Source organism: Anas acuta, chromosome 4, assembly GCF_963932015.1.
Source record: "Anas acuta chromosome 4, bAnaAcu1.1, whole genome shotgun sequence".
Taxonomy (NCBI): Eukaryota; Metazoa; Chordata; class Aves; order Anseriformes; family Anatidae; genus Anas; species Anas acuta.
Window position 1 is genome coordinate 46,705,658 of NC_088982.1, and position 286,963 is coordinate 46,992,620.

At 38.4% G+C, this 286,963-nt stretch overlaps 6 protein-coding genes and 1 long non-coding RNA gene across 16 annotated transcripts; 4 read left to right on the forward strand and 3 right to left on the reverse strand.

Annotated features, from left to right (window-relative positions):
• Positions 1-24,917: 24,917 nt before the first annotated feature.
• Positions 24,918-44,814, reverse strand: GASK1B (golgi associated kinase 1B). The gene is made up of 5 exons (XM_068681076.1): positions 44,597-44,814; positions 42,695-43,978; positions 35,561-35,775; positions 31,081-31,307; positions 24,918-30,365 (listed from the first exon to the last, which is right to left on the reverse strand). The coding sequence occupies exons 2-5, from the start codon at positions 43,689-43,691 to the stop codon at positions 30,158-30,160; spliced, it is 1,647 nt and encodes a 548-aa protein (XP_068537177.1). The 5' UTR covers positions 43,692-43,978; positions 44,597-44,814; the 3' UTR covers positions 24,918-30,157.
• A 3,968-nt stretch (positions 44,815-48,782) lies between these two features.
• Positions 48,783-63,258, forward strand: TMEM144 (transmembrane protein 144). 3 transcript variants are annotated; one of them, XM_068681078.1, is made up of 12 exons: positions 48,783-48,912; positions 51,384-51,554; positions 52,754-52,876; positions 53,281-53,380; positions 53,916-53,996; positions 55,472-55,553; positions 56,741-56,814; positions 57,665-57,783; positions 59,089-59,208; positions 59,679-59,776; positions 61,785-61,838; positions 62,951-63,258. In XM_068681078.1, exons 2-12 carry the CDS (start codon positions 51,422-51,424, stop codon positions 63,032-63,034), a joined length of 1,068 nt encoding a protein of 355 aa, XP_068537179.1. In that variant the 5' UTR covers positions 48,783-48,912; positions 51,384-51,421; the 3' UTR covers positions 63,035-63,258. The 3 variants fall into 3 exon arrangements, with proteins under 3 accessions (XP_068537179.1, XP_068537178.1, XP_068537180.1); XM_068681077.1 differs by lacking the exon at positions 48,783-48,912 and adding an exon at positions 49,073-49,222; XM_068681079.1 differs by lacking the exon at positions 48,783-48,912 and adding an exon at positions 50,087-50,218.
• A 35,127-nt stretch (positions 63,259-98,385) lies between these two features.
• Positions 98,386-199,764, forward strand: RXFP1 (relaxin family peptide receptor 1). 4 transcript variants are annotated; one of them, XM_068681080.1, is made up of 24 exons: positions 98,386-98,482; positions 126,674-126,877; positions 127,561-127,668; positions 135,459-135,641; positions 140,472-140,659; positions 143,019-143,159; positions 144,420-144,819; positions 161,563-161,718; positions 175,104-175,208; positions 175,971-176,076; positions 178,383-178,454; positions 183,022-183,093; positions 184,281-184,352; positions 185,133-185,204; positions 186,303-186,377; positions 186,663-186,734; positions 188,420-188,491; positions 189,306-189,377; positions 190,822-190,893; positions 192,852-192,923; positions 193,141-193,370; positions 194,980-195,390; positions 195,914-196,132; positions 197,979-199,764. In XM_068681080.1, exons 7-24 carry the CDS (start codon positions 144,771-144,773, stop codon positions 198,278-198,280), a joined length of 2,301 nt encoding a protein of 766 aa, XP_068537181.1. In that variant the 5' UTR covers positions 98,386-98,482; positions 126,674-126,877; positions 127,561-127,668; positions 135,459-135,641; positions 140,472-140,659; positions 143,019-143,159; positions 144,420-144,770; the 3' UTR covers positions 198,281-199,764. The 4 variants fall into 4 exon arrangements, with proteins under 4 accessions (XP_068537181.1, XP_068537182.1, XP_068537183.1 ...); XM_068681081.1 differs by having other exon boundaries at positions 192,855-192,923; XM_068681082.1 differs by lacking the exon at positions 184,281-184,352.
• LOC137856111 (uncharacterized) lies at positions 123,670-147,848 on the reverse strand. The gene is made up of 4 exons (XR_011096203.1): positions 147,660-147,848; positions 138,478-138,556; positions 132,427-132,492; positions 123,670-126,812 (listed from the first exon to the last, which is right to left on the reverse strand). It is a non-coding gene; the product is annotated as an uncharacterized lncRNA (long non-coding RNA).
• A 1,653-nt stretch (positions 199,765-201,417) lies between the features above and the next one.
• On the forward strand, positions 201,418-220,961 carry ETFDH (electron transfer flavoprotein dehydrogenase). Its single transcript, XM_068681085.1, has 13 exons — positions 201,418-201,554; positions 202,731-202,877; positions 203,575-203,804; positions 204,690-204,771; positions 205,063-205,181; positions 205,527-205,604; positions 207,865-208,011; positions 209,796-209,936; positions 211,339-211,482; positions 215,497-215,665; positions 217,402-217,584; positions 217,910-218,131; positions 218,437-220,961. Exons 1-13 carry the CDS (start codon positions 201,521-201,523, stop codon positions 218,598-218,600), a joined length of 1,860 nt encoding a protein of 619 aa, XP_068537186.1. The 5' UTR covers positions 201,418-201,520; the 3' UTR covers positions 218,601-220,961.
• On the reverse strand, positions 219,407-231,382 carry PPID (peptidylprolyl isomerase D). Its single transcript, XM_068681086.1, has 10 exons — positions 231,222-231,382; positions 230,119-230,259; positions 229,593-229,699; positions 227,602-227,790; positions 226,619-226,741; positions 224,934-225,040; positions 222,458-222,599; positions 220,296-220,382; positions 220,171-220,213; positions 219,407-219,651 (listed from the first exon to the last, which is right to left on the reverse strand). The coding sequence occupies exons 1-10, from the start codon at positions 231,304-231,306 to the stop codon at positions 219,563-219,565; spliced, it is 1,113 nt and encodes a 370-aa protein (XP_068537187.1). The 5' UTR covers positions 231,307-231,382; the 3' UTR covers positions 219,407-219,562.
• Positions 231,383-239,588: 8,206 nt separating this feature from the next.
• On the forward strand, positions 239,589-286,753 carry FNIP2 (folliculin interacting protein 2). 5 transcript variants are annotated; one of them, XM_068681105.1, is made up of 18 exons: positions 239,589-239,985; positions 261,051-261,177; positions 264,268-264,399; positions 265,334-265,434; positions 265,517-265,588; positions 266,250-266,350; positions 266,493-266,582; positions 267,685-267,756; positions 268,366-268,495; positions 271,992-272,193; positions 272,762-272,850; positions 273,599-273,745; positions 273,869-274,038; positions 277,050-278,370; positions 279,058-279,214; positions 280,349-280,549; positions 283,952-284,067; positions 285,092-286,753. In XM_068681105.1, the coding sequence occupies exons 1-18, from the start codon at positions 239,894-239,896 to the stop codon at positions 285,168-285,170; spliced, it is 3,399 nt and encodes a 1,132-aa protein (XP_068537206.1). In that variant the 5' UTR covers positions 239,589-239,893; the 3' UTR covers positions 285,171-286,753. The 5 variants fall into 5 exon arrangements, with proteins under 5 accessions (XP_068537206.1, XP_068537207.1, XP_068537208.1 ...); XM_068681106.1 differs by lacking the exon at positions 239,589-239,985 and adding an exon at positions 248,738-248,838; XM_068681102.1 differs by lacking the exon at positions 239,589-239,985 and adding an exon at positions 253,752-254,299.
• Positions 286,754-286,963: the final 210 nt, after the last annotated feature.

Here is a 286,963-nt window from a genome sequence, read left to right on the forward strand (position 1 = left end):
AGACTTCCAAGACATTTTCAGAAGATCATCACTGATATAAATGATAAAGATACATTTGGAGAACATAATTCAAAGTTGAACTTATTCACTAATTAGAACTTTAAAAATCTTAGAGCAGGGAACTAATAAAAGGATTCTGTGTTCTGTTTGCTCATACAAAGAGCCTTGTATTTCCTATACTTCAGTTAAGAAATGTGTCATGTTACCTGTAGGTTTGTGCATGCAGAAGTCTGATAAATAATTCATGATAGTGTAAGAAATACAATGCATTTATACATCACAAAGGAATGATGTGGAAGTGGCGTAAGGCAGCCCTCTAGCATATTTATTCAGCAGGACTGTAATGACTCTCTAAAAAAAAAAAAAAAAAGTTAAAAAAGCTTATTTGCAGTTAGGGCTGCAGGATCAGAGAAGTGCATATATTTAATAAGAAGCCATCATATCAGTATTGTTTAATATACTTGCATAGCTGATTTGTTTCTTTCTAATGTGTGTATATCCCATATCTGATTTAAGATAGCATAATTAGCACTACATATGGCTAACAGTTATTGTTAAAGGCCGTAAATTTCATTTCTGTGTTTTTCTTGGAATCGGTTGTTTGAAAGTAGACATACAAAGAGCCAAAAACAAATGCTGTATTCTAATAAATGTTGAAGCAGAAGCAAATCTTGAACTCACAAAAGCCTTAATCTTGTGGTGAGGACCATTGGCAACATACAGTATGGATTAGACCATAGTCCAGCTCTGCATAAGACCTGAACCCCAGGGCATTTTACACAGTCAGAAATCCTTTCAGCTATCATAGGCTCCCTGAAATGGAGCAAAATGAACTCTAGGAAACACAGTTTGTGCAAGACTTACTTAGACAACAGTTGGGAAGGCAAAAATATGTATGAGACCTCCAGGCCTTTCCAGCAGAATCAACTGAGGGTTAAAGGCAATGTTCTCTGTGCATGTCATTTTTCAAATTTAAGAATAGCTCTAGTTTTCTATTTTAAACAAGCTGTCTTGCCAAGCCTTTGGCTGTTTGCTACTGAGGCACTGTTTCTGTGCAGGGTAATCACATGAATTTCCAAGTCAAAAGGAGATCTTCAACAACAGTAATAACTACCCAGTGACATTCACCCAATTTTAGGTGAATGTCACTGTGCTCTCCTGCTTTTGTCCTGAGAACATTTCCAAGCCCATAAGGGATTTTATCAGATGTTTGTGCCTCCAACCTCCACAGAAAAGTATTTTTAATCATGTCTTCTAGGATTGCATTTCCTAACGTGCCAAAAGTTCTCTTTCCAGCCACAGAGCAGCAGTGGCTTTTTCAGTCAAATACTAACTGAAAAGTCTGCTAATGAGGTAGGACGGCAGAGGTGCAGTGCCATTTTATTGCATTCCAAGTCCTGTTCACAGAGCTGTATCTGTTGCTTTGGGACAACTCACTCAAGCCCAGGGGCCCAACTGCATGGTCTTACTGAAGACCCTGAAGCGTTACAAGCAGACTTGCATACTGTGCATATAAATACTATACAGCCTAGGGGGCTATTTTAGATTGTGCATGTAAGTCATAAGGAATTAACTGAAACTGAGCCAGTGTGTCATGAACATGAATAGACTGCTGTGTCTGACGTGAAGCATAAACTTTACGGAAGTTCACACACATTAGTTTACTGCATTTACTGCAGCTTGATGTATTGCCCCATGACACAAGAAGGGAATAGAATGCATACTATGACTACATCAGACATTCATTTAAACATCAGTTAACTACCATAAAGAAATTAGTTCTGGAGGAGTGGCACCATGGAGCATGAGCAAGTCACTAGTGTAGTTGAGTATCTAAGAATTCTGTCCAGAGAATAGTTTCAGAAATGGATATGCTCAAAGAAAGGAAGGCAAAAGTACAAAAAAGATTCTACTCAAAATCTTTCATGGCAGAGACTGAAGTAAACAGTTTCTAAGAGAAAGATGCATTGTGGGCTCTGACTAAGGTAGTGGGGCGGGGTGCTAATGCGTAATTAAAGAATTTCATGCTAATTCTAACATTGAAAGTGAACTGAATATTGGCTACCACATTTATTTTAAATGGCATTGTACTGTCCTATACCTCATACCATTTATTCTCTAGAAACAGGACTCCTGATATCCATATGGAGGCAACAAAAAGTAAGGAAGAAACATGTTGCTTCTCTCTGTCTCTCCATGACACAAGTTTGAAGTTTCTTGCAAGTTTGATAAAAATAGATCAAAGAATTTAGCACCTATTCAGATAAACATTAAACCTGACTTAAAAAATCAAAAACAATGAGACAATCTGATGGGCAAATTCACAGGAAAAATGAACACTGAAATGAGATCAGAGTAGACTAATGATGCTTGTCTTAGATCTGTACTTTGAAGGTGAACCTTTGATAGAACTTCAAAAACTTTCATTTTCACCCAACACAAGTATGAAAAAAGATATTAATATTAAAGTGCCCAACATATTTAAGGTGTTATTTATCTACGTTGGAATTGCCTGTTCTAGTCTTTTTTTGTGGCACTTCCTTTTGCAAATACCGGGGAGAATGGTCCATTCCTTATCTTTACCTTTTTAAAAACAGATATTTTTAACTTTGATAAGTGGACATGTATCCGCTGACAAATCCTGTGCCATTTTTTCCATCACCTAAATACAGAACCTGTGGTGATAAGTGACATATGTACAACTAATTCAACAAAGTAATTTCTGTTTTATATATGTCAGAGACAAGAGTTCAGTGTCTTGATTTCACTGTCTCTTTCATGAATTGACCTATATTAATTACAGAGACCCAAGCAAAATTAAAGTAATTGGTATGTGTCCTAGACGTCACAGAAGTTTAGATCTTCTTTGTCTAGGTGGAAGTGTTTTTACAAACTGTTATGGTATACTAAAGAAAATCAAAGTAGCACATGTAGCAAGTGAGATGCCAAAGCAAGGAAATAGGAAAAAGAAAAAAAAAAAAAAAAGGAAAAGTTTGTTTAGGGAATTATCTGCAGCTGGGTACTGTATTTTTTAAGATGGAGAGAAAGAAAAAATAGAAAGTGTGACTTCAAGCTAACTTCCAAGATCACTTGAACTCTAAAAATGACTTACTAAATTCAGAATGGATTTAAGAGATACTAGGTAAACCCCTACCTTTCCCTGGTCTTCATTTTCTGGTAGTTAGAAGCGATACTCTTAGTGTGTTTTATGCACATAATATTCCTTTCACATACAGCAAATAATACAGTGTTTATATAAATAATATTATTGTGATTTTAGCTCAGTAAAGGGCAATAAAGAGTGACATCCAAGTTCCCTCTGAAAGCATCATAATTTTTTATCTCATGCACTCAATTTTGTATGTTCAGATCAAAACCTAGAAGACAAAGTTTATCTAAACTTGAAATTGGCACTCCCTAGTCATTCCTGAAAAATGCTATCATTTTGCTTTTCTTCCTGCAGATTAAGTGAAGGTTACCTCAGAATGGTAATAGAAATGGCTAAGCATTTTTTATAAAGTAAATAAGAGGAAGAAGCATACAGAAAGAGTGGATGTAGATATGAGGCCACTAGTAAGTGTTTGTAAAGTCACTGGCTCCTCACTTGACCTGTTCCAAAAATATTTACTAACATTAAGAGATATTTCCACTTTTATAAAGGGAAAGCTCAGCATAACAAAAATAAATTGTTATTCATAGGAGCACAGCCAGGGAAGCAGCTACTTGATGGGAAAGAAAATCTTTCTTACAGAACAGGCAAGGGGTACTAAATCCCCTAATATGCTGGGTAACCCAGTTAGCTCCATTTCCCCCTATCCCTCCAGTCTTTCATGCGGTAATAAGCATTTTGCTTAAGAAAAGCTTGTTATCCTAAAGTTCGCCCTTTCTACCTTTGGATAAAATTCCCAATTCCCTACTCACCAGAAACAAGCAAACAAAAAGATTTCAAAATGTTGACTCTTTGCTATTAATTCAGACTAGTTAGCCTGTTCCAGCAGCCTGTAAACAAGACAGTTTGCAATATGTCTCTAAAGACTATTCTACCTATTAAGAACCATTACAGCACAGTAAGGAGTGAGTACCAATCCACAAGGGAAAGGCTTTATAACAGTCTCAGTCGAATCTGAGACTTCATAATTTAATGAAGCTGAATTTCCAAATGCCTTTTATAATATATACTCTAATTGTTTCAGTTAAAAAGATACTTTTACACAGTCTTTATAGAAGTACATTTTTTTTTAAAGTGGTTAGAAAATAGAATTATTGTTTGCAGTCAGCTGATAACTTCAGCAAACACCAGTATTTTCCATGAAAGAATCCTGAATTAGAAGGGAAACAGGCATACTGGTCTAACAGGATTTCATTTCTGTGTATCATAGAACACTGCAGGAATCTCTTAGCTGATCTTTCTAAAACCGCTGCTAAACACAAATGCTTCTATTGTAATACTACAGCTATTTTAATTATAGCAACTAACAAAGCTTTGTGTCTTCTGTGCAACCACCCAGTTCATATTTTCAGCAGAAGACATTTTAGTTGTGGAAAAGATAGTTTGATGTCAGTATTTTCAAAAATGTTCTGAAGTTATGAAGATTCCCTGTGATTTCTGTACATTTACATATTTTATTTAGATATTCTGTGGCTTTATAGTTGTTAAAGCTAACAGTATTTGAACATTTGCTCTCAAAATTATAAATGCCTCTTAAGACAATCTCAAAAGCTTCTTTTTAATAATTAGTGCATGTTTTCTTCTGGGTGGGTATGAAGTTGTGTCATCTTTTCTCTTTTGTTAGTTTGTAATGGCCAGTTGACTGATATCATAATCTATATTAAGTGTTCTAATTTAAGAAGACATATATTTGAAATGTCAGAAAACGTAGAAACTTTTAAATTCAAAGTGATGAATGAAAGACCAGTGGGATCTATAGAGTGCTTAGAGAAAAGGAGAGAGAAGACATGTAACTAGACATCTGAAAAGAATTTAGGAGACTAATTTAGAGCACTCCTAGGTTTGTATTTTAGACCCCTCTTTTTTAAAGAAAGTTTGCATCCACAACCATAACAAAATACAGTCATGTGTTACCTGAACATTCAGGCTTACACGAAGAATGTATTTCAAAAAAATCTATTTTAGAAACGTGTTTTCTTCCTAACCTGCATTCAGTGTTGTCAAGTAATACTTATTACTTTTTTAAACTTGTTGTTGATTGAGTGACTTCTTTCATATATTTCCACCAGTCACTGCATTTCTAAGGCCTTAGGTCTTTAATCTTCTTAAAGAACCATCACAGGGTATTGTGAAGACTTACCTACCTAGAAGACTGAACTAGACCAAGGCACTTGTGCATGTAGTATAATAAACCTCAAGCAAATAGATTCCAGCTCTGTTTTACATAATAAATTTTCTCTTAATGGGTAGGAGTTATTTTAGGTATGTGTTATTCTGAACCTAGGGACTTATAAATCCAAATATCTTAACACCGTAATGATAGAAAAAGCACTGAAATATCTTTCCTCTATAAAGAGTAAACACAAAACACATTTCTAACTCTGCAGCTTCCCAAGAGAGATTTTCATCATTAGCACTGATATTACTTTTCCAGCAGCTGTGGTAGGATAGGTAAAATGCACATTTGTCTCCAAAATCTCATTACTGCAGCTCTAGTAAAGCATTCTCTGATGGCCACAATTTTGAACTTCTACTAAATGATCAGTCATGACAAGAAGCCCTTTAATCAGAAGCAAATTACAACGATACTACTTAGCTCTTGTGTGTCCTTTCTGCCCCTTTCACCTCTTCCCCCAGCCACTAATGTTCCCATGGTTTTCTTTGGCACATTCCATAGATACTTCATTATTTCCCATTCTTCATTCCCCTATAGACTTTGGGAAAAGCTCTCATTTACATTGCATGGGTATAAAACAAACCACCATCAGACAGGCAGTTATTGTCCGCAACCACTTGCATCTATAGATTGAAATTTACACTTCTGTCTGAATTGTGCAATGTTTTAAAGTCAAAAAGGTATTCCTTTGGTCATTGCTACTGCCAAGTAAAAGTTTGTATTCTAACGTCTCAGAGTATTTTTCAGTGAATTTCAGAAAAGTTCTTCCATTAGATAAACTTGAAGTTTCTACAGTCATTTTTTTTTTTCAATTCAAAAGTTTTGTGCAACAAATAAATAAATGAGCATTTAGAAAAAAAGAAAAAAAAAAAAAGGTGAAAATTTCCTGTTTCTCTCAAGCCTACTCATTCAATCTAAAATAGGGAATTCACAACATAGAGAATGAAAAAATATCCACCAGCCATGGACCATACAGGCAAACAACATATCCATCTAACGTAATCCCGCAATTTCACTTGCCTGTACCAGATTCCTGGGGACAAGGTATAGGAACTAGTTATACCTAAAATAATCTTGGTATAGACTCCCATTTTCCAACTGCCAACAAGTTACAGACTTTTTGAGCAAGAGGCTCAAAAAGAGCCTCTTTGAGCAAGAGGCTCCTGACTACAGTGTTATCCAGGCACTGGTGAGCCCACCCTACATGAGTTCATTTTACCCTTCAGCTACTTAATCTACAAGCTGGGCACAGAAGAGAAGACAGAGGATGGCAAAAGGGAAGGTGAATGTAGTACAGAACTGCTTCCCAGAGAGACAGATAAAGCTGACAGGAGCTTTGGAGAGACATGGGAGCACTGATGTGAAAATTGGGAGCTATGAAAGGTCTTCTTAGCCTTCAATCTCTGCTCTCTGTCAGCTTGACTTCGAAACTGTTTTATCTCCTGCACGTGCAGGGTGGATGGCAGACAGAGAGGAGGTACCAAAGGCCACTGAATCAAAGATTGTGCTGATACAAACACAAAACCAGCAGGATTTAGGGCTCTCTGCTGAGGTGCACATGAGACAGATGGAAACACACAGGAAATAAAATTCTGAAGGAAGAGGATGCTGGAGCTAGTTAGTCACCAACTCCTCATGTTGTATTTTACCATCATATTCTGACCCATTACTTACCACTTTTAGGACTGTAGCATCTTGTGAGACAGTCTCACTTTCATCCCCCTAAAAGTATAAAAATTTAGACCTTTAGGCTGTCTCAAACAAGCCCAGTCAGTAGACAATGGTAGTGCTGTAATCTGAGTCAACAAGTCTAATTATTTCTTATGGCTTAGCAGGGATTTCAGACATTCACAACTGCTTACACAAGACATCACCGTTTTAGTACAAAAAAAATATAGTGCTAAAATTCCACGTGATTATTTCAGCTCAGGCTGGTATGCTGCTGTTTTAAGACTGGTCACATATTTGCAATTCACCTTACCCTTCTGTGTCCCTGTCCTCCTCATCCTAATCAGTGCTTTTATAACTCATGTTGCTATTTTCCCCAAAACTCAAAACACACCCAACTATATGGTCAGTATGTCTGTCAGCTGGAATTCAGATATAAGCACCTCAGAAAAGATTTGCAACTACCTTTTGTAACAGCCACACTGTCCTTCAAATGCAGTTCAGCCTTGCTGTTCTCTCTGATTTAGGATTTTTTTTCACATCTTATTAACATAATTCTTTTCTTACTATATATGTAGATAAAACCCTTACAAAACTCCTCTTTTCTGCAAATAACTGATGTTTAAAATTCATAATTTTTATAAATATATTGGTCTACTTCTTTTCTACTTGGTAACATTATTTTCTGTCGGTGCTTGTTAGTCTTAGATTTTTGTGCATTTTCCTTTGGCTTCATGGTTGTTTTCATTGCTTCCAATCAGCATTTACATTTTAATTAATTAAGGGTTTTTTGATATTTTAATTTAGATCAACCATTACAAAATCCATTACATTTGAGAATTAACATTAAGTTAATAGGAACATCTGGGAAGAATATAAAGCACATATAAATTATCCCCTAATTTGTCTTTCTGTTTTCCAAAGGGTAAAACTGCAGAAAGGATTCTGAAAACAAGGACTTTTAAGAACAGGATTACACTTTGCTTTCAAAGTATTAGCTCTGGATTTGTTCTTGAGATAATTAGGATTGGAGCAAAAAGTCCCAAAAGATTAAACAATACAATTATCAGTCTTTTCCTCTGCCCTAATAGCAACTAATGAGCAGTTTTCTGGGATAATAGCAACTCTTATTCTAAACCCACAGCATAAAGTGGGAGTGAAAGTTCCTGGTGGGCAGTTAAAAGGATAATTAGATTCAGAAAATAAATAAATAATATTAAAAAAATATCCTTGGGAGAATTTCTCCATTTAAGTTTTGGGAGGAAATATGGAGTAGAGTAGAAGAATGGTATAGATTCATATTTATTTATAGTTTCCCATGGCTGAAAAGGACACTCAGAGATTGGGAACTGACACTGAGATGGAAGCAAATAGATGGAGTCAACACTACAAAGCTAAAATTTGTTACCAACTCAGCATCCAACCATTTGCAATATGAAAATTAATCTCTGCTGAAATAAGCATGTTGTGAATAATTGTAAGTCACTGAAAGAACTTATAAGTGTTGACACACTTCTGTTCATTAGAAAACAACACATAACCTGATTACCCCAGCAGAATATGTCATGCCTTTATGTATGCATAGAGGTGGAAAAGAAAAAGTTAAAACCCAGCATTTGGCCTTGCCTGTGTGAGAAAGCTTTCCCAGTATATATTATGATATGACTTTATGTCAATAATTAAGGCAGGAAAACCATGTGGCTTGTGGCATGAACTGCCATATTTTGTTTTGGCTTACCCTGTGTCATTTCAAGAGGAGTTTTAGTATGCACAGCTGTGCACCTTGGCTCCAGTGGTAATTATGCTAGTGTAACTGACAAACTTTTACTTGTGGGCAAAACCTTGGTTTTTCTAGATCTAATTTACTGGGAATATCTATGATTTCATGCTGAAACAGTCGTCCCAATAGATCTTGCCTAAACAGCATTTTAAACTATCTGCTGGGACACGTTAACGTACAACTTGAATGTACCATTGTGAACATTCCAACCAAATCACAATAAAGTAATTCGGTAAATAGTGTTGGTGTGATGCCCTTCCAGTACTGCAGTCCTACTCTTCCTGTGAGCCTCAGCAGATTTGTGCCTGCTTGGATGAGCAGTGAGATTCAGCATGAGGGGGTGATACCTTGGTATTAACAAGTCCCAATTTCCCCACGAAGAGGAAAAAAAAAAACTCTCAACATTTCTCTGGCAATTAAATGCCACTGCATATTTTTCTTACGCATTCATTATCCATCCTTCAACTTTTCCAGGCTTTCCAATGTATTATACGTGTTTCACTAGATCAGCCTCTGCTCTCTTGCTTTTAACTTTTCACATAAAGAAAACGTCAGTTGCCAGCCTTAACCTTCCTGTATTTTTTTCTTCTCTGTGAGCAAGTCATTACAGTATGTCTGATTATTAGGAACAAGGAACAAACATTTCCCCTCTGTGAAGAACAGGAAACAATGTTTGGAGAACAATCAAGTCAATTCTCCATGGAAAAAAAATGTAGCGACAGGGGAGAGGCTTGACCTTTTTCCAATTAAAAAAAAAAAATAAGTTGAATCTGAAGAAGAGGAAATCAGCTTATATATTCACCCAGCCTGACCTCTTTTTTGAAGATGTATTTAATTATAAAGTATATTTAAATACCAAGTATATCAATGAAAGGAAACCAAAACACTAGGAGTTTTAGACCAAGTATCTTGCTTTCATCTTGTGAAATCCTTGTTTACATCTGTCTGCCATTGTAAATTAAGTTTTCAGCTGAACATGAAAAAATGCACAAGATGCTAAGAGAGGCCATTCCTCTTCACAGAGCACACAGGAGCATGCACTGCCACCTGCTCACAGCTGTAGCTTGCATGGGGGAGTTAGCCTGAGAAATAACATCAGCAAAAGCAAAGTGACTGCTCTGACCGCAGCCCAGCTGTGATCTTGTAAACATCAACAGTTCTCTTTGGTTAGTTTTTCTTTTTTTTTTTTTTCTGTATTTTTTTTTTAATATTAAAAATCAGAGGAAAAAAAGGGGAGAGGGGAGACAGGGAAGAGAGGAAACGTTCGCATGGCACTGGTACATGCTCTGGCCTATTCACTGATTTTCTTAATCTGACACAGTTTGTGGCACACATGTATGTATGCCTCATGTCTCATCCTGTCGCATGTCATACTCCTGATTTTTGTTGTATCACATAGTTCTTCCATTTAGACACATAACTAATTCTTCAGTGTGGGGCACTATGCAATTTTGTTGTCCCAGCAGCTCGGAAGACAGAAGATTGTTCCCATTTTGGCCCAAAGGGAGGAAGTAATAGATGCCAATTTTTAACTGATGAACAATACTTCCCTGTGTGTCAGCTCAGACATGTGGTTTGTGCATCTGGGAGCTAAGCACAAGGTTTGAATGTTCCCACTCGTACCCCACACACCAGAATTTGATGGAAATTTTTCTCTGCTCTGTGCTGTACAACAGCTGCACTGACCCGCTCAATACTGCCATTAAAAGCCCTGGGTCAGCTCAGCACGCCCTCCTTGGCCCCAAAACAAGTGCCATGAGGACACCATAGTCTCATAACATCATGTTTCAAAAGAAAATGCAAGTTTACCAGTATATGCAGCAATGATTTTGGCAGAGCTAATAGTTTTAGTATCAGTTTTGCCATTTTTTGTTTATTTCCCAACTCATTGAGCAAGACTAGTAACCAAAGGAAGGGATCATTCCCTTCTGTTTTATGTTTTTAAAGCATATTCCTAGGTCTTTTGGCTAGGAAAAGAGGAGATTGAAAAAATGAATCAACCACATTTGTTGGAGCACAGAAACAAGGGGCCATGGGAAAGAAGCTTATGTTTATCTGTCATGTTTTTGAATTCACCATTTTTCATCTGAACTCATGATTTCCATGGACAAAGCCATGAGTTTTAGAAAATGGTAAGTGCTCCTTGCAGTCCCTCTGCACACTTAAAGCTGACACATTTCCAATGCTGAGGTTCCAGACCCCAGGCTTGCTTGACAGAAGCAACATAGCTGTTCTGACCTTGCCATGTCCAAACCCAAGACACTAAGAAAGGGCAGCAGGGATGATGAAATACGAGAACTGTTCATTCTAAGGAGAAAATTGTACATGGCAAAGGCATATGCAATGTGTAGTGCCTGTCAGGTACAAATTCCTGCTCAGAACTCAAAGAAGACTGAGGAAATGATGTTCTATAAAAGGCTGCACACTTAAAAAATGCCATGAACTGATAACCCATGAAATTCATTGCTACAGAGGTTATAACACCTCAAGAAAAAAATTAGATGCATATGGGTGAATTCAAACATTGGCATGGGCAAGGACGCAAAGAAGGTGGGTACAATTTAACCTGGCAAGCAGTAGGGGATGAAGCAGTACCTGCAGTATGCAACAGTTATAGTTTTTCACACAGAAAATAATGCTTCATTGGTGCTTGCCAAAGGCACTCAGCCACCATCTGACATCTGGCTGAGAGCTCGTTGATTAATATGTGTAGAATAACCTTTCTGGCACATTTCTTTAAAATTACTGGTTGCATTGTAACTGTTTCAGATTTTACTCCCTTTAGAACCAGACAGTCTGTCAAATGAGTTCAGCAAATAATATGTTTACTGAATTTCATGATGTATTAGAAAGACATTATTCAAAGGAATGTTCTCAATGGTTCATTCAGCTCTGGTCAAGGCTCTGCCATATGGGCTGTTGTTCACTGAATTTGCAAATCCTCCTACACATGCAGCAAAATACCAAGGCATCACAAGAACAAGTTAACTTTATAAATCTCACCACCTTTTCCCTTTCCTTGAAACACTGCTGCTATTGTCTTATTTGCAAAATTCCTCTTGGCATATAGTGATATTTAGTCCCAGCATACCACTGTGGTACCACAGAGATCTTAACTTTTTTCAGTTTGTTTGCAAAATTAACATATATATAGCAATTAAGCTTACAAGTTACTTCTCAAACTGTTTTTGTCTCAGAAATCTGGTGTCTGGGGACTAACTTACACAATGCAAGGATCAAGTTCTGTCAGTAGTTGTCCCACTGTTGAACAAAAGACTGAAAAGACTGAAAACCTTATCTTACGGATTTAGCTATACATTTATCATGAACTGTGGGAATAGTCTAGCAAGCTATAATTAGCATTCATTAATCATGGAAATGGCTTAATTTCTCTTTACACATTCCATCCATCTATGCATATTACAGACTGGATTCCATGTACTTTGTGGGTCTTTTCTGCTTTAACTCATTCCATTTGTACAACTGGAGTTAAAAAATAAAAAAATAAAACAACACACAAGTAGGCAATTGTACATTCCTTCATAACTCTGTAGAAGAACTAAAGAAAGTACATATTACCCAAAAGGCTGACTTTCCACTGGCTGTGGAAAAGTATTTCTAAATTAACCTTGGGGCAAAAAGTCATCATTCTGTTTTATACTGTGAAGATTTACCGTTGGATGTGCAACCCTTTCAGACCAGTAAATACTGAATCCACTGCCCAAACCTATTTTTACAATAATGAGCCTTGTTTGTTTTGTACCTTCTGCCAAGCGTCAAATATATCTTGCCTCTTTACAGCATTAGGGCTATCTATTGACCTGTGTAAGAGGTAACCCTTAGTGAAAACAATATCAAAATAATAGTGACACAAATGCTGTCACTGTTTCTAGTCTGACAGTGTTTCCAGTCAGAGCCTGTTGATTTTGACACTAACACATGGTAGAATTTGTCACAGGAATACTCCATAAAAGGTCCTGATAGGGGAGACAGTGTTTGCATTTGGTGTGTTCGGGAATTACTAGTGAGATCCAGAGAGCACTGCTATGGCCATAACTTGTGCTAGCAGTGTTATTAGTGGTTGCAACATTACAAGTAGCTGGCACACTCCAGAGAAAAGGGTGTATCAGGACTTAGGACCTGATATGAGACTTGTAGAAAACACTTAGCTGTTGGTGGAGAAGAGAAGGCTGTATCCTAAAGATGCTGAACAGAAGAATTTCAAAGGTAAATTTGACAGTGGAGTGGCAAGCTTGAGTGACAAGCTGCCTATTGATATTTGCCACAGTGACAGACAAGTTGTCTGTGAGGATTCGAAAAAAAAAAAGATAAAGATCTTCATTGAACTTTAACTGCTGGCAAGAAATCCATGAGATGGTATCAGAGAGAGGCCAGTCAAAACAAACTACAGGCTTGGTGTTTCAGGCCAGTTTAGAAAATGCAGACAATAAAGAATTGTTTGAAACAATGGTGAACTTTCAGATTCTTTTTTATAGTTTGTCTTTATTTTTTTTCCCAGAAGAGCAGCATGAGATCTTGGTGTGAAAAGTGGCACACAGAAGTGAAAAATTCCTACATTTATGCATGTTCAAAGAACACAAAAGGGAAATGAATTCATATGTATTTGGTGCTAACTTCTAAGCAATCTCTCTGAACCATCTCTAGAAGGAGTTATATTAAACACGTTATGATTTCCTTTAGCCTTCTGTTGGATTCCTTCAGACACATAGTGTATCTAAATCATTATGCTTTTTATCATTTACTCACTATCATAACTGAAGATCCTTCTATAGCAAGAACATGACTTCACCTTAGAAGCCTTTTGATTACAGCTGCTTCCAATATTTTTCTTGTTTTCCCTGCCTTTCCCCATCTTAGGTTTGACTTCAGTCCCATATCCTCATTTTGCAGTGCCAGGATATGTGAGTAAAAACATTTTATATAGGGCAGCTGGAGCAGAAGAGGAGAGACAATAAAGCTCAGCTGAAAGGCTGGGAGGGGAAACAAGGCTTTATCTCCTAAAGTCTTTTGCCTTAAAAAATTGCACCTCGAATTTGCCTTAAAGGAACTCCATCTCCAATTCTACTGGCGAGCATGACTGCCAAACGCAAGCTACTGTATCCCCTCTTGCCTCACACCCTTGAGCCTCCTGTCCACTCCACCACAATGAACCCTAGTATCCTCCCATTTCACTGCCTTCTCCCAGCAAAAACAGACTTCCATATTCTCCCTACCTAAACACGCTTCCACTGGAGAAGAATTGACTTTGCCTGAGCTACACTGTACATATGCTATATTGTGTCCACACTGTGCTTGGCCTTGTTCTGGCCTGGTGACTATGTGGACTTGCCTGGCAGTCACTGTGCTGCTGGCTGAACCTGCTATCACTGGACCTGCTATCACTGGACCTGCTATCCCTCCTGGCTATGGATGAGGGACAGCACTCTACTCAGTGGCCACATTCAGCTCATGGCTTGAGATGAAGATGGCCACTTTCACAGATCCCTTACAAATAACTAGGATGGTCTAATCTTCCAGTGTTCCTCCTCATTGCTTTCCTTGTTCTTAGCAAATCAATTATTTTTCTATAGCAGGTATTGGGGACCTGCCCTTCAACACAATGTATTCAACTGAGTTGTGTCAATACCCTTAATCTTGCTCTTTATGTTTTCTACTTGGTTCTATTTTTATGTTAACTCTATGTAAGTACCCCAGCCTAAATAAACAACCCCATACATAATCCTTATCCTAAAAAAAGATAATTGTTTCCCAGTTCCTGTGTGGCTGGATGGTTACACAGATGGTGTAAATATCCTTCTGTATGTAGATTTTGGCTCTGGCACTGTTTGTCACAACTGAACACTCCTGTTCCACTATGTCTCCTTCATTTACATGAAATTGTTCACTGGAATTACAAGGTCACAAATTCAGTGTCTCCTTCCTTTTCCAGAAGAGCAAGAGACTCAAGAAGCATTACTGATCACTTCTGCTTAAGCGAGGGTGTTTTCAAGGAGTTGCTTTATGGTGTTCATTTTCCAGTTGCTGACTTGACTCACCATGCTCCATTAAGACAGTCTTGTGTCCTAAGCGAGCCTCAGAAATGGAAAATTGTGTCTTACAGTAATTTAGACTCCCCCCAAAAGAGAAGATTAATTCCTATAGGATATATGCTGGCACAGTTCCAAGCAGCTGGGCTTGCACAAAGCAGCCTTTTTTTCTTTGATAGATTCTGGCCAAGTTTTGTCCTTGTCCATAAAAATTGCCTGTATTATCCTGAAAATAAAAGCTCGGGAATTGAGCCTTCCCTGACCTGATCTGGAGGAAACATTAAAAAGTTCATTTTGTTAAGAAACCTAATTAATTTATGCTCTCAAAGGTCATCACAAAAACTTTGTTGAAAAGCATTTGAAAAAGGAAAGGAGGCCTCAAAAGTGCTGTTACTCACTGTCCACTGCATGGCTATTGCATATTGTGATTCTTTAGAAGTACTGAGCAAATCTGCTATGTGCAACAGTTGCACAAGAGTACTCAGATACAGGATTTCCTAATATTCTCCAGCTTCATTCTGGAGAACTACTAAAAAAACTGTTCCTGTGGTTTTCCAGGATACAAAGCTAGGTTTGTAGCATCATCACATTGCCTTTGGAAATGATGGAACAGAAGCCAGGCTGCCCTGTGTCCTAAACAGAGATGCTCATCCGGCATTAGAAATTTATTCTGCACCATGGCTTATTTTTAAAAACAATCTCCCTTTGTTGAGTAATGAAAAGACTAAGGGTTAAGAGTTTGTTTACTGTTCAGTTAAAACTTTCATCCTCTTTTTTGTTATGTTTTCACTGAGGTCAACTTGAAAATGTTTATAAAGTTAGCTTGGAAAGCTCAAACAGGGATTTCTGCATGGCTGAATTACAGAAAAACAAATGAAACTAACAGAATCTACCACAGTTGTCTATCTGTCCTCTTGTTTGCTGTTTGTTTTTAATGGTCTATCTTGAAATTATTGCTCTATTTTGAAGTGCACCTCTCTTTTGAGCAATGGATTTTTAATGATATCTATCAAACATTTGTTATATAAGATCACAAATTTTAATCTCAAAATTGTATATATTTCAATCCCTCATCAGCTGTATCTTTATTTGATAAAAATGTGAACAATTGAGTTTAAGGACTGTAGAAGAAGAGGTTAAGGAAACATTCAATCACAATGTAGAAAGAAGTATAAATATCAGACATATGGTTCCCATTATCATAGGAAGCATCTTGACTTTTGAGCAAAGCAGTTTACAGAAATAGGCAATAGCTTTTAAGAAAATGTTTGATAACATTTAGACAAATTGAAAAAATGGGCAAGAACTCTAATCAGAACTGCAATTGTGCCTCCACTGCAATTTCTAGTGTTATTATTCTTATCATAGCAAGGCAATGAGTAAGCAGGCAAAAGTCACCATTTTACCAGCTGTGAATCAAAGTACATAAGGAAATAAGTAAAGGCATGGTTATCCAAATGATATTCATAAGAATTAGACATTTAACTGATACATATCTGTGCTTTAGAGATATATTGCATAGGGCATTCAGGGCACCTAAAGTGGAAGAGAGACCCAAATACCTGTACTTGAGATGGACACCCATCGCCACAAACCCATAACACAGTCAGGTCTTTCTGCCAAGATTTTGTATAACCATGCAATTATGTTGCACCCCGCTTTTGGGCAGTAGGAAAATGCTGTGGCACAATTGTCTAAAAAACAAAGCCAGACCTCTGACAAACTCTATGTGCAAACTGAATCCTAATCTGAGCAAAGGACTGTTTCCAAAGCTCTCATAAAAAACATCTAATTAAATGTAATTTTTAGAGTGCTCTGTTTTTTCAGTCCATTACATTTTGTAAATGTTCTTTCATGTATGTGAAATGTTTTGGGTGTGTGAGAAATTCTGTATATTTGAAGTTTGAAGCTGTATCAAAACCTCAGGAAACGGGCCCATTTAAGAGGAGATACTTCTGTGTAGGTGTAGATAAACCATCTGACAGACAAAATATTGGCAAATCTGGTGTTGGGCCTAAGCATTGATGTTCCTGATTTTTGAAACACACTTTTGTCTGCTTTCAGAGCTACAATAAAATATATTTGCTACGAGAAAGTTTCTGTCCCTAGATATATACAGGAGAAGAAACTCACAAAAAAGTAGATGAAAGGGAAATTGATGTTGACAGGAGCCTGTGGAAGCACACAGGGCTTCATTAACAGCCTTTTGGTCTTCTGGGGATTTTGTTTCACAATCTGACACCCTCCCAAGACAATGAGCTGGCAAGCATCACCAGTTCCAGAATCTGGCTACAAATTAGAGTGGCATAATTACTGATTAATGCTCTTTTCTGGAAATTAATAACTATTTTGCATCTCTCAGAGAATGGATTGAAATCCTTTCATATTTTACAGGAGGAGGCAGCATCAGATTTGATGCTCACTTCTGCTCTTTGTTTCTTTTTTGCTCTGTTGCACCAGGCAGAAATAATATGCATTTTAGAATTGAAAGAAGTTTTGCTCTCAGGACTCATCACGATGGTCACATACATGTTGTCTGTGTTGATTTCATAATAAGCAGGAAGAAAGCTTTCAATTTCCAGATCCAGTTTGATCACTCTGAAATATTTTAATTGTTCAGTTTCCCAACATCTGTGTGTTGTAAGAAAACTGACCCACAGAAAACTGAGCTTTCTCCAAGAAAAATGACTAATTTCCAAATCTGTTTCATTCATTCATCTTTGTCATAATTATATTTAAATTCAGTTTCCTGCATTATTTTAAGCATCTTTTTTTGTTTCTTTCATTTTATGTTTTGCTTTGATTGTCTACCCTGTGAATTTCTTAATGATATTATTCTACATTGAAAATCAGAGGTCTAACACACCATGCTGGGAAGCACAGATTATCCTGACTCTTGCATGCCTGAGCCAACAGTTACCATATTCCCTAGGATTGCTGCCATGAGGTCTTCAGGGAGTATTCTTCCAGATTTTAAATGAGGAATAACCTTTAGTTAAAACAGAAGCGTCCAAACAGATTAGATATCCTGTTTTAGCTGGAAATGTATTCTAGGCCAAAATGGTTTTGTGATTTTTGTGTTTTTCTTTTGTTTTGTTTTCTGACAAATATTCTGCTATACTTGTTCCTTATTACTTGGCATCTCAAAACTGCAGCTTTATGTAACAGCTAGCATGTCCAGTTTAGTAGATTTGGAACTGATTATGAAACCTGAATCTCTAGAGAACTTTCCTCCGACAAAAATTCATGATAGTACATATTTGTGTGAAGTCAGAGGTGAATATTTGTCAGAAATCACTAATGTCCTTCCTCACAAACTATATTAGCAATTTCAAATCTATTATATCCTTCCACACAGGAGGCTGTTAAATTGTTTGTAATGTAAAAACAACTATTAAATTGTATTTGAAATTTTTGTGGAATAATACTTAGATTGCTTTTTAAATGAGAAGTATTGTTGATATAACATGAACCATGAGTTGAAACTTCATCTGTGGATAAAGGTATGATTTGGTCATTTGTGCTTTTACAAGACCCTTGGAGAGCATTCACAAAATGTCTTTGATGGGTAGGTTTTGTATCTGGCATTAAAGGAAAGATGTGTCACACCATGTCCAGTCTAGAAGTTCATCACTATCTACTGTGTTTCTGGAAAGTTATTACTTATTTTAGCAAATATAGAATGTATTTAGGGATCATTGAACATGCTGAGGAGCTAAAGTAACTGTGAATAATTTGCTTTTAAAAAACCACCAGTATAAATAAAAATCAAAAACCCATTAGGAATACATAAAAAGATAATGTAGATAATTCAGAGTTTCCATCTTTTGTGAAGACATCCCCAGGGGTGTATTTAAGCATTGTTAGTATTTAGGGAGGAGCTGGGTAAACTGAGAGAACCTAGATACAACCTCACATTACCTAATCTTCCATTAGCTATCTTTTTTCCAAGTTAGCCCCTTCTTTCCCCATGATTCATGGTGTGAGAGATGTTCCACAAAACACAGCATGCTGACTGGGCAATCTCCTAATTTAGCCAGAAATAAATGTTGAAAATTGGACATCTTCATGTGGACTGGAGGAAATCACCTATTTCCTTTGGGATTTAACAGCTGCAAGCTTCACCAAAGTGGTCCATTTCCAGAGAATCCTAATTACAGCACAACTGTGGGCTGAAAAAGCACCTAGCACCTGGACTGAAGTCCTCCTCTGGTAAATAGTATTTAGCACTAGGTATCCTATATATAGCTGTCTGTGACTCAAATAGGAACCACTACAACTGTGAGTTCCTGGTTTTCTGAAATAAATATTGCTGAATTTCTTTTTCTGAACCTGTTCCAACTGCCACTCAGAAAACTACCATTCACTAGAAAACTTTGTAGATCAGATCACATCTTTGAAATGCAGAGAAATCAAGTTCTGGTCTCTATTATGTTCGTCATCTGTATAAATACTTGGTTCCACTGGGCTTTAAACACAACTCAATAGCAGACTAAAGGCTTAGGTTTATGGAAATTTCTGTAAACAGAAGTTTTTTCTCCACTGAAAACTATCAAAGTTTCATAATACATGCTTCATTTCAGTCCAGAAGGCTAGAACAGATCTCGGTGGTAGCTCTGCACCAAGCAAGAAATCAGAAGCAAAGTTTGGGAATACAATGAATAACTACAGAAGTATCCCTGGAACTGGAGGTCAGGTTTGAGCTTTACAGGATTCAACCTTTGTTCCCATTAATGCCAACAAGGACTTTGTTATGGACTGAAATATACTCAAGAATGGGGCAAAACCTAGAAAAATTAACCATAAAGTGTTCTGCAACATAATCATGCTGTGGCTCCAAGACTTGAGGCTGTTAGAGTGGTCCCAAGAGATGGAGGGCCGGGGAGAGGAGTTGGCCATGTGAGAAATGGTGGCCTCACTGGATCCAGCAGTGAAAGTCATCCAAAGTGCAAGACTTTTCCAGACTTTTGTCATCATGTAGTGACAGAAAGGATGACAGCTCATAAAAACTTTTGTTTGAGGAAATTCTCTCGATTTTCTTAAACACTCATCCAGTCCTTTAACAGGACAATAGCATTGATAGCGAGCTCTACAAGTTGTTTTTGCAAATCTGAATGAATGTCAGATCACATTTTCATATTTACACTTTATGGAGCACACTTTTCTCTGATGATTTGCAGTGCCTTCTAACAAGGCACATTTACATAGCTTTTGGCAGGACTTTCCCCGCCGAAGGGGAAAAGTGATTTATTTTTCCTTGCTAATTACACTTGTAACTATACTTAAAATCAGGGAAAGTGAACGGGCTGAAAAGCTGACCCTAAACTATATGTGGGAGGCAGGATGCCAAGAAGTATTGAAACACATGTGGGTTGTGTTTTCTTAGCAGGAAAGGCAGCAATTGTGAACACTCGAGGATATCTCCACTGGGTGGTAAAGCTGACAGCAGAAAATCAAAGAAATCTTAGCACTAAGGCAACAGTATAACAAAAAATATGCGTCAGCTCTCCATGGCCATGCAGATTATTGCTGAGATAAGACTGTGATAGAGGTTAAGAATTCTTTCCCAGTATGGTGTTGATATTGCAAAAGCTTTAATCTGTTGTTCTTTGCCTTTTGGATCTCTTGCTGCAGAATACAAACACTAACAAGTCGACAAAAGCTGTGTTTGCACATGATGACCACTTGCAAACTAGCATTTTAAGTTCAAGTTTAGACATACGAGCACGCAAAGCAAAATGAAGTGGAAAGCTATGATTTTAATGGAGATTTAATCTCTTTTGTTCTTTGACCTTTTGTGGCTCTCAGAACACATCAACACTTCTGTCGCATGAATTGCCTTGTTGGCTTAGTTCGTGCTGATTCAGCCAAGCAGGCATTCAAGTGCATCTAGAAGTGTACATTTTGATGGCATTTTGCACTCTTCCTAGCAGCAAGTACTGTAAGCACTGCCTGACGGGGCATAAATCCTGTGAATCAGCACAGGCCCCAGCTGAGATCCCGAACATAGTGATACCAGCAGCTGGATGGAAAGAGCCTCATAGCCCAGTTAGAAACCAGCTTGAGAAAGCAGCCACTCAAATTGCTGGCAGTTCACTGAGTCTGGGGGAGCCACCAAGCCTGAGGAGCATCTTCTCTTCAGAAGACCAAAAAAAGGCACTTGAGTAGAGCTATAACATCCCATAATAAAGCCTTCCCAAATCTGATTGATAAGAAAATAACATACTGCAGTTGCTCTTTCATAGGCATTTTTCAGTCCTTAACAGACATGCTTTTTTTTTTCTTCTTCCCTTTTATGCTACGAAGTCTGCTCAACCAACAGCCCTACAGTGGCTGTCTGCTAGTTAAAAGTGCAACAGAAACTGAGTTACTGCAAAAGGACCCCTCCACAGAAAGCATGAGCTGGCTGAGGCCCTCTGCGATGGTGATCAGGCAAGGTGGAGCCAGCAGCAACTTGTGGATTATCTGCATGATGACAGGTCTCACATTCTCTCACACCAGACTCTTCAAAACAACCAGGTTTCTGGGATTTCTCATCACAGTCTATCTCCCTTCTGTGCCCTCCTCTCAAAAATTCAGCTATGCCTTAATGATACACTAAAAGAAATTAGGAAATTCTCTCCAGGCATTTGTGTATCCAAGCTGCAATTGCAGGTCTGGATATTAGCGGGGATATGTGGTATAACAAGAATATTATATGGAAGAAAAAGGTCTGGTAAAATAAAAATAGATTGCTTTTGTATTTGAAAGCTGAAAGATGATTGGTACAAATGTTTCACAACACTGGAGATCACACAAAAAAAAAAAAAAAACACAGACGAGTGTTTACCAGCTTTAAAAAAGACAGCTTGTAAGGTTCAGGTGCAAAACAGAAACCACAGGTGTAGTCTTGAGAGTTTATCATTTAAGTGGCTCAGCTCCAGAGGGAGAAAGGTTAAATCTATTACATGTAAAGAATCAGCATGATTTAGGAATATCCTGGGTACAGAAATTTAGAGAGCTGTCTGAGTTCAGTAGCATTCATGTCACAGGCCAGTGAGAGCTGTGGGGGTAGAATTGTCCATCTGATGATGAAAAGAGGTAACAGAATGCATGCATGGTACTGGGGGGGTTGGGTGGGAGCTGTTACCCATGTGGGCCAGAGTATCCTACGTATGATAAAATGCCTTAGATGCTTTCCTCACATGGTGAAATTCTTAAGGCTGGATCTTATATTTAGTAGGACAAATCCTTTTATTCTCCTTCAGCACGATGCTTCTCTAAGGCAGCTCCAGCTTCTGTTTGGGTATCGCCATCTCCCCATGTTTACTGCAACTATGCCACAGCTGCCTTCAGAGCATGCTTTGGTCAGTTATCATTTTAACTTTTTGACTGCTTGTTTCTTTCTGTTTTATATTTTCAGAAGTACTAAGGCAGGAAAAAATTAGGTGACCAGAAAAGAGCCTATCTTAGGTATGTGATATACACACATCTATCTGAAAATTAAGACATATGACCTGCTGTTTTTTCGGAATTCCCATGGCAGAGCAGCTCACTGGGCTGCCAGCTTTTGCCATCTGTCAGGCATAGTTCTCACACTTCATAAGGCTGACTTTCACACTGGTGCTATTTTCCTTAACAGTTAATAAATTCCATCCAAATCTCAAAGTGTTTCACATAGTTAGCTGAAGAATACCTCTGATAAGGCATGCTTGTGTAGCTTAACAGACCTCCGAGGAATGAATGTCATGCCGGCTTTTCCATTGAAGGAAATACAGATAATGATCCGGAACGGTGAATGCTGAAACCATGTGATTAAATAAGAGAATGTACTGCAGAAGGCTTAAAAGGAAATAAGTACTGGGACTGAACTAATTTTTAGAGAATGTCAGCCACCTATTTCAAGTTGTATTTCAGTTAAATAATTGGATTCGTATACATAGTGTTAAATACAGACTATACATCACAGTGGAAAAAAAAAAAAAGTTTATGTATTTTGCATGCATTTCATCACTTTCAAGAGAACAAAATTCATGGAACTGCTTTTGGAAAACCATCATTAGGCACTAGAAGATTGCCATCTGTTTTCTTTCTTTTCTTCCAATGAAGACAAAACAGACTCACCACACCCAAGCATTTCAATCCTTGCAAATAAAGATAATTTTGTATGTTGTTATACATAAGGAAAAGGTCTGAGTAACCTACAAGATTGCAGGTTCCTCTCTGTTTGAATCACCTTCAAATATAAGAATACATGGGATTCCCTTTTGGGTCACACCCGTGGGCCACTTAGCCCAGAAGTACTACTTAGACTGGGGCAAAGTGAGATGAGCACATGAGCCTGGGGAAATACCTGTGGTCCCTTTCCCAGTATCCGGAATTGTTGTATTAGGAATGTTAGAGGATGCAGGCTTGCCTACTCCGTGTATAGTCCATGTATAGACTTGCTGTCCTTGAATTTGTCCAATCCCCTTTGACTTTCCTGATACTGTTTCCACAGTCTCTTGTGGCAGCAAGCTCCAGAATCTGAGTACCTGCTGTGTAAAGAACTTTCTTTTATCTGTTTAAAAGGGATACTGGTTTCACTGGGTGCTCCACACCTTTGGTATTGCAGGATTTGGTGAATGACATTTTCAGCACTCACCCCATTGATCATTTTCATGATTTTGTAAACCTGAATTACCAGCTTCTCCAGCCTTCTCTTTCCCAAACTGAACAAATTCATCCCTCTCCTTACAAGACAGCCATCTCAGCCCTCTGGTCATTTCACTTGCTCTTCCCTCAACTGACTTTAGCTCCTGGAGTTGTCAAGACCAGGCTGCACAAACAACCCAAGAGGTGGTCTCTCCAAGATTTTAAATAGCAGCTAAATGAAGTCTTTACATTAATCTATACTGAAGCTCATCTCCCAGGTTTGACCCACTCAATTTCATGAAGTTGTTGCAGAGTTCTTCACAATTTCTCATTCTTCATATACCATGGAAAATTAATATCTTTAATAGTGTCATTTATAAATATCGTTCATGTATTTCATGACAGACCAATAGAAGATACTGCTGCACTGCTTATTTTATTTTAATTATTGACCTCAAATGTTTGTATTTGGCTAGGGCAGGGCTTCCCACAGAGATACAGGTGGAATAGGCTGATAGTCTTGAGAAAAATCTTGTTGATCCTGCTTGGAGCTCACAGATGTTTGTTTAGACAATTTCCATGACAAGTTCTATACCTGTGCTGTATCTCAGGCAACTCTTCATCTTATTTGTTTGTCACTCTCCTTAGGTATCCATTTGACCTTAGGTTTCAGTTGTCCTGCCTCTAAGACTATGGATTGACCTAACTGACCTAAACTGTTTTTTCTGGAAATGGGACAACTCAGCAAAATTGTAATGAACTTACACAAATGTATCTGAGATTATTTAGCTTGAAGTATGCAGTAATGTGCACAAATAAATAACATTTTCATAAAACAAATCAAATTACTTTGTACAGGAAAGAATGTTTAAAAATATTTCAACATCTTTGTGTTTCTCATTAGTCTCTCTTGGATCATGAAAAAAATGTAAACTTCAGAGACTAGAAGTTCTGAGGCTACTTTAACTCTGTGTGAGTCTCCATGCCACATAGATTTCAGTGCCCTTCTGCTGCTTCTGTACTTGCTCGATGTCTGTTATAAAGTTTACTAGTCATTGTTGTATACTTCTCTTCTGGCATCATAAATGGTCATGGCCTTTTCTGCTCAACATCTGTGTAAGTTGACATTGCCACCATGGCTAAAGAATACAGTAATACTGCTGATGCAGAGATCAGAAGCTCCACAGCCAAAGAGAAACAGCTTAGAGTTACAAGTCTCGAGAGTAAACACAAAATATTTCCACGGGAAGAGCTTCATAATATAATTTGGATTGTTTCTCTGAAGACGCAGTTTCAAGGCCATAGTTTTTTTTTTAAAGTATCTAATAATCCACACAGGACTTTAATATGTATTGCAATTTTGTTATTTCAGCTTAGAGAACTGATCTGAAACTTGATGAAGACACTATTTTATTTTGTATATTCCTGACTATCATATGACAAAAGCAGCAGAGAGTCAAACAATCCATTGCTTGTGATAATGCCTTTACTGTTACTATAAAAGGACAAACAAGTTGGTTTTTAAAATGCACAAGTTTCAAATGGAAATTCAGTATGTAATGTAAAAGCCATTAAAACCCCTCAGATTTGCTATCACTCTGTTGTCTGGCAGTTTAATGCAGATACAAACATTGCTCTTTTTTGGTACAATTGTAAGGAGAAAACTTTTTATATTATATAGATGCATTAGCAAGGGAAGAGCTAATGCTTTGAGAACAAACGTTGCATCCATAATAAAGTTTTGTTTAAACTTCAACTTGCATATACCCAAAATTGAATTTATGTTCACAAACAATAAAATTCTACATGTAAACAGCAAATTACATAAACAATTCACTCTGTATGACCCAAACTGAGTGCACGTTGTAGGAAAAAAAAAAAAAAAAAAGCTAAAGTGTATTATATACACATATATGTATGCTCATATTTGCATACACACACATGCAGGAAAGCGTTCCCAGAATTGCTACTGGAAGCTTGTCCTTTAATGTACCCTAAATATGTATTTCCATTTTTAAAACCATGGAATTTACTTTTCTTTAATACAGTGCATTATAGAATATAGAATATATATATATATATAATATATAAATATATATATATAGAAAAGAGGGAAGTTGCTCTCACAGTGCTCCACAAAAGTTTTCATGTCCTCAGCTTCTGAAACGTTTAGGATTATTAACTTGCTGGCAAGCTCCTGAGGAATTTCAAGGCATCTGTGCCTGTGCTACTTATTTTAAGCTCTGTCTTCCAATGTTATGAAATCAGCAAACCCTCTTGACTTTCTTAGTAATTACATTTTATGTGGTTCTGGCTTTCAGGCAGATTCAAGAATGACATAATCTTCTTTTCCCACCCACAGATTTTGGACTGTTGCTGTTGGTTACACCCTTCCGAGTAATGTGCAACATGAATCTGTCTGATCCCATATGCCCATAAATGGAAGGCAGCCCAGCAAAGATGACTAAAGCCCAGTTTCTTGGCTTTCCGTTGATCACCACCATAGATAGAGCAAGGCCTGTTCATTTTTTTTCCTGTCTGTTAATACACCTCTGAAAAATGTAGATGAAGGACAGGTAACGACAGAGTCACTGCACCAAGCCTGTTGGAGTTTAAGAAGCATTTGGACTGTGTAGTTAGTCACATGGTCTGAATTTTTGGGTAGACCTGTGTGGTGCCATGAGTTGGACTTGATGATCATTGTGGGTCCCTTTCAGCTTGGGATATTCTATGATTCTATGATTATTTAGGTTTCTGTACTGGAATGTCAGTCCAACGTCATGCTGTTTTACAAGGAAATGGACTAATTTTTCAATACACTTTACTCCCGTTACCGAGGGGTGAGCAGGTATCTTGAATATAGTAGCAGTGAATAAAGTTCTTCTACTGTACTTTTTACTGGAGCATTTATGTAAATGCACTCAAAAAGTAGAGAATTCTCCACTTGAGTAAAAAAAATAATAAAATAAAATAAAATAAAATAAAATAAAATAAAATAAAATAAAATAAAATAAAATAAAATAAAATAAAATAAAATAAAATAAAATAAAATAAAATTAGAACTTGGCTAGTATGTACTTATAAGCACTATAGCAATCATACTTTGTATTATTAGCAGTACTGGATTCAAGTACCAAGCTATGTCGCAACAGGATAAACATCATAAAGAAAGGCACTTTCTGAAGTTTGTTATCAACATTATTAAATTCAAAACATTTTACAGTCTAGTCCCAATGACAGTCTCAGCAAGCCTCTCCCGACTTCCTGAAGACAACAGGAGTGTTTGTAGGAGTAGGAAATACAACTTTTTTATACAGCAGACACAGCAAGGCTTCCAGCTATGCATACTGTAATGCTAAGGCATGATCATAAGGTGAGAGTAGGATGCAGCATGCACAGAATGCCTTGTCCTAGACCCAAAGTCAGAGTTTCAGAGAAAGAAGTACTCCCTGGTCCTTGGAAAGGGCAATGTGTGCAGTACTGACACAGTTCAGCTTGCCCTGGCCATTCATCCTGGGCTCATGGGTGCCTGCAGAAGTTCTGAAAAGACATTATATGCCTCTCTGGTCCATATAGGATAGAGGGTGAGACAACTGTCCATCCCCTTGTACTTTCCACAAAATCTAGGCATCATTCTGCCCTGCAGATTAGCTCTAATTACAAGTTGGTCTCTATGCCTCTGCCACAAAAAAAAAAAAAAAAAAAAAAAAAGTAAAAAACACCATTCCTTTCCAAAGGCAATTCATCTGCAGCATCCATCTCCTCATCTCCACAATCTCCACAAGATCTCGTCTTTACAACTATGTTTTTTCATAACTTGGTCATACTGTTAAGGACAGCACCATTGTTACTTGGGCCTCTTAAGCTCAAGACTACCAAAGAACTTTGCTCTAAGCATAGCTTCAGGGCAATTACTCACTCCGTGGCAATTACACTGTTGTTTTAAGAACTGGCATTTATTGCCAGTCAAATAAAAAAAGTCCATATCATACTCAAGGAACACTAGTCCATGTCTAGAAGAAATAGAGAAGAATATATAACCTGAAAAGATAAAAAAACACTTGACATCTTTCTATTCTTGGGTAATGTTCAACTCTGGAAAAAGAAAAAAAAAAGGTTATTATGAGTCAATGACTTTGCATCAGGATCACAGAATCATAGAATGGTCTGGGTTGGAAGAGACCTTGAGGATCATATAATTCCAACCCCCCTGACATGGGCAGAGACACCTCCCACCAGACCAGGATGCTCAAAGCCCCATCTAGCCTGGCCTTGAACATCTCCAGGAATGGAGCATCCACAGCTTCTCTGGGCAGCCTGTGCCTGTGCTTGACCACCCTCACAGTAAATATTTTCTTCTTAATATTTAATCTAAGTCTATTTAGTTTAGTCCATTTAGTTTAAAGCCCATGTCCTATCACTACCTGTCAAAACTACTTGTTAAAACCCCTTGCCCTATCACTACACTCCCTGACCAAAACTCCCTGACCCCAGCTTTCCTGTAAGCCCCCGTTATGTACTGGAAGGCCGCTATAAGGTTTCCCAGAAGCCTTCTCTTCTTGAGGTTGAACAACACCAGTTCTCTCTGCCTGTCTTCATGGAAGAAGTGCTCTGAATGTGTAGTCTTAGAGGCAGAAGAAGAGAAGCTAGAAGACAAAATACTCATGGGACATTTTTCATGATCAGGTACACTGCTATATCTTCCCTTGTTCCTCTTCTAAGTTCAGTGCAGGTGAAAATGATGATTTTCACTCCCAGGAGAGTGTGATAATCCAATTGAACATGTATATAGCAGGAAGAAAACTGTGAGATAGGCTAGAAAATAGGACAAATTGATTTTAACGGTCACCAAAGACTGAAATTCATGATAAATGCAACAGGAATTCCATGTGAAATGGATTGAGAGATTATTTTTTTTCTCTAGGCTCAGGTCAAAATGCAAGCTACAGTAACATCTTTATTTCTGTGATAGAAATTACCTGGCTAATTTGTTACAACATTTTAAGAAAGGGATAATATGAAAGCCCTATACAGTTCTACTTTGGTGCAATCAAAAAGTCCAAGGCACTCTAAAACATGGCCTCTCAAGGTAATTGGTAAGTTCTAGGATGTTTTTACAAATGTATCTGCCCTTTACTGACAGAAAATAAAAGATTATTTAGATGACCAAGCTCTTAATGAGATCTATTTCTTCTAGTAATGCAATTCTTGTTAATAGCTCTTTTGATAATAAGAATGAAAATCTGCTTTAGCTGCAGTGGAATTGTAGTTATTTAAGACATTAAATTCACCCACATTAAGATGAATATTAAACATTTTAGTTTCTCATAATGACAAACAATAATATTATACAAGCACTTTCATTTTTTTAAATGTTATACACTCTATGTTTTTTTTACTATACATGAAGACAAGAGTAGCTATGAAACCATTCAACTTCTGCCACCATCTCATGGCAAAAAGATAATAGATATTCATTTAGAAAGACAGTAAGAACCTTATTAAACAGACAGGTAGAAAGTATATGTGAGGACAGACTATATCAGTTGATATTTTACTTTTGGAACAGAGTATTTGCTGGAACAGATTGAGGCTAAGAATCTAAAGTGCTTGTCCAAGCCTAACAACCTTACCTGTATGAAAACTTGGGACAAGTCATCAGCTGGAATCATCACCCCACAATGGTCAATCTTAACAAAAATCCTGAGCCTGAATTGCTGGCAAGAGCTGAGCAAGCAGCACAAACAACATTTTCTGTTCTGATTTTAACAATGCTCACATCATTATTGCATCTGCCTTTCATTAGTATTCTAAAAAATCATGTAAAGAACATTGCAAAAACAAAATGTGTATACTTACTTTAGCAAAATATTTTCACAAAGCTAAAGCTAAATAGCTAAAAAAGAAATGGTAGTACTAAAGGATGATTCTGTGAGTAACACCCAGTTAATCAATAGAAATATCAGACAATCCATCCACACATCAAACCAATCCATACTGAAAATAGTATGTTGTAACAAATGACTCATGACAAAGTGTACTCCATACTGTACAGGGAAAAACTGCATTTGTCAAATTAATTATTATTGTTAAAGCCATGCTCTCCTCGTTGTGAATCTAAATTTTATTCACATCCAATAGAAATATTGGATTTCATTTAAAAGAGTTGAATCTGGTCCTTAGATTTCAAAAGATCAAAATAAAATACATTTGGAAATGTTGGAATTTTAGTGTTCTTAATCAAAAAGATAAATTCCTGTACTAAGTATGTTTCACTATGTAGATACGATGGCAGTTTTCAGTGATGTGTTAAGTGCCTAAAATCTCTGTTCCCATTTAAATTTGCAATAAAACTTTTACTGACTTGAATGATGAGAGTAAGAGTAATCCAGACTAATGTACTGAAAATACTGTTGCTAATTCTGAAGCATATTAACAGAAGGAGTGTTCATGGTGCATGCACATTACTATATCATTTATTGTACTATTTGACTTTTTTTCATTTAATTTCACTGGTGACATAGAACCGCACTGTGTTGAGCTGCAGCTGACATTTAAATGATGCTTTTAAACCATTCAAGACTTCTTATTTAAAAATAAACTTGAAAGTTTGGAAAAATAAAAATTAAATAAGCCTATGAAGTAAATCAATTTAACTGTCAGTTTTGCCTCACAAAATTTTTTAAAGCCTGTTCCTCAGAAGCTCATTCATTCATGGGCAATACTTTGGCTCCATGTGCATTTATATAAGTAAGAAGAATTTTGGACCTCCTTTCTATTACATCAATAAGCTTTTCAATTCCTTTCCTGCCTCCTTGGCTCTCCCAGTATACTTTGTCAAGGAACAAAGACTGAAGCAACTTCTCCCGTAAACGCTGGCTCCTCAGCACTGAAACTGCAGATTCAGGAAATCTGGAAAAGCACAAAGAAAATCATCAGTTTTGCCATCACTCTGAATTGCAATAATCATGTTGTGGTTTAGCAATTGAATTTATGAATATAGCCTGCGACTCAGGAGAGGAAGTCCATGCATGACTAATCATATGCATGTTAATTGTATCTCTTACACAAGTAGAGTTAGTCATACATTTTTAGACATCCTGTAATTCACAAAATGCTTCATGGGCTGATGATATTTATTACAGTAACTTAGTGTCCCTTGCTTTTTGATTATAGTATGGTAACTCAGAGCAGTGCAAATTGCTTACAGAAGAGGTTTCCACAGAAACAAGTTTACATTAGTGGAGTTGAGACTTTCCTGTGTTACATCAGTCATGCCTTTATAGGTAAGGCATGAATCTGTTCTGTAAAGCCCTGGCAACTTGCAGATGCTACAGGTAATAAACTGAAAGTGTGTTTAGGGTAAACATAACTAAGCTTCACTGACAAATTAGATCTCCCCATGGACCTGGCAGAAGAAACCTGGAGTTAATGTAACACTGACACAGTAATAGTATCTCTCACGCAGCTTAGGGAGCAGGACAAATCTCTCCTAGTCCAAGTACCCAGGCACCCTCTGTGAGCAGTGCTTTATTCCTACTAAATGCTGAGGAGAGATTTTCCATCCAACTGCAAACCCAGGAAGAAATTATCCATCTTTTTACAAAATTAATAACTTAAAACTTACTCATTGATTCCTTGCAGTATTTTGAAGTCAAGATTGTCCTCGCTTCTGTCAAAGAAACCATTATTGTCTATAAAGGCCAAGTGCCTTCGGTCATGCCTTCTCTGCACTATGTGTGTCAGGTCGACAGCATCCTGATCACTGCATTTCAGTGTCAGACCTTGCTGCACGCAGGAATCTTCCTTCAGAGGTTTGAATCCGCAGCAGTTTCTGTCTAGCCGGTTATAGATCTAAAACCAAGCACAGCAGAGCGCCGACTGAAAACAACTTCAAAGGATTTGGGGCACAGTGCCACTGTCAGACTTTGCTCACTAACCCAGCTGGCAGAAAAGCAAGCTCAGAACAAGCATAGTTAAAGAGAGCAGTGAAATGGCATTAAAAACCTTGTCTCCAAATTTCATATACTGTTTGAAGCAATTTGCCAGGCTACATATTGTATCCATTTGATGGCCATGATTTGTTATGTCAGTAGACATTCCTTGAAAACAATGGAACAATAGGACTTTGTAATAAGATGGGGAATACAATTCAATAGAAATAGCACAGCCTGACATACACGAAGGGCCTCTATTTTGTAGACTCTAACAGACTTAAACATGCAAAAAAAAAAAAAAATATTGAAAAGATGAGCAAGGGGCACATTAAGTTAGTCACCAGAAGCTACCAAATGCAGGAAGGAGGAGTGCATTTCTAAGCACAGAGAAGCCTCTGTGAGCTGCCCTGTGGTGCATATTTCAATGACATCATGGCCCAGACTATTGTTTCACACGCAAATGCTCACTTATTCATCATGCAGCGCTTAGCTGGGAGGAATACATCTGGTCTAACTTTAGCGGTGTAAATGCTAAGCATCTCTCCTGACCTAGTCATTTCTGTTTCTTACGTAAACAATGACAAGTACTAGGCACCCCCAGTGCAAAGGATGCCATTTTAGGATAACTGTCTTGCATGGGAAGGATAAATCACTCTTTACAGGTACTTCTACCCTCTGGTGTGTAGATGAGAATAAATGCCCAGCATTGCCAGGGCCCTGAGTGCACAGATCAGCCTTAATTGGCCTAATCAGCCTCAAATGGGACCTCCATATCCACATCCACCCTCTCTCTGCCCATTGGCCCAGGAGCCCTATACAAGTTCAGGCTCAGGCCCTCAGTTCTCCTCTGGACCTTGCTGTGGGAGCACCTGCTCCTCATCCTGTTACCTGGTGCTCCTGGATTGCTGCTTGGTGGCCCTGGAGCTGGATTGCCACCTTGTCTCTGCCTGATGCTCACAGAGGGACCCACTGTCATTCCTTCTGGGCTGCCCCTTGTGCCATGGGACCAGCCATGCTGTGTGGATGACCTGTCCTGGCTTCCCCTGGGGAGCAGCCCTGCTTTTGCTCACAGCTATTTACAGAGCAGAAGGCAGATAAGGTTTAATGCGTAGCTAATTAATGTCTTTTTTTTTTTCCTCTCCTTGTTTCCTGTGTGCTACTAACTTAAAACTGCTCTAAGCATAAAAATAATAACACTCATGTAAACATGAAACCTTCTAAAGTTAGTCTTATTTTTTGACACCCCACTGAAATGAAGTGTTGTGACTTCTCATGATTTAGAGCTGTGTTTAAAGTTAGAAAGGCCTCCTATTTTTATTTTTTTTTCATCAGATGAAAGTCCGAGAGTTGTTTGTGTTCTCTTGTGTAGCAATATTGCCACTGGTCTTGCTGGCAGTGTTTATTTTCAGCTGAGAAAATCCTGAGGAAAGGAATGGATTTCTCTCTCATCCTTGCTGAGCAGCATTCAGCATCTTCAAGCACAAGAGCCCCTGTTGTTTGCAGTGTTGTAGCTCATTTCTCATTCAATTTATTCGAAGTTTTGCCAAAAAGTGAAGTAGAGATTTACAGACTCCTTTGATGCATAGCCATAATTCGTCTTTACCACACCTCATTACATGCATTAAATAGATGAGGAGATCATGTTCTTGCAGACAGCCTCTTCATAATGCGTTCTGTTAAGGCAGAACACTGGGATACTCTGGAGCTGATGTTGCAACTTTAACAGTTTAACACTGATTTCTGTCATGTATTTATGTATGTACATGAGTGCTTCAAAACTCCATAATTAAAAAAATAATAATTTTTACTTTTAATGTCCTTACTTTACCTGAGTTCTTGAAGAGGACACTTAAAGGTCAAATACAAGCATTTTTCAGCTTGCTTCTATGTTTTATATTATTTGTTATTTGAATTCAGAAGATAGGAATCTCTTTAAGGGCACCAAAGCCATTCTGATGGAAACATTTTTAAGAAGGAATGCTTCTCACCAGCACTCTTTCTGAAAAAATCATGAAGTGGTTTTTTTAATGTTCTGTAGTTTCCCAGACTAGACTTTGCACTGTTAAAGTATTTTTATTGATATTAAGCCCAGTTTCTGCTATGATTAATTTCAGACTATTATAATCAATGTCCTCTGAATATCTTGAATGCTTTCTTGTTATCTTGATGTTTATGCTCCTCAAAGTCTAAGCTGTTAGGTTATCTTTGCACCACAGTTACGGTAAGCACATTGTAACGTGTATTTTAATGGTTCTTTAAACTTTCTTTAGCTTTTCTGCGTCATTGATTCTGATTCAATTTTAAATGCACAGAAAATTTACCTTCAGTAGTGTATTCATGTGATTTTTCTGGGGGAACTGCAAATCCAGGTAGGTTTCTTGGAGGCTCTTGTTACCTTGCTGATGCAGGCAGCTTTTTAACAGAATATTGCAATTGAGACCTCCTGGAGCAAACATCTAACTAAGCAAACTTGATTTTTTTTTTTTTTTTTTGTATGTATGTCTGCACAAAACCATACATAAGAAAGGTGTTAGAAGGTTTTGGCCTTTTCCAGTCTAGAGGTATGCAGATCAGTATGGAAATAACTAGAGACAGGAAAACCTCTTGGTGCATAAAGCCACATATCCTTTACCACAACTGAAGAGTGCAATCATTGAAAAGCTTGAAGTTTTCCACTAAAAACCATCTACCTGGTGGTATGAAGCAGCCCAGGTTAGAAGGGACCTCAAGAGATCATCAGGTCCAACATTAGTATGTATGATAACAGTATAAACATTTGTACTCACAAGCAGCATTTGCAAGATAATTAGTCTATTAAACAAAGCTACTTATTTAGTCTATTAAACAAAACCACTAGAATCCTGGCCTCTATTAGGGCTACACGCCATAGCTTGGCATTTTAAACTTGGAAACCCTTCTTAGCATTTTCCATGTTAGAATCCTCTAATGTGCTGCTAGACTAAAGTCTGACAGCACAGGTATAATCTTAACCTTAAAACTGTAAGACCTTCTTTCACTCTCTGGTATGTACCATCTTATTTGGTAGGCAAATGGAAGTATAAACTGATACCAGATACAAATGGGGGCAATTTATTTTGTGTACAATTCTATCCTGTTGTACCTTATTTCTGCTGACCTCTCCTTCTGGATAATAAGAATTCTATTATGAAGTTTAAAAACGTGTCTTAGAGGACATTAAAATAAATAAATAAATAAAATAGAACTCATGTGAATTCTCAACCTGTTCAGAAACAAAACAATGGCATGAAAATAATAAAATCTGATGCATTATGTACTATTTATATATGGGTATTACTATGTTTAGTACCAAAAAACTCCACGTATGACCTTATACCAGTTTCAGAGGGTTATTTGCTCATAGTGGAACTAAAGATGCAGTCATTAGACAAGTTGACAGTATATTTTTAGAGAAGAATTTCATGCTCTATGTTTAACAAGTCTGCAGAAATGCAATTTTCAGAAAAACATTTGAAGCATCATTCATCCTAAAACAGACCTGAGAAAGGCAGGGATAGACTATGCATAAAGCAAGGCATGATTTCTGTATTTCAAGAAATGCAACTCTAAAAAGCTGAATTGTATGCAACTGAAATGCAGTGCACAAAACTAGTGCTTACTGTAGTTTTAAATACAGATAGCATTATATAAACCAGTAAGTGGTGCAGGAGGCTTAGCCACTCTGACCTGTCTGGCAGGCAGGGGTGATTGGAAACAGTGCTGTATCTCAGGAAGGTATAAAATCAGCTGCCATCCACATGCATATACATATACATGTAGTCCAGCATTAATGTTCTATTGTATAATTATTGTAACTGTGGTCATGTGGTGTCATAATACCACAAGGCAAAGCCCTAGCATGGTATTATTTAGAGAGCTAATACTTATGTGCAAAACCTAATTGAAGAACAGCAGCTTTGTTGTTCATCAGATACTATTCTACTCCTTCCTCATTCAGTCAAGTTCCTGATCTTTCCATGATTACAAGTTGAATTTTGAATGTTTTAATCATAAACAGAAACAACTTCAAATTGTGCAAATTCATCTCTTCCCCAGTCTTAAAACAAGCGAACCAACTAAAATTATTTTTCTGAGAGTCTATGTGCTCATGTGACTTTTGAGGCAGATATTTGTGTTCTATAAATGTTTTACCTGCAGAAGAAAATCAAAGAGTGCCATCTTGGACCATTCATGATGGTGGATTTCAGTACAGCCCCACTCAGCTTTGGGAACTTTACCATTCTGCCAGCATTTCTGCTTCAATAGTTGCTGATATCTCCCCCAGGTTAATCTCACTGAAGAATGGGTATTGTTATCTGTTGGACTCAGTGAGGAATCCCAGAGAATAACAGGACAGGCTTGACCGGCTGAAAAAGGAAAAACAAAAAATTGCCAGACTGGAGTACTGACAGACTTGCTTGATCTTTCTTTAGACATTGTCTAAGCATCAATAATTATAGCATTTTACAGATGTGGCAGAAAAAATTGCCACAGACAAATAATTTGACATCCTTTGGTTAATGTGGTCTTATTCCACATCTAAAACCAGCCACCGCAGGAATGGACAAAGAACAGACATTGTAAGTGCCTTCAGTGTACAGAAGACTTTTTCTCTTTGAAGCAGGAGATTAACGTAAAAAGTCATATATTAAACCAAACTATTACAAAGTTCATAGGTAGATTTAGAGCCTACAATGCTGTTGTGAACTAATGCTGCAGGATTCCCTCACTGCAGAGAACTGATGATGATTCACAAGAGCTGAAAACTTCTCTCAAAGGGTGTTTTCCTGTGTAATGGGCATAAAAGATTACAAATCCTATACTCAAAGTGGATTTATACTGTTTTCTTTTGGTATTGTATGCCTATAATATATGATTTCACAGCCCTGAAATGATGTATGAGAATACTGTAGAATATCAACTTAGCATGAATAAACACCTTGACAAGTATTTTTTATTATACAACTATAACATGAGATAGTACAACAATGATTGTGGCCACTTTCTTTAATTCTTTTTCTGTGTAAAGATTATTCCACTTTTCCCTGAAACTGGTAAGGCACGTAAGTGTCTTAGCTTTGGTGAATTCAAGTGTTTGTAGTATTTAGTGGGAAGTAGGCTCTGCAAAGAATTTAAAATAAGCTAAAATACATTTCACTCAATATCAAATAACAGGCATATGTATCCTCTTTAGGAAAGTGGAGCTTTCTGTTTCACTGCTGATTCAATGCTTCTGTTGCTGCCTTAAGTAGTCAAGGATCCAGGACTGACTGCGGTTTGTACACACTTTAAAACAAAGAAAATATTTATATTTTTGGGTGTAGACAGAAGGCCAGGATACAATGTCTTGGTATGGAAAGGAGGAACCATTTAACTGCAAAGCTGTTAGCTAATAAATAACAGGTGTTGGAACATATGCAAAATTTCAGAATTTATTTGTATTTGTCTTGAATGTCAATAAACCTAACCACCACACTTCTACAATTCATGGGATAGTTTGTCTCTCTACAGGCTGCGTATAACTGTCTTCTGTGTGCTCTTGGACCCAAAGACACATCTGAAAAGAAGCTCTCAATCTCACATGAAAGCAATGAACTTCATGGCAACTTCTTCTCCAGAGGCAACCTGGACAGATGTCTGTACAGAGAAAATTGGCATCTGTGACAAACAGGAAGGTAAAAAAAAAAAAAGCCAATGCAAATGTTCCATCTGTAAGCAGCATGAATTGCTGATGGATCTCCACTGAGCTGAATCAAAAAGCACTTTCTTCAAAGGATGCTGACTGATCTGAAACAGGTTGGAAATTCTTTGCCCATAATTAGCAGTGAATCATGTGAAGATCTACCTGTTGCCATAAAGCATGATAAGACTCCACATGCAGTCAAGCTCAAATGTGTTCAGTTTCATTAGGAAAAGTGGAGAAAAGCAAAATCTTCTCAAACACCAGAATGTACTTGATGATCTTCTCTCTGACTCAACATGTGCATACAAGGTAGTCCTCAAACTAAACCAAGATGCAGCTCTCCACCTCTTTAACTCCCCTCCTTGTTGCCTGATGTTTCCTTAGGAACCCAGAAGGTGTCCTTTTCTTAGGAACATCAGTCTCTCACTATGGTCAGTACTTCCTTTATCATCATTGTGCACCAGCATCTTTTCTCTGATGGGGGAGGGGAGAATATGAGTGTTGAGCACTGCTGAAAAATCAGGCTTCTCTACTGAGATGCCTGAATAAGCATTGAGGAATTTAAAGCCAGAAACCCTGGCCATTTCCCAATCTCTCTCGCTTTAGCTCCATCACTGACATTGTAGATGACTAGCCAAGTCAGGTCAACTATTAGCTAAGCTACTCTTCCAAAACAGTTGGAGAAAGCATACACAAGCAGTAGGAACTGCCACCAAAAAGCAAAGAACAGCATCCTTTGGGACCGAATCTGATCTTTTATTTTTGTATCTCTGACAGCAGCTTATGTAACTACTCGCAAAATTTTTCCACAAGCCAAACACGTGAACTGTCTTCTAACAAAACAAACATCCCCTGTCTATCTAAAAGGGACATGATAAACAATAGTAATATAAATACTTGAAAAATATGAATAATATCTTGCCAGTTTCCATTAAGACACAAAAACAAATTTAAAAGACCAAGGCTAAATGCAGGAAATGTTTGCATTTCAGAGGAAATGGGAGCAGAAAAGATGAGCCAAAATAAAATCTTTCAACTCTGTAATATAAATTGAATTACAGGAATATGAAGCAGCAGCTTCAGTAAAGAGCAGTGACTCAATTTTTTGACACTGGCAGGAAAAACATGAAGAGGCTGAATTAAAGCAGATAAGGGGGTTGATTAATAGGTGTATGAATTGGTGTAGCAAGGTAGGGAGAGTTGTTTTGCTTCAGACCTCCCAGGCGTGGGGCTGAAGTTAACTGAGCAATGGAAAGCAAGGCCTGACCAGGAGCTCCCAGTCTGACACAGCCAGGATTTAAGGGGTCCAGCACACATCAGAATACATCCAATTGTTCTAGGAGGGCCTCTTTCCTCAGCAGTTTTATATGGTAACATAGAAGGTTATTGCTGTTCTGCTGCTGCAGCTCTGACACTCACGGATGCCACTGCTGCCTGTTACTGAAAGACCTGGGGTCTTAAATAACTTCTGATAAACCCACCATGAGAGAAGGAAATACTGTGAGGAAGCCACTGAAGCTTGGCCAAAGCAGATTGACTTTAATTTCTTTTCATCTACTGTTTTAGACCCATTTAACTACTCAGCTACCTAAAGATGAAAACATCTGCAAAATTGCATGAAAAGTCTTTTGAAACTTGTATTGGAACCAGCTTCCTAATAATTCAAATGGATTTTTCAGCACCAAAATAGTTCTAAAAATTTCTTTGGCCCTTAGCATCCACTGTGTCGGGGAATGAGCTGAGTAAGCTAACACAAGGGAAACTTAAGGTTGCTGAGGCTAGACTGCCCCAGGGTGCTCAAACTGCTTCATTCACAGCAAGGTAATGTACCCCAGCTTGGCTTCTGTATCAGCATCATCTTAAATATCCAGGCACCATATCACTTTAAAAATGATCTACATGCTTTTAAGCATATTTGTATAGATACTCTTGCAAATGTTATCATACCATATTGTGTACTAACTTATTCCCACAGCATTTTTTCCAACTTTGAAAAAAATACTTTCAAACATTCCCAAGAGAGCTTCAATAAAGAAAGCAGGTCTTTCATGCGGTGGTTAAAGCCCTTTCTCAAGCTCATCACTGTTTGCAGTGATGCAGTACAGTTTACCACTGCCACACTTGAAAGGAACAGTTTAGTTGCCCATGTAGTATCAGGAAGGGATAATTTAGTGTAGAAAGCAGGTTTTTATTACTCCCTATTTTGCCCTAACATTAATGAATCATATTACCCTTCCCTGCTTTTGCACAACTCATGGTGCAATGGCCAAGGCAGGCTGATAGTGCAGGGTATAACAGGAAAATCTATGGCTCCATTTATCACATGGAAGCCAATAAAGCAAAACGACAAGTGTACCCAGTGGAGCTGTCTATCACGTGTCATGTGTCTGTTTGCACTAAACTAACCATGAAGGGTTGTTACTCAAAGGAAGAGCTTCTTGCACTTTTCAGGAACAAAAAGTTCTGGGCAAATAGCTCAATCCTCAGCTAAGAAGCCCCACTGGACTGAGTATACCTGAGCTTGCTCCTCTCAGCGCAGGATCAAACATACTTAGCCACATTTACCATATCAGAAAACTGGGGGAAAAGAGGTGGTAGTTGGCATGTGGTACCTCAGGCCTTAAGCAAGAGATGCGACAAAACTGTGCAGCAGTTGCTGTGTTGTATATCAAAAGCTGAGCAAAGACCTCAGCCTCAACACTAAGGTCCAAGGAACCCAAGTCCTCTCCCTTTGGTGTTGAGTGGCAGAAGAGGAGCAAACCCCTCCAGCTTGTGTTACTTCATCAGTGACTCAAGCCCTAGTGAACCCCAGCATTGTCCTGCCCTGCTGCTGAGCCAGAGGCAAGCTGTGCAGTCATTTTACTTTACTTCTGTGCAAGTTGACTGAGGTTGGTCTGTGCCACCAAGCTGTGCCAAGCAAGGTCACTGATGTCTCCTCTATTCCTTAGGTTAGGACCGTCAAATAATAAAGATTCTCCATCCTATGTTATTAATGTAACCATACCAAAACTCATAAATGCAAGAGCCTTCCTCTGCTTTCTCCACAACAGATGGAGCTTTATGATTTTTTTTTTGTTGCTTTACAGGCTAATCCTTCTTGGCTTATAGGTGTTTTGGAGCTCACAGCATGTTCATGCCTTGTAGTTAGCAATAGCAATAATGAATATCTGCTTGTGTGCACCCGGAGTCATTCTCTCTGCCTGTAAGACTGAACTTGCAAGGGCTTTGCTCACCTGTACTCCCCAGGCTATTTACATGTACATTAGATCAATTAACTGCAAAAATATGAGGGAAAGAGTTATCATGCCTGATTTTTCCATCCATGATGGAAAAATAATATAGACCACTCAAACATTCAGTTAATACCAAAGAAGGTTTGCAATTAACTAGGAAAAATAAGGGCAGTAGCCAGAGAAATTGCATACAGTATTTTGCTAGGCTTTTAAAGAAAACACATCAGTGAGGGAATTGTGAGAATAAAGGAAACAAACTCTCTACGGGGATTTACTAAGTGGTTCTTTGAAACTGCTCTGACAAATGAATGACAGTTTTGAGAAGCTCATTTTTTAAGATTTTAATGCTACATCAAACATGTCCTGTTACATCACATCACAACTGAGGCAAGCTAAAGGGAGGTGTCGTGGGGAGAGAGATGTCAGCCCAGAAGCTGTGTACATTTGTAGACACACACAATCTCTCCTCCTGCACTGCTCTCTTTCCCATATGAATAACCATGATTATCAGAAGCTGTCCTGCAAAAACCTTTGGTGAGCCCACCTAATCTTATCCTAAGCACATGCAAGTAAGTTACAGAAATAAGCTCACCAGTTGTTCATATTGCTCTTAAGAATATGCTTTTGTTCATTTCCTCAACACAAAGATGTTTTCAAGATTATGCTAAATACAAGCATGCAGATAGTAATGGGTGCAAGTAGCTACGAGGCATCTGAGCTCCAGCATATTTTGAGGCTAAAGAAATGGAGAGAGACAAGGTACAGTAACTGTTCCAAATCCTCTGTTCACCCTTTAGCTGGAAAAAATGAAGTGGGACCAAAATAATGTTATTTCTCTTCTCATCACCTAGCAACACTCTTCTTGCTATAGGAACATAGCCAGTTATGTGGAAAAGAAAATTAAAATGAGCAGAATGACTCTCTCTGTCCCAGACAATCCAAAACATGCTGCAAGGTGACAGACACCGGGCGACACAATGCACAATTAGCCTAATGGGTTCTCACAGGGGCTTGCGGTCTGTCAGCTCTGCAGCCATGCTGGGCACAATTCCTCCAACCGAACTACCTTAACTCCTTGTGACAGCTCTAGAGCAATAAATCTCCTGCCTAAAAATAACCTAGGCATAATGTATCTTCCATGCTTTGCAAGTATGAATAATATTCAGAAGCCACCAAACTGTTATTCCTAGAGATTCATTCACACAGTTGCACAGGCTGCCAAAGGGAAGACTTACACAGTAGGAACAAAGCAGAGATCTCTAGGTCTTCTTCCTGCTGTCAGATTTTAGAAAGTCATTCCTGAATTACTTGTTCGTTGTTGTCCTTTTTTTTTTTTTTTTTGACAGATGGATTGATATAAAAATATTTCCTATAAGCTAATTTCAGCAGCAAGAAATGAACAGCAAAAACAAATAGCTGGCCACTTCAGCAATGATTCATTAAAATGCAACGTAGTCCTTTAGGGTTGTGATTTGCAACTGTACAAAAATAGCAGTTAGGCTGAAGACATTTAACAAGATGGCTATGTTAGAAATAAACTTCTAAAACACATTATGTCTGAAATCTATCTTTAATTTCACCATAGAATAGAAAGCCAAAATTTGCACTGAAAACTGTTTAAACCAATCATGTAAGAGGCATATTGCGTTATTTCCTGTATATATTTTTGTCTGCATAATATATAATGTAGGTATGTGTAATGAGCCTCAAAATGTCAAGCTGGATTCACTGAGATGTAGCAATATTTTTTGAATTATCAGGGGAGAGGGAAGATTTTTTTTTTTTTTTCTGAAAATTGACAGTTTCCAGAGTTAGTAGTAGCATTAAGCTTCTTCAGGAAGTCCCCTACCTTTCCAAGTAGGTTATCTGACAAAATATAAAACACCTTTCCTGTACCATCTGTTCAAGAGATTAATTCTTGTGCTCGCTTTCAATAATATGTTATTGAAGCCAAATCTAAGAGATGAGAAAACAAAACAAAACAAGACAAGCAAAAAAAAATGAAATATTCATCAAATCACCAGGTAATCTTCTGGAATTTTTTTCACCTCTTTAGTCAGTCTGTACAATGCCATGCGATCTACAGATGACTCCCTGTCTTTTTTTGCATTCCATAGTCTCATGGACAGAGAATCGTTAGAGCAACTCAATTATTGCATTTAGTCTAAATTTCAGGGTACAGCATCCTTTAGACCGGACAATTACATGGAAGAAATTGCAGAAAGATATCAGCTTTACTCCCCTGTAATGATTGGATTAGTTCTCAGACTAGCAGGAGTTAAAGTCTCCTGCTGTCCTGTGGTTAATGTGGGAAGAGGAAGGAAACCTCAGCACCCCATGTGGAAGCTGAAAATCATAGGAATATGTTACCTTGGAAGAACTCCGACTTCCTGCTTACAGAAGGTAAGCTCCTGTTTAGCCCCAAGATCCTATCCAAATGAAAGGCAAACACTTCACTCATGTCAAGAGGTCTTTTGATGATGCCACAGTGCCCTCGATTACAAGCAGCTTCTGTGGTGCTGGGACCCCTCTCAAATACTACCAGGACTGCTTTCTGAGAAGGCACTTCTTGGATGCTCTCTATTGGAGAATCTGCCAGCATACGCATGCTTAGGATATCTTCTTTGCTCAGCCAAGACGGAGAGCTCTCGCTGTAAATCCTGATATTGCTCTCCTCAGCCTGGTGTTGTGCCTTTAGACCTCCAGAAATCCCCCCAGGTCTCTGGTGACCTCGCTTCCCGATTGCCATTTCTTTCTGCCTGTGTTCATCCAGGTGGTGCTTTCCTGCCTCCGGAGCTATTGCTGCTCCCTTTGCACCTGCAGCACGTGTGGCCCTCCCCAGCTGCTGGACAAAGGTCTCTTCCTGGCCAGTGAAAGCAGCTTTTGGAAAGTGCTGCCCATAGGACAAAGGGATTGCATGTTTCTTCCTGCGCTTTGGCTTCACCGTGCCTCTGATGTTGGCAGGCTTGCTGCGCTTGGACCGCAGGGTGATATAAACTACGTTGGGTGGCATCGAGGTCCCATTGCCACCAAGCTGGGGTTCCTGGAAGCTGGGTGGTGACAGGGTGCCATCCAGTGGGATGCCCAGAAAAGGAGTTTGAGCTGCATCTTGGAGACTTCTGGAACTGAGTTTTTGGTGTCCTCCTTTGTGCTGGGGTAAAACGTGACCCACTTGACTGACAAGGAACCCCAGGTAGATCACACAAGCAGTGCCCACCAGCAGATTCCTCCTTGTCCTCGGTCGCCTGCAGGTCCACAGCCTCAGCACCCGTGGGGAGCAGAGGCAGCAAATAAACAAGTTTTTGATTTTACCTGGCTGATCAAAGAAGGTCATTTCTCTAGCGAATCCACATGATGAAAACAGCATAAAGTCTTCCGCACATTCCAGCCAGGATGATGATGCATGATTTCCCTTCCCCGATTTCTATTTCTCCTTTTCCAAATAGCTTCCAGCATGGATGATGGACAGAGGCTACTGATATGCCTGGGAATGTGCTCAGTGCTAAGGATCCAGACACTCCACCTCTACAAGCTGTTAAATTCTTATCAGCCACCACGGGGCAAGTGATTGGCTTCAGAGAATGAATGGAGCCAGCTACGTAAGCAAAGTTTACTGACTTGTAGCCTAAAATATCTGAAGTTCTCCTTTGAAAACTGCAAAAAGAAAAGAGTTGAGCTGACAGTAGCATTTAATTTCATTACTCATGAAATAGTATCTGTGGTTCTCTATTTTAAGAGTCAAGTTATAGGTGAGACAGTATACATAAATCCAGAAACATGCCAGAATACATCTTTCTAATTACAATACAAATTAAACACCAAAATCATGAAGTACAGGCTCATTTTGCAATCTCAGCTAGATGTATTCCAGCATTAAAAGAAAAGCTTTCAAACACAGATCATTATCATCTTTTTCTTACGAGACAAGAGTCTTTACTAAAACTCATGTTATGGACACGCTGTAAATTATACAATATTAACCACCAATAACTATAGCAGTTAGATATGCACATATTCTCTAATACAAAAATAAAGTAGCAGTGCCACATGTCCAGAGTTTAATGGGAATATAGTTCTCATAATTCATAAGCCCACATTAAAGAAGAAAGATGGTTAATTCTTTACACTCTCATGAAGCCATAAAATAGGATCCAGATATAGCTTATCAAATAAAATGACAGTGGCTTATATATCCTTTCACAGAAACAAAGATAGATTAAGTGCACACTGTATACTTACTGCTATAAAAATGTAAAACTTAAAATCTCTTACCTATTCAGCTTGACTCATCCTTTGTTCTGGTAAACTCCTTAGGTTAATAAAAATAACTTCGTAAAACTGACGTTCTCCAAGTATGCTAGCACATATTTCATTTGTAAATATGGTCCACATGTAGGTATTTCATTACAAGCTAAATACTCTTTGGAGCCTAACTGTACTGAGAGGTTGTTTGCATGTGAACTGCTATAAACTTACATGAACCTCACGTTATAAAAAAAAAAAAAAAAAAAAAAACTTCTATTTTAAATTCTGTAATGAAAAGTCCTGTGAAGTATGTGCCTTCCAAAAGTGCATTCCATCCATTTCTAACTCCTGAGGGCCCTCTAGTGCACAGCAGGCAGAGGTACTGAAGAAATTCCTGCTTTCCACAGTTTTCCCTTTTTAAAAAGAGGGCCTTCTGAATTTTACATCATTTGAGAATTGCATGTTCTTGTGAGGAGAAATGAAAAACAGACAGTGGCTTTATTGTTAAATATTGTTAACATGCTATTAAACAGGAGCATGTTTTCTATTTGTGCTTTCCAAAATGAGGCACAGCAGTCACCATGCAGATGGAAAAGTCAAGGCAGTAAGATGTTAACAGCTTGTGAAAAGTTAAGCAGTGAGACAATGGCGCAGCTATGACTTCTGACTCCTTGCCTAGTCCAAGTACAAAATAATAAAATCTCTGTTTACTGTAATTTAAACTAAAAGAGACATTCCCTGCTCCATTATTAATACTCTAAGGGGAACAGATTGTTTAAGAAAATGGTTTCTGTTTCAGATGGGTCTAATTTGGATTTATAAGTTTGTGAGTGGATTTTTTTCACTGACCTCACCTTCTTTACTTTTTGGCTAAATATGTACTACCAAGTTAAGACCAAGATATTTTGCCATTACTAGAAAAAAAAGTCTTCATATTATGCTTTTTCCAAGTCTGAGTTATTAGAGGAATGGAGATCATAAGAAATCTCTCTGACACTTAAGCTCTTTTCTCAATTTTTAGTTCAAATTCAACTGGAGGGATGTGTCCCCCACACCCCTCACCCCCTTCACCCCTCCCCCCCACAAAAAAAATAAAATAAAATAAAAGAGAGAGAGATTAATTTTAAAAGCTCTAGACAAGTGTATCAATAATCTCAATATAGAAATGGCTACTGTTGCTTAATATCTTTCACACTTTAAACAAGTTCCCCAATGTGGACATCGTTAGATCAGCCTTAGATGCTTGAGGGTCCTGCTGAAAGATGGATGGTCATTAGCTAGAGGTTAGCTAGCTTTGCAGCCCCTTTGACCAACCATGACCATAAATCACTTCCAATGAGAATAGCCTCCTATATTCCATTTAATATTAGTGCAAATATCAGCAAATTTGGCAGATAAAATCAGAGCATGGAGCATATTTACACATACACACACAATCTTTTGAAATGCTTAAGACGGGCTCTCCCCTTTAAACATAAACAATGTAAAATAAACAGATCACTTAATTACACCTTTTGGATTTTATTTCCATTTACTGGTGATTTTGAAAGCAGGCAATTCAGCATGACGCTTATAACCACTGCACATCTTTCAATTAACACAAAATGGTTTTTTTTGTTTTTTTTTTTTTTTTTTGTTTGTTTGTTTTTTTTAACTTGCATTGCTAATGCCACAGAGTTGCTTGAGTTGGTAATGTAACACACTGCAACAGCTAATTCTGAATGTCCAGTTCTTGCATGTAGACTGTACCGTGACCTGTCCATGGCAATCAAGCAGCTCAGAAATACAGTCAATTCCAGTTACTAACAGCTTTCCTTAGGTATGGCATTTCCTTTAACTTTTGTAACCTATACAATCTTCCTACAGCAATTCTATAAAGGTTATCTAGAGGAAAGTATAAAAGGATTTTGAGTGTTTTTTGTTTGTTTGTTTGTATTCATTCCTGATTCCCTTTGTAGCCTAGAAATTGAAATGCAGTGTACCCACCAATGTACTGTCTTGACTGCTAAAGGTTTTTTTAGGCTTTGAGTGATTATAGCAATATTATTTCCTTTATCTTTTCATGTTCAGGAAAGAGAAGTCTTTTTCTAATGTCTTCCTGTTAAATTCTTTGGAAAGCCTTGTTGCAGGAATTCAACTAAATAGGATTTCATATCCTGTTAATTTAATAGATATTTGCCTCTAAAGTTCTGGGTCTTTAAAAGATAACATATTAAGACATTATTTTTTTCAGCTCTCGTGTACAGTTCCAGTGCCCTACTAGATTTCACAAAATAATCAAGACTGGAATTGTTATGGACTTGTTTGGAAAACAAATTTTTTGTTGTGTTTCAGGATCAACAAGGAAGTGTTTGCTGTTCAGGTTGGTAGTATTCTTTTTTCTTGATTTGTTACTAACCCAAAGCTGCAGCAGGGCACAAAAAGGGTGGATGGTGGACCTAGCCAATGGCCACAAGTCACAAGCTCCCACATCCTGACTCTGGTGTTGGCAAACCACAAACAGCACCATCCACTTTTTTTAACGCTCAGCTCCATTTTCAAAATGAGAAGACAAGGGTAACCCATTTTTTACGGAGATAACAAAAATTTACTAATTCACCTTGAAGTTCTCTAAACCTCCTGTTCACATGGTTTTACACATAAGTAATGTGTATCCCATACGCAATATCCTATAGCCTTTCACCTTTCTCATCCTTCCTAATTCTAGCAGTAAAACCTCTTCCTTCTTATCAGATGTATTATTCATACTCTTTTTATATGACATCTTTCCTAGATTTTTCTGTCTTACTTCTTTAATCTACACTAAATACAGCCTTTCACAGCAGTGAATACCATACCTGAAAAATAAAATAAAATAAAATAAAATAAAATAAGCACAAACTAACGAGGAAAACATTTGCAACAACAAAGCAAAGCAATATTAATATTAACACAAAAAGCTTCTAAGTAGCTAGTGTGTTTCCCTCCAAAAGGCCAGATTACATCTTTATTTTTTTCATTTTATCCTTCCTTCTTGCACCATTTGGTCATTTCAATTTTAAGTGATGTGGATTTTAAATATGATTAATTTTTTAGCTTTCTAAGATGTCTCAGTTTGGTTCCTTCCACTGTAGTTATGACTGCAAAAGTTGCTGTGACTAGAGAAATAACAAAAGAGTTGGCAAAGAATAAAATATTCCCTATGCTGCTTTGTAGAGCATTTTGCAATGAAAGACAATCTATAAGCGGACACTTTCTATATTCAGAGAAGGCTCTGAAATTTGCCATTTTCGACTTCAGTAAATACTTTGCATTCATGGACTTCCTTCCCCAAACAGTGTTCATCTCCGATAATCTCTGACTTCAATGAAGCCAACCAGTACAAATCAATGAACTGGAGTCTCTGCATAGTTAGTATTAGTTTAATTCGTACCATCAGTGCTCTTTCAACTATTATGTTGATGAGAAAATATTCCAAAACCAGAATGCTTTGAAGAAATAGCACGGAATAGAAACAGCGAGGAACAGGTGACATCAGTTCAAACCGGTCACAGACAGTAATTAGAACTGATTACTGATTATTCTTTTGAGATCTGTTCTTCCAAATGAAACCAGCGGTGGAATTTCTGGTAAATATATTTTGTTCAACACCACAATATTTTGAGGTCAAAACTCAACACTCTTTCTCCTTGAGCACTTGAAAGTGTGTATGCAGTTCCAGGCCACTGGATGTGCACTTGCTTTTTACATGCAGGCAATTAATGGTTATAAAGATTAACATTTTTTCTTAACATTTTCTTTTTTCCTAATAAAATGATGTAATATGTTGCCTTTAGAATAAAAAGCATTTCTTTTTTTCTGGGCTACGTTTGCGACTTAGTATGTGATGGCGTTCCTCTTGGATGCACCACAGCTAAACTGCATTAGAGACGTGCTGCTGTTCATCTCTCCATGTCACACAGACAAGCGTTTTATGCTAAAATGGCTGCTACATTGTGCAGTTCTGGCTTTGCAGAGCCTATAGGAATGAGAATTTACACTGCTGAGGAAAAAAAAAAATTGTACATCATTATTATGGATAATGCAGATTTGATTTTCAAAATAGAGGGCACTGCTTTAGAAGACTCGTGCTGTGTTTTTAAGGAGGTCGATCTGAGCTGGCATCTGGAAACTGCAGTCCAGCAGGACGGAGAGAAATGTTTGCTTCATGACTAAACATGCTGACTAATAGTCTGCACTTTAATTGGTCTGGGTCAAATCCTTACAGGGAAATGGGCAAAAGCCTCTTCTTGACCTTGGTGCAGAAGATTTACCGCATGGGTTTGATTTTTGAACAACCTGGGGGCTTCCAGGAGGACACGGAGGTGATTTCTGTACTTAGGAACAAACGCACTCCGCGTGCTGCCTGCCCAACCTGGCTGCCCACAATTAGCCGGCAGCCAGCCGCCCATCATTTCCAAGCCAAAGCCCGGCTTTTAGGGATTTCAGGCCAGCCCGAGGGCAGCGCCTTTCCCTTCCCCTGGCCGGCCGGGGGAGCTCCCCTCGAAGCGCTGAGGCCGCCGGCGCCACGGCGGCTGCTGGCGGCCGGCCGGGGGAGCGCCCCATGGGGCGGGTTGGGGCGGGCCGAGGCGAGGGGCGGCGGCCGTGGAGGGCTGGGCGGCAGCGGCCCGTGAGGTATCATGGAGGGCTGGGGGCCGAGGGGGCGGGCATAGCCGGCACCGGGAGCTCGGGGGGGAGCCTCGAGTCCCGGCTGCGGGCAGCGGGCCGCCCCGGCCCCGGCTCCCAGAGGGAGGGGAGGGCGGGCATGGCCGGGCAGGCTGCGGAAGTGAGGCGAGGAAATGGCGGCGGGGGAAGGCGCCCCGCTGGCAGGGGGTTTGGAGGTTGTTCCGCCGAGCTGCCCAGCGCCTGGGCTGAGGGAGGGCCGGGGGGCTGCCCGCAGGGTGCGCTCCTCTTGGGGCATGCTGGTGTAAACAAGGGAATCCAAAGCTGGGTGGGTAGCACGCTGAGCTGCCCTTCTTTCCATGCTATTTCCATGCTTAGTGAAAATATTGCCTGAGGAACGTTTTTCTAAAGCATTCATCTCCAGGAAAAGGAGAAATATTTCTCTAGCAGTTAGTCGGTGGGCTCAGTGGCACCAGAGGACATCACTGCACCACCGCGGAGCAGTCCGGAGTCACCTAAAATGCGGATGAAAATACCCACCCTTAATGGCAGATAGAGTATATTGCAAATAGGCAGTATGACATGCAGCCTCTAAAAATACTAGCTGAATGAGCAATTTCAGATCTTGACAGCAGTGTGGATCTGCCTTGAGATGAAAGCTCTCAAGGGCAGGTTTCTTGGTTTCATAGCTGTCCATAAAGACGGCAGCAGCACGTTGCTGTTGTGTTAAGTGAACGCAATTACACCATAATTTGTTGTCTCTCTTTGTAAAAGAACATGGTGGAGCTTTTTTGAGGAAACAGTGAAAATGCAGAACAAACATCTAGTGAGATAAACCTTTGAAGTTAGTGGGATAAGGCAATATACCAGCAATATTTTATTAACTGTGCAGCTCAGAAACCCTGAAATGCCAGGAGGGGCTACTTACTGAAGAACCCCCATCAGTAACCACGATTCCACTTGTCTCTGCTTGAAGTTTCAGGTACTTCTGACATCCTGGCAACTTCAGTAAGTGCCTCTGGTTTGGCATTTGTGAGCTGTAAGTCATAGGTGGCACATAATGCTGTTAGTTCATCTGGCAACTCTACAGTGAAAACAAAAGGCGGCTTTTAGTGAACCCTCTGAAAATCCCAGAACAAGACAGAGTTAGTGCCCAAGTATGTGAAAAAAGTGTAGTTGATTTAATGCTGTGTACCAGTTCATTATTTGCATTGGATCATATAACCATAGAATAATTTTAGTTTGGAAGGGACCTCTGGAAGTCATCTAGTTTAACTCCCCGCTTAAAGCAGTGCTATCAGTGAAGTGCATCAGGTTGTTCCAGGCCTCGTCCAGCTGAGCTTTCTCTTGAAGTCATTCAAATTGAGTTGAAAGTTGGTCCTGGTATTTAGCCAAATTTGGAGACGAAGTGCCCAAAACCTTGGAGAGTTGCAGAGTTTTCATCAGCCTGAAAAAGCATACAGTCCCTCGGTTAACTGAAAATTGAGTTTCTTTTCCATTTTTGGTGTCATAATTCTAGTTTTCCAACTGTGCTAATCTTAAATGTGCACAATATGGAGATTTTAGAGATAAAAAACACACAGAAAGTTCTTTTGCCCTTCAGCATACAGATTTTCTTAGTAGATAGAAAATTGAAATATTTTTAAAGTAAAGTTTATCTGTGCATTAATAAAAACAGGCTGATAAACCACTTTAAATTTGAAAGGATATAAATATTTTATCTGCATAAAAACTCACTTAAGAGCTTAAGAAGCAAGACAGGTATTCAAAGAGCTGTAGTGTAATCTGTTTTATTACTGTCTTTGACAGTGTGTGAGGGTTTTTCTTGTGCAAAGCCACCTTGTGGCTTACTTGGACAAGTACCTTACTTGTCCACAAAAATAATTTGATGTATTCACTCAGTGAATCAAGTTTGATGGAATGCAGATAGCTAATGTAAGACTTTATGTATCTTCATCACTGTTGGGTATTACAGTATTTCTCAGCCTGTAAAGTTCATCTTTGAAGAAATCCCAACATTATTATTTGCACTGCACTGTGTTTGTGGGTCTCAGGCAAAACAGGGCTTTCCAGCTTCTGAGACTGAAAAGTAGGGTCTTTTAATTTGCAGGTTTCTGAATTAGATTGGTATTATTTAATACTCTACATGATTAATTCTGCTCTCTGATTTCAGAATCTGTCAAGATTTGCAGCAAAACAACCCTGCAAAAAATGATCATCGGAAAAGTATACAATAACTTCAGCAATGGAACAGATCTTGCTATTGGATTTACTTCTTCTGCAGTAGCTGTCCTTCTCTTTGGGACAAACTTTGTGCCTGTTAAAAAATACGACACTGGTGATGGTAAACTTGTTTATATTTTTACGTATTTGGTTTTTGTTGGTGTTTCTATTTTGGTGGTGTTTGGGGTTTTTGTTTTGTTTTGTTTTGCTAGTTGGAATCATATTTTACTAGCACATATAATTGTTTCTATAAATAGGTTTATAATATCATCACAGATTTCATCCATGGAGCACGTTTCAATTTTCTCTGTCCCTGTTAGGATATAAAGAAATAATGTATTGGTTCTCAATATGACAAATCTACTTTTACTGTATACTTCAACAATAGTGATGATTTCATGAGCATTTCACAATAGAAAGCAAAATGTCCTTTCTTTTACCATCATAGGGATTCTCTAACACATCCACTGTTATTTATACATATAAAAAAAGTAAAAGTTGTTGGACTTTGGAGATTACTGCTCTTCAAACATGGACCTAGGATAATATGAAAACAATCAAAAATGGAAATGTTGATATTTTTATCTAGTTAACCCAGTAAGAGGAAACATCACATCGGTTTCCTACTTAGAATTTTATCACTTCATCATTCTAGATTCATGTTGTATTTGCATGTCTATTTGAAGCATAGTCAATTACCAGATCCCTAGAGGAATAAATCTGCCATTATGTTATCGTAATAGTATCTGCATTACAGACTGCAGAGCCTCTCTCTCTTCTTTGTGCCAAATACAGTCCTAACAAGACACATCTGCTTTAGAGAGAAAGTGTGAGGTCAGCTGGCATAAAGTTCAATGATTTGCTTGGTTGACCCTTAGAGAATCTATGAAGATAGGAGAGATCTGTCCAAACTTTGTCGTTCTCAAATGGGTTGGTGGAAAAGCCTGAGCTCGGAGCTTTGAAGGAGCTTTGTCTTCTATGCCAGCTGCTACTGGGGTAGTGCGAAAAACTTGCAGTAACTTAATATCCTCTTTGTCAGAATTTTCAGGCATTTGGGAATCAGGGCCTGTGTAAACTTTGCCCAGCAAGGTGTCTTTTGTACAAAAAGTGCATAGCAGGAAACAGGTTGACCAAATTTTAACAGCCAACCCTAAAATACATCCTTTGAATATATTGTAACATGATTCCCTGATTCACAGGTGGCCAAGTTTCACTGTTTTGGTACCATTTAAGCTCAAAGGTACTATATTAAAGAGATAAGAGACTCACATTTGCAACGTTCTACTAATTCTCTCTTGTGTGCATTTGATTTTTTCATAGGCATGTTCTTCCAATGGATTCTCTGTGCTTCCATATGGATAGTTTCTTTGGTGGTCAATTTAATCCAGAATTGCCCTCGTTTTTGGCCCCTGGCTATGGTTGGGGGTTTTGTGTGGGCTACAGGTAAGCATTCTAATTCTTGAAACGCAAAGTAATCCTAACTCATTGCAAAAACGGTCATAAAAACTTTTCCATATATAAGGTAGTTATTTGGCTTTTCCAGTCTTGGTATTAAAAAAGCTTTACCCATACAACAAATATTATTGTGAATAATAATATTCTCTATGCTGGATGGCCCTACTTAATGTATTTTTATTTATAAGCAGCAAATTCACACCAAAATAACTTTTAAAATGGTGTTGAGGAAAAGTCCATATTTAATTTATCTTTAAAAAACTCTATTGCCTACTAACTTGTAGTTGCCTAAATTATTTTCCATTCTGAACAGTCTCAGAATCTAAAGCTAAAAAGGCAGGACCACAGTCTAGCTTTTGACTGATTTTTTAATTTTATTTTTTTTATTTCAGGCAATGTCACAGTTGTCCCTATTGTTAAAACCATTGGCTTAGCTCTTGGTCTTTTGATATGGGCTTCTTTTAATTTGCTGACAGGCTGGGCAAGTTCAAGGTGAGTATGCTTAAGGCATACATTAGTAATCTTTCCATTTCTTTGCTAATAACAAATATTAACCAATAAAAAGGATTAAACATACATAAAAGGTATTTTTTCCTTCTCATTGGAAAGTACTCAGGTTAATTACTTTATCTTTTTGTGTTTCCTCTGACTCAATAGGAACAAAAATACCTGGTCATGTTCATTAACATATTTGAGTAAATAAATAATGTATTTATGTATGTCAAACTAGTACTAGTATTTTTTTCTTCTACAGCATGGGCTGATAAAATAATTTAAATTAACCTTGATTTTTAAATACCCAGATTCAAAAAAATCAATCTCAATTAAATTAAAGACTTTTTTGGTTTTATAATAAATGTAGTTTTTTGTAAGCCAACTGATGCCCCAATCCATGATATAAACTAATATGTTGCTAATATAAACTTAAGCAGAAATATTTCTGTGAGTAAAGATTTTAAAGACTGTTTTAATTTAAGTATTTTGTATGCAGTCAATGCAGCTAAGTGTAACTAGTTACGTATTCCAGATTTGGTTGGTTTGGAATTGACCCAGAAGAGGTATCAAGACCAGTCTTAAATTATGTTGGAGCCGGGCTTTCATTATTAAGGTAAAAACTTATAATTAATTTATCTAACATAATTTAAATGTAATAATCAGAGGAACAATTTAAGCAAAGTGTAAAAGTATTGTAGTTTTTTTTTTTGCAAATTGATTTACCCCAAAATTCATGAGTTGTCTATACCTAGCTTGTCAGTGCTACATTTCAGAATGGAAACATGCACATTTTCCAGTACAGTAGAGAAATGGTTATTCATAAACGCAGAAGTCTGTTTTTATGCCGGTAGGCACGTTCAAGGCAAAGCTGTGATGCACTAATCCTCTCCCTAGCCAGATTGTTCAACTGGTTCACTTCAACCAAAGTTTGAGAGGGTGCTGAAACAAACTAGAAAAACCTTGGTGAGAAAACGTCTGTGAGATTTCTGTTCTGACTTAACTTGGTTGTCAGTACAAATCCTTCCTCTTAACAGAATATCCCCCAGATCCTTTAGGGTTCATAAAAAGCCAGAAACTATGCCTTATTCCTTGTCTCCCTGTCTACCTGACCACCATCACCAATTCACAAGTAGTAACTTCATGATCTTCAGAAGGACTTCTACTTTTGTGAGAGGTACTCACAAAACAGTGGGAGTGCTGTTATTCCTGCCTGATGAATTTATGTAGCTCACCAGCTGCTTCCTGCCTATTTCTGAGATACCACAAAAAGCGATCAACAAGGAAAACGATCCTGACCAAACATGTTTTCCTGGCAAGCTGCACGTGTTGCTCGGTAGAGCTCAGAAGCATGTTTTTTTTATTTTAGCCTGCTATGCGGCACCTGTACATATTTGCCTAGTCCCTCCAGAGGAAGCTGGCACCTTTTTGTATCTACCCTTATTCCTTTAGCAGGAGTTGAATCACTCTTCAGATGGAGGCATTTTGCTTATGGCTATAGAAAAAATTAATAAATCATTAAAATACCTTACTTAAAAATAAAAAAATGAATCTGTCAGTTCTGATTACACATACTTACCTGATTTCCAGGAGCAGGGTGGAAAAGCTTTCTTCATTTTATTAACTCAGTGCACTGGAGCAATCAATACCCCTTCTCCTACAAATGCATGAGGCCCTGTGGGAGCAGTGTTATCCCACTTGGATACAACAGAAAACTCAAGACTATCAGTTTTCCTTGAGCACAAATCCAATTCTGTGCAGCTTTAAGTTGTTCCATATAGAATTTTCATGCAGATGTTCAGCTAATGTGGTTCAGTACAAAGGACACTGTTAACTAACATAGCTGTTGTTAGCACGTGGCTGGAACAACACACCATAAAAAAAGAAGCATTTCAATCCTATTATATAGAAGAGAGAATTATAAAGTGATAACAGGACTAATCTATTTGTTTACTTTTGCTGAAGTCAATTGTTAAGACTGTTCAGAACAACTGCATTGTAAAAATATATTGAAGTAAATCTCTGGACGCTAAATGTTATGTCCTCGTGAGCTGACTTATGGTATTCATTGACGTATTCTTTTCTTCTGAGTGCTGTCATATTTCTTTTTATAAAAACTGAAGTCCAGAGTTCTTCAGCTTCATTAGAAAGAACACCATTACTGAGAGAAACGGTAAGTACTCTGCAGTTGCTGTTCTGCAGCTGTGAGAATACATATACATGTTAAAACAAACAAAAATTGCTTAATGTTAACTGGTTTTCATAGGATATATGGTAAAATACATAAATATGCATTGATTGTATTTAATTTGTGGATCTTGTGTATTTAATTAAATGTGAACAACAGAAAAGGCCTTCTTCGTTTATTGTCAGCCTTGTATATGGCTCGTAAGCCCTTATGGTAGAGGCTGTATTAAAGACAATGTGCATTTTTCCTTTCTGAAAAGAAGTAGTAGTTTTAGAAGAATTTATTAGAATAGGTTTTAGCTATTAGTAGGAGAATGCTTAGAGGAAATGCAACAGAGTGTACAAGTCTTATCCACCAGATTTTTGCCTTGTTACAGAGCCAAAAGACTGTCAGGAGTCCCTGGTTCTCAGCATTGACAGTGGCACTGGTGGGAGGCCAAAGACAGGTGCCAGACTGGGCTCCCAAAGAAGTGACAGCCAAAATTTGCAACAATAACTGGAGAACAGCAGGCTCCCAATACAATTCCCTGTTCCTACCCTTACTCTGGTAGGTCAGTGATGCATCAAAACTCAATTGCTACCTAAACAGAGCTCCTGAGAGTTTTCTAGCTGTGCTTGGTGATCGTGATCTCTAGAGGTCCCAATCTACCAGAGCACATATCAGAAGATAATCTGCAGGACTAGAAGAAAGGAATGTTGTAGTCTCTTTACACTGCAGACAAGGGTATTATTTTCTCAGTTGGCAAATAGTCCTAGTATTCTGACAGTAACACCAGAGCTATCAACAAAAGGCAAAGCTGTATCATAAATAAAACCAATACATTAAATCATTCATCATTTTTAAGGAAGGGCAAGTTTTGAAAGGCAGACCTGCATGTAGATTTTAAAAAAAAAAAAAAAGCTAATGAGTGCTGTATTATATATTAAACCCCAAATACACAGCCAAACACTTAGAAACTTTGAGGTAGATAGATCCAATTATTACTGCTTGTTTTATTTCCAAAATTATTTTTCCTTTTTATTCAGAGCATCCCTGTCAAATCTTGTTTCTCCTTCCCTTACAGTTTTCTTAGAGCAAAACTGCTGTATTAAGACATTTGAGATGTTGTTTTTTATTTAAAAAAAAAAAAAAAAAAGAAAAAAGATTGAGTGAAAACTCTTATTTTTCTGCAGTCTGTTAATGCTTCTGAAGAGATCTCTGATGAGTCATGGGTGAGCAGACTTTCTCCAGCAAAAAAAAGACTCATGTAAGTCATTAGCAGTTCTACTGATGCAGGTCAAGTAGCCAGAGAAAGTAATATAACAGAGTAAGAACAGAATTTGTCTTCTAGTTTTCCTAGCATAGACATGTGCTAATAAATATTTTTTTAAAATATTAGCGTACTGTGCGTATTTCTGCATATCTGACTAGCTGCTCAACTAGTTGGATAATTTTCTTCTCACTGTTCACTGTGCTATACCAACACATTTGCAAAGTAAAGAGCAATAGGAATTAAGTACGGAGCTGTTTTGTAGCACCCCACCATAGAAAGAGGCCATGCTTCCAGGTGTGGCTTCCACATGAGTACACATGGAAAAGGCATTGCAGCATGGTTAGGAGACAGGAGAAGTGGTCCAGGGTGGAAGCAGCAGCTAGCAAGGAGGCGGTTTGGGGACTGGAGGCAGCAAGGACATAATCATCTGGAGGTGGAGAATGGGAGCAAGAAGGAAAATAATGATCCTGGAAATCAGTAAAGAAAGTACGGACTGAAACAATGGAGCTGAGAGTGGGAGTGTTTTAACTTTATTTTTGTTAGTTTTCTCCCAGCTTCTCTTTTAGGCAGTATTGGTTAGTTGATGTCTCTTGTCATGACTGTAGATTGCAAATTATTGGGGCAGGAGTTGGCTGTAGTACTTGGACACAAAGTGCAGGAAAACTGAATTACTGTTTTGGAAATTTTCTACACTAAAAATAGAGATAAAATACATCATTTTTATAACACTGCTACCAATTTTTGTAAGATTTTCAGGTTTTAACTGCAATACTGTATGTCTTGTGTAGTGTCTACTTCCCTAATTTACAGTAGGCTTTTTTCTCTTTTTTTGTTCTTTTCAAAGAGGATGTAGCCTAGCTGTAGTGGCTGGAGTACTGTATGGTTCCAGTTTTGTACCAGTACTTTACATCAAGGACCATGGAAGAAGAAATGAAACTATATACGCAGGAGCAAGTCAATTTGGTAAAGGCTAATTACTTTATTTCATTAATATGTTGTGGTTTTCTGCTTTCATAAAGGCACGGAGTGAAATTCTTCATACTGCTGGAAATACAGTGGCAACTTACTAGTTCAGTACTATGTTACATGTTACTGAGTTGTTATTATAATACTAGCTCTCCCTTTTTCCAAAAGGTGAATTAAACCATTAAAACAATAGCAGTAAACAGCCAAAAAGATGCCATATTTATCTTACTTACTTAACACCTTCTGGAACGTAGGTAACTCTCAAAATACCAAGTTCATATGTCAGGAATATGAGGGGCAAAAGCTTATTGATTGCTAAATTAGTAAAGGAAAAGTAGAAGGTTGAACATAATTGATGAGCAGAAGAGATATACAAAATTTTAAGTAATCATGTTAGTTTTGTAATTGAAGCCTTTTAATGTAGTTGTAATAGCTATTTTCAAAACATTTGTCAAGAAACATTTTCCTTAAGATTTAGGATATAATGTATCAAGTAATACCAGTGGCAGCGTAAGGCCCACTTTCCACTGAGACAGCACAGTGCTGCCATTAACCAATGCTTATTGTAATGGATACATTTTCTCTTGGATATAGCAATTTACACACTTCCAAGCAAGACAAAACAGCTGTTATCATTACTGTATCTGTCTTTCCTGATGAGGAATTACAGGTCCAAGGAGACAGAGATCACCTTGCTACATGGTTCTCCTCTATCATGTTGAAGATGCTCTATTTAGTGCTTATCAAATCTGTAAGGGATTTGTAATTGTTACTAAGTATATTGGTCAAAATTGTGATGCATTCTTCAAGATAAGGAAAGGACAAAACTGCTATGTTTATCTTGCTTTGTATGTGCAGTTGTCTTGCCTTTGAAAGTACAGCATAACGAAAAGAAGCAAGGCTTTACAGTGAATGTAAATGTAGATGGTTACGAGAGGATGTAATTATGTAATACCCCTCCCCGCAGTTTTGTAGCCTCACACAAGTATTTTCTTATGCTTTTAATAAATGAATTCAGTAGCCTGACTAATAGAATTACAAAAATAACAACTCATAGAAATGCATAAAAGCTTCTGATAAATGCTAGGGTCAATGTAGCATTTAATTCATATTTAATATGATATGTATGATTGACAAAATCCATCCAGAGCCAGACTGTTAGCTGGGCTCATAGCCACAATTGAATTGAAATTGTGGCATCTTACCTGTTTTTGTTTTTGTGAATGCTGTCACTGAAATAAATTTAACTAAAATAATGAACTGATGTTTTAGACTAATACAGTTTTGCAATTTCTCCTTCAGATTTAGATTATGTTTTTGCACACTTCAGTGGAATATTTCTTACAAGTACCATCTACTTTTTGATCTACTGTGCTGTCAGGAAAAATAAGCCTATAGTTTATCCCCAAGCCATACTGCCAGGTATGTTTGTTAAATTAGGAACTCATTTTGGTTACTTCTTCTGATTCTTTTACAGTGATTAGTTCAAGCTATATAATGGAACTGTAGTTAGCCTCTGAAGTCTCGTCATTTCAATTTTTGTCTGTTCAGAAAGATCAGTCCTACTATGTTAATTAAGATCAGGAAGCAATGATATATTTTTGTTCTAATCTGAAATGTGACATTGCAAACAATGCATTTGCAAAAACTCACTCTGTCAGAAAGTAGAGTATGTTGCCCAGGAAATTGCAATCTTTAATTATAATTTCCTACTTCAGTTGGAGTAGCTGATTTTATCCCTTGAGCCTTGGTTTAGATTCTCAGAGCCAGCTTGTTAAAGTTATTAAATAATAAACTACTCAATTTCTGTATTATGCTATTAATACAAATATTTCACAGATTGCTGTCTATACTTTGCTGTACGTGTTTTTGATTTGGATTTATTTTTCTAGGGTTTGTTTCTGGTGTGCTTTGGGCAATAGCCAATTGCTGCTGGTTCATTGCCAATAACTATCTCAGTGCTGTGGTCAGCTTTCCAATAATAACCGCAGTAAGTATATAAAAAAATAAAATCTGTGACTAGAAATGCAGATTTCCCTCCCCCCCCTCCCTAGTAGTTAAAATTAAGTTGAAATTTTGACGTGTCCAGATAAATTTTTTTCCAAATGTATACATTACGTGTTCTTTTACTTGTCTGCACTAGCATTTGTTTTTTGGGCAGAACTTAAGATAATGTGACAAGCACCGTCTTGGCCAATGTCAAGCATAAAAAATAGGAGTTGAAGGTGTCGGTCTTCAGGTTATATAAAAACCAGTACTCTTTAGCCAGAACTATTGTCAATATTAAATATTGAACTGAGGTGATAAAAAGAAGAAAAGTTACTTGCTTTCATCCCAGCAAGTATCTGTAGTTCTGGACTTTTTCATTTGTGATTTTTATATTTTATCAGTCATTTTGCTTAATTAAGTTAGATATTTTTTATTGTCACACTTTTCAAATACACCAAACATTCTGTATGGCTGAAAATAATTTTCTTACAAAAACACAAGGAAAATAGGTTGGCCAATTTTGCCTGTGTTATTCCTGCTTATAATACTGTACCTTTAAAACACTGTTAATGTTCAGAAGCTGCATGAATTCCATCACTATAGAAAAATAAATTTTGCCTTTATTCTCTTGCCAGTCTGCTAGATGGTGCTGCAAAGCTAGATAACTTCTGGCAAATTAGAGTTCATGAGTATCAAAAATAAAGTTCTGCTGAACAGCTGTATTTTGGAAGCAAACTAATGAAACAACATTAATAGGGATTAAGCTTTGCCTCAAGATGCAGTGAATCAGAATAAACTGTGCAGTTTGCAATGAAAAAAAAATACTTGGGATCATTCTAATTAGGAACAGAAGGATTAATAGAAAGCAGCTTTAGTAACTTTGTTTATCAGTATACCTAAAGGGGAAGGATGTAAAATAACTAAATGAAAAATTGTAAGGACAGCACTGATGAGAAACTGCTTATCTGTGCTGCAGTTTTGGAACTGTTGCTTTATTTCACCCTAGAGAGAACTTCAAACAACATCCCTTTAACAATTTGCTTCATTTAAAAAATGCATTCCCCTAGCAATGTAGGTTATCTAGAAAGCGAAGTAACACCTTAGTTATTATTTAAATAATATTTAGCAATTTAGGCAATGGCATGCACAAACACATTCAATGTAATATTCTGTTTCCTGCTGGCCTAAATTTATGTCCCATCGGGTGTACTGAAGATGGTGGGAGTAAGATCACTGTCCAGACATCTGTCAAGTGTTTCTGAGAGCAGCTGTAATGGGAAGCATTCACAGAGTTTTTGCTTCATATTCAGATAATATTTTCTCATCGGTCATGAGAATTCAGATCATTGCTCCCACAGGAAAAAAAAATGTATTACTGGGAGTGCCTGGAAATTATCACTGTGAACCTCTTGTTTTCTATTAGCTAGGAAATCTGTAAGACACCATCACAGAGAAACAGCAGTTTTCCTGGCCTGTCTTATCTGTCTGGCTTTGTGTTTTGTCCAGATGGCTGAAATACAGGAAATACATTCATGTTCCAGTTTCTTGATACCATACTGAGCAATAAAATCAAACTTTTCAAAAGTGGTTAGTCGTGGTAATAGAGGAAACATTAGCAATATCCTTGGTGGCTGCCAAGAAACCTGAATAGACCTCTGAAACAGGGTAACAAATGAAAGTCTGTAGAGTTTGAACTAAGGTGAGGCATATTATTTAGAGCCTACTAAAAGAACGTATAACAGCCAGTGCAGACTCCACAGCTTAATTTAGGAAGAAATTATGCCCTCTCATAAAAAAATAAATTAAAAAAATCTCGTTAGCCCTTCTTGAAGTATTTATTGTGTCTTACTTTGTAGAGACTTCAGTATGTTTATGCTTTTGCCATGAGTACTGTACAGAATGGAGAGGCCTAAATTTGCTATCCAAATGAAATACAACCGCCCTAAAAACAATAATAGGAAGGTGACACACTTCACATTTGTAATGTACAAGTGAATCTTATTCTTTAGGGTCCTGGCCTTGTTGCTGCAGCATGGGGAGTCCTCGTATTTAAAGAAATCAAGGTAATCTTACTAGGTCTCTTACCTAGTCTCTCTTCTCCTTGTCTCTAGTTCTTAGAACAGCATGATTTGGTATATAGCTGTATCCGTTAGATTTCCTTACAAATACTACATTATGAAGCTGAAAATCATGTCATGCAATGCCACGTTTTCCAAGGTAAACTTTGAACAATTTTTACAGGAATGCCGATTTGAATTCCATGACTATTAGCAGCAGTGGGAGTAAATGAAGACTGCAGCAGGGTCAGGATGCCAAGCATAGCCTGAAAACAGTATTTATTTGAGCTAGCTTTCAATGAGGGCAGGGGAATGAGCAGTTGTCGCAGTAATCACATAGACCAGTAGTTAAGGAATTTAGGGTCAGATTCTGCAGAGGACCAAAAAATGAGGCTGAGGACAGTTGAGCCTGCTGATTACAGTACAATGTAGAGATTGTTAAACTGATACAGCAGTGATAACACAGAACGGGGTAATTTACTAGATGTTAACATGGCTGAAATTATTTTTCAAGCGGAATTTGAAGCATAGGAGCGTAGGTCTCAGGTTCCTGTAACTAGTCTGGCCAAGATCCATTCATATCTAATTTGCCATTACAGATTATATCTGGTATTTCTGGTGACTGTAAAATGCGTTAGGCATGCTTGGAGCAGGAACTAGAAGTCCCCTCTCCCTCACTGCGGACAAATGTTGCACCACACTAGAAGACTGTCATGTTCATTATCCAAATCTTTATGATTCACTAAGTCTTTCAACTTTTTCATACATTTTAGAATAGTCTCAGCATAGATGCTTACTATTTAAATATCATCTGAAAACAGACAGAAGTCCCTTAAAAAGACTAAAAAAGAATTGATGAATTAATTTTATGAATGTTTCACTAAGTGCATGGCATCATAGATTGCTTGTATTGAATTGCTTTGAACAAAAAATCTTTCAAATGTTGTATGAAATAAAACCCTATAAAATACATTGTATGAAGTAAAATGCTAACATTTCATATAACAGGTGCATTCATTTTTGTCATAAATTAAATGAAACTTTACTTTACTTTTTTTTGTGAAGTGTTACCTATTATGACATAATATTTTTCTTTTTCTCTCCGCTTGACTGTCCAGGGACTGAAAAACTACATGTTACTCTCAGTAGCATTTTGCATCATTTTGGCCGGATCACTCTCCACAGCTTTTTCTAAAGTTTGAAAGGATCTTCTTACCAGCAGATGGTGCTACTGTCTAGGACATTGATGGTGTATCACAATAGGTTATTTCCAAAATATATGTCCAACATTTACCCTAACTTTCTTTGGGCAGGTAAAAATCATTCCCACATAGCATGAAAGAAAATCTGGAAATGTTTGTTTCTGCATCTTTTGGAAGAGCAATGATATCAAAGATGTTCTTTTAAATAAAGCTCAATGATTTTATATTTACTGATTTTTCTGGTTTAGGTATGAAGCTCACATCACTGTAAGTTCCAGTTCCTTTCTATGATGATGGGTTAAAGGGATATTGATTTTTAGTCTGTTAGTACTCTATAGCTAATTCATTTTATTCCAAAATTCTGTCTTGCTGACTTGATTATAACATGTCTTGAAATATAAAAACATAGGTACATAGGCACATAAAAACACAGGTACATGAATCTTCTGGACAAACAGATGATCACCTCTGAGAATATACCATATAACCTGCCAAACATACTTCCTTTTTTGAAAACACTGTAAAGATAATGGAAGTAAAATACTTTTCTAATTCAGCAACTGACTTCTTGCCATATGCTGACAGACTACAGTCTAGGACTCACCAATGTGAAAAACATGTTATGCAGTTCTTTCTTAGCATCCAAATTGTCCTGACTTGGTTTACCCAGAAGTGCCACAACTGAACTATTTAAGATGTATAGTTAAATTACATGCTTTCTTCACAACTCATAGGGAAAAAAAAATTGTTAGTTTGCAAACAGATATGAAATTGTTTCAGGTCATCTCCATACTTGGTGCCTTTTTGAGAAACAAACAGTAAGGGTACACCTAATAATTCCTTTAACAATTTTTTGAAGATGAAAAATATGAAAGTGAATACACATCGAAGAACATTCCAAAGGGACGGTCTCTTTTAGATTTGCAAAGAAGCACAGAATTGGTAGTATGAATAGCAGTATTGGATTCCATGGTAATCTTTCAGTCATATTATTGCAAACTGCTGTCCTGCTCACATTAATGAATATATTCCAGTTAAAATCATTCACTAGCTATATCTGTCTTGGGAGACATTTACCTCACTGCTCAGACGTTACCACAATTTATTATATAGTATACATACCTGCTTTTACCTCATTCATTTAACAAAGCAGACTTTAAACAGGTTTTCAACCTGATACAACCATCCATTCTAACACTCTACACTCTAATATTCAGGACTAGATGTGTACTGAGCTACTATTTTAAAGGCTGTGATGAGAGTAATAAGGTATCACCTCACAAAGTCACCAATGGAATACGTATTTGAAGAAGTATTGCACAAATTTAAAGTAAATTGATCTTGAGCTAAGGGCCAAGCAGCAGGAATTCAATCCATCTGTAGGTGAAAGCAAGCATTAAATTTCCGTTTGATTCTGTAATTACATGGGGATCTTACATATACGTTAGACATTCAGAAAATCTGCGCTCTTCGGAGAGACAAACACATCCATACACAGGCCCCTGTTTTCAAAAGAAAGACAACTTGGCCAAGTTTGTGATGGTAGCACTACTTTATACCCAACCTTCACACAGGTTGTTTTGTGGATCACATTCCTTCTGCAGAAAAAAGTATTTAAGGGAGTTAGCACAGATCCTATCATCTCTTTTATGGTATCTGAGCAAAACTGATCTTCTGCTCCTGTATTTTCTGTTTACATATCATTTTTCCACTAACTTAATCGCTGCTTAAGGGAGTTATATGTAGGGAGTCTCACAGAGCACCAACCACTTGACAAGATTCACTGACGTGCCTCATGCATGCAAGTATTTAACTAAAATAGTATAATAAGCGTTAGTTTTGCAGACCAAAAAGAAAGGGAGGCCATCCTTTTGAAAGCCTGTATACACTTATATTTTTAGTATTTTTGCTTCCAAAACACTATGTTAAGAATAGATTTACCAGGGGGTGCATAAAGGAGCTACAGATCCTGCTTGAGCCCATTTGCTCTGTACAGATTGATGCGCTCTCCATGTCGTACGACAGAGGATACTTTGTGCTGTTCAATGGCACCCTTATTCACATCCTACCAGCATCCAGCCCTGATGTATAGCGGTACTGTGTGAACAGATGGCTTTCATGATAGTTTTGAAACTAAGAAGGCACCAGTTTGAATTGCAATTTTATTTTTAACCATTCTACAAGTGATGCCTACAATGTAAGACACAACTGTATCTAATGTGGTGCTAATCACAGGTGTGCAAAAGCGCCAATAGGAATAGGTGGACAGTTCTGAATGGTTACCTTAGATAGATCACATGCCTCTAAAGAGCAATCCATACCATGGAGAGGTTTAAAGTCCTACCATCAAGTTAGCAAACGATCTTGCCGTTGATTTTCAGTCCTCATCTTTTTCTTGTGGTAAATACATTAAAATGTGATGAATTTAACAAACTGCTCCAAAAAATACATCAAGGACACTTGTGCAGCCTGAATTCTGGATTCCTGGATAACCAGAATACTATGACTCAGAGGACCCTATCAGCTTTCCAGTCATCTATTTTACAAAAATACTTGAAGTACTTCTTAAACATTTCCAACTATAATTCTGTGGTTATTTTAGCCCTTTGCACTTACACTGTGAAATACTCAAATTAAACAAGACTAATTGCACATTCTTTTTGTACAGGATGATATTTATCCCAAGTGGTGTAACTGTCACTTTGCTTATGTAACACTGTGTAACGCAGGGTAATACAGAGATACCCAAGTTAACTGGAAAGAATAAGATCGTGACAATTACAGCAAAAGCATGGACAACATGGAAGGGAGGAGCAGATGAAGGAAAACTACATCCAGAACATAACATTCTTAAGCTTCCACAATTGGGCAAATCTAAGTAGCTTTACAATATTTTTACAAGTGAATAAATCTCTCTTCTCTGGAAATGTGCACTAGGAACCATTGTTAGAATCAGAATCCTGTTCTAAGAGCATGATGAAAAATGTTGCACTCCAAGTTGGAAATTGGAGAGGAAAACGATCCTGTATACGTAAGAATTGTACTCAAACCGCTGATTACACTTTTTCTTCCCCCTTAACAGATGCTTACACCTTTTACTTTTAACCTGAGAAGCAACGGGTAGTTTCCACGTTTCCCTTGGGGATAGTGTACTCTTCTGTCTTTTGCTTCTGTACAAACAGTTCAAAATTTTAAAGTCATGTTGTCAGACATACACCCAAACAACCTTGCACGGCATTACATGTTCCACCCCCACCCTCCCCCCGTTCCTCCCCCCAAGACAGGTCAAGCCCTGAAGGCAAGACCAGACAAGTAAATAATGTGAACATAGAAAAGTAACTTGTAAATACATTACGTTTTGGCAGTTTTTTGGCGCTTTGTGGGGCTTAACTGTGCTTCAGTGAGAAGAACGTCTACTGGTGTGAACTGAAATTATGCCTCTGTGCCACAATGTATTTTTTTTGTTTGTTTGTTTTTTTGGGGGGAGGGGGTGGGGCAAAATTTCTTGTGGACACCTGCAGGAGTTGCAAGATAATAATAAAATGTAGGTGAAGGAAAAGTTCCTTCTGTGTTGTTGTTGGTTTTGTTTTCTTTTCCATGCAGTCTTAAAATGAAGGTCCCATTTTCGAGCCCTTGGCAGAGTGTAAGCATGCCGGAACACTTCACGCTACGTAGATCATATTTGTCTGAAATGATAATATCATCCTGTGAAATATGTTCATCTGATTCGTGTCAATACGGAACAATGCTAGGGCCTCATCATGAAATGTGACCTTCTGTCTTACATCCTCTTGTATAAATAACCACAAGTCCAAGAGAAACAGAGTGGTTAGTGTATCTAGTTCTTGTATCTTGCAAAAGAATGGTCTAGCAGTTCATGTCGATAGAGGGTTTGAAGGGTAAACCTTGAGACTTAGGTCTGGGAGATAAGAGCATAAGGGGGAGTTTTTTGAGCTAATTGCTGACTACTGCCTGAGACACAACTTTCTGACATGTGGCCCAGAGACCACTAAATAAGGAGCGGGGTGGTGGTGGGGGGAAGCTGAGGAACGACCGAAGGACGAAGCCTGGGAGGAAGACTACGAGCCTTCAGTACGAGCGACCCCCAGAGGGACTGCCAGAGACTGATACGTATGCATCCATGGGATGGTTTGGGTGCCGGGAAACGAATTATAAGAACCCTGCCTTTTCCAAAAGTGGTGATGAATATGTATTAGCCTAGGAGCATAAAAACCAGCCGCCTGATGTAACTGGTGTGCGTCTTGGTGGAGCAGAGACTCCCGGCACACCCAGCGCTGTTTGCTTACCTCTATTCCTTTAATAAATTGTAAACTTTGATTGTAACCCTATTTGGGACTCAGTCATTTATAACAATACCTATAGTCTGCTGCAGCCTGAAAAGTAGCCTGTGCCTCAGGTGCTGTTTTCTGCCTCTGCTTTTGTTACTACATCCTTGTAAGTCTTCAAAAGGGAAATGAAGTTATCCTATTCAGAAAAAAAAAACATCCAGAAGAAACTTTGGTTGATTTCAGGGCCTGAATTCTCACTGAAACCAAAGGCGGGTATAGAATCATAGATTATCCCGAGTTGGAATGGTCCCCTAAGGATCATTGAGGCCAACTCCTGGCACCACACAGGTCTACCCAAAAATTCAGACCACGTGACTAAGTGCACAAGTCCAAATGCTTCTTAAACGCCGACAGGCTTGGTGCAGTGACTACTTGCCTGGGGAGCCTGTTCCAGTGTGCAACAACCCTCTCAGTGAAGAACCTCTTCCTGATGTGTAGCCTAAGCCTCCCCTGCCTCAGGTTGACGCCATTCCCTTGGGTCCTATCACTGGGGACTGAAGAGAATAGATCGGTACCTGCCCATCCACTCCCCCTGGCGAGGAAGCTGTAGACTGCGACGAGGTCTCCCCTCAGCCACCTTGTTTCCAGGCTGAACAGGCCCAGTGACCTCAGCTGCCCCTCATACATCTTCCCCTCTAGGCCCTTCGCCATCTTTGTAGCCCAGTATCTTACTGACTTGAAGAAAGAGGCTTTAATCTGTCCTGGTTTGTTTACTAACAAAGGAGCACAAAAGAGAAGCGTGTCCTTGCCTCTGAAGAGGAGGTGAAGGAAGAGCCAGTGCAAGGAACACAAAAATCAGTTGCGCCAGACTAACACGTTGTTGTATCTGAGCTTGGAGACTGCAACCCTCTTCAGACTTCCAGATCTAGAGAAACACTTTGGCTGCAGCCTAAAAGCCATGTGTACATAAGCTCCCTCAAGCCAGCCAATCTTCTTCCCATGACCTGCCAGGAAACAGCAATATGGGCATGTAACCAAATCAAAGCCCAGACCTTCAGCCCAGTCCTTGACCTGAATAGTGAGTGAGGATCCGGATCCTGGCATTTATACGTGATAGCTTATAGGCAGCGGAAGTAAATAGTGTAGTCAGAGGTCACGGGGCTAGATTTTGAAAAGTCCTACATAAGGCAGACATCTCAGAAAAGCAGATTTAAATAACATTAATGCCAAGAAAAGTCATTCTGATTGCTATATTCTTTATCTGTCGTGACTAGACAGATGAAAATCTGTGATAGCAATTTTGCCTTTAACGTCATTTTCTTTGATTTCTTTATCTGTCTATTTATTTATTTATTTATTTTAGTAGGCTCTGTACTAATTTTCCTGACAGAATGACTGACAGACATACGACCCTTGTGCACCTTTCCTAGTTAATTCATTAGGTCAACTCTAAACACTAAGCCCCTTGACAGGTTATTTCTATTAGTGATAAGGAGCAATTGATCTTCAAAGACTGAAGCCAGGTAGAGGAGCCTATTCCACAAGGTCTGTTGGCTCCACCCTTGTGAAGTGAAGTCTGCCAGGTGTGGGTCATTTGACCTTTGCTATATAGGAAGCTTGAGGAGGTGTGGGGAATTGCTTTCCTGGGGGAGTTTGAGGCTCAGGTTGTCGAGGGTGTTTTTCTGCTGTTGTGGTGAAGTGGGCTCAGTGTTCCCCCGTGGGCTGTTTTCTCTTTGTGTTTTCTGCCATCTATGTGAAATAGTTTTAGTGACTCTATGAGCTAGCTATGTTGGCAGTGCCTTCTCAGTACAGCAGAACCTGGTGGTGCGACTTCCCTGTGAAGAAGTGTGGAAGTGACTCAGGTTCAGAAGCTGGCAGGTAAGTGTTCCTGGGTTCTACAGTTCTTTAATGCTGAGGAGTTGGAGTACTTCCTTCACCTTGTCTGTTTTCAGTGAAAGTACTCATGTGGATTCTAAGCTCCCTTTCCAGCCCTTAAAAACAGAATAATGATAATAATAATGGTAAATAAACATAAAACCCAACTAACTCAGAAGCTCCAGTGCTTACAGGTAGAGCCTGACTTCCAAGAATGTTCTTAACTATTTCTTAAGGTTGAACATTAGGCAGTGTGAAAACGGTGCCTTAACGTGAACTCAAATTATGCCCTGTGGTAAGTAGACACAGACTGGGAGAGATACTGGTGGCGTTATCGTAACTTTCACTAAGTGGAAGTCGCGAAACTGGGCTGTTCATAAAAGAAATGGCGCTTTGACAGCCTGTGAGTCAAAAGCAGTACGAAGAAACCCTCTGCTCTTCCCTTCTTCCCTACAGGCCTGCGTGTCTCCGCTGCAGAGAAAGTTCTGGAAGAGGTCCACCAACAGAGAGAATCGATCTTCCTCCCCACCTGTAGAAACCAGTGTCTGAGCTATCGAGGAAAGAATCCTTCTAAGAAAGGAAGATGCCAGAGCGGGAACACTGCCCGTGCCACCCTGCAGTTTTGACACCGTGACGGAGGTCCCCAGTGGTCCCCAGGTTCTCTGGTCCCCCCAGGGGAACTACAGGCCGGTCAGTTTGACCTCAATGCCAGGGAAGCTCATGGAGCAGATCCTCTTGGGAGTCATCTTGCGGCACTTGCAGGGCAAGCAGGTGATCAGGCCCAGTCAGCATGGGTTTATGAAAGGCAGGTCCTGCTTGACAACCATGATCTCCTTCTATGACAAAGTGACGTGCTGGGTGGATGAGGGAAAGGCTGTGGATGTGGTCTACCTTGACTTCAGCAAGGCTTTTGACACCGTCTCCCACAGCATTCTCCTCAAGAAACTGGCTGCTCTTGGCTTGGACTGGCGCACGCTTCGTTGGGTTAGAAACTGGCTGGATAGCCGGGCCCAAAGAGTCGTGGTAAATGGAGTCAAGTCCAGTTGGAGGCCAGTCACTAGTGGCGTCCCCCAGGGCTCGGTGCTGGGGCCGGTCCTCTTTAATATCTTCATCAATGATCTGGATGACGGCATTGAGTGCACCCTCAGTAAGTTTGCAGATGACACCAAGCTATGCGCATGTGTCGATCTGCTCAAGGGTAGGAAGGCTCTGCAGGAGGATCTGGATAGGCTGCACCGATTGGCTGAGGTCAACTGAATGAAGTTCAACAAGGCCAAGTGCCGGGTCCTGCACCTGGGGCGCAACAACCCCAAGCAGAGCTGCAGGCTGGGAGATGAGTGGTTGGAGAGCTGCCTGGCAGAGAAGGACCTGGGAGTGATGGTGGGCAGTCGGCTGAATATGAGCCAGCAGTGTGCTCAGGTGGCCAAGAAGGCCAACGGCATCCTGGCTTGTATCAGAAACAGTGTGACCAGCAGGGCTAGGGAGGTGATCATCCCCCTGTACTCGGCTCTGGTGAGGCTGCACCTTGAGTACTGTGTTCAGTTTTGGGCCCCTCGCTACAAGAAGGACATCGAGGTGCTTGAGCGGGTCCAGAGAAGGGTGATGAAGCTGGTGAGGGGCCTGGAGAACAAGTCCTACGAGGAGCGGCTGAGGGAGCTGGGCTTGTTCAGCCTGGAGAAGAGGAGGCTCAGGGGTGACCTTGTTGCTCTCTACAGATACCTTAAAGGAGGCTGTAGAGAGGTGGGGGTTGGTCTGTTCTCCCATGTGCCTGGTGACAGGACGAGGGGGAATGGGCTAAAGTTGCGCCAGGGGAGTTTTAGGTTAGATGTTAGGAAGAACTTCTTTACTGAAAGGGTTGTTAGGCACTGGAACAGGCTGCCCAGGGAAGTGGTAGAGTCACCATCCCTGGAGGTCTTTAAAAGATGTTTAGATGTAGAGCTTAGGGATATGGTTTAGTGGGGACTGTTCGTGTTAGGTTAGAGGTTGGACTCGATGATCTTGAGGTCTCTTCCAACCTAGAAATTCTGTGATCCTGGTCCCCAGGTTCTTCACTAGTTTGTGTTAAATGAATTAGTGAGGCTGTAGTATGGAATGTAGTATGGAAAAATGGTGGAACAATGTTCAACCAAACCTCTCAGGAAGGAGAACTGTGTCTGGGCTTGGAAAGTGAACTACCCTGCTCACACTACTACTTTCTGAGTAGAACTAGCTTCTAAGTGTAAGACCCATATTGTACAACATGTCTCTCAGGACCCAGAGATCCCTCCAGCAACTTCAAGGAAGAAACAGGAGCAAGCAGGTTAAGGACTAAGGTCAATAAGCAACATGCAAGATATACATTGTGTGAATAAAAACTAAGCATCAGAAAAACAAAGATTTTTGTAACAGAGCAAAGCTCTGGTGGTAGGGGAAAAGAACAGGGGCATATGAAGCTGTGTGAAGTTGCATCGAGTTCAGGTGCATCACATTGCAGAAGCAGTATGGTGCTTCCCAGTCACTTTCTGCAGCTGGGCAAGTCACAGTACCTGCTGGACAGCCAGTGCAGAGGGACCATCATGCAACTGCTGGTCAGCCTGCGCCAGCTCTGCTCTGCAATCTGTCCTCAGCTGTGCAAGGAATAAGCAAGCAGTGGTGCTTAAGCTGAATCACTGTGGGACCTAGTTTACCCTTAACCATAACCAAACACATTGGGCTTTGGCTACCTCAGCACTAGCACTATCCTGTTTTCTTTGGTGCTGTGAATATCCTGAATGAATATGTCTTGGGTTCTTCAGATTTTTACTGACTTTCTTGAGGGATGTTCAATGTTCATGTCTGGTATGGGCCCAGGATTTGATTACTGAATATTATTTGATTACGGGAAACAATAGGGAACAGTTAAATCTACGAGGGCAGGATTTGTCTTACCAATAGGAAAAAAAAAAGAAAAACACCTCTTTGCATCTCTTTTCTGTGAAAAATCCCTTATGGTAATGCATCAGGATTTATGGTTTAAATATGTATTTATTCCAAAATATTTTCTTCTGATGTTCACTTGGAATATATTGGATAAATATTCCACTCATTTCTGAGATTTTCTGGTTATTGAAGTTTTGAGTTTGAAGTCACACTGGTAGTGCTTTCATGTTAAAATGCTGGATTAACAGAGATCTGTTTATAGAGCTGTTTATACATGACAGTCTGACAGCAAGTGTTTAATGAGAGAAAATTCTATAGTTGATACAAATGATCATGGCTCTGTTTATAACAGCAAAGCTGTGTGTTTTCATATCGGTAAAACAACTGGCCCAGAATGTTCCCTTGTTGTTGTTGTTTAATTTTTTGTATTTGTAGCTGAAGGGAAAAAAAAAAAGTAGGACCAAGATGGAAGAATCATATTTTATCTTTAAGACAATTACAGTTTCACATACTTGTTTGGGTCTGTTTAATAATTTCTAATAATATACTTCAACTTGCTCTAATAATTTTTCTCTGATCATCCTTAAAAGTGAGCTAATCTTTAAAATACAGGTAGACTGGGAGCTTCCAAATAAGATTTACTTGTTTATTTTGTGCATGGTGTTGGGAACCAGAAAATTCAGCGTTAAGTTTTTAGATTTCCCACATCTGTTTATTACCTTCTCTATATTCATCATCAATTCATTTTCCTGAGCTCAATGCCCTTCTTCCACTTTTTTTTATCCCTTCACATTCTTAGTAAAAATTATCTGAAAAAAATATAATTTAAATACATGGACTCCTATGTCTTTAAACGCAGCCAGTGAAAACCAGCATTTTGTTACCTCTATAGACATTTATATTATCTACATCAAAATTTTATTTTTCAACCAGAATTCAAAGTTGATTTAATACCAGTTCAATGTTCTGACCTGATCCCTGAGTGGTTTTGTATCTGCCATGAAAGTAAAATGACAGCCAGATGATGCATGCTAATAATTTTTTTATTTTTTTTATTTTTTTATTTTGACCCCTTGTTTTCAAATAGAAAGCTGAAGTTGAATGCAGTATTCAGTAAATACAGTTTGACAGATGGATTCCACTTTCCTCTAGCTAAATATGTAATGCTGGGAGCAAGTGACTGTGAAGTGTTGTATTTCAGCTGAAAAGATGGCTCTTAAACGTTTGAAGTTTACCACAGAATATTTGTTTGGAAACCTAGAAGATTAATTTCTCTTTCAGCACTGAAGACTGGTGCTTCTTATTGCACCAAAGGGCCTGTCTCAGAGTGTAACCTGACAGGCAAAATAGGAGAAAAGGAGATGGGACCCACGGCAGCCCTACCAGTATCAGTGATTCAGGCAATCTGATGCCACCCTGCAGCATTTTCAGATTGTTAAGCAACTCCTCGTGATCTTTGTTTTTGTTATTTGTGTAGCAGCCAATGCACTTATAATGAAATAAATTATACATAGAGATGCATTAGTGCAAGTTATTTGCCTCGTCCTGGTATTTTTCATGCTGTGGGTCTTCTAAAAACATTTTGGGTAGAACTGGGAGACAAACTGTGCTGTTCCCAGGGCCAAAGCAGAAAAGGGGAGCGAGAGGGTGTTCACTAGTTAACAAAACAGGAGAACTGTTTGCAAAGCGATAGCTGGTGCCCAGCTGTACTTACACACCTGAGCTTTCATCTGAGCCAAGGGGGAGCCTAAGGAATGCGAAGGCCACAAGCTCCAGGATGACATCTGGGAGGAAGACCGGTCTGATACATCACTGGATAGTAATGTTTCACATCAAGTGGTGCCTTGGCTCTGTAGTTTCCTATCGACTTTGTGCTCAGTTGAAAGGTTGGAATTTGTTGTATAAAACCATGTCATGGCATGTATTCCTTGAAGCATGCTGTGCCCATCAAGCTCAAAGGAAACAGTTTAGGCTGTTAGCTTGCTGTGAATTCCCCAGGGATATACTTGCAGAGAACATGCATAACCCTGTCTTCAACTTCTATTTCAGATGTTTGTGTCTAGCATTTTTAAGTGAAGTAGTTGAAATTTAGTTCATAAACCCATACAAATGCTACTATTTTTAGATAAGTAAAGCTGTATGTAAAAAAAGATACGTCTGTGTGAGTATTTTTAGAAGTTGGCAGTATTTCATATTATTTGGTGTTTATAACATGAACAATAACATATTTTAAAATACTAAATTAAGCACTTGAAACTTGTGGTTCTAGCAACATGCACTGCATTTTCTTGCCTTTTGAGAGGCTAGTCACTGCAAACATTTACTGCACTTTTCTGACTCTGTAGACAAAGAAGTGATGTGCTTACTTTCTGTTTTTTCTTCTCCACAGGTTACATTTATTGTAGTTTAGTGCCTGATGCATTCATTTTAACCTAGTAAGCAACAGTCCATTTGATGAAGTAGTAGTGAATTTCACAAAGAGGAGGATATGTACATGTATCTATTTATGCATGTACTATCTTGTGGTTTTTGTGGTATCAATCCATGCTATTCTTTAGCATGTCTTCCATTTTGTTTTAAATTACTTTCATTGAGCATCTGCCAGTTTTTCCACATCCACTGCATCTACTTGAAGAAAGTAAGTTTTGGCATCTAGACAGACCTGATCCATTTCATTAATAAATTTCACCATTTAACTGAGATTTCACTCATGTTTCTCATAATGTGGGTCATGTCAATTTAAGATGCTGCCACAACTCAGCTGTTTGCTAACAGACACCTCATACCACCAGTGGATAACATTGTGAGGTTTTTGTGTTCTTATGGGCAAAAAATCAGCTACGTTAACTTAATTCTCTGTGAAAAAGTCATGTGAGGAAATGCTGAAAACAGTTTATGGTGCCTCAGTGTAGCAAATCAAGAAGACTGTGTCCTTGCTACTTTGCATCTGATTGTTGTGACAGAACTGCTGTTTCTTAAAAATTGTTTTTCTTTTTTGCTTTCCTTTGGTGGGAAGATTTAGCTTTAATTTTTATCTGAAGATAAACACTTCGTAAACATCTATAAATATATAGTGCCCTACTAAGCTTGCAAATTTATTTGCTGTTTGTCATATTTAGCCTATTTTCCTTGTCTTTATAGGTAAAAATTAGAGTATACTAGAAATTCAAACTCTTTATAAGCTATGCCTTATATATTGCATGTTAGATATTGTCTGCTGCGCAGACTTCGTGTTCCTTCATGATTAGGACTGTTTAAGTAAGGGATGTGTAAAGTTTAATGGTCTCTTTCAGTTCTGAGTCTTCATAAAATGTCTGTGTGATAATTGGAGCTGAAAATACAAGAAAATATCTGTTCCCTGAGCTTCCGTGAGATATGCACAGATGAGGATTTGGAGACCTCTTACATCTTTTTCATGAGGAAGAACAGAAACAACATGGTTGGACACAAGCAGGTGAGCTTCTCTGTAGTTAGAATGCATGAAGAGTTGCTGCACCATGAAATCGCTTCTGAAAACTTTAAAGGAAGAAAGCATTTCAGCAAAACTATTCCCCTCTGTCATATATTCATATCTTGTGTCTTTGTATCTGTTGCCAGAAGTATTAGTTTGTAGTTTACTGACAACTTGCTCATGGAAGATTATTCAGAATATCAAATCTTAGGGCTGCTGTCAAAGCACTGCAACAAATATCAGCAATCCAAGTGACTCAATAGTGTGTGTTTGTGACATGTAGTGACCCTAGCTTTCTAAATATTGATATGTATGTGTATAGACACATAGGGATACACTTTAAATTAGTTACTTACAGTTAGGAAAGGTCTGGGAGTCATTGCAAGTAGCTGTCTGAAAATGACAACTCTGTGATTAGCAGCAATTGAAAAAATATGAGCATGTTAGAAATTATTAAACAGTAAGTGGAGCAGCACTGCTATGCCAGTGTACAATTTCAGCTCACTGATCTCAAAAATAAATGTACAATAACATTTTCAAAAGTCATAAAGAAACACTATAATTTTTTCTTGTACTGTATAATTCGTTATTTAAGTAGGAGTCTTCATTCTGAATTAGAAAACCAAAATGGAAAAATAATATGCCAATAAATTAATTATTGATATGAAGCACATGAATAAGGAATGACTAATTGTTGTGTTATAATTCAGGAACAATTGAGCACGCAAGAAAGTTAGAAAAGGTTTAAATATGGAATAACTTGACTTTTCAAAAAAGCGTAATTATAATTTGAGACTTCTTAGATGTTGAATAGCTTAATGTTACAAATAGATTGTGAAGCAATTCATGAAAGGCAAGAACACTTCTGACTATCAGTCACTACAAGTGGTCTGAAAGGAGCCTCTGACTCAAGCCTTTAGAGCCACCTGACTTCTAGAAGGAGGTATTTTGTGACAGATTTTTTTAGTCTCAGCCATAACCACTCAAAGACTAATAATTTGCAGACTTCAACTATTCTCGTGCATGTACAATACATTTCGTGTTCATTTCATTAAGATGATCATGTAAATTTCTTGTATGGATTAAGTATATTAGCACCTTTTCAGTGGATTTTTTAACAACCTGGAGTTTTCCCAAACACTGCAAATGTCAGCTAGAACTGACTTACAGTGCTTAAACTGGATTGCTACACTATCATTTAAAATCTGTTCACATTGATAAAGAATGTTAAAATAAAAGTTTTTTTTTTTTACTAGACAGAAACAGCTTCTGGTTATGGCAGGTTCTGTGTTAGAATAAGTATTTCAAACAGGTGTGTGCAATTCAAACTGTACCACACCTACAAATTATTATACTGCTTGTTTCTATAGTACCTGTTGTGGCGTCTCCTTTTGGTTAGTGAACACTGGAAACTTCAGGCAAGGAAGATCTCCCATGGACATTTCTCAATGCAGGTGGGGAGCACTTTTAAGGAGGGATAGTGACTTTTTTCTGTAACTCTGGACTGCATGCAACTTTGGACTGCATGTAACCTTGCATGTAAGCTTGTGTTGGCTTGTGATGGTAAGCACAAATAAGAGCTTAAGTCACAGGACAAAACTCCAGAAAGCATGAAAAAAAAAAAAAAGATAATTGAGAAAAGCAGAAGGAACAAGCTTTTAATTAAGATACTGGAGACAGGCAGGAATTCAATAAGTATGGATGGCAAATCAAGCCAAGAGGAAGCGGTAATAAAATTAAAAAGCAATGAAGCTAGAGTAAGAGTTTCTCATTACCTGGGTTGAGGGGACTTTCAGCAAATTAGCCTGAACCTGGCATATTGAACTGATTAGGCTTCTAATGTAGGGACTGTTTCACGTTGTAGCATAACTGGACTTGGATAAGCTGAGGTCCTGTCTCTTCCAGCCTTACACAGCCAGGTGCAGCACACTGAAGATCTGTTCACTGCTGCTGTCTGAGGAGGCCTGTGTTATTCACCCCCCACCACTGCCGTTAAGTCATCACCAGAATTTATCTTCTGAGTTACACAAATAATAATACCATTATTTCTCCTGGCGTCTCTTCTCAAAAACAGAACTTGGCATGAATTCCCATTGCCTTTTAGATCCTTCCTTTAGAAATCTGTAAGCACTAAGGCTGACTAATAATGTTTGAACATATTAGAGGAAGGACGCAGCATAAAAGCAAAAGTGTTTTGGTCCTCTTATGACTACTTGAATGACAATCTGAAGCAAAGCTAATTTGTTTAGAATTTTTTTTCTGTATGAACTGAAAACTATTCAATATTTTAGTAATATTTCTGTCAGCTTTGTAACAGAACTAAATGCTTTGCTTACGTTACCAGGAAAAGAATCTTTCAATTTAAATTAAGTACATGCCTTAACAAAGATTACTAAACTGTTCCATATACCATCAGTTCATTCGTTAAGCGGTATTTCACATAATGTCCCTAACATTATCAGAAAAAAATTGTGAGGAGGGAGAAAATAATTGTACTATCAATGCTATGATCTGCTGCTTTTTAAAAATACACAAGGCTGTGCATGATGCATGCTAACCATTCTTTTGCCAGTCTGCCATTTCTTTTAATTCAGACTCTACATCTTCTGTACTTCTGAAGTTGTTTGGCAGATTTTTAAATATGTAAGTCCAGCCCACTGTCAGTTCCTGGAAACAGCAAATATGGGTCTCTATACATACTGATGCCAGTATGGAGGGATTATTGTGTTTTCCAGAATCTTTTCTTCCATTTTAAAATAGGATTAGAAGCATGTCCCTTAGCTGGAGGAATTCCACAAGAGGAGCACTGATCTGGATGAGCCATGTGAGAAGCCTGAACAGCTCCTAGGGTCACTGTCTGTTTCCAAGACAAATCTTAAAGAGGCTCTTTTATCATTCTGGTTTAACCTGATACCTGCTCCAGTATTTCCATCTGAAACATGGAGAGGGAACAAATGAAGTAGTGCCCTGGGAACAATCATTGTTTCTCGCAACATATAGGAACCTGTAAAACTCAATGAGGAAGTTACTATGGTAGAAGTTGTACCTTAAAAGCAAACTCTCAATGTTTGTTAATAATCAGGCTAGAGAGGAATAAAAGCTTCTGAGTGGTGTGGTATATGTTTAAGTAATGTATGCTTGTAAAGCACCTTAATGCCGTCTTTGTATTCTTTATAATGGCCCTATTACTTGCAGCGCACTACAAACTCCAGCATGCTGTGCTGATCTCACTGCTCTTCTCTCATTCTGTTACCTCCAGAATAGTTCAGCAGTAAGGATCTTCAGCAAGGGAAAGGTACCCCTCGGGCTGTGTGAGAAGAGCAACCCTATTCCCTGCCCAGGACAGCTTGCCTTCCTGTACTTTAATCAAGTAAAATCTCAGTGAAATTGGGTTAAGAAGCAAACAATTACTAGTGACTCTGATGTGTTAACAGATATATCCGGAGGTTAAATTCTGTCGAACAAAATTGCTGAATAACATTAGTTACAAAAACAATCTGGCTGTACCCTAAGTATTTATTTATTACAGCCAGAGGCGTGGTCATCCAGATTAAGCAGCTTCACAAATTGCAGTCTTTGTTATTTTTAGGGCACTAATAAGAAGAACTCTGTCTGCAGTAAGAAGACGAGACAGTCTATTAAAATCACAATTTAAGTGAACTGTTAATGGTACAGTTTACAATCAAGATTACTTCTCAATTAGACTTTTATACACCCTTTAATTTTTCTATTTCACTGCATTAAGCAAAAGGGAATAAATGTTATCTGCTGCAAGACTTATTCTATATTTCAGTGTAAAGATTCTTCTGTCGATCGCAAATAATTATGATTGAGAGTTTATCTCATCATACCTTAATCCATGCTGAGAGTATGCAAATGGCTAATAATACGAATGATGCAAGCCAGAAACATGAGTTTTCACATTTTTTTAATATTTTGTACGTTTCCCAGTTGTATTTATCTTCCTTTTGAAATCTATGGAGAAAGAACTGAGAAAAAGTACTAGCCTGCTTCATGGGTGACTTTCCTGAAGGGAATATGCCCAACCATTTGTGTTTAAATGCAGAGTACTTGTATAAAGTGACAACTTGGACCTAGAAGTCACATTCAACCCAAGAGCTGATACAGCACCATTGCCAAAAAGGAAGCACTGTGTAAAGATCTGAAATATTCTCATTTCACTGGGATTCCCAGGTGCCCTTAGTTGGGTGAGTGCCTGAAGGGCAATGCACATAGACCCTTGCTGTTATGTGATACTATGTTTTCCTTCAAAGTTTTTTTTTTTTTTTTTTTTTCCCTCTGGATAATGGTACTTTGCGCAGTTGAAGTGCAATGTTCACTAGCTGATTCTGGCATTGTCTCTAACAGAGAAAAATGCTGAATGTGACAACATTGATTTAAACCTATTAAGATAATTGCCATGAATATTAAAAATAATAGTAACAATAATAATATGTTAACCTAGAGAGAAGGGGGAATGTAGATTTTCATCCTGAGATAAAAGTTAGCTAGGCTCAAGGAGGCCAGAAAATGATCTCTCATTTCCTTAAATTGCCACAAAAATAGGGTTAGATTTTTCTCAGCAGTGCCAAATAGCAGAAAAACACTCAGGAATAGCTCTGGGAGTGCAAAGATTGAACCATATAACATGATCTGCTTTAGGTAAATCTTGAAAAGGCAGAGGAAGAGGAAGGAGCAGCTTTTTGCCATCTAGAAAAGTTTATTTCCTTAGAGGCTACAGCATTCAATTCACACTGTGACCTCAATAAGATGCTTATCCATACTGCTTCAACAGAATTAAGAGTGTATCTAAAAAGTTTGACTGTTTTTCCTGCTAGGAAACAAGGAAAAGGAGGGAAAAAAAAAAAAAAAGAAAAAAAAAAACACAACTAGATTTTAGAGAAGACTTAGAAACAACAGCGAAATAATTGCTGATGGTTAGCTAAGAAATTGAAGCAGCTGAAAGCTAATACATGAGCACTGTTCACACTTTAGAAAAGAGTTCTACCTGCAAACTGATCTTGTCTGATGAATGTGATTAGTACTATACATCATTAATTAACTGTAATAAAGGTGTGGGTAGGATAAACTGGGAAACTCACAAGCTATATGACATTTGAATTTCTGAAGTGTTTGATATTCTGTAATGATCCTAAAAAAAGCATATTAAAAATAGGGTTTCATTCCATCTGTATTTGGCCAGAATTTTCTGAATTGTATGGGTAGATACATCTGAGGTAAAAACAAAAAGCAATTAACTTCCCTGCTTCTAACTGGTAGAAGCAGGTGATACTAGGTGCTGAAAACAATAGAAGAGTCTAACATGCTTTGATACCTCAGAAAATCTTAAGACTTAATACAGAGATAAGTGCTTAAATACCTCTAAAAACCATCTCTTTTATCTCTTTCAGATCCTAAATCTGTTTTGTAAGTGTGATTTATTATGAAAATTTGTTTAAATATATGTCAAAATTTTCTGCTTTAAAATTGTTTTTTAGAAGACCGAGAGAATAACAAAATGTCTGATGATAAAATGCTTAATTAAAAAGCTGCTTTTCATTTTTATCTAATCAGTAACTTGATGCCAAATCATTAATGTTTTCAGGACACAAAAACCTTAAAATAATAGAATTAATTATAGCCTGTCATCGCAATATGAATAGCAGTACAATGCAGTGCCATAGCCATGTTATTAGTACATACTGCCTACTCAAAGCAAAAAATAGCAAAATAACTAAAAGCTCTTTCAAACTAAAACTTAAATTTCCCTTGTCATTTGGATATTAAATTCCTGGTATTAGTAAAATTATGTTGTTAAAGAAACATGAATGTCCCAGAGCAAGTTTTCTAGTTTCCAGCTGTTTTGTTTTCTTTCTTGTACTCAGCGTGGCCTGTAAAACCTGAAGCAAAATAACCTTCAATGTTGATTTTTATTTTTATTTTTTTTTTGGAGTAATAGATTTTCTTGACTCTTAAATTCAAAGAAATAACAGGAAATGATCATATGGAGAAAAAAAACAGTATAGTCACAAATGTTAGTTAGCATGTCTATATTATTATTGGTACTTCACAAGGAAAGCTTTGAGAGTTGTCTGCCTCTTCTGAGGTGTAACTGATAAATATTGGCAGCCAGATCAATTCTACTTGAATTTGCCTGCTCAGATAAATGTATAATGGAAAAAAACAACAGCTGCAAGGACTCCTGTGATTAATTATGCTTTTATTATTTTTACTTTAAAGAAAAATACATCACTTTTCTGGAGCATATTGATACTGAACATGCTTTACATTAGAAAAAACAACTCTGCTAGCCACTAATGGAAAACAGAAGTACAGGGTTTTTCTTTGCTGAGATTATTGTCTTGCCCTGAAGCTAGCTAAAAAAGAGTGGTGGAAAGACATTTATATTATAAAAGACATTAATATATGGACAGTATTCAGAAGGCATCCATAAAACTCAATATTACGAGTACTATTAGCTCATGTTCAATCTTTTCATTTTGCTAGATGGAGAAGAGAAAGGTGGGTGAAAGTACCATCAAGGCAGAACATTTTTCTTGAAATACAAAAATAAGTGAAGTCATCAGGTTTTGGAATGGGTCATAAGTTATACATTATATTTCTGGCATTAGTCAGTCGTACTCTCAGGAGAATTGTTATAAGCATTCTCCATGAAATACCTTTACCTGTGAAATGTACACCCAACTTCTGCTGGAGCTGCCAAACCTCTTTTGTTTCCTAGCCCTGTCTCCCATTGCAATATTTCTTTAGAGAATTGAAATATTGCAAGACCAATAGGTTTTCAATTGTCACATTAATTCTATTTTTAATTCTCGTGATAATTATTATTATTTGAATTCACACACAAATATATATAGGCAGTATCAGATATTGCTGTCATCATAACAAATCTATGATTCTTCATGAAACATCAGTATTTTCTACCCACCAATGTTCATGAAGGTTTATTCTAATTTTTTGCAGTTACCCTATAAAGCAGATTGAGGCAGTATAGGATGACTCCTTTTAGAGGCTGACCTGTGACTGGTGGATATCAGGCCCTGTTGAATGAAAACATAATGAAATAAATAGGTATGAAGCTGTGTTTTGTGGTGTGGGCAGTGTACTGTCTATGAAGAGTATCAAGAAAGCAGGAAGTGTACCGTCTTATAAATGGTCACGCACTGTAAAGAAGCACAGAGGCTATGTACTCTATTTATAGCCCAGTGGCTTGAATTAGTTAAATAACTAATAGTTAAATAACTAGGGAAGATGGGGAAAAGTATTGGGGAAAAAAAAAAAAAAAAAAAAAGAATTTCTAGATAGATATTCTTTGAAATTGCTTGCTATCTAGATTGCCAGAGACTGTAGGAGTCCAGTTATACACAGAACAGGATGACATGGAAATTCCACAAGGGTATGGAAAGGGGAAAAATATATATATATATATATTTTTTTTTTTTTTTTTTTTGCTAGCATATATGGAAATTTGTGCTGGCACCAACAATTCACTCTCCCATCCTGTAGACCTGCTCACGCTCTTACTCACTGAATGTTAAAATCGGGTTTGGATTTATGCAGTACCTGTGCAAGCCAGTGCTTTGTTTCTAAGGAAACTGTAGTAGGCAACAGAAGGGTAGCTGTGATGGTGGAATTGGGACTGCATTTTGGGCCATGCTAATGTTCAAATCCGACTGTAATCTTAAGCTGTTGACAACTCCAATACTTCTATCATTAAAATGATCATTCACGGATGCTAAGTCTGTAAACACGAACTGAGAAGTCTGAAATATCAGATGTAAAGTGCTATGTTTCCATTAACTGACTTGTAGGCGTTCCTTGAGAAACAAATGATTGAAACAAAATGCATTCATGGGTAAAATAAAAGCAAAAATCAAACTGTCTTCAGTAAAAAGATGTCTAACTACTAATTTTTAACACGTCCTTTCTCATTCGAAAGCATCATCTCAAGAAGAGAATTCATTAAGCTGCTGCCTCTTGCTTCTAAATTTTTGCAAGTCATAGATTCCCAGATGTGTTCCTCTACAGGATTTTCCAATTCAATAACTTTAAAATGATCTAGTTCTGCACAAAGCATGAATTTCCAAGGACATACAAATTACAAGAGCTCTTATAGTGGAAAATATTCACTTCAGGAGATTTTCATAAATAGAACATGAGCACTTAGCAAAAATCAACTGCATTCACGTCTGCTTGAAAAATCTATGTTTCTGGTTTTCACCTCCAGTGATCTTCGCCCTCATTTCGGTCGTATCATGAGTTAATATTTTTGTTTGGTTTTGTAGATATGGAATTCAATTTTAAGTTCATTTAAATAGATGTAGGAGAGTTTAGGACATCAAAAAATGCACTGGAAAAGTGTTGGGATTTTATGTAACTTAAATAGATGCAAATCAGGCTAATGAAGTAGTGTTGCTTGTTGAGCTTCTGACGGAAGGAAACATAGTATTTTAAAGCTGAAAGCTCATAATGCAATTCCTGACAAAGAGGAAAGTGTGTGAAATATGCCTTCCAATCTGATTCAGGGGAATTTCCTGGGGAAATGTAAACTGGTACAGGGTAAGAGGCCAAGGCAAATTGATAAATTGATATAGGAAACTTTGAGTAGAGATGACTTTCCTCTACTCTCATGGTTTAAATCAGTTAGTGGAAGGGATATAAAACCAAGTAGCATATGGTATGTTTCAGAAACATACCTTGTTTCCTATCTTCCCTTCCTGTCTTTCAAAGATGCATAACTTCAAAAAGATCCCTTTTAGGTGACTCTTGTAGGATTTTTTTTATTTTTTTTTTTAACTTGATTTAATACCTTGATTTCTGATTGCTACAGTACCTGGACTTTGATTTTTATTTTATTTTTTGAGTATCATAGAAGACTTTCTTGTCTAGACATTCCAAATTAAAAAACTGTTTATTGCTGTGTACTTTTCAGATTCTCATATTAAAAATGCTTTTATTGTAAAATATGCAAATATATGTGCATTTATGATAAAGGAATATAGATCATTATCCCTAATAATGTTTTATTTGAATAATGTATCTAACTATTATTACAAAGGGAACTACACTGCGTCTCATTTCTTTTTAGTACTTTGAAGGAATGCTTGAATTATTCACTGTAATATAGAGTAGCTCTGCTATTATATTTTTAAAAGGTGTATTAAATTGCTTAGATGGATTCAAACTTCTGACTTCATGCAAATCTGAGACAAAACCAACCTCTCCATTTCAAATTAAACTTCTTAGCTGATCCCTGCGCCGTGTAATTAATAAAAAGATTAAACCTAGACTGCCTCCTAAGTCAGTTCACTTGAAAAATATAACAGGGACCTATCCATAGTTCTCCGTGACAGCACAAGATACTGTTCCACAAGTATTTCACCCAGAATTGGTGCACATCCGTTCTAATGGTTCGTACGGTATTGACTGAACTCAGTGCTAGCAATAGGGAACCATTTACTCATGAATGGCAGAAAACGTTAAGGAAAAAAAGGTTGTTACTCCAGTATTTCACAGTGAATGCTCACAAAATAGCATAACAAAGTCATTTTATTTCCTTTTTATTCAAAAGCATTAGCAAATAATGGTAAAATTGGTAAAATCACAAGCAAAAGAAAAAGGAAAACAATGTAATGAAGTTGAATAGACTGTTTTAAAGAACTTCATGCCAAAATTAAGAATGCTGTGAATACAAAAGTTGACGCTAATTGTTCATAAGAGCCAGTTACTTTTCCTGAAAGTTCAGAAATCCTGTTTTTCAAAAAATGTAAGTTGCTGCTGAAAACATTCAGTAACTTTGAAAAAAATAAGACACAACTTTAAGCCTTGTTTCTTTTTTTCACACTAGTTTATAAAAATTTAATCCTGTTTCTGCTGATGCCCAAGCATCATGGTCTTTAACAGAACAAGAGCACACTTGAGCATATTCACTGATTTATTCATTTATCTATTTGGTTGCCAGTGCAATAAAAATGAAATAAGAGCTCTTCTGCAATAAATTTAAAGCATGCTCTTTGTGCACTTCTCATTCTCACTTATGATCTAACATGTTCTCCTTTGTAAATTTACACTGCCTACCCCTACCAAATATTAAATTGTTACATCTCCTTTGAGGTCGATAGTACTTTACAGTAATGCAAATCTACCTCGAAGATGCTAGATATGTACAGAGTAATCATTATTACCACTTTAAAGTTTTAAGATTAATAAATCTTAAATACAGCATTTGAGAAACAAAGTTAAACAAGATTTTTTCTATAAATATTTAATTTATATTTTTATTACACTGAAATAATGATATTGAAGTGCAGTGATACAAAGTCACCAAAAATAAAGTTTACCAAAATATAAAGATTTGGTTTTTGTTTTATTTTTTGTTTGTTTGTTTGTTTTGTTTTGTTTTAAGGTTGGTAAGTTCTTCACCACAGTGCAGTCTCTATCAGATAAAATAAAAATAGTTACATTCAAATGGGAAGAAGCCGTTTCTCTAAGTAATTACTTAAGACTCATAATGCTGAATTTTAGGTAACTGGTGATAACTACTCAGTCTTTTATATACTCAGATTTAAGGCAGGGAGAATCAGATGTTAATTTATGAACTGCTGAGTTTACTGGTTCATCAATGGAATCAATGGAACTGCATGGGGTAACATTTGCATCCATCCATTGCAGGACTGGGAAAGTTCTGTGGTGAGGGGAAAAAAAAAAAAAAAGAAAAAGTGTTGAATGTTTTCCATTCATTGTAAAACACTTAAAACCAGGTAAATAACACAGGAGTTGCTGAATCTGGTCCAAGAAAGGTGACATTCAGTACCATTCAGAGCTGTTGTCCTATTTTAATATGTGTATCTACCCAGCCAGATCCCTCCTTTCTGGTCTAGCAACACAGAAGTGACACAGAAAGCCAAGAATTTTATTGCCTTTATGCAATTTTGCACTTTAAAAATGCTTATTTTGAAGGGATGAAAAGCTGCGATACTTTGAACAGTTTTTTCATTAAGGTTAATGTCAGGTGGGAGTATTACTCAAACCAAGCACAAAGAAGAAATTTCTGGCACACTACATTCTTTTCAAACATGACATAAAACAGTGTTTGATTGCTGTGGCTTAAATTGTATAGAAGGCTTACTTTGCCAAAGTTATTTATAGAGCTAGATATTATTATTGTCTTTGGCTTTGTAGTCAAAAATTAAGTCACTGACATCATCACCCCATAGTCCTTTGATGAATATACTCTAAGGTCTTCCAACTGCATAATGTTTAAGCATTTTACCTTTGCATATGTCACAATGAGTCAATCTCTCTAAGCTGAACTTTGCTTAGACATTTATTTCAAAAATGTTTTCCAGGAATTTCTAAGACAATAATTTAATCCTTTCTTTCAGCCTCTTGTTTCAGACAAGTATCCAGACAAGTTTCTACCAGTAAACAAGTATCTACCAGTAAAATCTACAGCCAGTGTTAAGTACTTTTTCTAACTTAGGGGAGTTTTCTTCTATACAAATTATAAATTTTGAAACACAACACCAACCTGAGGAACATCAAAAAAGCAGAAACTACTCAGGTCCTACCTTCACCTTAGGGCTCTTGAAAATATACAATTATTCACAGCTTTTTGCCAAGGAAAAATTCACACTGATAAGTTGGGTGGCTTTGAATAGTGAATTAAAAGTAAGGGACACAAAAGACTTAAAGATAGAAAACACAGTGATAGTACTTCCCTCCAACACAAAACTATCCGTCTTCAGTAGATTTCCAATTTTTTGGTTTCTTGTTTGGTTGGTTGGTTGGTTCGGTTGGTTTGCTTTGCTTTGCTTTGCTTTGGTTCCTCCCTCCGCCCCCAATTTTTACTTTGTTTCACTTTCCTAAATCGAGTATTTCTATGATGTTGAAGAGATTGTTCTCTAAACAGGACAAAATTAGGTGTTAGAAATCAGAAGCTTGATTCCACTCTGGCCATTATTGAACATGATTAAATTTTTTAGAGATTATTCCTTTATGATTTCAGCATGCATCACAGTCCTATTATTTTTACATAGGATCTGGAGCAGCTTTTGTCAATAATTTTTCTTGTGTGTGTAACTTTTTTTTTTTTAAACACAGTGTAGTTAGAATGTTTTGAGACTGTGGTCTTTATAGCTAAGAGCGAAAGAGGAAATTTTGTCTAGGACATTTAAGTCAGACAAAAATTGCTATTCATAATCAATATGAAGCTTTTTCTCAAAAAAAAAAAAAAAGTATTCTAGCTTGCCACAGTATCAAATGAGTGCAAAGAGAGTTTGCAGACTTGTCAGGTGTCCGCTGTTCTTGCAGTAAGAGTGAAAGGTGAAGGGAGGGACACAGATCTGCAATGGAAGTTAAAAATTGTAGCTTAAGTCTTTTATTCCTCTCCACAGAGGGACTTGTAGAATATAATTACCAACTTGCCTTTACTGGCCTCTTAAATTTTGAATATCAATTACAGTACTAAGTTTCTTTGTCCTGATGTTATGTGTAGTGTCAGTCACATTCTTTGACAGGAAATCTGACTGCATTTTGCTGACAAAAATATGTATTCTACTATAAGCACACTATATGCCAGAACTGGAATAACTTTACAAGCACAAAATATGGTATGATCAGAAAAGTAATAATGTTATCTGTTATAAAAAGAATAATCCTGCTGAACTCTAGCACAATTCCTTCTCTATTCAGTAAATTGTATTATTACATAAGGCAGATTTATAGAAATATGTGACTTCTTCATCAAGCAAGCAAAATTCCGATAATTTTTTGAGTTTAAACCATGCAGCTTCAGCCCTGCTGTTTGTAGTGTTTTGAGTTGGGTTTTGTTAAATATTGTTTCATCACTGACTTGGGTTTTGTTAAATATTGTGCTTGGGCAAATTATGGTCTGAACAGTGTTCATTTGTGCAAATCTGCAGAGTAATTTGCTACTTGCTAACAAATCATAGTTACTGCTGGGAAGGCATCGTGTTGTTAAAATGAGACTTGCAGTAGGTATAGCTGCCGAGATAGTCGTAATTTATAACTCAAAGCGTATGGATAACCTCAGTACAAACATGGATAGATGAGGTTTTGAGGCATTTATTTTAATCCATACATAAGAAATAGAAATGTTCACATGTTCATGCAATTGATATATATATATAATGTATAATATATATATATATAAAAAAAAAAAAAAAAAAAAAAAAAAAAACAAGAAGAAGAAATCTTGACTGTGTTAATATAATCAGAAAATGAACAAGAAGAAGAAGAAATCTTGACTGTGTTAATATAATCAGGTAGGCAGTTGGCAAAATAAGTATGTCCCCATTATGCTAGGTAAGATGCTATGCTAAGCATCTTCTGTTTCTCCTGGCTTAATTATACATTTCTGTCAAAGTGTGGTCATACTTGCTTCAGATATTGTGTATCTGGATGTGCCTTGGGTCAACAATAAAGATAGAGTTCCTAAGCAGATATGACAAAGAATAGAGTAAAAATTGCTCTCAGGAACAAAAAACGATCTGTTCTACTTTTAAAGTATTTGCATCTGAAAAGGAAATTCAAGTTCTGGCCACTCAGCAGTGGTAATTCGTAATGGAGGCATGGCCTGGCCTGGGGAGCAAGAAGGGTTGGCAACAGGAGGGTAACACCGGCGAGGTTGATGTGAATAAAGTGGCCCTCTGTGCGGGCTGCTGTCTGGTAACGTAAGAAACACCACAGCTTTGGGTTGTAAATATCATGCTTAGGATGTTTCTGCTGAACTGAGCTGGTGCTAGGGAGTGAACCAAGCACCAGGGTAAGGCACCAGATGCCAATGGTCCCAGGATTGGTGCTGGCACTGGGGCAGATGGAATGGATTGTGGTGCAGCTTTGCAGGCCCCTTGTAGATCCACTTGTGGATGTAGGTCTCTGCCTGATGTTAATTAATTGTTCATTAATTCTTTTCATATTTAAGCACAGATGTGTGTTTAGTTTACATCAGGGAGTACAACAGAAACTCCCAGATGGTTTGGTGTCAGGAGTGGGGTTGCTGCTCGCTGGCAGGAGCCGCCAGACTGGAGCCAGAAGGGAGGCCCAGGGGGCACCGCCATCAGAGGTGAGCGATCCTTGTCGCCTGGTCTCACCAGCAAGTGATCTTCACCCCAACGTCATCTCCTGGGTGGCCATCATGTCAGTGGTAAGCAAACTGCCTGTTATTTTAGTTAGTGCTTATGATATAAAGGTCAGAGGAAGATAAAGGGGATGGTTGAAACTGAAGTAAAAGGATGTTGTTTAGCTGAATGAGAGTGGGCTAGGTTTGAGGAAACTGAAAGATCCAGTCAAGCTCCAAAGTCATCTCCATAGGTGACAACAAGTTGTCTCATGTGTGGGGTCAAGTTTTGAAGGGATGAAGTCAAAGCTTTATCTCCTCAGTGAGAGCCAAACCTCTCCTTGTGTCCCTTTGCTGTGTACGGGCCTTGGCTTCATGATGTCTCCTTTTTGTGTGGGCACAGAAGCTACATGGTGTAAGCCCTGAAAGCTTTTGGCCTCAGGGGTATCAAGGAAAAGCTCTTTCTTCTGGGGGACACCCAAACCCTTCCTATCCCATTGTCGTGAACAGACCTCACGTTTGTGCTTCTTCACAGAGAAAAGTCAAAAACAAGTTGGGAAAATGGGTCGAGCTTCCTCCTGTCCAGACCCTAAAAGCCTTTTAGGCCCCATGTGCCACAATTAGGGTTCACGACTGGGGAGGAAAAATGGGGGCAGGCAGTGGGCCCCACTTGCCCACCAGCAGGACGGCTCTGCTGGTATCCAACCATTACGGCAGCTTCCAGACGGGGGAGCCTTTGACCTGGATAAATTAACATAAATAAGCTATATAAGCTATAAATAAGCTGAAACAAATGGACGCTCAATTTTCACGTGACAAGGAGGCGAACAAAACCAGCTAGCTTATTATAGCTAGCTTACAGAGAAATAAAGCAGCAATGAAAGAACAAATTGAAAATATTAAATCTGGTGAAAAATGAAAGTAAGGATCCTTCAGTTGCAGCACCTAAGTCTCTCTACCAAAGCTTGATCCTCTTGATCCTCTGGTGATGCCAGACACCCCATCTTATTACAAGGCTAAGACACAGTACTCTGCAAATTGAATTTCCAAATTTGTGAAGAATCAGGTAGAAAAGGGAAGAACTCCAAATGAGGCCAAACAATTGTTTGTAAAAAGAGATGAGAAGAAGCACAAGGAGGCGTTTTAAAGACTTGTAATGATGAATGTTTGTGAAGGGAAGAAAGGGAGAATGAAGGGGAACTTCAGATTGTAACTGCTCAGCAGCGACAATTCATGACCAAGGAATAGCTCGTGATACCCCTTTACAGACTCCTTGTAGAACCACTTTTGGCAGCAGCCCCCAGTGGGCTGTTCGTTAGTTCTTTTTATATTAAAGCCCAAATTGTGTCTAATTTGCCTCAAATGGTACAATAAAAAAATCCCCAACACATCATATATACAGTGGGATTTTCTCAATTGCTTTTGAGAGTTTTAGAAATGTCCCTTGTGATGAGATGGGATTTCTTAGATTTTAGCCTTCTATTATGAGATATTCTAACAAAATTAAGTCAGATGCTAAGCTAAAGTTATATTAGGAAGTTCATAAATTTTGAGATGTAGAAGTGTTTTTGCAGGTCTGTTTTTGCTCTAACCATTTCTAATGAAATAGTGGGGCAGCTTCTCCCACATAGCAAATGAAAGCAAATTCCTTACAAAACTAATGTGGAAAATAATTCAAGCATATAATTTAAATTGTTTATGTAAATTCTGATTCCTATCTGTTTAAATTCCATACAGTATCATACAAAACAATTTGAAGTCAATGTTATTTATGATGCTGTGATAGGAGTATGCAAATAATGGTGTGATGTGCTATAAACTTTTTCATCTCCTGAGCAGAGGGTTTATAAGTGGGACCTGTGGTGTACCAATCCAGCAAAGAACAAAACTTCCCAAGCAGCTCATGTGGCCCTTTGTGGAGGAGCTTCTTTCTCAGTTTACTGACTCAATCATTTCTAGTGGCAAAATCTGTGCTTCCAAATGTTGTTTCAGTCAGTGAATATCATCAGTCCTAAAAGTTGCTCTCTGTCGAATCACCTAGAATTTTCCATTTAGGAAGAAACAGTGGATCTTTCCAAAGTAATTCCTCATTTGCCCTGCTTATCTTTCTATAAAACGTGTCATAATAGAATGATGCAGAATTGAGCCTCAAATGACATGTTGATTCCTGTGGAGGAATGGTTAAGTGAAGTAGGACATGTGGATGTTGAGCAGTTAGGAGGCAATGGGCTAGTGAAGTACCGTACTCAACTCATATGAGCCTGGGCACGTACGCAGCTGGCTGAGAGCCAATCAGGCTCAAGGACACGATGCCCTTGGGCGATCGGGAAAGTCCCTAAGGCGGGACAGGTAGCTAAAAGAAGGAGGACCAGACTGAAAAGCCCGGGAAGTGTTAGCCAATCCTGAGCTTAGTTTCTGCAATATGTATGAGTTGATTATGTTCGAACTAGATAAAAGGCGACTGAGCTATCCGTTAAAGTTGAAGTTCACTGTTCACTCATATTGAGCGTCTGTGTCTTCCTTCTGTCGACAACAGATTCCTAAATCCTTGTCCTTAGAATCGTTCTTCTCCTCTACAGATATGTGGGGCAAGACTGTTTTCAAGAGACTAGCTAGATGCTTTTTACCTAGAATGTGGGAAACTAGAAACAAAAGATATCTCCCACCATTGCTACAATTTATGTTTGATTAGGAAATGTGTACATCTTAGCTTTCAAATATTGCTAGTAGAATGACCATTTAATCAACTACTTTCACTACTTACTCGACTAAAGAACATGGTGTTCAATTTTACTCTGTGTGTGTGACAAGAAAAATAATTTATGTAATCATTGCACTGGGAAGGATACTGGGAAGGTAAATTTGCCAGGGGAGTATTACAGTCTTTTTTTGTGTTTGGGTCCAAACACATTGAGCCTACAGATACAGACTGTAGATTTTCAGAGAAAAGAAAACTTCATGCAAGTTCTCTATATCAAATATGGCAGTCTTTTCACTAACAGATTACTTACTCATTTCTATAACATAATGCACTATGGAAAAACAGAACGTTATCAAAAGCTATTTTTCTACCAAATCTTATCTGACAGGCACATCGAGAACACACAAGGGGAGAGGAACAAAATCCAAAAAAAGCGAATTTCCATAGAGAGCTTAAATATGGACATAAAGTGTTAAACATGCCCAATTTCATGCTGAATTTAAACATACCAGAGGGCTGACAAGAAGGTCCAAAACAAATTGGTGATTTTAGATAAATTTATACTCCAACATTTTGCAAACAGACTTACAAATCTTGAAAGATCTTGAAAACTAAGGCCTTCTCAGAGACAAAGATGAATATGACCATTAATATCTGTGTAACAGAGAATTACATTATTTGTGATATATTCAGTTGATAAAAACTATAATAAATAAAAAGGTACATTTCAATTAAATTCATAAAAGGGAAATTAAATTAGTAGAATTAGTAGATCTGTGTTTTGCCAGATGTAAGGAAAAGCTGCGTGTTTATAGATAATTTTTTCTCCTCAAAGCAAAAAAAAAAAAAAAGGGCCTGTTTTGGCAATTTGACCATCCTTGTTTCTAGTTCCTGTCTTGTCTTCAGAAATCCTACATCCTTCTTGAACCATCCTCCTGCCTTTCCTCTTCTAATCTAAATTCATTATGCAATTTTATTTTGTGACCTTGACTTTTTAACCTTCTAACTCCAACCTAGGGCACACTAAATCCTCTTCAGTAATGAGCTTCTAACTTTCTGCTGAGTCACCAGGAAACTGAAAATATAAAGGTATAGTGAAAGCAGAATTAATTTGTTTCATAAGGCAAATCTCATGAGACAAATTCCCAGAGTAGTATGAGAAATCATGTTGGAACACTTCTCCATCCCTTAAAAAAATGTTCTTTATTAATATTTTTGGTTATTTCACATACCTTTCCAAACAGGAAAATATTCCACAGCAAGCTAAGCTGTCTGTTACTTTGTAAGCTGACTGTCCAGGTTCCTCTGTGCACTGAGAGAGACTTTTACTAAGTACAAAATGGACTTGGATTCTTTGTGCTAAGGGATAATTGCAAGAATGACTTTGACCCATGCCATCCATTTGCTTATGCATTCCTATACAATAGTTATCTTTCTGAATAAAATTAAACTCCTCAACCGTTGGTTCCTCAACCCAGCTTTCTGAATTTTTCCTTGCTAAATTTTTGTAGCAAGAATATGTTGAAGTTATGAATTTACATAGCCTGTGTGTTATGTTGTAATTATAAGAATATGATCTGGAATTATGCTATGCGGAAGTCTCAACCAACTTAAGCAATATAATTCAGCTAATGGAGAAATAATGTAAAATAAAAAGGCATATGAAATACATTTAATATATTTGTATATGAAAACTGTGAGCAAAAATAGATCAGGGAGAAGTGAGACTTTCTCTCAGAAATTGAGAACATCTAAAAATTTTCAAATGTACATATTTGCTGGTCAGTATTAGCAATAGATACCCATAGTTTTTTGTTTGTTTGTTTGTTTTGTTTTGTTTTCTTTGGCTAAAATTCACAAAATCATCAATATTTTTTTCAGGAAAAAACAATCTGCTAATATCCACTTCTGCAATTGACTTCAGTTGGACAATTAAAACTCAGTTAACCTACAAAAGACCAGTATTATTAGAACTCTTTAGGACTCATATTTTCTCCTCCAAACCTAGGTTAAAAATTAAGAGATCTGTGGTGAGCAGGGTGGGCAAGGGGAAAGAGATGTATGAGGGCCTCTTTACTGACAATGTGAGCTCATGAGTACCTGTCATCAGCACCTTTGACTGAAGAGCAGTGCACATGGGCCAAAAAAAATCTGAGGAGGCATTGTAATGCTGAGAGTAAATTGGTGTCTTCACGAGGTGATTTGATTATTTGGTGGAGAGTCCAGAAAGAGTACAAAGAGGCAGATGGAACAATTTGTGAGAAGCAGGAAAAGAAGGACACCAAACAAAAGAGGGAAAAGAAAGAGTTCTGAAGAGAAAGAGGAACAGTAGTTAGACATGGGAAAGAAGAGACTTGAGAATAGGAGAGGAAGTAAAAATAGAAAGAATAAAAACAATGGATGCAAGCGTAAAGGTAGAAAATGGGACAAAATAACCAGAACCAACCAAGAGGTGTTAAGTGATATAAAGAACAAAACTAGGAATGAAGAGGAAGCAAAGAGTGTCAGGGTATAGAGGGGAAGAATGTTACAAAGAAGAAAAAAGAGGGAGAAGAGCAGAAAGGGGAAGGTGAGGGAAGATAACAGGTGGAAAGTGTGAGGGAGTTGTGCTAAGTATCAGGCAAGAGAATTTAGAAGCACTAGCAGGGTTGCTCAATTTTGGCATACTGCAACACAGCAGTGCATGCGTGCAAGGGTGTTTGACAACCTGGGTAAAACAATCGGCACAAACCTACTTGTCTAGAGTCTAGAGACTTTCAGAATGGGAGGAAGAGGCCAGAGTGGATGGGAAATGATAGCCAGAGTTCTGGACACAAGTGTTAGGAGACCCAGGTCTGCCCTGGCCATTCTTCGTACCACCTTGGGCTGCTAGAGCCTGCCAGCACCTGAGATTGTTCTCCTGCCAGTCACTTTATGCTCACTCACTGGAGCAATCTGGTGAGGAAAGGAGAAAAAAATACATGGAAAAATGAGAAAGAAATATCAAAAACCTATCCTTGCCATTTTCATATTGCCTAATTAGAACAGTATTTCTGGGGATGGGAACAGAAATGGAGGCTGGACTGGGAATGGGCAGCTGTGAACATTTCTCAGAGCATCCATTTAGAAAAGGTCAAGCCTCAGAGGGCCCCATGTCTCCTAATGGTTTCAGTGTTTCTCCAGTCTGGTGGTTACCACAGTGACATAACTATTTTGTTGCGGTTTGCTAAGGAAATAAATTATTTGTTCTCAGTAAATCCCAGTTACCACCTCTTATTCTTTTCTGTGTCAACATGATCTCTTTCCTTCAGTTATTTAAAAATTGTTTGAAATTAAATTGAAGAAATAAATATTTCATGAACAATTTAATACTCCTTCAGTGGTGCAAAGGAATACAGAAAATGTGAGCCCCCGAAATACATCTCAGACTTCATCTTCAGGTTACTTTTCAAGAACACAAGGGAAACTCATGACTCAGAATTATTATGGGTTCCTTTGCAGCAGTTAATTTTCAGATTTTTATTATGCAAAGTAGAAGAATTATGTCCTGTTTATGTTAGCAATGCATCTCAAAGATGAACAGAACTTTCCTTCTGTTCTACCCCTACATATTTCCCTCCTTTCTTTTTTACTCATTTTCCCAGGTTGTCAGCTCAGACAAGCTTGAATGAATCCCATGCAAATCCCACTGACCTGACTTCCCTATAGCAGTGTATAGACATAGCCCTCTAACACCAAAACAAGCGGATTTTAGTTGCAATCATCAGAAAATAAAGAAGTGATCATTTCTCTAAGTAGTATACCATCTCTCTTCTGCTTTTTGCATTTACGTTGCTTACTTTACAGTGGTTAGATAAACAATTTCTGTTATCAAAAGCAATAGGTATGGAGAGAAAGACTTCTGAATGAAGTCACATTTCTTTAGTGTACATCTCTGAAACTAGTGAATTTCATAACATACCATGACTTTGGGATCATTTCATGACCTTTATCCCTTCTCTTTGCTTTTTTACTATTTAAAAAGCAAATGCCAGCTTTCTCCAATAGCTGCAACCTGTGTGAGTTCAGCACTTCTCCTTTATTGACAGCAGCCTTAGGCTGAAAATATCTGTGGGGTGCAAAACCTTGTGATCTTTGTTCAACAGAATTATGCCAGCAGAAGTCCTTAAAATTGACACATTACCCAGCAAAGCTGCATTTTTCTCAAGTGAGCTCACATAACCTGTTTATCATATTGTTACAGTGTTATGTCTTTACTACACACCTTCACTTATATGAGGAGCATTTCGCTACTGCTGTATCCAACTATGCTGCAGTAGTAAAGCATTATTGAACATACGGAAGAGCATGAACTCATATTATTTCACCATCTTAAAAGCATCTATATGGGCAGAACAATACGCTCCATCATAGGCAAGTTAAACAAAAGGTATGTTTCCCAATTTCTTCTATTTTTTTTTTTTTTATGTTATCCTTTCCTTAATTTACAGAATTTTTATTTGTGGTAATATTCCTACTAGCATTATTGTTGTTGTTATAACTATTTATATCATGCTCATATTTTAAAGGAAAACTAGTCTTAATGAGACTTCTGTCAAAGAGATTGTATCAATGAAAGGATTAGCTTCTTTCCCTTCATGCTTTGAAACAAAGTTGGCTTTGAAAAAGTCTTATCATTCTGCTAAAGATAATGTTGCAGACTAAGTCACAATCTGATTAGTCAAAGCAAGTTAATTAATCTTCAAATGCATATTTAATCACACATCCTATGCATCTCGGCACAGTTCAAGCATTAAGTACATTAGTCATTACTTTTCAGTAAAAGGTAAAGTGAACAACATCTAAGATTTGAGAAGTACAAATTTTAATCAAAAGTGCATTAAAAGTATATCATCTGGGGATCTGCAGGGATGAACCTCCAGATGACTGGCTTCGTGACAGAGGAACGTGGCTGAAAGTTTTTAATACGTGACTGCAGTTTCGTATCTGATCTGAATGGACATAGTTCAGATCCAGCTGGTAGGTTTCTGTTTCGTAGTTACCACTGAGAGGCACACATCTGTAATTTACTTGGGCAATTCAGTCTTCAGGCCAAAGATCAAACTAAGAGCAGAGCAGTGAGACACCCAGGCAGGGCAATCTCTGCTGCCTCTCCCTTTGAGGTGTTTTTTCTTTCAGAGTTAAAACAGAAAACTTTTCAGGGAGCTTTGAAAACTCCTGTGATGGGTCTCTCTCTTCAATTCACATTTGCAAAGTACATTACATTTGATGTCCATTATCTAAATGTCCATTTACTTCATTCATTTGCCTTAAACAGGGACGGTTCTGCTAATGCTTGCTTTTCTGTTGTTTTTTATCTTTTTCCTATTTTAAGGAGATACTATCATTTCGTTATTTTTAATGAGACCAATTTTTAAACTTGGCATTTGGATAGAGCGACCCTTAAAAAGCAGGTGTCTGTTTTAAGAAGCCAGTTACAAAGGTGTTTGTTTTTTGTTTGTTTGTTGTTGTTGTTGTTGTTTTTTCCCCTTTACCATCTTTTTTAAGTGTAACAGCTGCCTGTGACACTTTTAACTAAATAACAGGAATTTTTGATTTTCTGCTCGATGGCCTCCTTCCTGAAAAATCAGCTTTCAACTGTTGCATATTTTAGTGAAAACATCACAGCATTTTACATAGCAAGAAGCTGTGATGTCATTACTGCTGAGTTTTGATCACTGCAGGAGACTGCAGATTGAGAAGAGCCTCACAAGCAAAGTAAAACAATAGCTAAGCACATTTTAATTTGTACAAATGTACTGTATTTCATAATTTGTTTCTACATGCAATTTTTCTTTTTAACAAACATGCTACAAATGTGTGACATTGATGGTGGAAGATGTGCTCGTTCTGAGAGCCATGATGTTGTATAAATCAACTATTTCTTAGCACAGCTGTACCTTTAATATACGAAGGAAGCTAACTTTCTGCGTTGGCAACTGGAAAGGAGTTAATTGGATTCTAGTCCACCTGTAGAGCTAATTAAGCAATTAGTTATAAATAAGCGCCTGACAAATGCAAGACTTATATCTTCTCCAGATTAAAACGGGTTGTGTAGGTTCAGCTCCTGGATGTTTCACAAGCCTTCAGATGATTGGTGGCTGTTGTTTAAAAGGTACTGTTCTCAGTTTAGGTTATGTGGTACTGATTTTTCTGCTTAGTTGGTAGACTGAGCTGTTTCAGTCATAATATCACTTTTAAAGTTCTCTTAGGAACCTCTTCTATTTTACTTATGTGTTATAAAGAACCTGAAAACTGTTTGATGCAGACCTAAAATACTCAAAAAAAAAAAAAAAAGTATTGAGTCCTGTAACTGACTTCTTATCCTTGTCTTAAGGAGAAATCAGATCTAGGAGGATAAAAAACTGGGAGTGCTTTTAGTATGGTTATATTAAATTTGAAAGGGAACCACTATTACATAGGTATGACTTTTCCTTAGAAATGAGGAGGATAAAAATAAAATGCAACAAATGCTTATCTTTGAGCAGAATAGACATCAGCTAATAATTAGTAATTACAAAACCACAGTCCTTCACCTGATTTGGGTCTGTCATTAAAAAACTACAATGGGAGGAAAAAAAATGACTCTAAGAGGACAGTCTTTGGGAAGGATGAGATAAAGAAAAGTCATCAGAAAAGTTTTTAGTGACAGATCGTGCTACTCATATAACAGGATATATTTGTCATGCGATGTATTTTTTGCAGGATGGTCTTTCACATCTAAACAGTTTTAAAGATCCAGGGAAGACTAATCCTGTGTGACAGCTAACAGGCATAGCCAATGTATTCATTGTCACAATACTTTTTTAATATATAGCTTTCATTTTCATTTCCTGTCTGTCTAATCAGGTATTTTCAGGCGTAAGTAGTGAAAAACTTGGATTTTAAAAACTGACAGCTTTTTGTGAATGCTGAGATTAAAATTATCATATAATTTGAGCAGATGCGTAAGATCACATACATAAATTTTGGACTTTACTCAGAAACTCCTTTGGAAGCAGGTTATTTAACTAATTATGGGAAGATTTCTTCCCTTCATTTTGAAATATCTGGTGCTGTCCTCAGAGAAGCAAGTATGAGTTTGACAAGATAATGGTATAATTTAATTAGACACCGATTTGCGTTGATCATGTAGTGTGGTCACAGTTCCTTCTTTGAAGAACTTCTTCCTGCTTTATAACTACTATTCTCTCTGCTTGAAAATCTCTTCTCGTAAAAAGTGTGCAGCTTTTCAAAGTTGAACTGGGGATGAGTCACAAAGCACTCAAATCTTTCTTTGCTCCTACCAGACTGCTCCACATCAGGTGTAATTGCATTTCTTCCATGTGAACCTTCTTGTGACATGTGCATCAAATCTCTGGGATGCAGGGGGAGCTCAGGCAGGATCTGTGTGGGACAAGCAGTTTGATGTTGACCCTGAGAAGGTGACTTCTGAATTTATAGAAGGAATTTTAATACAGCAGCATTTAAGTCCTCTGTGAGTGTGATCCATTAAGAATGTAAAAACATTTGGGTTTATGATCTGCTCTCTTTGTACAGAGTGAATGGGATTTTATTAAAAAATCTAAACTGGTTGCTTCTAAAGCCAATAAATATAACTTCAAAAGCCCATGTGATCCACTCTGACAACTCATGGGGGTCACATAAGAAATTATTTTTCTAGGAATTGGATGTTAAAATAAATGTTTCTTGTGTGTTTTGCTTCTTCATTTAGTAACCTTAGAGTAGGATCCCACAGCCCTCAGCTGGAAGTTGTTTTAGCATTCTGTCTCTATGTACAGGAAACATGTAATCAGAGTGAAGTAAATAAATTTTTATGAAGTTTTGATTTAGGTTAACAGAATGATTTTGGCCTACAAAAGACTTGTAGGAGAAGAGATCAACTCTGTATAATGTTTAGAGAGTTCTTATGAATCACTGTTGTTACTGTTGTGCCATACAGGGTAACTCGGGGAACAGACAATTGCCATGTTTAGTCTGGGAGACCACCTAGTTTCAGCTAGGCAGTCTTGCCAAATGAAAGTTGGCAAGTAAACCATTACAAGTTCTGCATGAAATTAATAGTGAATAATAATAAATTAATTTAAAAAGTATGAAAATTGAAAGTTGTATTTGAATATTTATAAAACCATTTGTTCTCACCACAGCATTGGATTTATGGCTATTAAATCACTTAAAACCAACTGAGTCTTAGCAGTTGGGGTAAAACATTTCTCCAGACTCCTAAGTAGTCAGAGCTGAAATACCGGTGCCAATGCAGCCATGTAAACATTGAGGTGCGGGTAACCACGGGCTTCCTCTTCTATTGTTTAGTTCTAGAGTACAGCTCCCATTTTCAAGTTGGTGTTACCCAGCCAGCCAGTTATTCACTTCCTTTGCCAAAGCATTTTCATTCTGTTCCTCCCTCCATTATCAAATGGGTAAACAAGTTTATCGTGTTTATGGAGAGCGAAGGTGCATGCTGTTCTGCTGGTTACCAGAACAAACATGGTACAGAAGAATCCTTCAAAGCATCCCCTGTTTGGATGAAAGCCCGGGAGCATGAGAACCGATCCTCAAGAGCCCTGATCTCAGCCTCTCTGGTACTTACAAGCCAAGTTACCATTCCCACCAACAGATATTATTCAAAGACCACATTCTGAAAAAACACCCCCATCTCCAGGCTGCAAACTGTCTGGAATAAGCATAAAGGTGTTGTTATTTAAGAGCTCTGCATTGCACAGGGCATATTATATGATTTTTTTTTTCTTTAATCAGTAGCCTTCTAATTAGTCTCAAGTGATTCAGATTGCTCCTTCTAAGTGTATACAAGAGAGAGTATTTCAAATTGACAAGGGTATACTCCAGACCATGGGCTTCATACAGTTGTTTGTTGAAAGGCTATCTTTCCCTTTTTCAAGATAAGTGTAGAAAGTAGTCAATTGCTAACCAAATATTACTTTGAGCATACTCCTCCTCTCTGCTAGATCGCCTCCAGATGAAGGGAGTGTGTGCTCAGCTTTCACACAGGAAAAAATCAGAACTGGATCCATCCCAATAGCCAACAGGTACTCTACAGTAGTCACAGAAGCTTAGAGTTCTTTGCAATAGATCTTGCTTTCCCTGTATCCAGCAGGATACTCCTGTGCTTCCAGTAATGGAAGAACTGGGTCATTTTGATTTAGTAACAATGCACCTTGAACTCTATATATTTCAGTGGCCAATCCTAATATGCAACTCCCACTTTCCTAGTAAGTTTTGGCCTTCCATAAAGAACATTAGAAAGATGCAAATGAGAAAATAAATTCTTAATCAGCAGTTTGGTACATAAATGCTTACTAGGCTAAAGGTCCACAGAAATTACTTCAGGTCATGCAGGTATAGAACCAAAGCATTATTTCATACCTTAACAAGCTAAGTGAAAGCCTTATTCACAAGTGCAATCTTTAACTATATCTTTATATATTTTAACTATATGATATCTAAATATTAATGTAAGGCAACAGAAGGATTTCTTGGTTTCAAGAAATGTAATTGAGCTTGCCAGAAAAATATATTAATCAGATCCACCTCTAAGCTAAGTTGTTGGGCTCTGTGTCTTATTGCATGTTGGAACTACAACACTGCTGTTTGTACCGCTTTTGGATTACATGTGAGGCTATAAGAGAATAGGTGTTTTACAAGATCCTTTCCAGGGAACAGATGTCTTCCTTGTTGCCAAAACAAACAAAGCTACCAACAATGTAGGATAAAAATATGCTAGACAGACTCTGGAAGAGTATTAAATGCTTCAGTCTTCTGTTCCTCCTCTGTATGATACCAACAAAGACATCTGTTTCAAGATATGATCATCTTAACACGGGTCCCATTTTTGCTACATGCTTAGATTGCACTGTCTGACAAAATACTGAAGATGTGAAAACATGAAAGGGAAAAAAAATAATTTGTTTACCTAGCAGAGCTATGTTGACGGTGACTTAACTAACAAACATATTAGCTTAAGTTTTCCTTCTGTCACATTTTAATTAGTCCCTTCTGCTTCAGGAGAACATAAATGCCACTGTTTGTTATCAGAGAGGAGAGAATATTGGCACCATGAAGGCTTAGCTATAAGGCTTATCAAAGCTAGGAAAGTTTAGCTGATACAAAGCAGCTTTTAGCTTCAGGATCTTAATTTTAGAATGTGTTAAATGTTGTAAAAGTTAGTCTATCCTTTTTCTGTATGATCTGTAAAGCTTCAAGTATTAGTTAATAGAGTAACATGGGCAAAATGCTATGTGCTTACTAGCACATCTTTTTTCCTAGGGGAAGGAACAACATGTAATATAGTGTTTTTGCTTTGGAGCCCTGGTTTTGGATGTTTGCTGTAGTGTTGTTGGTGCTGGTTTTTTTGGTCTTTTTGAGGGATGAGGTTTTCCTCTACCATCTTCCTTCCTTCTTTCCTCCCCTTTAATTTTTTTCTTTTTTTTTGGTACAACCCGCTGTTATGCAGCAGTTGGACACACACAAATTTAGTCCTTGTTGAGTGGCTTTGTGGTGTAGAAGTCAAGAAAACATAATCCACTGATAACGGTGCAGGGCTGTAGAAAGGAGGAATAGCTAAAACCAGTTAGTCCTACTCTACTATTGAGTGAGCGTGTTAGAAGAAGCTGGCTGATGATTTTTGGTGCTACTATGAAAAGATCACTGATCTGTAAGTAGCTTACTTTGTGCAGTGCTCCATCTGAAACCTATAAAGCAAGCACTTTAAGCTCTTCTTTTCCAAGAGGCCTCCCTGAAAGTCTCTTAGGAGGTAGTTCAGGAGGACTTCAAAGAAAGAGTGAGGAATCTGGTCAAGGAGATCTAATCTCCAAGTGCAGAAGTACATTATGATGTCTTATTTTGATGTTAAATATCAAGATATGCTAAGAATGATAGTAACATCCCTAACAAATAGTTCTTAGTTGCAGCTTGCTCAGAGACTCAATGGGACAGCAGCTAGCTGTGTTCTATGGTGCAAAGCAGACATGGAAAACAAGCTGAAGACTTTTGCTCCAAAAATTTCACCAAACCGAGTAGACCTTGAATTCCCAAGCTCCTTTGATGTTGCAACTTGCTAAAATAATCACTTTTCTTTCTGTATCATGCTTTTGGAGTCTGTTTACAGCAGGATTTTAGTTCCTATCCTAAGCAAAGCGAATCTCTCTGTTGTCCCCTGACAACACAGATCAGTCTTGAAGTGTGCAAACTGGATTACTTATGTCCTACAAGTAATGCATGTCAGTCTGTAGGGCCAGTTTCAAGCTGATCTGAAGAAAACTCCACCCCTGAAACACACAGCATGTTTTGGGTCTACTGCGCAATCTGTTCTGCTCCACAAGTCTACTTTTACCTTATAACAAGTTGTTAGCAAGGTAACATAGGTATAGTCTTGTGAGAAGCTGAGCTCTGGTTGGTTTGGCCAATTGCTTTGGCACTTCCCAGACACTCCATCAGGACAACCCTTTGAAGAATCTCCAGTTCTTGCTGTGCTAAAACCTGTAATCAGAAATATGAGGAAGTAGAGAGTAAAGTAGATTCCTGGTGTCTTTTTCTCCACTCTTGGAAATGGAGAAACATGGTTGGTTTCCATATTTTTACATTTAAATAGCAATGTCTGTAATTGTAATCACAGCTCTCAATGTGTCGGCAGTAATTAAAGCAGACAATTTTAGCTGTGGATGTAAAATATATGAGGAAATTCTCAAGAACATGTATTTATATCAGATGCACTAAGATAAATAATAAAATAAATACATTCATCTAGATCCTCAGTGTATATATATCAGCATAACTTCATTCTTTGCAACAGTGATGGACTGGTCCAGCTCACTCTGTAATAAGAGATTGAAAATGCAGGTTGACAGTAAATGTTGGGTCAGTGTTTTCCAGAATGTATATTCTAATATGAGAAGAGAGTAAGGCTGCTTTAAGCAATTGTTGGTGTGTAGCCTTTAATGAAAGGAAAACAATGCTGTCTTAGACAGATTTCTGGGAGATATTATGCCTAAGTAACTAAATAGGGGAGGAAACGTATCTAAGATATTGGAAATTCTGTCTTGTGCAAGGTTACTGCCTGTTAATCTGATGAGAATGGTAAAACATAACATGCTAGACCTTGATTCCTGAGATCTGTGAATGTCAACAAAAAATTATGCAGCATTATTGGTCCCGAGGGTTTGGCTGCAGAGGATAAAGTAATTTTTGCAAACAAAGCAACAATAAAATATTAATCTTCTGAAGGAGGCTTTGCAGTACCTAGAAACTGGCTTAATATTTGTTTTTCTGGAGCTTTGTAGGTTTACCCTTCACAAGTGGATTTTCATTTTTGCTAGATAAATAACTGACCACCAGTCAGATTCACACAGGAGAGAAATTACAAATTTACTTTTCCTTCCTTTGATCTGAGGGCTGGCTCAAGGCTGCTGTGATCCCAGCCCAGTTCAGCTCATTTGATGACTGGCTTCAGCAAGCCCATTGAGAAGCTGAGGGCAGCCACAATCCATTGGCACATTCGCATCAAAGGCTCTCCACATGCCAGAGCTGGAAGACCACAGCATAACACTGACTGTACTGCCTGCCTGCTTCCCCAGGAGTCTTCTTAACTATGGGAAAACCCAACAAACAGAATAAACAATCTTCTGTTTTCCATCTGCTGGTATACAGATAAATAATTAATTGCTAGAGAGAAAAAAGTTAGTTTGTGATCTGAAATGCATGCTGTGGAAAAATGCTTTTCAGTCTCTGGACCATTTCAAAGGCATCTGTGAAAGGCAACTACTTACTAGTAGGCTTAAAATTGCTTAGATTTACACCTTCACTAGTTGGCACTCCACAAATCTGTTGAATGCTTCTGTATAGAGATTTCATGATGCAGGGAAGGGGCAATCTGTGGGAAATGCTTTGGTCCTGGATCAAAAGAGGTATCACTCTGCAGCGTATCCCTGTTGCTGGCACATAGTTTGGGTTGTAGGTACACAAATAGATGCACTATTCTGAAGCATGGAAGAACCATTTCCCAAAAAATGGCCTAAAAGTTTGAGAATATTGCAAATATTCTCTCTTGAGAAAGCAAACAATTTATTCTCTAGAGGTGTGGAAAGTTAGTCACTTGTAAGAAAATAAAGATGTGAAGAATAGTATAGTAAAAAAGCTAAAGATGTCAAAATGCCTGGGGATACAGCAAAATAGCAAAGTAAACACTGCTGTGTTTTTCAAATTGGTGGATATTGTGTCTTTGTGCAGACAAGTGTATTAGTTCAAATAATGCATTACCTTTTGCATAAAGGGAACTGTCACTGGAGGTAAAGAAAAAACCACCTCAGAAGTGTTGCAAGGATGTGATCTACAGTCAGCTTCTGAGCAAGCCACTACAGCACAACAGCCAGTAAGGGCCCTCCCTGATGGAAAGCATGCTCCTCGGGATGCCCAGCAATAGGTGAGCACAGGCTAAATACTTTTGAGAGTTGCCAAGCTGTAAGAGTATATCTTGCATGGAGCTGTACGACATGCATGAGCTTAATGGTAGAGGATATTCCAGGGTACAGTGGATACACCACTCTGCTCCCTGTCATCTCACTAGGCTAGGAGCAGTAACTGGATCGTTAGAGGTCAAAATCTGTTTGTTTTCAAAAATTATAAATTCAAAAATAATAAATTCGCATTTTCTTGGCAGTTTTGTATGGGTCTTTCCAGAGACATTAAAAGGAGAGATTTTCAAAACTTGCTGGGAAATTCTTAGGGTAGATTTGCACCTGGACGTTACAAGTATATCAGCTGGAGACTTTCAAGATGTAATATTTCACCTGTAGTGTGGGGGCAGAGGAGAAATAATGAATCTTTCATGATTTATAATAAACTTCCTGAGAACAAGTCTCAAATGTCTCATTTCAGTGGATTAATGTAGTTGCTTAAGCTTTCCATAGAGCTGGACAGAGAACATCAGTATGTATTTCACACACTTTGGATGCAGGGCCCAAGAAGGAAACAGGAACTGGATAACAATTCCAGAAAGTTGGCCTTCAAGTTTCTGCAGTGAAAGATGCTTCATGTTGGAACCTTATGATTTCCAATACGCACTTGCTGTTGATAAGAAGTCTGCAGATGCTTTTTTTTTTTTTTTTAATACAAAGCTTTATCTGTTTGCTTTTTAAACTACTTTCTTTCTGCTAGTCTGTTTTGTGCTGATCCCAGTCTTCACGACTCATGTCCAAAAATGTGGTGCACAGAAGTGTAAGTTTGACCTCTGTGTTCTCCTGCTAATTTTTTTTATCACTTTCTAATCTACAGTTAAATGATTGGAAGAGACTGCTTTGCTGGCAAATACAAATTAATGGAAGACCTTCTAAGTCATATTCTGATTACAGTCTGATCTGGTCCATAAACGGTGTTCGTGTTACACATTGTAATCTGCTTTCCATTCACTCCATTCTTTCGGACCAGTTTGTGTTCCTGGAATCCAGGCCAGTCCTAAAATAACCAGACAGAGAATGTCTTCTTGGCTGTTGGCCACTAAATGGTGGACAATGAGGCCATTTAAACAGAAAGAGGTTTTTTCACATAGTACAATTTGTGAAGGAAACCAGATTTATTGCTTAAATGACCTGACCCTTCTCACAGTTGGGCCCAATTTGGTTAATTTTGTGAAGCCCTGTACATCCTAGGGCAGCATGTCCTGTGACAGAGTAAATGATCTGCCCTATATTTTAGATATATCAGAGCAGCATTTAATTAAAATGCATACATTCTGCGTAATGTAACAACAGAACTGAGGCCAATCCTGGCTCCCAAGGAAATTATCTTCACTAACCAAAAGTAATTTTCCCTCCACACTGTGTAAGTGTTTCTTTTATTAAACTTATTAAAACCATTTTCAGCTTTGATGTTCTGCAGCTTTTTGGCTGATGTTTTCATCAGACAATATTCATCCTCCCAAGGAATATGTTCTTCTTTCAGAGCAAATACTGGCACTACTTAGTAATTTATTCCAGTTTTAAATTAACTGCTCTGAAAACGTTTTAAATTGACAGACCTGGAAACGAACTTTATCCACAGAGCAGAAATGGCACAAGCTGCAGTACTGCCAGCTCCTCTTCATTACTCTGTGCTAGCACCTGTTGAAAGAGATAGCAGGCCAGTTGTTCTGCTCACCAAGTCCTTCTTGCATCCTCCTCAGCCAGATCCGTCACCAGTCTCCTTTCCTGTTCCAGTTTTAATGATGACTTCTTACTTTCTCTCCTGAATGAGCATGATGGAGAGGGTTGTAGGGAACTGATTTTAAGACAAGTTAGTAAAGAAATTTGATGTAGTTCTTGGAAATAATCATTCCACAATGAGGACCAAGAGTCTTAGAAGCAATATGAATAGAGTCCTAATATTACTTCAGTGACAGGAACTGAGTGCTTGACTACATGCAATGACTGGTTACGTGTTTGTTCAGTGTCTCTTACAATTACAAAAAAAGTAATAGTTAAAATGTGCAGCTACATAGTATAGATACAATTTTTAAAACATTAGACACTTCAGATATTGTGAGGTGATAGGTTTTGTAACAGACTTCTTTTTTTCTCTTTCAAGCACTGTTAGTAATAAAGCAGCTTCTTTAGACTGGCATTTTCCAGTGCCTTATTATCGCATGAAACTATGTCATACTATCACTTCCATAAACATAACAAGTACATCTTGACTATAATTAGATTTCTCATCTCTGCCATTTTTAACAGATAGAAGGTTCCACAGCATTTTTCTATCATGGTTAGAAACTTTCTTTTATCTGTCCCAAGCATGCATATGACCACCATATGTTCACTTATTCTTATGCCAGTACTGTTGTATAGTTGTTTCCTCTCTTTAGTTTATAACTCAGTGGATGTTAAACCTACAAAGATGAAGTTTATTCCCCTTTGGGCTCCATTTTTTTCCTAACCCTAATTATCTGAACTTCTTTTCTATCCTATTATGTGAACAGACTCTCTTCTACTAGTTGTCCTTACAGACCTTCCCTGTTTACACTGACAATGCTTTAAAAATTATTGTCCAGAAAGCTGGATGGTTACCACCTTTATTCTGTGTTTGCAATGGAAGTAAACTCCTCATGGGGTGCGTGAACTGAGAAATGGACAGCAAAGGATTAATAAGCTGCTTACTGTCCTAAACTGGACTCATTAATCTGAAGAAAGTGTCAGATCTGAAAGAAGTTGAGGAGGGGACAGAGCAGCTCTCTGGAAGCTGAGCTGGGAAAAGAAAATAAAAAATAGTCTAGCAATGCTACAGATAATTGGCTCTTCTAAAAGTGCAACCCAACAGAGGCTGTGGAGGTTCTGCTAAAATTGTTCAGTGAAATTAGCTGCCCCAGCTGGAGTCAATCTAAGAAGCTAAATGGTATGAACCAAAGTTTGCACATTGAACCAAGGTAGCTTTCTGGTTTGAGGTTTATCTAGAGCTGAGCTATGACCCCAGGGAAGAAGCAGCTCTTAGTGTCGGCAGTGAAAGGGTAATTCTGAAAGGATTATTAAGACACAGGAAACATATGCAAAAGCACAACATGGGTTTTGATGTTTAATATACTTCTACATTTTTAAGTTCACTTAAAATAATGCTTCATGGGGAATCCCTGATGGGAAAGAACTGAAATTGAATGTGCGTAGTTATTTGGTCTTGTTTGGTCATAAATATTTTTCCTTGAGAACAGATTAATAAAACAATTAAAACGTTTTTGAATGGTTCTAGTCTTAGACCACAGTGTCATGGCCAAATTCTAACTCAGGCAGTTAGCATTCACACTTTCCCTGTAACTTGCACTGGAAGCAACAAACTACCTAATTTGTCTTAGATATCTTGTGGGCCCAGCTGAAATCTGCCATATAATGTGCCAATAATGTGTCACTGAAGAAAGGCCGATGTAACTATTGCATGCTTCTGTGATGGGGGAAGAGCTCTTTGAGAGGCATTTATGTAAACATTACACAAAATGTGAAATGGTATTTTCTCGTTCTCAGGGTAAGAAAACACTTTAAGTAGTATTTATACTTTGCCTATTGAGAAATCTACCCTTTAATTGCTGGTATGTGATAAATTTGATCATGTTCTAGACTTAGGCTGAAGGTTCAATGGATGTTTATATTTCTATTGTCAATTTTTATTTATATTACAAAATCACAGATTTTTGTAATAGAAGTACTTTCATTGCCACAGATGCTTCTTGTAAACTGAATGTTTTGATTGCTTTAAGTAAGATCTACAGTTCATAGAATCACAGAATGGTTCGGGTTGGAAGGGACTTTAAAGCCCATCCAGTTCCAACCCCCTGCCATGGGCAGGGACACCTCCCATCAGACCAGGTTGCCCAAAGCCCCATCCAGCCTGGCCCTGCATATCCCCAGGGATGGGGCATCCACAGCTTCTTGGGGCAGCCTGTGCCAGGGCCTCACCACTCTCTGAATATAGAATTTCTTCCTTGTATCTAATCTAAACCTACCCTCTTTTAGTTTAATGCTATTTCACCTTGTCTTTTCGCTGCACCCCCTGAAAAAGAATCCCTCCCCAGCTTTCCTGTAGGCCCCTTTAGCACTAGAATGGCACTATAAGATCTCCCTGGAGCCTTCTCTTCTCCAGGCTGAACAACCTCAACTCCCTCAGCCTGTCTTCGTAGGAGAGGTGCTCCAGCTCCAGTTCCAACAGACAGAAAGAAAAAAAAATATTGTTTTTTGTTTTTTTTTCAAGAATTCAGGATAATCTTTGTAGGAGATAGCTTTCACATAATTCTTCAAATGAAAAGCACCGTATAGATGACAAAAACAGGGTCCAAAGTGGCTGGTTATATTAAGAAAATACATGATTATTGACTCTCTGTATACTGAAATGATACTGAGTTATGCTTGTTCTCTTATAAGGCAAACTGTCACAGCTGGGTCCTCATCTTGACTTAGATGTTCTAAGTTCCTCTATGGGAGTTTTGCTCTGTAACCTACAAGGAATTCATGGAGACCAATCCTTAGTCCTCACAAGAGATAATATACAAACAGATACAGGGGCAAATAGCATGGATAAGCAATAAGCTTATCTGTGGCTAATCCTTCCGCTCGATCCCCCACTCCCACCAGCAGGTCTTCAGAGTTGAACTTTTTCCTGGTGCAGCTTGGATTTCTGCAGATGCATCCTAGATCAATACGGTATGAAACTGTTCATGCTCTGGGACCTTAAGTACCTATTACAACAGCATTAATGTTTTTATGTGCCTGGATAAGAAACAGACTGGATGAAAGCAGAGCTCAGAAGCAGTCAGCTGCCTTCAGACCTGCCTGTGAGCTGTGTGGGTACCGGTGTGATGCCAGCTGTTTGCCTCTGGCAGCAGTGGGTACAGAACACATGAGAGGTGTTTGAACAGTCGTATGCCTGACAATGTCTTGTTTCCCACGCTTCCTGCCGCTGCAGCAGTAAGATCTCTATATATGTATATGTTCATGAAGTCTGTTTGTGCCGAGTTTCTCTGCAAACTAGGCGAGGCACCAGGCGTGTTTTCTGCTGCTTGCCTCTTCAGATAGTGTTGGCTATCTTCTCCTCTGGCTGTTGCTCCCCACTCACACTACTGCTTGTGGTCTGAGAGCATTAACAGCCCTCCAACATTTTGACCTTTTCTTCTGAAAAGAAGGTTATTTTCTGAAGAGCTAACAACAAATTCTTCTTCTATCATCTAAATAATTCTTTTCCAAAACACTCTTCCATTTTATTTTTTTTCCAAAGAAAATAAACTGTCATCTTGCTTTATTAACCTCTCATCATTCTGATCATTCTCCTGGAGTCTCTCTTTATCTTTTTTTAAAAGAATATACTTCAAACTGAATGTCATCTTGCCCACTAAGATCCCACCAGAATCAACTAGAGTAAAAGATGAACCCCTTTCTCATATGCTTATTGATATATCCTGGCACGTCATGTTGTCTTTTCTGCAGCAGTGTTAGCTGGTTGATTAATTGGATTTTTTTTTTGGTTCACCATGACAACAAAATTATTTTCTACTATACTGCTCCTAGCCAGTTATTCCCTCCCATGCACGCTTCATCTGTGCTTCTGTCTGCTTCTAAAGTGTAGTTTTAGTCTGTTGACTTCCACCTCTTATTTTTGGACCAGCTGTCTGACATAGCAGTACCCTGTGATTCTCTTCTTTAGAGCAAAACCATTCCAAATGTTTGCCTGCTTGTTCTGTGTGTGCATCCCTTTTGTATTCAGGTACTGAATAATGGGAGATCATGAACATAGCCATGAACCCATAGGACAGCTAACTATGCTTGCTTTACTTCATGATGAGACTTATACAATAACATTACCCAAGTCTTTCTACGTGCTTTTAAGAATGACAGAGAATTGTACAAAGTCTTCCTACGGTTAGGGTATAGCTACAGACATGAGCTTGCATTGGTCGTGATGAGCAGTCTGAGGTGGAACATAGGTCTTTAGCAGGAATTAGGAAGTATGAGACTTCATTAAGACAAAAAAAAAAAAAAAAAAATTGAAATAAATTCAATGGTAATGGTTAACTGGAGGAATGGTGTGTTTTGTCTTAGAAACTTGTTCTTTTAGAGTTAGGGCATGTAATAACTCAAGTAATTAAGAATTCATGGAAGAAAATCCAAATATTGTAGATAACTTATTCTTTATTTGTACTTGGTAGCATTTCAATATTAAATATCTCCTGTCATCTTCTAGGTTTGCCAATAAGGTCTGTGAATAATAATGCACAAGGATGTGTTTGTGACAAGGAGGCTGGAGCAAGCAATGCTTTCCTGTTTTGTTTTGTTTTTTTTTTAGTGTGTGTGGAAATCACTTTATCAGGAATTTCTCTTGGTCAATTCACTTGTTTTCTGGTTAAAGGTATAAAAAGCAATTCTACAGTGATTAAATGAAAGCTCTTACCTGAACAGAGTCCTACTGCTCTGAAGGTATGAGTAATTGGTGAGACCCAACTTGAGTTTCTGTTGGAGCTGAGACTGATGTAAAGCATAAGAAACTTGAGAGAAAAACTTTCTGCTCTAATCAAAGCCTGTATCAGCCATTTATTCAGCTGGGTTGTGAAGACTAATCCAGTTCTAATACAGCATGCTCTTGTGCAATATGTCTTTGTTCCTGAGGCTTCTGTGAAGTCTACATGGAAGTGATATCGTTAAGGCATTATCAGCTAAAAGTACTGTATATTAGGTGTACATTGAAGGCTGGCAAGTTATGGTTCCCCAGTAATTGACACAAGCAATCTTCAATGCAACAACAAATGGGGTTAGGGTGACCATCTAAAGTCTCCCATTTATTTTTCTACAGAAATTTGTACCAAGCCAGCTGTAAGTTTTGAAATCCTAGTTGAGAGAAAAATGTTATACCTTTACAGGTTCTATCATTCCGGTATGGGTATGACTGATACTAAACAGTTCAATCTTCTGTCTGACCAATGAGGGCTGTGCTTAATGTTATTGAACTACAAATCTCCAATTATTTAATTAATTCAAAATACTTATTCACAACTGCTCAAAATTCTTCAGATAAAAATGTAAGGTTGTTTTGTTTATTTTTGTTTTTATATAACCCAGCTTTTCTTAATTTAAATAAATAAATAAATAAACAGCTTTAAACTTCACCTCCATTCCTGCTTTAAGTGCAGGTTTAATGAGATTTCCCTCTTCCTGGAAATTGTATTTCTTCCACATTGAAACTAACAAGCAAGAGTTGAAGCCTTATTAGTTCATCTTGTTTGCTATTAGTTAGTCACCAAGGAGTAATTTTTTTTCTCAATTTTACTTCTCTAAGTTTCACACTCAGTGTGCTGAACTTGATACTGAAGTAAGTCCAGGCAATTTAATGTTGTCTTTACCAGTTGTGTCTGGTTGGTGATTTAATAGCTAAAGCAACCCCATCAGAATTCTTGCTTTAAAGTCCCAGCTTGAAAATTTACCATTCTTTAATGGATTAACGAGGACAGTGTGTTTTCTTGTACCTTGTCAAACATCGACTCAGACCAACACCACTGAATTTTCAAGAGTCTTAAACCATGAAAGCACTGTCATCTGCTTTGTTTCAAAGCCTTTTTATGGGTTTTAGCACAGAGGACAGTTTCCTGGAAAAATGAATATGTAGTTTTAGCCTGCTCTACCCTATTAAGATCTAGTTTGAACTCCAGTAGGGTTAATGGTGACAGTTTTCTATTGCCTTTGACAGGGTGCTAGATCTCATCCCCTCACCCCCTCCCATTCCTGCCCCAGAGAGAAGGGTTGTGAGTATGCATGAGGCATTACTGTCCTCCTTCTGTCAGTGATGTTCAGGATTTTACTGCACATCTACATATGACGTAGTCCACTTGTTTATGAGTGAAAATGTAGTTGTATCCATTGCCTATTGTGTCATGAAGCGTTCCTTCTACTGGAAAATAAGTGGCTCTTTTCCTGTGATTAATTACTGGCAATAGGGTTGCTACAGAACCTTATGCAATGTCAGATGACGAAATGTTATTGCAGGTATCACCATGGCTGCTCCAAAAGCAACACACAGCACAATTCCATTTGTATAGTTCTCTCTCTCATGAAATGCAGGAAATACAATGCTATTTTTAGTTCACTTCAGCAACTATGCAAGGATCTGAAAGTTCACTTAAAAATAAAAAATGCAGCTCCAAGTGTGCTTTGCTATTCCTAGCAAATCACGCTTCTTCCAGCATGCCGTTGGGTAAAAACCAAATCTGTATATTACACTAAGATGAAAATCTTCTAAAGCAATTGCTCAGCAAATGGTATGGCTCAAGAAGACAGCTTGATCCCTAGCTGTACTACAGGAGGGAAGAATTGTTTCCAGTAAAATTGGTAAAAATAGCAAAATGCTAGAGACTACAGGGATAGGTAGGTTACAAAATTACAGTTAAGTAAGCATATGGTATTGTTAAAATGCTCAGATTTCTGCAGCAACAAGGTGAGTCAGCTGCTCCAATGCGGGAAAGCTGTGCTGCTCGCCTGGTGCAGCCCCAAAGCTGGCTGCCTAGGGATGTGCTGGCTGCCTCACAACCTCTGTATGTGCAGGCTGAGCTAGGTGCTTTGGCCATTTGTCTGAGGTCTCCTTTCTGTTTCAAATGCAGCAACTTCAATTTGATACCCAAAGACTAAGACCAGTTCAAGGTAAAGGTGCTGATTTACTGGAGATCTGTCTTAAGTTTCTGTGGGGGCATGATGTTATTTTCACTTGTTGCTACAGATCTTCTAGTTATTGGCATATTGACAGTAATGGAAGTGATACTGTAGAACAGCTAGTCTTGGAGATGTTTTTGCTCAGATCTGTCTCAACTTCTCTTCCTTGTACTACAACATACACAACTGGATTTGACGTATTTGTCTTCCTTTCCTCTCCCTTCTAATTGTATTTTGGCTGAAGCATACCTAGGCTCCTTTTTTCTCCAGACTTGGGTTTCCACTTCTGCCATACAATCACACAGAGCAGCTCTATATCTTATGAGAAATACATTCTGTGCTTCACATGCCATGTTTTCTGCTTAACAAGAAAAGATTATGCTGCTATATGCTGCCTAGAAGTGCCCACTATATTCTTCTTGTTAGTATCTATTTTATCTAGTCATACAATAAAGGTTGTAAATAATTTTTACAAAGTTCTCAGATTAAGTTGAAGAACACAAATCTGAGTACAATTACACCAGACTTTTCCATGCTAGTCAGTTGCTTCCATGTTGTGAGGGAAGAGTTCCCAAGCAAGTTCTGGAGAGGAAAACAATCTGAATCTCAAACATCATACAAGGTATAGAGATCATCTCAAAATACACCCAACCTTCTTCATGCTTATGGGGTTGCACAAGTTGCTCTGTTCTTTGGAACAGGACAGCCTGTTTCTCTGAGTGCCACTGGCTTTCTCTGTGGGTTGCCATAAGGAAAATAAAGCCATGATCTTGCTCCATTCTTATTTTCTTTGGGTCAGAAATCCATTTGCACTTCACAGGTGTATCACAAGAACATAAAGTTTTCCCCTCTGTTCACTTCCCATCTGTCCTAAAACAGTGTATAAGCTCAAATCGTTTATGGTCCATAAGCTCAGATATCCTGCAACTGAAATTATTGCCAACTAAGGGACCTCTAGTCCTCTGCTTTTGTTGACTCTCTTGAGTTTTTTATTATGGATCTTGTACGTGTTGAATTAAAACTGTGAAATGTAATGATGAAGAATACAGAAACTTGAAATGAAACAAGAACCAAAAAGATATATTTTAAAATCACTTTCTCTTTTTTTTTTTTAATTTACGATTTCTGAATACTAAGGCTCCTAGTAAGAGAAGGAACAAAGGGTATACAAATTGTAAAACAGAACAGGTGTTCAGTCTGCAATGTGCAATGTCTGCCAAATAATTATAAGGCAGAATACTGAAAAGTAAAATAGAGGAGAACCTAGTAAGTTATTGGGGACCAAAAAAAGGAGGGGGCGGGGGAACAGCTGAGAAAGAAAATGTTGATGGTCTCTTGTCCTAAAATTATAGTTGTCTCTGAATTTCTGTTACAATGACCATTGCCCAAAGGTGATCATTTTAAAAAGAAATAGACAAATCCCATGTCTATAAAGTGCAAGCTGAACTCTGTCCCTAGGACTCTTTCTTTTAGACATATATCTTGACCACAGATTTCCTTCTATTCCTGTAAATTACCATGTCACAAAACTATGATCTTGCAATCCTGCTGCCCAAGGATTGCTGCTAGCAGTATCCTGAGCACACCATTTCCCATTGCTACCACCTTATGGGCGCTTAGGGTTTGTAAGTCTTCTGTATGTGGAAATGTCAGGATTGAATTAAATAAGTGCTTCATTGGTAGGCTTTGAGCACAATTTAATCACTTTCTTTAATTCTGAAAGTTATATTAACTTGTGAGTTATATTAACTTTTTTTCAGACTTAATCATTCCTTACTCAGAAGGAACAAACCTCAAGGAATACAAAACATCCATGCATGTTTTCCTGCATCATTTCCCTTATCGGCTCTGACCACCTGAGACAGGCCAGCCACCAGGCATCTCCCCTCCCACCTGGGAGCCCAGCGAAGCACTCTTCTCTTTCTGCAGCTCTGGCTCAGTTCCTTGCTTGGTTTCATGGTCAGAACAGATGCCTGTTGCGAAAGTTAAGCCTCACACTTTCATTCTGTCCCTTAACACTTGAGACTAACACTTCTCCAAGTGTGTAAAAATGAAGGTCTCAAAATCCTGAATTTGTTCTGTTTCCAAGGAAATGCCACGGTTTTCTAAAGGCAGACGAGGCCGGACAGGTTTCCCTAAGCCCAGCCATCCTGTAGTTTGCATTCATCCTCCTGATAACTGCCAGCATTTCAGTGACCTTTGTTTTTCCCTGGTCAGAAGAAGATGTGACAACAAAGGGTTGACTCCGTATGCATGAATGAATTATGCATTTGATAATGAAACAGTTTAATAACCTCAACTAGAAGTGATAAACTGCACACAGGTGTTTTTTAACTGACAAATCCTCCATGTTAACTACTCAGACTATTTTTTTAATAGTATTCTGTTACTGTGAGGAAAAAAGTCATTGAAGTTTTTTCTATGTTTAGCTAGATTTTACAGTGAATTATCTTAGATGAGACAGTGCCTGCAAAAGAAAACGAAAAAAGTTATTAAAATCATGTCTACAGCCTTTTAATGGATAGATATAAATGTGCTAATCCCTCTAGCTCCAAGAACCATCAAAGCAAACACACATCAAGTAGCAGAGGTTCATAAGGCCTAGATAAATATCCCTTTCAAATATTCTGTTAGTCTATATATATAAATTTACATTCTTAAATAGTCTTATGTATGCAAAAGGAAAATAGATTCAGCTCTGGCTTATTATCATGAAGCAGTGTGGAACATCTATTAGTAGAAAGTAATTTCAATATCTATTTATCTAAAGTCAGTCAGTACCCAAAGAAGACACCTTTAAAACAGCATGCTCAACAGTCTTAGCAGCACAGATAGTGGATGTGAAGGGGCTTTTCTTTTTCTTTTCTGTTTTGGGGTACTTTCGCAACATATAAGTGAATGCTGGACTTCAGAACAATAAAATAAAACATCCTTTATTTCCATCCATTTATTCAGGAAAGCTTGTTTGGAATACTTTTCTTGGAATTTTGTGGGATAGATTATTTATGATCATGATTACATCTGAATATTCAGGTTATGCATGAAAAATATATAAAAGAGATCCCTCTGCCACATGCATATTGACTTTTCGAATTAGCTTTATTCTGGAGTTTTACAGAGGCACTAGTTGACCTGGTTTGATCAGAATTCCTTCATAGACAAGCTGCTACAATGCTCTGCTAGACCTACAAATGCATCTGCATTGCAGTAATATGAAGAACCTTTCCTTGCAACTGAATGTTAATTCAAAAATGAGACTACATGCACTTGAGATACATGCTGTAGAAAACCTGAGGGTAATAAATTCATCAGTTTAACACAAGTGCCTTGGAATAATTTCAATGCAATAGGAAACTAACAGCTTAATTCTTCTGCTGTTACCCAGACAGTGTATTTTGTTCTGCTGTAAATACTCAATTCTTTTTTATTTTGTAGTTTGAGGCGAATTGGTATGTCTTGTATTCCAGTCAGAAGAGCATTCTTCTGCTCTGCATGGGAAAACTCCCCAACAGTTCACATCTACAGACTTATTAGCACATACCTATTTCAACAGTATCTATAACAACACAGCTGGTTAGGACAATGAGTCAGAAGGGCAGCCTCCCCTTCACTTTCAGATTTTGATGAAATTTCATAAGAAGACACTAGGGATTTTTTTTTTTTTTTAATTCATAAATAGGGAATGCCAGAAGCAAATTAACTTCAGTCAGTCTCTGCTCGTGGTCTCAAACCCTTACAAAAGTCAGCAGGAGTATCTGTCCTTAAGGAAAATGAAGAATCTCGCCTTACAGTTTAAAACCACATTAAAAAAAAAAAAAATGCTATTTTTATACTGTTTTAAATACAATACTATTGTGTTTCTTCTGACAGTAACAAAAAGTAGCCTGTAGTTCTTAATATTTAAAGGTAGCTATTGTCTACTGTTTCTGCATCCCTTTTTATAATTTATATCATAATTAAACTATTTGAATGTTTCCTTCTGTTTCCATTTCCCTCTGTTAACTACTCTATTACATATTGTCATGCTATATGAACAAGCCAAAGGGAACACTGTTGAGTAATAACACCCAAAGACTGCTCTAATCTCCATGTCCCCTCGTGTCTCAAATTTTATGTCTTGTACAGTGTTTTTTATTATTATTAATTTTCTTTTGAAATACTGATAAAATATTAGAGTTCAAAAGAAACCTAGAAGAAAAAAAAATTGAAAAAAAAATTAAATGTTCCATAAGTATTTATGATCTACTATTGATTTCTCACATTCAGGATGAAAGATCCGGAAGGAAGCTTTCTGGTGATCTGACCAATATTTCTGATGAAGTAAATAACTGCATCACAAAATCCATTCCATACCAGTCAGTTTTCATCTTACCACTTTCATCAAACCTCTTCGGTTTCCATATTCCTCCTTATTTGTAAGGCTGTTTTAGACACTACGTGGTGATGGTTTGGTACATTTCAAAGAATCATACTGTGTTATTTCAATTTACACCTTTTTGCCCGAGCCATTAACCACATATTTTCATGTTGGCGTGGTCTCTTCTTCAGTCTTTAACGAGGACTTCCACCCCTGCTCAGCCAGCAACTATTTTTAGAATATAACCCCACCTTCATTTTCCTTTTCATTTCTTAGGCTAATAAGTAGGCTCTTCTCACCTTTTTTCCTAAGAACAGGGTTTCCATTCTCCTGATCATCCTAGCAGTTTTTCTGTGTACCTGAATCTGAATAACTTGGACTGGTACTTGTGGTTTATTTGCATTTTTTGTACCCTCTTTAAGAGTATTAATATTTTCAAGCTGTACTAGAAATAACACCTATGAGGGGGGAAAAAAAAACCACTATCATTTCATTTATTTAGTGAAAGCTGTGTACCTATTTTATTTTTAAATGGTCAAAGCATGCACTAACTAAACTCAAGAGCAATGATAACATTAAGTTCACCTGATTTAACATATTTTAAATATTCTCAAAACCCACACAGTTACAGGTTGGGAAAAATAAATATTTTTCTTTTTACCAAAATTCTAAATATTCCACATATAAACCTACTGACAAAAGAATTTCGTTGGGTTGATTTTGGATGAAATGACCTTAATTTCAGCCAAATTTAACATGAACTCAGTAGCTGATGCTTATGGTATGTTTGAAATTGGCCATGGGTTTATTCTGTGTGGTTGTGAACAGAATAGTCAGAGTAACTACTTCGTATGTTCTGAAATGCTGAAATTGTTGATGGAAAAGACAGCAGAGTTGTGAAGCTGATGAGAGTGCCTCTGCTGTATATTTTTTTATTTTTTTTTTCCTTTTTAGGCTGTGTGACCTTGCTTTCTTCCAGAAAAGCCATTCTCAAAAGCAATGTAGAAAAGGAATTTCCTACAGCAGAGGAAATAGCCTCCAACCAAGTTGTTCACTGTTAAATGTGCAGTTGATTTTCTCCTAAAATTTTAAGCTGAAGCTGCTTGGGAAACTTGCAGACATTCTTCATTTTATTTATTATCTTCTTCATCCTTTTCACATGCAGCTTGTACACACCTATAAATTGACTAGTCACCTCACAAATAACTCTGGGGTACAAAGATTCTCTGTACCAGATATAACACAGTGTAGCAGAACACATTGTCTCTAAAACAAAATTTAACTAAAACTCATTACTTCCTCAAATGGGCATTATTTTTTTGACTCACAAATTGCTGGCCAAGTGGATGTTCATGAGTAAATCATCAGTGTTTTCTGCATATTTTTTTTAAGTGGCAATGGCACCTCAGGAATTACTGTCACTTGGCAAGGTGTTGTAGAGTCTGCAACAACTCCTCACTGGAGATCTTCTCAGACCATGGTGGTGAAAATAGGACACGGCATCATTGCTGCTGAAAGCAGGGCCAGGGGGATATCTGGGGCAGAAGATCTAGAGTAGATCTAGTGAGAAGGAAGAGAACCTAACAAAAGTGGAGAATTATTCAAAGCATGGAGTGGTGTTACTATAGGCAAGAAATCTGGGATCTATGGAATTAGATGAATAATAAGAAAAGGAATAAGAGCAGATAGCAAGAGTTAAATATGATAGATATAAGGTGCAGACAAATCATTTAGGGAATTCAAGGTTTAGACAAAATAGATGAAAATGCAATGAGGGACAAATTTAGCAAAAGTTTTCACAAATAGAACAGATACAAGACCAACAAAGGTACTATAAGACTGTCATTTTGAAGGAAAAACTGGTAGAGAAGAAGAGACTAAGTGTTTTCAGTATAAGTCATAAGCAAAGCAAACAGTTCAAAAGTAACAGAAGATTTTATTTTTATATGTGTTTTTTTTTTATTATTATTTTACAAGAAGGACATGGTGAATTACCTTAGTAAGAACAGGTGGGGTGACAAAGACAGAAGCATTACTGAAAAAGACAGGAGAGAGTAATTATGCATGAGAAGTACTGGGCATTCTGGTGGAAGGAAACAAATATACCATGGGCTTGTACAGGCAGGTAGCGTTAGGAGGAAACAATGTCAAGGTATAGATAAATACAGAGTCAAAATGTGCAGAACAGCAAGGGAAGGAAAGGGATGTGGCACCAGAAGAAGCAGCAGAGGCAGAACTTAGAAACATAACACAGCCCTGGACTCAGAGAAGCTGGCAGGAGAGGGCTTGGGTGGTCTGTTCACAGCATGTACACCAGCTATAGGGGCTCAGCCCCAAAATGTAGGGAAACAGCAAAGGACACTGCACACAGGAGATTTGTGACAGGAGCGGGCACCCCTCAAACCATGCCTCCCCTGGGCACAGGTCCCAGGGGAGAAGCAAACAGCACAGGCAAAACTCTGGAGGAGGGTTACAGGAAGGAGCAAAGTGGATTTAAAAAGGAGGGAGTGGGATAAGGAAAAGAGGAAAGACAGGAAAAAAAAAAAAAAAAAGAAAAACAGGTTTTAATGCTAGAGTAGTATTGCTATAAATACTCCAAGAACTGTAAGAGAGCTCTGAGGAACACTCTGTGCTCTGCTGTATGAGAGGGAGAAGGAGATGAATAAAGGGAAAATTAATCACTCATGAAATAAACAAATGTTTTATTCAAAGCGCAGAATAATAATAAATGGTTTCATTAAACGTTGCTCACTAGATATCTTATGCATGCGAGACGTACACAAGTCCTCCATATCTATAAACCATTTTGTTAACCAATTGTTAGCTTGTGACTCTGTTAGATACTGAGAGGTAATATTAAAAGGGAAGAGGAGACAAGACTTATCTGCTGTGCTCGTGCCAATGTTCTGTTTAAAGCTAGTTGCTGACATTATAAATTGCAGGCTGGCCAAATGGCAGCTATGCCTTGTCTTTTTGCTTTCCCCCTCCGCTCTCCCCATCCTCTTAACATTAGCAATCACACAGCAAATAGATGCAGCAGAAAGATTTGATTACTGAGGCCACACTTTTATACTACCTCATTAGTTCCCATTCCTTCTGAGAAGGTTCAGTGAGTGCTGCAGAAGGTCAGTACCTTAAGAGAATCGTTAAATGCTATTAGGTCCCGCTGCTAATTGTTCTGTACCTGTAAGCATCTAACAAACAGCAAGAGAGTTTCTTACGAACTGATAAATATTTTACCTTGAGAGCTAGAGTGAATTTTGGAGTGAATATTGGTTTTGGAAGTGTAATTCCAACTTTTCAAACTCAGTATTTGGGAGGAACAAAAAGTATAGATTTTAAATACTTGTGTTTGTATTGTATTGCCATTACCCCATACTTCAAATTGTTGTGCCAAAATGCAGCTGCTGTGGTACAGTTTGTTTTTTTGTGCTAAGCTTCTCCACCTTTTCAATGGGGTCAAAAGAAAAGGAAGAGAAAATTAAATAGTTATCTTCAAAGCACACCTTGCACTGAGCCAATATTTGACCTGAAACCTACCTTGGGGGAGTTGCTGAATAAAAATAACATCAATTGCTTAGTATCTATTTCTTAAATGTAAAATAAAAAATATATATAAAAAAGTATATGCAAATAAATATAATACTAGTATTTGGTATGTAGACAAATGGCGTAAGATATGTATACTCACAGCATTATTTTATGACCTGAAATCACAGAATCCATTGTGAACACCCCAGATGAAAAAAAGTGCTTGAGTATATGCCAAACTATAATCATGCAAATAGTTCTATAATATTTGAAAAATTCAAGACACAAGGAACCAAATGCATATTAGAATATGCATTATGCAGATCAGCATTTGTTGCAACTCTCCATCTTTGTTAGCAGAGACATGCTATGAAGTGCAGGCAGGCTGGATTCAAAGCCTGAATAAAGTGAATGCTGAGAGAGAGAAATGTTATGTCTTTTGTGTCTGTCCCACCCATAATACAGCAATCAGTGAGGTAGTATTATAACTGTTTAAAAAATGATTATACCATTTATCTGGAGTCAGTTAAGTTCATTCAGATGAGTCTTTCATTCCACGGATACCTTTAACATGCAGGAACATTTTTGGCTGAGGTTCTTGGTATTCTGTTCACTGTTGCACCAAAGTAGCATAAATCATAACTACCTGCATTAATCAGAAGTCTTCATCACCTACAGCCCCCATCTCTGTTCTAGTTAATAATAATAATAATAATGAAACAGATGAAAGTGCCAAAGGACATTCTAATTATTATCAGCACACCTGACAGTAGCGTGAAGCTCACACCAGGATTTCTTGGTTCACACCACAGACTTGTATAGACAGCTGACCATCATTATAATCAACTCCCTAACAAAGGTTCTTTGTCATGTTAGTGCACAGGTAAATCCTTTGTTGGTTAAAAGGTTCAGATGCTTGTGTGATATACCTGAAATTGACACACAAAAAAAATAATATATATATATATTTTTTTTCTGGATGTACAAACAAGAAGGGGAAGTAAGGTTTAAAACTGTAAACATTTTTAAGGCTTAGTGTGGACAGAGAAAGCTCCATGTCTGAAAGACACGTTTATGTGACTGGTGAGGTAGAGAGACATCAGTGAAAACAAAGATAAATCCTATTCAGCTAACAGCTGGCAAGATGCTAGTGGCTTTGTGTAGGTGACAAAGAAAACAGAAAACAAATCCGTTAACAACAGAGGAAATACTATGGAGAGATAAAGATGGAACAAGGTGCAAAAATAAGAAAAGTGATGAGTTCAGGTTAATGCTACCAAGTAGGCTGTTAGTAATTGAGAAAGGGATTTTGTTGTTTTAAGGGAAATGTGCACTAACTGCAGATGTTAATACGCATTGAAATGCTGCTGTGTCCCCAGAAATGAGAGAAGACAAGACTTATTGCCAAAATGAAAGGAGACTCATGACTGCCAGAAACTTCTAACAGGTGGCTAGAAATTCAGAAAGAAATGGAAAGGACACGTTTTTTATCTTGTCTGGTTTCAGTACCTTAACTTAGTCAGAAAGAGCTCAGAGACATTAAACAGAATTTCTTGGAAGAGCAAGTGGAAGGAGCTTTACTGTTCCTGGCCAAACTTCATGTTAATTATAAGAAAAACTTTGGGGACTGAAAATCCATGAATGGTTTAGAGAAAAGGTTATGATGGAAAGAAAAATAACACCCATTCAAGAAGAGTTTTGCAAGCCTGACTGGTCAAATCATTGAACTATTTACTTTTGTTCTCTTTGCTTTTAATGATATATTAAAACTTTATAGTGCTGTGGGATCTGTATAATTTTCATATGCTACTCCGGAGAAATGATTTATGGGAATATCTGAAATGAAAATTACTGTGTAAATCAATGACCTTCACCTCCTTTTCTTTTATATAAGTTAAATTATCAAATAAATAGAATATACTTTGAAATCTGGCAAAACCATGGATAGGGCTAACTTGTAGAAAAGTAGTTCAAAGTTCAAACCAGAATTCCTTCTATTCATCTGTTATAACAAACTTTGATAGTTTGGTGTCTGCATGCAACCTGGCTCATGCTTCAGTAAAGAACTAGAAAATCAATCTTTCCTTATGCATCCATGTTTAGGCACTGACTTACTTTCTCATTACCAATTTTTCCTACGCTACTAAGCTGTGTCAGCTGCAAATAAAATTAATTGAACTGTCTAGTAAGAACATACATCTTATTGCTGTACAGATAGCTAACTTGGAATAATTGTGGCCATGTCTTCAATGGTTCAAGATGATACATTCTGGATAAAGTAGTCATCATTGCTACTCTCCTGTGAACTGCGGGGAAAAACAACAGCACCTCAGCTAAATAAAATAACTTAAATGTAGTTTCGATAGCTACAACTGCACCCATCACAAACATCTGTGCCATTGTGTAGGTGTGTGTGAAGAAATATTCTTTCAGAAGTATGCTACTTTTATTTTAATCACAAAGCAGCTATCCTGCATTATTGGGTTTCTTTCTATATACCAGAATGTTTATCTTCTATACTATGTTGGTCTAGCAAAATGTAAATTTTTAAGTATCTTTAAATGACATCACTTCTTGTTTCAGGATTCTGAAACAGTCTCAACTGCTGTTTCCCTAAGCAGATGGTAGAAAGAGAGCTGGTGGGGCCATCAACCATATGCACAAGGCTTTAGGGTTCTTATTTTTGCTCTTTGATCCCAGTAGCTGTTGTGCAAAATGCATTTTTCTCCTGCTCAACCTCAAGGAGTGAGAGTTTCCCTTAACACCCTGTGAATGAGCTACCTGCAGTACTGATAGCAACAACCACAATTTTGTTAAGGACCCACATCCATACTTCCCATTCAGACTCTGTAGCTGTGTAATGTTACAGGAACAAGGACTGCTTGAGAAAGCACTTAGATTACTACCTAAAACATTAGGTGACACCAGTAGCTACCTACCACAGGCAAAATCAATCACTTTTCAAAGCAACAACCTTCCTTAAGACAGCAGTTAAAGAAAATTTAGCAATGGTCATCAAAATCGATGTAATAATTTTGGATTTAACTATTCTAAGATGAAAAATAAAAATAAAAATGTGCAGTTAGCAGATGTTCAGCATTCCTGGATCCAAATCTTTCATTTTAATTCACCTCTACTACCAGAGGTTATTCTGTTTAAAGTAAATTCTGATATCAGGCACTGTGCATGAGATGACTGTTAGAGATCTAAAAGTGGAAGACAGTCACTAAATCAAATATATGAACATTGTCAGTGATTTAAAGCAGCAATTGTCCAAATAATACAACAGGAGATACTCAAATAAACTGTATTGCAGGGAATGATGGAGCCATACATAAGGAAATACTCATCAGGAAAGTTTCCTTCAATCTTTTTCCTGTCTAAGAATTCCCAAAGTAATTATTCTTCCCAAGTGTCTTTGCTTACATGTCAATGGAAAAGCACCTTGGTTTAAAAAGGACTTGCATTTTAATGCTGTAATTTTGCATTCAAATCTTAAACGTGTTTAGTATTTAACATCCTCTGTTTCATGCTATCCCTGTGGTCTGAGATAACTTCATTACTTACATATCGAGCATATCTTGCTATTATTTAACATACACTTTTAACTAAGCACAAGAATGTTTTATTTATTTTAGATCTCTGTAATACTAAAAATATGTAAATATCTCTCAGTGTAGGTGCCTCTTTCTAGACACGGACCTCACAGTCCAGACTAAAGAAAAGCTGTTAGCTTAATGACAGACTGTTACCCAAAACTATAATAAAAAGAACAGAAGCTTTAATTTGACTTAACCCAACTATTTAAACAATTTAAAAATGGAAAAATCATAGGATTATCTGTGAAATTCATGTAATTTTTTATTTTTATTTTTTTTTAAGGAAATTTTTACTCTAATTTCATAAACTAAATTCTTCTGAATATTTGTAATCAGTATGAGATAGATACTTACATCAGCTTTCACATTAAGATTAATTTGCTAACATTTTAAAACTGATTGGTAGCTAGCATTAGATGCTGAATTTTTTACACTTACCAGATAATATTTTATTTGAGTGCAATTTTTCATGAACATTTCCGGTGTTTTTGTTGCAATGACATGCTCAGACATGTGGTATTCTGTATTTATGAGTCAACTAAATATTTTGTCATTCTCTATTAAATATATAGCACAAATGCATGGAAAAAAAATTTAAAAGCAGTCAAATGCTAAAATTCTGAAACAGTCTTAAAATGTCTTTTTTTTTAACTCACTTTCTTCAGGGTGAACGTGTCTTCAGGGTGAATGTAGTCCAGTTGAAGCTACTACCACTCTACTCTCCAGCTGGTTAACACACAAGGACTTGAATCACAGCCCTCAAGACAAAATCACGGCGAGTTGATTTTTGATCAGAAAGAACATCTACAGTACACATGGAGGCAAGAAAAGAGCATATTAATTAAGAAGATTCTGTAGAAAACAAAGATGTAAGTAACAGTAAAAGAAAAAAAGAAATACCAGCAATGTCTATTTCTTTAGACAGTAATAGCATTATAGAAATGATCTAAGAATAAGGAACATGAGGAACTATTTACAAATATTGTTGCACATCACAATATACTTGCTATTCATGTGCTACATTAATACAATAAAAATGTTGTTTCCTGAGTTCAAAAAACTGATCTCCAAAGTTCCTTAAGATAACGATTTTTTATGAAATCTGAAAGTTAAACTGAACAGAAATTCCTTAACCCCTTATAGTATTGTAAGGTTACAATTCTAGAAAGCCTTGATTTTGTTTTGTCTTATTTCAAATCTCTGCCAGAACCAGAGTATATTTAGCTATTAAAGCCTTAGTCTATCAAGTCTGGAAAAGTGATGGATGAATCAATAAATACTGATTGCTCGTCTCTGTCAGTGCTGACTGGGCAGCATACCTAAAGAGAGACAACGTAGTGATTTTTCTTGATAGCTTTTCTTCAATTTTAGAATCAATTGACTGAGAAAAATGTCTGCCCAGGAGAGTTCTGGTCTTTTTAAAGAGTTCAAAACAAATCTATTTTCCAGTTCTGCAGTTTTGTAGTATTGCCCATCTATGTGCTAGCTAGAATTTCATGCTGCCAAATCTGATTGCAGGATCAAAGTCATAATTGTTTAACTTTCTTCACAGGAAAAGCACTGCACAAGCTGTAATTTTTATCCTACCATCCTTTGTACTTAAAATCTCCAGAATCTCCATAGAATTCACTGCGTCTCCTGAGGCTAAAAATTTCCTTGGGTAAGTCACAGTGGCTTGTAGCCTTTTTCACCTGTAGACCCCAATATTATCTTAAGTAGAACCTAATACTGTTGCCATGGCATGTTCTCATGGGAAGTGATAGTGACTGGTGTGAGAGTCAATCCTCCCTTCCCCCTGCCCTTTCTAACTCCTAGTGTATGCTGAGGGATACAACAAAGAGCTGAACAGAGAATAAAACAACTGCACCTGATCAAAGTGGCATTTGAAAAGGTGATGGTAGAGACCATGAAAAGTGTCATGCAGGGGGCACATGTGTTGCACTGCAGAGGACACCCACAGAGGGACTTCTGTTCAGGAGTCTCTGCTGCTTCTCTTCCCAAGTAGCCACTGGGGAGAGTTTTCCTTTTTCCTTTGTGTTTGGATGGTTGTTTAAGAAGAAAAAAAAAAATCACCATTAAATGTATGTGTATAATCAGCTATGAATCCTTCCAGTAAACATTTGTGTACATAAGTCTGTCTAAGAAATAAATTAGAACACAATGCAATCACTCTCTAAAAATCTATCTTGACATCCCCTAGGGCTATTCAGTAAAACTACATGATAATACTTTCCACTGGTAAGTGATAGCTTGATGTTGAACTAAATTTTTATATTCAGGTGTACTCTGAGGGCAGCATTTTTCCTCTGTGAGTTATATGACAAACATCTGTTAGTTTAACCATCGTTTTTGACTTGTAATGTAGCTACTGTGAGTGACGGCTACAAAAAATATGAAAAGTGCCTACAAAACATGAAAATATTTGTGCCTACAATCCCATATACCATCTAAAGCTGCAGATGTCAGGGTAACCAAGCATGTGTTTCACTGAATTTTTACTGCCACTTTCTTTCTGAGTCTAAAAATCAAAGTAATATTTGAAATACAAACAATCCGGGGAACAACATTAAATAAAAATCACATGCTTCTTTTATCAAAGTTTGGAGACTTAATTGAACTATATAAACTCAAAATATTATTTATTATGGTTTTTTTTAATATACTGACTGCAGGCTTTCTCATTGAGGGGATGAAAGTGCACAGATACAATTAGAAAAAGATTCAATTGGAAGCAGATAAGTTATACGCCCCCTGCATCGAATTATTCTTAACCAGAAAATATAAAGGAAAGCATTGTTATTCTTACGTTCTTTTACTACTTGCTGTTAAAATAACTGTGCCCATCTAAATACTCAGTCAAATTTGAATGTTATACTCCTGTATGTATATTTAGAAAAGAACTTTAAAGATAACTTGGTTGATTTTTTTCAAGCAATATACTTGATTTAAAAGTAGTTGTGAACAAGAGCTTGTATCATTTCCAACACAAGGAGACTGTAGTGTACCATAGTTGCTAGCAGGAATTCTTTGTACAGGAACATACAGCTGATGTGTGAGAAAGGAGACCATAGGTGGAGAGAAGCAAAAAGGAAGAAACATTGTCATAGGAATGCCAAGGTGGTTGTTTTGATCAAGCCACATTCCAGCAGTCTGGCAGACTCAATGCAAGATGTTAGCAACAGTATTTTTGTGAGTATGAGTAGAAATGTAAACACAGTTCAATTTTACTTTACCCTTCAGCAGTCTCTGGCACTTTATAATGGCTGTTTAGTAGTTCTGGGAATACATATACAGAAGCTAACTAAGTAACCCCTTACAGCTCCATAAGGGCAGTTGAGGAGTGCAAGAAATTTTGAATAATCTTTGTAAATACCATTGGATACACAGGGACATGAGATCCCTATTATAAACATTAGGTCCCTAAAGCTGGAATATGTGAATTGCCTTTCTTGATTTCACTAATTTGCATTATTTTTTGAAAGCAGCTGTTGAGATGTCCACACAAAGAAACAGTCTTCTCATTGTTAGTTTACTTGCATATAGGGATGTTAGGAGGTGATAAGACCTCAGGGAATAACATAAGCTTCATCAGGGGAGGTTCAGGCTGGATACTATGAAAAGGTTCTTCACCGAAAGCGTAGTTGGGCAGTGGAACAGCCTCCCCAGGGAAGCAGTCATGGCACTGTGCCTGACAGAGTTCAAAAAACGTTTGGACAACACTCAGACCATATGGCAAATGTCTTCTGTATGACTTTGGCATGCTGCATCTTTCAGTGTCTGTGTTCTCATAGTAAGGGATCCTGGGAAACCGGCATCCAATATAATAACACAGGCTTAATGTCTCAGAGTGGCAAAGGAAACAAGAGATGCAGCTGTCCATGCCACACAGGGAGATTTTGAATGATCAGCTACTATGTCACAAGTCATTTTGTTGATTTTGAAATATGGTGAAACACATTGTACTAATATTCCTCAGAGTTTTAAAGTGCCTATTGAGTGTATTATCTATGCTCCTACAGAGAGGGAACTGCTAATCTCTATGGGACATATTGTACCTGGTTAATTTATAGACCACATTGAAGAGGGGCTTATGTCTTTACAGAATAAAATCACAATTTAAATGTAACTCTCTGCTTGTTAGTCTAGAAACATGGAATCACATTTAATTGGCTTGCATTGACTGTTTGGAAGTGCTTATTAGTTTAATACAATGTTTTGACAAAGTAGTAGATTTCTGCTTCCTTTCAAGTAAATGGAAAGGGAGGTTACTACTAACACAGAATTCAACTTTTCCATTTCCCAATATACGGATGTACAAAAAGTGCATTTATAAATTCTGAAACTTTCTCCTTTTTTCTCTATAAACAAATTGGAACCTAAAAAAAGATAATGTGACCAAAAAAAAAATGCATTACTTGTTTCTTCTTTATAAAGTGCTTGATCTATCTGTGTTCCCAGGAAACTCCAATGATTTTGAACAGACTTAACAGTAGTGCACCAAGAGATTGAGGGAATAGGAATCTGCAATATCCCTTATACTCATTAAGCATTTATAAAAGGTTATGTGCAGCACTGTAGGTAAATGAAATAGTTCCTCTATCTGTATAAAAGTTTTTTAAACCTGTTGCTATTATTAGTGCAGTGTTCAAGTAGATTGCCTTGCCAACTTAATAAGCAACTAAGTATACTGCAAATAGCACCTGCCAAAGTGGGGAGGAAAAAAAAAAAAAAAAAAAACAACAACAACAACCATGAAACCACTGAACTAAGTACCATTTGATTGCTTGGACTTCCTCAGTGTCATTCTCAAGAACCTCTTCAGTAGAGGAAACAGAAAACTAGTCTGAACATTGCCACTAATTCATCTTTGGAAAAGTTGCAATACTTAGGAGTTTTACTGGAAAAGAAAAAAAAAAAAAAAGGTCTGGTGACTGTTTCCAAGGAAAGGAACCACTTCCTTGAAGTCATGAGCTCTGACTTTGCGAGTACTCTATTGTATAATCCCTTCATCGTAGTGTCATATCACAACCTTTTTGCTTAGGTCTTTAGGTACAAGAGTACTGTTACTTCAGTGGTTAAGAGGGATTGTCAGAGCTCTCACCATAGTAAGTTCTGCAAACTTCCAGTAGCAGTACTGACTTGTGTCATTTGTTCTATTTTTACATCAGCTTTGCCTGCTGGCTCCAAATAAATTACACATTCACACCTGAAAATGCCCCCATCTTTTTCCATCTCTTCTTCACACTTTTAATTGACATCTCTTTTGAACTATTGAGTAACAATATCCACTAAGCTGTTATGCGGACTGTACTAAATTTTCACTCATTACACTATGAAACTTTCAGTTTCATGTGTTTCACATACTGGGTTGCACCTTTGCTGGAAAGGACTTTTCATGTTAAAAAATACCGTATTCTTTGAAGAAGGATCATTGTATATTTGATTCTTCGAAATAAAGGAAGAGAGGTTTTCCAAATTCTCATTGGCAGTATCTGTGGATGAATGTGATACTGCATTGTAGAATATATACAGCTATATAGCAAACTATGTAACATGCTTGACGAATGTTAAATGACATTTCAGAATTTTATAAACCTGTTATAATCCAAATAAAATTGCCATCTCTTGTCTGGAAAATAGTCAAACTAATTGGCTAATAAGTAATAATTGTGTATTCTCTAGTCTGAGATGTAATCTAGGGTACATTCATCATACCATAAAAACATGGTCCCAAAAGAGAACTGTTCTAATAACATTGTTAATCTTGTGGATAAATGAGAAGAATTTCATAGAATTTCATCCATTTTCTGGTTATTTCATAGTCAACAACTAGAGGGAAGAAGGAATAGTGTAAAATCCTACGAGAATTTCGCCCCATTTCAGCCCAAATTTTAAGTGTATTGACTAAAGCATAGCGCATATAGTGCTTCCTGTGGTAATTTATCCCCATGATTAATTATTCTCATTATTAAAAAGCCAAACATTATTTCCAAGTTGTGCTTGTCTGGCTCTCAGCTCTTCACTGCTGCTTCATATTATGTCTTTCTGTTACATTAAACAGTCCATTAGTACCCAGCAAAAGTAGCTGCATGAAAGTGTTTATATACCATAATCAAGTTACCTTTTGATCTCTATTTTGATAAACAACAGAGAATGAGTCACTAAAGATCTTTAATTGCTTTTTAGTGTTTTCTCAGCGTATTTTCCTGGTTTATAATTCCCTTTTCCACAGATTTTAATTTTAACAAATGATCAGGAAAGTAGGTCAAGTATTCATGGACTAGCCTGTCTGCAAAGATAACCATTAACCTCTCTAATTAACTTTGCCAAGTTCAAGGCACTTTAAAGTGAAGATTATTGGGCCAGGACAGCAGGAAGATATCTGACTTATTTATATATGTTCCAAACTGTTATTTACCTTCTTGACTGGAGATTTTGCCATTTTTGTTTTCTCTTATGTTTAGCACCTGATCACCTTTAACTTCTGAGTGAAAACAGAAAAAGAGCATTAAGCACTTTAAAAGCAATTACATACCAGACAGCCTTCACAATACATTTAACACTAAGCACAGTCCCAACCCTATCCTTTGTTTTTCAATTGTTTGTCCAACAATTTCTTTTTCCCATCAATATCCCTTCTCTGTTGCACCTCGTTTAGTTCCTTTCCTTATTCCAGTTTTGGGCCTCATGCCTGATATATATCTTTGTATCTTCTGCAATCTGATTTCATTTCCATTTCCAGTGCAGTCTCTTCTTGTATTAGAGGGCAACAAAAAATACTGATTAAACCTAGCTGATTTTTTATTACTCTGCTTTTCTTCTCCCCACAATAGTATAGTTTACACTTTTATTCTAAATACTTCATCTCCAAGTAAGGAGTTGCCAGATTTCTTCAGCTTCTTTTTTCTCTTTTTTTTTTTTTTTCTTTTTAAACAGTATTCCAGGAGAGAGTTCACCTACACAACCCCTGATTTATGATGTCTGCTTTTTTGAAGCCTGCTATTTTTATTTTGTACTGCACCAGCTTTTCAAGCCAAAGCTTCCCTGCAGCTGTATTTTCTCCAAACATGTCAAAAGTTTCAGACCATTTTTGTTATGGTTAGATTACATACAGATGCTATAAGGAAGCAATAACAATCTGGCACATGCAATAAACATGCAGGGAACAATGACTGTCTAAAGGTGGTAGCTTCTTTGTCAAAGTATTTTGTGTTATTTTTTTGTTTCATCTCATGGGGTATAAACAGAAGAGAAAAACTTGCCCCAAAGGAAAAGCTGCTTGTCAATGCAGCAGAGTTGCAACGCGCAAAATGTGCATGCAGTCACATGGCTAAAATTATATGAATTGAACTAAATGGGAATCTTATGCCAAAAGAAACACAAAATTAATTCAAAGTAAAATAAAAATTCATTTAAAAATTTTAAAGAGTAGCCCATCCCATCTAATGACTTTTCATGATTCATGCCTGAAGAAAACTTTCTTTTTTTTAAAAAAAAAAAACTTCTCTATTAAGTTATTTTACTAAAAATTACTCAACTTCTATCTTGTTTGATGATGAGATGTCTTAGAACAAATTTCATCTGTAGCACTTGACAATGAAAAGGGTTCCAAAGAAATAGAATGAGCAGATGTCTTATGCAGTATCTTTCACCTGTCATTCATTTAAGCAGATCTTGAAAACTTGAGAATAACTGCTAGAAATCTACTGAATTTCTCTTCCCTGATCACTGCCTCGTACACACAAACAACCCCAATGATTTCCTAGACTTTGCAACAGTTACAAAGAAGAATTCCCAAAATCATAGTATCATAGAATGATTTGGGCTTGAAGGGACCTTAAATACTGTCTCGTTCCAACCTCTGCCATGGGCAGGAACACCTCCAGGGAGGGGGCATCCACAGCTTCTTGAGGCAGCCTGTGCCAGGGCCTCACTATCCTCTGAATACAGATTTCTTTCCAAATATTTCATCTAAACATACCCTCTTTTAGTTTAATGCCATTATCCCTTGTCCTATCCCTACACTCCATGACCAAGAATCCCTCCCCAGCTTTCTTGTAGCCCCCTTTAGGCATTGGAAGGCCTCTGTAAGATCTCCCCAGAGCCTTCTCTTCTCCAGACTGAACAACCTCAACTTCGTCAGCCTGTCTTCATTGGAGAGGTGCTCCAGCTTTCTGATCATCCTCATGGTCATCCAATGGACCATACTTCTTTTGTTGGGGACCCCAGAGCTGACCACAGTACTCCAGGGGGTGTCTCACAAGAGTAGAGTAGAGGGGGACCTCTCTCACCCTGCTTGCTGGCCACTTTCCTTTTGGCGCAGCCCAGGACACGGTTGGCTTTCTGGGCTGCAAGCACACACTGCTGGCTTATGTTGAGCTTCTCATCAACCAATGTCCCCAGGTCCTTTTCCTCCTTCTCCTATTCCATGTTTGACAATCCAGTATTTCAGTCATATGTAATAATTTTGATGCTGTAATACTTTACCTTTTCCTGAGGGCAACTTCAATGAAAATACTCTAATTTTCCAATCCATATTTATATTTTCCTTTCAGTTGCTTCAGTAACCGGAAATTATTTGTAAAGGCAGGGAACTATTTCCAAAATTAAAGATGAAAAGAAATGACCCATGTGAACTAGACAGTAACATGGGACTGTATGGTATCCAACACCACTGCATCTCTACCACAAAATTCTGTGGGTTTAGTCATTTTCTTTCAAAGTAATAAACTTAATGTGAGTGCAGGATGAATTAGTTTAAGTCAAGTCACATCCCCAGCTTCAAGACAGAGGTGTTATTATTAACAGCACAGAAAAAACTGCAACAATTTGTAGTTTATAGAGGGCTATTTCCAAATGCTGTCTGCATTCCTAGAATCAGATGAAGAATTAGATTATCAGTGCAACACTTGCAGACATCTGTGAAAAGAATTGTTCCATCTGTGGTGGAAAACAGAATCATTAATTCCTACTGGTCAGCTGCTCAAGACGGGGAGAAGGAATTCATTGATGAGTCATCCAAATTTTTACTACTTTCAGATATTTTGTGTTGCCTGGTACATGAAAGAGTTTTTTTGAGTCATTTATTGAGACCACTGGAAAAGGAGACCAAAGAATTAAAATCGTAATGTAGGTTAAAATACAGGGGAAAAAAATAGTGAGCTTTTGTTCAGGACATGAAAAAACAATTATGTATTTCATATTCTGAAAATTAACTTCACCATTTCATCATTTATTTCTAGTTTTCCATCCTCTTATGTTCTAAAGAGGTATAACAGTAGAATGATTTTATAGTAAAGGTCAGCTATGAATAAATTGATCATCACACAAGAACAACCACTTAAAACTCTTCCCTCACAAATCTGTCTTTTGACAGGTGAAAAGGTGTTATTCTCTCCTTTTGGTTTTCTATGCTGTACTGAATTATGCCTGTTGTATTTGTAACTGCAGGACAATATGAAGCGTGTTCTGCAGCCTTCTTACCCAAGGAAGAGAAGAATGGTGATAATCCAGAGCTGTGCTCATGTTTCCTACCTCCTGACTGGGCCCCTGCCTGAGGTGGAGCTACCTGACCAGGACACATGAAACTGCTGGACACAACATGAGAAACTGCTGGCTGTGAGAGGTGACATTGTAAGCAGCTACTGAATGTCACAGATGTGACGTCCCCTGAGGGTTGGCTGGACTTTGTGGGAGGGGACAATCAGGCATCCCAACCTCACCATGCCAGAGTCTGTGCCAGGCACCTTCCCAACTACTTCCTAGGGTAAAGAACTTTCTTTTACCTGCTTCAGAGATGCTGGTCTCAACAGGTGCCCGACAACTCCAGTACTGCAGGATTCACAAGACAATGAGATTTGAGTTTAACTCAATCATACCTTGGGGTAATACACTACTCTAACTAGCAAGTGGCTGGAGAAAGGGATAAAAACATATGTGCTTTTCCTTGAGTAGTTTCATGAAGAAACATATCATGTCAAGTAAGATTTGGGGTAGTAAGTGTTGCTCATGACAGCCCTCAGGCAGAACAGTCTACAGGGCACTACCTTCTCCTCAGCATGTCCCCATCAGGACATCCCTGCCACGGGTTGCCATTTTTACATGTCTTCATCTCCCCATATATTTCACAAGGCTGTGAAGAATGCCAAAAGATTGCAGTGGTGAAACAATTGGGCACTGTAATTCTTCAGTTGTTGAAGGGACATTAGCTGTCACAAAATATTTTCATGAGATTGGTACAATGCAGGCAGTAATCTTTGTGGCAGCCAAAGGTGCTGCTGTAAATTGTATGGACTCACATAAGCTCCATAAGTCAGCATAAGTGTTGTTAGTGCTGAGGCTTTGAGAAGACACACTGAATCAATGACTCCAAACAAAAGGTAAATGTTATATATTGCAGCTATTAAAACCTGGCTATCTGATTTTAAAATCAGGTCTATGTTTTTAAAATCGGGTCTATGGCTTCCCACCACATTTGTAGATCACAGATTACAAATGCTTGTTTTAAAAGTGCAAATTTGCTTTGTGTTCTGTAAGAGTGTCAGCAGCTGTGCTAAACGTAGATGCTTCTTACACTGAATGCCTTCTCCTCAGGGATTTGGATTTATACTCAACATTATTAGAATTCAATTATTTACACTAAAACTATTTCGGCACACAGTTATTGATTCATCTTTTATAAATAAAATAAAATAAAATAAGACTTTATATATTGATAGAGAAATACAGCTCTGGAGGAAGCCAACACTATGACCAAAGCATTGAAGTGGTGCCTGAATTAGGCATACATAGATCAGAAATGCAGTAATTGTTTCTTAGAACTCTGTCCACAAGTTCCTGCTTATTTGTTTTAACATGTGGGGCAATTACAAAGTCAAAAAAGAATAATAACTGTTAATCTATATTTCCTCTGAGGTCTGAAGATAAAAGCAAATGGGTAGAAGTGTAGGTAATCAAAAAATGTACATTCAGTTCTCTGAGATCAAAACCTATAGAGAAATACCACATCTTTTAAACACTCAATAAGGGCTAAAGCTAAAAAGGTTGTTAAATTATCAAAATCACATAGTTTCTATACAAGTAAAAATCATTGCTACATTGCTGCTTCCTGGTTACGGGAGACACAGTTTGTTATCTTTAAGTTAAAGCACCTGAAAGTTTTATTCCACTTTACTTCAAGAGGATCCAGAAACTAGGCATTCATCTGCTTGAGCCTTCTGAAGACTTAATTTCAGAGCATACCTATGCACCAAAATAGAGTCAGCCTCCATACAAAGCATAATGATTGCCCCTGCTGTTTCCTTTAACATAAGTGTGGGTCAGCACCAACCAGTTTTGATCATGTTGCCTCTTTTTATGTTGTAGCCCAGCGCTTAAAGCTTTTGAGCAGGATGCAGAAGATTTGGTTCAATTCTCTTATGTCATAGAGGAGCATACAAGGGATCAAGGGGAAGAGAATGAACTATTTCTCTTACTGAAGCTACATTTCTGAACCAAAAATAATCTCAGACTGAGACAGAAAGAGAGCACAAGATGCAGCATGCCACTGCAAGGCTAGTGGTTCAAGCACTTGTCTAGTTTTTTTTTTTCTTGTTATCCCTACCATAAAGATTTTTTCTAGAATTAACATAGAAATCAGCCTTGGATAAAATGGGGAAGAAAAAAAAAAAAAAAAGAAAAAAAAAAAAGAGCCTTAAATGAAGTCTTTAAAGATATCATACTATTCATTAGGATTATAATTTATATTCTTAGTGGTATTAGAAAATATAGTTAGAATAAAATATCACCAATGGGAAAAAATATATATATAACGTTAGTCATCCAGACAGTTGGGGAAGATATCAAATATTTTTACTTGAATTGTTGATTTTGTAAAGCCATCACTCAGTCTTGCAAACCTAGCAATTTCCACTCTATTTAAAAATAAAATCTGAAAATAAATAAGAAAAAAGTCCGAGGTCATAACTTCCTATGGTATAACCATGCATTCTGCATGGTTACTTTGAAAATGCTTTCTCCACTTGTATCATGCACAGTGCTTTTGAACTGTATGATTAAATTGAAATCAATTCCTCATGTTGGCTCAAGCTGCTCATAGAAATATTGATTTTTTCATGCACCATTTAGTTGGAGGAAAGGAAGAATAGCTCACCTAAAATAAATAAATAAATAAATAAATAAATAAATAAATCTCTCTTAATATAAACTCCTTCACCACAGGCTATCAGCATGACAGCTGTTCCAAAAGCCTACATCTTTACTAGCCCTGTCGAGCAATTTTCATTTTATGCTTCTCAAAAACTGCAGTATTAGATATAGATAAATGCTGTATTTTCTTAGCTGATTGAGTGAAATGTGTACATGTTAAAGAAAAAATTGAAATACCACCCCAAACAAGAAATTCAAAGTCCCAGTGATTTTAGGTCCTGAGTATTTACTAACAGTAAGAAAATTTTATTTTACTGGTCACCTGTAATTATATGGTGATATCCTTGGGATTTCTGAATTTCACAGCTCCCCTCTGCTCCTTCTCTTCTGTTTTTTGTAGGCTGTTGCAAAAAAATCAAAATTAGAATTGTAAATTAAGCTATTACATAAAAGCCACTGGATTAGAAATCATACCTGCTTTATAACAGGTTGGTTCATTTTACAGAGTTTTATTTTCTTCACAATAGTGCAGTGGCAAACTGCGGTATGGATAATCCTACAGATAATTCATCATTTCAGCAGCTTCTACTTTAACATGAGCTCCACATACATCCGCGGGTGAAATAACCTTGACTCTCCTCTGATCTATGTTTGCATAGGGTTATATATACAAGGATGGCATTTTGAAAGATAAAACAAATTATAGAAACCTTACTTTTTTGGTTCTCCCTGTTGCTTGAGAGAAATAATATGCATAATCATAAATTGAGTAGTAGATAGATATTAACTTAAGCTGAATCTAGACAGATATATAAACTAATGACAATATTTCAGTCAGTTGGTGGAAGTTGGACAGGGTTTTTCCCAGTGGCCCTTCAAAGGCAATGCCATGTATTTACACGTGAACCCACAACTTTCCCTACATGATGTCTGCCTTGCTGGGATTGACCATTCTGCTACCACAATGATATTTCTCTCCAACTTTGAAGCCGGCCTTGATAATTCTCTTGCACAAAGTTTCTCATAGTTGAGTTATTGACGTATTTGCTTTTCCTCCTCAAAGCTTTACAAGCTGCATGTTCTTAGAGCTCATTCTGTCAAAGTATGGCTTAACTGTTCACAATTTTATTTTTGATACTATCTCATGTTAAAATATGTAATTACATTTCTAGTGAACACTTTATGAATTTCACATCTTCCAAAATTGTAGATTCAGCTGTTTTTATTTGGGAAGTTTGCCTTTGCAACTAGAAGCCTTGGTGTTTAAAAAATAAAAAATAGAAAAAGTGTAATCCCCCAAATATGACAGAGATAACTGGAAAAAGAGTCACCCTGAAAAGCTGGACATTGTATACAATTCCTATGAGAGTCCCATATGGTATAGTAATTTACCAAAGACATTGACATCATGACTATAAAAACACACAATCATAGAACTGCAAATAAAATCTTTAATTAATCAAAAAGCTAGAAATGCTAATTTGTCAAAAATATCATTGGCAAAGCTTGTATGTTTTGTTATTTTGAAAGAAATGTATTCTACATTCCATCAACAGCTTTGAGGCAAGCATGCTGGTGAGCTATCGTTTTGTTCAGTCAAAACAGCCAAGTGGAGCTGATATCTGGAGAAAAACAGGGGAAATAAGGGAGGCAGAAAGGAAGTTTTCTCAGACTGAGCACCTTCCTCCACCTCAGCTAAGGAAGATAGCTGGACGTGGTCGCCAAACCATCTGGCAGTAGAGAGTGCCTTTTGCAGAAGAAAGGAAAGCATTTCAGTAAGCTCAGAGCTAGCTAGATATGCTGCTTGTACACCTCCATCTACAGCCAAGCTAGTGACCCATTTTCAAACAGAAAAGCAAATGTAAAGGAAAGTAATAATCCCTGAGTCCTTTCTCCACTTCTCTTTGCCTTTTTCCTACAGAAACTGAAACTCTTAATCCATGTATTGGACTCTGTATTTACAGTGCTGGACCTAGTGAAGGAGTTAGGATTGCATCACAGCTGGGAGGTGGCCTCCCTCATAGGGCCTTGGGAAAGCAAGAGGTGCAAGAATGGTCATGTTTGTTGGGAGAACAGATTAACTGACTGAGAACTGACTTTTTCTCTAAATTTCTTCCTCTTTGTTATCTCAGACTAGTCTTGCTCCTCCCTGTTTTTCTTCTGCAGTGTTAGAGACAAATTTTGTACAACTGCTTTAGCTTCAAATTATGTTGGCAGAACTGGTATCTGCCTCTTTCGGTTTTGAGACACTTGATGGATATACGAATATATAAATAAATAAATAAATAAATAAAATCTTTACTATATCCCCTTCAGCAGAGAGCCAGCAGAGGAAGGTCTCTGCCTCCAGAAGCAAATGCCAGTAATCCTAGCTCGGCTGTGACTGTGCTGATAAGAAGGTCTGGAAAAGGAAGTGAGAAGTTACGAGATGCTACTGTAAAGGTCTCTGTGTCGTTAGTCTGGCCCATTAGGTCAGCTGTCCCACGCTCTTCAGGTTTTGTGAGGTAAATCCTATTAAATCTCTGCAATTGTGCAATAGGGAACAGTATTTTTATGAAAAAATAACTCGTTCCCACAATACTGATTGAGTCACAAGTGTATGAGATAGATAAATGTACTGAGTACAGCTTACTACTTGGGAAGAGTTGCTGTAGATGAGGTATTTTCTTATCTTCTGTGCTTACACTACTTAAATGTTCAGGTACTTTTCCTAAGAATTGCTTTGCTCTGAGGTTAAGGAATTTGGGAGTGTTAAATAAGAAATATATTCTCCACATGTAACAGTTACTATATAAAATATAAATGTCTTATTCTCACTTACGCTGTCTGTAAAGCTTACTGATGGAGCTTTGAAAGCAATGCAAATTAATTATAATTAAGCCAATTAAGTTCATTTGCACAGTTAAATCTTTGGGATTGTAGGATTGACATACATAATGAAGAATTTACATTTTAAGTGCTATGTTCTGAAGCCTTATCTGTATATTAATTACTCGCTTTGCTATAATACAAAACCTAAAGTTTGCCCATCAAATAGCTGAGACAGCAAAAGGTTTGCTTCCTGGGGCATCATTTCTGTATTTCTGTATATGTGAACTGTATTTTCATGATAGTGGATGGCAACATGGGCCCAACTTTGCTTTCAGTGATCATTCTGCACTTTGAGTGTTTCATTCAGGCAGCAGAACAGCTGACAACAGCTGACATTATTTTCATCTGAAAATTTCCTTTGCTTAATGAGCAACTCTTAGGGTTATAAAATCACCATTGACGTAGCCATCGTGGGTCCTTATTTAGATACAAAACATAATGCATCCTTGAAACTACTTTTAATTAAACCAAGGAAAATTCCCACATTAGGAAAGATAAAAAATAACTCTAAGTAGGGCTGTATTACTTAGATCAGCATTGTAACAGGTAGAGTTTATGCACATTTATCTGCTTCCTGCCCCATGGACTAAAACTTAGAAGTACCATTCCTCCCTTCTGTACTGGTGAATCTGCTTGAATCAGCTGTAACGTTCAACATGTTGCAGTCCGAATTTGAGGAAAAATTGTTAATTAACCTCCTGAAAGGCTGTAAAGGAATTCTAATTTATTTCCACAGGGGCAATGATATGCAGGGGGTTTTTTTGTTTGTTTGTTTGTTTTGTTGTTGTTGTTTGTTTGTTTTTTAATGGTGATCCTTACAATAGTGATGCTTACAGATATGATTTGTTTACTTGCATGAAATTCCTTCTATGTAGTAGCTAATGTGAACTGTAGAAAAAAAGACTACGAAGTCCTAGAACTACACCAACAATGCTTATCTAATAACGCCTCATAATTACAAACATTTTATTCTAAACCCTGTATACTTAATTCCATTTCTAATGCTTTCTAATAGAAACATGAGGTGACTCTTCTCAGTAAAATAAAAGCCATAATTATTTGGATTTAGTGAAACAGTTCATTAATGACTTCTGATAGTTTGTGGCACTGGTGACACAATGTTAGTTGAATGTTTGTTTTTTTTCCCCCCACAAATAGGTTTCTCCAGTTTTAAAACTGCAGTTTTAGACCAATGCCAGGTAGCTGTGAAGACAGAAAATAAAACAGCATATGTATATGCTCAATTAGCTAATATAAATATTATCATAAATATGGTTAATATTCTAATGTGATATTTCTTTTTTTGCTATAGGGCTAAGGCTATTATTTTCTTGAAAACAAAATTCTAAAACACTAATGTTTTATAGCTTTTTACATTTTAGGCAGGAGGAAAGTCCTTATTGCCCTTCAAATGCACACACACAAAAAAAAAATTCAAAAAAGTTAAGTCTAAACTATTTTTCAAAAACTAATAATGCCTACTTCATGTTTTGTTCTAATGATGAGCTTCCATCTCCTGCTTTTTCTGCTCTGTATTCCAAGAGTACTTGTTTTTCTCTCTAACTGTAACTCTCTAACTTGGTTTGAATATAATTGCACTGAGAGAATGGGCATCTCTTTTTTTTATGGTTCTCTCCTAAAGGCTGGGAACTGTTGCTGCTTTATGTATTCTTATTATGAATGTATAAGAAATGTAGAAGATGGAAGATCCCAGTGGATTTTCCATACAGTAAGTGTTTGCAACAATAAAATTAACTTTAATGAGTATCCTTACTAAAGGTCCTTGAAAAAGAGGAAGGCATTAGCTGGAAGTGACAATTCCCATTGGAGGCAGAGCATCAGAAAATATATGTGGGTGGTATGTGTTGCATTTTGGTACTTTCCTGCTTACTCTGAGGTAGAAAATCTTTTTTTTTTTTTTTTTTTTTTTTTTTTAGCAGTGTGTCAGACTTTTTTTTAAGAAACAGCTCACTTATTTCATTGTATTACCAGGTTAAAATATTCCAAAACCACAGAAATTCCAATCTTAAATGGAGATGACTAAATCAGAATCAGAAGGTCACAAAGGAAGCTGGAACATTCTCTGGAACTTTTCTCTAGAGCATCAGTTCTGTCTCATCCTGCAGTAACGAGGTAGAACTTTTATTTTTCCAACTATTTTTATTGAAAGTGTGTTTCTGCTGTTCTTCACCTTTCTGGTTCAGTTTCTTCCTCCTACTTTCCCACCTTGGACGTTCTTTTTAGAGCAGCCATTTAGATGTCAACCCTTGAATGGCTGTTTTGCAGCAACCATAGTTCTATTTGACATAGTCCAAAACTAGTCTCCACCTTATAAAGGAAATATTTCATAGGTCCCTAATCCATTTAATCCATTTTTATTCCTACATTGCCTAATACTAGTGTTGGTACAGTGGATGCCAACAGAATTTTGGGGTCTTCCGTAGACAAGAACCTTTTACCCGTTCTACATTCTGTCTTCCTTTATATTGGAAACCAAAAGACTGATAGCTCATGATACCTATTTTGCAGACAACTTTGCCATAGCAACAATGTGGTCTTTCCTTTTTACTATGATAAAGATTTTTTCCCATTCTCTAAATTTGCTATTTCATATATGTGTCCATGCATGGATGCATGGATGTGCTTCCATAGTTTGAGGTGATTCCTTCCTAAGCACCTGAGGTAGCTGTTGGCATGTTACCAGTGCTGCCTGACCTGTGCCATTCTGACAAGCTGTTGAAACTATCAAGACTGAAAAAAAAAAAAAAAAAAATTCATCTTTGAGGGCAGATGAAATTTAGCTCCTCCCCTTGAGTTCACCTCAATGCACTGACTCTTTTTACTCTTTTTGAAATATATCTTATTGTGCTGATGAGTGTTAGCCTTCATGTCATTAAAAAAGATTTATAACCCTGTGTGAGTATATATGTGATCGAGTTTAGATAATACTTGCATGATCTACTGGAAACGGCCAGAGAGGAATGTCTCAATGTACTTAAATAAGAAGAATCTGAAAAATCTTAGTCCCAGACAGTATATGTTTCTGAACATCCCTCTTTGCTCCCTCAGATTGTTTCCTTTAGCAATAGTTATGAAGACTGGTTAATGTGTAAAAATAGTGACATGCTGTTATTGGAAATAAATTACTTTGTGCATTTTTTGTATTTCAGTGAGGGGCCGGATGGTTTAGAAAGGGACTGTTTATAAATTTCACTTCCCCTTACTTGAGAAACCACCAGCTTTTATCTAAACTGTACAAAATGTTTAGCTTCAAACAGATTTGCCTAAATAAAATCGTACTTTTTGAGCCTCTTGAAGTATTGCAACTTTAAAAAAAAAAAAAAAAAAGGACTATTGATGACAATTCTCTGGATCTGGTTGTGTTTTGTGCAGCAGCAGCTTTCCCTGGGGTGGACCTGTGTCCATGCACACAGCCCAGCCCTTGCCTGCCACTGGACAGAGCACACCACGGCATGTAAAGAAGAGCCCGAGGAGCTGGGGTGGCCCCTGAAACTTTCTCCCTGATCTTTGCTGCGGGGTGTGTGTCTGTGTGCCAGGAAGGGGGGAGAGAAGGAGACCTAGTGCAAAGGAGAGCGAGCAAGGAAGCCAGGAGAGAGAAGGGAGCTTGCTTCATGCACTGCTGAAGACTGTCAGAGGCAGAACGCACCAGCAGCTCACTGGCTGGGGTGCAATTTAAGGGACGCCGTATATTGACTTTATTCATTAAATTGCTGAAGGACAGATATGACATCTGACTACTGCTTCTATATATTCTTGCTTATTGGAACAAAGGGTAAGTACACCTGGCTTTTTTTCTTTGAACATTGCACAGCACATAGCTAATAAACTTAAGTAGTAGCTTTTTTAAACTGTAATATCCCCGTGTTATTTTACAGTTGCTCATGGCGATTATTCTTTGATAAAATCTAAGTGTAATGCAGTCTCTCAAGGTTACTAGCTGCATGTAAGGATCAAATCTTTTTGTATTTGTTGCTTTGAGAATTGCTATTAATAGTTATGAGCTGAAATTCAAAAATAAGAACAGTTTAAACTGCATAAATACTTGGTGTAAATATTTAATGAAGGTACCTATGGAACCAACTCATTTCAGATGCCTTGAAATCCATGTTTTAGACTTCATCCAGCAGTTTGTAGTGATACTGTGCAATGCTAGTACAATTGGTAGTTCTTGCAAAGTAGGCTGTGTTCAGGTAGCAGGATTTTTTACCGTCTGATTCAGTGTGATAAGCAGTGTAGTATGCAGGATGTAGACCAAATAAAATTTAAGTTTTCCTTCAGATGCAGATCACTTTGGTATGGTGGGAGTTTCACCTGACCTTCTGCTTGCTTTAGTAGTGTTTTCCTCATTCCAGCTGAGTACCCCCTTTGTAAGTGCTGCTTTCTACTTTGGTAAGGCTGATCCTGTGCAGCTGCTGATACAGATCTACATGTTGGATTTTTGATGGTTATCATTTCCTTCAGTTGTCATTTGTATACTTAAAATTTCTTGTTGTTGCACTACTTAATACTTAAGTAATGGTTTACTAAATTTGTAGCTGAAATACTTTAACAAATTTGCTGATTTTTCCAAGGGGTAGCTAACAATGTAAGGTTGAATTCTGCCACCTTCTTTTGTATTGAACAATGACTGACTCTCTGTTGCTTTTAAATTAAACCCGTTTCTGTTTACCTGTACATACTATGCCATGTAACATAAGATTTACAAGGGACATTGCCCTCATTATGACTGGGAAATAGAGCCCCACTTACGGTTATATTGATGGTTACAAAGCTCAGTTAAATTTGCGGGAAAACTCTAAGCAGCTCTATTATGTTTTGGAGGAATACATAATATGCTAGCTGCAAGCATGGGAAAAAAAAAAAAGTGATATGAATGTATTTGGAATTAAGCAGGCTATGATAATGAGATCTTAACAAGCCTGTAAGCAAAGCATGGCTTCATATGCAGCTGTGTTATCCATGAGCAGTAATCCAGTATTTAAAGGTAGCACTTCAAGGTATGCAGAAAAAAAGCTAAAGAATTTCAAACAAATTAAGCCTTTCACATTACAGTTTCTTTATCAAAACAGGAAAATGTTGAGACATTTATACAAGATGTGCAAATTATCGTAGGCATAATTTCTGCTGCGTTAAATTCATCTCAGCTGTAGAATTAAAAAAAAAAATACAATAAAAAAAATCAAAATACATTAAAGCATATTGCAAAATAGGACTGCGGGTGAGGACTGTGAATGACTACAGGCCTTCTAGTATTGTAGTTATCATGTCCATTATGTTTTTAGGTGTTTATTCTCTCTTCATTTATAGAGTATTATAATTACAGAAGAAAACTGTATGGCTCATCTAGGTTTGTTGGAAAGAGAGAAGCAGTGCAGTAACAAATTAATGAGTGTTCATGCCTGGAGACCCTGCTGCCTGATAGTGCTCTGTTTTGCACCAAAATTACTTCCTGCTTAGTGCCACTTCTCCTGAACTCGCTCAAAGCACAGCTCACAGCTTCACTACCTTCCGGAGTTTTGGCCAGCAATCCGAACTGTAACCACATTTACAAGTCAGCTGATTTCATCCGCACACTGGATTTAAACTTTGCTCAAGTCTTTAACTGATATTAAAACAAACACTCCTGAAGCAAGCATAGCTGTGCTTAGAATTTGAATTCGTAGTTTATGGGCTGCCAGAAGCTCAGTTGCAGAGATTTATTTATTCATTTTTTCTATTATTATTATTATTTTTATTTTTATTTCCACAATTCAGAGATGCTTCTAAATAAGTCAAACAAGAAAGAACTGTCCTACAAAAGTTCCTGTTGCCTGACCTCCCCATAGCCATTAACATCTGCTTAGCTTCCCATTCAGCAGTTACAGTTGCACCCAAATAATTTCAATAACTGTTTTATCTTATCCTACAACTTTAAGTTCCTTATTAAATCTTTATAGATGATTTGTTTGTTTCTCTTTAAAAATAATAAGAGAGAAAAAATAATTTTAAAAGACAATCAACTAGTGGAAATGTAGCTTTTTATATACCAGCAACTCTTGGTAAGTGTCTGCATGCAGTCCCATGCAGACTGTACTGTATCACATCGAGGATTTTCTTTGGAAAAAAAGCAGCATCTGTACCACACTCTTCAACAGTGCAACACTATCAATTTTATGACAGCAAAAAGCAAATTGCAGGGTCAGGTTCTGGCAGCATTGCATGGGTAGTTAGGACAAACGCCTGCTAGGTGTTCACCCCACTTGCAAAGCTAGCGGGCTGCTTAGGCACGTGGCTGGCCTTGCATGGGGTGCTGCCACATGTTCCCTGTTAGTAAAATAACCAGCTGTAATCACCTCAACCACAGTAGTGCAGGTGCCTGTCTTTAGAGTCACTTTGATTAACCTTCTGGAGACAAAAGCTATCTTGTCCTCCTGGACTTTGGCTGCTAACTGACAGACCTTCAAACAATTAATTAAGAAAAATTGAAAAATAGTATTTAGAATTGAACATAAGTATTTAAGCTGAGAATTACAATTAAAATTGAACATTAGTATTTTAAATTAAACTATTCAAAGTGAATTGCAGAAGGGATCATTACTATTCTAAACCTGTCTGTGTGCTCCATGCTCCTACCTGAAGTTTTCCAATCCTATTTCTGCTTGTGCGTACAACTCTCCTTCCATCTTCTTTTTCTGTTCTTCCTTTTTTATATTCATCTTTCCTTTCCTTACCCTCATTTCAAAATGACAAGGAAAACTTTATTAAAACCATCTGAAAGCTGTTAGACATTTTTGTGCTTCATGCACATGACAGCTGTTTTCAAGGCCAGGACCTCTTATACCAAACACTTTCTGTCAAACACGGCACAGAGACCATCCCAAGTCTTCTGGAGGAGTGTATGTTTATGATCGTGCTCTCGTTTATATCTTTTGTAACAAATTTTATGACCACTTCTAGATTTGTAAATAGGAAAGTGAAGTTACTTTAGCCATTGCACAAGCTCTAATAATCATTGTGTAATAATGATTTTTGGTTAATTTTTCTTTGCTTTCACTTAACTTGGTCATTAATCCAACTGGCCTCCCTGTGATTAGAAGAAAAATGTGCTTCTCATATATTGATGTGTATAACACAAAATAATATCTTTACAGAAAATTAGGGATGAAGACAAGATTTCCTGAGCAAGAGTTCCCCTAGTTTCAATTAGTCTATGCAGTGATGAAGTGAAGCTCTGAAAGTTACAGCATTGTCATCGGCACAGGCTGGTCTGCCTGCAACTGCTGTGTGCAGTTTATAGCACTCAGGGCTACCCAACTTGCCAAACTGTCTTAACTCCTTATAGCAACTCTACCAGGCTTTAACCATTTGCTCTGAAATTTAACGTACAGTGTGGACTTTTTTTCCACCTTGAGAAAAAAAGACACTTGTATAAAACTTTACTAAAATCACTTGAATTTTTCAAGAGGAATTGGTACTTCACCTGTGTTGAGTGCTTCCAGAAATCCTGTGTTAAGCAAATATCATATCATTTTGCTTCGAATCAGATGCTTGAAACTTGTTGGGGAAGGGAATAATCTTGCACCGAAGTGTACCTTTAACTTTCTGTACAGAACTTGGAGAAATGGCATGCCTACTATAAAGATTTCCGTACCTTTATTATTAGAAATTCAAGTGTTCTGTGCTTTCTAAGCAAAGCCCAAATATGAATATAACAATTTTCTGTGCAAAGCAAATTGCCAGTGCACCATCTGCACAGTATGAGCAACGATACCAAATCTTTTTTATGTCCACAGGTACCTTCTCTGTTGCTTTGTAACCACTCAGAACTTTTTTTTCTGAAAATATTCCCTTTCTTTAGTGATTACAGTACAAAATCACTTTTCTTAAAATAATAAGGGCTCCTGCAGTATTCCCCCACAAAATCACTGAGAGATAGTGCTCTTACAGGCCATCCTCACTAGAGGGGATGAGCCCATTCAAGCCTACTTGCCATCGTGTAAAAATGAAGCTTCTCCAATAATTTGCCTTAATGCTAGAGACCAGCTTGAAGCTCATCAGAGGAACTGCCACCAGTGATCGGAGGGAAGGTGTCCTGGCAGTGCTGCGTACCCTATTCTTTGAAGCCATCAAATCAGACTTTGAAATGACTTGTTCAAGGTGGTGCGGTTGTACAAAACTGAGAGGATCAGGAAGTCATTCTGGTTGTGTATGAAAGACAGAAAAGATGAAAATGTATGGGGAAGGACTGAGTGAGGAGACTTAAAGTAGAGGCTAACAGGAGAGGGAGGTGAGACAAGGGAGCAGAGAGGTGAAGGGAAAAGCTAACACTACTTAGAAAGGGAAAATGGAAATCAGAAAGGCTGTAAGTCTGAGATGGTAGAGGCTGAGGGAAAGGGCAGTGTAAAAGGGAGCCTGCAGGGAACAGTGAATTAATTAAAGGAAAAGACAAGGAGCTCAGAGAGGAGACTAGAGTGCCTGAAGAATAAGGTCAGAGGCTGAGTGGAAAAAGGAGCTGTGCTTGGTCGAGGCTTCTCTCTGCTCTGCTACAAAGCCTAGAAGGAAGCTTAGGATTATCACATTGCTCACTGTCTCATTGCAAAATGTCTCTACCTCCTGCCTAACACCTCTGCTCAGGGGTTGATAATTAATGCTTTCAGGTCTGCAGAGCTAAATGTTCTGAATTAGTAGTGCAGCGTAGCATTGTGTTATGAAATGTGGGAGGAAAACTGGTTTCCTCTTTAAGAACCCAGGATGATACCTACATCAAGTAACATTATTAATTTTACAAACTCAGCGTTGGCATCATTCATCCTGAGTCCTAAACTTAATTTAGCCTATGTGCACATAGTACATTTTTTTCATGCTGTAGCTCCCCAAGAATTTGTGCTTCATGGACTGCACTTGAAGAATGAGTGTGTGGTGAATTATGCTGTGTGACCATCTTAACCTGTGGCAGAAAAGAAAGGTAAATTGTGAATGAGGCTGGAGATTATAAAATGATGTCCATGTGATGAAGGCAACTGAACTCTGTTGTGGAAAACTGATTTCTCTTCCTGTGTCTTGCTCCCAACAGGGATGCTCGGAATGCTTCATAAAAGGAAAATAATTATATGTCAGGTTTTCTAGTTGTCAGCTTGATAATCCTGGTGTAGCAGTGATCGTTTCACAGCTGCCACTGAAATCTGTGAAAGCTGTGCTTTAAGTAATCTATGAAGCTGATTCAGAAACCTAAAATTAGCAGAAACATTTGCCATACATATGCCAATGTCTCAGCTCCACATCTGAGTAATAACGCCTTAACCTACACTGTAATCTAAAGCAATCTGTGGGGACTTGAAAAGGGAAAGGACTACCTCACTGAATCTAAAAGCCATGTGATTGTAGGATAAACATCTTGACTAGTCTGGGAGAATTAATAGCAATACAGTTGGCAAAGATGATTGCATTTTTAGAAGTTTAGTAATGAAGGCTCTTCTACCATGCAAGTACACTTCATCACGTTGTTTTCTTGTCTCCAGTTCCATGGTAAGATGTGAATTAAATGTTACGAAGTGTTACCTAAGAACTATAGACACTGATTTACAGAGACCTTGCTTGTATTCAAATAACACTACAAGCCTCTAGTCTCTTGGTATTTTCTTCGGATTTCAAACCTTGTTATATTAGTTTTAAAGTGTTTCTCAAGTAATTCCTTTCAAATCCCCATGTCTGGTTTGCAAGTATTTTCACTTAGAAATCCTGCTTTATCTTTGGTACAGATTTTCAACATCATGCAGAAAGAACACAACGTCTTCCTTCTTTCCAACTACATGGCAGAAATGGGTATTGAACAGATTTGATTTTCCGCACTCCTAAGTCTTACAAGTCATGTGAGGTTTTTCTTTTCCTGATACATTTCAGAAATTTGTATTTTTTTTATTAATACCCAATGATTTCTCTGGCATGCCTATCTAGGCATTTCTAGGTTTTATGACTGTTTGATTTTTGTTTTAATTCTTTTTAAATCATGTACATGGTTTCACATCACTTTCTAGCCAGGTTGGTTTCTCACATGGAGAAATAGTTCCTGTTTCTGTGGATTTGCAGCTTTGGAAAATATAAAAGATATTTTTAAATAATACACTGTTACAAAGGATTTGACCTTACTAGTGAGTCCTGTCAACAACTATTTTAAGTACTGGAATGTGATCTTGTAAGTTACAAATATCTTGTTAGTGATACAACTGTCACATTCAATCTATAAAACATAAATGTGGCTGGATTGAGATCTCTAGTGAAACAAAAAAAAAAACTTTTTAGGAATTAAACCTTCATTGAAATAATGTATCATAATAAAAGTTGTCCATTTTAGCATTTACTCTCCAGTCAGGTCCATCAATATTCTGTATATTGTATACAGGGAAGCATTAGGAATTAAAATATTTAATGTTTTCACTGGATAGGCTACAGATAATAGTATAGGGTCAAACACACTTAAGGTCTTCCAGTTTTGTTTGTTTTCTGTTTGTTTTTGTTTGTTTGTTTATTTTTAAGTACATGTCACTGTCCTTAACATGATAAACAATAAAAGTAATCCTGTATACAGAGGCATTGATTTTACATTATAAATATCCTTTCATATCCTATTACCTGTGATTTAAGATGTCTGTCAAAGCTTTTAGCTACACAAAACCTTTGGCAAATGCTGTATTGCAATACTCTGCCTTCTCAGTCCCCTTTCTAATAGTGTGATACAGCTATTGTGCTTGTGTGCTAAAATCCCTGCTGAGGCCAGGGCTGCCTTTTTGCAGGCACCATATGCCATGAATGCCATGCCCCATAAAACCTCCTCTCCAAGCAGGCACATCAGATATGAACAGAGACCTGGCAGAAGGGTGTGTGGGGATCAGGATGATGGAGCAGATCACAATCAGAGCAAGCCTCTCTTCCTCCCAGCCCAGTCTTCTGCCTCCTGTGCCATGCTAGAGGTGGGCCTCAATAGTATTGCTCTAATTTAAGCTGTTTCATAGAGCATGCTTTCATGTGTGTTGACAATGAGAAAACATTTGGTGTCAGGAAAGGGCTTCATAATGTGTTGATTTAGCTGGACTGGGGTCGCGAGAATGGAAGTAGAGACAATGTGGAGGTTACATCCATCAGGAGCCCATGCAAATATATTGTTTTGCCAAACTGCATCTACAATGGAGACAGACTTTTTGGAGCATTATCGTTTCTAACTTCATTGTGAACTAATATCCATGTAACTTACACCTATGTGCTGCTAATGCTGCTAATATTTACGTTAATGATTTTGTATAATCTAAAGATTGATCTTGAAATCTTAATCTGCATGCACATTTTTTAGAGTCTGCAAAGGAAGAAATAAACCAGATGTCTCTGATCACTGGTCAGCTAGCTAACACTATTCACTTTAACAAAGTCAGAAACCCTATGAGCTTGAGATAACTTCTGATTTATAGCACTTTAACTGGAGCGTCACAGTTAATAGTGGTAAATGATGTTTACTCATAATAAAAAGATAGTAGACATCGGGTGATTTCTTTCAATTGAGCCAAATATTCATCAGCTGGAATCCAAGAATTCATTTACTGAAGCACAGTCTTCCCAAACTTATTCTTCTCAAAGTAGTCACATGAACCCTTAAAAGGCAAATTCCCTAAAATATTTTCAATTTGTTTTACTTCAAAAATGGAACAAAAGAGAATTGCATTTCATAACACTTTAAGAGGATGGAATCACATAGATTTATAGCAACCTCCTAAATCTGAACTTGTAGTTCTATATTAAATTTGAATTCTTAATAGTTATAAATTGTTATTAGTAAGTAAAGTATGTGAATAAATAAAGTATATCAGATAATCCTGTCTCAGGTTCACCAAGAAAGAATATGTTTTTATTGTTACAAAATTAGTCTTAAGTATGCTTCAGAGCTTCATTTTAAGTTATGCTGGCTTAAATCCATTGTAAGAACTACCATAAAAATCCTTTCAGCTTTTCTTAAAGGCACAAAGAATGGGGAAGAAAAAAAAAAAAAAAAGACTATGTTTCATATTTCAAATACTTTGGGTAAGATTCCCAAAACATTCTTTTTTTCCTCTCACTGTTTAGAGTTCTAGTTAGGGAAAGCTTACCTGAATCTTACCGGAATTACTAACTCTATTTTAAAAAGATTTGTTTCAGTTTGTTTTACTTGAGAGAAGACAAAAAATGTTGTGACTTCTGAAAGTGTGACTTATGTGCAGCTTTCTTAGTTCAAGCCACTCTGTAGAAAAATAAGGGACTAAAGAGCTGTAAGACATGGAGAAAGAGAAAATAAAATCTCAGACCATCATACAATTAGAGTACCAGCAAGTAAATCCCCTGCTCATCGCATTACTGATTTCATTCACTTTTTTTTTGTTGCAGCTTTCTCTTAAGACTTCACTATGAGTACTTTTTCTTCATCTCCTAGTTTTCTTCTTTCTTCTATGCATGCATGAGTGCATGAATACCCATGTACAAGATTTTCTCCCCTGTACATAACAGTTTTTCATGAAAATCAACTAAAGCTGCCTTCCTTTATGGAAACTTCAGAGCTCTATTACACACATCTGTTATTTGTTAATTTGAATGGTTTGGTTTCCACTAATCAGTATTTCAGTTTTGCTTACTTTACAATCACTTATGGCTGATCAGGTTAATTTATGCAAAGCAACACATCTGAAGTGAACTTCTCTCCAGTAATCCCTCATCATTGTCATTAGGTATTTAAATTCAGAGTGCTGGTTATCCAGATGTCATAAGTGATTCTTGCTTGAGGGACACTAATTTATTGATAACCAAGTGTTCTCAATCCTCTTGGCTAAAGTACGTTTTAAATTATGTGATTGCTGAGATAAATGAAAAAACTTCATTAGCATACCATTAGGCATGGTAGGAGTTAGGAAAAATGCTGATAAATAAGATTTTTTCCTGGTATTACAAAGTATCAAAAACACTATTCCTGGTGTGAAGCCTAGGGATTTTATTTATTTATTTATTTTTATGTAAGTGTTTAAACTCATTTATGAGGTACTGCAAAGGAGGAAAAAAGTGATTATTTGAAACAGATTTCAGGCCTTGAAGAACCAGCCCAAGCCTGCTCCACAGTGGCCGTGAGACAGAATCAGTCTCTGAGAGGGGACCTGTGTCCGATGGCTAGCTAATGCCTTTCTGGGTCTTACAGGTGGGATGGTACTACCTGCTGCATGTATTGAATACACTTACTTCATTTTTGTATCTTCACTTTTGTTCTAGGCCTAAAGCCACCCAAAGAAAACCCCAGTGTTTCATCTGTCCACCCTTGATTTTGCACTACTGTGAAACAGAAATTAGTGACATCACAGGAGTTATACCAATGCAAACATACAAAAAACACAGTAGGGCAAATAAAAGCCTACCTTGGAAATGATGTCAAAAACCAGAAAACTGATTGTTTACCAAAATAACAGTCAGACATCATTTCAGTTCTGTGTATTTGGGGAGAAGAAGAGGGAAAGAGGACTGACAGAAAGGCTCGTCAATGCTCGTTAATTTGTGTCTCTGTGTCAGACATTGTGCTGAACCTTCATCCTCTAGGAATGCCTTGCAAAACTTGAGTTTCCAGTTAAAATTAATTTATACTACATTTTGGGGCTTTTTCAGATAATAGATAATGCTAAATATATATATAATATATATATATATATATATAAATATAAAATAGATAATAGATAATAGATAAAGCTTTTTCAGAGCTTTTTAAGCTCTTTTCTGTGCATTAGAGTCCTTTTGTTCTAAGTTCTCTGTAAGCAGAACAAAAAGACAAATTAATAAAAGGTGTAGAGCCAAATCCTCTGGCAAGGTGCCATGTGACCAGCCTGAATTGCTCTGCTTGCAGTTTCTGGCCCTGAAGCTGATTTATCTGGCGGTTCGACAAAGAGGATCTTCCAGTGCTATAGCTGGATTAATTAGACTGAATTAGCTGTGGCATAATTGATAACTAGCTTCAGTAATGTTGCTATGAGATTGGAGTCTATATTTTGCAAAAGATAGTGCAAATTTTGTGCAGCTTTGGAGACTGCTCTTGAAATGAAGGCATTCTGAAATACACAGCAAGATGGAAAGACACAATATGAAATTAAAATCCAAGATAATGACCAGATCAGCATGCAAAATAGTCATTGTACATGCATCTTTTCTGCTAAACTTCTTTAATCTATACTGTGTTTAGTGAAAGCAAATGTTTTCTACAGTTAGTTGTAAACTTATGTGTGTGTAATTCAAGTACTGCACATTCTTAGAATGACATCTGATATGGTCAAGTAAACATAAACGGACTGCAATACAACTGAAAATTGTAATTCTGGTAGCAGTAGCCAAAATATAAAAAGCATGAGTAGGGTTTTAGAAATGAAATTGTTGCAACCATTTGAGATTCTGAATAAATTATAGACATCAGGGCTGAACAATTAGCAAAGGGGAAGATGAGCAAATTAAGGAAAAGGCAACATAATGATAACAGTTTGATTAACATGCCAATGGAGATCCTGTACAGACGTTGAAATTTTTTAAGCCACTGATGTTTTGCCTCCAGGATTAATGTTAAAGTATCTATCATCACTAGAACAAGGCGAGTATTGGTCAACGAATTTTGCCCAAGGAAGTTACTTCAAATGCACATATTAACAGCATTAAAATTCAAGTGTGTAAACTGCTTTTTAGACTTATTAAAAACAGATTCTATTTTCATATAATTGCTTACTGGTTTTTTATGTTAATAGCTAGAATTTTAATACGATAGGATTCCCATCACACAGTGACAGAAATCACTAGTAAGGTTTTCCTGAAAAAGTCTCTCCCAAAGTTGATACTTCTTTAAAATTAGATGCTGAAAAAGACGCATTCCGCTGACAAAGCTGTAGTAAGTTAAGTAAAAGCATAAAAATATTAATTTCATACTTTATCCTGAAACTGGACTAACCTTATCTTGGTCTTTATCATAAATTGGTCCAAACAATTCCTTGCTTAATAGGAAGAAGCTGAGTAATTTGGAGCAAATAATTAATTAGATATGATCTACATGTACTTCTAGCTGTTATTGTGATGAAACTTCAGAGAATAAAATCAGAGAACAGTTCATTAAAAAAAAAAAAAAATTATCTATTGTCTTTGTAAGATCTTCTTGTATCTTTTTTCCTGTCATATAGCAACTCAAATGCTTCTGTTTGGTCAACAACTTGTCATTATTATTCTTCATCAATTATCAATTACCCCTTTTTTAAACTAAAGGAACTCAGTTATAAACCTGCTTTATAACCTTATTCTGATGACGTATATTTGAAAATAAAGGTTACAGTCCTATGAGTCCTCCTTTATATCACGCTAAAGGTTTTTGAAAGCCAGTTCATGGGCCCTTCAAATAACTTTCAGCAAAAAAGAATTTTTTTAATCTCCTGTCATCTTGAAGTGTTCAGGTTAGAACAGAAATGACACGCAAAATCAATTTCAACTTTAACATTTTCTTTGTTGACTCTTCTGTTTAAGACAAAGGAAATATTCTGTTTCAAAACAGCCGTTTCAAAATAAAATGTTCAGATTTTTCTTTCTCTAGCCTGTTTGTCAATGCGTATAGAAGTACAGTACTAGTAACGGATAAAATGGGGGGGGGAGAAGCCTCCCCATTTGATAAATTTACATTAGGGTCTGGAAAACTAGGGCTTTTGTAGCCCTAGTAAAATAACTTTCCATGATACTAAGTACAGGGTGTATTCTTCAACACCACGATCATTTGTCAGTCCTTGTAATCTTTTCAAACTTTTTAAAAATAGTTGGATTTCCTCACCCTCCACACTTTCAAACTGATAACTTATTCCAAGTGAAGACAAACATATTAGCTAACTTGGCTGATGGCATTTGAGAGTCATTTTGGACTCCTGACAGTGGGTCTTCACTTGATTATAATTTTGGAAAATATAGAAATATTTTCCTGCTATCATGATATGCCCTTATTTGAACCTCCAGTAACACAACTGAGACTCATGTGACTAGCAAGTACCAAGCAGTGAGTCACGCTGCTTTCATTAGTTTAACTGTTCTGTCTAATCAGCCCAGTCTTTTTCCATGACCAAGTCCCTTTTTTTATGGAAGTTACAAGTGACTGCATTATTTTCTTCTTCTTCTAGTGCACATCTCTTACTTGGCTTCTCAGATACCATTTGTGACCCACTACCTATTTCCAAGAGATCGTGTAGGGTTTTTTTTGTTTGTTTTTGTGTTTGTTTTTTTTTTTTAAAGAATGCACAGAAATAGTGAGCTAGATGGATCAGTTTGAAGGAAAGCTATGTTCTCCTGAGAATATCTCGTTCTTTCCCAAATATGTTCTCTTCTAGGTTTCTTCTTATAAGATCTTGAAGAGAGGCTGTTGTGTTCTTTCCTCAGTGTTTCTGTATCTCTAGAGGAGACAGTTTTGTCATCTTAACTAGATGACAAGCCAGCTTTGGCTTATTCCTTTTAAAAAGGAAAACTTCAACAATGTTAAATTAGTCTTGTGTTTTCAAGACCAACAGAAGAATTATCTGCATTCTTCAAGGTAAAGGAAAGGTCATGGATGAGTGCCTTAGCAATAAGTGCCTCAAAACAGCAGGTCTGGACTAGCTTAAAAGGTGCATGACGTGTTCTCTTGTTTTCTTTATTAAAGCTTGAGAAGAATTCGGACTGGGGGCAGTGAGGGAGACTGCAAAGTACATGACAGTCAGAAACAGTCAGATTGGGATTTGCAGGATCATGAACATGTACTAGTCTCTGGAACATTACCCTGTAAAGAGACGGAAAGCATCTTGACAGGTTGTTCCTGGTTTTGCCATTTGTATTGATACCACTTCACCTGTCTTTTCCATTTGTTCTAGGAACACTGCAAATATTTTAATATTTACTCTGACTGTTCTGAGAAAAAAATGCTGAAATATGTGAAATTATGTCACTGGAAGAGCAAGAGGTGGTTTTACATAGGACATATATGTTTTGTGGTGTTTGTTTTTATTTTTTTTCTTGGAATATCTGTAAAAGCAATCTTTTTGCTTTTCAGATCAGCCACAGATGTACACTTTTCATCCTCACTATTGAGTCCTAAACAAATCTGTCCTGAGTTCCTCCTTTTAATTAGCTTTTACCTTTGTAGTTAAATTCATTATACACATTTAAAATTTTTTATCTTCCTTTATCTGTCTGTCTGCTGCACAGTTTGCCATTTCTCTGAAGGACATCAGCCCTCCTCTGTCAGCTGTGGAAGATCACAGTATTGGCCCAAATTTGCTCATTATAAAATTGTTATTATTTTTAAGCCAAGTTAATGGTTTATATGTTTTGCTGATGGTACTTCTTTTGTGTTATAGGGGGTCTCATACTTTTAATGCTAACTTGGCTGTAAGAAGCAAAGCTGAGAGAGCACAAAATAACTTCCTTTTTTTTTTTTTTTTTTTTTTGATTTAACACTGAGATAGCTAGTGACATGATGAAATAATCTTTAATCAATAATTTTAGAGCTGTTCAATCAGGAAGTTCAGGAAGTTTAGCAGCTGAAAAGACAGGTCAATGAAACATGAGCTATCAGAAGAGTGGTTCAATTTTCATATATTGGAAAATGAGTAACAGGTAGTAAGGTTGACACCTTTAATATTGCATGATAAAGACGGTATGATAGATCATCCTGACGTGATAAACTCCAGTGTCAGAACAGTCTGTATGTGCAAAATAAGAAGCATAGATTTTTCTTGTTGCTATTGTTGCAATGCTCTCTTTATTTTACTCACATATGAAATACTGTTTAAATTCCCTTAATCCAAAAGATAAACATTTGAATATTGTCTAGCATTTTACAGTGGATTTTACTTTCTTACCTCCTCCCTACCTTTGTCAAGTTTGCCAAATATTTTCCCAGAGGCTTGGGGGTTTTCCATTCATAAATTTGCTGTGATCTGCAGGGCTCAAGCTTCTGTCTTTTTTCGCATAAACAAAATGACCTTAACAAGTCAGTGGACAAAGACCAATACTTTCAATGGTTAGACTTGGATGATGCTGTTAAGTGTTTATGCCTTGATATCTTCCTTCCCAGTCAGATATTTACATGCCAGAGTAATCCTCTGTAGCACAGTACAAGTGATTCAGCGATTCAGAATAGGTGCCATAAGGCTATGTATTTCCAGAGAATTCATAAAATTACACAATCCCTTACTGTGTTTACTCTTTCATAAAGAATTATTTTTGAACTGTGACAGAAAATATTCATTAATTCGTTCAGGAATTAATGCCATTTAACTAAATAATACTTTCTAGAAAACGCTATGAAAGTCCACTGAATGCTGCTGTGAGAAGATAAATGCCATTATTTGCAATCTAAACTGTATAGGCATCAACCCCTGTAAGTGCAATGTTCAGCTCAGTCTCAATATCTCTCCAGTGTGTAGTGAAAACAACTTGACAAAATGTAGAGAGTTTTTTTTTGTTTGTTTGTTTTTGTTTTGTGTTGTTTTTCGTTTCCATTTGTTTTTTCACATTGGTGTTTCAAACCAGGTATCTCAGTTGTCAAATTGTGACAGATAACTGCACTGAAGGGAGCCTCAGTTGTCTGTGATTTTTATCTTTTGCCAGCATGAGACTTTAGGCATTAAGTACCACATGTGCCTGTTTGCTTAATATTATATCATTATATCAGCATAAAATTTTTCGCTAATTATTGTTGTGTGGAAAAAGTTAAACAAAACGTTATGAATATGAGCACAGAACTGTAGGGAACAATGTGCAATGAATTCATGCTGGGATTAGAATATAGCCTTATTTTAAGGTACCTGTGTATAGGAGGGTTAGGGACCTAAAGCATAATTCCTAAAATATTTAAGTCATTACATAAGTTATAGAGTGGTGCATAAAAGCAAAATAATTCAAATTTCAAAAACCATACAGTGATTTTTAGCTGGAATATAGGGTTTCAATGTGGGATGCTTCTAATAGCAAAGACAACTCTGTGCATATGTGAATAACAAAATATTTATCTCAGAATTTCCTCCTGCTACTGCTCTTGCGTTTCAGTTTTCAATAGTTGTAAACATTGTCAAGGGCTTAACAGCTGAAAGTTCTTCCAGAAGAGATTTCTTATGAATTTGAAGTACTTAATTTACTTTCAGGTGATTCCCTTAGTGTAGGAGAAAAATGAGGGCTAAAATTGGATGTTGTATAATAACACGTTCCTTGTTAAACTGAAAAAGTTATATAAAAGACTCATATCTTGTCTTATGAAAATAGCCTGGAAAAACAGTTGCATATTCAAACAGTATATTGCCACTTCTGAAACAAGCATCCCATCACAGCTGGTGAAGTTTATATAGAGTATTTCAAGTGGTCTAAGATAGCACTGGAACTTAAAATATAATTTGTATGGAACTTGAGTCCTCTGTTACAGCATCCACTAAGTCAAAAGTTAACTATAATGACTATCTGGTTTTATTTTATTTTATTTTATTTTATTTTATTTTATTTTATTTTATTTTATTTGAAAGTACTTCAAAATTTAAATAGCAAACCTTTGCAGAATGGTACTTCAGTGGTTAGGGTTGCTGAAGCTTTGGAAGCTGGAAGAGCACTAGGTAACATTGTGGGCTGATGATGCTTTTCCCTCTTTCCAATGTACTGGAAATTTAACCAATTGCATTCTAGAGCAATTTCAAACCCTTTCCATCGAATGCTCATGGAAAGTAGTTGATCTTGTACATTAGGAAATTCAAGCTGACACTGCAAACCATTACAAAAGCAGCTTGTAGACCAACTGTGCTTATCATGGAAACAAAATGTTGGTGGCAGCAGAATTTGTCCCTCAGTTGCACTGAAGGGACTGGTAAGGCATCATGCGTCTGCAGATGTGAGAAACTGAAGCTGCTGGAGTATAGAGAGCAGAGGAATGGGGGACGAGAAGAATCCTTAGTCGTTCTTCAACAAAGCTATGTCACAGATTTGAGCTTACTTTCCTTGTGCTTTGATCCTTGATCAGTCTACATCCAGTAATTGCTTTAAAATTAGAATACATTTTAAAATATATAATTTTGACTTTGTACGAAAAGGATTTATCTATCTGGGGCTGAAATTTCAGCACAAATTAATATAATCCATATCTACATAGCTTATCTGGCATATCGCTATAATAAATTAATTTCTAGTGCAAAGCAAAGCTATCCTTTTAAATAGTGGCCTTAGGTCATTTCTCTTGTATGATTAGCACTTCCATCTTATTACTAGGATGCGTTGGGAGGAATTACCTGGTTGCTTTATATCAAAGCAAATATTAATTAGCTTACGATATAAATGTTTCTTGCCAAGTTAACAGTACTTAATATACTCTTGTAATTGCATGTCCAAAGAACTAATATGTATTTATCACTTGATATTCACATTCAAATGCAAATGAGTAAATATAAAAGCATAATCCCAATAATCTTTATACATTAAGAGCATATCTTGAAGTAAGCATATTCTTTCTGTGTCTGTTTAGTCATTCGTGACTCCTTGGAAGATCATGTTTCTGGAGGCGGTGCCACCTGCCCCCTGGGCTATTTTCCATGTGGCAATATCACCAAGTGCTTGCCCCAACAACTTCACTGTAATGGTGAGGATGACTGTGGGAATCATGCTGATGAAGACAACTGTGGTACGTGGTTAAGACTTTACTTTGCTTCTGACGGTCACTGAAACCCTTACACTGTTCATATCAACTGGGGGTTTGCAGAGAATTAGCAATAAGAAAGGTACATGTATTGCAGAGGATATTGCAGGTATTTGCTTTAGCTGATAAAACCACCCAACTAGCCATTTCCTAGGAAGAAAGGACCACATTTTTTGTTTGCATCTTGTGTAAGTTTATCCAATTGTATCTGTGCTTTGAACTTATTTGGATGTATTGTTTTGATTTGTACATATGTGTGCATGTGATGTAGCAAAGATCCCTGCTGAGGAAAGGTGGAGGTACAAGCTGACAGAGTTTTTTATGCTTGACAGATCTTAAAGCTGTCTGGGAAGAGTAATTTAGAAGAATTTTCAAGGTTTGCCAAAAAGCTTTCGTGTCCTAATGCAGAGGGAAAAACAAAACTGTGATTGTGTGTGTTCTGCAAGCTACACTGCTACCAGGCTTTGTGTTTTGGAAATGTTGAAATCTGAGGAAATGCACGCAAACAGGCCACTGCTGCCTGCCCATGTCACTCCTGGCCCTGCTGGATGATAGCCATGAACCTGGCTGGTTCGTGGGCTTTACCTCAGCTGCAAACTGAGCAGAGTCAGGACATGGACTCTGCATAGGCACTTGCCATGCTCACAAAAAAACAGCATGGCCTGGGCACAACTTTAGTCTGTGCTGAACAGCATCTCTCATGCAGTGGCTGGGCACTGTTTGGAGGGTAGCACAGGCCAGGGATAGTCTGGGAAATGCTTCTGAGTGTTTTGTGAGAGCTTAGCAATTTGGTTGAGAGCTGTGGCTGCAGGGAGAGAAAAGCAGCCCTAGCACATCTTATTGTCAACTTAATAACAGCCTGGATGCTTTCAGAGCTACACTCCAGAACTTCTCATCCCTGGCAGATGGGGAAACCAGACTTCCTATTCCTGAGTAGCTTGCCTGTAGCAGTGGAGGGCAGCCAGATGTACAGTGCTCTGCTGCACACCCTGCCTCCATCTCCATGGAGCGAAGCAGGTGAACTGTCTGCCTGCTCCAGCCAGGCACACTGCCATCAGAACTGTGCATGGAGCCAACAAAAGAAAAAAAAATGAAGTGAAACTACAAAGATACATATACCAAAAGAAATTTTCAGAAAGATAGAGTTTGAAACAAAATGTGGTAAAGGTATTTTTCATTAACTATCTCAGCAAAATGAAAGAAGTTTTGAAAATAGTCTCACTTGTTCTCGTTGCATATTTTTGGAGCTGATTGTTGTGTCTGTGTGCAAGCATTTATGCCTATCAAATTCTAGCATATTAGGCTATACAAACTTGCTTTTAATTCTAATCCCATTTAATGGACCTGCAGTTTTCTCTAGTTTTATGACACTTGCTTCTGCCTTAAACATACTTTTCATTGCCAATAACCAAAATCCTAACAAAACTGGTTCTTTTTCTGTTATTTTTCTATGCACAGGTTACTATTTAAACAGTTAGTTTATGCATGTTCCATTTCTTTATGGTACCAGAAAGTCTACTGTGCAAGGACTTGGTGAAAGTGTACAGCTCAATCAAGTGAGGATACACACAGTTTTGTAATGGGATATACAGTACAGCAGAGCCTGCAAGACAATTCAGCTACAATATAGAATCCAATTCTGAGTATAGTAATTCAAGAATGAGATAGAGACAATTTCAGAAAGCCTAAGTCATAAAAAATTAAGAGTCATTGTATTGACTCCCTGAGAAATCCATGCTATTAGTGTTATTCTTGTGTCTTGACCCCATATTCTCATTTGGAAATGCATGCTTTGTGTAATGCATCAAGGTCATACTCAGCAGTATTGTTTCCTCAAAAACTGATGTAGCAGTCAAATTTTATTATTTGAATAAGGGAAGAGTCACTACATTGCCTGAGAATACAAAATGTTCTGATGAGGTGTTTGTAGCTCTCCTACACTGCAGTACATGTGGCAATCTTTGGGGGATAGGTCTCTGTTTAGTAACCATTCATCTTAAAATCCAAGAAAGGAAGTCCCCTGATTAGCTCCCAAGACAAAGAAGCTAAGAAGCTATTTTTCTGCTGCCATTTCCCAGGACCATTTTAGTATGCCTGCCCTATGCCAGGAGTAATAACTGGTTCTTTCTAACCTTTTTTTTTTTTTTTTTTTTTTTTTTTTTTTTATATATGTATAATTTGCAACTAGTTTTCAGTTGAAGTCATTGCTCCTGGTTACAGAAAAGCAATTCAAAATTAAATTATTCCAGCGAAGTAATTGTCCTATGCAGTATCATTGGAAATCCACAAGGTACTCTAATTAAGTAGCTCAACTTTTAAATTCTTGTACACTTTCATCTTGCATAAATCTCAATAAGAGCTTTGAGGTGGTCAGTCTACAACATTCAACACAGCACATGTGGGGATGGAGAAAAATCACTATAGACCCTCAAAGGTATTCAAAAGTTATTTATATATATACAAATATATATATTCATGTGTCTCAAGTAAGGCTACAACAACCACTTCACTATTAATGTCTTCATTAATGATAAAGCACTATCTTAAGCCTACAGAAAAATATTATAGTGAAGACTTGCATGTATCTTGGAGCAGTACTATAAAATAAGGAGACAAAGCAAAAAAAAAAATATGAACAGTAGTTCTGTGATGGAGAGGACAATACTGATGAAAAAGAAAAGGAAAAAAAAAATCACTTCTTTTGAAAATCATAATACTGCTATTGGAAAAAAAAATAGGTACAATTGTTTGAAAAAACAGGTACTCTGAACATAAGAAAATCCAAAGTCCAGCTGTTCAATAGTAGCCTCAAAGTGTGCTGAATATTAATAGCAACAGCAATTACAGAAATAGCACTTTTAAGAAATATCAATGTATTAAAGAAGCAGAGAAGCAACTAGCATGAAAAGCGCACTTAGATCTTCTGAGAGAGAGTTGCTTTGTAAAAGTCTTTAAATGTCATTGCAACAAAAAGAAAAAGGCCTAGTTTCTTCTTCTATGGCTGGCAATTAGAATGTGATTCAAAAGCTGTCTCAGTATTCTGGTCTTGCAAATTAATTACTTAACTTGGAATCTTAGAGCTCCGCATCCAATATGGTTAATTAGCAACATGGTTTACAGTGTGCCCAGTAACCTACTGGATTACTGCTCTTTTATTATTTAATTGTTTGATCTTCATTGTGCAATGAACAAATTATACACTGACATATTCTGTGCCCCAAATATGTTGAATGCATACCGCAGACATTTGAAAAAAGCAAAGATTTCACTAAATATTCCAAGTGTCTTGTAGCAATCCTGTCCATTTCTTCTTTTCCTGAGTAAAGTTCTATAGGTCCCCATTTCATTCCTATAATGATATTTATTGTTGCAATCTTTGAGATTTGCCATATTAGTCCTGGTTCATGCACTGCATACCCCATAACAGTAAAACGTGATAATAAATATTTGAAACAAAACTGATTCCTCATTGATAGATGTTTTCAGATGTGCAGTAATTGCAGTTCTTGTTCAACCCAGGTACAGAGAAGTGATGTGACATAAAATTAGGATCATAGGCAGAGTCAGAAACAGATCTGAGACTGCCATGGTAGGGCTTAACCTCGGGGTATGGATCTCCTACTGATGAGGTCAACTTCACCATTTCTTCCACTTCCCACCCATTCTGGGAAGGGGGGAACTGTAGCCAATAGGTTACAGTAGAATGAAGCCACTTGTGTTTGAAAATTCATATGCCTTTTTCACCCAGTTGGATTTCCAGCCAATAAAATAATATGTGCGATATTCTGATGGGAAAGAGCTTGAGGCAATATAGTAAACAGCAATAAGAGCAGAGTAGCAATTTATCATGCCCTAAGTGATGAGAGGTTCTTTTCAAACTATCACTAGATAACCTTAAACATGCATGGAAAATATAATCTTAGCTTTTGAAATTGAAAACATAGTCCATCAAGTCAAAGCGGGAGGCTCTGCAAATTTGCCATAAAGATGATATTTTTAAATAAAAATGATTTATTTAAAGTTTTATCATTCGTCATAAAAGCTTATGGCCTTGAGGAATTTTCCTTTCTAAGGCTGAATGTGGCAGTAAATTGTTCTCTGCTCTTCCACCCCATACTTATCCTTCTGAAGCATTGAGTTCTTCATAAAATGGCCAAGTGTGATGTCTACCAGTTCAGCCTTTATCACATTTCACTTGGAATTATTTTTGTATCTGTTAGCAAAACCTAAACTGTGGAAAAATGGTAGCAATTCCAGCATCCTTCTATGCCCAAGCTTAACTAAAGCTCAAGTTGGCAAAGCAGCATGAGTTTAAGAGTATTTGTCCCATTTGGTTTTGTGGCTACTTAATGTTTGTAGATGGATTTTTTTTTTTCATTTTCACTGCTTTTTTAAATAATTAGGAAGGATAAATACTAGGCATAATCACCAATTCTGCTTGGCTAATACTTTGGTAACAGTGATACGGGAATTGTTCCTAAAACAGGTAGAATAAAAAGTATTTCTCACACTGAAGACTTTGCTGCAATGTTACTGTTAATGTACCCTAACCTAGCTCTGGGCAAAGCTCTTTGAAGCTCAATGGCATATTAAAAGTGCCACATTACATATTCCCCAGTACTTATTTGTGGAGATTAATCTCTGGTTTGACAGTGATACTTAATGATAAGCTAAGCAAAACCAACAACAGCAGATAAAAACAGCAGCTGTTTAATACAAAACAAACATAACAGAGCAGTATTTGTGATGTAGTTTTCACTGAGTCCACATTTGTTTATATGAACAATTTCTGACATGACAAATTGCAAAAACTTATGTAAAGTTAAATCATAACATAAATGTACTCTATAACTTTGGACAGAAGACAAGCAAACTTGCCAGTAATCATCTATGGATATTTGTTTTCAAAATACAAACTCTCTGAGTATCTTCAGACAGTTTTTTCCTTAATCTGCTCCCCAATTAAGTATTTACATTTAGAAGCTTGTATTTAAGCACTTTATATATATATATAAATTCATTAGTCTTCTGTGCACTTAGAGGGCTGAATGAGCAAAATTCTATCCTAGATAAGAGTCAGCTTTCTCTGAATAAATATTCTTACTATATCATTATGTAGTGATAAAAGTGTAATGTTATCAGGCTAATAACTTCTGCGTAATCATCTCCTCTAGATACATCACTAGGTCACTTATCATTTTGTACTCATGTTAATTATAAAGTGCTGCAAAAATTATCAATGCAGTTAAATTTTAAATCATTGTAGGACTGAAAATCTGTTCCTCCTGTGTGATCTTCCTAGATCTTTGCTGCAGTTGACCATAATATTCCCCCCATAATCAGCATGATTTGCTCATCCTACATGTAAACTAGTTGTTTTACTAATATGAAGCCAGTGAATGGAATACGTTGAGAAACGTTGCAGTAAATAATAACTATGCAACTTACCTCAGTTTTCTTGTTCCTAAACCAGCCACCAGTGCTTGAATTTAGTTTGGTACAAAACTGTATGTGGAGAAATATAGAAATGTAATCAGATCTCAAAAGGTACTGAGCTTTTCTCCTTTCAGAGGAAGCTCTGAATGTTACATTCTACCTGGGCAAGTTGAAAGCACATGTTATGATATTTTTTGAAGTCTAAGAGGAAGCCCTACTGGTTTGTCTCAGATCCATTTAGCACTATGTGTCAGCGTCCTGTAGTTACAGGCTCTGAAAATCCCTTGCATACAAAGTACAGGTGCAGTCATACCTTTATAAATAGTCCTTCCACTTTCAGATTTACAACCTTTTCCTAGCTTCAATTAGGGTTTGATAATGCAGTCTAAATCTATGTAGTTATTGGATTTACGATGTTCTGTTCTAAATTTAAAATGCAAACAATAAGACCAACATAAAACCTTCAGTCATACCTCCTGGGCTTTTGATCACAACATGTCTTATGAAATAAGGCTCAGCCTGGTGAGAAGTGATCTGGACTGACTCCACTAAAATCAATGGAAAGGCTCCCACTGACCACTGACATCAGTGAGCAAAGATTCATAACTTACCTAAATTAGGAAACTAATAAAAAGCTCAGATATTTCAAAAAATGTTTGTGACTCATGTGCTAGCATTTCTAAATACCACTGGATAAGATTTTTGGAAACGCTGTTCTAGCAGTGATTTTTTTTCTCTAAATGGGATGAAGTCTAGATTGCAATCTGCAACCTGTCACAGAAACAGCAGATATAAAATACAGTATCTTCCCATGTAGTCTGTGACACATAACTCTCATAATTAAATGCCTTAATTTTTCTCTTAGACGTAATTTCTGATAGAGTGGATATGCCTTCTACTTTGCTTAAAGTTAGGTTTACTGTTGTTTCACACTACTGACTTGTTCTTATATTCCATCTTGAAACTGGTTGTTGAAAGAGACTCTTAATTTATTACTAGCAAATCTCTAGACTAAATGGTTATGTGCCTAATTGTTTGCACCTCTGTAGACTGGATACTTGTATTATGAATGGGGCATTAGAAAAGCATCAGCTAGTATTGCATATCTGACTAGAACTTACTAGCAAGAATAAAAAGGAAGGGAATAGAAAGAGCACCATGCTATGGTATTTTATCTTTTTTTTTTTCGCTAGCAGGGTCTTTAATTATGTAGTACTTAATAGAGAAAAACTAGCCTGAGCTATTTTGAGAGCACAAGTTTCTTCAGTGTTAAGAAATTTGGCTTCTGGACAATTTTGCTGATAGTTCTGCAAAACTGTTTTTTTGGCAGTTAGGCAGTGATTGTAGTATGTGTGCATTTGTTTTTTAATCACAGTGTCATAGCCACATTTTTCCAGTCCAGTGAAGCAAGAACAGGCATGCAGATTTAATTTAAGATGTTTTGTGACTCTCCGGAGGAGTTCTTCACTGGCTAAATGCACTTACCATTGTTTTGCTCCCAGGCCTAAGAGGTCTCAGAACAAAAGGCAGCATTCAGCTCCCCAAATCTAAAGTTCACTTATGGATATTCGTTAAGGTCTCTGTAGCTCATAGGCTGCATATACAATGGAAGTCACAAACGTGAATTTCAGAAAGAACTGGGGCAGCAGGCTGTTTGAAGTCTGGCACATATTTGCCTCTTAGAAGCACAGGCCTGACCTGTTACTGGGGTTGATGCAATCAGCAGGTTGCCTTGCTAAATAAGTTATACTACCTCCTTTAAAAAGGGCCTATAAAATTGAACAGGTTGAAAGCAGTAAAATTCTGTATAGTTGTCATAATGTTTTCATGTATGTTTCTTTGAAGGTCTGTAAAATTTTATAGAATTATTGCAGTGCTAGAGATTTGTTAAATCATATTCTACATTTCCATAGCAGAAATCTAAATTTGTATGGGATGTTTGAAACCATCTACGCAAAAGATATATGCTTTAATATTACAAGATTGCTCATAAGAGATAGGAAATTTCAGAGAATATGTTTCCCATTTTTGCCTCAAAACATTGCAAACAAGCTTGACAAGTCTATTTTTCAAATTTAAACTACTAATGAATGATTATATATTTATCTCATGTTTTCATGGCATAGTATTTTTTTCTATTGTACTTACATTTAAATCTCATTTTTTAATTTTATGAGACAAAATTCATGTTTGAGCCCTAGATTGTAAATTCTGTTTATAAAGCAAAAAGAAAACACTTGGAGGTCAGAGGCATGTTCAGAAGATAACATATAATTGGCAAAAGATCAAATTTTTGAGCTTCACATGGAAATTTTTTATATATGTAGTTGTATGTAATACAAGAGTTGTATATAATAGTGCTGTTGGCATGTTGCAGGGAAGTGATGCCATCCAGAGGGATATTGACAGGCTTGAGAGATAGGCCCGTCTGAATCAGTTCAACAATACCGAGCGCAATATCCTGCACTTGGGTCAGGGCATTCCCAAACACAAATACAGGCTGGATGGAGAATGGATTGAGAGAAGGACCTGGGGGTGTTGGTTGATGAGAAGCTCTCCATGAGCCAGCGGTGTGTGCTTGCAGTTCAGAAAGCCAACCATGTCCTGGGCTGCATCAAAAAAAGTACAGCCAGCAGGGCAAGGGAGGTGATTGTCCTTCTCTACTCCACCTGTGTGAGGCCCCCACCTGGAGTGCTGCATTCAGCTCGGGAGACCCCAGCACACGAAGGACATGGACCAGTTAGAGCAGCTCCAGAGGAGGTCCATGAGGATGATCAAATGCTGGAGTACCTGTCCCGTGAAGGCACGCTGAGGGCGTTGCAATTCTTCAGCTTGGGGAAGAGAAGACTCCACAGAGACCTTACAGCAGCCTTCCAGTACCTAAAGGAGGTCTACAGGAAAGCTGGGGAGGGACTCTTGGTCAAGGAGTCTAGACAAGGGGTAATGTCTTTAAACTGAATGAGGATAGACTTAGATTAGATATTAGGAAGAAAATTTTTACTGTGGAATTGGTGAGGCACTGGCACAGGTTGCCCAGAGAAGCAGTGGGTGTCCCATCTCTGCAGGAGTTCAAGGCCAGGCTGGATGGGGCTTTGGGCAACCTGGTCTGGTGGGAGGTGTCCCTGCCCATGGTGGAGGGTCGGAACTAGGTGATCTTTAAGGTCCCTTCCAACCTAACCCATTCTTCGATTATATACAGCCAATTTTTTTATTTTTAAATATATTTTTTTCATTGCCATTCATTCACATTACGTGGCATTGAAATCATTAGATTTACACTGATGTAAACTATCAACAAATTTAATAGCTTTGCTGAAGCTCTTGAGGCTTTTAATCAACTTCTTTGTTAATATCTTTAAAGGTTGTTGATAACAAAGTGGAACTTTTATATTTCACTAGACTTTTGTCTCTTCTGGTCTCCAATGTCATGGCTTACTGCTAAGGGAGCTTTTGAGCAACACAAGTTTTTATAGATGTATTTATGTAGTTACCTTATTTACTTTATCACATTTATTTTAAAAAATGGAAAATAGGTCCAGAAAAACAAAAGAGAAAATTGAAATAATGTATTTAGATTAAAAGTACTGTTACATAAACTAGAAAACTCCCTTTTGCAAGTGTTTTACAGGAATAAAAGTACAATATTGAGAAGACATTTATTTTTTGGAAATTTGAGCCTGCTTATTTTCTTAAAAGTTGCAGATTAATTAAGTTATCTTAAAATCAAGAATAAACTCATGTGAGCAGGAAATCTAGCTCATCCAAAAAAGTGTAAACCTTATTTGAATTGATTTAATTCCTGTTGTTGGTGGGTTTTTTTGTTTGTTTGCTTTGTTATTACATTGTCACATATAAGCAGGCAAGCTATACTTAAATTAATCAACAGGTACAGGAAGCAGTCAAAGTGCAGTAACTTTTGGTATCTGTTGAATTGGCTTTACCGTGACAGGTAAGTGTCCAGTTTTTAGGTACTTCATTTTCTCCACCTGGGTATCTAACCTGGGGATGTGAAATTTACTTCCAGAGTCAAATGTTCCAGGCGCTGCAACACTCCTCTCTGTAAAATCTCAGTACCGTTTTGGTTTTACTATAAGTTATTAAAATGTATCAGCATATCCCAGCATTGGAAAAGGGCAATTCTATTTCTTCATCTGTGCATGTTTTAAAAGGTGTTGCTCCTGCATTTTTGTCTAAAGACTACAGGTTTTCCTCATTGTACTAAAAGGTATTTTTGTGAAAAGCCTGAAGTAATTTCTTACAGCAAAAGAAAGTATATTTGAATAAATGCCAGAGAGAAGTACATCTATGGGTTGAGACCATTAAAAGCAAAGGCAAAATTGAAGGGTGACACAGTGCCTCTTTAGAATGGCAGGCAGAAGTGCTTATGCATTTAACTGATGTCACTTCTCTGCATAATAGCCCGTGAAGACATGGCCAAGGGAAGGAGAAAAATGTATAGATTATGTTCTTTTTACAAGATCCATACTAAATAATAACAGTTGTATTTTTAATTGAGCAAAGCAGATATTTTTTATTGGATTTGTCATTGAAAGGATTATTCAAATGTGAAGTTTGTCAGGATTAACATACTCTCTCATTCTCATTCCCATCAGAAATGGTAGGTGACAACTTCTAGCAAGGAACAGTGCATTAATCTGCATTCAGATTAGTCAAGTTTACAATTACTTATTTCATTTATTCCACATGTGGAAGATTCACTGATGCCTTGTTTTCTCAGATCTCATTTTTACAGAAGTGCAGCCAACATAATCTATTTTAAAACTGGCTCAGGAAAAAGTAATTTTTCATCTGAGCTGTACTCCCCAAATGATAGATTTGGGATTTTGAGACCACTGCTATTACCAGTCATTTCTTAAACAGTTTGGAGAACCTCATCTCAATAGTGGTAAACAGGTCACAAACCTACCATATAAACCCTAAACAATCACAAAGTGATTTGCAGTTCTGGCATTCAGTGCTTCACTGCATGGTTGTACTAAATATAGTTATTTACATAATACATTCATCTGTGATTCAGTTCACGTAGAATAAAGACACAAAACTTGGCCTAAACTAAACGTTTTTGAGGGTCAGAAAACTTTGAATAACCTGGTTTGTTATAGTCAGACATTCCTTTGTATTTCTAGTAAAAGGCAGTAATTTCTAGTAAAAACAATGCCATAAGAAAAACCTATTATGTAAAATGAACTGACCAGAAACTCTAGACAGATGAAACGGTTCCAGTACAAAATAATCCATCTTCTCTCTTATTTTTGCTTTTTTTTTTTCCCCCTTTCCTTTCATGGCCACCCAAAAATACACAGCTGTCTCCTGGTTTCCTTGAAACCACTAGTGCACTTCCACTTCATAGCAAACTGCTCCCTCATTCCTGTTAATGTAGGAGGTACTGCTCATACTTTCTCTCTGCAAATATGAACTGCAGTGATGGTCACCTTTTGTAAATTCTTTATCACGTGGCAAAGCATTTTAAACATGTTAAAGGGTAGAATAAAATTTCATCTATCCACTCTTTAGCATCAGAAGCAGAGAAATACAGAAAAAATGATACTTTATACATCCATTGGCTTACAAAAGTATTAGCATTTATGGCTTTTAGCTATTTAGTCAGAATCTAAATGGTTAATTGTCCAAACTTTACTATAATTCTAATTATGGATTATAAATTCTGTATTTTGAGACCGTATTCCTGACTGCAAAGTGTTTATGTGCTCTGATTATATTCTGAGAATAAACTCAGTTTTAATATATCTTTACAAATCTCTATTTTAAAATCTGCAGTGAGATATTCATCCCAAATCTTACCTCCTCTGTATGCATAATATTCTTGTAGGTGTTTCACATCCCAGTTGCTGGGTCCAGTTTTGCAAATGAAAGCTAAAGGATGTGTTCCTTAAAACAATATATTCAGAAATAGTGGTAGGGAAGCCCCATTACAGCCCTAACTACAGGACAGCAGGTTTATAAGACACTGCTTGACGTAGGATCTGTTTTCCTCATTTCATTAATTACAGATTCCATATTACAAGTTTGTAAAGTAGTCCTAAAACTGAACTTCTGCTGAGTATTTTCTGCAGAGCAATTTGTCTGCAGATTTGCAAACTGCTTTCATTTTGTCCAAAATGGATTGGGCTGCTGCTGAAAATCAGCTTAATGATCTGACCGGCAAAATTGCTAATGGATCAGTGGATGCCAGGTGCTCTCAAGGAAATTAATAAAATGTGCTTAAGTGCCTTCTCTGGGTGAGAAGTTGACATTCTTGCAGGGCATAGTTTGGTTCGCATGGATTTTCACGTTAAGGCACTTTTCAAGTCTTTTCTCTTAATAGAGCAATTCCTGAAGATAGCGTTTTCTTTCTGCCTCAATTCTTCCATCTTTTTAATTTATGCATAACAAATTAATAACTACATAAAAGATAGTTTGCCAGAAGTTCCTAATCTTTCAAAATATCTATTAATTATAATTGATAGTACAACTTTTCAGTTAAGGCAGTCAGCTCTCAGAACAGCTCCATCTGCCGACGCTCCACAGGTAGGTTTAAGGAGATGCTTTCAGGGCAGAATAATTTCCCTGCCTATCTGAAGAAACAGTTGAGTTGTAATGTGGCACGAAGAATGAGATGTTATTTCAGAATGGGAGAGGGGAAAAAGGTATAAATATATTTAATTTCTGCCTACCTATTTTCAAGATGATAGATACAATAGTAACGCTTACTTGAATATAAACATTCATAGATAAATGTCCATGAGGAATGGTATTTAAGCATAACTAAACTTCTAATATACAGGGGGAAGACCATTGATGGCATATTATAAAAGTGAAAGTAAGACAGTAACAAGCTCAGCAGAGCCCTTCTCAGGGTTTTCAAACATATGAATGTTTGACAGTAGGTATCATTACAAAATAATGCTTCCAATTACCACTGATGCTTCACCTCACCAGCTAGTGAGTGTCGTCCTAAGGAGCATTTCTGCTACTGGTACAAATCCGTGCAAATGAGATGCTTTAAACTAAAAGGGTGTGGGCATTGTCAGAGCTGAAAAGTTGGACTAAAACTAGTAAAACAAAAATCAGACCACAGTTGTCACAAGCAAGTTTATTATTATTATTATGTTTGCTTGCTTGTTTGTTTGTTTGTCGTTGTGTTTTCCCATCCTGTTTTGGAAGTGGCTACATCATCAGTTATTTACAGATGCCAGATACACCATAGACATCAAAGAAATAGATCTGAAATTATTTCCAGCACCGCTGTACCTGGAAATCCTCATTTGTGGGAAGGAACTGAAAGATCTCTCCTTTATTTTTCACCTTTATGGACATAATGCACTCTCTTCAAGTATTTGCACAAGGACCAAACTGGTATGGAATAAGGCTTTGCTTAAGAAGATGCACATTGAGCTTAACTTAGACATACTGGCTTGAATATGTTACAACATGGCACATATTCTCTTAAAAAGCACTGTTCACTTGGCCTTCATTTAGATTTTCAGGAAATAGATTTCAGGCTGAAGTGGTGCTGTGAAAGAAGTGGTCAAAATCATAGTAATCATTTAAGCTTTCCCGGATGAAATGACAAACCTGCACACTTAAGGAGGTAGGAAAATAAGATTGCTTACTGTTATTAGAATTCTGTGTAGACAAAAAGTTCTGAAGTAAATTATTACCTTTTTGTATGTGTGTGCAGCTGTCACAGAAATGTTGAATTGTTGAAGGTATCAGAAGATGCTCCTACTGAGCAAATTTTAATCTCAGTACATACTGTTGATTAGACAGCCGTATTAAGACAAGGTCATTTACTGTTCTATTAGATCTTCTGGAAAAGTCATGTTGTTGAGATAAAAACTGAGGAAAAAAAATAGATGCTACTAATCTTAGTGAAGCTATTTTTCTAATACATGTACTATTTTTTTTATTAGAAGACAACAATGGATGGTCTCTACAATTTGACAAGCATTATGCAAAGGACAAGTACAACAAAATGAAATCTCTGTATGCATTTCAGACCAAGACACCTGACTGTTGTAAGTAGTTATTACTGATAATTCCTGGAAATAAATACATTGCAAATATGCTTATCAAAAATAGAAATACAGTGTGGTTTCATTTGTAGTAAAATTGTAGTAAAACTAATGTCTCAGACTAAGCATTGAAGCTAATTTCTGTTCCAATAAGAGTGACTCATTTTCTGAAAAAGGTTTGCCAAATATATGTCAATTAGGAAGGCAATATAAATGTTTATCTAACTGTATTAATACAGCTGGAAAGACTATGAAACACATTTTTCAAAGTGAAATAAAGACAACATTCTTTCAATTCACTTCTTCACACATCAAATGATGAACCCTAGTCCACATCTACAGTCTTTTGTCCATTTGTATAGATTTTCTGACAGTTGTCAACTACAAGCACCAAGTTAAAGCACAGACAAAAATGTGCCAATTCTAGCAAATATAAAAGGACTGAATAATCTAGGGTCACAAAATATCTGAAAAATAAAAAACAATGGTACCATGCCATATTCCTGTATCAAGCCTGTATCTCAGCTGTAAAAGCTCTTTCACTGAGTTCAGGAGGTGACATTTTTTTTTATGTTCCTTTATGTTTAATGCTAGGGCATTCCTATATCTAAATAAATTAAGTAAAAACAATGTATGCCTTAATTTAAATTTTGTTTAACATAGGCTGCTATGTCAGCCCTTGAGCTCACTGTTCTTCTTTTACACTGTATTTCTTTTCTCCCCATCTGATCATACCACACACCCAACCTTCTTGCTTTCATGTAGTGGCTGGTGCTGTGCCAGCAGAATGTGTGTGCCAAGGGCTGGAGATCTTCTGTGATGCTGTCAAACTGCGTGCTGTCCCTTCGATCTCTTCAAACATAACTATGATGTAAGTAAAGCAGAAATGTGGCCTCTTGCTCTGTTTAGGCTTGACAATCAGTTCTACGATGATTTCACAACTGCAGCTATATAGTTATGACCAGTTGTCTCAGCTGGTGTTTGTGAAAGCACAGTATGTCTCACTGTTGATACGTCCTTTGATGTTTAAAGTACAGATTTCCACTGCATAAAATGAGAGAAAAGAAACTAAAATATATATATATGTGAAATGGTTGTTTTATATTTGTAATAGTGACTTGCAGTAGCAACATTTTCAGAAAACCTAAAGAAATCTTTAAAATAAAAGTTTCCTTTTAGGACATAATGCTTAGGACTTTTTCATTGTTCTATGATTCTGGCAACATTCCTAGTCTATAGACTGATAATATCATCTCTAACCTTGATCTTAGTAGAACCACCTGCTTGAGCAAATCTTTTTAGTTCACATTCAATGTCTCTGAATAGGCCATTATTTATGAGGGTTTCATCTCGGCTGGGTCATCATACAGATAAGTATGTGCAATCTGGACTTTCTGAAGAGATCTGCAAATGGTTGATATTGGCTCTTTGTTTGCACACAACTGCTTGAGATGCCATTTTCTATACGGTGAATAGAGGGCAGTATCACTGGTCCTTACCTAAGGATCTTTCCCATAAAGCAAGGGTACAGACCTTTCTGTTTGGTTCTGGTTTGTGTCCATGTGTGGCTGAGGTTCTTCTTGCTGGGTCTGTGTTCAATTACCACAAAACTTCAAAATAAGTTTAATGCAGAATGTCATATGGATTTAGTAATGTATTTAAACTTGCTGTTGGCTCAGAGTCAGCAAAGACTTCAAAAGCAATGGCCCAGTACTAGCTCTAGAAAAAGCAGTGAGTCAGGTAAGCTGGCTTTTGGGCTAGACTCTGTTCTAGTCCAGATGTGCCCTAAATTATTTTTGTCCTTGTCAGGAATAAATAAATTGAAATAAATCTGTGTTTTAGTTTATACCCAAATATTTTCAGTTCTTGGATTTAAATATTATTTTTTCAACTGCCCTGAGACATTCTTTGATGATAAAGTATTGGGCTTATTGCTTAAATAGGTATGAATATTGAGAGTCTCATGGTGCTTTTATTATCTAGCGTCAGCAAAGATGCTCTTACTGAATAACAAAAGTTGCGGCACTGCAGGAAGCTGGGAGGGAGCAGTAGGCTCTCCAAGTCCCATTGTAATGGGCTATTGCTTATTGCAATTGTAGGCTGCCAGGAGGGGAAAGCAGAAAACAGCTACAGCCTGTACCACCAATCCCTAGAACAGCAAAATGGCAGAGAGTAGAGCATCCCCAGCTCTAATTTGTTGTCATATTCAAAACCCTATTCCATAATCAAACAGCAGCAACACCACCTTTCCTTTCCTTGGGGGATGAGGTGAGGAAGTGTGATGCAAGGCTGTGTGATGGTGCCTCATGACTACAGCTGTGCTTCATGGCCCACTGCAAGGGCTCCACAGCAGGATGGTGTCAATGGTGGCCAATGCTGTCTTCCCAATGCCTCCCAGAAAAACACCGACAGATCTCTACCTGGTGTTTATCTTCATTCACTGTCTACTCAAGGATGAGACTGTAGCTCTCTCCATTCCCAGGAAACAGGCCTTTTATTTTTTCCCATCAGCCACCTATGGCTGTCTGGGCTAACTGAGGACTGCATCTAGAGCAAGTTTCCAAAGGAATCTTCTTGCCTCAGAAATGAGGAGTGTGATTTTTTTTTTCTTTTCACTCTGAGACTGTTGTCTTTGACCTTGATCAGGAATCTAGTGATACTCTTGGTCTTATATCATTAACATTAATTCATACTGTTTTAATCACATTTTTAATTGTCTGGAGAGGGAGGATTGGAGGGGTACTATCCGTATGAAAAACAGAAAATGGGGATAATAGTAGCTTCCAAAATTACAGAAAAGGGTAAGATTATTTTACCTATTTGTCTTTTCATGTCTTTTCACAGTCTCCTCCTAATCCACTAACTCAAACTCACTTCTAGATTAAACTCTTTACTTGAATTGATCAATGCAGTCAAATCTGATTGAATTTAATCTACTTCAGAAATGGAGTATGACAGCAAAGAGCAGTTCTGTTTTTTGGTTCATAAACCATATAGAGACACTCTTAACCATACAAATTGACCCTTATGGAAATATCTAATTATTCCTGCCAAATCATTTAATTTACTGTGAAAATCCATTAAACACAGTGAATATATTTGAATTGCATGAAATAGGATAAATTCATATTCAGTATACCTACAGAGTAGTGTTATTGTGTGCATTCATTCCTACAGGTCTCTTCAGAGGAATCTGCTAAGGAAACTTTCTGCTGATGTTTTCAAGAAATACCAAGACCTTAAAAATCTGTAAGGAAACATTTAAACTTCAAATATCTATTAAGAGCTTTAAATATTTGTTCTGTCTGTCTCTCTCTCTCTCTCTCTTTCACACACACATACACACAAAGCTTAATATCTGAGTGACAAGTCTCAGTTTACACTCAAAATTCTGTTTTGTCTTACTCTTGAGTACATCAGAATAATTGTGTAACCATGTTTGGCTCAAGTAGCCTGACTTGACATCCCTCTTTTAGCAAAACCATCATTTCTGCATACTTAATTTTGATTATATTGATTGCTTTATACCAGAAGAGTGCTAAAACTTCATAATGTTCAAAGTTAGATTTGTAATGAATAGCAATATGACAAAATAAAATATGAATTCATTCACTCTGTAAAGTGAAAGTCTGAGAAGTTAAACTTTCTGCTGTCATGGGAAGCTTACTCATACGGCACTTGATTTTACTTCTATATTTCTATTACCGATTTGATAATGTTTCAAGTAGTCAGATTGTGGTTTTTATATGTCTAAAAAATACGTTGTTCAAAAATCATAGCCTTTAATGAGTTTGATTTATATAGAATCGGTGCAATTAAGAAATGCATGCAAAATTCTAGAACAGGGTTCTTATGTTCCTAGAAAACATAAAACTTTTATGGAAACTGCACTGTACTGCAGCACCATCTTGTGTTCACAGAGTTAAGTACCATTACCTTAAATTTGGAAGATGTGTTTTCATTAACAGAAATACATGTAGTTATACCTCCCTGTACAAAACATTTGTTGAATTAATAACTGTATGCTTTCAAAAAATTTTTGAACAGTGTTTGACACAAACCTATTTTCTAAAAGCTGATTTTTTGTCACTGTTTGTAACAGGAATGCATCAAGACTGTATGTATTGTTGACTGTAGTTTAATATAAAGGATTTCTATTTATAGATTTCTTAGAGAATAATACCATAATGCTTTAAAATTATTTTTTAATAATTCAAAATTTGAATTCAAAATTTGCAGATTGTGGTATTTTTGAACTTACTATTTCATCAAAGTAGATGAAAAACAAAAAAAACAAAGTAGATGAAAAACAAGAAAAAAATAGTATTCTTAGTATAGAATAAAATAGTATTTTAGGGCTTTAAACTAGGTGAGAAGGGGGATGGGGCTGAAGCAAGGACTGTTGGGGCTGTGCCAGGGGGAACAATAGCAAGGCCGGAGGATAAGGTAAAGGCCCAGCTGAAGTGCATCTACACCAATGCACGCAGCATGGGTAATAAACAGGAGGAGCTGGAAGCCATCGTGCAGCGGGCAGGCTACGACTTGGTTGCCATCACGGAAACGTGGTGGGACCAGTCTCATGACTGGAGTGCTGCGATGCCTGGCTATAGGCTCTTCAGAAGGGACAGGCAGCACAGAAGGGGTGGCGGTGTGGCTCTCTATATTAGAGAGTCTTTCGATGTTGTAGAACTCGAGGCTAGGAATGACAAGATCGAGTCCCTTTGGGTTAGGATCGGCAGGGACAACAAGGCTAGTGTCCTGGTCGGGGTCTGCTATAGACCGCCGAACCAGGATGAGGAGACGGATGAGGAGTTCTACAGGCAGCTGACAGAAGTTGCGAAATCGTCAGCGCTTGTACTCGTGGGGGACTTCAACTTCCCTGACATATCCTGGAAGCACAACACAGCCCAGAGGAAGCAGTCTAGGAGGTTTCTGGAGAAAGTGGAAGATAGCTTCCTGACGCAGCTGATTAGTGAACCTACCAGGGGTGGTGCCCTGCTAGACCTTCTCTTCACAAACAGAGAAGGACTGGTGGAGGATGTGATTGTCGGGAACAGTCTTGGGCAGAGTGACCACGAAATGGTGGAGTTCACTATTCTTGGTGGGGCCAGGAAGGGAACCAGTAAAACCACTGTATTGGACTTTCGGAGGGCTGACTTTGGGCTGCTCAGGACACTAGTTGGTGGAGTCCCATGGGAGGCGGTTCTGAAGGGCAGAGGGGTCCAGAAAGGCTGGGCGCTCTTTAAGAGGCAAATCCTAATGGCGCAGGAGCGGTCTATTCCCATGCGCCCAAAGATGAGCCAGCGGGGAAGAAGACCAGCCTGGCTCAACAGAGAATTGTGGCTTGAGCTTAGGAGAAAAAAGAGGGTTTATAATCTTTGGAAAATTGGGCAGGCCACTAAGGAGGACTATAAGGATGTAGCGAGGCTGTGCAGGGACAAGATTAGGAAGGCCAAAGCTCGTCTGGAGCTCAATCTGGCTACTGCCGTTAAAGATAACAAAAAACGCTTTTATAAATACATGAACACAAAAAGGAGGACTAGGGAGAATCTCCATCCTTTACTGGATGCAGGGGGAAACTTAGTTACAAGAGATGAGGAAAAGGCGGAGGTGCTCAACGCCTTCTTTGCCTCAGTCTTTAGCGGCAAAACCGGTTGCTCTCTGGATACCCAGTACCCAGAACTGGTGGAAGGGGACGGGGGGCAGGATGTGGCCCTCACCATCCACGAAGAACTGGTTGGTGACCTGCTACGGCACTTGGATGTCCACAAATCGATGGGGCCGGATGGGATCCACCCAAGGGTACTGAGAGAACTGGCAGATGAGCTGGCCAAGCCCCTATCCATCATTTATCAGCAGTCCTGGCTATCGGGGGAGGTCCCAGCTGACTGGCGGCTAGCAAATGTGACGCCCATCTACAAGAAGGGCCGGAGGGCAGACCCGGGGAACTACAGGCCGGTCAGTTTGACCTCAGTACCAGGGAAGCTCATGGAGCAGATCCTCTTGGGAGTCATCATGCGGCACTTGCAGGGCAAGCAGGCGATCAGGCCCAGCCAGCATGGGTTTATGGAAGGCAGGTCCTGCTTGACGAACCTGATCTCCTTCTACGACAAAGTGACGCGCTGGGTGGACGAGGGAAAGGCTGTGGATGTGGTCTACCTTGACTTCAGCAAGGCTTTTGACACCGTCTCCCACAGCATTCTCCTCAAGAAACTGGCTGCTCTTGGCTTGGACTGGCGCACGCTTCGTTGGGTTAGAAACTGGCTGGATAGCCGGGCCCAAAGAGTTGTGGTGAATGGAGCCAAGTCCAGTTGGAGGCCAGTCACTAGTGGCGTCCCCCAGGGCTCGGTGCTGGGGCCGGTCCTCTTTAACATCTTCATCAATGATCTGGATGACGGCATCGAGTGCACCCTCAGTAAGTTTGCCGATGACACCAAGCTAGGTGCGTGTGTCGATCTGCTCGAGGGTAGGAAGGCTCTGCAGGAGGATCTGGATAGGCTGCACCGATGGGCTGAGGTCAACTGTATGAAGTTCAACAAGGCCAAGTGCCGGGTCCTGCACCTGGGGCGCAATAACCCCAAGCAGAACTACAGGCTGGGAGAGGAATGGTTGGAGAGCTGCCAGGCAGAGAAGGACCTGGGAGTGATGGTGGACAGTCGGCTGAATATGAGCCAGCAGTGTGCTCTGGTGGCCAAGAAGGCCAACGGCATCCTGGCTTGTATCAGAAACACTGTGACCAGCAGGGCTAGGGAGGTGATCGTCCCCCTGTACTCGGCTCTGGTGAGGCCGCACCTCGAGTACTGTGTTCAGTTTTGGGTCCCTCGCTACAAGAAGGACATCGAGGTGCTTGAGCGGGTCCAAAGAAGGGCGACGAAGCTGGTGAGGGGCCTGGAGAGCAAGTCCTATGAGGAGCGGCTGAAGGAGCTGGGCTTGTTCAGCCTAGAGAAGAGGAGGCTCAGGGGTGACCTTATTGCTCTGTATAAGTACATTAAAGGAGGCTGTAGCGAGGTGGGGGTCGGCCTGTTCTCCCATGTGCCTGATGACAGGACGAGGGGGAATGGGCTAAAGTTACGCCAGGGGAGTTTTAGGTTAGATGTTAGGAAGAATTTCTTTACTGAAAGGGTTGTTAGGTACTGGAACGGGCTGCCCAGGGAGGTGGTGGAGTCACCATCCCTGGAAGTCTTCAAAAGACGTTTAGATGTAGAGCTTAGGGATATGGTTTAGTGGGGACTGTTAGTGTTAGGTCAGAGGTTGGACTCGATGATCTTGAGGTCTCTTCCAACCTAGAAAATTCTGTGATTCTGTGATTCTGTGATTCTTTATTTTACAGAAAATCAGCACGATTCGTTCTACATTATTACTGTATTATCTTGAAGTGTTTTGAAATTTCTCTGGAACTCTAAAAAGAAATGTCAAAAACATTTGTTTATTTGACATTTGCCACACAAAATGCTCTTGTTTGTAGCAGAGTTCTGGCTAAACATAAAAGTCAGGTCACAAAGGTACGGACTGCAAGATTGGAACCTAAAATAGAATGTCAAGTACAAGCATTTCTTTGTTCTTAAGCAAACCAAGTGTCTCTTTGAATGAATTTTCTAATTTTGCTATGAGTTTTTATTTCTTTTAAAACATCTTTGCAGTCTTTTCAACAACAGCTATGAAATTATTGTCACATTTAGGGTGTAACAATTTTGACAGCTTCTTTTGCAGTATCACGTGTAAATTCAGTTTAGTTGATAGATTTTAGTTCTTTATTTATGATTGCTTTGACTGCATGCCTGGAAAATCAATTATTGTTATTGTTGTATCTTCTTAGGTATCTTCAGAATAATAAAATCAGAGCTGTGTCCAAACATGCTTTCAAAGGTTTATACAACTTGACAAAACTGTAAGTATTGCTTTAGGACTATTTAAGTGAAGAGCAACATGAACAGCACTGAGAATTGCTACAAATATCTCTCTTATTTGTTTCAAAGTTATGAAATTTCAAAATGATTGATGATATGATTGAGAAAACAATGATATATAAAGAGCTATTTGTGCTGATTCTATCTATTTGGGTTTATCTGATAGGACAATACTTTGAAAATACAAGTGAGCTCTATACTATACTCCTATTCCCCAACTATGCAGAATGGAAGAAGGAGACTGTGGTAGTTACCTTGCATAAAGGCAGAACGAATGAAAAGGGAGAGAAACAAAAGCAAGAACTTGCATTGAATGGAAATTCTTTAACATGCCATTCTGGTTTACAGAAGCAAACCAAAGCAATCAGTATCAGTAATAAAAAGAACATTTTTTTTTTTTCCTTTATTTTGCAGCAGCTTTTTGAAAGGTGCTTTTAACTTTTAAGGAACTATCTCAGTGAAAGGGATGATACATAAATTACATTGTTTGGTTGTTTGTTTTTGTTTTTTTTTTCGTTGTTTCTGTGGTGTTTTTTAAGGTTTTTTGGTCTTTTTTTTTTTTTTTTTTCTGTTCTACATTCTACTTTTCCTTCATGAGTGTGGTTGATGATTATCTGTTATTACAGCTGCTGTTATTACCTTCCTAGACCATTTATAGTGCCACCCTTCATTTCTCCGTGTTTCCTTTTCCATGATTCTGGTATCTACATTCATGACTAATGCCTTAGCAAAGACTGAGCATGATCCCAGAAAAATTCATGGAACTAATCACTCCACAGAAGGAAACTGTAATGGGCCTAAAATGTGGCAGTGAAAATGCTCAGCATTGCTGTTTTCTTACAGATAAGACAAAATGTTCCACATAATTTTTCCAAAAGTCCTCACTATGGAGAGTTCAACTTAGCTCTGGCGTTTCTATGAAAGACACATGCCTGGACATCCCCTGCTCGCTTTCTTGGGGAAAGAGAGGCTGGAATCACATATGAGGGGGTGTTTTGCTTAATAACTGGGTTATTTTTCAAGTAAAGGCATGAAAATTGCCATAATCAAAAATAATAATTGTCATTAAAAAAATGTATTCTTATAAGTTATCAAGGAAAGATCTTGAAACTCATTTTCATGCATCTGATGCATCCCATTTGTTTATATTTTATTGATCTTGATTCAGATACCTGAGTAACAACAAGTTAACCAATTTGAAGCCTGGTGTCTTTGAAGATCTCCATAAACTTGAATGGCTGTATGTTATTTTCTTATTTGTATGCTTATTTTATCAAGGAATAATTGAGGCAGTATAATATATGGACTGCTTTGATTTTTGTGTGTAGCAGTACTTTTGTACCAGATAATAATTAAGGAACTCAAGTTACACGCTGTGAGAGCAGAGTCTCAGTTGCCTGAATTATTTTACAATCCTAAATATTGTTATTAGTAATTGCTTGTTACATATTATTACATTAAATAACTCAGTCACTACAAGAGCAGAAATGATTTGGGGGCAGGTCTTTACCTTTAAGTAGTACTTGAAATGTCCCAGAAAATAATGACTTTATCATCTGAACTATTGATTTATTGCTGCATTTTAGACGGATAGAAATTAAATACTATTTTAACTCAGTAAAATTATTAAAAATAAACATATAACTATATATCTAACATTTTTCTGTGTTTTAAACTGATGGATTACCTTGGAACACTGTTTTGTACTAGTGCTTTGTTTTCACAGAAAATCCATTCAAAGTCTTGATAAAATAATTTTAAAGCAAGCATGAAAACACCATTTTTCTAAATTGAAAGTAATTACTTTCTCTAAGTTAAAAATTTATAAAAAATATTTAATTCTTCTGAAAGGTAATTATTTTGATGAATACTCTGACATACTGTGTAGTAGTGTGCCAATTTTTATTTAAGTGGCTTGAATGGGCATTTGAAAAATGTGAATTCAAAATTTTTTATCATCTGTTCAATTTAAGACTGTAGTTAATTATCAATCTGATACATGCTTTGCTGTAATTTACAGGATAATTGAAAATAATAGAATAAATCGGATCTCTCCATTAACATTTTATGGACTCAAATCACTTATTCTCCTGTAAGTATGGAATAAGAACCAGAAGTGTTATTTAAAAGAACAGAAGAAGAAGGACAGATATATTCAAAAACAAACAGACAAAAACTTTTTATAATGACTGTGCTTGCTCACCACACTATATTGTTTGCTGTTGTAGGAGAGCTTCTATTTCAGAAACCTACCCAGCCCCAGAGGATCCCATTATTTCAGTCCATTTTACATAGATAAATGACCTAAATGCAGCTATGAACTACCAAAATCAATAGGAACACAATTGCTTTTCCTGAAGCCACACAAGAGGCCAGACAGGATGCGTGAGATCCTATGCTTTATAAAATGAATCTACAACTAACGTCCTTGGCAAGCACTGGGCTCTCTCCCAGGAAAGTCTGCAAAACTTTCCACTCCACGTATGGGAGTAGGAAACACCTAAATGAGGACGGTAAACATGCTGCTGCTTCTTGCTGCAAGGTGTGACATGCTAGAGTAGGAGGATTTTGGCAGCACGCAGACATACATGTATGGTATCTGGAAAAGCATATGAAGATAGCTGGGGAAAAATAAGAGCAAAAAGACTATGGCACTGAGAGGAAAAGAACATGGCAGCTGCAGCAGTGGGTGCCAGTTGCCCACAGGAGGTAGGGGTATGGGTAGGCAGCGCTGCTCCACAGCTCCTGCCTGACCCTTGGCAGCAGCCCAACTTCTCTCTCCAAGACCCTGTCCTTGTCCTCTCAATACAAGAGACCCCTTCCTCTGCAGCCAGAGGCAAACCTCCCTCCACCTCCCCCTTCCTGCATCACTGATAGAAACTACATGTTATGACAGCATAGTCAAAATATTCAAATTGACTTATTTTGTTTTATTTAAAATGCTGTTGAATGAGCATCTTCCCTTTACCTGGTAACAAACAAGTCAAAGATAAAATAGCACTGCACTGAATGCCATAGGGAATATATGGACGTTTAAGAAAATTATAGTGCCTCTAAGACTCTGAGAAATTAATAAGGGTTTGACTGCCTTTTTCCAAAAGTACAAATATAAGAGAGAAGATTTTTTTTCTATTAGGTAATTTTTGGCAAATATAGTCAGTCATAATTTATTTTACTTTTTTTTTCTCAGAGAAATGATGAATAATTCTCTTGCTCGTTTGCCTGACAAACCTCTGTGCCAATATATGCCAAGACTAAACTGGTTGTAAGTCTACCTTATATTTCACTAGAAAAATATTGTTTTCTTGTCTTTGTATTGTATTTCCATACCGCTTTTTCTAATGGCACTGGAATGATCTTACAGAGTGCCAGCTGGGTTGATGACCTGGAGTCATCAGCCAGGTGTGTAGAAAAAAATAGATCTCTGGTTTCTGTTCTCTTTTGTGCAATCATGACATTCTGGTAGTATTTTTCTTTAATTAACTTAGAATAACTGCCTGAATGAAATAAATTTATTTTGGGTGATTAACGTTTTGTTTTTATATCCTAGAGACCTTGAAGGCAACCATATCCATCATTTAAGAAATACCACTTTTTTCTCCTGCAACACTCTAACTGTACTGTAAGTAACAGGATATATTAGCCACCCTGAATGATTTATATTTGAGCTAAAAGTTTCCTGAGTATCATGGTTATTTAGATGCCAGAGAGACTAAATAAAATTGCTCAGTTTAAAATGAACACTATACAGTGGTTACACTGTTTAAATTTATAGCAAAATTCATCCTTGATGTATGTAACTAAACTTCAGTGAAGTGATTTTGACTGATAATACGATTTAGAAAATATCATTTTAACTTTTTACTTGGGAGAGAAGGAGAAAATGTTATACTAAAAAGAAGCAAAAATACAAAGTAGGTAGCTTATTTCTTTATTTTGAAAAGTTTAATGGCCCAGCTGGTTGGCCCATCAATTTTAGTATTCTCATCAAATTTTCTTCAGTGATGTTGTAATGATCTTCAGAAAATCCAATCTATCTTTTGATTGATTAGTATGCTACATAGTAACTGTCACTTTTAAAATTGTTTAATCTTCTGTGGGATCCACATTCTTGGCTTTCTCTTTGCATTTAAAGTCCAGGTTGTTTATTTAAGGAGAAAGCACAGTGACAGATGAAATATGACTGAAGGAAAAGTTGCACAACTGTGTGCTTGTTTCCAAGGTGCTGTTAGGTCCCAAGCTGTCTAGTCCAATTTATCTTTCTCCTGATCTCATAAAATTTATATTGGCCTGCTATGGATAATGGAAAGACTTGAGTGAATAAAGAGCACTAGAATGGCAGCACGGCTAAATGAACTTATCGGAAGGAATCAAAGAACCACAGAACGATTTGGGTTGGAAGGGTCCGTCGAGACCATCCAGTTCCACCCCCTGCCATGGGCAGGGACACCTCCCACCAGACCAGGTTGCCCAAAGCCCCATCCAGCCTGGCCAGGGATGGCACAACCACAGCTTCTCTGGGCAACCTGTGCCAGTGCCTCACCATCTCTGAGTGAAGAATGTTTCCTTGTATCTAATCTAAATCTCCCCTCTTTTAGTTTAAAGCCATTACCCCTTGTCCTATCCCTACACTCCATGACCAAGAGTCCCTCCCCAGCTTTCCTGTAGGCCCCCTTTAGGTACTGGAAGGCCGCTGTAAGGTCTCCCCAGAACCCTCTCTTCTCCAGGCTAAACAACCCCAACTCCCTCAGCCTGCCTTCGTAGTAGAGGTGCTCCAGCCCTCTGACCTCGTGGCCCTCCTCTGGAGCTGCTGTAACTGGTCCATGTCCTTGTGCTGGGGGCCCTGAGCTGAACAGACACTCCAGGTGGGGTCTCACTCAAGTGGAGTAGAAGTGGACAATCACCTCCTTTGACCTGCTAGCCATACTTCTTTTGATGCAGCCCAGGATACAGCTTGAACATTCGAATTTTTGTCAAGAATTAGTTTTATTCCTTAAAATATCTTGAATTCTCAAACTGTAGTCAACTGTACTGTGCTATCATATCCTTCTGTACTTTAGTTGGTGGTAGATACCGATACAGCAAAAAGAGCACAAAATATACATGCAAATGCATGTGTAGACAACAAAAGTTACTTGTGGAATTGTAAAAATGTAAGTTTCTATATCTGATCACCTTGATAGCTAAATTAGTGAGGAAGATGTTTGAAGATCCAGCTTAAGAAAGTATTTTAAAAGTTTGTGAAGTATTCTTCAAAAACAAATAGTTTTCAAGCAACAGCAATATAAGCTTGTTTTCTCCTTCCAGGGTGATGAGGCGAAATAAAATCAGCTCTTTAAATGAAAACAGTTTTTCTTCTCTCCAAATGTTAGACGAATTGTGAGTCAATTTCTTCTTTTACTTGTAGAACAAGTCACAAAGATTTATAATTTATTTTGCGTATGTCATTTAACATAAACTTAACATCAGTTCTATTTCACATGACATGCTTTGGAGATAGCACCTATCCTCAGTTGTTTTTTTTTCCATATATTTAACAAGGAAGAAATAGGCAATAAAGTAATACTCTGAGATTCTTGATAATATTGCCTTTTTGCTCACAAGGTCATTGCATTACCTTAATAGAATCATTTTAATTACTCTTAATTTTTAATAATTAAAAGAATTATCACCACACTCTAGGTGCATGTGTGCTTTCATTGTCTTTTAGACTGGTTTGCCGATATCTTTTGTGCTGAGGTCTTTACTTCTCTGTCTACAGTGATTAATACTCTCCATGTTTAGTAAAAATAACATCAAGTTAGAGAACTAAGGGAAAGATGTAGTGTTGGCTAACCCATATGAGATGAGAGACAGTTCCCATCATGAAACAATATGTTTAATGTATTTCTAAATTCCTGCAACTCAAGTTAAGTGTATTTCAATTTCTTTTTCATGTACATATAATGATAATAAGTTATGTATCTAATGACATATTTGAACTAGGCTAAGGGAAATCTAGTGGATCTATCTTTTCATGTTGTTTTATCAGCATTCTTTAACAGTCCAAGTTTCTGATAAACCTATATATAATAAATAATACTCTAATTGGCAAATCGAATAAAACTGTGTATCTTGGAATTACAAAGCTCTTCAGCTAGACAACTGAACCTACTAGGAACTTATGATATCCCACCTGTGGCTGTTTCTGCAGAGACTTGGCTAGCAACAAGATTGAATCACTTCCTCCATATATATTTAAGGATCTAAAGGAGCTTTCACAACTGTAAGGATTCTTGATTCTTCTTATTATTATATAACTGTATATTACTCATATAACATGCTTTCAGTCATGAATGTCAGGAAAGAAAAAAAACAAAAGAAAAACAAATGTATATACCATTATTTTGATATTAATTTTGTAAAAGATGAATATTTTCATGTCCAAAAAGAGAGCAAGTTCAAATTCAATCTTTTCTAGATCTTGTTACTATATGAAAAATGAGATATACTAGCTCTATCAGAACTTCATAATTTCAAGAGGAGTTTTTAATGTGATATAGTGATTTGGCTCTAAAAATAAACGTTTAAGAGGTTCATACAGTTGCCTTGTTAGCAAGTGTTTTTTTCTTGTAAAAGAGTTCCAAAGAAAGCATAATATTTTATAAAACCAGAAAGGCATTCTTTCTTTTTCCATAATATGTGCATAGAAAAATTCAAGTGCTGCTGCTGGAAAGTCTCAGTCTTTCTCACATAATCTGAAAGAGACACTAGTCACAAAATCGAAGAATCTCCAGAGCACAAGCCAGCACATTTTATCCTGCCTTTATCTTGCATTTTGATTTTAAACCAGGAAGATGTCAGGGCAAAAGCAGGACTTCCCAGTGGACCTAATAGCTATGTATAACCTATGTACCTTTTGAGAAAGTATTGATTTTTTGTCTGCTGCTGTGAACAACTGTTCCACTGGAGCTTAACCTTCCTGAGCAAAGTCCATGTGTCTACCTCTGTCAGGCACAACTGAAAAATCCTGTAACTATTTTTAACCAGGTGTCAGTATGTACAGTAACTTATTTTTCTGATTTTCCAGCCCTCTTGGGATCAGTCACAACATACTGGGGCAACTAAGTGTTATCAGCTACATATACTGTGTTTGGACATTTCAGTTATAGCATCAAAACAAAAACATAAGAAAAAGTTATAGGGAGAAGAAATCGGAAATATATCTAGAAATACTCTTGTGCAGATTAACAGCATTTAACATTAATGTCTACATGTATTTTTACATTCCATTGCCTCAGTCTCTTTTTGAACTCACACAAATCATTATGAAAAGATGGATTTTATCAACAATCAAACTAAATTTTAAATTCTGTTTCTAAATACATGCAATTCAACTACATTACTTTACTTAAAAGATAACTCCCAAAAGTTTAATACTGAAGTATTTCAATAGTCAAAACCTTTAAGTGTCAGGTTGGGAGATATGGTGTGTGTGATGTGTATGTTTGTGACGATCGTATGCCTGTGGAGCATCTGACTACTCTTCCACTGGCTTAACAAGCTGAATAATGCTAAATGAATGATACTGTTTGCAGTTTTAACTGACGATAATAAGAGTCCATCCTACAGGACTGAAAACACACATGAATTATGTATTTTTACTTTATCTTTGGAACAGGCTGTAGAGAAAACATGCAAAATTGCTTAAATCTGTGTTGTATTTACAGGAACCTTTCTTATAACCCAATCAAGAAAATTCAAATAGACCAGTTTGATTTTCTAACTAAACTCAAATCCCTGTAAGTATCAAGTATTTCTCTGCAATCATTTATTTACTATGTGATAATACACATCTCCTTCAGAAAGTCATAATCCAAAATATGTTTTAAAAGAAACTGCCTTTGAAATAGTTTATAGTTATGATCCTCAACAATTTCAACCTGGAAAATAACTATTAACAATGTTTCAATTTACCTTCATATAAATACTGGTATCATAATGGAAATTTCTCCAACAAAAAGAGAACAAAAATTCAATTTCATGAAGGATGTTGTCTATTCCACTATTACAGAGAAGGATTAATGCAACTACTTTGACCTTGCACAACTTGCAGCACAATTCAGTTGTCATGTCAGAGCGGATGGGACTTTTGCAAATCTTTTTTAAGAGTTTAGGGGTAATTTTTATGGCTGAACTAACACAGCAGTTAAACGTGAATTCTGCCAGTAGAACCCTTGCTGAAACTGAGTGATGGTGCAGTGACAGTCTTGCAAAGCTGAAACTGGTCTTGTGGTAGATTAAATATATCTTCACAGGCAAATGCATGTCTGCAATAACCAACCAGCTCAGTAGAACACAGCATTTGTTTTTCCCATTTGGAACTTCAAAATGGCCATGGAGATCCAAAAATATGTTTCCTTGGAGAGGGGAATAACTACAGTTTGTGATTTGACCCCAGAGTTGCAGCCGGAAAACACAGTACATGTGCCTTTGTTGATCAGTACCATTTCCTTACAACAGTTTGGACTCAAGTGGCCAAATTCAACTGAATTCGGCAAATAGCTAAAGGCCTGAAAATACTAAATCTGTAAAAGATACATGAAAATAAATATCTGAGCACAGAAAATAATTAATTACCTCCCTAGCAGTCAAGCTGCAGCGTAGATTTCAGCCATTATTTGACACCAAAGACTTCATGCAATTGAGTGGTCAGGACCTTCTATATTTTCAAGTTAGGAAAGCTGATAAACATGGAGACTGATCTGTAGGAAATGGTATGTTTCAGCACTTAGTTTGCAGAACATCCATTGCCTCCTTCCTATTTTGAAATGGTAGGAGTAGTTAGGGAAAGCATGCCCCAGGATTCATTCCGTGCTTAACTAGGACTAAGAAGTTTCTGTATTTGGGGCCTTATTCCTGTCTCCAAGCAAAACTGCCCATTAGACCAAAGCAAATAACCATTAAGACTAATGCCTTTCTGCACTTTTGCCTGAATATGTTCAGAACTCACATGAATATTGCACTCAAATCATTGAACAGTACATTTAAATAAGGCTGCACACAAGAACAACCAAAGCCTTCTTGACAGGTTGCAATCTAGAAGACATGGTGCACATCTAATTCCAGAAGGTATTCCAGAAGAATACCGAAACTGAAGTTCTAAAAGAACAGCTTGCGCAGTTACATGTTACTGATCTAGCACTGCAGGAGAAATAATAGTGTCATTTTCCATACATTAAAAAATAAAATAAGAAATCCCACCTATGTGTCACCAGAAATTCAGCTTTTTCCCTTACATGCCAAATTCTGTGTACCAACTTCCTGCTGATCTTGACAATAAAGACTGAATTCCTGCAGTGGTTTGTTTGTCTCGCAAAGCACTCCCCGGGACAGAAATGTAAAATATTGCTATTGGAACAAGTTGTTATTTTCCCAGAGATGATGAAAGAACATGGGTAGAACAATACTCTGGAAGGGCAACATAATAATCATCGATTGCACTGCTGAGAGCACTAAAAGAGCCTTCTCTGTGATTTTGGAAGAACAGAATGCTTATTAGAGTTAAGTGAGATTCATTTTGTTCCACTTTAGCTTTCATGTAGACTTTCTGTTTAAGTTTCAAAGAGTGACAGGTTAGAGGCAATTAAAGTTCATCTCTAGTTTCATATCATCGTAGGAACATAATTAAATGCTCATTAAGTTTGTTCTTCTACTATTGAGTTTATATCGTGTTTTATTAAGAGTATGTTGTTTACAGCAGCTTGGAGGGCATTGATATTGCAAACATCCAGAGAAGAATGTTCAGACCCCTTAGAAACCTCTCCCACATGTAAGTAGTTTATCCAGTTCACTTTCTTTAGTCTGAATTTCACGACTTGCAGAACACTGAATAAGTAAAAACAAAAGTGTCTGAAAAGTGACATGTAAGTAGTTGTCAAATTTGACAATTTTAAATTATTTTTTCTTCTTTCAGAATATGTTTTCTGAGTATTTACTAGAGAGTTTTACTAGAGCCATCTATTTTCTGTTTTGTTTCTCGCATTTAGATATTTTAAGAAATTCCAGTACTGTGGATATGCCCCTCATGTGCGCAGCTGTAAGCCTAATACCGATGGGATTTCATCCCTTGAGAATCTCTTAGCTAGCATTATACAGAGAGTGTTTGTCTGGGTTGTATCTGCCATCACTTGCTTTGGAAATATTTTTGTTATCTGTATGAGGCCTTACATCAGATCGGAAAACAAGCTCCACGCCATCTCAATAATGTCTCTCTGCTGTGAGTATTCTGTGCATAAAAGTAAAATAGTAAAATAATATTGTTTTAGTCTACAGATAGTGTGTACAACATCTGATATTATAATATAGTGACATATTTCCAGCTAACTGAACTTTTGTGCTCTTGTGAATGGCAATACAAAATGCTGTATCTTACACACCAGGAAGTTTGTTAGATGCTGCCTTTGTTCTGTAACAACAGGCAGTTGATAACTTACAAGGGTTTCACATTTGATTTTAATGATGGAGATACTGTCAAACTCTCACTTTCTTTGGCAAGAAGAAAAAATAACCAAAAATTTTCAATTGCCCATAAACCTAAATACTGGTATGCCCTTTTGATTAAATAGCAATTTTTTTGTGTAAACATTATTGCATGTATTGGTTCTCTTTTTTCTTTTTTTTGTGCAAGCAAAATTTTTTTTAGACAAATATAGAAATTCTACCACTCCTAGCTCCTCAATATTAAGAAGTATAGTTTTTTATGTGAGATTGTATTACAGTCTCCAGTACCCCATCTCAATGCAAGACAGCCTACCTAAGCTATTTCACAAATGCTATTAGTTGCATTTTGTAGTGTAATTGTCAACACTGTATAAAGTGGTTGCAACATTTCTCAATAACACATTCTGAAACTTTGTTGTTTAACCATTGGAGCAGTCTGAGCACCACCCAAAACTCATCAAAATACCTGAGAAGGCTTCAGCTCCATGTAGACAGCTCCTCTTCACCTGCTAGCACTACTATTAGAGAAATATTTATTATTAAGCCTTTTCATAGAAATCCCATGTAAAATGCAATAGGGGAAGAGAAAAGGGATCATGATATTTCAGTACGCTTAAAAATTGAACAATGCTCTTTGTCTTCCTGGTTGCAGAAGACTTGAAAATAAGAAGCCAATGCAGGAATTAAATAATTGCTAAATGTGTCATCTCTTATGCTTATAGTTTTTCATCCAACATCATCATTTTGAGGATGGGGCACATGTCTGAACTTGTGAGGACTGTTGAGACTATGTTGAGGGTCTACAGCAGAAACTCTCTTTTGGATGCTCAGAAGGAGTTCTAGGAATGTCACAGCGATGCCTCTCGGCATTACCACAGGCTTGCACAGGAACTTCCCTCTGTCTTCTGCCTTTCCCTGCTAAGCTAATAAGGAGCAAGAATGATGTTGTTTGTGTTTGCTGACTACTTTCAAGTCTTAGTAGAAGCCTGTGCACATCAGTTTTGAATTATTATTAGGTGGACAAATAAAAACTAAACTTTGAGTCCAGCAGAGATGCTTTACTCAAAGCAAACTATCTTAAGTGAAATGTCAGTATCAAAAAAGAATAAAATCTAATAATAATAATTAAAAAAAAAAAGGTTTGCAAGGATATTTCTATAAATTAAAATATATGTTTCTGCTTGCAAACCAATTTTATTTGAGCTTCAATAAATCAGTCTGAAAAGAACAGTGTTCTGACTATAATATTGATTTTGTAACTATGTATTACTTGACATAAATGTGTACTGATATATGTGTGTATGTCTGTTTTTCAGTAGACATATACACAAAGAGAATGGGAAATTCAGATGTGTGAATAATGATGTTAAGCACTATGCCCACAGGTGCTGACTGTCTGATGGGAATATATTTATTTGTGATTGGAGCTTTTGATCTTAAATATCGTGGAGAATACAACAAGCACGCTCAGTTGTGGATGGACAGTATTCATTGTCAATTGGTGGGATCGCTGGCTATTCTGTCTACAGAGGTGTCAGTATTGCTATTGACTTACCTGACTTTGGAAAAATACATCTGCATAGTTTATCCTTTTAGGTGTTTGAAACCCAGAAAATGCAGGACAATTTCCATTTTAGTTCTTATCTGGATAATTGGGTTTGTTGTTGCTTTTATTCCACTGAGCAATAAGGAATTTTTCAGGAACTACTATGGCACCAATGGCGTCTGTTTTCCTCTTCACTCAGAGCAATCAGAAAGTACAGGAAGTCAGATTTATTCTGTTGTCATTTTTTTAGGTAAGTTGCCTTTTTTCCTTATATACATTTAGAGCCTTCCTTTTATATGATAACAAACCTGATTTTCAAACAGATATGGCAGCTTTCCTGTGATGTTCACATCTCATACTCAGATACCCTTACAGACTTTTTCCAGCCTGAGAGTTTTACTATATTAGATTGATACTTACATATCTTAAAATGCCTGAAGGGTTCAGAAAGCAGAAAGAAATTAGGACCATTGATTTCCTGAATGAATAAATTTTGTCAGGGAAGTAAAGCAATGTTAAGACTAGGGAAGAACTACATAGTTTGGATCTGATGGCAGCCACTTGTCAGGCAATGTCTGCCTCTACTCCAGGCAAAATACTGGAGTAGAGGCAGTAATTCAGTATTTGGATGAAGACCAACTTAGATTGTCTGGCCACTTAATTCTATGGGACTAGCAGTTTAGAGAAAGGACTTTACTATCCAACTTGCAGATAGGTGATGTTTAATTGCCATTGTGCTGTTAAATCATAACTAATTTTAACTTCTTCAACAGGTGTAAACTTGGCTGCTTTTATCATCATTGTGTTTTCCTATGGAAGCATGTTCTACAGTGTTCACCAAACAGCTATTATGGCTACTGAAATTCGGAATCATATCAAAAAAGAGATGACCCTTGCCAAACGTTTTTTCTTCATTGTTTTTACTGATGCACTATGTTGGATACCCATTTTTATTTTGAAACTCCTTTCTTTACTTCAAGTAGAAATACCAGGTATGTTCTTCCTTTTGCAGCTGTTTCAGCTGTGTCTGTATAAAGAGCATGTACAGTTTAGAAAAAAAAAGAAAAAAAAAGAAAAAAAAAGAAAAAAAAAAAAAGAATTGCACATGTTGAACTACATTATTATCATGAACTATGTTATTTATCTATATAGATGCACACACAATGTATTGAATTATAGTTTGTTTTATTACTGCATTGGACTATCTTACTATCATCATCAAGATCTAGTTACCTTTGACTCAGCCAAAACAACAGAGATTCAAATCTTTAAAGCCTGTCTCCACAGAATATCTATCTGTCTCAACAGAATATATTTGCAAACCAAGTTTGAATAGGATAGGCTTTTTTCATGTGACAGCTTTTGGTGGTTCTGTTAACCATGGCTAAAGACAATACAGTGTTTCCTATCTTGATTTAACCATACAATTCTTATCCTGAAATAACTTGCTTTTACGAATTGATATTCACACAGTAAGTTACATAAAGCTGTGCTTATCTTTCTTCGTGTTAGGGGAAATCTTTCACATGTAAATACTGTGTAACTTAAAAGATTAAAAATTACAGCTTTATTATTTTCTTCTCTTTGCTATATTGGTACATGTTAGAAAAATAGCGTCTTTATGCAGGGCTTGTAAACCATGTCAGAACATGTTAGCACAAAGAGTAGCACCAGCAGCCATGGAATCAGACTTAGCATATGGCTGTATGTGACAATACTGTATCAGTGAGAAAATATTTTAGCTCAGAATTTTGTCTGTCATGCTGACCAGAAGTGTTGGGAGTTACCTTTTCAAAGTCTTGACTTAAATTTTAAACGTCTGAAGGTTGTGTTGATCATGTCAAATATTTTTCAGTTATATTAAACCTTCTAAAATGCTTCTTCATGAAGTTATCCAACCATCTAAGAGATTTTAAAGAAAATGTTGTGGAAAGTAGAAGCAGATGTATTCAGGGTCAGGAAATCTAGAAGAAATCCTGGTAAACCACAGGATGATCTTGGATTTAGCAAGTAAACATTCTGCGTTAGACAGGCTGGGCTAAGTAGTACTAACCCATTTCGTAAAATTAAAGGCATTACAGATGTTTGTCTAAGTTCACAGGAGCTTTAAACTATATTTCTTTGGCAGGGGCTGTGACAGCCTTAGAATTATGCATCAATAGAAATGTATTGATATTGCAGCAAAAGGATCAAGCCAGAAAGCAGGGGGTAAAGGCTGTTTTTACAGCTTGGGACAGTTCTGCAATTGTTCTATAAATCAAACAGTGCAGCTGAGGGTGCCCATGACCACCTTTCAGCACTACAGTCCTGTCCCTTCTCTACCTGCCAGCTAACAATCAGCTAACAATCCAACTTCTCTCCCAAACAGTAAGGATGAAAAGGGGGTGATAGAAAAATGCACCCAGACCCTGATATAAGCAGGAGAGCGGGAAACTGTGACAAAGGATGGAGGTGTGAACATGGAGACCCTTACCAACAGGGCAAGAAGGAAATAAGATTGTATACAATGCCCTTCACGTGGGAAAGAACAAAGAACTGGTGCAGAGGAGCTAAATCAGCCTCTGTGGGGAAGAAGGGGCTGGAGGATATTGCTTTGGGGGAGAACAGGACATCAGGGACATGCATTCATTATGGGAAGAGGATGGCAAACGGTGATCACAGTAATAGACAAGAGAGCAAAGCAGAATAAAAGATGTGGGTCAAGAAACTGGGTCTCAGCCAGAACAAGAACTGTGCCAGCCTCTTAGCGGGTAGCTGTGCTTCATAAGCATGATGTGCTTTGTATTAATTAATATGTACAAATGCTACTACAGCTTCCTTTCTCTTTCCCTCCCTAAGGTACCATAACATCTTGGGTGGTGATTTTTATCTTGCCAATAAATAGTGCTTTGAATCCTCTTCTCTACACTTTGACTACCCGACCTTTCAAGGAAATGATTCACCAGGTTTGGTATAACTACAGACAGAGAAGATCCAAGAGAAGCAAAGGCAGTCAGAAAACATATGGCCCGTCATTCATTTGGGTGGAGATGTGGCCAGTGCACGAAATCACACCAAAGCTAACAAAGCCTGTGCTTTGTACGGACTCCTCTGATGCATCTGTGACTACACAGTCAACAAGACTAAATCTGTACATGTAAATACGTTTTGAATCTTTACGGTGACATCTGCACTGTTAGCTTCACATCCATGGACTTGCTACTTTACAGTAATGAGTCAAAATGAGGGAGGTATGATGGCTGGACTCCTGTGCACCGGAACACACAGCAGGACGAAGTGAGAGCAGTGTGGCTGCTTGCAGGTAGAACCAATATAAATAAAATTATTTCCATCTTGCAACAGTTTTGACAGCTCATTTTGACAGCTCATCCTGGTTCAGAATCAATCTCTTATTTGTTCCCCTCCAACAAGCCAGAAGTGTGGAAAAAAGCATGAACTATCATTTAAAACATCTCATACTGAAATCAAAATGTTTCACAATCATCTGTCTTTGAAAAAAAAAAAAAAAAAAAAAAGCTATTTTCAATAAACTTTTTTTTTCTAAAAAAAATCACCACTTTACCAGCTGTTTTTTTCAGAGTTGATTGGTTTCATCATTCAGAAAATTATTTTCCCTTCAAAATTTCTGACTTGGCAGACTGCATACAGCTCTTAAAAAGCTCTAGGGAACAATAGCACTAAGAAAATATTTTCATTTCATAATTAGATTAGTTTATTGTACTTACCAAAACCAAACAAGTGAACGTTATGCTTTTAAAAAATATATCAACTATTTTAATCATACAAATGATCCTGAAATGGTAACAATTGTTCTAATTCAAGCAGAACCAGAATTGTTTTTAAAACAAAATTAGTTTCTCAACAGTGTCCTCCAATTGTAGCTGGTGGAAGTTTTTCCTTCAGAAGAGTGATCTTCCCTGGGAAGACCAGAGTGAGTATCCCAACATCTCGATGCTGCTCTTTTCCTCACCAGTTCTTTATGGGCTTCCCTATGCTGTTCCCTACAGCCTGAGCACTTCAACAGATTTTAAACTCTCTGTGTATTGAATAACGGGAGAGTGTCAAATAGATGATGATCAGCCTTAATAGGTGTCATAACATCGACATTGTAATCACCTTGTACATCTGATTGGATGCAGTACAGTTAAAATAATTTTGGAGTGCCGCCATCCTGCACTTTTTGGGCAGCATTTGGCTTCCCAATGTAAATATTTTTTCCCCTTTTCCCAGAGAAAATTGATTTTATCCCATGTGAAATGAACCTCTGTACCAAAAAGAGGTGCAAGGCAGAGGCTGTTCCTTTGCATATCCATAGTGAAGAGAATCTTTTCTCTTTTGAGTATGAATTCCCAAGTTCATGTAGTACCATACTCACAACCCAAAGGCCTGGAGCCCAAGGTGGTGAAAGAAATTATTTTGCATTGATGTTTTGAAGCTTTTTTAAAGATGCTTCCAATGTTTGCACTTAACTTCTTAATAATGTAAGAAGTAGAACTAAAAACAGTGTGACGCACACTTTAACTGTTTACAGAACTTTGGATTATCTTGAAATCAGAAGTTAATCATCCTGTTTCCACAACTGTACATTTTATTGAAATAATAAAAGATTATCTGCTGATCAAAATGACTTGTTTTCCAAGTTGTTTGGCAACATTTTGGGATACTGGGAAAAAAAAAAAAAAAAAAGGAAAAAAAAACAGCGAAGTGAAATCCTGCACTGCGTGTTACTTTTAAGTGGGGCAGTCAGAACTCAATTCAAAAGAACTTGTGTACTCATGGCGGCAAGCCTTCTTGATGAGTCTGTCCTCACTGTTATTTTTGTTTGTCGTGTAAGTCGATTATGGGTATATTCAATGTCATCCTTGTTTCTATGAGTAATCAGAAAACACCCATCAGTCAGAATGTGTTGCAAAAACGTTATTGCTTTGATAACAAAATTACAGTTTATCTTTTAAAAAAGTCCTTCCAGCAGAGGAAATTGGACTAACAGTGCAGGGTACAGCTGCTTTCTCCTGCAGCATCCCCCCAGCTTTGGTAAGTGTACGGGACTTTCAGTACAGGTATTTATTTCACAGTAGTGATCTTTCAGACCAAAGGGTTGTGGTAACAGTAAGCCCTGGACTAACTAGATATAGTAACTGCTTAGGGTAAGATATGAAGTAGGACCAAATACAGGAAAAGTTCTCATACGCTTCCTTGTAGATGGGAGAATGTATTTCACGGGTTCTTTTGTAACTGATGGAAGCTTTCACTCATGGTTCGGAGCAATCCCTCCTATAAACGCTGCTGCTAGATTTCTACCAAGGAGGGATATTTGGTCTGTCATAAGGCACTTTACAGAATTTCACAGAATTTCTAGTTTGGAAGAGACCTCAAGATCATCAAGTCCAACCTCTGACCTAACACTAACAGTCCCCACTAAACCATATCCCTAAGCTCTACATCTAAACGTCTTTTGAAGACTTCCAGGGATGGTGACTCCACCACCTCCCTGGGCAGCCCGTTCCAGTGCCTAACAACCCTTTCAGTAAAGAAATTCTTCCTAACATCTAACCTAAAACTCCCCTGGCGTAACTTTAGCCCATTCCCCCTCGTCCTGTCACCAGGCACATGGGAGAACAGGCCAACCCCCACCTCGCTACAGCCTCCTTTAATGTACTTATACAGAGCAATAAGGTCACCCCTGAGCCTCCTCTTCTCTAGGCTGAACAAGCCCAGCTCCCTCAGCCGCTCCTCGTAGGACTTGCTCTCCAGGCCCCTCACCAGCTTCGTCGCCCTTCTTTGGACCCGCTCAAGCACCTCGATGTCCTTCTTGTAGCGAGGGGCCCAAAACTGAACACAGTACTCGAGGTGCGGCCTCACCAGAGCCGAGTACAGGGGGACGATCACCTCCCTAGCCCTGCTGGTCACACTGTTTCTGATACAAGCCAGGATGCCGTTGGCCTTCTTGGCCACCAGAGCACACTGCATTATTATTTTATATGCATTATAACAAAAATAGTGTAAAAATTCTTGTCAGTGATCAATATATTGCAGTATTGCTTAAAACAGCAAGGCTTGGGATGAGGAGGGAGCTTGTAAGTAAGCCGTGACTCGCTGCATTATCCCATCCCCGACGTGCAGCGAGGAAGCCCGAGGTTATCCCCACAGGTGCTGTGGGGCCGGCCGGGCTCCTGCTGGCGGCAGCTCCTCGGAGCACACCCGGTGAGGGAGGGGAGGGGAGGGGAGGGGAGGGGAGGGGAGGGGAGGGGAGGGGAGGGCCCTCCCCGCCGCCCTCCCCGCCGCCCGCCCGGCCCCGGCCCCGGCCCCACCCCCGCGCAGGCGCAGCGGGGCCGCGGGCAGCTGCTGCGGGGGCACCGAGAGGGGTCGAGGGCGCCGCCATGTTGTGGTCGCGCTGCCCGCCCGGCGCCACAGGTAACGCGGCGGGGCGGGGGGGCGGCGGCTCCCAGCTCCTTGGGGCTGTGGTGGAATAAAAAAAATCCCTCCCGGCCCGTCCTGTCCCGGCAGCTGCTCAGCCCCGGCTGTGTGAAGGGCGCCGGGGCGCAGTGTCCGGGTGCGGGTGCGGGTGGGGGGTGTTGTGGCGCCGCCGCCCTGCCCGGCACCGTGCGGGGCTGTGGCAGAAGGGCGGCCGGGCTGCCCGCCCCGCCAGTGCTGCTGCCAGCGCTACGGCCCCGTCTGGGCCTCTTACTACTGCGTTTTGGCAGAAACGCCGTGTTTGAAATGCCGTGTGCTGCCTCTTCACCCCTGAGATTACAGCAAGGACTCCGTAATGGGAGGAAAAGTCTCTCTCAGAGTGCATTAGCTCACAGATTTGTACGCTAAAACTAGTTGCGGTACTGCATACACTGCTTTTCTGAGTACAAATAACGTCCTAACCATATTTTTTTATGTGAAAAGTGGAAATTAAAGCAGGAGTTGTGGCATGTTGCCCTGCTGGATAGATCCTGTTACGATCATTCGGCACTTCAATTCTCTTCCATTTCCTTAATGAGAGACCCAGGTTTGTTGTTGCAACAATTAATGTTTCTGCAGCAAAAGTAAAGGTGAACTGTATCTACCGTGCCTGGCTTCGGCTACGCTGAACCTGTGTTTAAGCCTGAGCTTTTGGTGTAGGCCGTGACGTTTCAGACGAGCTGCCTCCTGTCGGCAGTCCGGGCTGTGTATCTCGGCGTGTTGGTGTCACAAGTGGTGAACTTGAATGCCCTGCACCTGCAGTTGTTTAGTCACTTCTCATGAAGTCTGAAGTAAGGCTTGGAGTACAAAGTTCAGCAGGAACTTAAAATGTGTTTTCCCCTTGTAAGCGTGTGCTATCCCGTGTCAGCTGTCAGGAATGGTTGGCCGGTGCAGGGAGTGGTATCATGTGAAGAATGCTTAAAGGGAAACCTTTTTATTTGCTTATTTTTTTAATATAGATGATACAGTGTAATTTTAACTGTTGAAAATTTAAAATCTGCATTTATGATTCCTCTTCCTCTCATTCTGACAGCCTCGTCGGGGATCTGTCATACTGGTTGTGCCATGTGTTTCTGAAAAAAAATGGAAGACTTTGAGTAAGGAATGATTCGTTAAATCTGTTTCTTGTTTTTGCAGCACGTCAGTGCTTTCATGCTCTGAAGTTGATAAAGAGAGACTGCCTTCCATCACTGCACACAGCAAGATGTGCCTCTACTGCCGCTGTGCCTCGCATAACTACGCATTACACGATTCATCCACGGGACAAAGACAAGCGATGGGAGGGTAAGTGGGAAAACATGTATTTTTAAAAGCTTTTTATTCTCGTTGCTGAGCTTTAACAACACTGAAATGTGTTGCTGTTTTTTCTTTTTTACAGAAATTCTATTCGCTTAAATACAGGACTAATTTTCCAGATGAAATTTCATGGACTCTCACAATGAGTGTCTTTAGTGCTATGAAATGAGATCAAGAAAATCTATAAGCAACTTCTGCAACATTTCCAGACATTACAGTCTCTATGTTTAGCAGTTTTAAAGGTTTCAATTTCAGAAAAGTCACTGCTTAATTAGTGTAAAATAAAGGAACATGTTCAGACTAAGGATCTTGTTTTCTTTCTTCTCCCTTCCCTACAGTTTCACCAAGTGTCTTTGATGCAGCTAGCTAACTGGGCTCTTAATTAACTTTAACTTTCTTCTTAGCTTCTGTAGATGGTATTTCTGGTGTTTAGAGACTTTGTATATGTTTTTATGGCATATCTTTTTACAACTCACAAAGAGCTAATTTTATATTGAAATACTAATGTCATTCTGCACTATTCCAAGTACAGAAGTGGGCATTTTGTTAAGTATTTAGCCTCGTCTTATGGCAGGCAATAGTGTGGAGATACCCAGTAATTGGTACCAGAGAGCAAGGTGTAGGGAGAGAGATGTCGGGGAGAACTGGTGATTAGTTTAACTTACTATATTTTTTTCTATTAAAGGGGTAAACATGGAGAGATTTGCAGAGGAAGCTGATGTTGTCATTGTTGGAGCAGGCCCTGCAGGTCTTTCTGCAGCTATTCGACTCAAACAGTTAGCTGCTGAGCATGGCAAAGAAATACGTGTTTGTCTGGTGGAAAAGGCTTCCCAAATTGGTGCACATACACTGTCTGGTGCTTGTCTTGAGCCAAGGTCTTTGCAAGAACTATTTCCGGACTGGAAGGAGCGGGGGGTATGTATGAACATACAAACACATTGCTGGCATGTCATAAATTCCTGTATCTGACTCATTTTGGTGTGATGTAGTAACTTGGTACCTTTGGTGCTTAGTACCATTTAAAATATGTTTATCTAGCAAGACACGTTTTCTATTTAGTACATTTTCTCTAGTTCAGCAGTGCTAAACGTGTATGCTGCGGCATTTGCTCTTCCATCCAGTGGTCCTACAGCAGATACACAGGATGCGTGCCACATGCCTGGGGTGCGCTGCATCTCCTGCATTTGTACAGAATCCAGCTCCTGTGCACAAACAGTGAGGTGGTAGATTGATGGCAATGCCAGGCTTGTTGCTTCTGGGTAGTACCTCTGACTGTGCTCCACTGTGTTTTGTGCAGACGTAGTAGCTCAGGCCTAAGGTCGTCTAGGAGGGAGGACAGCAAGAACTGAGGCACCATCCCTGCCAGGACAGCCATCTGACTGGCAGCTGGCTCCCTGCTGTCACCTGGGAGCTGCGAGAAGCAGGCCTTTTACTGGTTGTTTTGTCTTAGTGGGCTGAATACACAAGAGGTGCTGCCTTCTTTAAAAATGTTTAGAGTATTGATGGAGTACAAGCTGAAGTACAAACTATAGCAGGGATTTGCAAGGCCTCATTCCATTTTTTTAACCTTTCAGTTGTGTTGATTCTTGTCTGTTGACTGTTTTCATAAGATCCTTGTTTTTTTTCTCTAGTGATACTTTCCTACAGAAGTGCTTCATTAGACCTTTAAATGACTGCCAGCAAGTTATTTTTTTTTAATTATTTGTGTGGGTTTTTAATTTTTTTCTTATGTATTTTATTTGGTTTGGATTGGCTAGAAAAACAACTCACAGGCCTATTTCTACTCCCTTTTCTATGTAGGCTCCACTTCATACACCTGTAACTGAAGACAAGTTTGGAATTTTAACAAAGAAATCTAGAATTCCAGTGCCAATTCTTCCAGGTAAAGTTTGGTGAGGAGCTCTTTGTACCATCTTTTCAGTATGTTTTTCAGCTTTTCTATGAATTAATCAATCTTGATTCAATTTAGCACAACAAGCATATGGAGAATATAATAGCCTGCAGCAATTGGGCGTTTGTAGATGATGGCTCTAATCACAGATGACGTTATTTTTTTGAAGATGGTACTTGTATACATCAGATGCAACTTTGTCTACATCTTCTTATACTTTGCTTAGTGTTCTGTGTCTTAGGTGTGTGTGTATATGTTTGTGTGTATATTCTTTTTGCCTAGGACTTCCAATGGTTAATCATGGGAATTACATAGTACGTCTGGGACACTTTGTGAGCTGGTTAGGTGAACAAGCAGAAGCCTTGGGTGTTGAGTTGTATCCAGGCTATGCAGCAGCTGAGGTAATAATGATATCAGTGTGTATATGAAAAGCATTTTTGAAGCCCCTTTCACTGTGCCCCTAATTATTATTTGTACACTCACAGCATTTGTACAATCACAACATTCCTCTTAACAGAAATATGTTATGAAAACCATGTTTCAGTGGCTAAAATCCTTGGTCTAGATCCAGCAAAGCACAATCATAAAGTGAATCATAAAGTACATTAATAATAACGTAATCTTCCAAGTTTGACCACTAGATAGCAGAAAGAATTGGTGCTTACAACTTCTGTGTTAGGACTTTTTACGAATGGATTTAAACGATTAATCATTAAAATGTTCTTTTTGTTTAAACATTTCCAAAGGTTCTTTTTCATGAAGATGGTAGTGTGAAAGGGATAGCTACGAATGATGTGGGCATTCAAAAGGATGGAGCACCTAAAGTAAGTAGCCATGTTTTCCATAAGTAGATATCTAATCTAGGAAATTGTGCTGTATCTGCTTCTAGTGGTATCAGTGATCTTGCTGCAGCCTAAGAAAAATGACAAAATTCAGTACCTGTTTTTCCGCTCTGTATAAAATTGATCAATTACACCTGAAAGTTTTGGTCTCAGGACACTGTAAACTCCTTGTGAAATTAGCAGAAAAAGCCTTTGCAGAAAGGAGGTTTCTTTGAGGGTGATTGGAAGGAAAGACTGCAAGCATGCTTTGACGTACGGGAAGGCAGTATAAAAAATAAAATAAAAAAAGAACACTCCCTTGAACTCCCTCAAAAAAAAAAAAAGCGTGAAGGTGAAATGGAAAGCTGTTGTCCTGCTGGTACCTAGCAACATGTAAGAGCGTGCTTCTGGCTGGCTGCTTTTTCTTCTGTACAACTGTAGTCAACATTTGTTGACAGTCTGTCTACCTTGCTGGGGCAAGGTACACGCTGAATCTTTATACCTTTTTGCTGGTTGGTCACACTGCTGTATCCAGAAGGTGACCCCCTGCCCTAAGTGCTGGACTTTGGATGATTTTTAATGGAATCCAGAACATGCTGTAAGTGTGTCACCTCCCTGAGCAATGCACAGAGCAAAATTGCTCTGAGGTACTGACAGGGGGCTGTCAGTACCTCAGAGCAATTTGGAACAACTTTCACACAATTACCAGGCTACAGAAATTCTGGGTACAGGTTTGTTGTTGTTGTTTTTTTCTTCAGCTTTTCTTATATGAAGTTTCTTACTAGTTTACATAGAATTTCAAAGAAGTACTTCCTTTGACGTAAAAGTCTGGTCTGTTTTTTCACTTTAAAGCAGAGGTTGAGAAGAAACGACTCATTCTTGTTTTAAGAAAATAAATGTAATGGAGGAAAAAGTAATATATTTTTCCTGTATAATATTATCTGTCTCCCCCAGTGGATATACACTTGCTAATTTTCAGGTGTGCATTTTCTCCAGCAGGAGGTGCAAGTAATACATTGCAGTAATAAATGTTTTTTAATGCAGGTTTTTGTTTGTTTTTGTTTAAGTAGGGAGGAAATACGGATCTTTCTAAAGCATCCTCAAAACCTAATCTTTTTTCCACGTACTCTGGTATAATGTGTCTATTCAAAACATGAAGTCTGTTGACTTCTTTGATTTGTACATAAGTAGGGTGCCGCTACTGTATACTGAGTATTTAAACTAAGTGTTTTAGTTGTCAGTTGATAGTACTTCCAGTGCATAAAGGTGAGTAAATATCATTTGCCTAACCTTCAAATCAAGAATACCTTCAGTGTGTTTGTTTATACAGAATCTAATCAGACTGTGTGGTTAACGGGTAGAGTTTCATCTGGTAATCAGTACCAAACAAACAAAAAACAGGGATGGTGAATGGTTTACCTCTGTCAGGTTTCATTGAAAACTGGTCTGGTGATCTTTTTCAGCATTAAACTCTCTCAATACAGGATTCTTTTTTTAAAACAAACTTTTTTTTTTTTTTTAATTTTTCCCCTGCAAGGTTATGTATATTTATAATGTAGTATCCTTACTTTGCAAATAAACTTACTCGTCTATTCTAGCCTAATGCACTCAAGCGTGCAAGTGAGTATGAACTGCTGCTGTGAGCCTGCTGGTTGCCCCTATCTTACTCTGAATCGCATTGGAGTTTTTGATGAGAAATTCTTTTATAACGCCACAACAGAATTACCCTAACATTATTTGTGTTTTAACAAGCAATAGAATATTGGTGTAATATTTATTGTAGCAATTTTGTTCTACAATTTTATTCTGAAGTTGCACGTTCTGGAGGGGGGACGGGGCAGAGGGACAGGACACTGATATATATCTTTTCTGTACATATGTAAGACAACATTTTATTGTAAAAATGAGCAAAAATTAAGGTGTAAAGTTACACCTTAAGATTCCTTGTTCTGTTGGGGTTCCTTTGCACCACGTGAATGAGCAGATGTGATCGTGGAATCCTCTGACCTGGAAAAGAATCGCTCTCAGTACAGATTGGCCATTCTCTGGTGCTGCTCTAATGGAATCCCCTTGCCAGGTTTGCTGGGGGTGTATCATAGTTTGGTTCTGCTCCAGCTGTCTCTTCCATCTTAGCGTACAATGATTTGTAGGGTCTGGGCAGTGCTACAAAGTAATGTAAAATCACCTTATTGCCCCGTGTTTTCTTTCTGTGGGTTTGATGTGGCACAGTTCTAACTGCTGATGAAATCCTTCACTTTTGCAGCCTACCTTTGAACGAGGCTTGGAACTCCACGCTAAGGTCACAGTCTTTGCTGAAGGTTGTCACGGACATCTGGCCAAACAGCTGTACAAAAAATACAACCTCAGGGAGAACTGTCAAGCCCAGAGCTATGGCATTGGATTGAAAGAGGTATCATCTGCAGAATTTTAAGTGTTAAGGAAAATAGTGTAAAAATGGAAGGTAGTTGGTATTCGAGCTACTTTATATAAAGACATTAGAATGATAGATTTTGAGTTACACTTTCAGACTGTAGAATCCTGAATTTTTTGAAGCTGATGAGAGAAGACATTTCTGAATGTCTCGACTCTTTTGTTTTGAATGCTTATTACTCTTTTATCTGTATTTAGGAGTACCTGTAAATCCACTTTCACTTCTTAATCTGATTTCAGTTATTCTCGTTTGTGAAATCTATTTTCAGTTCTTCTAGTAAATGAGAAGGGGATTCATGCTGCCTAATTTTAGGTAGTTTTAATACCTGAGAAGGGGAAGAAAGGTTTTCTATGGGTTTTCTGCATGTTCATTAGAGAGAGGAGGGGGCTGTCATGTTCTCTGAAACACCTGCATGAGCTTTACACACACATACCCTGATCCCTTCGCTAGGCTTATAAAATTGGGATAGAGATCATGTGTATAAAAATATTTTATACTTGGGAAATACTAGGCATGAAAAAAGACCTGTTTGTCTAGAGTATGTTCGGAGTTTGACTGTAACATACTCTTTGATTATTTCTTTAAGCTTGTGCTTCCAACTACAAAGCATTTGCCAAATTTATTTGGTGATTTTGAAATATTTCCACCAAAATACTTTAGATTTCTGTAGAGAAGAGGCAATTGGTGAATGCTCCTATGCATGACATAGTTAAAATTTCTAATACCTAAGTTGTAGGTGGAGTACAGTCCTGTTGGTACCGGATGAGACAGGTTTCCATATGACCATGTCTGCTTAAGCAAATAGTACAGTCCAATAGGAATGGATCTGTAAAGTGAAATAGTTGGTGCTGATGAGCTGACATCCATGCTATGCGCATCTCAGGGTTATTTTTACTTTGGACTGGCTCTATTTGAGTCCCATGGACCGAGTACCCTTTTGTGACTTAAATGCTTTAGATGGGTTTCTGGAGCCAGGCAGAGTTGGGTTTCATGTGAAAGGAATCCAGTCCCTGCCTTCCGTGACTGCTCTGTAATGTGAACCGAAGTGTGCTGAGTGGGAGCAATCTGGAGTCCCACTCAAAAACATGCTCCTTAATCCAAATTTAAATATTAGCGTAGATGTACCCTCTGGGCTTGAGATGATCTAATGGTGCCCCATGGGTGGAAGAGAGAGTTCCGCTCCCCCTCCATCCTTAGACTGGGCCAGGCACATCACTCTGTGATGTTTTGTGAATTGAGTGGAAAATTAACCGACCAGTAAAAATTGGAAAATGCTTCTGTAAGTTTGCCATGGGTCAGGTGAGTACTGGAAATTTGTAGGAGAGAGAAGGGAGGGCAACTTGTTTGACAGCAGATACTTAAATCAACTCAGCCATATAGTTAAGCCTGATCTTGAGAATCTTGTTGAGGACATTGTAATGATTCATATGAAAAAAATGTGTTTTTTAAAGAAAAAATGTCAATGTAGTTGCATTCGTTAGCAAAAATATGTATCAAAATAGCTCATAAAAAGGATCATGCTGAATGAAATATTTGGGTGTAATGCTGGAGTCTGCCACATTTTCTGATTTGTCAAGGAAAAATGTTGGCAAATTATTGAGTGGTAACCCAAAAAAGTATTTGTATATCATAATCTGGTCTTTAGCTGGATGAGTTCATGCATTGGTCATAGCAGTAAATTCATTTATCATCAATAGTTTATTTTATTATTGAAATGCCATTGCTTTGCAATATAGAATAATTTCTGGCAATCTTCATTTTAGTTATGGATTATTGATGAAAAGAAATGGAAACCAGGAAGAGTGGAACATACTGTAGGCTGGCCTTTAGACAGACACACGTATGGAGGATCCTTTCTTTATCACTTAAATGAGGGTGAACCCTTAGTTGCTCTTGGATTTGTGGTAAGTGAAGTTGGTTTATCTCGTGTGTGTTTGTTGTTTGGGTCTTCATTTTTGTGCACGTTCTCTTCTCTGTTTTAATGTGAAGATAAAAAAAAACACAAAAATAGCAGACCAAGTTTAGTACTTTCATAGTCTTAAGTGCACTCATTCCCATATAAGGAAAGGTAAATTTGTCATTAATCTGTCTTTTATCTAGCATCTTTTATTAAGAACAGAGTGGAAAACTTACAAATACGTTCTTTTGCAAACCAAACAAATTTTGATAAAGCCAAAAGCAGATGATTAACCAAAAGTGTGCTCACAAAATTTTCACAAAATACTCAAAAGTTAGGAAATGTCAAAATCAGCCACTTTTGCAACTTCAGTTCAGTTTCCTAATTTGTGTGACAGCCTATCATGCATATCCAATCTTATGGGAGAAGCATCAAAGTAGGAACACCCTGCATTTCCTATCTCCTGTTCAGATAGGAGAAAAAACACTTCTGTGTGCACATACAAGCACTTCTTTTGTTTTTGAACTTTACACCTATGTCAATCTGAGATGATTCTTGTAACAGACATCAGAATGTGTCTTGTACATAATTTGAAAATCCTTCATGAACTTTAGTAATGGAAGTAGATGCAAGCAGTGCTTTAAAAGAACTGAACAGCCAGAGAAATCAAGGTAGTTTGTTGCTGACTCAGGATATATTTTGATAATTTTGTGAAATAAAGCTTTCAGGGGCCAGAAATTATTCCTTTGGACAAAAGAGAAAATTCAGTAACATCTGTCCTTCCAAGAATATGTTAAAGGCGGGAAATGTAGGGTTTATCTTTGGGCAAGTTCTCAAACAAATAAGATAGAAATCCTGGGCATTCAGCCAACTGGCTAAGTCATTTTTTCCCCCATTTTCTGTTTTTATCTTACAAAGGCTCATCTAATTGGAAATAATTGACTAAGCTAAATAATGTGAACTGGTTAAAATATGTGAGTGCAAGGACGTAATAAGTATCTAGAAATAATTGTTTACCTCTCCTGGCTTGTGTAGGGCAAAGAGTTTTTGAAACAAATTTCAAACAAGTTTTCTCACTTACCTACCATTAAATCATGCTTAATTTAATTTCACTGCTTTATTTCAAAGGCAGATGGAAGGTGGTTACAATGCAATTAAGGATTTCCATGCTTCAGGTATAGGTAGGACATAGTCTTATGGCCGCAAACTCTCAGACGTGCTTGTACTATACTGTTAATAATACAATGTAGTTTTGGCAGTAGTTTCTTTAAGTAGAAAGATTTTAAGGTTGATTTAGTATGAGATGGACTGAGGAGTTGATCTGGTAATAGATGGTTGTTTTATTTTCTAACTTTTGTGGAAATTTCATACTTTATTTTCATTAATGTTGCGCTTTTTTATTTTTTAAGGTTGGTTTAGATTATCAAAATCCCTATTTGAATCCATTTAGGGAGTTTCAGAGGTGGAAGCACCATCCGAGTGTAGAGCCCACTTTGGAAGGTGGAAAAAGGATTGCATATGGTGCCAGAGCATTGAATGAAGGCGGTCTCCAGGTAATGTTTTCATGAAGTTTTTTACTTCCAGTTTTCTATAGCCATGTTTGTAGTATTACAGATTCAGGTTGCATTTTGTTGGGAAACAACTGAACTATAACAAAGATGAATAAGGCCAGAAGTTTTGCTAGACACAAGGATTTTGTTATCTTGCTGGAGGCACCTGCTGAGATTTGCTAGGCTTAGGTTCTGTAATACCAGCAATCTTCTGACACAGTCACTTTACTTTTGAAATTACATGTGGAGTTGATATTGCAGGCAAACGTGTTCTGCAGCAAAGGTACAGATAATTCTTTGTTTGGCCTGGAAACCTGGGGGGTGGATAGCACCACTCATTTGGCTCTTTTGGGGGGCGGGGTGGAAGGGGAGGTATTTTCCTAAATGCTTGTGCTTTTGAGTGCTTGACTCTTTAGTCAGTGATGGTGCTGCAGTTATGTACTTTGGCAGGTAAGTCCCCACCTCCTCAAGTACCTTCAGTATTTTTCATGCACAGCTTTGAATTTCCCGCTTCTTGGGAGACAGAACACCTTGTTCATCTTGTTCCCTCAGGGAGTCTAAAAGATTTATATTCACCAAGACTTGAGGTCAGTTGAAAGGGTTGGAATAACTTGCAGGATAAATAGTCTAAAATACATGTTTAATAGCTCCAGATCTTTCAAGTTTTTAACCTCGTGTGGGAATCTTGAAGCACAGGTTGCTGTGTGTCCTGGGCTGCCACATCCATCTTCTTGATGCTTCTCTCTGTTTTGAACCTAAAACCAGGCTGAGTGTTCGTGATCTGTGTAGCCTGCTTGCGGGGCCATTCACCTCTGCTCTCTGACACCTTTGTCTTTCCTTTTTGAATCTCTTCTTTACTATAAATGTGGCCTTTTGCAGCTTTTTGAAATAGAAGTAGAACTTCAGCAGCAAGGTAACTGTTGTGATAACTTCCTGGAGTTAGGCTTTGCTGCAAGTGTGAATGCCTGGGACTGAGTAATGTGAGTTCATGATGCAGCTTCGGGATTATGCTCATGATACGCATAAAGTCAGCCTGCTGGTTGATCACCTCGTGCTGTCTGAAGTGGAAGTATGTCGCATCATGTTCTTTGTATTCAGTTCATGGTAACGGCTGTGTTACTGGCTTATCTCGGAAACCATTGTTGGGCCATTGTTAACACAGATAATATAGAAAGTACCAAGATGCTTTAATTTGGGCATATTTACAAGAGGGGCTTCTTTTTCCAGCACGCTGGTTTCTGTATCGCAGTCGTTACTGAATTTCTGGCTTGGATGAAACAGTTGGATTCTGACTTAAATTGCATGCTCCTCTTCACGCTGCTCCCAACACACAGCTGACAGAACATGTTTTTAAGTCACAGACATTGTTTGTGCTGTTGCACAGGTGGTAGAAGTACAGCTCTTGCACATCTGTCTCCTAATCTTCGGACTTCTTTGCCAGGCTCAAAACATGTCACTTACTTTGCACTGTTTCTAACATAAAAGCATGTCGCATGTCTAACTTTTTACTCCCTGTTAGAGTTGTCTATTTGATCATGAAGTTATATTTTTAAGTAGATTTTTTATTATATATGATTTCTGTTTAAAAAAAAAAAAAAAGCCTTGCTGATGAGTCACTTGGGAAGACTTTTTTAAAAAGTAACTCTTCCTCTGCATATGTTGTTTGATAACTGTAGCAGTCTGACTCACTTCCATCACTGGAGTACAGGAATATTTTCTTATGTAAGTGGCTCTGTAGCTCCAGTTTGCATTTTGGTGACAGTATTGTATGAAATACATATATAAAATTATCACTGATCTAAGATTTTTCTATTATCTACAACCTTATGACCACATTCTTTAAAATAGCTTTGCGTGAAAGAGAGAGAGAGTAAGCACTTAAATATTTCCCTGTTTTTGTAACTTTTGGGATATGTGGAGGGAACGGACAGAGTTTAATAGATTACATCTACATAGCTGTTATTTCTTCTATTAAAATTCCAAAATCAAGGACTTGCAAATTCAGAAATTCGCATGCAACCTCTGTTTTGCCTCTGTTTCATCAAACACTTTGGAAAGATTTAAGAGTTTTGTGGGAAAAATAAAAGTAATTGCTGTTGTTGAGCAATGTATTGTTAAGAATATCAAAGAAAAAAAGGAAATTAATCATGGTGATGACCCATGCAAGTGTCAAACATATGACTTGCTTTTGCAGATTCTCACCCCTGAGCTGAGCTAAGGGGAGGAGAACATCAGGTTCCCTGTTTGCCAGGGGCAGGACTTTGTGAGGAGCACACGTCTTGCCTTCTGACCTCCAAACCAACTGTCCTTGCCATTTTTTTGGCAAGAGGGTGTTGGCTTCTCCAAGTGCTTGAGGCTGAGCTCAGGATTTGTGTGTGTCTCAGGGCAGGGAGTGCTTGTGCCACCCCAGCTTGGTGTCTTCCTTCAACTGTCTGCAGATTGGCTGTGAAAACAGCCATGAAGTTCCATACCTCTCATAACGAGAACTGCTAACAGAACTGGGATGCATGCAACCTTTTCTATTACATGACTAATCTCATTCACACTTCAGCAGTATGCTGGCCTCTATATGCCCATTAGGTGAAATAGATGACTTAAAGGAAAATAGTGGATGTAACTTCACCATCTTATATAACTTCAAGAACCAATCAAGAAATCTGTCAATGATTATGTCAGTGCTGCATCATTGTGTCCTAGTAGGTCAGAATTACTCTCTTCAGCCAATTGTGTTCAGCCAAAGGTCTTGTGAAAGGAGAATACTTCCTTCCTACTACCTAATTCCTTTGAAATACTGTCATATAACCGAACTTAAGACTTCTAGTAACAGAAAAGTAAGTTAAAAGTCACAGTTGTGTTTTTAGCCTAAATTACCTTTCCTATGAACCAAATTACTGTCTGATTCAACAAATTGCCCAAATCACAGGGAAAATGTGTGAGGTACAACTCTTTTCAGTGACTGTTGTATGAATATTCAAAAGTAGGCAGCCTTGCCTGAGTAGTGAACAGGTAGCAACTGAACTAACAGGAGAAAAGGAACGTTTTTTTCAAATTATCTTGGAAACCATTTTTTTTTAAATTTTCTTGAAATAAAACTACTTTTCCATGTTGAATTATGTAGGCTATTCCAAAACAAATTGTTTCAGGCAGCTTTAATAAAAGCAGGATGTTGGATTCACAAGCCCTCACAAGCACAAAGAAAAGATTTTTTGAGGGAGGCTGTGTTTGTAACTTGCCTCCAGCAATTTCAGGCCTGGATTTATTTGGTAACAGCTTTCTGCTCAGAGTGCTGTCTGTGTTTTGAAGCTGCTCTCTGTCTTAAATCCTAATCTCATTGGATGAGGGTGAGAATATTACGATAGGTGAGCTATCCCTTAGTTAATCTAGGAGGATAATGTGTGTTAATAAAATATACATTATGTTTGCAAATTACCTGGCTGTCTTGGGTACTTAGGCAGTTTTTGACTGTATTCAAAAACCTTACGCTTCTTGCAGAACAGGAGTAAGAGAATGATTTAGCTCCAAACTTGTATTTGTTGGATGCTGAAAAACGTCTAAAATAAGTGGAATCTGGGGGGAGGAGGGAGGATGCTGTGTGGCTTGACAGAAAAGATTTGTCAAATGGAAAAAAAAGCAGCACCAACTAATAAACTCTGAGATGGGACTGATACAACTTACTGTGTCGAAAATGGAAGCACAAATATCTTTCAAAGAAAGAATTCACTTGAAATTGAAAGAGGAAAATAGTATCAGTGGATGACATTAGCACAGTCTTTTTATAGATGAAGTGGAGAGACGATATAGGGAAAATGCTGTCTCTTCTCAAACTTAATACATTTTTAAGTCTGCATTCTTATTTGTTTACTATGCCAAAATAATTTGATTAAGTAGAATAATTTAAGTCAATGTATATTTAGATCATGTACGTGCCAGTGTGAAGGACACTCTAGTCTCATGCCAGTTTGATTTCCAGCATGTTATATTCACTTAATAAAATGGATTTTTTTTTCCCCTCTTCAGTCAATACCCAAGCTTACCTTCCCAGGTGGATTATTAATTGGCTGCAGTCCTGGACTCATGAATGTTCCTAAGATCAAAGGGACACACACTGCAATGAAAAGTGGCATGCTGGCTTCAGAAGCCATCTTTAGCCAATTAACGAATGAGAATCTGCAGTCAAAGACAATAGGTAAGATCGCTGTGCTCTCACCTGGACTTACCTTGTGTTCAGTTGGAGCCACCAACAGTTTAGCTGTAATTAATTTTCTGATGGAAATGCAAATCATGAAATGAGTGTGGTGGTTTAAAAAGATACATACTGTTTGTTTACTATTTATACTGTAAAATGATTTAAGAAATGAAGTTTTGCTTAGCTATTCTGAAGTATTGATCCTACCGCTAGGACAAAAATAAGCCTCTAATGAGAAAACCAAGTTTGCGTTTCCTGTATAAGTAATAATATATATTCAGTTCCTGCTGTTAAAAATTTTAGATTTATCATTCAAAAAGTCTTACTGAAAGACTGTAGTCAGAAGGCAGAAGATTAAAAGGAGCAGATGACACGTAAATTTGAAAAATCTCACACTTCTGCTTACTTTTCACTGTATTGTTGTTAGTAGGATTCTTTTTTCTATCTTTATAGTCTTCTCAGTGTGAGACTGTGTATTTCCTGTTATATGTAATTCAAATGTGTTGGGGTAATCGTCTGATCCTGACTGCATTGTAGTGTTATATTTAAGCCCTGCTTGTTCACTTAAATCTGTTAACAAAGGCTGTTCAGGGAGATAACCCCGCTAGAATTTCAGCCTCTCTGGAGAACCACTACAGCCAGGTGTCATGTAATTATTTTAGAAATCTCTTCTCTGTAGTGATGGAGTCCCCTCTAGTGAGCTCTTCTGCAAGAGAAACATGCAACTGAAGGTGGCACAGAGGTGTGCTGAACAGATAAAGCTCCTAGTTTACTGTAACACAGCAGAGTGATTAGAGCCCTAGAACCTGTCCGAGATAATAAACACTCTATTAGGTTAGTCTGCTGCTCTTCTTTGATTATCAGCAGGCTTTATAAGCTGTTAAGAGCTCTGTCAAGACAGATTACAGCCCAGCTACTGCTCTGTGCACAGCTAGGGAGTTTTTTCAGACCCTTCCATGAGGCAGAGAATACAGACTGAATAGGTTTTTTTGTATAGACAAGCCCTTAACATGTTTATTTAAAATTTCTAAACCTGTATGGTAGTAACAGAGATTGGTGAAGGAGAAGAAACTTTCATTTGAAGAAACTTTTTTTTCTAATTGCATGGCTTTAACTATATTATATTGCAGGAGATGTGTCAAGTGTGCAATGTCTGCAGCGTTTGTAAAGAAAACCCGAAGTTTAGTCAAACACAGCTTGGTAACTTGCTGGTTACAAAGGGAGGAAACATCTAGTACTGGTGTGGTGTCCTCCATTGGGCCATAACTATGGTTACTGAAATCAAAATGCTTGTGGTTGCCGAACTTGTAAAGGAAAAGCTTTTAACTTGATGAATTTAAAATTGAAATCCTGGGTCTTAGACCAGAGGTAAGCAATCCTGGTCAGGTCTTGATTCCATGAGAGGAGCTGCTTTCTGGTAGGGATGCCGGTATAGCCACCTGGTCTGCTACCTTTATTTTTTTGCCAAAGTTTGAGACAATGTATTACTTCTTGTGGCTTGTTTAAAGGGGTTACAAAGGAGCAGTGGGTAACCTGCTGGGGACTGCTGAACCTGGTTTCTTCAAGAGGCTGAAGTATGTGGTTCAGTATACTCTAGCGTGCTATTTTGAAATTCTTAGTTTGCTTCCTTCACTGCTAACCCTTGTCTTTATTCAGCAGGTTGTTTTGGTTGTTTGTTTATTTCAAGGATAGTTTTTATGTACTGTAGGTACCTAACAAGTAATGTCCTTCTGTAGGACTTGATGTGCAAGAATATGAAGAGAACCTGAAAAAGTCCTGGGTCTGGAAAGAGCTGTATGCAGTTAGAAACATCCGCCCGTCCTGCCACAGCATACTGGGTGTGTATGGAGGAATGATTTACACGGGGATATTTTACTGGATACTGAGAGGAAAGGAACCATGGACATTAAAACATCCAGGTAACTTCATTATTTCCTGAAAGAAAATATTAAATGTATATGTCCTCAGTCTCTTTTCACAGTCTCTTAGTTGAAGCTACACCATATCTGGTCAAGTGGCGGGGACTTAAACCATAGAAACTGATGATAAAGTGGTGAAGTAGACTTGTAGATGAGGTCATTAAAACACTACTCTACTTAGCATAGATCTTGTCCCATGAAAAGATTTGTCTCATGAAAAAGGCTACCTTCTATGAAATACTTCATTCTGAAGAGGAGGAAAATCAAAATAGCTTGATTAAATTGCAATTCTACAATGAATCTTATTTATTAAAAATGTATTTAGGACCGGATTTTGCTCAGCTCAAGCCAGCCAAAGATTGTACTCCTATCGAATACCCAAAGCCTGATGGAAAAATCAGTTTTGATCTCCTATCATCTGTGGCTTTAAGTGGTACAAATCATGAACATGACCAGCCCGCTCATTTGACTTTGAAAGATGACAGCGTCCCTGTGAATAAGAATTTGGCTATATTCGATGGACCAGAACAAAGATTTTGCCCAGCAGGTAAGTAGTAGAAATGGAGTGTGTGAGAGAGATTTTGTAAGGTGAAAAACTTAAGTATTTCAAGAGGAGTCCACCTGGCCTGCTTCTTCAACTATTCTGTCCTAGTTGTCTTCCTAGAAAAGGCCTCACTTAGAGGTCTTCGAATTATTTATGTTGTAAAAAAATACATTTGTCACAAAATAATGGGTAAACATGGAAGAAGGCAGTTGAATGACACTGGTACTGTACTTCCCTTGTTATGCTTGTTGACTGTGCATGTAAGAGAAGCTGGTCACAGAACTCACACGCTCTTGTGCTTTTTCCAGGTGTTTACGAGTATGTTCCTCTGGAAACAGGAGAAGGATCAAGACTGCAGATAAATGCTCAGAACTGTGTCCACTGCAAAACGTGTGATATTAAAGACCCAAGTCAGAACATTAACTGGGTAGTGCCTGAAGGAGGAGGAGGACCAGCTTATAACGGGATGTGAGGTGGCTGAGAACTATTCATTGACTTCTAATCACCAACAGAAAAGTTGGAGTATCTTATGCTGCAGTGTAAAGTACAGCACTGACTTGAATGTTAAGAGTTTTGAGACTAACGTGCCATTCTGAAGTTTAGGTATGACCACTGCATTAAATGGAAGGTGGGTGCATTCTGGTTAAACCCTAGCCTTATTTAAATAGAACTTCTTTTCAGGAGTTGGGTGGCAGGCAGAAGAAAGTTCTTCTTAGGACTGACAAATGAACTTTGGACCTTGGATTTATTGCTGAAGTTCAGTGATGACAGGAGCCATATCCAGAATCAGGAGTGTAATGGAAAAGTTTAGTACCTATCCTTAAAAAAAAAAAAAAAAAAAAAAGCATTTGTCTATCCAAAGTGCTTTACTACATGTAGAGTCCTACCTCACAGTAGGGAAAGTACATCAGTCTAGGAAACTGTCACTGTTCTTAAGTGTTACACTTTTTACATAAAACATAGATTATTTTTTTTCCTGATGATGACAGGGAGCCCATCTGTAATACAACTGTAAAGTGGTTTAAAAAAATGGTTTAATATTTGCACCCTCAGGGTATATGTCTGTCAGCGCTTCTTATTCCTTACAAGAAATCAGGCCTGCACTAATTAAAAATAAAAAAAAAAAAAAAATCTAACAAACTGCTTAAATGGCTTTGGTGTTAAAACTAGACTTTTCAGGAGGCCCTAAGTATTAAGCTGCAAAAACACAACCCCTACTGCGAGCAACATACCTGAATCACAAAACAAGTTCTTAGACCTTAAAAGAAAAAAAAACACTTCACCTTTGAACGATGTTTTTATTATTAGACCTTTAAGTTGTAAACACCGAGAAGTGCAGTACAGGGCAAATGAGAGAGGGAACAGTTGCTTCCAGCTCCATTTTGTCTTTTGCATGAGTTAGTGCATAGAATTAAAAGCTTAACAATAAAAATATCAAGCGAACATTTTAGCATAAGCTGCCTTCTCTTTCTCCTTTTGGGCTTTTATCTTCTGCTTGATTTTGAGTGTTTCCGTCTGGATAGCTGTTTAAAAACAAAATCCATGATACAGTGTCTTTAGGTTACACTAGGTTTCCTAATATGTCAAGAGCAGGTCTCACTGCTGCAAATTACCTATATTATTTTGTACACTATGTTTGTACACTAAACTGCATTTGATCTGCTAGGTCAGATACCAGCAGCAAAAAGGCTTTCCCTCTGTTTCACCTGGAAGGTGACCATATAGGGCAGGATGGAGGAAGCACAGTATTGGTGTCCACTATTAGGTAATGGTAAGACCAGAAAATTAGTATGACCACTTTGTGCATTGCTGTAAAACTATACCTACATAAGCAGTTGCCCAGGGTACCGGACACATCAATGCTGTATAAAAGCAGGTGTTCCGTGTCACTGGGCTCTGTGCTCAGTAAGTCAGCTTCTAAGTTTCAACAGTTATTAGAAGCCACTATTTTAGGCACCACACTGGTTATGATTTCTTATGTAAGTATTACCCTGGTTACATTCTTAAAGTATAGGATCTGTAGAGAAGCATCTTTATTTTACCTTTGTCCTCAGGGGCTATTTCGTGAGCCTTCTTAAGATCAGCCTTAAATAAAAACAAATATAAATGAATGTTCTGGTGAAATATTTAGATATACCAAAAAAAATGTAAATATTGTAATAATTACCAGTGCCTCATCAAGATCTTTTATTCCCTGCCATCCTTGAGCCCGTCTGTAGAGAGCTTTAGTATTTGCTGGATCTATTTTAAGAGCCTGTAAATTTAATAAAATTGTCACATTAACATTTAGTATACTTCACAGCCTCCCATCTCTGCAAATGGCAGTTCCCACCAGCAGGCAATCTCCTTATTTGATTTGAGGGTGAGCTGTCAAAACATTAACTGCAAAAAGGGATGCTGTAATGGAGCACCCAGAATGGCTATCTGATCACTTTCAGTACTGCTGCACCACAAGAGGGCTTTTGTCAAGGGCCAGCATACATTACGATGAAACGGAACCTATATTGATCAATACAGCTGTCAGAGCAAAGCTGCTGCTGCAGCTCAGGTTATCCTAACCTTGATGCTCACTGTTCTGCTCTGTATTGCAGCTTCTCCCTTCGCACCGAGAAAACCCTCTGCAGTGACATCATAAAGAAAACAGGGGATTTTCTGTAAAGCTTTTTTCACTGTAGGATAGAAAGATGCAAGCGCTCCATCTTGTGATTCAGGAACCTTGTCAAGTTTCAGGTATCATGCTTTTTCTGACACAAATGGTTTCACTGATGTGTATGTTCCAGCTCTGATATGACAATACCAAAACAGGAAATACAGTGACCGGGTGAAGAGATTGTTTCACTAGTCGAGTCACTCACTGATTATTTTTTTCAAACTACCTCCATTAATTTGGATAGCTCCATTCTCTTCAGGAGCTTTTTCTTGCCTGTGAAAATCCCATTGTTTTTTTCTTACTGCAAAGATAGAACTATATTATACCTTTTTTTTTTTTCAATTTTAAGAAATAAAAAGTTGTTCAATTATGAGAGGAAATCTGTGTGAATGTAGGGCTTTGTTAGTTTCATTCATTAACTTTAACTCATTAAGAATTCTACATGCTAGAAGCTGCGTCTAGATTTTTTTTTTTTTAAAACACCTCAGTATTGGCTGTTTGTATAAAGTATTCCTCTGAGAGCTCGTCTTGATGTATCTGCTGTAAGGCCTTGAACCTCTTCTCTGCCAAGAGTTAAAAACGTAGCTGTCTGTACCAGGTGCACACAGCATTCCTCGTTTTCAGCTGGACCAAGTATGCTTACAGCTATTTTAATACAAGGTTTGAACAGGTTCAGCTCTCTGTAACTTCTTATTTACACAAAACAATGCGTGTATTACAGATCGTTAATATTAAAAAAAAAAAAAACTTCTGGCCTTAGGAAATCATCACTGAAACCGTGTAGTTTCTCATCAACAATTACTTGAACTCTACTAGATAATCTTAGAAACTGTTGGTCTAATTAAAACACCAATACACAGTTTAACACTTGTTATGATACCTAAGCTAAATGCATTACAGATGGCTACTACAGCTAGGGACTTGCCTTGATCGAACAATTCTATAATTAAAAAAAAAGTTCTTCCACCTTTACAAGTATTAGGATTATCAATTTCTGTGACATTGAAATGCTGTTTCAGTTGATCATTTTCTAGAGGACAGATGCCATGTTACAGTTTTTTACTCCTCCATTTGTCCATCTGAGGACATGGGTTTATAAATGTTCTGTGCAGAATGCCACCAGAAGCCTAGAAAGCAAGCCAGCTCCTCACAGCCCCATCACGTGCAGATCAGCTGCATTTGTTTCCTTCCTTTTTTTTTTTCCCTTTTACCACCACCCTACTTGAAAGGGCTTTAACTGGAAAATTCATTTCAGTAAATAAAATTCAGGCCCTTAAGATCTGAAAACAAGTAAAATGTTTTGCTTATACTAGTCTTCCACAAAAAAAAAAATATATATATATATATATATATATATATATATATATTCTTCTTTTGCTGAAGACTCTCTTTGTAAGTTAAACATTACCTCTGTTCTTAGGAAACAAAACTGGCAATCCCAGCATGTATTTTTTTCTGGCAATAAGCAACAGAAGTCTTGCTTTCAAAATCCTTTTCAATTTTAAAATCATTTCAAAAAGCCACATACCAGAAGGTTTGTGATAACTATACAACCAGCGTTCTACTTTATACTTTCAAACCTTGAACGTGTCAGAAGAACTTTAAAAAAGTTTTGCAGTTTCAGTCTCCGTTCTCGGCACTGGCCAATTGCTAATCAGGTTACTTAACACTAAATTTACCTCCGAACAACTGTCAATGGCTCCCTGCCAGTCTGACAGTTTTAGCTTACAAGCGCCAATGTTTAGAACACAGGTCAGCCCAATGGTCTTCAGCTTTGGCTTGTCAGCCTCTTCTGCCACCGTTTCAGAAGCTTCTACATACCTGGAGAAAAACAGGTTTACAAAGAACGTGTGTTAGTGTTCCAAGTTCTGAAGTCCTGTTTTCTTCTGCCCTGAGCTATCTTTCCACAGGTAAGTGCAAGCTGGCATTTGTAACACAGTTTCAATTCCACTCTTACAAGTATTTATTTGTATTTGTGTATTTAAAAAGATGAATCAATGAATGTTTTGCTGTAGCTCATTAAGTATTAGACCAAAGGAGGAAAATTCTACTGTACTGATGGCATCTTTTATTCTTAGACAAATGCACTATCCTAGACGGCGTGAAACCCATTAGAATTTATTTCAGTGCTTATTCCCAACAAACATAGCGCTCATCTATGGCAAAAAGCAATGCTGCTACAACACCTTCCATGTTCATGGGCAGTTTCATCTCTTCTTCAGTAAGATTTTAGTTAATTTAGGCATTTATGGTGAAAAACTAAAGCTATCTTTACTTTGTAAAGGCAAGAATGTTACTGGTGTTAACTCCACCTGCTTTCCAGTGACAACTCAGAGGTGCTTTTTCCTGAATTTCAAAACTGACCCTGGTTCAGGACCAAACTGTATCATTTACTGCATCGCTGCCTCACAGGTAAACAAATTGTATCTCATTCTTCTTAATTCACACTGTGTTAATGCTGGCAGCTTTTTAGCTCAAGTGGCAAAGGTCTGTTGTGAATATAAAAGTTCTAACTCTTTTAAGGGCATGCTTATAGAACTTGTTTTAATTTTAAAAAAAAGAGCTAATTTACCAAAATCATGTTCGTGTACACTCACATTTTAAGCATGACCTGATTAATGCAGTTTTTGCAGATTGGTGCTTATGGGGTTTTAATTTTGCATCCCTATCTTTTGAGTGTTGGATGGTTTGTATACAGTCTCGGAGTACAGAAATAAGCAATACTTAAAATGTAAGTTAGACATAATCCCAGTGATTTGTCCGCTTGCTGGGCATCATGCAAGAAATGAGAGCCAGAAGAGAGAAAAAAGGGTAAACTAAGAAGCTAAGGAAAATAATATGTAGTGAGTTATGTTCAAAACAAATAGAAAACACCTTTAACCATTCTGGAAACAAAATCAGAGCTTCCAAGCCAAAGAATTCTGTAAGATGAATATAAGTGGAGACAAGGGAAAATTACACATTTTGGACAAGAAAGTATGAATTCTGACATAAAAAATAACTGGTTAAGCAGCAGTACGTTAAGAAGAACTGAAGGTTATAATAGCATATAAGCATTAAAGAATGCACAATGCAACACTGATTAAAAAAAAAAAAAAAAAGTAAAACCACCAGCTGGTTTGTTTGCTAGGCGAGCTGTACAGAAGACATAGGAGATGTCCCCAATAAGAGCTCCTCCTGTCAGTTCCAGAGAAGTGCCAACCAAAATACTCCATCCCATGCAAAGTATTAGACTTCAGGGAGAACGGTAGGGCGTGTCCATTCAAATATGAAAACACGACCCATAAGGAAGAGCTGGAACAATCCAATTTGTCTACTTCAGAAGAGCTACTCTCCCTTCCATCCACTAGGACAAAAATTGAGTATCAACAAGAAGCTGTCTACACAAACTGGAAGAGCCTTCATTGGCTCATCAGCTTAAGAGTAAGAGTAAGCAAGAGAACTAATTGTGAGGGATGCCAAAATTATACTATGAAAGGATTTTTGAGGGCAGAGGGAGAGGTTGCATCTTGGGTTAATTATCTGCATGGATTAATTTTTATTAATTTTTTTTATATAATGGTCAGTATAACTTTTTAAAAAAGTTAACGGGAGAACCACATACATATAAAGCAAAAATTGTGAAAGAAGAAAGGAGCAGTACAGAGACAAAGATCATGATTTTAAAAGCAAGTCTGAATTATACATGGAGACAGGACAATGGCACAATGCCTCAAAACAAAAAATAATAATGAATTAATAAGCGTCACATTTGGGGGTGCTCTCTCATGAGCTTACCCATCTCCTAAACCTACTGCTTGTTCAAAATCTGACAAGTATCTCCCTCCCTTCCTCTCCAAATACCCTGTATGCTCTTGTGCTTTTCTTCCCAGTTATGCACCAGCACAACAGCAGCATTAATAGAGGAGCATTTATTCAATTCAAAACAATGCTTCTTGCGTATAGTTCTTAACCTAGAAGACCTACTTGTATTGGTAGCTAAAAAACAACCAGATGTTTTCTAGACTCTGAAACCTATTTTTTAAAAGAAAAAGGAAAAAAAAAAAAAGAAAAAAAAACACAGCAACAGGCATTTTTAAAATGCACGTATGATTGCTTGATATCAGAATTACTTTGGATTATAGGAACTATCTCATTTAATGATGATAGCCTTACCGTAAACTTTTACTATACTTTTTAGCTGCCATTGCCCAATTTTGCGATTTGAAGAAAGTATTTCCTATATTCTTTATGTCTTCTGCTATGGCCACAATCTTGTCAACCTAATAAATAGATGGAAAATATAAGGTATAAATTTACTTATGAGAAAAGTCTTGGTTTACTTTATATTTAACAGTAGGATCCCACGTCCATCTTCTTTCAAAGATCTCAGGAGTATTCCAATTTTAGATAAATACTAACTTCAAACCACTTCTGTAATATTCTATACTTTAAGCAATGCAATAGTCTGAAAGATGAAATTACTGATGGGTTTTCTACAGCATAAAGAGTAAGAAAACACCAGAGACAACACAGCAGTACAACTCTTTCCCCTAAATGCTGATACCCACACAGAAAGCTATAAATAATGGCGTTGACCATTATACACAGAAAGGAAGGCATGCTAACAATGAAAGTATTCAACCAAGACTGCCTTATTCAGTCTTGGTTGAATATTTTATCTCCTGCTTCTCAAAATGGTACTAGAGTCACCTGAAATCTGCATGTTCTCAACTAAAGTCATAGCAATACACATCGTTCTCTCAAAGCACTTCAAACATCTACAGAAGAAAAAGAAAACTGCCAGCATGCATCAAATCCATCACTTCTATTTCCAGAACAGCGTATACTTCAAGTGTTAAGTTACTTTTCCAGTGGCAAGAAACAGTTTATGGTTACTGCTGTCTGTACCGCAGTTGCCTTCAGATCTGTCAGATGTATATATTGCCATTTATAAGACTATCAGTTTACACTTCTACCCAGCTAGAATTAATATCCTTGAAAAAACTGATCATCACAGCAGAGGATGAATGTCACCACGGTTTCTGCGGTTAGTTTGTATAAACATGTTTAAAGTTAAGGGAGGCAGGCATCTGCCAAACTCAGATCGAGACCACAGCAAGTGCCATCCAAAACCTCTTTCACCATATCAATAGCCAGATACAAGGAGTTTCTGGTTTCTGGCTATGAAGTTTTTGTTTCTGACTATTCTCTCCATTTCTAATTTGGAATCTACACATACATTGTGGCCCCCTTTTTATTTCCCTCTCACAGTGTTTGATTTCCACAGCTTATCGATTTCACTATCAGGATAAAGTAAGAAGCTGCCTAAGAGCTGCTTTCAACAGCCTGCTCCCTAACTCTGGGCAACCAGTCTTCCTTCAGTTTGAACAAAACGAACAGCAAACAGCTACTGGGAAGTGAGAGCATCGAGTACAGATATACTAAAAATATTTTTAAAGTTTTATCCTTTATTATTTTTAGTAAGTGAGGCAATTTTTAAAGGATGAATTATGTTAAAGTTTGTACAGAAAAAGTGTGCATGTCCTAAGTTAGTCATCTCTGGGATGGAGTTCTCATAATAAAACTTTGTCACTACAGCACAAGCAAAAAATGAGTAAAAAGAAATGGACAGGAAAAAAACTTTTGTGGTTTTAGTTATTAGGAAAAAATCAGTTGTAATTGAAAATAAAAAGATTACGATCTCCTCCCCCAGCATTCACTTTCGTGAAATTAAACATAACCACTTAATCTTCATTGAGTGAAAAAAAGGCTCAGTGAACATCGCAGACGCCATGTAATTCAGATTGCTTACTATATTGCATTCTATAAAATAAGTACCTTAAAAGAAAACTACTTACATCTTTTAAGTCTATATCCGAGTCTTCAGGAAAATCTGGGTGAGCATCTCCAGAACCATCCTGGGGAACAATTCCCCAGTCATCTCCTTCCTTTAGCTCTCCGCATTCGGCAATGACGCACAACTGAAAAATAAATAATAGGTTTGCTTTTTGAGACAACTTTTGAAAAAAAAAAAAAAAAAAAAAGCCGTAACTTCTATGTACTCTTTAAACTCAGTAGAAATCTTTTTCATCTGTTGTTTGGGTGCGTGGATTTCAGAAGCCTATCACGTAATTAGCCTATCCTCACCAAAAGGCTTTTATCACAGAAAGCACTGCCTTTGGGAAGCAGCCTTCCACCAACACCATACCCACGCTCTACAGGGCTGGAAGAGGAGCTGACAGCACGCTGAGCTTCAGCAAAACACAAGCCATTGAAATTTCACTACTTTAGAGACAAAGGATCTTTCTCAAACTGCCAAGTCTTTTAACGTTACAGAGGTCTTTGTTTCTGAAGCAAGCAAAAACTGGCATGGCCTACAACAACAACTTTTCTAGAAATAAAACTATTTCTGACCTAACATTCATAACAATTACTTATCTGGTAGGTAGGGTTTTGAATTCCACCTTCTAGTTCCACCTCACTGAAGTTTCTAGAACACCTCAAAATGTGTAACTGTTTGAAGAGGTTTCAACCACAAAATAACCGTTCTCCCTTCCCGGTACTTTCACAAGACATGTTATGTTTCAGATTCAAGAAATCAGATGTCCTCTAATATTTAAACTAGGTTCCAGCGACAAGACTACAATAGGAGAATGAGAGGTAATGTTTCAATATTTTCCCCAAAGCAACCTGTTAAAAACAGGGTCTTTTATTGCTTTGGAAAAAAAAAAAAAATTAATCCTCCTCAAAAAAATAAAGGTCAAATCAATTTGGTGACTGCATAAAGCTTCATATACTACAAGAAAAACCACCACCCCTAGGTGCCCTGGGTTTTGCTTACCTTAACAGGATTTTCTCCATTTACTTCAACGTTTTCTAATATTTTAACAACACCCATTCCTTTGATCACTTGGCCAAACACCACGTGTTTCCCATCCAGGTGAGAAGTAGGCACCGTGGTAATGAAGAACTGGGAGCCGTTAGTGCCAGGTCCTGCGTTTGCCATGCTCAGCAGCCCCGGTTTGTCGTGCTGCACATCAAATCACAACCAACACGAACAAGATCTGTTATAACATCGTATAAAGAACCCAGTGTCCTAGCAAGCAAAGCCAGATGTGCAAGTTGGCACTCTGAACATTTTGTGTCCACTTCTTCTACAATCAATCCACTCTGCAATGGTCAGCTACTGAGCTGGGACAGATCACCTGAGAAATAGGTAAGTTTTCACCTTTTTTTTTTTTTTTTTTTTAATTACAACTAATGCTAGACAGCACCGGTCTGAAAACAAAGAGCCAAGGAACAGTAAGCTCTGGTGTTGCCTTACATGTGTTGTCTGTAAACATTCAGAGGAAAAGTCACAAAGTTCAGAGCCAGAAATCTGGTGGCTCTGATCTTCAAAACATTTACATGCGACTCCATTTTGCTTGGGACCAAGTCTCGGCAGCAGTCCCATGAAGTGAGTCATATTTATCAACAAAACTCTCAATAACTCAGGTGCATTTTCTTGCCATGAAATTGTTTTGAAAAACGTTGCAGATAAAGTATTTCTCCCATGATGTTTCTGCTTGTCATTTGGTAAGCTTACAAAACAAGTAAAGAAGTCTGGAAAAATCAGACAGAAATCTAAGGCTTGCAAAATTGGCATGGTACCAGCACTGCTTGGGGATTGAGTAAATTGGATGTTTCACAATTGTACAGCCATTAGTTGAAGTGACACCAAAAAAGTGGACTGGGAGTGATCTGACATTATAAGCTGACCACTGGCAAAGTCTTGACATTTATTCCAAATTAAAGGTAACCATATAAATACCAAAAGAATAAACGTGGACCTGCTGTACAGTATGGTACAGTTCTACCTTTCTGTCTGGAACACCCGTTTTACATAAAGGTAGAACTAAAGCTTCTTCTAAAAATGATTTAAAAATATAGAAGACAAACATTTCTTCTTCAGAAGGAAACGAAGAAAAAGAAGTCAGTCTTACGTCAGAAGACAGACCCCTGCAGCCATGAACCAAATTGGACTTTGGTATCAAAGAGAAGCCTGAAGAACGGCAATTGGCATTCTGAAGTTAATGCCAATTCCCCAAGAAACAAGGAAAGGTACAGGACAGATCCTGACACAAGCAGTGTTCAAGAGTTATACCTGTTAATTGTACCTCTTTGAATGTGTAAGGCACATGCAGCTACGGTCTCCCTGGTATCACTAGACATTGATTTTGAGGACAAAGATGGCTTTGAAATTTCCTACTTTCACAGTATAGCTCCTTCCTGCCATCCTGCAGCAGGGTGAACAAACTTGCTACGCTATAAAATACATGAAATAGCTCATTTAAAAGATACATTTTTTAATGTGTAGAATGGATCCATGAACAGTTGCATTGGTGCTATAATTAGTGAGCTCTGATACAGAAGATATATAAATAATGGGGGGTAAGAGTTTCTGAAGTTAGCTCTGCCATCAAAGCCAGCATCTCTTAAAACTACATCCTCGAATCCAGACCCGTGCATACTCAAAACCCTGTTTGTCACTCTTTTAGAATAATATCCCTACCTCTTTCAATGAAACAAATACTGTTTCAAATTATTTTCTGATGGTGCAATTAAAAAGAAATTGTAGGCTATGGTTGCCTTTTCTTAATAAGGTGGACTCTTTCTTCTGTACTAAGTGAAGACTTTAAGGACAAACTAGTAGGGGACTTTTTTGCTGCATTCATTCCACTGCTTAAAAATACATTAACAGTGGACTAAAGAGCACGAGTGCTGAACTTGAAGAAAACTAAAAATTACTGAAAATTCAAAAACTGGATGCAATTACTATTTTTAATAAATTACCTTATAATGAAAGTTTTCATCTTCGAATTTTTCACCATAAATACTTTCTCCACCAGTGCCATTTTGATTTGAGAAATCTCCGCCCTGGACCATGAACTGCTTAATAACTGTAAGAGAAAATAATTACAAAATGTAGCAGCAAGGCAGGAAAGGCACTGCAGACCAAACAATTCAGAGACGACGAGTAATCCCAGCCATCAGCACTGCACCTAAATAAAATGCAAACCACCTTTTAGTTATCCTCACCCACACATTCCTTTTCTATTCAGTGAATGTTATTTGAAATTTGATCCTTTACCTGAAAACCACTTCAACCCATTTACAACTCACATTAAATTAGTTTTGCTAATTTACTGCTGAATTTATAATGCAAATTTATTGACTATGCATGGCAGACAGTATTTAGAGATTAGGAGGATCAAAAAGTCAAAAAAATAGTTTCAGTCGTTATCTCTTCAACAAATGCTCCACAGTAACATTTACCATTATTTCAAATATTGATAATGGAGGATCTCACAGAACTTACTTCTATGGAAAGGGCATCCTTTATAGTGGAGAGGTTTTCCAGTTGCGGACCCTGTTCCTTTCTCTCCTGTGCATAATGCACGGAAGTTTTCAGCGGTTTTCGGTACAATGTCAGCAAATAACTCAAAGACGATGCGTCCAACTGAAATGACAGAAAATGAGAAAACTTTAAGTTCTGGCCTTGGCACAGTGATTTATCGAGTATTACAGGGCAAAGGACATAAACGTTTCAGATTTTTTTGATCAAAAAGCGTATGTCAAGCACATAAACCAACCTTACTCCTCATTCTCTTAAGCTCCCGTTTCACTGAAACGCAGTAATGCTGAACGTGCAGGCAAATAATGGCTACGTAGAGTTACAGGTGCTACTAAGCAACCCTTACACCTAAAATTATATGGGTTGAAACCTGGGCAGATCTCAGACCCCACAAGAGCGGATCGGTGGATTTTGTGTCACTGTCATCTCGTCTCAAGCCGGCCCCTCACGGCGCTGCCGCCATCAGGGGATGCTCCCCTCTCCTCGGCCTGACCGCCTCACTCTCCCGGACGCCGAATGTGAAAATATTAACTCTAATTAACACGGGAACGCAATCAGACGGCTGGCAGCCAGCACAAAGCGGACCACCTCACCCTCCTCACCCTTCAGAGTGGGACAACGGTGCTTTGGAGGCAGCACCGCGCCAACGCGTGCTCCGCAAACCCACGCCTCCAGGCACAGCCCCGCCACCCTTCGCTGCTGTTTTTTATCCCAACCCCGTCCCCGCGCCCACCCCTTCCAACACCGACACCGACACCGCCACCCGCGGCGCCGCCAGCCCGGCGGGGAGCAAATGGCGGCCCCGGGGCCGTGCCGGGCCGCAGCCGCCCGCTGCGCCGCCTGGGGCGGCTCTACCCGGCCGCGGGGCCCCGCGGGGCCGCGTCCCCCCTCCGGGTGTCCCCGACAGCGCCGCAGCTCCGCGCCCGGGGAGCGCAGGGCGAGAGGCGGCGCGCAGGGCCCGCGGGGGCCATGTTGCCGCCGTGCCCCCCCCCCCACCCGCCTCGCTCCCTTCCCCTCCGCAGCGCCCCGGCCCACGCCGCCCCGCGGGCCGAAGCCCCGGCCCCCACCTCGCTCGCCCCCGATGTCCACATCGAAGAAGGCGCGGGGGTTGCGGGGGTTGCCGGGCCGGGCGCTGGGGGACGGGTGCGACATGTCGGGCTGCCCGCGCTGCCTCACGCCCGCCCGCCCTCCTGCCTGCTCCGCCCACGGGAGGCGGCGCGGACCCGGCCGGGAGGGCCCCAGGCGAGGGGCCAAGGGAGCCAGGGGCCCGGCTCTGAGGGGGCTGCGGGGTTGGGGGAGCTGGGGGACAGCGGGGATTTGGGGTTTCGCCTTGGGTCTGTCGCTTTATGTCACGGCTGGCACCGTGAAGGCAGCGTAGGTCTTGAGGCACAAGCAGAAGGGGCAGAAGAGCGCCGGGCTCTGCCCCGTGCAGTATTGCAGCCCCTTCTGGAAATGCTCCGCATCGCAACGAGACTTTCTGTTCCCCGCACGTCTTTACACCAACCCAGCAACCTCTGTGTTCAATCTCTGATTCATAGGGTCCCCCAAAGGCTTTCTCCCTGTCGTGGTTTAACCCGGCCGGCAGCTAAACACCACGCAGCCGTTCGCTCACCCTCCCCCCTCCCTCTCTGGGACGGGGGAGAGAAATGGAAAGTGAAGCCCGTGAGTTGAGATAAAGACAGTTTAATAAGACAGGAAAATAATAATAACAAAAATAATAATAACAATAACAATAATAATAATAATAATAATAATAATAATACAATGGTGATAATAGGTAAGTAATAGTAGTATGTACAAACAAGTGATGCACAATGCAATTGCTCACCACCCGCTGACTGATGCCCAGCCTCACCCCGAGCAGTCCGGCCCCCTCCCCCCGGCTAGCCACCCCTATATATTGTTTATCATGACCCCATACGGTATGGAATACCCCTTTGGCTAGTTTGGGTCACCTGTCCTGAGTCTGTCCCCTCCCAGCTCTTACTGTACCCCCAGCCTGCCCGTTGGCAGGGCAGAGCAAAAGGCTGAGATGTCCTTGGCTTGGTATAAGCACTGCTCTGCAACAATTAAAGCATCGGGGTGTTATCAGCACTCTTCTCATCCTAAGCCAAAACACAGCATTCCACCAGCTACTAGGAAGAAAATTAATTCTGTTCTAACTGAAACCAAGACACTCCCCTAATTCATGTCGTCTCTATACATTTGGACTTGAGCTTCATCAAGCTGGTTTTCATCTCTCAGTATGTCCTCAATATCAGGCATGTCAGAGGGCAGCTGTAATTCCCAGATCAAAAAAATATATATATAAAGTAGCATTGATATTAATAACCCTGCAGGCCATATACCACATGGTGATGGCTTCCACAGCCCCTGTACAGATGTTGGACGGAGGAGGTGATCGCCACTGAGTGCTGTTGCGTATTGCATCTGGGAACCCTTAACAGGAGGAAAAGTCATCTGCTACCATCTGGGAGCACTTAGTGAGGAATTAGTGGAACCACACTGAGGCATTTCTTTCTCTGAGCCAGGTTACGCAGCTGTGTCAGGGATTTCACATGCTCCACAGTGTCAAAGGCCACCAGGGCTTTGAGTCATGTGCAAGTCACCAGTCACCTGGCCATGGGCACAGGCTGACATTTTTTTCATGGTTACACTGAGCACAGGTGAGGTGCAGGGAGTCGGGAGAAATGGTCTCGGTGAGGCATTACGGTCAAACCATGCAAGGATGGTCTCACAGAGATTTCTTCAGCAGGCATCACATCTTGCATGTGTCCTCTGCAAGAGCTGCTGGCAGCTTCCACTCTGGAAGAAGGAGTGATTCATTCTTCCAGCAGCAGACTTACACAGTCCCTGCAGCTTTTTTCTGGCCAAGTTGGAACAGTTTTGGTTCCAGAGTATTAATTCATGTTACAGTAGTTGCTCAGAAGTCCCAGTGTGCAAGGTACTTCAGAGGTGCAAAGAAAGAGGCAATCCCTATCCCAAACAGCTTTCAATCTAACCAGACGGGACAGGGAAAGATTAGAAGAAAATAAATACTGCTATGCTAATTTTAAGACGTGAGCTGAATGAGAGAGAAATTAAGGAACTTTCTCTGTGTTGTTAGGGGAGACTGGAAAATATGTGAACTGCCTCCCAAGCACTGCAGAAGTATAATTACTGTAAGAATCCATGTATAGTTATTGACAGGTTAGAAAAAAAGAAGAAAAAAAAAAAAAAAAGCTATACCATGACTTCTGTCAAGAATTTTCAGAGTGATTTTATGTTCAAATGAATGTATTAAGTTACACACTAAATTGGTAGGTAAGCCTCTTTCAAAGTCAGATTTACTTTATAAAGTCCTCTAACCTCTCTGTTTTCAGGCAGTAAAATAATTGACTGTGATCCTCTAATGCCTTGTGATCTTGTAATTTTAAAATACTTCCTCTTACCAAAGTATCTCCTCTATTTAGACACTTCTGATAGTTTGCTCAGTAAATATTTGTAAAGCATTACATTGTAAATAGGAGCTGCAGCTGAACTGCTTGTTAAACTTTTTAATTCAGATATTTATTTGTCTGCACATACAGCTTTGGCTACCCAGTAAATTAGTTGGAGTATGATCATTAGATAAACTCATCTTGGGGGTGCTAAAACCTTGAAGCCATTGCCTTCAAGTACAAGTCTCCCCTTTCACTACTGAAGTTGTCCTTGCTAGGAGGGTATGATGCTCCAGCCGAATACAGAGCAGTCAGAGCAGGGCTGCTTTTTGTGCAGCTCTCACATATCCTGATCTTGGTTTTCACCTCTTCCCTTCCTGGCTAAAGAATCTACCACTGATAAATGCATATAAATGCATATGTCATCCTAATATTTGTACTCTGAGGAAAGACACAATGAGCAAGTAAATTTTGTTATCACTCTAGCCTGTCAGATACCATTCCACAGAATAAAATGCAAAATAAAGATTATTTATAATTGTTGCTGATTGTGTAGGTTGGACAAATATATACATGTTCACACTAGGATTTTTGCTTATTATTAATTTTTTATCTCTTTTTCACCTCCATAATTTATTTGAAAATAGAAGCTTTAAAATTTTCATTCCGCCAGAAGATGAATGCTTTGTCTTGGTGCAGAACTGCTCTGTCTAGGGATATTAAAAGCCATTTTGGATTGTGTAAGAGTAATGGTATGTTTGTGGGTGTTTCACAGAATTGAGTTGTAACTTCAAAATACGGCCCAGTGGAGTACTGATGGGATCCAACTGACAAGAGACTGCAGCACACACGTCATCGCCTTTTCGGAACAGCCATCGTGAAGCCTCCAGTGACACAATTTTTGATAGCAGTTTGGGTAAAGTAGTTTTTGCTGCTGGCTGTAAAACATAGCAGGCGTTCAGCCTTTCCCTTGCCATGTGACACACACACACTGTGCATCACGTGCTGTTCCTGTGTGACCTTACACACAAAGCCCATCACCTTTGTCAGAGAGACAGCAGGCAGGTTAGAGAGAAATAAATCTGGTTTCTCATCATCCCCATCTGCACCAAATCTTTTTCTTAATAAAGCTGAATAAAGAGGTCCCAGATTAAGACCATACTGAGTAGCTATTGACGCCGAGCTGATTCCTCTAAGCTGAGTTGAAATGCAATGTTGAACAAAGGAAGAACCATATGTTCTTGTCTCGCTATGTTTGAAGAAGAAAATTGTCTACAGCGATGACATAATATGCCAGAAATTGAAAGAAAAGTCGGGCATGTAGCCATCACTAACTTTCAGATATGCTGATCCCTAAAGAAATGGCTTAGATAAGAACCAAGCAAAGCCAGGAAGACTTTTTGATCTGTGTATTCTGGATGTGCTTTGAGCATCTTTTAGAGGCAAATAGCCAGAGTAACGCTTGGGAGCTCAGGGTGTGAGGAAGCAGGGCATAGCTCAGGGAGCTGGGGGTTGGCCTTATCTCACAGATAGCTAGGGATAGGACTAGAGGGAATGGCCTCAAGTTGCGCCAGGGGAGATTTAGTTTGGAAATGAGGAGACATTTCTTCTCAGGAAGAGCAGTCAGGCATTGAAAGGGGTTCCCCAGGGAGGTGGTGGAGTCACCGTCCCTAGGGGTGTTCAAGGAAAGGTTAGACGTGGCACTTAGGGACATGGTTCAGTGGGTGATACTGGTGGTAGGGAGATGGTTGGACCATGTGATCTTGGAGGGCTTTTTCAACCTTAATGGTTCTATGATTCTAAGCCACGAGTGGGAAGAAGGAAAGGCCCAGGTTGGTAGCTGGCCTCTGCCAGTGGTGCTGCTGTGCTGGGTAGGATGCTGCTACTGTAGTTGAACTTGGGGCCTTCACTTCCCATACAAATACATGGCCTGCACAGTACTGTAAGTTCATGTAAGTGTATGGTGCTACTTACTGTAGTTATCACTAACAGGCATTAAAATATCCTATTATGATGACTGTTCGTTATGATACAGAAAGCCTTTTTGGTCTGCATCTCATATGGATAGGATGGAGTCCAAGATGAACCACATCAGCACAGATTTAAAGACGAGCACAGCCTGCAGTCCCACAATGGATTTTGCCACTGAAAATCTGGAGCGTGAGGATTTCCTGATGAGCTTCGGATGGATTCCAGACAGGAGGCTGAGAAATACACTGACTCTGACAATTGCGTTGTATAGAGAAACCAAACCATGTTCTACACAAGTGTTTAAGCATAGAATTAACATCCATAGTTACGTACATCTTCAGGCTCTTCTGGAAGAAAAAGTAGTGTACCTTCGCTTTCGGACACTTGACAGAATACACAAGGAACAGCAGTGATTTCAAAACTATTACCTTTATGCAATCCAATTCTTACCATATTACTCAATATTTATACTGTAGTGATTAAAAGAAGAAATCCCTGATCTGACCTTTCTCTCGATTTTCAACACTAAAGGCAGTTAAAAATCAGATGTTTCATTACATGCATTAATAATTAACAGTAATTTTGAAACAATTCCCATAAATCATTCCCATTAAATTGTCTTTCATTTTTCACTGACTCTATCTTCTATGTAAAAAGGCAGTGAAACTGCTTATCTATATTAAGGCAGCATTTTTGTGGCATTCTTCAGGGGCTGGGAAAAGTTGCTGCAGCAACAGCACACGTTATATAACGCTCCATTCAATGAAGGATGATTAAGCTGGTTTGCAGGGGGCTGCAGTCCCAAGCTCTCTGTTGCTGTCAGTTTCTATCCCTGCCTGAAAAACGCCGTGTATTTTAGTACAGGTTTTTAAAGTTCTCTGTAGAGAGTAATTTGGATTTAGACTAAATAGTAATAATAACAATATGCAGAGATGATAATTCTAGACATTTATTGATACCATATTTTTCTCAGCATGTTTGAAGTACCAATAAAAACCTTTTTTCTTTTCTTTTCTTTTTTTTTTTTTAATTTTATTTTACAGAATCCAAAATATGGCCGATGCTTTACAAAGCACAGCAAGACTTAATCTACATTCACACAACTTCATGCAGCACACATCACTACACGGAACAGTAAGTAATTACCAAGCATCCTGGATTAGCAAACCATTCGTAAACTCTTGAGAGCTTACACGTTCTGGCTTCTGGCTTCTTTTTGTGATGCCTCCAAAGCCTAGTTCTGACAACAAAGATTTAGGAGCATTTTGGATTTGTCCGTTCAGGACTGAGAGGGATGGAAAGGAAACAGCCGTAAGGGAACTCAAAGTTTCATCTGGGTCTGAGTGATGGGGAGGGTAACCATGACGTAGGGGACTTGGGTTTTAAGCCAGCTTGTCCTGGCTATAAAACCGAGTTTCTACATTTTCAGAAGAGAATCTTCAGAGAGATTTATGGTCTGTGAAACACAGAAACACCCAAACATTCAGCTCTTCCAAGATTTGAATGTTCCTTTTATGTACTGACAGCTTCCTAACACAGTCTCATATATTTCTACCTTAAAGAATCCATCTCCTTTTCTGCCCAAAGTTTCAACAGCTACATTGTCTTTCTCTGTTCTTAAAGAATCTGACCCTTAGTAGGTATTGTAAATAAGGTTTTGATTCTCATACGCCCCATTTTTATTTCATATATTCCTAGGAGAGTGAGGGCTGTCTTGCTGTAAATGGTCTTTGCTTGACAGATGGTACAGCATTTTTCTTTACATCTGCTCGTATTCACTCATGGGATAGTGAAAAATCACCGCATTTGCTTTGCCAGGTGTTCTTTGCAGCCAAACTTTGTCTGGGATGGGATAGTGCATACAGACTGTGAAAGATATTTCATAGTCCCTTGCTGATTATGCTGTGTTTTTGCCATGATTTTTCAACAATAAACTGAAGAACTAGTGTTCTAGAAGGAAGCAGTGTCTTAATGTTTTGTTAGCAATTTCAGACCATAGTGACCATCAAACATGTTAACAGAAAACACTGGGAACCGATGTAGCACCAAGCATCAGCCAAGGTGTAGGGTGCATTTTCATTACCATTTTTGCCCAGGTCACAGGAGCGTTTTTGAAGTGAGTCTCCCAGTTGTGCTCACTGACGTTGTCTTGCTTCACGTTTTAGAGTGGCGTCTGAGAGTACAAAGTGGGTTATTTTCAGATGAAACTAAACCAGATGTTTTTTTGCAGAAACACATTCAGTGTGTTCCAGCCACTGGCAGTCATTCTGTGCGCAGGAACAGATGACAACCAGTCCAAAATAAAACCCTGTAAAATGTCCATGATGCAGACCTCAGGCTCTGCCCCTACTGCTCAACACTGCTTGCTAACACAGACGTAGCCCTAGGGTGGCAGCCAGGATATTTGCAACTTCTAGGTTTCTCAAGACTTCTGTGAGACACAGTGATTATTTCTGGAGCTGGATGCCTACTTTCGCATTCACCTTGCCTACTTGGTCAACCAGGGTGTCTTTCATCATGTCCAGTTGCACCCCAATGCTCACTTCCCTTTCAGGGTGCTTTCAGTGTGATCTGCATCAGCATCTGGTGCTGGTGGTAGAAATGGATGATCAAGAGCAGTGAAAACATCTGGGCTGAACGGTTTATATTGGGTATTCAGTGTCACAGGTGGAGTGGTTGAGAGCCTCAAGAAGGTGATCCTTTCTGAGAACAGACCTTCAACTGCGGGCACCCGAGCGTTTACAAGATTAAATCCTGTGTTACAGAAGGACGAGCTGATTGGGCTGGTAGGCAGTCATTTCTTGTTTTTCATTTGAAAGAGAAATCAGCATCTCCTTCTGCTGAAAAGCTGGCCCCAAAGCACCAGCATGGCCTTCACCGCTGTTGCTACTGGATGTTGGGGCAGCAGTTGTGATGCTCCTGCCCTGCCTCTGCCTCGCCATTCTCCACGGCTTGCCTCCTCGTTTCCCCAACAGCAGCAGGCGGCTGGCATGACTGCGCTTTATTTGCCACTGCCTTGCTGGCCAGGGACAAGCACAAAGGTTTTTGGAAGTACGGCCCTGCAGGCAGACAGACCCGCACCAGTCAGATGCGTAAACACACCCAGACCTCCAAACAGCCCCGACTGCTACAGTGCCGATCACTTAGTGAGCAAAAGGCAGTGAGTAAAGAGCAGCGAGCCCCGTGGGGCTCCATCCCCACACCCTCCTGCCAGGGCTGCCCTGCTGCCAACACGGGCCGGGCCGGGGCGTGCGTGGTGCTGAGGGCCTGCATCCGTGCTGGGGTCAGCGCTACAAATAGGCCCGCACACAAATACTGCCATGGGTATATATGAAAAATATACAATATTTACATATATTTTATATATTATAAATATATATTTGTATATATTATAAACGTATTTATTTATATATTATACATGCGTTTATTTATATGTATTTATGTATTTAGAGGAGTAAGGAATTAAAGGGAAGAGGAGCATACATCCATAAAAAGTGGAATCTACCTCTTTTTCACCACATATTTTCTTAAATCCCTCTCAGTTTATTAAAAAGTGGTGGGTTTTATTATTCACTGCACATTTTCAATGCCCCTTCACAGCTGCTGCGTATCGGGGCGTTTCTGCAGGTATGCGCGTGCAAGCATGTGCTAACACGTTAATACATGCACATTCGTAAGTGTGTATGATATACAGAAACGCATTTAAACATAGCTGTATAAACATTTAAATTAATATTTATATTTTATTGAGAATATTTTCGCGTTCAGTATTTACATTTTAATCACCATTTTAACACTTGTAATTTATGATCGCTTCACCGTTTATATTTTGAATTCCCTCTACATTTACTATGAACACGCACCACGCGCACATTGCACACCAAATCACCTATTTTTCGACAAAATAAAAAAAAAACACAACACGTGTGCTTGCGGTGCCCCCCCCCCCCCCACCGCGGTGAGGGGGCCGCGCTGTGGGGCGCAGGCCGCGCGTGCCCCTTTAAGGCTGGCTCCCGGCGCGCTCCCCACGTGCTGGGGGCGGGCGCGGCGCAGCCAGTGAGAGCCGCCCGAGGGGCGCGGCGCCTCCGCGTCCCCGCCGCGCGGCTCCTGGCGCCGCGGCCGTTGGGTTCCGTTGGGTGCCGTTGGGTTCCGTTGGGCGCCGTTGGGTTCCGTTGGGCGGTCAGGTGGTGGCGGGCGGCTGCCGGCAGCGGGGCGGCCCCGGCGGCCCCAGCCCCAGCCTCGCCTCCTGCCTCGCCTCGCCCCCCGCGGGCGGCTCCTGCGCGGCGGGGAGATGCGGCGGCGCCCGCCGCCCGCCGCCAAGTGAGGCGCGGCGGGGCGGCGGCAGCAGCATGGCCCCCACCCTGCTGCAGAAGCTCTTCCACAAGCGGGGCGGCGGCGGCGGCGCGGCGGCCCCCGGCGGGCGGGAGGGGCCCGCCTTCAGGTGAGGGGCGGCGGGGGGGAGCCGCCATCTTAGGCGGGGGCTTCGCCGGCAGCCCCCGGGCGGCTCCCGGCCCGGCGGGGTGCTGGGGAGATGCCCCGGGGGCGGGGAGCCTGGGGCTGGGGAGGTGGCGGGGTTCGGGGCTGCTCAGGGGACGGGGCCGCAGCGTGTGGGCGCTGTGCCTGCCGCGGCACTGGCCGCGTAGTCCCCTGTTAACTGGGAAGGAAACGCGGTGTCCGCATCTGGCCCGAGCGGGGGTCTCTAAGCAGCTGTTATTCTGCTTTGTGCTTCGAGTCCTAGCGAGCGCTTTCTGTCAGGAAGAAAGGCTGGTGACTGCGGTTGTAAAGGTCTTGAAGCCCTTAGGGGTCTCTGCGAAGGCAGGTTCCCTGCGCAGGGTCCCCCATTGCAACCAACCTTCGCTCAGTTTGGAGCATTTTGTGAGGTTGGGCCCGATATTCATTTTTGTCTTCCTTAAGTTAGATATTCCCCACTCCATCCTCAGTTTCAGCAATGTTTAAATGATACAGCTCTTTAAACAAAAACTGGCGTAATTAAAACATCACTGTAGGTACCTGTCATTCCTTAACTCCCTATTCCTCTCTTTCTGATTAGTTTTTGGCATATGAACTGTTAATAAATGTACTTGAAGGGTTTTGCATTTGGGGTTTTCTTACATGTTAATATTGTATTAAATTTCTTCCCTTTAACTTGTAGGTGTGCTGCAATGCTCTTTCTTTATTCCAGTGATCTCTTTGTTACCCTGCAGGAGCATATTCACCGGGTCTTAGAAGCCCTACTGCAACATTTTCAGTAGACTTTCTGCTCAGCAGAAAGAACCACTCTATCTGAGTGGAGATACAGGATTAGACATGAGTAAAATGCCCAAATCCTTTGGGAACTTCTGTGTTAAGTGTAGGTAGCTGGTCACGGTTAGAGTGGCACAACTGCTTTCTGCTCTAATGGCACGCCTATATTTTCAAGGATTTCAGTGATTTTTATTTCCTCTTTGTGCTTTGGTTAGCAAGGTCCCTCCTCATTCACTATGCACATAGATAGCTCTCTTAAGCAGCTGGGTGGGACTAACAGTAGTCCATATCCCTGGATGTCAGATTGTTGCAAACCTTTTCAAAGCCCAAGTGTCTACATGTACCCTCCTCACCCAAAGCAGTAGTCCTATCACTGGAAAAGTCTCTCATAGAAAATATCTCTCCAGGTTTGTTTGGTCTGACAACTTTTCTTTTGAATGTGTCATTAGGAAGCTTTCCCTTTCCTAATGTTCCCAGGAACACCAGGAAAAGCTCTGTGGTAAAGAGCCATGGACCAGACTCAAGGCTTGCCTGTAATGAGCACTGTTTGTGCTTGTTCTGTTGCCCCTCTCCCCTTTAACTGGAGCTAGAACATGACCACACACAGAGCTGGTTCCTCTCTTTTTCTCTGAAGAGAAAAGCAAGCTGCAAGTTCCACGCTGCTTACCAGGATGAGCTGACACAGCCTCACAGGGGAGAAGAGACACGGTGCTGAGCTGAATGTCAAGCCACAAGAAATGGTTTCTTGGCTACAAGAGCATTAACATTTTAATTTGGATCAGGGGCATTCCTTTAAAGAAAACCTCTCAATTGTCTCCACTTAGTGCTCTTTGGTTCATGTAGCCAAGTGGCTTCGGTGCTCAAACTGGCTTCCTGGTGGATTGAATGAAATTAGAAAGTGTGCTCCGACCACAGGGCATTCAGTCCTGGGGACCAGGCTACAGGTGGTCAAACATAAAACCCCACAACATGCATCGTGTGGGTGTCAGGGCCTTAGTGCCAATTATTTCATTTCACTCTGTGGATCTGGTCCTGTTGGGCTGCACGGCATGCTAATGGCAGCACAGCCCTTACCTGCTGGGTGAGAAGAAAGTAAACACGAGGTGTAGGTTTTAATCTAGGGCCATTAGGGCAGGAGGACTTTCTGCTGGCTTGCACCTCCCTTCAATATGATGGGAGTACAAGGTGGTGAAAGGGCAGTATTAAGAACTGTGGAATATCTTACTTCTTCTTAAAAAGAGAAATTAGAAACTGCCTGGGGAGCAGATGGGTGCTTGTGACATGATATTACATTTGTGCGAAGCAGTTTTGTACACACATCTTCAGCTTCTGGTTTTTATTACTACTGCTTTTTGCTTCCCCTAACTAAAAATATCTGCATGTGCATATATATATGCACATACATATGCAAATATACATATAAAAATATATCTGTGCCTCTAACAGAGAAGTTTGAGTTTAGCCTCCAACACTCTGAAGAAATCCTAATTACTTTGTATGAGGAATGGGTATTGGTGTGGCTGAATTCATTTAAAATATTTCTTATTTGCTTATCAAATGTTGCTTCCCTTACAAGATTGATTTAGAGTAGTTTGTACGAATTTTGGAGTGCTCCCAGGGTCATGTGCTTGGCAGGATGGCGGCTATTACTGCAAAAACAAAGCATCCTCCTCCCCTAGAATTTGAAATTTAATAAGCACGTGGTTTATCTCAAGGCTAGAATGTCTGAAGGGTTAAACATAGATATGAGTAAGGTGCTGGGGCTGACTTTAAGGAAATTAACTATTGCAGATAGCCTGTGCTTAAGTTTACAGCGGTCTGACTGTAGTTCTTGCTTGATTGTGGAATGAGCTTTCACATCAGAGTTTTGCTGTACTTCTCGATGTGGAAGATTAAAGTTGTCCTTAAGTAGAGGGCGAAGGTTTCATGCAAGTTTCATTCTTTGTTAGTGTGGGGGATTTGTTGTTGTCTTTTAATTACGGAGCACCTGCACCCAGGGGTGTAAGGATGGAGAAAAATACCTTGTGGTTCTTGGAAGACTGCTCTCACTGGTGAATGTGTGACTTCTGCATTGCGGCCTCCGATAAGATTTTTTTGGTATTGGTGTGTTTAGTGAATAAATGATGTAAAATAGGGAATAATTTCATCTTACATGTGATCTATAAAAAAAAAAAAGTGTTATTTCAGCTGGGTTTGGAACTCACAAGCAGGCTGCTGCTTCAGCTTTAAGCATCAGCTGCTCCTTCTGGTGCCTGTAATGGAGCGGGTGTCACGCTGTACTGCAGGATATCTATCTGGTAGCAGTTTGTTAGCATTGGTATATGAGATCATCCGTCTGGCAGTTGATGCTAGTAATTCCTTTGGTCATAGCGCTGAAATGCCTGGTGAGAGCCTATTTGCTAGGCATTATTTCACAGCCTTTATTACCAGCCTTGGCAATACTCCACCTTCTGAAAAAGGAAAGAAAGCAGTTCTGAGCTTTGCGTATGCTTGCATGTCAGTTTGTTATAGCTTTGTTAAAATGAAACACTCCCTGGGAAATTCTTGGAGCCTAATTGGGTTTCTCTTGAGCTTATTCCAGCTTTGTAGGCATCCATGAAGCTATAAGATACTGAGCACCCAGGTATATCTCTGAAAATGGGAACAACGTGAACATCTGGTTGTAAATGTTTTCAAAAAGCATTGGTGGGGTTGAAGGGTGGATATCACATGCTGTGTGAAGGGAGATACAGCCCAGGGCCAGATGTGAGCATGGGGACAGGGAGGGTTAAACAGCAAGTCTTGACCTCCTGCCTCTTTGCTGACAGCTGAAGGTGAGCCTTAAGGTGCAGCTTTATGCCTCTGTTCTGGTGTCTGCCTTCCTCAGTAATGGGAGCTAAAGAGCAAGTTCTGCAGAGGGAGAGATTTATTACAGCAGTCTCGCTCAAGAGGCAGCTTAGGGAGGAAGTGATTGAAAGTATGGTCTTTTGACATGGAAACCACACTTCCAGCCTGAGGCTGTTCTGAAGGAAACAAACAAAACCCAAGTCCTCTGGCTTCTGAGCTTTGCAGGAACCAAGGCCGTTCTCCCTGTGAAGTTGCTTGGACTGCCCTTCCCCCTGTGTTCTGTGAGTGAACAGCCTCCTGGTTTCCTCTGGCTCTTGCTCTGTGTTAAGGTTGCAAGAAGACTCCCACAGCTAGTAGTGTGTTTCTTACATGCTTGACTCTTAAATTGAGGTGCAATTGGATAACGGGTGCCGGAGGCTTTATTCTTAGGGTACTTCTGCTGTTCACATGTCTAAGAGTGAGTAGGTGAGTACTCTGCTGCGTGCTGTGCTCAGCAGGGAATGAGGAGGGCATTGTACCAACAGGAGGCCTTGGGAGCTACCTGCCTTAGTAGCACAACTCAGAGCAGAACACTACAACCTAAAGCACTGGTGCTAATGCTGTAGGAAAATACTTGTTGTAAATGGATTGATGTGAGTGAGAAAACAGCTGCTTGGGGCTGAAAAAATTAGGTGTTCATAAATGCTGAATTCATAGAGGGGGTGGGAAAAAAAAGGTGGTGAAGGCTGGCTTCACTAGGCTCTGAGGTAAGCTTCGCTGAGGTAACAGAATAGCCTTATTAAAGCCTGAAAGGGATGGAAGATGGCAGGCATTTGACAGAAATGTTGTAGTCATTAGTTGTCATGTCATCCCAGCTGGGCCAGAAAATGAGCTTTTTTCACAAAAAGCCATTTTTACTTCTTGCTCTGGCATTTCAGTAGCGCTGAAGCTTCTAAGAGCTTCTTGGGCCAATACTGGCTGTGTGCCTGGCACCTCTGACTTACCAGGTAGTCCTGCTGCTGGCAATCCCCTGCTTTTATCTATACTCTGCTTTGTGCTTCAGCAGTGTTCAGGGGTGTCTTCTGAAGAGAAGACTCCGTTTTAGAGCCCCGTGTTGTGTGTGGCCATCACTTGCTTCTGCTAAATACACCTTGCTTAGGAGAGTGATGCTGTCTTGTGTGCCACTGGGACGAAGCTCCATGCGAAGCATGTAGGGATGCTAGCCTGACTGCCAGTGTTTGCCACGGGAGTGTGTCTGTGGGTACACTTGCTAGGCAAAACATGAGGAGGAATGCAGTTCTGTAGGATGGCGGCTGACAGCCTTGTTTGAGAGTGAGAAGAGGAGGGCTTTCCATTGGGCACTTTGTGTGAGGGGAGCACATGTGGCTGGGGATGCCTTTCCATGCGCTTGTGTGATAGTGGCTGATTAGCGCTGATCTTGCTACCCAGCCTGGAGGTGGTTACTCATTTGCCCATCATGAGTCACCTCTGTCGTGTGCTCTGCCTCCAAGTCATCGTAGTCTTCAGGCTCGGGTTCTTTGTTCGACTTTTTCCTGGCCTTAACAGTTCTCCCTGCCATTCTCCCCTCCCTGCATTTGCCCCATGTTGGCAGCTGCAGCACTTGCAGCAGTGCCATGTTTTACATGCATGATTGAGGTCACAAGACAAGCTGCAGCACCGGCTGCGATGAAGAGCGTTCCTCCGAGGTGCAAGAGGGCTGGCTTCGGGGTTTCAGTTGTAGTGCCTGCGCCTTTCCATCTGCGATTAGGGCAAGTACCGGTGTTTTTACATGACCACAGCCAAAATATTTCTGCTTTATTGGTCATCACACTTCCTGGATAGTGGTGAGATTCTTAGAATTGCACTGATTGATGGGCACGAGGGTTTTATATCACACTTTCTGTTGCTAAAACTGACTCATGGTTTTCTTTCTATAGGTTGTGCTGAAGTGAAACTTGAACTGTGTGGGGCGTAATTACTGAATCAGTGCGGAGCTTCCTCTGCAGTGTGTTCTCACCTAAGTGTAATACAGTTCAGCTAGTCTCCTCCGAGGTGCTCAGTGGAGTTTCACATGTGCTAATGAAATCAGCTGTATTAAGTAAACAATCTGTCAATATTTATTTACTTCTCTAATAGAGGTGCTAACGGGCTGAGTTGGGTATTAGCACTTCTAAATTAGGGTTCTAAACGATTTGCTATAGTATATTTTGTAATGAACTTAGGAAGCTTCTTACATAGTAACTCTTAGCTTTTATTAAGGCTACTGGGTTTTATGAAATAAAGCAGTGGCTTGAGTTGAGGTTGCTCCATCCAAGGCTCTGGATTTCTGTGCTGAGTCTTTGCACTGAACTCTGAATCTTGATACTATCTGAGACCTGAAGTTGCTCAACTTTTGGGGCTGGGTGTGTGAGTGCACAACTCGAGGGGTACAGGAAACCTGAGCAGAGTACACCAGATAACGTTTTTGAAGGAAACCACAGAGATTGACATACTTCTCTGTAGGTCCTTTTGCAAAATGTGGATCCTTCTGAGATCAGGCAGGACTTTAACATGCACGTTACAGCATTATATTGAAGTCTGTAAAAAAGACAGCTATGCAAATTGTTCAAAATCTGCAACTCATGAGTTAGCTTATGGTCACACAGGTTTTGTGCTTGTCTTCACATGTCCATGCAGAAACAACTCATTTAACCATTGCTGATAAATTGAGTGCTTGTATCTCTCATCTTTCCTTGCATTTCCTTTCCCGTTCCCCCCCCCCCCCCCCCAAAACTACCTAATCTCTTCATTTGTAATTCTTTGCTCTGGCTTGCACTCTATCTAATGGAATCTTTTTCAAATAGATCCTATTATAGGAAAGATAGCGGGCCTCTTATTTCCGAAGTCATCATTTGTTTAATGTGATGGGGTTAAATGAGCTTGGCAGTGACCTGTTGAGCTCCCAGAAAGGAAGGTTGGTAACCCCTGGTGCTGGCACAAGGAAGAAGAAAGTTGGGTGCAGAAACAGCTGTGTCCAGCTGTACGGCAGCAGGTTTAGTCCGTGTGTGTTAAGGCTCCGGTCTTGGTGAGTGGCTGCGGTGGTGTGTGATGTTAGCACCTTCTCCCATGCACGAGCTGATTATGCACTGGGCATTTATCACTTCCCCAGCAGTGTTGATAGGAGAGAGCGTTGAAGCTCTCCTCAGCCCTGTCTATATAAAGGTCACTGATACAACAACCTTCTCTTGCAGTAGGTTGTGTGAAGCTATCAGGCTTCATGCAGAAATGGTTATGGAGGGCTCATATGTTCTGGTCCTCAGCTGTGTTGAGAGAGCTGTAGTACAGAGCTGGGAATGGGTAACCACTTCAGTTCGCTTGGCAGGTAACTGTAGTGACAAGCATCTGAGGCTCTTACTGGATCTTGGCTGTTAGCCTGGAGGAAGGTTGCTCTCATGTGGTAGCCAGTTAAAGCGGATTCAGGAGTGCTAGCTTCTGCCTTACCAACCATTAAATAAATGAGTTTCTAAATCACATCAAGCTGAAGCGTTGGAAAAATTAACTCTCTCTGATTGTCAAGATACCACTTAAAACATCTGGCTGTGCTTACTAAGCACTGAACCATTTCGGATGTGATCCCAAGTTCTGCAGGGAGATGACTGACACCTGATAACACCTGATGACTTTGGTATTTCAGAGACTTGAGGATTTAAGTCTCGTGCTGTGAACTAGGTTACAGTACTGTTTGTCCTCTTGTGGTGGCACGTGATAACTTTATAAAATGGCTCCACATAGTTGGACTTGACAATGAGTCCAGGGCTGGATATGCAGTGGAGACAAAAAGGGGAATGTTTTTTTTGAGTTCACCTTTGGTGAACCTGCGTACACAGTTGGGACTGCAGCTGCCTGGCTTCTTTGTCTTTAAGCAAAAACACCTGGGTGGAATATGAAAGATAACTTGAACTTCTGAATTAAACCCTGTTTACTGCTTAAAGAAATAATTGCGTATTTGTATTGAAATGTGGTGTCAGCATGTGAGCTAGAAATCTGATTGAAACAAGGGATTTTCATTTGCATTACTGAAACACTTAAAGTTGGCTGGAGTATAGACTTCATTACTGGTGTACCACTGGGCACTGTTTTGACTAGAAGAGAAAGTAAGAGTTTTGTTTGGTTTTAATTGAGTTGTCCCGAATCTGTAATTGTTGAGAAGATTTCTTATGAGTCTGTTCTGGTTGGTTTCGTCTCAGGAGAAAGTTAGGTCCATTATAAAATACTTGCTCATACAGTGATGTCCTGAGGGTCGCTGAAAGGGGCTTGACCTGTTCTTACCCACTCACAAGAAGAAAGGTTTTTAATCTGTCCAAATAAACAATTGCTATGTAAGTTTGCTAGTATCTCAGAAGTTTGTCTCTATCATGAAATCTTGCTTTAAATGTGTAAAGCCTGTTCCTATTGCATGGCAAGGTTACACCTGGCTATTTGTATTTTTTTTTTATTTCGGTCTAGATATTTCATGGCTGACAAAGACTATCACTTGCCAGCTATATTTTAGCACATTACTGAGCATGAACAACTCAGATTATTTATAAATCTCACTGAATAAACTTTTAAATCTAATATAATACTTTTTTGAGAAAATCTTTAGGAACCTACACAAGTAGTTAGAGCGGTTGGCCTACTTTAAGCAAGAGGCTATTTCGTAATGTAATGACTATTTATACATTCCAAGTCCTATGCAATCAGTGGTAAACAAAACGTAAGTCTCTTGCAAGGTGCCTTGCAGGAAGGCTACGTTTGGCCTTGCCAGGCCGTGGCTGAAGTGTGGTTTGTTTGGTTGTTGTTGTCTCCAATTTCATTGAGAAGGTGTTAGGGTATGAGTGATTAACTACCCTGAGCAGGGTTGTAAGATGTGGCGTCTCCTTCGCTTTGCAGCGAAATTTGAAAATAAATACAGGTAAACCTTCAAGACTCAGTGCTGCAAAGCTACTTTCAACTGTCTGCAATAGAGGGTTAAGGAAAGTGTTTTGGATGGATTAGATGAATTATCATAACAACAAGAACAAAAAACATATTTTTGGCTATAACTAGTGAAAAATGCCGGAGTTGACGTTATATCCGTCTGTCTTATCACTTCATTCAATCTAAGTCAGGATTTCCTGGCATTCATCTACACAGAGACGATGGACTGTGCTGTTCATGCTATTGCAACTTTTGGGTGGTCAAGTATGGCTCCTGGGGTGTATGTTGTTTCCCACATTCCTGCCAGGTGGGTAAATCAGGCAACTTTCATAAATACTCAACATACTTTGTTTGAATTCATTCCTTTCCCTTTATTGCAGGCTAACTTTCTCAGTCATTTCTTCATTCTCTTTTTTCAAAAAACATCTTTCTCTTTCACCATTTTAACATAACTACTTACAGAGGCTTGACAATGTTTTGACAGCTGATCAAAAAAAAAAATCAGGTCGCTTCTGCTCTCAGCACTGCTGGAGCACCACACCTGGTATTGTTGGTCTTACACATTACAAGTGCTAATAAAACTAACTAATCAAAATCTTAAAGCCATATGCTGAATAAAAAAAAGTTGGATGTCAATTAAAAAAGAAAATAAAAATTTGTTACTGAACTATATTCTAAACAGCACCTTGAATTTGGGAGCATGCACCTAGAAGCGGATAAACCTTTTTTGGTGAGATCATATGGCTGAAAATTCACTTTAGGGTTAGCTGAAACCAAGCCCTTCTGAAGCAATTCCCTTTGGCAGGAGGCTGAGCGTCCGTGGTGCTTGCACCCAGCTCTGATCGAGAGCGTTCTCTAGTGAGGTGGGAGGGCATGCTGCAGTGAGGGCAAGGAGGGGATTACAGGTGCCTTCCACAGCCCTGTAAAGCCCAAGAGAGAAGCTGTGTCTTCTCAGGTGTACCAGAGCACTCCTGTGATCAGAGTGTTTTTTTCTTTTTTAGCAGAAGTGGAGGAAATCTGTAAAGGCAATGTTTTGGCTTAATATGTGGGCATTTTTAGTTACTTAGAGTTGAAGGTGTTTGCGTTTTCTATCAAAACTACTGTTTAGCTAACTAGTAACATTTTGGAATGCTGATCAGTGTTGTTCATATCTGTATCAGTTGGCATTAAAATGTATTTATTTATGTCTAATGAGCAATATTGTTTCTTAGTTGTTTTATTTTCATATTCTAAAACAGACTCCTTTGAACAAGGGCTTGAAAGCTGCACACAGACTTACGGGGGAAAAAAAGAGGGGGTGGTACAGAAGACGGAGAAGGAACAGGAAAGAGCAGGCAACCAAACCCATGCCTCAGGATGCCGCCCGTAAGGTGTGGTGGTGGTGTCTGTGCTGGCCTGCTCATTTACGTAGGAGATACTAAGGGCTGAGCTCAGTCAGTGCTTTCACACAGCCCCGAAGCGCAACAGGAGCTGGTGCGGTGTCACAAATACCAGATTGTGCCCTGCGCTGCTGCTCAAAGCTTCCTCCCATGTGCAGTGTGTAGTTCTCCTCCCTCCTGCTCCAGAGGAGGGGGCGAAGGTATAGGTTGGAGCTGGGAGGATAAGAGCCTTCTATTCATCTCGCTTTCTGGCAGAGGCAGTTCTCCGACGTGCCTTGGCAGTGTCTGTATTTAGTAGCTGTGTTCCTGGACGCCGGCCCAGTCACATGGCGCTGCTGGAACAAGTGACACGGGAATGATGCCTCAGCCCCGGCCTGGCGCACAGAACAGGAGGGGCTGGGCTGAGGTGAGCTGAGATGGGCCTGCTCCCTCCCCTGCGCTCCCTGGGGATGCTGCAACCAGCCCCGCTCCCGGCAGGCTGCTGCCGCTTGGCTCAGCCCCTTTGGCTCCAGCACGGAGGTTTCTCTAAAAAGAGAAAACAGAAAAAGCCTAAGGAAGGTTAAATAAAGAACAGAAGGCTGGCTTGTTTGAAACGATTGAGATGGCTGCTGTAAAACAACTTCTGCAAAATATTTGATTCAGTTTTGCAGAACTGAGGTCTCCTGGCTGCTGGAAACTACTGGGGGCTGCAGAGGGTGGAGGAAGGGAAGAGGAGGGAAAGCTGGTTAGGACTGAGTGGGGATCTCTATATAGAGAGACTCAGTTATGGATTTAGGGAGCTAACCTTTTTTGTGTGTTTTAGTTGTCTCCAGCTGTTAAGTCCTAGCTCAAGGAAAAAGATACTTAATGGTAAAACACAAATACGTGTGATTACTGATCTTCAGCCCTTTCACACTGCTAGCAAGAAACTCCATTTTGGGGCTAGCAGCTGGAAGCACTGTTCTGTGCTGTATGTGGTTCTACCTCAAATACACTGTTTTCTGTTTTGTTTTTTTTTGTCTGTGGGTTTGTTTTTCTTTTTAAACACTATCACTGAGACGTTGTACATAACCTAGCTCCCAAACTTCTGACTAACAGCCACTGAGCAGTGAGTCTGAACTTAGGGAAGCTGGCTGGGTTCCGACGCACTGCTCTAATAAGCAGTTCTTGGTGGCTCTGAAAAGCTGAGGCATGCAATTTATCGCGACTTAACTTGGTGTAGAACTGCTCGTTAGCCTCTATCAGGTGTGTGCGCATTTCATGGTCACTTTTTTGTGTGTATGTGACGATACTGCTTTGTGGCAACAAAGATGATGAAGAATGATTGTGACCTTGCAGAAATTCAGTAAGTTGTCCTTCATGAAGCAGGTGGTCTGGGAAGTGCTGTGTTTGCAGTGAACAAGTACCCCCAATGTTGTGTTCCTTTTCATCCAGTAACATAGGCAATTATTTTTAAAAAGGTAACATTTGTACAGTGATCTAATATTGAGAGGTGTTTTTCTCCACCACAACTCTTTTGACAGGAAAACCCAAACTGAGGGAGAAGTACTGCAAATGACATGTTCGTTCACTTGTTGCGTGACTAATCTGCCATATATCCAGCCTAAGGTGTGTGAAACTACTATGTATCATGCTGGAACAAGGTGGTTCATCTAAGGTTAAGTAGTGCTTTACCATATTAGGACTACTTCAAATGATTGTGGAAAAAGAATGCGGTGTGGCATCAGCACAACTCCTCCAAATCCAAGGCTGTAAAAAGAGGAGGAGCAATAATGGGCTCTTTTGGGGGAGAGTGAGGAAGGGAATCCACCTCTTCTGTGGAATCTATTTAACAGGCCAGAAGAGGGAAATTCATCGTTAAGCAATCCAAAATAGAATCTACTTTACCTATAAATATGTTTTGGCACTCATCCTGAATGTCTGGGTTGTGGGTTGTTTTTGTGTATCTGTTTTGCTAAGTGTGTGTTTCACTAAAACAAATTCTCACTGAAACAGCAGGTATGATTCAAACTTTATTTTCCTATGGTTCTAAAGACTATTTCTAAAAGATAATTGGAAAACAAAACCTTACTGGAGATTTTGCAAATATACTGCTAGTTCTGAAAACAATGTATAGATTTTTAAATCTCAATGAGTATATATTGTATATATTTCTTTTCCCCCCACCCCAAATTCTCTTGCTGAAGTGTTACCTCAAGTTGGAGTCGTTTATGCAATTGTCTGAAGAGCCGAGATGAAGGGCAGGAAATGACCTACAAACAGAGCAGGTGATGTGCTGTCACATAGCCTAGAAAAAGAATGATTTAACTCTGCTTCCCAGAGGATTATTTCTGGAGGGCAGGACACTTTCTTCCATTTTCTACAGTAATCTGCTCCTTGGACTCAAGGTGTTTTCCATGCATGGTTTTCCATTTTTGTTTTAACTTCTCAGAAACTTTTTCGTGTATTTTCAGTCCTAATTCCTCAAGTATTTTAGTATTTATAGTATTGTATGGATGAGGTATCATTGTGAAGCCCACCAGCTATTCAGTGGGCTTTCAGGTGTTCCTAGTTCTAGTCTCTGACACAAATCTCATATTTGAGTGTTTCAAAACTTCCTTTCCTTTCTGTGTGGGGAAAGGATAGGATAAGTGAATGCTGTCAACTGCTGGTCCTAATGTAAGTGCTGGCCGTCATTTGCTTTGTTCATTCACGCTTCAGAGGTGAATGGGACCACTGCTGCTGAAAGCAGTCCTCAGTGAGGTGAGGAGTCGCCCTCTGCTAAATCGTTTGAATAACCTGGGAACAGACCAAAGCTTCCCTGTTTCCCTCATTTGGGAAGAGGAGCAATTGTGATCTAGCATTTGTCACCACTCTGGGGATTTAAACAGTTTTGTTTTTTTACTGCTTCCCTCTGTGGCTGAGCAAGTTGTTGTGTTACCATGCTCTAGCTGTCCACTTGTCTTCTGTTCAGGGTTTAGAGGTTGTGGTTTACAGAGGTGACAAAATTTTCCGAAGGATGATGCTGTGCTATTTAGCAGGTAGCATGTGGCACTGGGTTTTGAAATCTTTCTCTGTTGTCTGACTCTGCTGCATTTCTGGGTGGCCTTTAGTGAAGTTATTTTCTCTTTTTAATCTGGAAGGGACATAGCTCTATGGCTGCCATCTTATGAAGTGTCTAAAACTACCGATTAGAAAAAAAAAATCTATGTAAGAGGTGAGATATTGGCAGGTGTGTATGGGTTAAGTTGTGTGGATTTTTAAGCATGGGTGGGAAAGACGACTTTGTTCTCCTGCATACTTACCTGAGCCTGAAAAAAACGTGAGGTTCCTTTGGTCTGTTTAAAAACTTAGATTATCTTGGTCAGAAGTATTTTATTAGCTACTTGCCACCAGTACTGCCATTAAATTGTTTTAATAGGCACATGACTGTAAACTCTCATAAACCAGCGTAATGTCTGCGACAAACTTCTTGTTGTTTTTTGCTTCTTTTTAAAAGCTTTTCAAAATAATATTTTCAAATTCTCAGCCAACTGTAAATACCATTTATCCTTAAAAGTAAAACCATTACAGAGCAGAATAGCTGGTGTTTCTCGATATGGGGTTTTTTCCCCCTGATAACCATATGGCGATGATGACAGATTCGTATTTGCTCCCAAGCTATATGAGGTTGCTAGGAGTTGTCAGATGACACTTGCTCACATGAGAGCCATTAACAGGGTGTTGTAGCCAGTGTTAGAACAACCTTGCAACGAAGGGCGAGTCACTGCAAAAGCAACTATGCTTTTTTTTTTTTAAGAGGCCATATGGTTGGGTCTTGTGACTACATAATTGCCAGCTACCTAATCACATACCAGGAAACAAACACAGTTTAAGTCAATATTAGCTGTTGTATCTGCTACAGCTTTGCGCCAGGCTTGGTAGAAAAACTCTGACAGCAGCCAGAGCAAGTCTATGATGGCTTCTGAAACTTGAAAGTCATGTCTGCTCCTCTGCCTTGGATAACTGCAGCAGCATTTAGGCTACAGCTGCCATTTGGTTTAATGGCATGTTGAATATATGAAGATCTCTGCCTCTTCTTCCCCCAACAAGAAATCCAGCAGACTGTTCTTGTGTAGGGAAGAAATCTGATAGTAATTGCCATCGCTAATGGTTGATCTGTATAGTAAGGAGATCTGCCTGAGGCTGTGTCACTTCAGCTGGTACTCGGCTTTTTTTTTCCCAAGAGGATCCGTAGCACAAGAAGATGTGTGGGGGCACACCAAAAGCTACAAATGGCACAGGGGGACAAATAGAAAGAGCAAGAAACAACAGCGATGTGCCACTTGGAAGTAATCTCCCTTGTGCCAAATTGGATGAAAGGATTAGAAAATCTCTGAGAGACCAAAGTGTCAGCTGTGTGAGCAGAGTGACTAGACTGCTGCAAAACAGGTATGCAAGTAACTTTTTTGGATACATACAGTTTTTGATGGAGGATGAATGTTTTGGCTTGATGTTAGATTTGTAACCACGTGCCTGAAAACTAAGCTGTTTGGAAAGCTCTGTAAGGAGGTCATTCTTGCTGCTGATGGTGACTGATACTGTAGAAAGTCTTCCCTGTTGTTTGAAATCGAATCTACATTCTTGACTGTGATGTGTAAGATCTGTGTGTATGCTAACTGAGGTCTGAAGGATAATTGACTTTCTTTTCAGTTAAGGTTAAATAACCTCACCTTCTTTTTCTAATTAGTTTTCCTCTATTCAATTTTTTGCCACCTTCTGTGTTACTGGGTCAAGTAGCACCAATTTGCAGAGCAGGCAGGAGGGGATGCTGTGAAGTGAGGAAGGAGTGGAGGGGGCAACTCTGCTTCCCTTCTAAATGATCTCTAGGTTAAGCATTACATCAAAGTAATCTGGAGTGTGAGTAGTGTTTCTTCAGCTGCTTTTGTTGTGCCTTTTTCAGGTGTGTGACTGTTTCCAGTGAGTGAGCCTGCTGCTGTGTAACTGTGAAAACATGGTTCAGGGTAGCCTTTTCCAAATTACCATAAAGGATATTAGAATAAATATTCTGCGCTCGGTATTGCCTATTTAAAACACAGCTAAATGATGCATAGATTTCAGGCTCTTCATTTCTCTAGCCTGTGGTTGTTGTGCTGAAGCAGTGATTAGTCACTTTCTAAAATGTTCTAAGGTCAGCTCAAGTAGTCTTCAAATATAAATAAATAGGTCACGTTTCAGTTACTGCGTGCATGCTGGTTGTTATAAAGGTGAACCAGGAGCTTTCTTAGTAAATGTGAGGGTTAGAGATCTGTATTAACTGAAAATACTGATTAAAGGCAGAATGGGGCAAGCATTTTTGGCTCCTTTACAGAAAAAAACAATTCTGCTTTTCCCCTAAGTGAGAGAGGTCTCCTTCCCTCAGTGTATTGTATCTGTAATGGAATAAATGCTGAACAAGCCCAAGGTCAGTGACTTAATATGCCAGCTGAGGAGAAGTAAAGCAAATTTAAACTTCCTCTGGAATCTGAGGAGAAACCTTAGTAGGGTATCTGTAAACTATTTATGACTTTTGTGTCTTTCGTACAAAAAAAATATATATAAATACTGTTCTATCTATCTAATAGACCTGTTCCAGGTACAGAAAAACTGTTCTTTGTTGTATGAACGTAGCTTGATTTTTATTCCGTTGTTGAGACTTGAAGGTGATTTTTATTAGTTCTAGCATCTCCCAGATGCAGGAAGGATCCCCTCTGAAGGTGAGCTTAGACAAGCTGAACTGTTCAAACAGACTGCTGATGCTGAAGGGGTGGTCACGTTGCCTTTTCCTTTGCTTTCTGGCAACATGCTCTTGTCCTTTTCCCCTTGTGCTGGCTCTGGTTGTTCCAAACCTTCTGGAACTGGCTTCCCTTAGGGAGTCGATTTAGCTCACTAAACAGACAGAAAACTGACTCAGGGAATAAGAAAACCCAATTAACCTTCTAACTAGCCTCAATACTTAGTTGAAATGGATGGGGAACATTTTCTTTGTGCCCTTTCCTAAAGGTGTATAGCTCTGTGGGTGAAGTGAGTTAGCGTAACTCATGCTGCCACCAAGAGGTGGAGGTCCTGCTGCCTTCTACTTTTTCCAGCTACTTTTCTGAGCCACTTTCTTTTGCTGTGACAAATGTCTGCTGTTATGGAGAACTTGACCTGTTTGTGGAATGGTCCAGCAAGTACCAGAGCTGACGTGAATAATTGGAAAGGTTGTGCAGTTAGAAAAAGGAGAGGAAGGGTGTGGGAGGCTTTTATTGCTGTGATAGAGAAATAAAACTGTTCAGTCAAAATAGCCAAGTTCAATCTGAAATAGGAACACATGCACAAGCTCAAGTTCATCTACTGATTTCAGCAAGTTAAGAATATATAGGACCTAGCATGATACATACTTTGTAAGCCAAAGTGACCCACTTAGGCATCAGTCTCCTCACTTTCTTACCTTCCTAGAGCATACTGCTGGCAGAACTCCATTCTAACATTTTGTGGTACCTTGGCACTCAGCTTCAAAAAAAACTCACTATTTTGGTCATTGCATCTGTAATGTGTGCTTTGAGTCGCTTAGCAGTAAGCAGTTCTTTCAGCACAGAACACAAATTGTCTTGGTGCATAAGCGTTTAGCTTTGTTTTACGAAGTAGTTTTCTAGCAGGGATTGAAAATGTTGAAAATGGAAAACTTCTTACAATTTTTTTTCTTATTCTGCTTGCACGTAAACAGGGCTATGGTGGGTGATGTTTCAGTTGGTGTTCAGTAAAAACCTCTCAAAGTTTTGTTTTTTTTTTAAAGTAAGTGAAAGAAGCAGCAGTTATCCAAAGGTAGTGGTTGTATCACGCTTTATTCTTGCTAAGGGTTCATATAACGTGTGAAGGGTACACTGGGCATTAATGTGCTTCATGGTAAGCGATACTTTCCTTTGTAGGTGTATATGTAACACTACTCCTATTACAGAAGTTTCACATAATTTCCTTTGGTATTTAACACATGGCTAGGTGAGCTGTTTTAGAGATAGAAAGAAGTGTGCAAGTTGAGGTTTTACCAAATCTAAGTTTTAAGACGTGAAGTTGGAGTGTCAGAAGTAGTGGTGAAGAGCTGAAAAGCCCCTTCTCATGGGATTAGAATTAAATACTAATAACTGGACAGAATGGGCACGTAGCGTGCTGCAGCCAGGGAGCAAGGGGCTTCGTGTAAACGTGTTGAAGGCTTTCTCTTCAAAAATCAGAAGAACTAATGCAGCTATTGTTATAGATTGCATTTGCCAATGAAAAATGGAAAACATCATGTGCAAGCGTTGGTGTCAGCTTTCCATGTAACACTTCCAGAATCTTTCCGTGCCTTCTACCTGTCCTTCACGAATGCATCACAAGAATTTTTGTGGCCTTGAAGTTAATGTTAGCTTATATTGTAGCTTTGGAGGGGAAGGGGAAAGAGTCTGTTTTTTCCTTCCCTATTTTTTTCTGAAATGCTTAGAAATACGTCCTTTGGTCAGGCTTGGTGGTTGAAGTTGATTAATGAATTATTAAGTAATTGGTCAAGGTGAACACATATGTATACAAATTGCCCGTGAGCGTAGGAGCCTTCTTACCTTAGGAAAAGTAGGCTGAAATATCTCTGCCTATTTTGGATATTTGTGTCTTTTTAGACAATTGATGCGAAAGTGAAAGGGTTTTCTTAGCTTAACATTCCTTTCGATGTTTAGCTCTGCAGTGCAGAGGTGTGCTTTGTTTGTTTTCCATGAACAGATATTTTGCATAAAAAGAATCTTACCTCCCTTTATATGAGATTGTGTGAAGAAACAAACAGAAGCATGTCTTTCAGCATTGCTAAATAAGCAAGAAGCTAATTTAAAGATAAGTAATGGTTTTGGGGTTTTGGCTTTTATGTGCGTGAAATCAGAGCTGACCAATGAGTCTGTGTGCCATCTGTGTTCTTCAACGCTGTTTCTAGGAAGCAGTTGAAACTGCTGTCCCTGTTTCAGGGGCTGTATGTTATACAAGCTGGCTTAAGCTATAAAGGCTGGAAGGACTGTAATCAGTCTGCTCATCAACTTTTGTGTAGGGGAGGGAATAATCCCGGTCATCTGACTAGTCTTGTGCCTGCTGCTAGCTTCAACATTGAGGTAATGAGCCCATGCAGTTGTATGCCTGTATAGCTTGCCTGTGGGTATGCCTGATCTTATCAAATTACATTTTAGTAGGATGGAGGGTTTCTGTAATGTGTAAGACTGCTGCAAGGACTGCATCTGTGGTTTGTGCAATGCAAAGCCTGAAAGCAAAGACTTCAGTGAGATGCTGTCTGATACTTGGTTAGTGCTGCAAGAAGCATTATCTGAAATTATTTCCCTAGATTGCTCTGTATCATAAAGCTCTGATATATTTTATGCTGGTTGCTGTCTGGTACTAAGATGTGTTTAAAATTATGAAAGATTGTAGAAATCCTTACAGAAATAAGTGCTTCATGGCCTGTGCTCCTTGGAAAAGGCACTTGAACAGGCTGGTGAACTGGCTCTGGTTTGGGATCTGTTACGGAAGAACCCTGCTCACTTCTTACTCAGAAGTGGGCACAGCACCAATATGAATTTTGTTTTAGTGCAGAGCATGGGGGCTCACTGGTTCATAATGAAACCCAAATGCAGGCAAGACAAGTATCAAGTGTGCTTTCAGCAGTGGTGGTTGGGTACAGGGCTGTGCTGGCAAACTCTGTGCCTGAAATGAATGAATCTTTTTCAGTTCAGACTTTCAGTCCTGTGGTCTGAACTGCTGACCCTATTGAGCCAGTCCTGGAGGTTTGTGTGGTGTGTGTGTTTTTTTTTTTTTTGCTTTGTTTTTTTTTTAAAAAAAAAAAAGCTTAACTCTTTAAGGATGTAATGATGTCGCCTTTCTTTGGAAGGGCGATCTGCGGGCCGTTTTAATAAAGCAGCATGGTTACTTCAGGTATGACTGTGGTGCTGCCTGCTGCAAAAAAAGTGTGCAAGTAAATAATCACCTGTGTATCTGAAGAGGTAGAGTATATGGTACAGAAAAGAATATCCAGCTCATGAGGTAGACCAGCATGAAGCCTATTGCTGGCTCTGGCTTTCTTGCATTCTGTATAACTGGATTTTGTAATGGTGTTGCATAGGCAGTGGGTTGAGAAACTACTGCCAGCCTTGTAAAACAGACCGTGTTCTCACAGCTCTTTGTGGGTGCGAGGCGTGTAGGATCTCTGGGCAGTATCAGCAGTGGTATCGGGTCTGGTCTCATACAGATTATGTTAATGCTGTGATTCTCTTTGAAAGGGAAAACTTGAAAAGAAGTGTCTGGCACTCCTGGTGTTTTAGGGGCAGCGTGCTACAAATGCATCAATGAGTTTCCTCACTGTTGATGGCAAAACAGCCTTCAGCAGTATTCCCTGATCCAGCTCTGGGTGCTGGGCCCTTACATGTTACATACATAGAGTGTACTTGCATTAGAGCACTTCAAGTGGAGATAAGGATCAGGCTTACTCTTTCCAAAGGTATTTAAAATAAGAGTAAAATCTTGCAGACAGGTACTTAAGCCTTGGAGAAAGATGCTTAATTAGCCTTGTATTTCTTCCTAGCTATGTAGAAAGGGGGATTGATCTCTGAAATGCAAGATGAAGTACAAAGAAGAAATTATGCCAGCTTGACTTGTACTGACTTTGCAAGTCTGAGTGTTGCCCATGGTTACCTTACTGACTAGCAGGAGCTGATGACATTTACCTCGTCATTTATTTATGGCTGTTGGAGCATGGAATAAAAGAAATAGCTTCAGAAATTCTCATCTTCCAGCTGTACAGTGTTTTTGTGCTCCCCCCTCAACTCTCCACCTTCCCTCTCTGCAAGGCATAGTTTAGGAAAATTCCTATGTGAAACATCCTTTTGGGTGGGAGATCAGCGTAGCCTTGACTGAAGTCTGTTATGCAATTTGTTAAACTAACAGCTATTAATAAGTTGTACTCTTACCCCTGGATATGGTCTATCCAGGTCAGGGATGAGGCAATATGACTGAGCACCAGGCTGCCACCAGAGCTGTGGGGCAGTGCTTTACACATTATTAGTTTCTGCTATTAATTCCAGCTTGTCAGCTACGGAGTATGAAAAACATCTTCTGTAGCTGAATCCGAGGCTCAGCAAGCCTCCATGCTCCAACATGTATGCCAGCTCCCTTGGGAATTAAGAAAGAATCTCTTGCTGCTGCAGCTGTGATCAGTCATGCTCTTCAGCTCCATGTGGTAGCTTGAGGAGACAAGTGGTGTGTCATGGTGTGTCTCTGGGGAGCTGGCAGGTTCTAGGTTCAGAGACTCATTTTACTTCAGCTACAGTCTCAACAATAGAATCACAGAATCTTCAGGGTTGGAAAAGACCTCCCAGATCGTCCGGTCTAACCATGCCCCTGCCACCACTATCACCCACTAGACCATGTCCCTAAGTGCCACGTCCAACCTTTCCTTGAACACCCCCAGGGACGGTGACTCCACCACCTTCCTGGGCAACCCATCCCAATGCCTGACTGCTCTTTCTGAGAAGAAATGTCTCCTCATTTCTGATCTATGTGTCTTGGTTTCATCTACTAAACGAGTTACATCATTGTTGGAGATCGAGTCTCAGTAATCTATGACAGCTCTTAAAACCTTGAACATCCCCAAAAAGAGGAAAAATAATGCTAGGTCTTTTGGTTAAAATGGTTAAATATTGGAAAAATCATAGCTCATATGGACAGTAAAAAGATTCTAAACAATTCACTGTTTTGTTTAGAGAAGAAAAGGATGAGGGTCGGTGTAATCCTCCCAGATTATGAAAGACTGTTGCAGAGGATGGAAATCCATTGTTCTTTATTAGCACTAAGAGAAGGGCATGAAATGCTATGCCTAACTTTCAGTAAAGGTGGTCGAGACTCTGTATAGAGAAGGGAGTACATGTTAGAGTAAAGCACCAGGTTGCTGAGACATTTTTTTGTTTCTCTTCTGGAAAACTTTGAAAAAAGGGTGGATGAAACTTGGTCTGGCTGTGCCTGCCTGTGTGTCTGTCCTTTTGAGTTCTGCACAGAGTTCTGATTACAGCCCAATTTTTGTAAATGCTGAATAAAAGATGTATTTGCTGAATACCTTTTGCTTTGCTTAAATAAGCCTGCAAAGTGAGTACACTATTTTTAATAACTTGTTTGTAATCTACAGCTGGTCCTCTTCGGAGTTTGACTTGAATGAAATCCGACTGATAGTTTACCAGGACTGTGAGAGAAGAGGCAGACAGGTCTTATTTGACTCCACAGCTGTCCGCAAAATTGATGAAGCTGTTATTCAGGTATGAAATGTGAACTGTGCATTTGTCCTATTGCTCTTCTGTTTGCCTTCCCAAAAGCAGGAATGGAATTTTTAAAATGACAATGTCAAATTCATAATCTTATTTGTGATCTTTCACTTGTTCTGAGTTCTGTGATAGCGGCACCAAGAGTGTTAGATATCTGTTAGAATCTGTTACTTGGTATTTTTTAATACAAATGTGTTATTGGAACTTAACCAACTTAAGCCTGACTTACTTCCAAGCAAAGTAATTTGTACCCCTTTAAACTGAGCACTGCCTTAGCCTTTTAATGTTGGATGTGATTTTTTTTTTTGTTGTTAGCTGTTTGGGCAGTCCCATTGTTCTGGTGATGTCTAGCTTGTCTAAATGTGCTGGTCCTCCTTTAGTGTTTGCATTAGTGAAGTTGTTGGCTTTCTGTAAATGAAAACAACTCTATTTTGTCTAACCACCTCATCATGTGTAAGACTAACACATGGCAGTGTGTGGACACAACTTCTGATGGTACAAATACAGGCAAGAGTAGCTATTGGGAAGATGCAAATTGTTCTGTTTTCTACGCACACAAATTGTGGAATAATGTTCTGGCGAACTTGGGTGATTTAAGACAAGCAAAACAATATTTTTTTCTGCCATACTAGCTCTGTTTCTTTTCTGCATTGAATTATATAAAGTTTGTTTGTTCTGAAGTCTTTGTTACAACCTGCAGTTTTATCCTGGCAAACCACTGTGATTGTAGAATCCCTAGCTATACTCAAATAGTTGTGACTGTTAAAATTACTTATGCAGGTGCTTTTAAAAACAAACAAAACACAGCACTTTCTAACTATTTCAGTCATGCAACAAATATATAATTGTTCCACATCACTCAGACTGATGAGCATCATCAGCTAATGACTGATTATGAGCTTATGAGGGTAAGTGGGTCAGACTGATCTGTTAATCCCTTCACCCACCACCCCATAAAACCTAGTATCAACATTCTTATTTTGTGTCTTAAAGTTGGTTAAAAACACACAGCATGTGAGGACAAAATGTGTGGAAGAAACGTTTCTGGCTCCATTTAAATGTTCAAAATACCCCATTTGCTTTAATACTTTAAAAGGTGAACTGCAAAATGACCTATCAAAAATGGTGCAGCACTGGCATAACACAGATTAAAATTTCCCTCATAGCATGTGATAAAGGATATTACCTGTTTTCCCAGCAGACACTAGTCTAGGTACCCTTGTAAAAAAGAAATGCCAGAGCACTTTGAATGATGAGTAGAGAGGACATTGACATTAAGTGAATGATATGCTACCAGTAAGTCTAGAATTTACTCAAATTTAAGGCAGGATTACTCTTAAGCTGTCCTATGTAAACTGAAGTCAAGGGTGTTTGTGTGTATACTGTACATTTATGCACTCTTCTAGAATGTAATAAATGCTTTATTCACATCAGATATTCAAAATACGTTGTCTTTGAAGCGTGCATTAAACTTACCTGGGGGAACTAGCAGGCTTGTTTAATGTACTCATTTTTCTCAGTATTTTTGATCTAATCTCCCATTCTTTCTGCAGGTGGTGTGTGTCTGCTTTTTATTTGGCATTTTTGTCAATAGCTTGTTAAGCACGTGGCTACTAACCCTTGGTCATTATAAACACCTAATGACAGTGACATAACTAGTTACAAATAAATAGTAGGCCAAGAAAAAACACAATACAAAATACAAAAGGAGTGCAGGTATGGGATGAAATATAGAAGAACAAGACTTCTATGCCAGGAGGTTTATTTTAAATCAACAGGGATGTTCTACCATTACTGTACTGTAAACTTACAAAAAGTACAGATTGTCTGTTCCACTTTTTTTGGTTCACTCTTCCCTCTTCCTGTTTCTGCATCTCTCCTTTTGCTTATTTCATCTCCTTATCATGATTTGAGTATTCTAAAGCTTACTGCAGTTATTGCAGTGTAGTACTCAGTTTTTATCTGAAAAAAATCAGTTTTGTGGAATATTGGATTCTATTTTAATTTCCTGTTACAGTTCCTTTCCCAAAATACAGGACATAAATTTGGCTGTGTTGCACTAGCCTCTTGGTTATTATAAATTCTTTTTGTCTGCTGCTTTCTTTTCTGTAAAGTGTTATCTGTGGTTACCTTGGTCACGCTAAAATCTATTTAACTTGAACTCTGCTAGTGCATGTTTCCAGTGAGTTACAAGCTCGTACAAAAAGATCTGTTAAAATGTATTTCGTTCTGATGTGCACCGAAGAAACGGAGGCTTCCATTAATACACATTAAGTACATGTTCAGTAAAGGATTTTAAATTTCTTAAATGTGTAAGGTTAAATAGCGTGTGATGGTCTTAAGGCTATGTAAGCAGTCTTCACTGAAGGTTAGTTTTGTTAAATGAGTTAAATGCAGCATTTCTAATGAAAGATGTATAAATAGTATTAATGTAATATTTTCCAAGGCTTCCTTTCCGTCTCTGGTCAGTTCTACAATGTTACTAAACATAGTGACTCGAGAGTAAGCTTTCCTTAGATCCAGATGACTTAAATTAATTAGCTTGTCTTTTGCAACTCCTATTCAGGTTTAACTAATGGATTTTATAACCCGCTAGCTCTACCAAATGATGCATTACTTATTCCTTGATTTTGTTGGCTGTTCTTCTGGTTAAGGATCTGATAATCAGTTAGGAAGCAAAAGTAATATGTGGCTTGACTAATTGTGCAAATGGTTACAGAAATTGATTTGTAAGCAGCCTATAGGCAAGATTTGTTTATATAAACTTTGGCAAATGTTACTCACCATGTGTTTGTAACAATTGGGGATCATCTTCCAGTAGAACTTTATCTGACTAATTACTCTGTGATATTGTTGAAACTTGTCTGAGGATCTAAATGTGAGTAATTCTGTATTTATTTTGTCATACTAGCCTTTTTTCTTATAGGATCAATACATGTGTTTTGAACCAAATAAGTGTTTGATTCTGTCGCTGAACTATATTTTAAGAAAAATCTTATCATGCTGTTTTTATGGATGAGAATCTTATTTTCGTAATTATTATTTTATTTCTTATATTGCTCTTATTGCTTTGTTTTGATACAGAAAATGGCAGAGGATGCTGCTGTAAAGGCTTCTGTCAAGAACTGCCAAGCAGGCAACGGGAACAATATTTCTTCCCATAGCCCCTCGATAAGCTGTTTGCAAAATATCAGAGAGCAAATACCGAAGTACCAGGTACTGTTATTTATTACTTCTATGTATCTGTCTTACTGAAGAAGCCTTAACTTACATGTGCTGAATCCCTAGTTACAATTTTAGTATTTTCAAGTTACGGTAGATAACTCAAGATTCTGATTATATTTAAGGTGGTGTAGAGTAAGTGTACGTGGGCACATCTTAAGCTTTTATTCTATGTTGACCTCTTTGAAAGCATTAGAAAATAATAGCATTAACAACTCTGAAAGTCAAAAGCACTAAACAGTTCCCTCTTCTAGTTATAAACATGACTGTCAGTCATATCAGTTCAGTTCTGAAGAAGCTATTGGACATGGTAGATGAGGGGGACTTAATGTCTCATTGTAACATGAAACTTCTAAGAACAATTTTATGATACTCGAAACTTCTAAGAACAATTTCGTGATACTCTGTCTGTGAAAGCATGACTATTTTATCTGGAAAAAATACAATTTGAAGCATCTATAGAACAAGGTAGAAGAAAAATTGTATACAAGTAGAAGGTAAATCAGTTTCTTCAGAATTGATAACCTCAATATTTGTTGTTCATGGTTAGTCTTTTGAAACATAAGAAGAAATTGGCTTGATCGCCCCTAGAAATGCAGTCTTCACAAATTATTTTCCAATAAAAGATGCTTCTGAGAAGTCTTCTGTAGGGGCAGAAAAGGAGAACTTAAAAATTTGACTTGTGAAGATAGTTTAATGCTTGTAGCAGTGTTTCCTCTAGTGAGCAAAACCAACTACATCTTCTAGCTGTCCTTGCTTGTACTTGCATTTAGTGTGTCAGAACCACACAGGATCATATTTTTGCATGAAAAAGCAGAATGTATTCTCCATTCAAAATGTGGCACTATGTCACTATTCTCAATTGAAATATGAAATAGTATGTCAAGTCATTACTGACTTTGCTTTTCCTTTCTTCTTGTCTGTGTAGTACACTAGACCAGCCTCTGATGTCAACATGCTGGGAGAAATGATGTTTGGCTCGGTGGCAATGAGTTACAAAGGTTCCACCTTGAAAATCCACTACATACGGTGAGTGTCCTTTTCTGTGATGTGCTCCCTTGTCAGGCGCTTGGAACTGATGACTCACTGAAATGATTGTTTATCCTTTCAGCTCTCCCCCTCAACTGATGATAAGTAAAGTCTTCTCAGCCAGGGTAGGAAGCTTCAGTGGAAGCAACAATAAGTAAGAACGTCTCTCTTCTTCCCCTCCATACCCTCCCACCCTCGTTCTCCAATACAGTTGTCTTTCATTTTTTTTCCTTTTGTAGGCCTTCTGTCACTGCTTTAAAATTTGACTTAGCTGAAGTGGAAAGGTCTAGTCGAAAATTGGAAATGAAGGCTGAAATGAGGGCTTGTGGTTAAGTGTGAACTTGAAAAGTCTCAGCCAGGACATAGAAGAAGAAAAATCAGTTGATCACTTGAGTTTCTGCTTCTTAATTTGTCAAAGGCATGCCATAAACTTCAGAGGTTAGGTACTTTGGACATTCAAAACATCTATCCTTTCCTTTTAAGAGTGAAGCAATATGTTGCAAGAAGCACTTGTTTCCTTCAGCAATAGCAAAAGCTACTGTTTCTCATCTTTCTCTTTTCCTTTATCTCAAAAATGGGCAAGTTTGAAAAAACTGAATCCTGTGTATGATACACAGAAGCTTACAACAACTCAAAGAGGGAGTTTATATAGAAAAGGACTCTTTTCCTTTTAGTTTCAGAAAACCTACTGATCCTTTGAATGTAATTCTGAAGTTAATCTTCAATTTTCACTTTTTCATAACATGAGTCTAATCTTCAAGCTAATACTAATGATTATTGATCGTTAGAAACACTGCCTTTTTCTCTTTTCTTAGCTTACAAGATAGCTTTGAATATATCAACCAAGATTCCAGCTTGGGAAAGCTGAACTCTAATCAGAATGGTTTGGGAACCTGTCGCAGTGGAAGTAATTTAGGTAAATATTTGCAGGTTCTATGTCTTTCTGACAGTGTGACACCATCTGTTCCTTTAGTTTGTTGTTTGTTTTTTTTTTTCCTGTGCATCACCTTTTCCTTTTTTTTGCGTTGCATTTTCTCTAGATTGCTTTTGTTTCCTAGGTGTGTTACAGCTGTGTAGCAGCAAACTGCTGCAGGGTGTGTCTGAAGGAGGTCCCCTCCGGCTCATCCGCAGTGCTTCTTTCTTTGCAGGTTTGTGTGGAATGCCAACCACAGTGTGACCCATCCATATGCACACAAATCCAGCTCCTCTGAATTCTTATGAGAGAAACATAATTACTCTCTAGAAATAGAAAGGGCTGAGAGAGTGACAACAGACAAATGTGGCTTTATACTTAAAATCTTTCTTCCAAACAACTGGCTGAATTAATTGCTTTTTGTTTATTTTCTAATTCCAGTGCTTAATTTTAAAGACATTTTTATGCAGTGTGTTTAATAATATATGAGCCCTTATATTTCTTAGGGAAGTTATGTTTCTTGCCTTGCTGATTTCTTGCTAGTGTGGAGGTGTACTGCTGATAATACAGCTTTTTCTTCTATATCGTACTAATTTTCTAAAAATAAACCTTTCAAAACTACTTCTTGAGCTAAGTCTGAGGGGCTTTAATTTTCTTCAACAATATCAATTCCTTTAATTTTTAAAAACTCAGCGCTGCTTTACATAGTCTCCTTTTACAGGCATACTGATGACCCATGCAGGTGGGTAGATATTGGGCTTAGTTAGTTCATTAATTAAAAAAAGAACTTGAATACCAATGCAGTTTCTTCACAGCCTTTGCAAATTTTGCATGCTCTACAATTTCAGTGACTGCACTACTAACACTTCAGTGTAGTACATCGTAAGCTGAATGTTTCTTACCATGAAGCTGTGTAGATAATAAATCTCTGCTTGGGGAGTAAATCAGAAGCTTGAAGGACATGTTTGACTATTCTGTTGTAATATTTGACTTGTATAAGTTAAAAATCTTGCAAACAAGTTGAGTGACAGTACCACCAGTTCTTGTAATCAAAAATTAGATGCATTTTGTAATGTAGACTGTATTAACATTCTTAAGGTTCTTAGAGACACCTTAGATTGGGCCAAGTAACTAACTTCCTCTAGTAACATTATATTCAGTATAGACCTAGTGTTTGCTACTACCTCTGCTCATGCAACACTACTTATTTGGAGTAATGGTACAGGATGTAACTTTGGTGTTTTATGACCTTTAATCTCAAGCATTTCTTTAAAATGCTGACAAATAGTATAATGAGTTAAGTAATATTTTCTATTGATCTGTTCTGTTTGTTTTAGCACACAGTACACCTGTTGATATGCCCAGCAGAGGACAAAATGAGGACAGAGACAGTGGCATTGCTCGGTCAGGTATCTGCTGTTTCTCTTGTTTGCCTACTTTTGTAATTGTTACAGTTCTTTGGCTCAGCGGATCACGTGGAATTTAGGCACCTTTATGACCAAAATCCAAATTTCTTTGACATCTGCTAAGCAGTTTTCTTTCTGCTATTGCCGAAGACTTTATGCAAGAATATTTATAGTGATGCTCTTTGTTTACAGATATTGTTTTGTTTTTTACCAATCTATAAGATGGAGGAAGAACTGGTTGGTCCTCTAACTATAGCAAGGGAAGAGAAGAGGTGATTGCACTGAATAGAAAAAAGGTCAAGAGACCAAGAGGTGTATCTAGTGTAATGAGAGCAAACATCTTATGGCAGAATGCTTTTAACAGGAATAAGATTACTTTTAATATGTTCTAGGAGAGATCCCTGTCTTTATAAGAAAATAATATTCTATGGCAAGAAGAACTTTTTAAAATAATTGTGCCTCCAGTTGCAAGCAAGTTATATGAAAACTGCTCTAATTCTTTTACAAAGAGCAGTAAGCAAGAACAATGTTTATGTGCATTTGTTCCCTGTCAGAGTGTGAAGAAAAGCATTTGACTGGCACTCAGTATGTATTTTTTTCCTTTTTTGATAGCATCTCTCAGCAGTCTTCTGGTCACTCCTTTTCCATCTCCAAGCTCTTCATCATCATCTTCTAGCAGCTATCAACGTCGCTGGCTCCGAAGTCAGACAACTAGTTTAGAGAACGGAATAATTCCAAGGTGGTGAGTGCAACACCTTTCTGGTTATAACAGCTGTTTGGCAATAATTTAAGCAGAGTTTAAGCCTCTTTTATTTAAAAGCATGAATTCTGTCATAAATACTGTCAGTTCATTCTGATTTCTGTGCATGTTAGGTAAGATTGCCGGTGTGATTGGCTGAGTCTACAAGGCCTGATTTGACATACTTACTGAATGTAGAGTCTGTCTAAAGACCCCATCCTGAAAAGCAAATTAAATTTTTCTCTATTTCTGAAGGAGCAGAGCCTGTTGAGATGAAAGACGGTAACAGCACCACTGCCATAATAACATTATACCACAATGAAGTCTTGACTAGTGAGCAATTACTGAAATTGTAGAGTAATAGCCCATGACAACTCTCTTGGCTAGCACTGGGTGTTCCTGATGTGACTTCTGCCAAAACAGGAAGAAAAAAGAGCTGTGATCAAAAAGCTTGGCTTCTGTTTTGGAATTTTATTAGCTTTTGTAGCTCAATAGCATAACAAAGCATGGAATGCAGCAGACCTTTTGTAGCTAACAAGCAAATTTTTCTGTTGTCAGCTGCAAAATAGTGAATGGGTCTTGATTGTCTGCTCATATGTACTCATCCACCTGCACCAAGAAACCGTATGGAATTAGTGGAGGACTACAAGAAACTTGTACTGTGTGGCCTGTGTTACTCTTCACTGTCTTCAGTTAGGAGAACCTTAGAAACTGCCAGTTGAAATATGTGGTCTACTTAAAAAACAAAACAAAAAAAAACACCGCACTATTTTTGATAAGCCCAATTTCAAATGTTATGTGTGTGAAAATGTTAAAACACTGAGAAGGAAATAAGGTAATTTCAGGCAAATTAAAGTAGCAGCTGCATTTTGACAGTTAGAAAGTTCTTTGAAGTGTTATGAACGTAACAAATTGTTTAAAGGAAAGTAGCTGTACTGGGCTTCTAATTCACTGGAGGGAATAGCTTGTCTCTTTTCCTCATGGGAGAATCCATGCTGAGGAAAGATCTTGGAAACAGGGCATTATTAGTTCTGCTGTTTAGAACTCCATTTGGTTTGGGGTTCTTTCTGAGCCAAATGGCCCCTTCAGATGCTTGTTTTCTGATGCTTGCTGGAGAAGCAGTAGGTTTCCGGTTGAATACTTCAATGACAGCAGAGTTTGCACTCTGTTTGTACAGCCAAGACTCCACCGTTTTCATGACTAATGTCTTAGGCCAGTAGCTCAGAGAAAATGAGATGTATAGCTGGAACTTCATGTAGTCAGTTGGCAGACAAGCTAGATTAGCAGCTTTGAAAAGGCTTTTCTTGCAGACCACTGTTTTTCAAATTCTGTTCCTGAGAAGCAGTACAAAAACTTGTCATGTTTCTGGATGCTGACTGACCCATCCTTCCCAAACTTCCTTGGGAATTTGTCTCTGCATGCAAGTTCCTGAAGTTCAAATGAGGTTGTGTTTTTGTCTTGAACTGTTTTCCCACAAACTGTTTTTGCTGGGGTTTTGTTGTTTATTTTTTCCTGTATTCCTGGACTTGTACCTCTATGATGAGAAACTTGTGTGCATAGTTTTGTTAAACCAATTAAACTGTAAAGCGCTTATTTTTAGACTGAACTTAGAATGAAAGTTTAGGATTTGGACTTTGCTCTTGGTAATTGCTTCATAGGGGCTTACAAATGCCACAGGTTTCATTTCAAGATAATTCTGATACAAGAAGCTTTCAGGAATTTAATTACCACTCACTGATATTGCAGACTTAATTCATGAGAAAAGTCCAGAAGCAAGCTGTTCCTCTGAGCTGCTGCTCTGGATGTGTCCCTCTTGTGTTCCTACAGCTTTTTCTTGTCTGTGCTTACCACTCGCTCCTTATAGTTCCTCAGTGTGGACTGAAAGCCATTTTTCTTTTGAAAGGAATACTTTAATTGAATAGTGTATATACTACTTCAAGATATTTTTCAGTTAATTCAGAAACTTTAAGCAATAAAAATAGTCTTTGCAAATTCAGTAACATCAATGTCTGTCACTGCAGTGCAAGTATTTATGGAAGAATAGAGAGGGGCTGGGAGTTGCCACCCTTCTGTATAATGACAGAAAACCTTGTGCTGGCAGATAGCTGTAGCATCTAATTCAGTTGCCCACTCAAAGGACTAAAATGGAATTTAGATCAGGTTGGTCTGGAGCACATTTAGTTCAGTTTTGAAAATCTCCCAGGAAGGGTCTCAAGAACCTCTCTGGGCAACCAATTTATGCTTTATTTTTTCTGTGAAGTTCTTTCACGTAAAACCAGAAACTCCCCTGCTGCATCTTGTTTACAGCCAAAGGTTGAGTGAACCTGTTCATCTTGAAGGCTCCGCTTCTATTTTCTGGATAACTACCCACTGGTTATTAAAAGAGCAATCAGGTGTCCCTTGAGGCTGAACACACCTAGCACTTTCAGACTTTCCTTTTGTCATGTGATCTGGGTTCCTTACCTTTTTGGTAGTTTGCTGGCCTTGCTCCGGAACTGGACACACTTCTTTTGAAGTGGCCTGATAAGCTCCTAGTAGAGGGGAATGATCACTTATCTAATGAGGTGTTGACTAGGAAGACTTTTGCCTAGTCACCTCAGCAGGTACTTAGTCTTCACCAGTGCCTGGGCACACTACTGACTCATGTTCATCTTGGTCATGTTGTTGGATGGCCAAGGCCTTTTCTGTAGGATGACACCTGAACAGTCAGCATTGAAGCCATACAGTTGCATGGTCATTATTGTTGGATTTCAGGAGGTGTCTCTTGTCCTGTTACTAATTAGGGTCCTTCTGAGTTTTCAGAAGGATACCCTACGTGGTCCAGGCAGTGTTGCTGCAGGTGTGTTCTGATCCGCAGGCCAAGTTGGTGAAGATATGAAGCAGTCTTGATCAACATCAATTGATGTGTAATACTGAAAGCTGGCAACACTAATAGAAGATATGTGGCAGAACTCTCCAGTGAATAAACAGAGCTTGGGAAAATAGTAATGATTACAAAATAGCCACTATTTTATTTTTTTAGTGGAAAACAAAGCACTTTAGATGGAAGTGTATCCAACTGGTATATTTGTAGACATTGTTTTTAGTGATTAATAAGTGGTGACACTTTGTCTTTAGTTCATTTTATTTTGTAAATTTCCTTTAACCTTTTCTTGTTAATGACTATCTGTTGTTTTTCTGTTCCCTTTTCTTAATCTCCCTTAAAGATAAATCCATAAGGAGGGTATCTGTAGTATTCTGTTTCAGAGGAAAGTGTTCACCCCAGTAATTGCTAGCCTCTTTGAGGGTTGCCTTACTTTTGATCTGTTGGAGCAAACATAGGTAAAACTTATCAATATGCTGGGTATCCTCTGTTTATGGCACGTGACAGAAAAGTATTACTTAGGCAGTAGAAGGAAAATTATTCTTAGGTTTCCTTTTTCTATATAAAGAGATGAATAGAAGACTAGTTAGTCGCTGTTCTGTGCATAGCTAACTGTCCTAACAATCTGTCTTGTAGGTCCACTGAAGAAATGTTTAGTATGGCTGATGAAAGCTGTAGCTCCAATCCTGCAATGGTCCGGAGGAAAAAAATTGCAATCAGCATAATCTTCTCTCTGCCTGAAAAAGAAGAAGCACAGAGAAACTTCCAGGATTTCTTTTTCTCTCACTTTCCTCTCTTTGAATCCCACATGAACAAGCTGAAGTATGCAATAGAAAAGGTACAGAACACCGGTTTGGTTTGATGTGGAAATATAAGTATCAAACAGAATGAAGTATTTTAGAATCATAGATGAAGAGTGGGAGAAGGTGTGTGATATGAAGCTTCCCTCCCTCCTTACCACACAAAGTCTTGAGCCTAAGCCCCATGTTGGAACTCAGCATGGGCTGAAAAGAAGCTGTAGTTTTTTTCTAGTCGGAAGGGAAATAGAGATTTACGCTGTGTGGCTTTTCTTTTTCTTGTCCTCCGATTTCACTATGAGTTTGTCCTGACTCCCTAGAGACTGTGGAAAGGATGGTATTCTCTTTTTTGCGCTGCCACTAAAGGAGCGGTAACAAAAGTTTGTTGTCTTCCCCTTACTCTCTCAAATGTTATCCTGTCTCTCCATGTTTAGTTTTAGGAGTTGGTCCCTCATCATGATGTGGAGGGAGGTTGGCAGCTACTGCTGTCCTGAGCAGTTGCATAACACTTGGGCTAGATCTTAATTATTTTGACATGTTAATGAAGCTTAAAAAGATGAAGAATGCGAGTCCTTTAAGAAGTTGTTTTGTCTTTAACTCTTAATTAAGGCCATGATCTCATGTAGAAAAATAGCAGAATCCAGCCAAAGAGTGCAGGTTTATATCAGCCGAGTCATGGATGCCCTGGGAGAATTCAGGTGAGTTGATGGAATTCTGAATTACAAGGAGAGTTGCTCTAATGAACCTCTAAAGATATTTGTCAATTTCAATTATAAGCAACTGAATGCAGGGTTTTGTAATTTAGCTAGTTTTAAAGTTAGTGTGAATGAGTTTTCTGTGCTGGGTATTGGGTACATGTTTTCTGAGAGCTTAAGTAAAAGTAGCTCAGCCATTTTCAGACTGAAAATAAAACAAATACTTTGTTTTGCTCGCTTGTGCTTTGGACTGTCAGTCTTTAAGACCTCATCAAGAGTTGGATTCTGCTGATGTCTGTGCAGGCACATGGATTGTTATATTCAGACAGTTGAGTTGTCTACTGTTAAGTGTAGATGCTGGACGGTGAAACTGACAGGAAAGTTATTGTCAAAGGCACTCTTTTTTTGGTACCTAAAAGAGGGAAGGTTGACAGCAGTTCAAGAAAAGGGTTACCTCCCCCCACCAAATAATTGGCACTTCTCTGAATAAAACTGCATAGAGGAATGCAAGAAAGGGAAGGATATGCAATTGAAGGCACTATGTTGCTGGTACTCTGAATTAAACAGGCTAATTTTGTTGGACACTAGTTGGAAAACTTTTCTAGACATGCCAGTTTGCTTAGTCTCCTAGCTCCTACCTAAGTAAATTGATATATAAAAATCAATAGACAATAGAGAATAGGTTGCCTGTATTTGCAAATTTGAAATGTATGTATTAACATGCCAATCTTTGGGAATCTTCTTTGAGCAGAATTACCATCTGGAACCTATATTCTGTTCCAAGGATTGCAGAGCCTGTGTGGCTTAATATGATGTCCAACACCTTGGAAAAGAACCAGCTATGCCAACGTTTTCTTAAAGAATTTACCTTTCTGATAGAACAGATCAACAAAAACCAGTAAGCTTTTATTTTCCCCTCTACCTAACCTATTCTCCCCCCAAAAAAAGTTTCTTAAAGGTTTGTGTGCTTCCCAGAGCATGTGGGCATGTTCTGACACTTGTGCAATATTCTTTTTCCTAGGTTCTTTGCTGCTTTGTTAACTGCGGTGCTGACGTATCATCTGGCTTGGGTGCCAACAGTAATGCCAGTTGACCATCCTCCCATAAAGGCCTTCTCTGAGAAGCGCACATCACAGTTTGTGAACATGCTGGCAAAATCCCATCCGTATAACCCTCTCTGGGCACAGCTTGGTCAGTAGGAAATTGAAAGCTTTCACTGCATTCACTTCTTACCTAAGCTACTTGGAAGTATGCATTCCTTTGTACATAGTTAGAATTGGATGTGGTTTCTCATGGTAGATCTGGACTAGGACAGCTGAGATAATGATAACTCTTCTGCCACTGGCTTGAGGTACTTGACCGGTGGCGGAAGTCTGGGTGATATTTAATTTGTCTTGGTATAAGCTGAGCAGAGTTGCCAACAGACGTCTTGAATTAAGCTAAAGGGTATTTGGAGGCCTGTTAGTGTAGCCTAGGTGCTCAGTTCTTCACTGGTTCCTTGTTGTCCTCCAATTACACTGCCTGATTAAGTGGTTTTCTATAGAAATCTTAAGAGGGTGCAAATACTGTGAATGATCTGAGCAGTTTGGGAAGAATGAGGGGAAACATCCTGGATGGAGAGAATGTAGTTGAGACTGCCCAGGCTGCCTTCATTTACCTCTTCATGGAGTTACCATGGACATAAAGACAGCAGAATAAAAGTATGGCAAGTAGCAGAGCCTCCATTCATTCAGAGTTATGTGAGTGGGCTTGGGACAAGATTTTCTCTTTATTCCAAGCTCCTCAGGTTGTTCTCTAACAAAAATCACATAGCTTTTGTTATCTTGGTACAGGGAATTAAATAATGCTATCAAATGAGTGGGTGAGAGTTCAGAACAATGCTGCCAGTGGTAGAATCCTTCAAAATCTTTGTCTTGGCAGCAGGTGTGAGTTTGGTACCAAATCAGCCTTAACTTTCAGTGATATAATGTATTGACATACATGCACACTAAAACAGTAATGTGACTTCTACACTGTGATGCTGGTCATGTTTCTTGCTTATTGTCTAACTTAGCTCTCCATAGTCTTTAAGAAATTTAAGAATTCTTATCTTGGCTGTGTAGTTGTAATAGAAGTTTCCTGTTTTAGTGTGTCTTTAAAGACTTATGCATGGGAGAAATGGGTTAGACATCCAGGGAGGGAAAAACAGAAACTTGCTTAGGGTGTTAAGGATAGAGCCAGGCCAGGGTTACAAAAAAAAGAGCTGGAGTAGGAGGTGTAAGATAAGCAGTAGGTGTTGTGGTACCTCCCAGGAGCTGCCACTAGTGACTGGTCAAGAAATCATTTCCTCTTTTTGCCTTCTGAGGCTGTGCATTGCTATCAGCACTGGCCCAGCTGAGTTCTGAGTGGCTGAACTCAAAATGCTTACTGTTTTTGTTTGGTAGTTTCAAAGCCCAAAACCTTCTATCAGGTGGTTGCAGCAACTGATGTGCAAAGTGAGATGTTGCCCTCTGCTGGTCCCCTTCTTCAGAAAGAATAAATAAATAAAGTGTCTGGGTGCCTTAAAATAGAAGTGACTTTCTATGAAGTGTTGTGCTGTAGGTGGCTTTCCCCCTCCAGAACGATGTCCTCACTAGATACTGCATATCAGTTACAATTACATAGATGCATTTGTAGGTAATGCTGTAAGAAAGACATACTCTTTTAAACATGAGCTTTGATCTAACATGCTTAGCAATAGCATGTTTTGAGGACCACAGCTGTGACATTTTTACTGTTGCATCAGTAATGTTGTATTTAAAGTCAACCATGCAAATGAATGCTAAGCCTGAATCTGATTTCTTTAGCAACTGTGCTCAACTTGAAAGAAAAGCTATCTTCCCATTTCCTTTCCAAACTGCTAGTCCTTGTGGCCCATCAGGCACTGAGGTTAATGGAATTCTACCTGAGCAGTCTTCAGCTTACTTGGTTACTGAGGAATGAGTGTGCTGGCCTGTTAAGCCATCAGACAGGTTGCAAGGGTGCCCCTAACTGGGGGAAGAGAGCATAATGATGCCACCACACAGCAGCCCTCAGTAAGGACTTACCACCTAGAAAAATGTATTAGATTAGCAGACAGCTTATAATGCCTCAAACCAGAGAAATTCGCTTTCAATGCGAGTGCTTACATTGGCTAAAGGAAATTGAGCTTGTGGTGGCTGCTTCCCATCTGCTGGTGATGTCAGGCAGGGTTTGGTTGGGCAAAGACATTTAGAGGGTGTACTCCAATGGGTATTGAGTGAAGACAGCTGGGTTAACCTGGTAATAGCCAGTTTTTGAGTTAACCCATCCTTGTCTCTAATAGTGTGTGTGAACTTTTCTGTAGCAGCCATCTGTCTGTTTCTCCCAGAATGTTGGGTGGAAACCCTCCAGCTGATAGAGCATGATATGCTGCTGGAAGATAGATGGCTCTTCTCAATAAAGTAGGGTATAGCGGTTCTTCGGGATAAATGAGCTAGCAAGTAAGTAGTTCTAGGGAGACTTAGATTAGGCCCTAGTACCTACTTCTCATATTACAATTGTGTTTTAAATAATGAATGTTTTCTAGTCCTCCCCTACTCTCTCCTCCTCCCTACGAAAGTAAAAGGTTAGTGGGGTTGACTCCCAGTGCACAAAGTGCACGTGCCTTGCACAGTAAAGTAGTTCTATTTTCAGAACCACATTTATTATGCTGATACTGCACTTTTTCTGCTGTTTTGAATATCTGAATCTTAAAAAATACAATTTAGACTTGGTCTGTATGTGAATTGGTGTTTAACAGAAAGGAGAAGAAAAAGTGACTGCAATTAAAGAGAATGTTTTTGAGGGAAACTAGTACAAAATTAGAAAACAGTGTCACGGGCTTCAGAGCTTTGGATATATATTCTTCAGCAACTGTTGTGTCAAATTCCAAGTGATAATATCTTGTAAATGTTATCAAAAACCTGTAATCAATTTGAACTGCAAGAAACTGAGTAGTAACAGTCAAACCTTCACAAGGACAATAAAACCCTTTTGGATATGGGTCGGATATAAGAAATGTCAGCAGACTTCTTTTGTTATTCTGGTATTTTGAACTTCTATGAATTTACCATGAAAGAAATGAACTGTCTGCAGTGAATGCTGTTTCAAAATGTGTTGAGTATAAGTGGCATAGCTTATTACAGCCGTGTATAAGCATGTGAAATTCTTGTTTTCCTGTCTAGGTGATCTCTATGGTGCCATAGGCTCTCCGGTTAGATTGACTCGAACTGTTATTGTTGGAAAACGTAAAGAGTTGGTGCAGCGCTTGCTGTATGTCCTAACTTACTTCATTAGGTGCTCTGAGCTACAAGAGAATCAGCTGACTTGGAGTGAAGTGGTTGGAGAAGGAGAACAAGTGCTAAATGGAAGCAAGATCACAACTGCACTAGAAAAGGGAGAGGTAGAGGAGTCTGATTATGTGGTGGTCACTGTCAAAAATGAACCTGCTCTTGTGCCTCCAATCCTACCTCCTAAGAGTGATGGAAGTAAGAACAACAGTATTGCAGGGTGGGTACATAATCCAGAAGGCACTTGCACTACGACAGATTCTTCAAAAGAAAAAGAAGCAATAGGAAGAGTCAGTCAGAACTCTGACACAGCTGTTGACTGTCTAACTAGCACTTTGCATAATGGAGCAGCTGATGGTAGGAAAAGAACTGTCACTGATACAGGGACTGGGTCCTACCACTTTGAAGAGCAATCAAAGTTGGAGAATTTAATGGATGTAAGGAAGAACAAGAACCAGAATGAAAGGAAAGTGGAAAAGCAATTGTCTAGTAGGTCATCTGCTTTACCTTGTCCTGAAAGGTCTGGCCACAGGAGTTCCCAGTTGGAAAAGGTCACCTTTCGGATTGGAAGTTCTGCATCACCAGAGTCAGACTTAGAAACTCAAAGGAGAGAAATGGAGGAGAATCTGAAGGCATTCAGAAAAAATCCAGAGGTGGTAATACATTGTGCCTCAAGTTCAGCAGATCTGACTGTGGATGTTTCCCAGAATCAAAAAGAAAGTTGCGAAGCTGCCTTTTTGCCCTTCAGTAAACACAGTATTTGTTATGCACAAATTCCACCTTGTGAGGGGAAGGAGAGTATGCTTAATAACCAACATATGGAAACTAAAGGAACTGAAATGAACTTAGGGAACACAATATCTGGTGAACTGCTTTTGTCCACTGATAACGTAGAAACTGTAACGTTGCCAAGCTTGAAAGAAACTAGAACTTTATGCTCTGGCAATCCGGAGAGCTATTCACCGGACTGTGTGGAAGGTGGTTCTGCTGTTAGAAAGGAGTCCCCTAAAGTAGGTGCTAAAGATGTCCCCTATGGGGATGCTGGAAGGAAAACCCCCTTCAGAGTTGAAGGGGACATTCCAAGGAATGAGAGTTCAGACAGTGCTCTTGGAGCCAGTGATGAAGAAGGTGATTGTTGTATTCCTGACGAAGTTCATCATGATAATGTCAGCAAGAGACTTGAAGAGTTTGTGGAAGTGGAGCTTCCTTTACCAAGGTAAAGGAGTTTAATTTAGAACTAAACAGAGTCAAAACTTGTGCAGTATTAGAGGTGTTCAGAATTTCAAGTCTGAAATCCACTGGGATCTTGATTGACTTCCTTGCAAACAAATCCATACCAGCCACTGGTAGTGTGTTTAGGATTCTTGTTAACAGACTGGGGAAAAAAAAATGCTGAAAAGGTACTGAAGTTTGGTGACAAAGGTATTCTTCAAATGTTTAACAAAAAAAATCATACTTTGGTTTGTATCAGTTGCCTGAAACAGTGTAAACAATTCTGTCTGAGGAATAGTGATATTTCATCTTTGCTTAAACTGCCAAATACTAAAAAGATTTGAAATAAATAAGGGCATCCTATTTGAAAACTTCTGAGCTTTGCAGGTGCATGTGGAGCTTGCTGATGCACATGTTAAGTAGATAGGAAGATTTTGCTGTTTGGGCTGAGTGAGATCTCAAATTTAGCAAACCTGTTAACCACAGAACAAGGCTGGGGGGCATATGGACCCCAAGCTCTGATAAATGCAGACTTGCTGTTTCTGAAATTTGAAGGAATCAACACAATGTTAAATTTTAAAAAATAATTAATATTTTTAATAGAGGTAGGGGTAGTAAATGAAACTTTGTATTCACATCATCATCTGAATGGAGTCTGTCAAGCAAGAATCATACCTGCTTTGTATTTCAGGTCAAACACAATCAGCAGTCAGTGTGTGAAAAACTTTGGAAGATCGCTTCTGGGTGGCTACTGTCACACATACGTGCCTGATCTAGTGCTGCATGGAGTAAATAATGATGAAAAACTCAAGCAGTGTCTACTAGCAGACCTCCTTCATGCGATGCATGTGAGTTAAAATACTGTTCCAAGTCATAGTGTGAGTTGTTGCTATTACTGAGAAGCTAAAGCTACAGAAACATGGTAGTTTGTAGTTTAAATAAGACCTCTTTCTCTGTACTTGCCAGTCCTTAACAGCCACACCTGATATGTCTTCTTTCTTGAAAGAAAACCCCTTAAATGACTGAGAAGCCTGTTCATGCAAGAATCGCTTTTTTCCCCTTTATACTCTCTTCGGTCTTTTCTTGAAAGGTGAACACAGGGAAAAATGTTTGCAACTTGAAATTACAAACAAGGAAAAAACTGACTGCTTGTTTTCAGTCACAATAGCAGACAGTTACCTTTATTTCATAAAAAATGGTACACAAGTTGTTGGAAACATCTTAGTTTACCACTTAGTGGCATGTGTTGCAAGGGAGATGAAGTCCTGTGGAAGCCTGTGTTACACTAGGCTGTAGCAGAAATGACCAACTGCGTAAAGCAGTTAGCAGTAGGTAAGATCTTTGAGATATTCTTACTCTACTCCAGCTACACCAAGTAACTTAAAACAAATCTTTCACCAAAGGAATGTTAAGTGTTTAGTATTCAATATTAGATGTTTATCTAGTGATTGTCAATTGCTTCTTTCTATAGCAATCAAGAATCATCCTGTAGGAATGAGTTAAACACTGTCCATAATGGTGATGTGCATGCAGTTGTTTAAACACCAAATTGCTCTAATATGATACTGTCTCTTCATAAATACCTTGTTGTCATTGTGCATAGTGAAATCCCTTACAGTGAGTATAACCACTCACTGAATCAGCATAATTAATACTCTGTTTGTTTTGGAAGAAACTTAACCTTTGCAGGAAGGCTGGATTACTGTTAGTGAAGAAAAAATGTCATAGTGATTCTGAAGCACTACTTAAAAAAAAAAAAAGCCTTAAATTGGTAGTTCAGACTTTGACCTAATGTTACTGGATATCAGCTCTGTCTCTGAAACTGGTATTCTGTCTCTTTTTTTTTGAGATGCCTTTGGTTTTCTACTGGACAAGCATTCATTTGGACCACTTTCTCAGAGTGAATAAAAGTGGAGCCTTGATCTAAGCTGTGAAAATTCATATGCAAGTTTTCCATAACGTTTGTCTTGCATCTCTTGCAGCATCCAGTGCTAGATGAACCCATAGCAGAAGCTGTCTGCATTATTGCAGACACAGATAAATGGAACGTACAAGTGGCTACCAGCCAGAGAAAAATGATGGACAATGTGAAATTAGGCAAGGATGTCTTGGTCTCGAGTCAAGTATCCAGTTTACTGCAGTCCATTTTACAGCTTTATAAACTCAATCTCCCAGCTGACTTTGTAAGTAGCTTCAGTTTTCAGTAAAGAAATAATGGAAATAGTTTAAATAGAAAATGCAGAATTTTGCACACTGTATTTTATTGGATTGTTTCAGATATTTCTTTATTGGTATAGCAAAGTTGGTACAATGTATTTAAAAGAATGCGTGCTACAGTTCAGTTACAGGTACTGTTTTTAACTTAGTTTACTTGTAGTAGACCAAGATTAAAGTCAGCTGCTCCAAAATAAGACGGAACAAAAGTTGCTTAGGCAACTTTAGCATGAGTGTATTTATGATTAGAGTTGTGTAGATTATTTTGTTTGTATAATTTCCTCATTCTCTACTGTATGAAGCTTCTACTGTTTCTACCATACCATTTTTTATTCTTTTTTTTTTTTTTTACCAACTCCACCTAGTGGATGCCTCTTCTCTATCCTCAGTTACATGTGTATTGCATGTTTACTTGACCTTTTGTGTTTTATGCATAGTGTAGCCCACCCTGTCAGCCAGTGCTGTCTCAGACCACCTGGCAGACATGCCTACAGCATTCCTGGGAGGAGATGGAAACACGAAACACTTGGGGTCGGATGGGTTGCAGCAGGGGATGTTACTTTCTCATAGTGTGTGCTTCCCATCCCATAATATCCTTTCCTGTCCACGTTAGTAGTAGAGTTCATCAGAACAGATCAGTAATGCTTTCTGATTGCTGTAATCAGCCAAAAGAGCTAAGTCACCCACAAGTCTGGCAGCAGTAATCATAACAATTTTTCACGTAGTTGTAGCTGGGGGGAAATGGTGCATCTTTTTTCTGTAGTCTTTTGAGTAAACAGGACTGGCTTGGTCTTCAGCAGATAGCCTTGAGAAACTTTATTTATTGGAAGCTTGTGTAACGACTGCTAGCAGACAGAATAAGAAGGTGGAGCTGAATATTAACAACTGAAAATAGTATTAATTGATGCTGCTTTGGATAAAATTAGTGGTATTTAAGTACTTGAAGTCAAGTACTATGGCAAAGTACATCAGTGTCCTTTCTGGATACTTTTGTATATTGGAAAACATGTGACTTAGGTTAGAATTATGTCATCATGCTTGCACAGGAACACCTTAAATTTTGGCATTTTTGAACTCATAAGTTGGTTCTGCAACTGAAGTCCTTCTTCCAGTGCTGCCCTGGACCTCGTATATGCAACTTCTGAATGCTTTGTGTGGTGTAGTGGCTTTTGGAGGTGGACTAATTTTATTTCCTTCCTTAAAAAAAAAAAAAAAGAGCAGTAAAATGGTAGTCCTAGTAGCTTGTTTTTCTGTTGTTCTATAATCTGTATTGAAGATGCTTTGAGCTGTCAGAGTTTGTAGGCCTTTGCTAACAGGAACAGAATAATGGATGAATGGAAGTTGGGTGTTCCATTCAACTCTGGAGGGAGAAGTCCATGTTTTTATAATGAACATTCTATTTGATGTACATTTTGACAAAAGCATATATAATAACATAAATCAGAAATGTGTAAGGCAGTATGTTTGAAGATTAAGTGTATATTTCTTGACTTGCAGTTACTGTTTAGAAAAGTAATTTTTTTATGGCACAACAAAAAACAAAACCCAACTTGAGACTGGACGGAAGACAAGTGCTGATGACTTTGTGACACTTGACTGGCAACCTTCCTGCAAAGTTGTGCAGTATGCCAGGGTGAAAGGGAAGTGGAGACTGCAAATGTTGCTTAGCAGCAGTATGACAAAGATTTTACCTGCACCTTCTAGCTCATTTTAAGCTACATTCAATGAATTTAAATGAAGTCAGTGAGAAGCTGAAGAGGAAGCTAGCATCAAAAAAAATTACTGTTCTTCTGTACCTCACTGGACATCTTGAACAAAATGGTTTTAAAAAAAGGATGAGCTTGAGGAGGAAAGGCTCTTGATTCTTTGCTGGCTTTCAGGAGTAGTGGATAATCTTTTCTAAAGAATCTCTTAGAACAATATAAAATTCTTCCTTCCTCTTAACAATAAAAAAAAAATCTGTAGTCCTTCAGCTTTTGAGTAGTGAAATTGAAATATGTTGAATTGCCACTTCGGGAATCAGCTGCATGCCTACATGAACTACTGGGGAAGTGCTAACAGGCTTTTTGTATTAGTTACCTGTAGTAGAGACGGTAAGAATGTCTTCCTTTAGGCTAGAATCAGAAATGTTATGATTATAATGGCTTCAGTGAAAACTGCTTGAAGCAAACAGATCAAACCAGTCTCAAAAAGCAACTTGCTCAAGACCATCAGAAAAATGCATGGTAGGCTACCCATGAGCATGAGTCTTTTTTCTATTTTTTTTTAATTAGCAGAACTGCTTGCACAAGATTCCATTTCTAATACTTATGGTTTCCATCAAACTTAAAATATACACCAGAGGATGGCCTGGAGGTATTTGCTACTACTGATTCTAATTGTTGTCTCCGCCTGCTGGATGATTAACTATTTGATAATGAGGTTCTGCACACGCTTCTTGTTTTTGTCTTTGATGTGGTCATCTCTGTGGAAAGAAAGAATGTATTGAATTGAGTTACCCTGTGTTCTGGAACAAAATACCTGATAAAACAGCCTGCCTACTCACCTAGTGAAGATGTCCCATGTATTCACCCTGTGTTACTGTTTTTAAAAAAAGTCTCCGAAGTTTTTGTCTGCTCTCTTGCAGTTGATGTATGAGAAATTATGTACCATCTGACTGTTTTTAACCAAAAACTCTAGCATGCTACTGCTGAACGAAATTGGAGTAATTATTTTGGTATTTCAACTTGAACTATTACCTTTTGCAAACAACATCAAATGTTTGAGTTTTAAACTAGAATTATGTAGTGCTAATTAAAAAAAAAAAAAAAAGGATTTGTAACCTGGTTTCTCCAGTAAATTAGAGATCAAAAGAGGTGTAGTTTTATGATGAAGATAATGGTGTCTTTCATTTATGTTTTAGTTTCTTGAATAGGACTTCTCTGAAAGAGAAGTGCTGAAGAGAGTGCTGATTTTTAGGAACTGTGACACTTTCAGGAAAAAACACTGACTTGTAACAAAGACACATTTGTTAGGTATTCTGGTTAGACTCTTATTAAGGTATCTTGAATGTTTTTGAACCTGGTTAAAACTTTTATGTCAGGAGAAACTGTGTCTGAGTTGAAGGGAAATTGGATGGCTTTCTTTTTGACTCCTGGAACAAACTTGCTGCACAAGAAAACTGAAATACTCCAATTCTTTGAGATGAGGGAAAGCTAGTGTATTTTAAGCTGCCAGCACAACTGTAACACATTTACTTCTTTACAGATTTTTGGGGGGAGACTTAAAGGTGTTCTGGCTAAGATATGTAAGCATATCATTTTAGCTATTTTTGTAATATATGCATGCAGTTGTTTTAAAGCCATTCTGAGGTTTGTGGTCTGTATTTACAGTGCATAATGCATCTTGAGGATAGACTACAAGAGATGTATCTCAAAAGCAAAATGCTTTCAGAATATCTACGAGGACATACAAGAGTGCATGTAAAAGAACTAGGAATTGTATTGGGGTGAGTATTGCAGATATCAGTCTTAATTTATGGCAAAACTTGAGGCAGTTACTTTGCTTTTCAGTTTCTGAATGTAGTTATGTTCCTGTGGGGACTTGCTACTTATTCCATGTTTATTACTCCCCTCTCTCTCATGAACCTAATGAAGTGTAGAAATGGGTTCCAATGAGCCATCAGGAGATACAGTCCATCAGGAGGAAAATCATTTGTTCTGAAATCTTAAGGATGAAAAATATTCAGAATGAAGAAAGTTCTGATTTTGGTTACTTGGAGGTTGTTCAGTTCTAGCCAAGTACTTTGTGGATGCATGTGCTGTGAAAGTAGAATGAGAGGAAGGGGCAAGAAATGAATGCACTTCCACGAAGATGATTTTTAAGCACTGTAGCTAAAATTTAATTTATATCTGGCTGCTCAAGATGTCATACTGAGCAATGTAGTTTAAAGTAATGAGACCCTGAAGTAAACCCTTGTGTGTATGCATAAAAATGTATATAAACATACTTACTGACCTTTGAAGAGTGTTCTGTTGGAAATGGTTGGAACTGAGCATTGCATCTGAGAGACATTGTGCTACTTTTACTGCCTAATAATTGATACTTCCAGCTTTTGGTAATTTTTGGTGAGAAGGTGCTGCTGCATGGTGAACTGAGTTGTATTCGAAACATGAAATTGCAGTCTTCCATAAATTGATGTTCAGTATTTTCTTTGGCTGGGCTTATTGATGCCTGCTGACTGCAAGCTAAGGGTTATGGATTAGCAAATAAATCAAACTTTTATTTTTACCACAAAAAAATTATATACCACAAAATGTAATACTATCTTTTTCACTTAAATGGTAGCAGACCTCTTTGTTTTTAAATGTTATCACTTTACTGGTACAGCATGAACAAAAAATTAAATGATGAACTTGGTTATAGCAAGACATTTTCAGTTTCTTTGAAGTGAATGAAGAATAGCCTCTTGTGTTTATCTTCTTTTGGGAAGATGATTGTGTATTTAAGTCTCTCTTTTTTTTAATTTCTAGGATTGAATCCAATGACTTGCCTTTGTTGGCTGCTATAGCAAGTACTCATTCTCCGTATGTTGCTCAAATACTCTTATAAATTAAAATCTCAGGATAGTCGTTCCCTTAAAGTAAAAGAAAGAATATGGGAATGTTGAAAGAAGAACAGTTGCCAAACGCTGATAAAGGGGAACACTGAGAAAAGCAGGTGATGACTGTACATTCTACCATCTTCCGATTCTGGTTTCAGCTGGACGTTTGATCGGAGGACTTCAGTTTACATAATGTAAAAGGCATTCAGGTTTTTCTTACAATCTCAGTTCTGACTTAAAGTGACTGCATCCTTGCATTTTTTTCTTCAAAGGACAAAAGTTAACACTATGTGGCAGACTGTGAGCTGCCATCCAAAACGCTGCTCAAAACCATGAAGTAACAGTTACAGAACAAGTGGGTTGGAATGGATTTCCTAATGCTACACTCATGAGTGTGGTGTGGTGTATTTCTTTGCTGGGGAGGAGGAGTTGTAAACTATGTACATAGCATTCCTATACGCAAGTGTATTAGATGGGACATGATTTTTCTTGCAGAGCATAAGCATGGTTTTGTATAGTAGAAATGACCAGCTCAGAACAAGAAACCTGGATTCAGCAGCCAGATGCTTAAGTGGGAATGGAGGTGAGGATGAAATTAAGCAAACTATGGTTGCTTCTCTTTTAATGAGGAGGTATTCAGATGAGCTCATGACTAGAAGTAATTCTACCCTGAAAACAGAATGAACTTCTGAGGTGGGTTTTTTGTGGGAAAGCCTTATGGAATTTCTGCTACAAGTTTACATTTGTTGCTGATGCAACTTCAGTAACTCTGAGTTTCTGTATGACTGTAGTCCTGGGAATTAAACCTGTCTTGGTGTCATCAAGCATTACTATCTCGGAGGAATATGAATCTGACAGCCTTCTGTATGATACCAGTGCTATTAGGGCATGTGTGCACATAGACCAAGCAATTGGCACAAATTGAAGACAATCTTATCTGGGGGGGGGGTTAACCCTTACAAACCTTCAGTCAGATATATCACTTTTTTCTGGCTACTAGTTGGTCACTATATTAGGTATAAAAGAGGACCATTGTCTGAAGTAAAAGTAGGGGACAAACTCCAATATTTGGTATTACTATGAATGTTTGCAATTACCCTTTATGATTCTACAGTAATCTTGAACTATCATCCCAGGTGCCTTTCCTTAGTAGACTAACTGCTTTGAAACCAGAAACTACTTCTCCATGAGTTGATACTGGCCTTCTGTGTTTCTAGAAAGCAAAATAAAATTTTGTATTTTACTGTTTTCATGTGGTTGATAACATGAATGTAAAAAACTTAATTTTTGCATAAAGCACTGTTGAGCTGGATGTGAAACTATGGACCAGACGGAGGAAAGAACAAAGGATCAAAACAAACATTCTTAAAGAAAAGGAAAAATGAATCTTGGACCTTTCTGTTGTGAGCCAGCATGAATGAGGTGTATGAAACTGGCAGTTTGCAAGCAAATTGCTAGCACAATTGCTTGTGAATAGTGAATTCTGATGAGAAACTTCTGGTCACCAGTTATGTGTTGTCCTCATTGGTGATTACAGATTTTTAACACTGAAGGGACACACTTTTATTAAAAGTGATTTTATTTCATACTACCTGGATGTTTGGACTTTTCTACAGTAAACTTTCAATGATTTGAAACAATGAAATGTGCATATTGTGAGTTGTTCAAATGTGATTGGGGTCTTGATGAACATTGTGTTGCTTTTTTTAAGGGGAAATGGGTAGACTGACTTACTGTGAAGAGGGGTTGTTCCCAAGTGGAGGGATAGTTAATATTCTGATACAGTGCTTCTAAAGCTGAT

Coding starts and splice junctions, on each gene's coding strand:
- PPID (XM_068681086.1), bottom strand. CDS start 231,306: ATGTCGCACCCGTCCCCCAGCGCCCGGCCCGGCAACCCCCGCAACCCC. Junction 230,260..231,221: donor GGACATCGGGGGCGAGCGAG/GTGGGGGCCGGG, acceptor CTGTCATTTCAG/TTGGACGCATCGTCTTTGAG. Junction 226,742..227,601: donor ATGGAGAAAATCCTGTTAAG/GTAAGCAAAACC, acceptor TTTATTTTTCAG/TTGTGCGTCATTGCCGAATG.
- FNIP2 (XM_068681102.1), top strand. CDS start 254,115: ATGTGTGGGGGCACACCAAAAGCTACAAATGGCACAGGGGGACAAATA. Junction 268,496..271,991: donor AACGGAATAATTCCAAGGTG/GTGAGTGCAACA, acceptor TCTGTCTTGTAG/GTCCACTGAAGAAATGTTTA. Junction 274,039..277,049: donor CCCTCTCTGGGCACAGCTTG/GTCAGTAGGAAA, acceptor TTTCCTGTCTAG/GTGATCTCTATGGTGCCATA.
- TMEM144 (XM_068681078.1), top strand. CDS start 51,422: ATGATCATCGGAAAAGTATACAATAACTTCAGCAATGGAACAGATCTT. Junction 51,555..52,753: donor AAAATACGACACTGGTGATG/GTAAACTTGTTT, acceptor ATTTTTTCATAG/GCATGTTCTTCCAATGGATT. Junction 59,209..59,678: donor TCCCCAAGCCATACTGCCAG/GTATGTTTGTTA, acceptor TTATTTTTCTAG/GGTTTGTTTCTGGTGTGCTT.
- RXFP1 (XM_068681080.1), top strand. CDS start 144,771: ATGACATCTGACTACTGCTTCTATATATTCTTGCTTATTGGAACAAAG. Junction 176,077..178,382: donor TCTTCAAACATAACTATGAT/GTAAGTAAAGCA, acceptor TCATTCCTACAG/GTCTCTTCAGAGGAATCTGC. Junction 192,924..193,140: donor CTTAGAAACCTCTCCCACAT/GTAAGTAGTTTA, acceptor TCTCGCATTTAG/ATATTTTAAGAAATTCCAGT.
- GASK1B (XM_068681076.1), bottom strand. CDS start 43,691: ATGCTGTTTTCATCATGTGGATTCGCTAGAGAAATGACCTTCTTTGAT. Junction 35,776..42,694: donor GAAGTCGGAGTTCTTCCAAG/GTAACATATTCC, acceptor TTCCTTTTTCAG/CCGGTCAAGCCTGTCCTGTT. Junction 30,366..31,080: donor ATACTGCAAGGAATCAATGA/GTAAGTTTTAAG, acceptor GTGCTTTTCCAG/ATTTCCTGAATCTGCAGTTT.
- ETFDH (XM_068681085.1), top strand. CDS start 201,521: ATGTTGTGGTCGCGCTGCCCGCCCGGCGCCACAG. Junction 201,555..202,730: donor CTGCCCGCCCGGCGCCACAG/GTAACGCGGCGG, acceptor TTGTTTTTGCAG/CACGTCAGTGCTTTCATGCT. Junction 215,666..217,401: donor TCTGCAGTCAAAGACAATAG/GTAAGATCGCTG, acceptor GTCCTTCTGTAG/GACTTGATGTGCAAGAATAT.